General features: G+C 36.1%; 8 protein-coding genes across 9 annotated transcripts; 4 read left to right on the plus strand and 4 right to left on the minus strand.

Annotated features, from left to right (window-relative positions):
* The first annotated feature begins 18,781 nt into the window (after positions 1–18,781).
* On the plus strand, positions 18,782–180,828 carry LOC6054720. Of its 2 annotated transcripts, XM_038256493.1 has the most exons (13): positions 18,782–19,052; positions 20,076–20,423; positions 87,320–88,278; positions 98,031–98,180; positions 100,878–101,105; positions 111,477–112,566; positions 131,614–131,842; positions 132,006–132,102; positions 137,459–137,591; positions 145,714–145,934; positions 160,576–160,837; positions 173,181–173,256; positions 178,409–180,828. In XM_038256493.1, the coding sequence occupies exons 3-13, from the start codon at positions 87,484–87,486 to the stop codon at positions 178,641–178,643; spliced, it is 3,516 nt and encodes a 1,171-aa protein (XP_038112421.1). In that variant the 5' UTR covers positions 18,782–19,052; positions 20,076–20,423; positions 87,320–87,483; the 3' UTR covers positions 178,644–180,828. The 2 variants fall into 2 exon arrangements, with proteins under 2 accessions (XP_038112421.1, XP_038112420.1); XM_038256492.1 differs by lacking the exon at positions 20,076–20,423.
* A 43,125-nt stretch (positions 180,829–223,953) lies between these two features.
* Positions 223,954–224,545, minus strand: LOC6048231 (zinc finger HIT domain-containing protein 1). The gene has a single exon (XM_038257302.1). The coding sequence runs from the start codon at positions 224,508–224,510 to the stop codon at positions 224,004–224,006; it is 507 nt and encodes a 168-aa protein (XP_038113230.1). The 5' UTR covers positions 224,511–224,545; the 3' UTR covers positions 223,954–224,003.
* Positions 224,546–224,547: 2 nt separating this feature from the next.
* On the minus strand, positions 224,548–225,682 carry LOC6048230 (general transcription factor IIH subunit 5). Its single transcript, XM_038257303.1, has 2 exons — positions 225,543–225,682; positions 224,548–224,761 (listed from the first exon to the last, which is right to left on the minus strand). Exons 1-2 carry the CDS (start codon positions 225,575–225,577, stop codon positions 224,575–224,577), a joined length of 222 nt encoding a protein of 73 aa, XP_038113231.1. The 5' UTR covers positions 225,578–225,682; the 3' UTR covers positions 224,548–224,574.
* LOC6048237 (meiotic nuclear division protein 1 homolog) lies at positions 224,761–225,701 on the plus strand. The gene is made up of 3 exons (XM_038257301.1): positions 224,761–225,129; positions 225,188–225,334; positions 225,392–225,701. The coding sequence occupies exons 1-3, from the start codon at positions 224,800–224,802 to the stop codon at positions 225,527–225,529; spliced, it is 615 nt and encodes a 204-aa protein (XP_038113229.1). The 5' UTR covers positions 224,761–224,799; the 3' UTR covers positions 225,530–225,701.
* Positions 225,702–230,144: 4,443 nt separating this feature from the next.
* Positions 230,145–237,741, plus strand: LOC119766976 (probable aconitate hydratase, mitochondrial). The gene is made up of 7 exons (XM_038253797.1): positions 230,145–230,216; positions 230,363–230,408; positions 234,403–235,862; positions 235,922–236,093; positions 236,355–236,566; positions 236,639–236,930; positions 236,992–237,741. The coding sequence occupies exons 2-7, from the start codon at positions 230,376–230,378 to the stop codon at positions 237,184–237,186; spliced, it is 2,364 nt and encodes a 787-aa protein (XP_038109725.1). The 5' UTR covers positions 230,145–230,216; positions 230,363–230,375; the 3' UTR covers positions 237,187–237,741.
* Positions 237,742–238,755: 1,014 nt separating this feature from the next.
* On the minus strand, positions 238,756–239,142 carry LOC119766408 (uncharacterized histidine-rich protein DDB_G0274557-like). Its single transcript, XM_038250939.1, has one exon. It carries the CDS (start codon positions 239,140–239,142, stop codon positions 238,756–238,758), a length of 387 nt encoding a protein of 128 aa, XP_038106867.1.
* A 31,221-nt stretch (positions 239,143–270,363) lies between these two features.
* Positions 270,364–271,888, plus strand: LOC119767167 (RNA-binding protein squid-like). Its single transcript, XM_038255060.1, has 2 exons — positions 270,364–270,500; positions 271,243–271,888. The coding sequence occupies exon 2, from the start codon at positions 271,250–271,252 to the stop codon at positions 271,799–271,801; it is 552 nt and encodes a 183-aa protein (XP_038110988.1). The 5' UTR covers positions 270,364–270,500; positions 271,243–271,249; the 3' UTR covers positions 271,802–271,888.
* Positions 271,889–277,867: 5,979 nt separating this feature from the next.
* On the minus strand, positions 277,868–288,037 carry LOC6042131 (phenoloxidase-activating factor 1). The gene is made up of 5 exons (XM_038257989.1): positions 287,833–288,037; positions 284,625–284,993; positions 283,471–283,579; positions 282,965–283,149; positions 277,868–278,414 (listed from the first exon to the last, which is right to left on the minus strand). The coding sequence occupies exons 1-5, from the start codon at positions 287,936–287,938 to the stop codon at positions 277,987–277,989; spliced, it is 1,197 nt and encodes a 398-aa protein (XP_038113917.1). The 5' UTR covers positions 287,939–288,037; the 3' UTR covers positions 277,868–277,986.
* Between the last annotated feature and the right edge of the window lie 321 nt (positions 288,038–288,358).

Consider the following 288,358-nt stretch of genomic DNA (forward strand, 5'->3'; position numbering starts at 1 on the left):
CGAAGAGCTGAAAAAATTTTCAACAGTTTGATTTTGAACATTGTTGATCCGACTGTTGAAATGAATAATATCAAAAAATAGTTTTTAAAGTTGACCCAATCGAAAAATTTGTTTTTCAAAGATGATAAGCTTTTGTAAGTTTACTCATCTGCTTAACAAAAAAAATAGATTTTAAAAATCACGACATACATTTCAAAAGAACTTTAATCATACTATTTTCTAAGCTCTTAGAAATTTTATTTTTCAAAGGTTGACAATAAATAACACTATTTTTAAAAATTCCAAAGTAAAATTTTGTTTAATAATTTAACCTAAACTGACTATAACTCGAAAACGGTAAACTTTTTCTGTTTTTTTTTTTTTTTTTTTTTTGATTTAGAGGTAGGTTAACCTAACCTCTAAAATTGTTTTTTTACAGCTCAAAAAAATAACACTTTTGTCGAAGTTTTTCCTAAATCAAGTTTTTGATAAACCTTTGGAAATATTTCTTGAAGTTCATGTCCCTGGACTCGACGTCAAAACGAAGGGATAGGCGGCAAAAAATAAAAAATATTTAAATTGAATTTACAAATGATTATTTCTACATGTGGATGAAAAAAGTAAACAAAAATATATTTCTTACCAGTCCAGTTGTTTTGCAATTATCAAAAAAATCAAAATATTTTCAAAATTGTATTATGTTGTTTAGACTTCTACTTCCATTGTAATTTTAAGTGTTTTGTATCTTAATTTTATGCTCCCTGCTTTTTCGGTCCATTTTTCAAGGGGAGAAAGGACATAAATTTTGAAAAAAAAATCAAGTCTGTTAACTATAGATAGATGAACGTTCCCTTGAAGTTTGGTAAAAATCGGTAAAGGTCGAGTCCAACTTACATTTCCATTGAAAAATTGATCTGCCCTGAACATTTTTTTTTTTTGCCCCAGCGATGGCCGATGACATAAACATTAAATAAAATTTGAACCAGCCTAATCATAACCTACAATTTTGCCAAAGACACTTATTGAAATTGCAAGCCATTGCATCAACAATTCAATAAAAATAGTTTGTATGCATTACACATCATAACAAATGTTTTTCAATTATCATAATAAAAAAACAATTTAAAAAATGTGTAATAACATTGATAATTCATAAAAAAAAAATCTAAATATTTTCGAACGAGCTATATCTTTATAAATATAATTATCAATACGGGAAAAGGCATTTTATATATATTAGGGTGGGTCATTTTTTACGAAAGTGCTCGGATCCGGCTGAAATAAGGTCCATCTTGTAGAGGGTACCCATAGGGACTCTCATACCAAATTTGAGCTCATTTGGTTGAAAACTGGCTTGTCGCTCGGGGGTTAAAGTTTACATGGAAATTACTATGGGAAATGTGTGACTTTACTTCAAACGCTTCTACAGGCTAAGCGACAAACTTTAGTCCACACTTACACTAGGTAGCCGTGTCGGGGGTGGTCCAAGGAACATTTTTCTCTAAGGGTTCATGGTCATCCGTTCAACCCTGAGCTTGCGCAAAGCCGAAACATCCGGCGACGCCGGAATCCTTTAAAATCTCAGTTTTGATAGTCAGCGCATACTACGAAACTAAGATTGCATCGTGTGACAGAATGAGAAACACGACGCCAAACGTCAACTCACTAAAATGGAAGCAATAAATGAGGGTGTTCGCTCTCCCAACAAAGTGTTTAATAAGCAAATTGAAAATAAAGTTCACCGGATCGGATCAAAAGTTGAGCCCTGAAGAGAACATGGCCTCCGAACCCGAGTTCGTCGTTGAGCAGTTCTGGAGAAATTTGCGCGCGAGGAATGCGAGAAGCGGGCCAGCCGCGGCAAGCGATCTTCGGCGGACTCTAACTCAAACATGGATCGGGCCGGAGAAGAAGTTGATGAAGTGCCGCCAAAACGGCAGAGTCTGCCGAGAGTGACGAAAAGTTTAGCGCCATCGGGATGGACAGAACAGGGATGGATTGGCCTTAATGAAGCGGTTATCACCGGCTTACCTAAATAATATTCCATGTAGTAAAAAACTAAAAAAGTATAGCTGTTTTTTTATTATTTATTTTTTGGACCAATAAAAGTTATTTTCTTTAAGTTTCACGAACGTATTTAACATTGTATCACTTGTACTTCTACTGCACGCACTTCTTGACCGCGTTGTTGCAGATGATACGGCTCTCGTAGAAATCAATCACCAGCTTTGAAACGTGCTGGCGGACACTCCTGGACAGTTCAGTTCCACCTCGTCGAGTCCCCTCCAGCGATCCTGGAACAGCCTTTCGCCGTCCTCTTCGGTCACTGCTTCCAACTTCTCCGCCACGTGTCCTTTTTCGAATCCGTTCTTGGCCTTCGTGCGTTTGGCCGGAACCACTGGAGGCGGGGCTGTGACCTCCGGCGATAAACTTTTCGTCGCTCTCGGCAGACTCTGCCGTTTTGGCGGCACTTCATCAACTTCTTCTCCGGCCCGATCCATGTTTGAGTTAGAGTCCGCCGAAGATCGCTTGCCGCGGCTGGCCCGCTTCTCGCATTCCTCGCGCGCAAATTTCTCCAGAACTGCTCAACGACGAACTCGGGTTCGGAGGCCATGTTCTCTTCAGGGCTCAACTTTTTGATCCGATCCGGTGAACTTTATTTTCAATTTGCTTATTAAACACTTTGTTGGGAGAGCGAACACCCTCATTTATTGCTTCCATTTTAGTGAGTTGACGTTTGGCGTCGTGTTTCTCATTCTGTCACACGATGCAATCTTAGTTTCGTAGTATGCGCTGACCATCAAAACTGAGATTTTAAAGGATTCCGGCGTCGCCGGATGTTTCGGCTTTGCGCAAGCTCAGGGTTGAACGGATGACCATGAACCCTTAGAGAAAAATGTTCCTTGGACCACCCCCGACACGGCTACCTAGTGTAAGTATGGACTAAAGTTTGTCGCTTAGCTTGTAGGAGCATTTGAAGTAAAATCACACATTTCCCATAGGAATTTCCATGTAAACTTTAACCCCCGAGCGACAAGCCAGTTTTCAACCAAATGAGCTCAAATTTGGTTTGAGAGTCCCTATGGGTACCCTCTACAAGATGGACCTTATTTCAGCCGGATCCGAGCACTTTCGAAAAAAATGACCCACTCTAATATATATATTTGTTTTTTTGCCCTCGGATTTTTCGTAGCTATTTTAAAAGGGAGGTGAAGAGAGGGGTTGACATAAACACCAAAAAATATTAGCAATGTTATGAATTAATATAAATTAAGATGTTCTTAAAAAAATCCAAATTAATTATTTTACATTTTGCTTACTTTTACATTTAAATGGTACAATTGGAAATGTTTTTTTTTTTTTTGTTTAGCAAAAAAGTTTTAATATAAACCCAATTTTAAGACCAAACACAACAAATTGGATTTGAAATCTATAAAAAAAATATCTATTATGAAAAACATGTTTGAACAACTCAAAACCAACGAGCATATTTTCCAAACAGTTGAACAGTTATGTCCAACAAGTCCAACTAAATCAAATTATTTTCCCATACTCAGCACATCGACTAGACTGCGCTCCAAAGTTAACCCACCCGGAAATGGCTGCCACTCCGCTGCCGGATAAATTAATCCCCAGCACACGATTTCACTCCCCCCAATCGATTCCGATCTGAGCTGTGTGCAAATATAATTCCTACTCGAACCCAAACCCGCCAACGCAGCAGTTCGTACAGATCTTCAGCCAATGACTATCGGCCGACACATGGTTACGGAGTTGGCGGTTAGGGTACATTGACTCTGCGTTCTAGATTTCGAGAATGGCTTTGATTAGGGTGATTCTATATCTAGGACACGTTTAAAAGTAAAATCAGTGGTAATACTGGAATATTAAAGTTGTGTAACAATTTGACGTTTATTTATTTATTTTTTTGCAACATTAATAAATCAACCACCCTATATTCCCGCAAAAAAAGTTCGCAATTGAATTTCGATTATCCGCTTCGGCAGTAGCGTGACACGCTGCTGAGTCTACGGCCAGACAAAAGGCACTTTCATTACATTATCCGCAATTTGGAATACGGAACGAAGGCTTTTCGGAAGTTGTCAAACAGGCACACAAATCCATGTCGGGACGGATGGCGAGAAGGAAGTGCTGGGGATCAATAACCTAGAAGTGACACCATCGTCGAGTTTTAGGGCTGGATTTGTTTTTAAAGAAAGCAAATGGAATTCCGTACATTGTTTTTGGGAATCTTCTAATGGAAGAAAATTTCTCGGGAAAAAAGGATACTGTTTTTCTATGAAAGTGGAGAAAACATTCACCTTAACCTGAGCTCAGCTGACCTCCCGCAAAATTTCTGGAAAAACCAACAGTTTTCGGTAAAAAGCGAAATTTTAGTTAAACAATAAAAAATTCCACAAAAACACAATTTTTCGTCCCGAGTTGGTCCCGAGTCACTGAATTGGTGACAAACATCGCCGACATAATGTGCTAAATTATTCATCATTTTTTTCCCGGATCCAAACGAGACAAGACAGTGACAATCAGACGCCTACTCAAACACCACTAGTGTCAAAGTCCCCGAATTCTGACTGACAAATTACGAAATAAACGCGACGTAGTCCCTCGCGACACAATTTATGACTGGTGCTTGGGCCATACTTTTGTATTACACCCTCCTCCTCTCAAAAGACAAAATATCCATGTTGCAGAGCGAAATTGAGAATGGAAAATCAATAGCTTGAAAACAAAGCGTTGACATGACCCAACGATGATTTGTCAGCAAAATCCAATTATTCGAACTTATATTAAGTGGTATTTGTTGTGTCGACTCGGCACGAACGTCACCGGAATTATTGATTTGGTTATTCATTTGCTTCGCAGTTCTTCACAGACTTCACTTCATCATTGCAAATCTATCGTTGATTCCGGAAACTTCATGGAAATGATGACTGTAAAAGCTTACATGGAACAGTCGTTCATAGAAATCCAAATGCCATCAGTGCAACTAGTCGATGCAGTGCATTTACAAAATCCATCGATAGATTATCTTCTCTGTACTCACTGAACAAAGCTGTAGTTTACGGTCTTCAAAATACGTTTATTAATGGACGAATGTGCGTGCATGTGTGCTTCCAATCCACAACCCAATGACCGGAAGCATATTTTATACCAGAATTGGAATATGCTGATACAGCTTATCTCAGTCTCGATTCCAAAAGCATCAATTCACATCCAGAGCGTAAACTTCGTGATGGCCGACTGAGTAGCGTCCCAGACTACCAATCCAAAGGTGCGTTTCGTTTCCTTTCGCTATGTAAATGTTCAAAAATCTTTAATTCGAAAACAAAAATCGAGTCAATTAGGAATCTTCGACAAAGTTTTAGATATAGATAAGTATGGATTACTTTTCATAACAAAAAAACTGGTTTTTTTTCCCTGGTTTGAATTTTAAAACAAAAAGTTTTTTTTCTAAATATCTTAATCATGATCAAAACACATTTTGACCATTTACAAAAATTGAAATCGAGATTGAAATCGAAATCTTCAGATAAGTCATGATAAAGATTGACCCTTTTTTTGAAAATATTTTCATGAATACTTTGTCTAAAAATTGTTGAAGATTGGACAACCATTGGCTAAGGACATTGCTAAAAAAATAATCAAACGATTCTGAGCCAAAAGGTGTTCATGAATACGGGTTTGCGAGTTTTCTGTGAAAAGTTCATGTTTAGAGCAGCTTTTCTCAATGAGAAAGGCCATAATAAACTGGCACTTAAACTCCACCCCGCCCGTGTGGATCAATCGGACCGCGCACTGGCTCACAATCCAGAGGTTGCTGGTTCGAATCCCGCGGCGGGCGCTCTAAAATTCTTTGTGTAAATATGGGTCGCTCCGTGCCATACTCTAGTACACCTAGGAGCCCAGGGCGGCGAAGTCCTTGTAGTTAAAAAGGAAGACGCTAGTGGTTGGTACTAGCAATGGTGGCCGACAGCTATAAAGTCAACTTCGTTTTTCGTTTAAACTCCATGGCCACACTCAAAAGGGGGATTAATTTCGCATTTATTTTGCTAATATTATGCTTATAATGATTTTATGTTGCTTTTGTCTTTCATCATTTTTTTAATAAATATTTTGCTTGTAATTTAATTCATTTTGCAATGCAATTATTAAACATTCTCAAAAATTTTAGAACAATAATTTTCAAATTATTGGCAAACAAAGTTTCCTTTAAAAAAAACTTTTTGCGGTACTGTACATCGGAATTTCATCTAAAGTCTAAATAAGCATTCCTAATTGCTTTCATTTGATAAAACTTTTATTGAAAAAATAATACTTTTTTCTATTTTTAGAGGAGGATTACAATGTTTTTTCAAGATATCCCTATAAGGGAGCGTTCTTTTATTACGCATTGTAAAAAAATTGATTTTTAAACTCTTGTAACAAAATTGCCATAAGAATTTCAAAAAAATTGTATGGACCGTAACACGGTCTCGAAAACACCCCCCCCCCTCACCCCCCCCTCCCCAACTGAGTTACGTAATATAAGAACGCTCTCCAAGTTAATCGTGTGCTTTGGAAAACATTTTTTCGGAAAATTCCGAAAATTTTGCATAAGAATGATCCATTGGACGATTGTTGAGTGTCGATAATGCTTGAAATGGTTAGAATCATCAGCTATTCAAAAACTTTTCTTCAAATTATGATAACTCGAACGAAATGCTCTACAATTTTTAAGAACATTTTTACACTCTAAAAACAAGCCCTTTTCAAAAAACACATTATTTAAAAACTAATTAGTTTGTTTTAAATTAAATTAATGACTTATCTTTATTTTTGCTGATTCAAAAAGAAGCATAGACCGGGGTGACATTGATAGATTTCAATTTATTTTTGGAATATTTTCCAACTGTTAAGGTATTTCTCAAGATATTTATTTTTAAAACATGTACATACTGGGGGTAGGCCACACAAGTTCCATGCACATCTTTGAATAAAAGTTTTTCAATAGTGCTTTAAAAAATAGTAACGTTGAAAATTCTTAGTTTAAATTCAGAGGTGACTTTGATAGTCATAGTTTTTCTTGTTAAAATTAAATTTAAGGTGTTCAAATTTCATTTCTTCGTAAAATTTACCATCGCTAAGATTGGTCATATAATTTTTAGAAAAAAAATCAATCTTTATAATTAGTTAACTTAGTTTAGAAGCTTTTTAACAAAACAAATGAATTCGTTAAAACTAGTTTTCTTTATAATATTATCGATTCATATTGCATTTTAAACTGAATCCGAAGCACGAATCAAAAGTTTCACATTCTACATATTTTTTTTAACTGAAGATGGCTTAAAATTTAAAGATTTTTTTGAAAACAATTTTGAAAACACATAGTATTTATTATTTACAAACTTATTTTAATTTCTCTTAATGGAAAATTGTCCAAAAAATCTGAAAATGCATTCTGTTTTTCGATTCGAAATCATGTTCATTAAGAAAATCATGAAACTTTGAGAATATAAAAATAAATATAAGTTAACTGACTATTTAAACATTACAAAATTTTAAGAAAACTTCTTTTTGAAGTACATCCCTTATACAGAAAAAAAGTTGAATTTTGGAATGTTGAAAATTTGGTAGGTTGAATATTACCTCTTTTTTGAGTAATCTATATATATAAAAAACAAGCCTTACCCGACAAACTTCGTTCTGCCTTTTTTTCGTTTTTTGACGTTTTTTGCTCTTTTGCTCATTCAGCCTCCTGTGATCAAAATTTGATTTTGCGTAACTTTCTTCATACAATTTGCCGATGCTCCGGAATCGGTTCCAGAGTGGCCAAGTGTCAATTAGTTAGCGTATAAACCTTCCTTGGACTTATGCGAACCCAACGCAACAAAAAGCACCTCGATCCGACGTTCCGTGTTGAATTGATTCGCGTTCAAACAAAACCGTCGAAATTTTATATATATATATAGATTTCGACGGTTTTGTTCGAACGCGAATCAGTTCAATACGGAGCGTTGGATCGAGGTGCTCTTTGTTGCGTTGGGTTCGTATAAGCCCAAGGAAGTTTCTTACGCCAAAAAGTGGCAACTTTGGCCACTCTGGAACCGATTCCGGAAATTTGCAGATTGTATGGGAAAAGTGACGTAAAATCAAATTTTGATCATAGGAGGTTGAATAAGGAAAAAAGCTAAAAACGTCAACAAATGAAAAAAGGAAAAGACGAAGTTTTTCGGGTAAGGCTTGTATTACATAAAAAAATGTGTAAAAATGTGAACCTGATGACTATTCATCAAAAACTGATGAAAATTCATCATTTTCTGGGGTAAAATTTATCATTATTTTTGACACAAAATCGGTCACCATTTCCTTATGAATATTACCATCATTTTTTTTTTCTGTGTACGTATTCAATTTTGCTTCATTTTTGGTTTAAGTTTTAAACCTATCAAAGTCACTCCGTTTTACGGCTACGGGAAATGGCATCTTTTAAAACCATATTTAGAAAAATAGTGTTCATGAAATTTTGACAGTAAAATCATTGAAAACGTATCATAGTAATAAAACTCAATAAAAATGGAAGGAGTCATCCCGCTTCTCCATCACGACACTTCGAAAAATGGACCTCGGATTCGTGACCAAGGATTATTATTGCCCTTGGAACAAAGTATCATTGAAATCTAAGTGGAGTCGGGACTTTTTCTGATTTTATTTGTTATCCCGGGCAGACGGTACTAACAAAATTCATGCCATTTCAATAACAAATACTGTTAAAATAACAAAAAAAATGGAATCTTCTTGAAAAATCCATTTTTGCATAAGGGTTCAATAACAACAGTTTATGTTATCAGAACAAAAAAATTGTATTGGTCTGATATTGGTTGAAAGCCAAAATAACGTTGAAATACCATTTTTTACTACGGAAGAATACCTCCAACTGTTATTGAGATGGATGGTCGAATTAGTTGTTAAAATAACAAAAAAAAAATAACAAATATTTGTTCGAAGAAAAACTAAAAATGTTATTAGACTGTTATTACAACAAAAATCCAATAACAAAAAAATCCAAACGACGAATAACAATTCTTGTCATAAATAACACAACATGTTATTATCCTAGTATTTAAAAATATCAAAAAATGTTATTCCCAAGTTATTTCCGTCTGCTCGGGATGGCGTAGAGTGACAAGTTAGGTTTTTTTGTAAAATGCAAACACACATTTGCAAAAGTTGATGTAATGGCAATTTGTTAAATTTGAAAATGGAAATCAACATCTATTTTAATCTAGAATCCCCTAAACTTTAAATTACTTTTTCAAATGAGGGGGTTTTAATGTAATTTTGAAAAAAGCGAGAATTAATTTGTAAAAATTGAATTACCCAAAAAATATTAAATTTTACCAGTTCCTAATGTGAAATCACACATTGATACTGTCACAAAATCTACCTGAATATATGTAAAATGTGAGTAAATAACATCAGCGGGGTAAATTAAGATCTGCTGGAATCATAATTGACTCCATAACTAAAATTAATTTACCAGTGTCGCTGTGCTACCAACGGTGATGACAATGAGGTCCATAATACCGTGCACATATTGTGCACTAGCAAACAATCATCGTTATTCAAACCATAAACTTTGTACAACCCTTCAATGCACGAATTTTTCCAACTAACTGCCCCTCCCGCATCATCCATGCAAGACCTCAAAATGGTATAGTTTCCTACGAAATCCTAGAACAACAAGGAAGAAACCTCCCACAATCCTTTCACGGTAGCTGGGTGGGTATAATAATAGGTACGTGTATGTGTGCAAAACACCAATTAAATGCACGTGACGCACATACACACATACACTGGACCATACAAAAACACTGACCAACAAACTGAGATACGGTTGTTTCTAGCAAAATAATGTGCTCTTAGTGACTGACGATCCGGGCGGTTGCTGTCATGGTTGTCGTCAAGGATGGACATTTTGTCGAGGTGCGTTCGGTCAGCCATCTGAAAGGTCCTTCCGTAAGGTAGGTTTCTGGGATGTTGCGGTGTGAAAATTGAAGAAATTCTTTAAAAAAATACGATTATTTTAATTCTTGAATATTCAAACCAGATAATATTTTCAAAAAAAAAATTCTACTCTTCAAAAATGCAAGAAAAGAAAAATCATGATTTTTCAATTTTTATCGATAACTTATTGCACTCATCTCTCCGCAAAAACCTCGTCCACGTGCGCTCGAACGTTGCACGTGCTCCTCTGGTTTGACGTTGCAAGATTGCCTTTGGGGTGGCTGGTTGTTTTGTACTGAAAGAACATTATTGGAAGATACCGCATCGTGCACTACGCCAGCAAAAGCCAAGTCTGCCATGTAGAGCTTCATCGTGAGCAACAAGTTTGATTGTTTCGTGCGCTTTCTCTGTACATACGACGTTGTTCGTTGGACTCCTCTCTGTGATGTGGTGAAACAGTTTTCAAAAGCACCACACTATTGCTTCTAGGGAAAGGCTTCTAGGGAATGGCTTTGATAATCTTTGAATGATTGTGTTTGTTAAGTTTTTTTTTTGTTTTTATAATCAGTTCGTCATTTACTATTTTTAAACAAACGTCATAAATTTTAATTAAATCAACCAAAAGTGGTCCCTCAACCCTACAAGAACCATACTTTGAATTTGGTCTTCTCCAGTCATTGGGCATTGTTTCAATTTGTTGCTGTTTTATTCCACAACAGAGAAAGGAGAGAGGTCGTCGGTTTGTGAGGAGATAACTTTTGTTGCTGCGTTCAGGCTTTGAACCACCTCACCGCAACTCATAATAGAACTGGCCAATTAAATTTTGCTCACAGAAAGAAAAGGGGGGAAAACACCAGTAGTCTGCTGGTATGAATAATTGCTTGCTAGGATAGAGATAAGAGAGAAACAATAGCTGGCAGTTGTTGCGGCGGGACCATTTTATGATTTGAAATAATTGAAACAAAAGTGCACAAACAAAGTTGCCAACAATGATGACCATTTTGTGTGGAATCCCGAAATGTTAAGTAAACCATTCCTAGCTAGAGGGTGACGATTCTCGAGATTTTCATTTTCCCGGGAATCGAGAGTTGAATTTGGCCATTTCCTGGGAATTCCCGGGAAACGGGAGTTATTTTTTTGACTATGCCAATAGTGGCAATAATTTAAAAGAAAAGTAAAAAATAAGTTTCTTTAATGGAATTTAAAATTTCCACTTTCTGAATAAGATGATTAGAGAAGAATTGGTTTATTCGAACTTGAACATCGAGCATTGAACATCCAATGTTCAAAACAAACGTAACGCAGATGGGGGGAGGAGGGGGAGGTCAGAGGCCGTTTTACGCTCCATACATTTTTTTTTAAATTTGTATGGAAATTTTGCTACAAGGGGGGGGGGGGGAGAGGGTCTAACAATCATTTTTTTCGTTACGTAATATAATAATGCTCCCTTAGTTTATATAATTTTACTTCGATATTTATAAGTTTAAAATTTAACGGGCATCTCGACCAAATTTCCCGGGAATCGAGAGGTCCAAAAATGGTCGATTTCCCGGGACGGCGACGAGATGCCAAATGAAATTTCAGCAAAAGAAATGTCAGCTTTTTATTGCTGAAAATTCAGTAACCTTTTTTCAGTTTGACAGATCATTTGCTGAATATTTTAGCAATTAATGCTGGGCTTTCAGTTATCATGATTTGATTTTTGAGCCATTCTATGCCAAACTACTGTGATCCTAGACAACAAATTTAGGAAACCTGAAAAAGCAAAGCGACGTCCTGGGAAGCCCCGAAATTCAAGCGGATGTATACATTTTCTTACCTTTTTCCACATTTTTCTTTCAATTAAAAAAAATAAGTGATAGAACTCAATTTAATTTTATTTCATTCAATTTACTGTTCTTATTAAACTTATGAGGTTCATGTCAAGGTCATTTCAGATGATATTAATTTCTGAAGCATTAACAGCTGGTAACACAAATTACCATATTATGGAATGAAAATTAACTATTATAATTTTGAAGAGTTTTTTTAAACGAAAATTGTTTTATACCATTTAAAAATAAGATACCCCTCTCACACGGAAAAAAAAGTGTGCGAGAAATCGTGAATTTCGATTCATGGATTCGTGAACAATTTTGTGCATGATTTCGTGATACCTTTCATGATTTCATGAATTTTATTCATGAAATCGTGCATAAAAATGCACGAATTTATGAATTTTATGCATGGCTAAAATAATTTTACGAATATTCATGAATTTTCCTTCATGAAATCATGCATATCACTATTCATGATTTCATGACTGATTTTCATGAAGTCATGACTAAACTTCATGAATTCATGAGAAATATTCATGATTTTACGATTATTTATGCATGCGTAAATTTTACGTCGTAAAATTTTATTCGCGAATTTATGAATCATGTTTTTCATGATTTCATGAAAGTTTACATGATTTCATGAATAAAATGCATGAATTCGTGCATAACATTCATGGGTTTATGATTTTTTATCCATGTTTATGACGAGTGATCTTGATCAATCAAGAACAGTTTCGCTCGAACTGTCAAGCTTGTTTTTCGCTTGCCAGTTCAGCCGCGTGTTTATTTGAAACGAAGTCAATCGCGTTGTGACTTGTCGCGTCCTGTTGTGTTTGCCGGTGAAAGTGACCGTGATTTGTGGACCCGGGATTTGGTGGTGCTGTCCACGGAACCGGGAAAAGATCTGCGGCCGTTCCGTTGGAAATGGCAACGGAGCCAAGGGCTAGCAGGAAGAGGACCGAGTGGCAGGAGGAGGACCGAGCGCCGGAGGAGTAACAAGGTAAGAGTGAGAACAATCTGCAAAAGACAGAACAGTTCCCGGTTTGTTCACGTGTTTGTTTTGATTGCCGAATCAAGGGGAACATGGTCCATAAGACAGTTCCCGTGTTTTATCTCCGCGTGTGACAGTTTCTTGGTCGCGGACTCGTAGGGATTTCGTTTTTCTGTCAATTGCCGGGGCATTCTACGCGTGTGACAGACAGTGAGGTTTGTTTTGGGTTTGTAAACTAAAAAATCCCGTTTTTTATCGGTTCCCGTGGATGCGCTGAGTGACATTTCAGCGCTTTGTTTTGAGCTAAGTATTTCAAGTATTTTAAATATTCAAAGTGTTTAAAGTTTGTTGAGTGTTTAAATAATTTTAAGCATTTAATTTTTTCTAGGTATTTTAATATTGTAAGTATTAATAATATTATAAGAATTTGAAATATTTATTTTTTAAATATGTTAAATATGCTAATGATTTTTAGTATATTTATTTTTTTAAAGTATTTTAATATTATATGTTTTTAATGTTTTTTAGTATTTCAAGTATTTGTAATAATTTGAGTGTTTAAAGTTTGTTAAGTATTTAAATAATTTTAAGAATTGATTTTTTTCTAGGTATTTAAATATTTTAAGTACTTAAAATATTTTAAGTATTTGAAATATTTATTTTTCAAGTGTGAATCAAAGTAATTTCATTTTTTCAGGTACTTTAATATTCTACGTTTTTTCAATTATTTGAGATATTTAAATTGAATAAAACTTGATCAGTATTGAAATAATTTTAAGCATTTATTTTTTTCTAGGTATTTTATTATTTTAAGTATATCAAATATGTTAAGCTTATGAAAGATGTTTTTTTTAAAGTATGTTGAGTATGTTGATAATTTTAATATTGTAAGTATTTAAAGTTTTTTTTTAATATTTAACATATTTAAAGTATTTTAAGTATTTTAAGGATTTCATGGTATTTTAAGTATTTTAAGTATTTTTAGTATTTTATGTTATTTATGTATTTCAAGTATTTCAAGTATTTTAAGTATTTGGAGTTTTTAAGTATTTTAAGTATTTTAGGTATTTTAAGTAATGTAAGTTTTTTAAGTATTGTAAGTAATGTAATTATTTTAAATATTTTAAGTATTTTGAGTATTTTAAGTATTTAAAGTATTTAAAGTATTTAAAGTATTTAAAGTATTTAAAGTATTTAAAGTATTTAAAGTATTTAAAGTATTTAAAGTATTTAAAGTATTTAAAGTATTTAAAGTATTTAAAGTATTTAAAGTATTTAAAGTATTTAAAGTATTTAAAGTATTTAAAGTATTTAAAGTATTTAAAGTATTAAAAATATTTAAAGTATTTAAAGTATTTAAAGTATTTAAAGTATTTAAAGTATTTAAAGTATTTAAAGTATTTAAAGTATTTAAAGTATTTAAAGTATTTAAAGTATTTAAAGTATTTAAAGTATTTAAAGTATTTAAAGTATTTAAAGTATTTAAAGTATTTAAAGTATTCAAAGTATTTAAAGTATTTAAAGTATTTAAAGTATTTAAAATATTTAAAGTATTTAAAGTATTTAAAGTATTTAAAGTATTTAAAGTAATTAAAGTATTTAAAGTATTTAAAGTATTTTAATTATTTCAAGTGTTTTAAGTATTTTAAGTATTTAAAGTATTTAAAGTATTTTAAGTATTTTAAGTATTTTAAGTATTTTAAGTATTTTAAGTATTTTAAGTATTTTAAGTATTTTAAGTATTTTAAGTATTTTATTTTTTTTAAGTATTTTAAGTATTTTAAGTATTTTAAGTATTTTTAGTATTTTTAGTATTTTTAGTATTTTTAGTATTTTTAGTATTTTTAGTATTTTTAGTATTTTTAGTATTTTTAGTATTTTAAGTATTTTAAGTATTTTAAGTATTTTAAGTATTTTAAGTATTTTAAGTATTTTAAGTATTTTTAGGATTTTTAGTTTTTTTAGTATTTTAAGTATTTTAATTATTTTAAGTATTTAAAGTATTTAAAGTATTTAAAGTATTTAAAGTATCGGTAACCGGTGACCGGTTCCAAAGTGGCCAGGTTGGGCCAGAGTACGTTGGCATCACATAAAATGGCCACAGTTTTAAATTTCATGAATTTTGATATGTCACATGATAGGGTTCCTTGCACATTCCGAAGCGTCCCCAGTGACCACCGGTAACCGGTGACCTGTTCTGAAGTGACCAGGTTGGGCCAGAGTACATTGGCATCACATACAATGGCCACAGTTTTAAATTTCATGAATTTTGATATGTCACAAGACAGGGTTCCTTGCACATTCCGAAATGTCCCCAGTGACCATCGGTAGCCGGTGACCGGTTCCAAAGTTGCCAGGTGGGGCCAGAGTACATTGGCATCACATACAATGGCCACAGTTTTAAATTTCATGAATTTTGATATGTCACAAGACAGGGTTCCTTGCACATTCCGAAATGTCCCCAGGGACCATCGGTAACCGGTGACCGGTTCCAAAGTGGCCAGGTGGGGCCAGAGTACATTGGCATCACATACAATGGCCACAGTTTTAAATTTCATGAATTTTGATGTGTCACAAGACAGGGTTTTTTGCACATTCCGAAATGTCCCCAGGGACCATCGGTAACCGGTAATCGGTTCCAAGGTGGCCAGATGAAGCCAGAGTACATTGGCATCACATACAATGGCCATAGTTTTAAATTTCATGAATTTTGATATGTCACATGACTGGGTTCCTTGCACATTCCGAAATGTCCCCAGGGACCATCGGTAACCGGTGACCGGTTCCAAAGTGGCCAGGTGGGGCCAGAGTACATTGGCATCACATACAATGGCCACAGTTTTAAATTTCATGAATTTTGATGTGTCACAAGACAGGGTTTTTTGCACATTCCGAAATGTCCCCAGGGACCATCGGTAACCGGTAATCGGTTCCAAGGTGGCCAGATGAAGCCAGAGTACATTGGCATCACATACAATGGCCATAGTTTTAAATTTCATGAATTTTGATATGTCACATGACAGGGTTCCTTGCACATTCCGAAGTGTCCCCAGTGATCACCGGTAACCGGTGACCGGTTCCATAGTGGCCAGGTGGGGACAGAGTACATTGGTATCCCATAAAATGTCCTCCGTTTTTTCACAAAACAGGGTTCCTTGTCAATTCCGATATGTCCCCCAGTGGCACGATATGGTAAATGTACAGAAAAAGCAATCCGGAAATTGTGAAAATCGTACCATGAAATCGTGAATATTACGAGTTTTACTTTACGAATTTTTGAACTATGCATATTGGGCACGAATAAACCAGGAGCCGTGAATAAATATGCATGATTAAACATGCCCGAATACACTCGTAAACGTGAATTAAATTCATGATTTCATAAAAAAAAATCACGAATTCATGAAATTTATGCATGATTTCATGAAGTTTATACATGATTTCACGAATTTTTTTTACGCCTTCAAAAATAAACCATAAAAAATATTCCAGAACTCATGAATTTTGTGCACGAATTCATGCATAAAAATTCATGATTTCATGAATTTTATGCATGAAATCATGATTTTTTATTCACGAGGTATATTTTTTTGACCGTAATCATGAATTTTTATTCATAAAATCGTGAATATTTTTCACGACTTCATGCATCCATTTCATGAAATCATGAACATTATTCACGTTTACGAGTGAAATCGGTCATGGAAAGTCATGCATATTTATTCACGATTCCTGGATAATTCGTGCCCAATATGCATAGTTCAAAAATTCGTAAAGCAAAAATCGCGATATTCACGATTTCGTGGTACGATTTGCATGATTTCCGGAACACTTTTTTTTCCGTGCACCAAGATCAAAATTGAGTTTTTTTTTCGTAATAGTTTACTCTTGATTTACCATCATTCAAAAAATTGGTTAATTAGGTTGATTAGTTTAAAATGGTCCAATTTTCAATGTTCAAAAATGAAACATTTGTGAAGTTTTATAATATTTTGAATTTATCGAAAATTGTTCTGATCTTGGTTCTGATTAATATTCCTCAACAAAATTGTATAAAATAGCAACATAAATGATCAAAATAAGTACGAGGGTCAATTATTTCCTTATACGCTTGCAGAAAAAAACAAATTCAAGAAAATATATAAATATTCTAAATTCATAGGCTGTCTTGCGATTTAAACACACTAAAAAAATCATTAGTATTTTTTGGGCAGGGTTATTTTTCTATTCACAGTGTTTGGACAGCGAGTAAAATGAACCCATGCTTCAAAACTATCAAATTGCTATTGCATACGGCTCTGTGAACAGTTTGAGAGAATATGATAAAGAATAATATTGAGACGACGTTGAATCCAGAACTAATATTACTTGTTTTAGCTCATGAATAAAAAAGCCTTAAAAATCTGATTTTACGCTTGAAATATCATTGTTATGAAATCACAACTAAAAGTTTTTAGATATTTGGAGCGAGATTTCAAAATATGTTTTTTTTTTTGACACCTTGTATATAATACGAAGTAGTTTTTTAATGATTCAGCTTAGTGAATGACTTTGGCTAAAATAATGTTCATAGCAATTAAAGTAGTTTAAACGCTATTAAAACCTCAAACGCCCGTGTTAGCTCAAGTGTAAATTCTTTACATTAAACTGCTAACTGTTAACACTTTCAAACAAATTAACCAAATTCTTCTTGCAGAACCCTCTTTGAGACATCGAAAGATTATTTTTTTTTTCAATTTTCATCCAATTTTTTAATTGTAAACAAAATCGTAAAAAAAACTTAATTTTGATCTTGGAAGAAAGGGATACCTTATTTTCAAATGATATAACAACAATTTTCGTTTAAAAAACTAATCAGAATTATAATAGTTAATTTTCATTCCAAAATATCGTAATTTTCGTTGCTTAACAAATTAACATGTTTTGAAAGTTTCAGAAACAAGTATTATCTGAAATTTACCTGGAGTAAATGAATTCAATAAAATAAAATTGATTTTTTCATAACTATTTTTGTAAATTAAAAAAAAATGGCTCAAGTTAGGAAAATGCAAACTTCCGCCTGAATTTCGGGAATTCCCGGGAAATTTACAAATTTCCCGGGAAACGGGAAATATTTTTTTCCGGGAATTCCCGGGAATTTTTTTCCCGGGACGGGAAGTTGGACGCTCTACTAACACTTTTAAAAAAGGCCAAATGTTCAATATTGCAGCCATAAGCACAAATTACATGTAACACAAATCTTGGAGCAAAAGCTTAGGTTCATGTGCTCCATTAACACACAAAATCTGCACAAAACAGTATGACGAAATTTTGTGTACAACCTAACTTGGAATTTTCAATTAAGCTACTGTAGTTGCAGTCCTCCTCCAAATTTTTTGACGACTGATTGCGACTAGAAAATTGCTGTTCTGCATTTAGACGCATCCATGTCTAATCCCTGATCCTTCAAATAGCCTCTTTTGAAATTAGTGAGTAATAATTATAATTATATGATCGAAAAATTTATTTATTTTTATTTTATTTTTTTTTCAATCGATTAAAAAAAATACATAGAACTTAATCAAAAGTTTAGCGCTAACATTTTTAAAAATAGTCTGATTCAAGTGTCATTTTCCTATAATTTCGCAACCGACCTGTGATAATTGCTTCCAATATTCACGCATTCACTCTCATAAAAACATACCAAAGCAAATGAACACAGGGCGGGCTTTTTCGTATTCATTCTACAGTGAACACCAAACTCTCCACCACGAACTTTCCAACTCACCAAAAATCCTCTCCCACAGCATCCTTCAAACGCTCTCTCCACCAATGACTGCCCCGATCTCTTCAATGACTGCACGCGACGGATGCTGCTGCCCCCAAACGGCGCTGTTTACTCCCATCAGACTCTTCGCAATGCTGTCAGTCGTTCTCCACCAGCCCAGGTTATCCTGGTCGGCTGCCCCAACGCGTCGACGTTGGCCTAGGCTCAGTCTGGCTCCAGACATCACCGCGGATGGTGGGGCTTTTTTTCGGTGGGGCGCGCGCACTCGACTCGTACCGGAACTTGTTCGGCAGGACTACTATTACAGCGGTGGCGGGTTCTTGGTGCGTGACGGCGGACCTGCAGTGAGACTGTAAACAAAGCTGGATTCGTCGTCGTCAGCTGGGCACGTCTTCGTGGACGGGATGTTTTCTTTTAAAGTGTGAAGAACTAGAGAGTGCAAAGGAAAACCATTAGACGTGAAGTTTTTGGGACGGAGACCAACGGAAAAGAAGTGAGTGACGAAGCTTGTTTGAGAGGGGGGGTTTAAAGGGGAGGTCGTAGAATGAAGTGGGTGCGGGATGGTCGCCTCTGCTCTTCTTTTTCAAGGATCACAATAATAATTCAGTTTATATTGTTAGCGGAGGGATAGTTAAGGGAGGGTCGATGATGATAAGGAGGGTGTTCCAAGGGATGATGCTGTAGAGAGGTTCGTTAGTGGCGCGCCAACTGAAGCATCCGGGGTGGGGAAAAAAGGGCAAAAGTTCAAGAAGTGTGTACATGTGTAGGTGTGTATGGAGACCGGGATGATCCGAGTTTCCTTCTTTACTCTTCGGCGGGTGGCTGTGGGAGCTTTCAGGAAGGTTCAAGTGTCACGGTTATCTGAATGGATGTGTAAAGCGAAACTCTGCTCTTGCTGCATGGTAATATAATTATAGCGTAAAGTTTGCCCCCGTGTTAAGAGTATCCGGATCATCCCGGAGATGTAGTTGTTTGGAGGTTGTAATAAAATATGCACACACTCGGTTTCGGAATCGCGAGAATTACGATACCATGATAGAGAGTACCCAACCTCAGCACAATATGTCGCTTTATGCTGGCGGCAACTTATAATGAAGTGATGTAAATGTGGCACGATGTTTAGCATACTAAAATTTGAAACGGTGTACAATCCCTTCAGCATTGAATCTTCCTAGTACACGAAGGAAAATCCAAGTGGGGCACGACAGGCATTTAATGAAAATCATAATTTAACAGTTTCCACAACCCCTCTGAGGACGCGCGCTCCAAACGAAATTAAAAGCTCAAGTGTTCCCAGGAATTGCGAAATTAAAATGTGTGTCACAGGCGGAGAAGAATTTGTCGTCGTCGTCCTAGCGTTCTGGAATGCCAGCCCCAGTCCCCAAAGCAGCTCCCAGCAATAGTGCACGACCATAAAGCTCCCGGGCAAAAAGGGCAATAATCATAAAACGGTAGAATTCCTTCCCCCTCCCCCCCCTCAATCAGAGATTACCATTGTTGACCTTCTCTCTTCAAGATCTTTGAAGAGGACTCCTCTTTCCCGAAACAGAAAAAAAACAAGAATCCTCGTAATCCTAATCTGCAAGTGTCTGGTGTGTCGTGTCGGGACAAAAGCTGCTGCCAAGAGGACACACAGAAATCGACACCGGCAGCAACGGACATCAACAAGGATTACGCGCGTGCGATAATGCAGTGGACCGTAACTTGTACGGTTTTACGAGGACGAGGACGGGCACTTTTCCGGATTTTCTGCTGCTCGTAGTAGGAGTCAGACATCGCATCGTTGTGCAGGCGGAGGAAGCTGATCAGCCGAAATCAGCAGGACAGTGGCTGGCATCACTAGCAGAGGCAGCAGAACAAATATGTAAGTGAATTTTGACAGGGGAAACTAGAGTGGATTGGATTTGACGGGGTGACGATGCGACGCGTTCGTTGGTTGATTTCGGCGAATTGTAGGGAAAATCGGAACGGAAAGAATCAATTCTGGATTTTTTAAAGACCAATTCGAATAATGAAATTACTCAGTGAATCATACTCATTTCAAAAGAGTAGGCAAAAGGCACAATGCATGTAAAATGTCAGTTTTTTTATAATTAAGACTTAATTTTTATGTGAGTTCTGTGTATTCCAGTGTTATAAAAAATGTCATAAAGATGAAATTTACATATTTAAAAACTGAGGAAAAAATCTAAATCGATAAGTATCATAGACTCAGTGAGTCTGCAATCGGTTCTAAACCTTCTTTTATGCCGGTACCTAAAGTCATATAGTTCAAGTAGGCTGGTACCACTGTTGAGAATCGCTGCTCTACTCCTCACGTAAACATCCACTGACGTAAGCAAAATCAAGCAAAACAATGTAAATGGGCCCAAGTTGAAGTGTAAACAAACAGTTTTCCTGCTCAAGTTTTCAAATCTCTTTGGGTGATCTCTCGATAGTATTTCCACAGAGTAAAAAAAAAAATATATCAAGTTTAATGAAATGAATTAAGATAAAACTAGAATCAATCATTTATGGTCATTTATGGTTATTTGTAATGTTATCAATACCACTTCTAATGATAACACCACATTTGTTAAACTGTTTTGAATTTATATTGCTTTGGAGTTCTTTTAAACTACCGTAAACCGGGGCTGTCTCACGGCTACTTAATGTTTTTACTAAAAGTTTTTTTTTCAATAGTGCTTTAAAAATAGTCTCTTTGAAAGTGTTATTTTAAAATCCGGGGTGACTTTCATAGTCACTGTGCTTCTTACCAATTTCAGTCTATAAGTGTGAATATTAAATTCATTACGCCAAATTAACCATTGATAAGGTCACTTTGAATCTTTAATTTGAAAAATTCACTATTGAATTTATTCAACTTAAACTAGGTATTAAATTCAATATTTTTTTGTAAAATGTATAAGAATGGCAGATTCTTGGGCAGATTAAATAAATAAAAATTTCTTAATTTGATCAACATAAATAGGAAAATGTATTTTTCATAAAAATAGGAAATTTTGTTGTAACCAAAACCAATTTTGTACCATGCCTTTTTATGCTTTAAAATTGAGAAACTCTCTACGAAATCGGCCGATTTTGACCATTTTTATTTTTTGTAATTTTTTATTTGGCTCAAACTTTGTGGGGGCCTTTCCTATGACCAAATAAGCTGTTTTGTGTCATTGGTTCACCCATACAAGTCTCCATACAATTTTGGTTGCTGCCCATACAAAAATGGTATGTATATATTCAAAAAGCTGTAACTTTTGAGTGAATTTTCTGATCAATTTGGTGTCTTGGGCAAAGTTGTAGGTATTGTTGAGGACAATTGAGAAAAAATAGGTACACGGATTTTTTTTGCAGATTTTTTAATCAACTTTTTTTCACTAAAACTCAATTTCCCAAAATACACATTTTTGATTTTCGAGATTTTTTGATATGTTTTAGGGGACAAAAATCCGCAACTTTTGAGCCATAGAAAAACATGGTCAAAAAATCTGCCGCAAAGTTTTGAATTTTTGAAAAAATAGTGATTTTTGGAAAAAATCGAAATTTTATGCAAAAACTAATTTGACGATATTTTTAAATGCAAAATTTAATTTGCAATCGAAAAGTACATCACAGATTTTTTTGATAAGGGCTCCGTTTTCAAGATATAGCCACCGAAAGTTTGATTTTAGCGAAATATTTGCAGTTTTTCGATTTTTAAAAATAGTGACCATGAGCGACCATTTCTAAAAATATTTTTTTTTTAAGTTTTAAGAAACATTGAAGATTGGACCTCGGGTTGCTGAGATACAGCCGCTTTAAGAGCGAGTTTTTCACCGATGTGAAACAGGTCGTATCGAGGTGCTCCGATTTGGATGAAACTTTCAGGGTTTGTTTGTCTATACATGAGATGAACTCATGCCAAATATGAGCCCTCTACGACAAAGGGAAGTGGGGCAAAACGGGCATTGAAGTTTGAGGTCCAAAACACATGAAAAATCGTAAAATTACTCGCATTTCCGTAAAACTTTATCAATTCCAACTCTCTAAGATGCATTCGAATGGACTTTTGAAGCCCTTTAAAATGTGCTATAGACATCCAGGATTGTTTTGACTTTTTCTCATAGCTTTTGCAAATTACTGTTAAAAATGGATTTTTTTAAAACCTCAATATCTTTTGGCACCAACCTCCAACAACCATACTCCCGTAGGTCAAAAGTTAGGGAATTTCATGGACTATAAGCCTACGGTATTAACTTTTTGGCCAATCGCAGTTTTTCTCATAGTTTTAAGATTTTTCAAGAACAAACATTTTACAATGTTAGTTTTTGCCCTGTAGGCCAAGAAGACGACACTTTTTGGTCTCAATTTTGACATATTCGGAATCCTCGGACAATTTTACATTAGATTGAGGTGTTGGAATTTTGAATTTGATTGAAAAAAATGCCATTTAGAATGAATTACTTGAATTACTACTTGATACACCATTTCCGGAGCAACATTTGAAAAGGGCGCATAAGCATTTTGACAGCTAGAACTATTTTGCAAATTCCGAAACAACAGGTAACTATTTAACAAAACTCGCTACGTTAGATGGTAGCTGAGAAGGCCAGCTATTGTTTAACACATCGAGGTTTGTGAAAAAGTTACCTGTTGGCTTGGAATTTGCAAAATTGTTCAAGATGTCAAAATGCTTATCCGCCCTTTTCTCGTGTTACTCCAGATTTGACGTTTTGATCACAGGGTAAATAAGATCTATTTCTTTTTTCAAAAATGGTTTATTTAATTATTTTTTAAATCAAAATTAAAACTCCAATACTTCTAACTTACGTGAAATTGTCCGAGGATTCCGAATACGTCAAAATTGAGACCAAAAAGTGCCGTCTTCTTGGCCTACAGGGCAAAAACTAACGTTGTAAAATGTTTGTTCTAGAAAAATCGTAAAACTATGAGAAAAACTGCGATTGGCCAAAAAGTTAATATCGTAGGCTTATAGTCCATGTAATTACCTATCTTTTGACCTACGGGAGTATGGGTGTTGGAGGCTGTTGCAAAAAGTTATTAAGGTTTTAAAAAAATCAATTTTTAACAGTAATTTGCAAAAGCTATGAGAAAATGTCAAACCAATCCTGGATGTCTATAGCACATTTTGAAGGGCTTCAAAATACCTTTTGAATGCATCTTAGAGAGTTGGAATTGATGGAGTTTTACGGAAATGCGAGCAATTCTAAGATTTTTCATATGTTTTGGACCTCAAACTTCAATGCCCGTTTTACCCCACTTCCCTTTATCGTAGAGGGCTCATATTTGACATGAGTTCATCTCATGTATAGACAAACAAAACCTGAAAGTTTCATCCAAATCGGAGCACCTCGATACGACCTCTAGAACAAACCGAGCAGAATCTACAAATACTGCCTCTTAAGAAAAAGAAACACGAAAATTGAAGTTTTCTAAGGCTCACCAAAACAACCCACTATTTTCTAATGTTGATATCTCAGCAAATAATGGTCCGATTTTCAATGTTAAAACATGAAACATTCGTGAAATTTTCCGATCTTTCAAAAAAAAATATTTTGACAAAAATTAAATCAAAACTAGCTTTTTAAATGGGCGTAATATTCAATGTTTGGCCCTTTTCAATTGTTAGTCTAGATTTAAAAATTTTAAAGATATATATATTTTTTTAAATCTTTTCTGCAAAGTGAACATTTTAAAGGTTTAATATTATATTCTTTTCGTTGTAAATTTATGTCAATTTATGTTGAATACATAAAATCACACATGAAACGATGAATTGATTTCAAAACCTAACCAACAATTTGTCAATTGATGGACCCAGACAATGTTTTCAACCAAGCTTTAACAAGAAAGTCTGAGAAGATTTAGGAAAAGATCTTTTTAAGAGCATCGTTACAGCTCTTCTCGCTGAGGAAGCAAAAAAAAACAGAGTAAATTTTCACATACGATGAGACCAACTGAAATTATTATTTAACCTTATAACACCAGGTGTTCTCATGTAAGTGACATTCCACAAAACGAATGATGGAGACGCATGGTGATCGATTCAACTAAACATTTTCTAGTTGAATGTTCGGTTGATGCTTTTGAATTATCACCGATCTTTGTGAATTTAGCAAATCAATAAAAAGATGTTTGCATTTTCAAAATTCAATCTGGTTTTCCTATTTTCTTCTTTCACGCTTTCCGTGCCCAAACCCTATCGACCTCACAGCGAGTGAGAAACTGTGAAAAAACTTTGTGCACTCTGACGCATCGTTTAACTGAATCGTCATCACTGCCTGACTTTCCAACTTCGACCCGCGCTTTTGGCAGTCGGGGAGAAAAAAAAAATGCCCCCAAAAAATGATCATGCCCCCAGAGGGACTGAACAAGCTTTCCACCACCCCAAAACGAATTCCCCTCACAAACAGGAAAATTGTTTCTCATTTTATTACTCCGGAAAATCGTTCGCCCCTTGCCACTCTTTCTTTTTTTTAACAGTTTGTGAAATCCCAACCAACAGTTTTGCGCGCGCGAATAAAAAGACGAACACTTGGAACAAATTTTGGGTCATGTTGCCAATTTCTTCGAAATGCGCGCGCGTTCGGATTTGCTGACAGGGGTATTTTCCTCCAGGGTTGTTAAATCGAATCACCGTGTTTAATGCGGTGGATGGGATTGTTGGGAGCAATTGGGTACGTTTGCGTGTTGTTTAGAATTTTAGTTAGGTTTGTGCAGTTGAAAGGTAGTTTTGAGAGTTAACAAAGAGTGCGATTTAAGAAAGATTCGTAAGATAAGTTGAATCATAGTGAAATTTATTTTTAAACATAAGTATAAACATAACTCTCATCATTCCATCAAAAACTTGTTCAACTGCACTGCATGTTATGAAGCCGAACATTAAATTTACGCTAACACCGCAAAGAGGATTCTGCAGTTTCAGACAGCAAAAAAAAAACAGCAAAATCCGCGGAACGACGTGCAAAGTAGGGAACATTTTTTGTCACCAAATAAACATCGAGCGTTCACGAAACCCCTCGAAGGCCTTTGGCCCCATGCTGTGGCTCTAAACACGTGTTTTAAAAATCCTCTACTGCTTCCACGAGCCAACAAACCAACCACCCCTAATACCCAGGGCTGGGTGATGGAGGCCACTACTGGCTTTTCATTGGAATGTCGTTTCAAGTGGGATGATTGTAGATGAGCTGTTTAGATGTAATAACTTTATTGAATTTGCAGTATAAACAAATTAAATTTAACAGACCTAATATTTGTTTTAAGAAGTATTAGAAATTCATTCAGTATTTTGATAAAACAAATAAATATTTTCTTAAGCCACTACAACAAAAAGTATTGAATTAAAAAAAACTGTCAAGAACTGTCAACATAACATGTTTAAATTTAATTTTTTATGGTGACCGCTTTCATCATTGTCATAATTTCTTGTTAGAATATTAAATATGTTAGCTTCTACAGTATGTAAAAAAAGTATTTACACCCCTTGGGCACTATGCACATTTTGTGATGAAACATGTAAAAAATTTAAAGTTTGACAGGAACCAAAACTCATGCCAAACATTTTGCTACAAAGCTCATGAAAAGATGATTTCTATAAAAAGTTATATAACAAATACTATTACGAAAATAAAAAAAGGTGCAAAAAAAGTTTGTACACCTTTCGAAAAATTAACATAAATAATGTTATTTGTTGACAAATCACCATTAATCCAGTCTCCCAACTCCAAATAGGCATCCTTGACTGATTAAAAAAAGAATTTGGATTGAATATAATGTTTACTAACTACTTAGTATAAAAGTTTATATAACTCTGGAAATTCTATATAAAACTTATCTAAACTTAATTTTGCAAACTTTTAATTCAACTAAATGTCAATATATTACCATATAATTGTTAAATAAACATTTTGAGTGGGTATAACACCGTTTTGGGGTATTTGTATCGATAGAATAGATTTTTGTTGAATTTCGTACCAACGTCGTCGTAGGAAAATCCGCCGGCATCCGAACCGGTCCACGATTTACAAGTCTACCTATGTGGAATCGGAAAGGGCATAAAATTTCCGATCTTTTGATACCCAAACATCTAGGTTTTCTTTAAAACCTACGTTTTTAAATACCTGAGCAAAAACGTTGTTATGGTTTCGTTTGAGCAACCTGCCAAAAATGTATGGAATTTCGTAATTTTTGTTCTCGTGGATCAAACTTACTTTTTGCCCAGGTATTTAAAAACGTAGGTTTTAAAGAAAACCTAGATGTTTGGGTATCAAAAGATCGGAAATTTATGCCCTTTCCGATTCCACATAGGTTGACTTGTGAATCGTGGACCGGTTCGGATGCCGGCGGATTTTCCTACGACGTAATTCCGGGTTGGTACGAAATTCCAACAAAAAATCTATTCTATCGATACAAATACCCCCAAAACGGTGTTATACCCACTCCAAAATGTTTATTTAGCAATTATATGGTAATATATTGACGTTTAGTTGAATTAAAAGTTTGCAAAATTAAGTTTAGATAAGTTTTATATAGAATTTCCAGAGTTATATAAACTTTTATACTAAGTAGTTAGTAAACATTATATTCAATTCAAATTCTTTTTTTAATCAGTCAAGGATGCCTATTTGGAGTTGGGAGACTGGATTTATGGTGATTTGTCAACAAATAACATTATTTATGTTAATTTTTCGAAAGGTGTACATACTTTTTTTGCACCTTTTTTATTTTTGTAATAGTATTTGTTATATAACTTTTATAGAAATCATCTTTTCATGAGCTTTTGTAGCAAAATGTTTGGCATGAGTTTTTGAACAAAACGTAGTACTAGGTTCCTGTCAAACTTTAAATTTTACATGTTTCATCACAAAATGCATAGTGCCCAAGGGGTGTAAATACTTTTTACATACTGTATTAGATGTAAAAAATGACTTTTGGCGGGCATTCAGGGTGGGCATTGAGCCTAAATCCAAATATGAGCTTGATTGACGTTTGCTCGCCCTTTTAAATGGGATTTAACCCGTAAAAAGATTTTTCAAAATGTCTTTTGAGGCATTTGCCACGAATGTTTAAAAACATCAGTGTAGCACTTGCGCATCTTTGGTATATATAACATTGAAGTTTGGAGCACCCTGAGCTCGGTACAGACCTTCAAAGTTTGGCATTTTTTCGAAAAATCGGCCCCGGCAAAAAAGATATGCGTCGCACCTCGCGACGCCCGAGACGCCATTTGATTTTGCTGGGACCGATTTTTCGAAAAAATGCCAATCTTTGAAGGTCTGTACCGAGCTCCAGGGTGCTCCAAACTTCAATGTTATATATACCAAAAGATGCGCAAGGATCTGGCCTACACGCCAGTGATGTTTTTGGTAAACGCATTGGTAGCCAAAATGCCTCAAAAAGTGACATTTTTGAAAAAATCTTTTTTTACGGGTTAAATCCCATTTAAAATTGAAGGGCGGAGCGCCAGCTCCTGTTACGTCCAATCAAGCTCATATTTGGGATTTAGGCTCAGTATGCCCACCGGAACAAACCCCTGAATGCCCGCCAAAAAGTCATTTTTGTTACACTCTAATACTGTATAACAATATTTCAATAAAATTTCTTTCATATGTCGTTAAGAATAGTACCTTGTACGTGTTTATAGTTTCAGATAAGAATTTTCCTAATAGTCATTTATCAGTAATTGTATATCAACATGTTGTTGATTTAATCATAAAAGTTTTGTAAATATTGTAAATTTTCAAGCCCATTTGATTTTAAGTCAAAATCAAGTAGTGCCTTCATGCCTAATTCTTTGTTAAATTAAGTGACGAATGACCTCTCTAGGTTAAAGTCACGTTAATAAAATAAAAAAACAACATTGTTAAATTGCTAAATTCCATTGTCATTTAATCAATTCTTATCAAAATGATGGACGGCTTCACCTTAAATTAATAATGCTACATGAAAATTAAGAATAAACTTGAAATTATTAAAAAACATTTTTGATTAAAATTTTGGAAAATTGGACTGGGGATTCCTGGACCGAAATAATGAGACCAGTATTTTTTGCCATGTAACGGTGGTTAAAAAATGGCAACTTTCGTCGATTTTTGCAAAAACCACATTTTTCAGAACCTAATAAGGCTTCATCCATAAAGTACGTCACGCTAAAATCATCCAAAATGTACCCTCCTAGGGGGGCCCTTTGTCTCGCTCTTCCTATACGCAATGTCACACTTGCTCAGACCCCTCCCCACTCCCCCCCTAGAGCGTGACATACTTTATGGATGACGCCTAACTGCAGATCATTTAGACAGATTTTGGATATTTTGGACGAATACTAGAAAGGCTTTTAAAGAAAAATTGTTTAAATTTTCTAAAATATAGCCGACTGAAAAATCAAGTCTGCCATATAGAAATGGCCGAAAATTATCAAAAATTGCCAATTGCCATTCAACATTTTTTTATTTTTAAAGCCGCTGAGTATCTTCATAAGTATTGGACTTAGGACAATTTGTCTGGAGAATCAATTCTTGTTTAGACCACTTAAAAAAAACACAGTTTTAACAATTGATTTTTGTATTCTGTTTAGGAGAGATATACCATCCTACATCTTTCGTGACATCACCATTTAAACTGAAAAATCTCATGGAAGTAGCGAGTTTTTTTCTTTCAGTGTATTTTTTTCAGAAAGCTCGTACCATTTCCTTTTAGATTGTCTTTGACCACTTTATGATACGATTCAACGGCTTTGAGATACAGTTATTTTTAAATTAAAAAATACAAAAAATACGACCATATACACAAAAATGGCTTATAAGCCTAGGATAATATGTCTACAAAGTTGCATTGAAATCGAAGAGGGCGGGTACAAAATTGCCACCTGAAACAATCCAGTTTTGGGCTGGGATTGCTGATTGTTAAGGGTATTATTGGATTTGTTTGAATAAATATAATAATTCATTAATAATAAGGTTTTATGAATATAGTTTCCGAATAAACTTCAATAACCCAATTTTCAAATTGTTTATCGAGTTGCTACCTTCTACAAAGTTGTTTCTTTTTTTTTTTGTTCATTTTGACGCATATAACCCATCATTTGATTAGTGTTGTGATCTGTTGTTATAAAGTTTCCAATAAATAATGATAGAATTTAAAACAAAAAACGTTACTTAATCCACCTTTAGGTGGTTGGTGCCTTCCTCGAATTCATAAAGTGAATACACTACACAGCCTCACAAAAGAATATAAATAACACTAATTTTTTTATTAAAATATCTGAGATCCGGCCTCAAAAAAGTGTATTAAACACTTAAGTACTTATAACTTTTGATAGGGTTGTCACACGGAGAAAAAAGCGTTCCGAAAATCATGAACAATGTGCCACGAAATCTGGAACAAGGTGATATTTCACGGTACGAAAACGTACCATGAACAATTTCCATGAACAAAAAGCAAATCATGAACAGGTGTTCACGAAAATCGTAACGCCTGCAGCATAACGCTTAGCTTGTTATCGAAATCATGAACACTGTTCACGATTTCAGGGAACAACGTGGGAATGTGTTCACGATTTAAAGAACACTTTTAAATGTGAAAAAGAGTTTGGAGCTAATAAAAATGTTAAGTTTTCTGGATTGTATGTTAAAAGTTTTAAGCATATCGAACAGCCGTAGTGGGCAAAATGCAGTTTTTATCTAATAATTTTGGTAAGAAGCCGTTACTCACTGTGACGGCGGCTTAGGGATTTGCCTTTATTTTTATTTTACAGAACCCCATATTTAAATGGCTGTACAACCTGCACAATAATAAGATTATTATGTTTAAAAACGTAACGTAACGCTTCTTTAAAATCGTGAACTTTAGTTCATGATTTTTATCACTTCTGTTCATGAAAACGTAGTTTTTTGTTCATACAATCGTGCACGAGTTCACGATTACATGAACAAATATTTTACGCAAAAACATGCACATTTGTTCACGATTTTCGGAACGCTTTTTTCTCCGTGCAGATCTTCAATCTTTTGGGCTTGTTGGATAGGTCTTTTGATTACCTATCCAACGATGTGTCGCGTTATAGATCCGGACAACTTTTCAATCAAAATATTTGAGATCCGGCCCCAAAAAAGTGTATCAATAACACTTAAGTGCTCATAACATTTGATGAGGTTGTCAGATCTTCAATCTTTTGAATGCGTTGGAAAGGTCTTTCAAATACCTTTCTAACATTATATAGCATGAAAAACCACCCTTTTTACAAACTTCCGAAGCTTAGCAAAAATCGTTTTTTAGCATAACTTTTGAAGTACTTTTCTAAACTTCATAATTTCAACTAGGGTCTTGTGGGACCCCAAGACGGATCGAATGAGACTAAAACGGGCCAAATCGGTTAAGCCAGTCCGGAGAAAATCGTGTGCATATTTTTCGGTGCACGGACTTACAGACATACACACGCACATACATTTGTTCAGAATTTGATACTGAGTCGATAGGTTTACGTGAAGGTGGGTCTACGAAGTCGAATAAAGAAGTTCATTTTTCGAGTGATTTTATAGCCTTTCTTTATTGAGGTGAGGAAGGCAAAACAAATATGTCTCACAGATTTTTCGCTGGGATATTTCACTCTTTGAAGCATAGGAAAGCTGCAAAAATTTCTATAAGATGGTTTTGAAACTTGCGATGACTATTTTGTCTTCTAAAGTTTGCCCAGAAAACACGCCATGATGGGATTTTCCTTCAAACATGAAAGTCGCTTTGAGTCCAAATTTCTATCTTATATCAGTTTCGAGCTATAAACCATTGGGGTAATTCTCTACCAACTCACACGAAATCGGGAAAAGTTGCCCCGACCCCTCTTCGATTTGCGTGAAACTTTGTCCTAAGGGGTAACTTTTGTCCCTGATCACGAATCCGAGGTCCGTTTTTTGATATCTCGTGACGGAGGGGCGGTACGACCCCTTCCATTTTTGAACATGCGAAAAAAGAGGTGTTTTCAAAAATTTGTAGCCTGAAACGGTGATGAGATAGAAATTTGGGGTAAAAGGGACTTTTATGTAAAATTAGACGCCCGATTTGAGGGCGTACTCAGCATTCCGAGAAAACGTATTTTTCATCGAAAAAAACACTAAAAAAGTTTTAAAAATTCTCCCATTTTCCGTTACTCGACTGTAAAAAATTTTGGAACATGTCATTTTATGGGAAATTTAATGTACTTTTTGAATCTACATTGACCCAGAAGGGTAATTTTTTCATTTAGAACAAAAATTTTCATTTTAAAATTTCGTGTTTTTTCTAACTTTGCAGGGTTATTTTTAAGAGTGTAACAATGTTCTACAAAATTGTAGAGCAGACAATTACAAAAATTTTGATATATAGACATAAGGGGTTTGCTTATAAACATCAAGAGTTATCGCGATTTTACGAAAATAAGTTTTGAAAAAGATACTTTTTGCGTTTCTCTTTGTTTCGTCGTCCGTGTCTGTCGCGGGTGACCATGAACGGCCATGATCGATGACGACCAACTTTTTCAAAACTTTTTTTCGTAAAATCGCGATAACTCGTGATGTTTATAAGCAAACCCCTTATATCTATATATCAAAATTTTTGTAATTGTCTGCTCTACAACTTTGTAGAACATTGTTACACTCTAAAAAATAACCCTGCAAAGTTAGAAAAAACACGAAATTTTAAAATGAAAATTTTGTTCTAAATGAAAAATGACCCTTCTGGGACAATGTAGATTCGAAAAGTACATTAAATTTCCCATAAAATGACATGTTCCAAAATTTTTTACAGTCGAGTAACGGAAAATGGGAGAATTTTTAAAACTTTTTTAGTGTTTTTTTCGATGAAAAATACGTTTTTTCGGAATTCTGAGTACGCCATCAAATCGGGCGTCTAATTTTACATAAAGGTCCTATCTCATCACCGTTTCAGGCTGCAAATTATTGAAAAACACCTCTTTTTTCGCATGTTCAAAAATGGAAGGGGTCGTACCGCCCCTCCGTCACGAGATATCAAAAAACGGACCTCGGATTCGTAATCAGGGACAAAAGTTACCCCTTAGGACAAAGTTTCACGCAAATCGAAGAGGGGTCGGGGCAACTGCTGTGTGAGTTGGCGGAGAATTACCCATTGATAAATAAGTATTTTTTCCTAATTTTTATAAAAGTGATGCTTTTACCTTCCCTCACCACGAGCTGTCGAAAAAATGAATATGAACTTGTGATCGGTACTGAAATCACCACTTACAACAATGGTTCATGGAATTAGAGATGGGTTGCGATTTCAAAAAATACAGTGACCAGCGCGAAAAGAGCAATAAAGATTTCTTTTTACATTCATAGTTCATGTTCCAATCAATCAAAATTTGTATTTAAAGTGAAAATTATTTATAAAATCTCTGATCCGTTCACGTACACAAATCTTACAATACCTGAAAAAAAGTAAATTTGCTTTTCAAATTCAACCAAGCTCATCTCAAGCTCGCACACCCCCAACACACACCGAACGTTCTATTTCCAAAACATGTGACAGCAGTAAACACGTGTCCCCAGGTTGTTGTTACCGTGGTTGATTCTGTTCACTTACAGCAGCAACAGCATCGTGTGCCAACACCAGAACGGAGAACCTCCTACCGCACTCTGGATTTGGATTTGCACACTCCAAACAATTTGTTCCGTTGCTGGAGTTGGGACCTCTGCAAGAGCCAATGTTGCCGGTGGGTGTTGTGCAATTTTGATGTACAAGGGAAGCGCTTGCCAGCGTCAGCTTTGGAGGGGTTTTTTTTTAGGTTGATGTTTTCGAGTGGAAAAACTAGCTAGAACTAGGCTACATTCGAAGTTTGCCAAAGTACTCCTTTGCGTGCATGCCGTTTTGCCAAGTCAGATAAAATATTCATGATGTATGAGCCTTACTATCGATACATTTGGAAGACGTTGGGAGGGGAATCCTCTTCCAAATGCGAAAGAATCGGCCTGCTTTTTTGCTGTGAGCTGTTTACGGAAAAATACGAAGGCATCCTGACATTTCAAAAAGGCATGGCTTCTGAAAAAGTGCAAGCATCTGCAAGGTTTTCCCTGAAGAAGGAAAACTTATTTGCTAAATCGTCAGGTGCAGATTTGCTGCATGTTTTCTATCCATGTCAAGGAGAAGCGAGGAAGCTTTTTTTCCATTCCTGACAAACGCTTTCCCTTCTGATTTGTGGCAAGTGGATGAAATTTCTCGATTTTTTTGGGTATGCAAAAAATTGCATCCTTTTTTCATTTAATCTGAGTTACAACACGACGATTTTATTTCAACCAATAAAAGTAACATTAAATCATACTTCATCACTACTAAGTGAACTGATCCACACTCGGTATTGATTTCGAGAATGTGATGCACGATTCCCAGCTCACAGGAAGGAATTGGAGCGTACGAATCTTGGGATGATTATGTGGAATAAAGCTGCTCAGTTTCACTTGTGGAAAACTGCAAGTCAAGTGTGGGAAATGTTTGAATTCCGATGAAAAATACCAATTCAATACCGTCGAGAGCAACCATGTCAAATGCACATTCGTAGGATAGGTTTCTCCAGAATTGTTTGGTATTGCTTCCGTAAAGTTCCTTAATCCAAATGTGTACGCAAAACTAAGTATGACAACTTCCAACGAAATGTTTTATTTCCTAAAATATACTTATTTTTCTTGAACTTCACAGAGTTCATCAAAAATATATCATAATCAAGCGTATTATTTTGATCACTCAATATAGCCAGACTTCAAAAGGCACTTTCTCCCTGTCAAGGCTGAAGCGATTGTTGTCAACAACGCATTTTTTTCCCGGGAAACTCAATTGAATTTTTCCTAAACACGTGCTTCCCCAAAAGGGAGAGACGAAACCTTACTCGAAGCAATAATCGAATTTCCCATTATTGCTCCTTTCCGCGCCGCCATCATTGATTCCCTCCGGCTCCATCATCACCATCATCGTCATCATTCGCAGTGTTCGCAGGCAGAACTAATCGACGCTCAGAAAAAAAAGATATGCTCTTTTTTTAGATACGCACAATGGGATGATTTATGATTGGATTGATATATTTTTTTAAACGTTATTTCAAATAGCTTTTCAAATGTTAACAATTTTCTTAAAAGCTTTTTTTTTTTCAAAATGTGTTCTGACTTCATCAAAACAAAATCTACATAAATTTATCTGATTGTGAAAGTATTTTCATAAAATGAGCCTAATTTTGTATGCTTATGTCCTTAGTCCTTATGAGCAAATGTGGTCCATGCATTATAACAATAATTTCAAGCTTCTTTATTTCTTGTAGGTTTATTAAAAAAACACTTTACAGGTGGGTAATTCTCTTCCGACAGTCTTAGCAGTTGCCCCGACCCCTCTTCGATTTGCGTGAAACTTTGTCCTAAGAGATAATTTTTGTCACTGATCACGAATCCGAGGTCCATTTTTTGACATCTCGTTACGGAGGGGCGATACGACCCCTTTCATTTGGTGTCATAGAGACTTTTATGCTAACCCTCTACAACCCAACCCCACCTTTAGACGAGCTTCGATTTAAAAAAATCGGCAAAAATCCATTTGTCAACCAATTTATGATCTTTAAAAAGCATTTCAAAGAAGAACTCTTAACATTTTAGAATATTTATGGGTTGGAAGTTTGACTTGTTTTATGTGACTATGCCAATGTTTTTAAAAATGTATTTTTTTAAGTGGCCAGCTTCGGCTGTGTTTTTTATTAACATTTCCTATATTTTATGTAAAAAGAAGTATGCAGTAATTTTTCTAGTATCCCAGACTATGCCTCTATGCATTTTTTTATAATTTAAATGATAATGGTGTCATTTCATAGCACAAAAAGGTGAAAAACATGCAAAAAATTGAAAAAGTGACTGTAAAAACAAGAAAAAAATAGATATGCAAAATATAATGATAGGAGGTTGTAGAATAGGCCAAATACTACCAAAAACAAACAAATGCACAAATAAATGCAAATTAAAATACTAAAAATGAAACAAGAAAAACATAAAACAAGAAAAGTAAAGTTTTTCGTAGAACAAAAGTTACTCAAAATGACCTCCTGAACACGGAAAAAATTAAAATTTTCGAAAAAAAATTTGGGCAGTAGAGGGTTAAATGGGATGCTCGATTTGAAGGAGTACTCAAAATCCCGAAAAAACGTATTTTTCATTAAAAAAAAACCATAAAAAAAGTGTTAAAAACTCTGCCATTTTCCGTTACTCTACTGTAAATTTTTTTGGAACATGTCATTTTAAGGGAAATTAAATGTTCTTTTCGAATCTACATTAACCCAGATGGGTCTTTTTTATTTAGAACTATTTTTTTCATTTTATAATTTCGTGTTTTTTAAACCTTTTTTTAGAGATCAACACCGTCTTATCAGACTGAATTTACTAACTAAACGGGACAAACACAGAACACCCAGAGGAGATGGGCGGGAATCGAACCCGGCCCCCTTAGCACATATGAGGGATCGGCAGCCGAAACCGCTAATCACCGCGCCGGGTTATTTTTAAGAGTGTGACAAGATGTGACGAAGGGGGGAGGGGGGGTTTGCGAGATTGTGACGTCACGCTAAGTTTTTTTATGATTGCATAATATTAATTTGAAATGTACACAATTAAATTAAATCCTCATTTCTAAAATTGTTAGCTTACTTTTATTTAGAAGTACCGTCATCAGGGGTGAAATTGGGTCATACAAATTTCTGCATTTTTGTATGACCCAAACTCACCCCCCAGACCCAATGTCACCCCTGATGACGGAATCACATTATGATTTATTATATAGTCACATTTTTTTCCAGCTGGTACTTCAATATTCTGCAAATTCTTGCTTGATAAAAATAAATGCTTTGAAAGCAGGGTGTCCATAAGAAAACTGCTAAAAAAGATTTGAACTTATTAGATACAAAGCTGTAAAAAACAGTTTTCAAGATTTTTTTATACTTGAATATATCAGGTCTTCTAATTTTTAAAAGATACAATTTTTTTTGTTATATAGCAATGTTTATTCTAAAAAAAAAAATAGAATAGTAAACTTATTTTTTTCATATTAAAATTGCCAAAAATACCTAATTATGAGAGTTTAAAGATATAAAAACTATAAAAAATCCCATCGAAAACAAGGGGGGGGTCTGGCAAAATGTGACGTACTTTTTGTGGGGGGAGGGGGTTCATCCTTGTGTGACAAAGTGTGACATAGGGGGGAGGGGGATCAATTTTGGCTGTTTTTTGCGTGACATACTTTATGGATGACGCCTAACGGAAAATGGCAGAGTTTTTAAAACAGTTTCATTATTTTTTCTTTCGATGAAAAATACGTTTTTTTCGGAATTCTGAGTACGCCATCAAATCGAGTGTCCAATTTCACATAAAAGTCCCATTGACATCAAATTTCTATCTCATCACCGTTTCAGACTGCAAATTATTGAAAAACACCTCTAAATATATCAAAAAACGGACCTCGGATTCGTGATCAGGAACAAAAATTACCCCTTAGGACAAAGTTTCTCGCAAATCGGAAAGGGATCTGGGCTACTTTTTCCCGATTTCGTGTGAGCTGGTAGATAAAAAAATATTTCATGTTACTTAATTCCTTAGGCCGTTGCAAATATTTTTTGAAGTTTATGTCCCTCGACTCTGACCAAAGTCGTGCTGGGGGAAATCAAAATTTAACATTGAATTTACGAGCCATGGTTTAAACATTTGAATGAAACAAGTGTTTAAAGATGCATTATACACATGTCCAGTTGTTTTGCAAAATAAAAAAATACCTAAGTATTGTCGAAAATTTATTTTTTCAATGCAATCAATACAGAAAAATGCAAATCTAAAAGGTTTATGTGGTTTGACTTTTATTTTCATTAAAATTTTTAAGTTTTTTGAAAAAAAACTGTGCCCCTAATTTTTCGGATGGGGGGGGGGATAATTTTGAAAATATTCGCAACGGCCTTATACGACGGAATGCTATGGGAAAAAAATAGGCCTATGTGCTATCTTTTTCTAACTACACAGGAATCCCAACAAGCTTAAGACAAGAGAGCACAGAGCATGGCACAGAGGCATCGATATATGGATGATTGATGAGAGTCATGATTAAGGCAAATTTGATTATTTGAATACAATTGGTTTTGGTCAGAAATATAGGAGCGGCCGTGGCTGACTGGTTACGGTGTTCGCTTTGTAAGCGAATGGTTCTGGGTTCGATTCCCATCTGCTCCCAACGAGAAAGTTAAGAACACATAAATTTGAAATGATGAATATGAACGAAAAATCAAAGTCGCTCGAGGCGGGGTTCGATCCTCCGTCCTTTGGATTGGTAAGCAAAAATGCTAACCACTAGGCCATGACGACTTGGTGAGCGTGGACTGTAATTAGGAATACTGTTACAGAGAGCGAGTTGTGGCGCTATAACCACGGCAAATAGAGTCCAGGGCATTCGTGGAAATACAATGTCCCATCCCAGAGGGTCCCGGAGTACCAAACCTTCTTAGCATGGTGCTCCCAACGAATACAACCAAAATCTCGGAGCGTATGGTGTGTCCCCACGCTTCTTCCTCCCTGTCGATTCAGAATTGTGTTGTTGTTCGAACACTCAGTGCTCAAACTCAACCCAATTACGAGTCATCTCTGCGATACGGCTTTACGCAGTAGGCCTGGCCGCTTTAACGCTTGTGATGTTTCAATGCATTCTAATACAATGGCGCACTACAAATGTTAATAAATGACAAGAAGAGTGCTAGGCGTCATCTAACCTAAGGCACTCTCCAGGATCCCTTCGAAAGATTGGCTGCGCTAGGGTCTGATTAGATTAGATTAGACAATTGGTTTTGGTCAGAAATATGCATCCCAAGCAGCATCGCGCAACATGCTAAAAACGTCTAAGTCCAGTTAAGTTACAACAAGGGAGCAACAATGTTGCAATTCTCGAAAATGTGACATCGAAACAAAGTTCTTCATGAAATAGTTACCATTATTTGCTATGGCAACAATTTGATTTCATGTATTGATGCAACGTTTCGGTGACATTATTGTACCAATGTTGAAACAAAACAAAAACTTACTTCATATTGAGCGGCAAATGTTGCGAATTAGTTGCAGCAAAGTTTCCTTGCTAATGCTAATTGTAAACATCGTTTGCCATGACATAAACACATCTTACTCACAAGGACAACCGGCAGTTTAGCATCGAGCTGTATTTTACCCTTTTGACCAAATGCGCATTTTTTAATCCCATATTGTGAGTGTTGTTTCTATTGTTGTTTTTCTTCAAATTGCTTATTTTGCACTAAAAGTGCTTGAAATCCCTGTCAACAATACCTGGCACATTTCTTAAAGAGTGACTGAGTGACAATGTTGATGGCACTCAGTAAACTTCATTTTTTGAGTAGAAACCTAGCATAAGAGATAGCCACGATACGTGGGTTGCACTTTATTGCACAACAATCTATTCTAATTATTTATTTGGGTACTTAAAAAAGTATGTTTTCCTAAATTTTCTTATCGTTGATTTTATTAAAGATTCCTGAATACACCCCTGTGCGTACAAAGCGCCATGATGGTAGATAGGAAAAAAATACTTTAATAATCAATTTTCAACTATTTAAACCCATTTTTTATAACGTTTTGCTACAGAACTGAGATTCTATGTAACTTGCATTGAAACGCAGATAATTTTCAGATATATTAGCCAACTTTTTTTTTATATCGATACTAAAATAGCTCCAGAAAGCATAGCAAATTTTTAAAAGATTAAGGGCGCATGAAAAAATCACGAGTAGAATGAAATTTTACTCGGTAAACATGAAATCGCCAAAAAAAAACCTTCTATACATTTAAGAAAATCAATTTAGTTTGCTGTTGACGAAAAATACGATAGCGTTATTTTTCAGACTTATCCATTTTTGTTTTGCTGGAATATCGAACAGAAACATTTTTATTTAGAAATTAATTAGAAGTTTGTTGCGCTTGCAACTTGGCTTGAAATCATTAAGGCTGCGCGTTTGATTTCGAGCAACCAAAAGTTTTACCAATATGGTGACATATTTGCATCATATTTGTTATATTGTTGCAACACCATCAATGTTTCCTACCAAAATGACCATCGCATAGGAAACATTGCCGCAACACGTTCACAACTATCTGGCAACCTTGACGATGGAAAACAGGAATAATCCGTATTTTGTTCGCCGGTGAGAACCGTGTTGATGTGGAACAACAACAGAAAATATGTGACAAGAATTTTTTTTCCATCGCAACCCCGGTTTACTAGGATTTGTTTGGCGGGTTTTAAAAATCATCCATGTCAAACGGCGGGGTTTAAAAGTCATTGTTTATGTTTTTGACATTAGTTTACATAAAGAATTGTTTCCAATAGCGTTGATGTCGTGCGCTTTTTTTGTCGCCAGAAGTGTTGCAAATATGTTGCCTCAGCGATTTTGGATTGTTTTGAATTAGTTGCAAATAAGGCTTGGCAACAATAATTGCTGCTTGGGATGTATAACAAATTAAGATAAAAATAAATTACCAGTGAATTCGTTATGCAATTCATGTTGTATCATTGCTGATCTGCCCACGTTACGTGAGGTATTTTCCTCCCAACCTACTCAACCAATCAGCCACCCAGAAACAATCCCCCCACTTCATGACAAGGATCGATGGGAACGCCTAAGGACGCATGTAAGTGGCACCCTTATTACATTGCTCCACAAAAATTCCTATTTCTCTTGGTCTCGGTCGTTTGTGTGCGTCGTCTGTTTTTCCGCCTCCACCGGAAGTGCTTATTTGTTGCGACTGCTTCTGCTGCTGCTACAACAACGCCCATTGCGGCATGATCGTGAAACCAAGCCATCATTTGCCGGTTGTCTGCCATCCCCGACTCTTGCCACTCTTGCTCCCATCAGGGGGCTGTTGCATGCCTCTCTTCTGCTGCTGCTGCAAGAGCTTTCATGAATAATTCAAGCAGGCTCAAACTCTTTTCGTTTGCGGAAAATCTCTGGGACAAAAAAAAATGCATTTTTAAAACACATTTCAAATTTAATGAAAAACTTTTCAAAGTCTCCATCAAAAGTATTGGTAACGAATTTTTACAAATTGTAAGTTAAAAACAAAAAAAAAGTTAAATTTCCGCAAAGAATTTCTATTATTTCCCCCCCTTATTTCTGTCTCACTTATTTTCAGCACCCCAGCTGTCATATTCCACTGTCAATAACGAAGGCGTTGTCGTGTGCATATTGAATCAGTTTTTCAACCAGCAACCCTTAAACGAAAAATATGGTGTGGCGGTGGGAGACCTCATTCAAGTGTGTGTAGGTGGTTGCGAAATCTTGTTGCTTTTTATTGCTTGACGACGGCGCGAAGACGGCGGTATCGAGTCGTACGTCGTCGTTGTCTGGTCCTGGTTATGATTATTTGAAGCCAAAGGAGGAGGAAGCGGAAATGGTGCGACGATTTTTGCCGATGGGTGCCGTTTCTCATTCATCTCACTCTACCCCGAAAAATGTCGTTTGCAGTTTCGTGAAAAGGAGAAAATAGAATGATTGTGCCACGTGATGTACAGGACATGGTTGGAATGATTTTTGGAAACCTTTTTTTAGAGCCTTAAGAGTTGATTTTACGAATAAATGTATAAAATTAAACTTAGGCCGCTGCATATATTTTTCAAAGTTTATGTCACCCCTCCTCCAACCCCCCTTCAGAATTGGTCCAGAAAAATCATGGAGCAATGAAAAATCAAAAACCTTCTAAATTTTAATGGATATGAAGTCTAACTGAGCAGCAGTTTGGTGCTTTCTGTAGGTCCAAAGAAGCAATTTTGCATAATTAGTTTGTCCATATAATTTTCCATACAAATTTGGCAAATGATATATAAAAATCCAAAAATCTTTATCTTTAGAAGGATTTTTTTATCGATTTGGTGTCTTCTGCAAAGTTGTTGGTATGGATAAGGACTACACTGAAAAAAAATTATACAAGGTAAAAAATTGTGATTTTTAATTTCACTTTTTGTCACTAAAACATGATTTGCAAAAAAAAACACTATTTTGATTTCTTTTCATATATGTTTTAGGGGACATTAAATGCCAACTTTTCAGAAATTTCCAGAATGTGCAAAACATCTTTGACCGAGTTTTAAATTTTTGAATCAATACTGATTTTTTTCTTGTTAAAATATAAAACATTCGTGAAATTTCCTGATCTTTCCAAAAACAATATTTTCAATTTTTTGAAATCAAGATTAACATTTATATGAACGTAATACTGAATGGTTGGCACTTTTGAAATGTTAGTCTTGATTCAATTTTCCTGTTTTTTAATCTTTGCATGGCAACTAAGGGTCGTATCCACAAAGAACTAAAAAGCAAAATATAGAGAATCTTCTCAGCTTATCAAAAAAAATTTTTTTTCAAGAGTGGGCAAACATGAGAACTAATTTTAAAAAATAAATAACTGCGACTATTTTCAAAACAGTTACTAAAAATGGCGATATCTTGAAAAAGGGGCACTTTATCTAAATTTCACTAGAGTACTTTTTGATTGCAAATTCGATTTTACATCGAAAAATTAAGTTTAAATTTTTTTGCACAAATATTTCGATTTTTTTAAATCAGTATTAATTCAAAAAATCATAACTTGGTCAAAGATTTTTCGCACAGCCTGAAAATTTCTGAAATGTTGTCATTTGATGTCCCCTATCAAAAAATCCCACATATCAAAAAATAAAATAAAAATACTAGAAAATTGGGTTTTTGTTGCAAATCAAGTTTTAGTGACAAAAAGTGAAATTAAAAGTTACTATTTTTTTCTACCGTGTTACATTTTTTTTCAGTGTGGTCCTTTTCCATACCTACAACTTTGCCGAAGACACCAGATCGATCAAAAAATTCCTTCAAAAGATACAGATTTTTGAATTTTTATATATCATTTTTGTATGGACAGATGCCAAATTTGTATGGAAAATTATATGGACAAACTTAAGATGCAAAACTGCTTCTTTGGCATACCGAAGGCACCAAACAAGTTTCAACCGGATTAAAAAATACAAAAATTAAAATTACAAAAAAAAAGACCTTTTTCGTAGAGAATTGCTCAACTCTAAAAAAAAATAACATTGTTTTCTGCATTGATATTCATATTTAGCAAAAAAATTAATTTTTATGCAAAACATTTGTTTTTAGTTTTTAGAAAGCCCCCATCATTATTTCGACCACAAAATTATTTAAAAACATTTGTTTTCCCAATGAAAAAAAAAACTCTGGAAGAGGGAAAATTTATTTTTTGACAAAATCCAGAAGATTGTAAAAAGAGTGTCTTTTTATATATTTTTAGAAAGTTTATTTTAAAGACCTTTCCAATGACCAAAAGATTGTATATCTGACAACCCTATCAAAAGTTATAAACACTAAAGTGTTATTTATACACATTTTTTAATCCGGATCTCAGAAATTTTCTTGTTTCTTTTTTGTTTCATTCGCTGCATTTCAGTACCCATCAGCACAATATAGCATAGCATAGCATTGGTGTCTACCCGTAGCTGCTACTTCGTTATTGATCAGGACCCCCAAACATTGCTCCGTGGACCACAGATGAAAAGTAGGAACCAATCATCACCCCTTTGCAATATTCAAAGGTCCCTATCGTGCTGATCAATACCGACGCCGGCCACGACCAGTGGTAAGACACGGGGAAGTGGATGGGAATGTTAGTCCGATACTTGAGTGATGGGACCGCCAAATCGACTGCGTCTCCGACAAAGTATCACATGAGTTTTGAGGGGTTAGTAAGATGGGTAGGTGATGCGACCATAAACAATTTGTTTATCGGTTGAAATTTTAAAAATCTTAGGCAGCCGGCTGCGGAAAGATAGCTATCTAGGAATTTAAATATAGTATTAATTCGACCGCGATTTTCCAGAAATTCTCCGTCGGCGTGCCTTCCGATCAACGGTGATGTAGGAAGGGCTTCATTTAGTAAAATGATTTTATATCATAAGCCTTAAAACATATTCGACGGCGTGCCTTCCGATCATCGATGATATGGAAAGGACTTAATCCAGCAAAACGACTTGCTAGTCTTAAAAAAATAGGTTCGTTTTTATAGAAAACTATAAAAAGAGAACAACACAAAAAAAACTCATCGGCCAACGAACGCGAGTAAAAAAAACAATGAAAAAAGAAGAAGGTAAAAAACAGAACTGCGCGTCCCGAAAAGCACCACACTAATGATGCTATTATTTAATTATAATGACCAATCACCCCATGCACTCGAACAGCGACACAAAAGAGACGGAAAATAACAAGAAAAAACAGGACTGCAAGTCCCCACAAGCACCGCACTACTGATCAATCAAAACTCAGCACAATATCATCAAAAACCGAAACTAAAACCCTTTGGCCGATGGGTTTCCTTGCTAAAATTTTGGCCATCGGGTCTATTTTTGCAAGCAGAATCAACCACCAAATATTCAAAACGATCCGTGGAACTTTTTGCAAAACGCATCACCCTAATGTCCCACCATGCCTGAACATATTTTTACCCCAAAAAATATCAGAAAATCATAATCAAAATCATAAGCCGGTTTAAGATTTGCCCGAAAGTGAATCACTTTTGAGATGAAACCCCATCTTTATGAAATCTCAACCAAAAATTTCACAAATCTCCTTTCAAGTATTGCTGATACCCCCAAACCGTTACACACAGCACATCCTGTACGTCAAGCGAAAAAAAAGCAAATTTAGATATGCCCACCGAAGCATGTCACGTCACACATCCTGTCATCCATCCCTCATGTCTCCGATCCGAAAGTGTAGCCGAACCTCTTCACTCCCGCTCCTCATCGCAAGAATGAGATACGCAAGACAAGGGCATAAATGGGGGTGGTACTTAAGGGTCCGTAACCGAAAGTGAAAGGCATAATAACGAGGGAACAAACACAATGGTGGCGAATTTCCTCCTTCGTGCTCATTCTCTTGAACTTGAAGCAAGAAGAGGCCTCTCTGTCAGGGAGAGCCGGGAATCGGTCGTCGCTTTCCCGCCACTCATTTGTCACTTCCGGTGCGGTATAACGGGCCTGCTCATCATTGAGATGCGGTACTTCTCCCGGTTGTGAATGGATACTTTGTTGCCTAAGAGCACGGACTTGTCGTGTGTTCAACGAGCGTCTTAACCTTGCCCGCTCGTTCTCCTTTGAGGTCTGATGACTTCCTGAAGGACCTTTTCAATGCACGCATCCGTTTGAGAACTGTGCGACGGGGTGAATTTGTAACATGATTCAAACTTTTTCAAAATACCAAAATATTTAGAGCGGAGAAAACAACATTTCAATAAAATCCTATTCTTGAAACCATTCAAAAACTTTGTAATAGAAGGTTATCCAGCCAAGTGAAGTTCTTTTAGAGAAAAGTATGTTAAAAAAAAAACAGATCTCTGGCAAATATAAACTCCATGAACAGACCAGCAATTAATCTCCAGAATCAAATCGGCCATTTCCCCCCAACGACCTACGCAAAACGTTCAGATTTATCGCAGCTTGACAGCCGGTGGAGTGTAAAACGCGACTTTGAGAACCCATTCAAAAACGATATAAACGTCGAAATGTTTGTGCCTCAACACTTTCCAGCCGCCAGTGCTGCGCTTAAGACAACACTAGCTTATCATTCGCCCTGGATAGCAGATAAACTGGCTAATAAACATTTTTATTGTGCCTTTTTCATTGTTTTATCAAGAGTCGTGAAAGCCGAGCCCCTGAACCTCGGCTACTGTGCCAGGATGAGAGGAGGCCTGGTTTTAAAAATTCCAACGATAATAAAGGCAGATTTAAGCTTTGAGCTGACATAATTCTTTATTTAATATCCCATCCCTCTCGTCGCCGTCGTCGACGACGACGTCCATAAGTTTCAAAAAAACTTTCACTAGCAGCTTAAGCTGTACTCGCACAATGGTGTCCCTTCAGTGTACGGTACCACAGCAAACGAAACCTTCCGTCTAGCAGAACGGAAATGGCATCTTTCTTTCGCCGTTGGTGGTCACAACATCGACAAGCTTTTAGGAGAAGCGCATTTTTTATAAGAATAAAGCAAAAAAAAACTCTCTGTTTACCAACGAAAATGGCTAGATTTTCTCGCGAGGGAAAGCACCATTTCCGACCGTCGTCGTCGGTTTTCCTCCCTATTGTTACAGTTCGCTGACATGACTGCAGCAGTGCCTCTACCTTTGGGGAGATTTTTATTTTTATAGTAAAATGGCAGCTCGTGCATGCATTTCTCTGATGGGAAATTATTTCCGCTTGTTTTCGCATCGCTGGGCAGCAAATTGGGGTCAGAAGTTAGTGCTTTTCTTTGAAGAATATCTTTTAAATCTTTGACTCAATGAAGGTAGAATAAGTTGTTATCTTTTTGGGATCATTCCTATTCAAACAAACAACTTTTTTGAATTTGAAAAATCCAAGACTGTGCAATTTTTAAATTTGCAAAGATGGTAATGGGACAGATTTTTTTTTATAATTTTTTTTAGTAATTTTACTGTGCGCTAAAAAATAACTTAAGAACAATTCTCTACGAAATCGACCGTTTTCAACCATTCTTATTTTTTATGTTTGAAACATTGTGGGGGGCATTTTTTGTCATTGGTTCAAATAGTGCGTAAATATTTGAAAATCTATAGCGTTTGAAGAAGTTTTCAGATCGATTGAGTGTTTTCGGTAAATTTGTATATTGATGTATTGGTGTATTGGACTATTAAAAAGGCACAAGGCAAAAATGTAGATTTTAAATTAACTTTTTTTTCCCAAAAAAATCCTTTTTTTTAAATAATTTATGATATTTTTTAATATGGGACCATACATAAACCACGTGGACACTTTAGGGGGTTATGGCGATTGTCCACGATCCATACAAAAAAGTTTTTATTTGTATGGACAATTGTCCACTAGGGGGGGGGAGGGGGGGTAACAGATTACCAAAAAAGTGTCCACGTGGTTTATGGATGGTCCCTATGTTTAAGAGGACAAAAAACGTTACTATTGAGCCCTAGAGAACTATGGACAAACATTTTGCCACCGAGTTATAGTGTTATACAGTCATGCCTCGGTTTAGCACCGCATATGGGGGATGCAAAACCGAGGCGTGCATAACCGAGGCACAGAGCTTATGGGATTTTGGCTATATGGGAGACATTGGCTTTAATCGTACGAAAAATCATGCAAACATCAAAAAATTATAGTGTTTTGAAATCGGGATGATGTTAGCTATTCATTAAAATTATTATTTCATGAAAATTTTCACAAAAATACGTATTTTTCCTGTATTTTGAAAATGCTTTTTTTTCTCTAAATAAACCAAAAATATATTGTTGTTGCAAATGATCAGGTTTTTTCGTACATTTTGGATGTAATCACAATTTTTTTAGAAAATACTCAAAATTTCAATTTTTACAATATGGGTATCAAACGATTTGGATTTTTCATACATTTCGAATGTAATAACAACATTTTAGAAAATACTCAAAATTTTCATAAAACTACGTATTTCCGAAAAAAAACTCAAAATTTCCGTTTTTACAATGTTGGTATCAAACGATCGGGATTTTTTCATACATTTCGAATGTAATAACAATATTTTTTTCAAAATACTCAAAATTTTAACAAAGCTACGTATTTTCTTTAAAAAAATACTTAATTTTTTTTGTGAAAATTTGGAGTATTTTCTTAAAATGTTGTTATTATATCCGAAATGTATGAAAAAAACCTAATCATTTGATACCCATATTGCAAAAACAATATATTTTTGGATTCTTTAGAGAAAAAAAAATGCATTTTAAAAATACAGGAAAAATACGATTTTTGTGAAAATTTTAATGAAATAATGATTTTAATGGATAACTGACATCATCCCGATTCCAAAACACTATAATTTTTAATGTTTGCATGATTTTTCATACGATTAAAGCCAATGTCTCCCATATAGCCAAAAACCCATAATCTCTGTGCTTCAGTTAAGCACTGGACCGTGCTTAACCGAGGCAGCTGAACGGTGCAAAACCGGGGCAGTGCAAAACCGAGGCGTGCAAAACCGAGGCATGACTGTATTTGTATGACTTCAGATTTTTTCAAATGTAAAATCATATTTGCAATCGAAAATTACTTAACAGATCATTTTGAGTTTGATTTTAACTGAAAACAAAGTTTAGTAAGGGGATGCATTTTAAACTAATTCAGCTGATTGCACCCAAATTTTTTTTTTTAATTTTGAGATTTTTGGAAACATTTTTTTTTGGCAACTGATTTTTCGGGTAAATTTTGAAGGGGGGAGACGAAAAACGAAACTATTGGCACTACGCCCCCCGGGGCATGGCCTTCCTCTAACGTGGGATTTCTGCTCCAGCGCCTCTGACGAGACAGGAGAAACCGGGACCGACGTTTTACTTCACCATCCGATAGAAGCTCAGTGGATAAGGCGGGAATCGAACCCGCGTCTCATAGCATCATCGGGATCGGCAGCCGAAGCCGCTACCCCTGCGCCACGAGACCCATAGGGGGAGACAAAAACATTGAAAAATATTTGCACCCGAATACATTTAGTGAAAAGTTTCACGCATCAATCTGAACATTTAGTGGTCAATTCTACACCCAAAAACATACCAATAGCTGACAATTGAACCAAATCCATGCTGAGGAACCTGAAAGCCCAGGGGTTTTCAAGTTTTTAGAATGATTCGAAAATCGATCAATTTTTATGAGTTATCATTCAAAATACCTATGTGTAATTCTCTACCAACTCACACGAAAAGTTGCCCCGACCCCTCTTCGATTTGCGTGAAACTTTGTCCTAAGGGATAACTTTTGTCCCTGATCACGAATCCGAGGTTCATTTTTTGATATCTCGTGACGGAGGGGCGAACATGCGAAAAAAGAGGTGTTTTTCAATAAGTTGCAGCCTGAGACGGTGATGAGATAGAAATCTGGTGTCAAAGGGACTTTTATGTAAAATTAGACGCCCGATTTGATGGCGTACTCAGAATTCCGGAAAAACGTATTTTTGATTGAAAAAAAAAACACTTAAAAAGTTTAAAAAAACTCTGCCATTTTCCGTTACTTGACTGTAAATTTTTTTGGAACATGTCATTTTAAGGGAAATTTAATGTACTTTTCGAATCTACATTGACCCAGAAGGGTAATTTTTAATTTAGAACAACATTTTTCATTTTAAAATTTCGTGGTTTTTCTAACTTTGCAGGGTTATTTTTTAGAGTGTAACAATGTTGAACAAAGTTGTAGAGCAGATAATTACAAAAAAATTGATACATAAACATAAGGGGTTTGCCTATAAACATCACGAGTAATCGTGATTTTACGAAAAAAAGTTTTGTGAAAAAATGACCCTTCTGGTGCAATGTAGATTCGAAAAGTACATTAAATTTCCCTTAACAGTCGAGTAACGGAAAATGGCAGAGTTTTTAAAACCTTTTTAGTGTTTTTTTTCGATGAAAATTACGTTTTTTTGGAATTCTGAGTACGCCATCAAATCGAGCGTCTTATTTTACATAAAAGTCCCTTTGACACCAAATTTCTATCTCATCTCCGTTTCAGTCTACATATTATTGAAAAACACCTCTTTTTCGTATGTTCAAAAATTGAAGGGGTTGTACCGCCCCTCCGTCACGAGGTATCAAAAAACGGACCTCGGATTCGTGATCAGGGACAAAAGTTATCCATTAGGACAAAATTTCACGCAAATCGAAGAGGGGTCGGGGCAACTGCTGTGTGAGTTGGTGGAGAAATACCCCTATTTTTGGTACGAAAAAATTATCGAACTGAAATTTTTAGCGAAATCGTTGCAGATTTGCCGATTTTGTAGACATTTAAAGTAAAATCCTTGGGAAGTTTGATTTGTAAGAAACATTTCTATTTAAGATTTAATATATATATAAATTGAAAAGATTGGCAAAGAATTACAAAAAAAATGATTAAGATGATTCCATTTCCGAGAATCAGAAAATCTTGTTTGAAGAAGGGCACTATGGGCACATTTACGAAACATTTGATTTGGTCACTCTACAAAATTGTATGGATGATGCTAAATGGGTTATCACGGTGTTTTCGTGGAACAAAATTAAAATTTAAAAAAATCGGCAAGTCAAACATTTCGCACCATGAAAGCAGGGCTCTTTTCCGACATTTTGTGAGATGTATCACAATTTTTTTAAAAACTTCTTTTTTAATTTTTTTTTCGAATTTATGCATCAAATATCTTATGAATATACCTTGGAAGACTCTACTTGAATTTTGACCAATATTTGACCTCCAATAAAAAGAACCAGATCCAAATTTGCTAGATTTCTAGCTGCTTCGAAATTATCCCAAAATCGAAGCTGGAAAAACCACGACGACCAAAAAGATTTTGGGAACCTATTGGGAAATGAATGGGTAATTCTCCGCCAACTCACACAGCAGTTGCCCCGACCCCTCTTCGATTTGCGTGAAACTTTGTCCTAAGGGGTAACTTTTGTCCCTGATCACGAATCCGAGGTCCGTTTTTTGATATCTCGTGACGGAGGGGCGGTCAGAATTCCGAAAAAACGTATTTTTCATCGAAAAAAATACTAAAAAAGATTTTAAAATTCTCCCATTTTCCGTTACTCGACTGTAAAAAAATTTGGAACATGTCATTTTATGGGAAATTTAATGTACTTTTCGAATCTACATTGACCCAGAAGGGTCATTTTTTCATTTAGAACAAAATTTTTCATTTTAAAATTTCGTGTTTTTTCTAACTTTGCAGGAATATTTTTTAGAGTGTAACAATGTTCTACAAAGTTGTAGAGCAGACAATTACAAAAAATTTGATATACAGACATAAGGGGTTTGCTCATAAACATCACGAGTTATCGCGATTTTACGAAAAAAAAGTTTTGAAAAAGTTGGTCGTCATCGATCATGGCCGTTCATGGTCACCCGCGACAGACACGGACGACGAAACAAAGAGAAACGCAAAAAGTAACTTTTTCAAAACTTTTTATCGTAAAATCGCGATAACTCGTGATGTTTATAAGCAAACTCCTTATGTCTATATATTAAAATTTTTGTAATTGTCTGCTCTACAACTTTGTAGAACATTGTTACACTCTAAAAAATAACCCTGCAAAGTTAGAAAAAACACGAAATTTTAAAATGAAAAATTTTGTTCTAAATGAAAAAATGACCCTTCTGGGTCAATGTAGATTGGAAAAGTACATTAAATTTCCCTTAAAATGACACGTTCCAAAAAATTTCACAGTCGAGTAACGGAAAATGGGAGAATTTTTTAAACTTTTTTAGTGTTTTTTTCGATGAAAAATACGTTTTTTCGGAATTCTGAGTACGCCATCAAATCGGGCGTCCAATTTTACATAAAAGTCCCTTTGACACCAAATTTCTATCTCATCACCGTTTCAGGCTGCAAATTATTGAAAAACACCTCTTTTTTCGCATGTTCAAAAATTGAAGGGGTCCCGAGCATGGGTAAATAACAAGGGAAATGCGTAATAATACCTTTCTCTGGTATCAATACCAAATTTTGGTATTCCTGGACCCTTTAAAATTTGTCTTGAGGATTATGCAAGAGCAAAATGTGGTATCATACCAATTTAAGGTATTGTTTTGATATTGCAAAATTGCAGAATTTGTCAATGGTCGAACACCACATATTGGTATTCTTTTGGTATTACAGTGTTTTATCAAATTCCTCTGAAACTATGGGAAAATTTTGACCAATTTTGACAAAATAATTAATTTTGCACTAAAATGATGTCTCAAAGCGAATGCTTTCATTGAAAACCGGAAATTTCAAACTTGATTTTAAACATTTTTGATATACCCCCTACAGAAATGACTTGAAATTGTGGACAATTTTCTAAGTCAGGATGGCACATTTTGGTATTATTTTGGTATTAAAGTGTTTTATCAAATTCCTCTGAAACTATAGGAAAATTTTGACCAATTTTGACAAAATAATTAATTTTGCACTAAAATGATGTCTCAAAGCGAATGCTTTCATTGAAAACCGGAAATTTCAAACTTGATTTTAAACATTTTTGATATACCCCCTACAGATATGACTTGAAATTGTGGAAATTTTTCTAAGTCAGGATGGCACATTTTGGTATTATTTTGGTATTGAAAGGTTTCATCAATTTTCTCTGAAACTATGGATTTTTTTTACCAATTTAGACAAGATAATAAATTTTGCGCTAAAGTGACTTGAAAAAAAAACCAAATACTTTGAAAAACGAGTCAATCGAAAGATTATTGAATTTTGGTGAATTTCAATTCAGTTTTATTTTAATAACACTTATTTTTCAATCTTGTTATTTTTCAGAATCTTCAAGAACCTCATGCACAGGCCGTTCATCAATGACAAATGCATTCGGTGTGGTGAAGAATATCACTAAGAACAACATGGAATCATCAGGTGAGTAGATTTGGCTGTTGCATATGGATCATTTCCGTTTTTTCACTAACTGCAACTGCTGCACTAAAAATAGTATGAAAATACCAAATTTTGGTATTACTTGTGCAAATATCAGCGACCAAAATGTGATCTTGGTTGCCCAGTAATAGATGGTAAAATACCATCAAATCATACCAAAATCATGTATGTGGAAGACCACAGGAATACCAAAATATGATTTTCCAAGGGCGCGGAATACCTAAAATTAAAACCATGGCAATACCAAGTTTTGGTATTCAAGCAATGTTCAAAATCCAGAAGACCTCAACTTGGTATTGAAATGGTTCTATTTTGAGGTATTATTTTACCCTTGGAATAACATGGTTTGGTATTGTTGTGCCCTTCCACATACAAGACTTTGGTATGATTTCATGGTATTTTACCATCTATTACTGGGCAACCAAGGGCACATTTTGGTCGCTGTTATTTGCTCAAGGAATACCAAAATTTAGTATTCCCGTGTTATTTACCCCTGCTCGGGGTCGTACCGCCCCTCCGTCACGAGATATCAAAAAACGGACCTCGGATTCGTGATCAGGGACAAAAGTTACCCCTTAGGACAAAGTGTCACGCAAATCGAAGAGGGGTCGGGGCAACTTTTCTCGATTTCGTGTGAGTTGGTAGAGAATTACCCGAATACCTTTCTAATGAAATACTCTAAGATTAGCATTGTTTTAACAATTTGTATCCGAGCAGTGTAGTGCTGTATTTTCAAGACAAATTTTATTTACAAAGACATTATTTTCGGTCTTCTTGGTTCTTCCAGTCTGCTTTTTCAGTAATTTCAATGGATTTTAATGGAACCAACCGAATTTGCCACGCGCTTGATAGTTTGAATGTTGATGTTCTTGAAAAATGCACCGTGAGCAAATGACTTATATTCATAATTCCTATAGAGCGGCAAATTTCCCAGGTTCATAAAAACCCTGGGAAACGGAAATTGTTGTTTACCGGGAAATCAAGCGAATTTACGGGAAATTTGAAATTTACTGGTAATTATTCTTTTCCTGATTCTGATTAACATTTTGATCAATAATAATCATTTGTTCTTTAAAATTTGTTCCTTAATAATAACATTTAAAAGTTTTAAACCCGGGACTTTTTTCCCAGAACGCGGAATCAGACGTTCTGAATTTCTTCCTTAAATTTAGAATCATGTTTCATTCGTCAATAGGTTGCAAGTGCTCTTACAAGTTGTTTGCCTCCACTTTAAATCCCCCCACCAAACACATTAGACACACACACACACACACACACACACACACACACACACACACGATCAAATACCAAACCAAAACCACCTATAGAAAACACCAAATTTATGATCGGGCAATTGACGCGGTAGTGAATCAGCACAAAGCGCCCATAACCCCTTCATCATCGAAGCTTTCGAGAGGCTGGCTTTTCCGGCAAACACACACCCTTCGGTCACCTCTCTCCCCGCCTGGGAGCAGCTCTGAAATTGACAGGATCCCAAAATATAAACACTTCTCACACTCGAACGTACACCCAAAACTGGCAGCGCTAGTCTGAGAGAATGATGGTCTCGAGTCGAGAGAATAGTGGTACCATTCACGGACGCAGAGAACACAGCTCGAGATGGGCGATAGAACTATTCTCTCGAGGTTCATTTGCAAAAAAAGTTCATCCGTCAAACAAAAAACCAAAAGAGTCGACAACGGGAATCAAACCAGAGACCTTTGACAAACCAATCCAATGACTTAGCTGCCTCGGCCACCACAGCTTGGTGACCAAGGAGAAGTCAGAAGTCGATGTATGACACTTGTTGGAGATTTATTGATTCAACTAACGAATGAACTCATTTGTTATGATGGTGTGAGTTGGTACCATTATTCTATCGATTTTGGCACTGAGCCCTCAATAAATTTTGAGAGAACGATTATCTCGACTCTGAATTTTGGGTGTACAAACACAAACATTCACTTACACACACACACACACACTCGAAACGCTCACCCACATCCTGCTGGGTGGGATACCCATGATAACAATTTGATTAATTAACCTACTTTCAATTTATAGTTTCGTTCCAATCCCAAACAAACACCCTCCCTCGGGGGGGGGGGGTCGGAAGTGGGGCTTGCAGCAGGTGGAGGTGGGACGCTTTAACAAATTTGCATTTACGGTATACCACTTGACACGTTTTCGCATTAAATGGGAGGGGTACACCCAAAATTCAGAGTCGAGATAATCGTTCTCTCAAAATTTATTGAGGGCTCAGTGCCAAAATCGATAGAATAATGGTACCAACTCACACCATCATAACAAATGAGTTCATTCGTTAGTTGAATCAATACATCTCCAACAAGTGTCATACATCGACTTCTGACTTCTCCTTGGTCACCAAGCTGTGGTGGCCGAGGCAGCTAAGTCATTGGATTGGTTTGTCAAAGGTCTCTGGTTCGATTCCCGTTGTCGACACTTTTGGTTTTTTGTTTGACGGATGAACTTTTTTTGCAAATGAACCTCGAGAGAATAGTTCTATCGCCCATCTCGAGCTGTGTTCTCTGCGTCCGTGAATGGTACCACTATTCTCTCGACTCGAGACCATCATTCTCTCAGACTAGCGCTGCCAGTTTTGGGTGTAGATTTTCAAATATCGGCGAAGCAATCAAGGGTGATTAAAACGGCACATATCCGAGAGAGCAAAAAAAAAACAAATTTGATAAATGGATCGTTTGATGTCTAGCCTGGTGTGGAAACTTGTGCAGCAAAAAAATCAATTAAATAATGGTCAGACACGTCACAGTTGGGCTATCCTTTCGAATATTTTTTTGTGCTGCGAACTTCAACGAGGCTTCAAAAGTTTAGCAAACATCGAAGGTGAGAGTACACACACACACACACACACACACACACACACACATAAAGCAACGAAACATTCGAGCCAACGTGTCGATATTTTCGTCGAGATGCCTCCACTCCACTGGGGGGAAATGTGGACCACAAACAGAGGCAAAGGGGTGGCAGGAAATGAAAATGAATCCATAATGAAGCTGGATGGCCCAATGCAAACAAGGAAAAGTTACTCGACAAATATACGGATTGTGCTTTTGGTTGGGGGCAGGGGTTCTCTGGAAGAACTAAACAATATTTGAGCACTGAGTTAAGTATATGACAACAAGACAACAAGACAACAAGACAACAAGACAACAAGACAACAAGACAACAAGACAACAAGACAACAAGACAACAAGACAACAAGACAACAAGACAACAAGACAACAAGACAACAAGACAACAAGACAACAAGACAACAAGACAACAAGACAACAAGACAACAAGACAACAAGACAACAAGACAACAAGACAACAAGACAACAAGACAACAAGACAACAAGACAACAAGACAACAAGACAACAAGACAACAAGACAACAAGACAACAAGACAACAAGACAACAAGACAACAAGACAACAAGACAACAAGACAACAAGACAACAAGACAACAAGACAACAAGACAACAAGACAACAAGACAACAAGACAACAAGACAACAAGACAACAAGACAACAAGACAACAAGACAACAAGACAACAAGACAACAAGACAACAAGACAACAAGACAACAAGACAACAAGACAACAAGACAACAAGACAACAAGACAACAAGACAACAAGACAACAAGACAACAAGACAACAAGACAACAAGACAACAAGACAACAAGACAACAAGACAACAAGACAACAAGACAACAAGACAACAAGACAACAAGACAACAAGACAACAAGACAACAAGACAACAAGACAACAAGACAACAAGACAACAAGACAACAAGACAACAAGACAACAAGACAACAAGACAACAAGACAACAAGACAACAAGACAACAAGACAGCAAGACAACAAGACAACAAGACAAAAAGACAACAAGACAACAAGACAACAAGACAACAAGACAACAAGACAACAAGACAACAAGACAACAAGACAACAAGACAACAAGACAACAAGACAACAAGACAACAAGACAACAAGACAACAAGACAACAAGACAACAAGACAACAAGACAACAAGACAACAAGACAACAAGACAACAAGACAACAAGACAACAAGACAACAAGACAACAAGACAACAAGACAACAAGACAACAAGACAACAAGACAACAAGACAACAAGACAGCAAGACAACAAGACAACAAGACATCAAGACAACAAGACAACAAGACAACAAGACAACATGAGAATTTAAAATCCACTTGCAAACCCCTGTCACCAACCTCCAGATCGGTCAAAGGAAGAGAAGACCAGAGAACTGTATCTATTTGTTCCCGTTTCGGCGGGCAGAATACGGACGAGCTTTATTGTACACATAAATTTACATTTCTTGGCATAACATTCCACAGGCAGACCATTTCTCAACGTTGAACTGATCGTAAATTTTCGATTCACTCTCTCACTTCATGGAAGGGTGACTTTTCACATTTTCACAGAGTAAATTGTTTGCAGTTTTAGTGGAAACTACACTTCTAATCAACCCACCAACCTACTTCCATTCAATTTCAGCGTCATAACCCACTTCTCGCCAAACAGCTTTTAAAACTGAGAAGCTGTAATAACTTCCAATAATGCCCCAACCCCTCGTAATTTCGCACGCGGTGAATGTGATGTAAACATGAAATTATGACAGCTTTTCATCGGAATTGCTCCTTTCGAAGCCATACGGCCGTTACCTTGCAGTTTCGCACCACGGCGAGCTACACACCTGAAAGTATGCAATAAATAAACGAGCTTTTTATCTTGGCGCGACGAGACGAGGTCGGACGCCTGGAAATGAGGCTGAAATGGGCACATCATAAGGGCGTAAAATTCACATTTTTAAGGCTGCGGGGGGGGGGGGGGATCGAGCAGGTGAGAAAAATGACAGCTTGAACGAGCGGTTTGGACGATGTGCCGACTTTCGCTGTCAGTGGCACTCGTCGTGAGCTGGGTAGGTGGGATAAAGTTCAAGATTATACGAGATATTGCGGGGAAAATATTTTTTAGCTGGGGCATCGCTGTTGATAACTTCTCTTCATAATAATTTTACTTATTGTATAACTCTTGAATATAAACTAAATCAAACTTGCCAATGATTTATTTACCCTTTCAGCACTTTCAAATGTAAAGTGCCTTTAAATTTAAATAATTTGCTACAATTTTGTTTCGTTTTCAAAAAAATGATTTTGTATTTTTTTATATGATTAGGATGAAACTTTATGCATTCCCATGAAATGCATTGGATGAAACTATATGCATTCCCAATGTCAGAAGAATATATTATGCACTATTAATTTTTCTCATACTAGGCTCCATACAATTTTGCTGGCTGGTCATACACAGTAAAAAAATCATAGTAATATTACAGACAGATTTAGTGTAAAAAAGTGTAATCTTACATGACATTTTCATCTTTTAAAATTCACGTCATTTCAGGCAAAATTACTCAAAATGGAGGTTTTAATCCAGAGTTCGGAAACTCACTCACGAGGTACTCAACCATGAGGAAAAACTAGGTTATCTGCGAGTAAATTACTCAACACTCTCGGTGAGTGTGAGGGCCTTCCTCTTCACTCATAAAGAGGGCTTTGAGGGCTCACGAGGGCTATTTTAGAAAACAAATTTTGAGATGCCAAACTCTACATTGGTGAATTTATAGCTCACTCAACAGCGAAAAAGTAGTCCTGGTGGTAGAGGCGCAGTGCTATCAAAAAAAGGTTTTTTTTTTTTGTAACAGTAGTTCAAATCCTGATTTTTAATTTTTTTTGTTTGTTTTTTTTGTTTGTTGATTAAAATTTAATCAGCCAATTTTCAACATTACAAAATTAAATTTTTTAAAGTGTGTGACAAATGGGCATATGAATATTTGAAAATATGTATCTTGATAAGAAATTTTGTGATCGATTTCATGTCTTCGGCAAAGTTGTAAGTTATGATTAGGACTTTTCCGAATAAAATATTTAAATCAACTTTTTTTTATTTAGGACGTTGCAATGTTTCTTTCGTTTTCAAAAAATCTAAGTATTTGTTTTCAAAATAGCAAAAAAAAATTAAACAATTATCGAAAAAAAACCTTTAATGTGCAATTGCAATCTCCAATTTGCCAAATACCTTGAATCTGCAAGATAATTTACTACAAGATAAATTTATCTCGATTTTTGCAAGATGAATAAATTAAACAAAATAAATTACGCTTTTGAGCAATTCTTTGAGATTTCGGTCATTCGATTTTGTTTTGTATTTTTTAATCTGCCTGAAACTTTATTGGTGCCTTCGGTATGTCCAAAGAAGCCATTTTGCATCATTAGTTTGTCCATATAATTTTCCATACAAATTTAACAGCTGTCCATACAAAAATGATATGTGAAAATACAAAAATCTATATTTTTTGAAGGAGTTACACTGAAAAAAATGATACACGGTAAAAAAAAATTGGTGATTTTTAATTTCACTTTTTGTAACTAAAACTTGATTTGAAAAAACACAATTTTCAAAGTTTTTTTTTATTTTCTGATATGTCAAATGCCAACTTTTCAGAAATTTCCAGAATTTGCAAAAAATCTTTGACCGAGTTATGATTTTTTTGAATCAATACAATTTTTTTCCAAAAATCTAAAAATTGGTCGCAAAAATTTGTCAACTTAATTTTTCAATGCAAACTCGAATTTGCAATCAAAAAGCACTTCAGTGAAATTTTGATAAAGTGCACCGTTTTCAAGTTATAGCCATTTTTTGGTAACTTTTTTTAAAATAGTTGCAGTTATTAATTTTTTTAAAATTGATGTTTGCCAACTTTTGAAAAATATTTTTTTTGAAAAGCTAAGAAAATGCTCTATATTTTTCATTTTTAAACTTTGGTGATACGACCCTTAGTTGCTAAGATATTGCCATACAAAGGCTTAAAAACAGGAAAATTGATGTTTTCTGAGTCTCACCCAAACAACCCACAATTTTCTAATGTCGATGTCTCAGCAACTAATCGGTCCGATTAACAATGTTAAAATATGAAACATTCGTGAAATTTTCCAATCTTTTCGAAAACATTATTTTCAAAAAAAAATCAAGACTGACATTTCAAAAGGACCAAACATTTATTATTGCGCCCTTTTGAAATGTTAGTCTTGATTTAACATTTTGCGAAAAATTGTAAATTGTAAGTTATGAAAAAACGCTTTTTTTATTTAGGTCGTTGCAATTTTTCTTTTGTTTCCGAAATACTTAGGTATTGACGAAATTTTTATTTGCCGGAAAAAAAGTTAATGGAATTTCGGTCTTCTAAGGATTTCCGTCAAAGTCTTATCGGCTAGTTCAAGAGGAACTTGTGAGTGGTAGTGAAAAGGGTGGAGGTATCCGGGTTTCGATTCCTTTTGTGGATTTGCCAGAACCAGAAGATGGTGCTGCTTCGCTGCATGTTCGGGAAGACGTCGCTGAGCTTTGATAGAGCCTCAATCGCGCAGATGTCGAGGAGATCTTGGCTGATTTGATGCGTCCGTTGATAAGGATAAGAACTTAGGAGCTGCCGATTGGGACACAATCTGGCTGTGTCTTTTGAAGATTTGAAGATTTGCTGATTCTTGGTGAGAGCTTTCCATCATTATTTGCTAAATGATTATATTCCCCTATATTATTATATCATAAAATAAATAGCCCTCCTACCCCTTCCTCACTTTCCCATTCCTTAATTCCTACACTAAAACACCACACCTAACTGATTCGGAGCGTTTGGTACGGTATGTCCACGCATCCTTCCTCCCCTGTAGATTCTGTGAAATGTGATCCATTCACAGAATCCTCTCTGCGGTAAACACAACGCAGTAGGGCTGGCCGCTTTAATTTTTGTATTACATTTTCAGGTGTTCTCGGATGTATTACAATTATTAATATTGACAAGAAAAGTGCTTGGGGCGTAATCTAATCACAAGACATTCCAGCATGCTTTCATCGGACTGGCTGCGTTTGTGTTAGATTAGATTAGATTAGATTAGGAAAAAAAGTTAATGGAATTTCATTGACAAAAATCAAAACATTTTGAACGTTCCCAAAAATACTAAATATGATAACCAATGCAGAAAAAAGCATTTCTAATAGTTTTCGGTTGTTTAGACTTTCATTTTCATTGAAATTTTTAACATTTTCGAAAAAAAAAGTTTTCCATCTGATCTTTTAGACCCACTTTGAAGGGAGACAAACTAAACTTTTAAAAATATTTGCAACGGCCTTATTTGAAAAATGATAGACATCTCATTTTTTTCAAAATAGCAAACAATTTAACAATTTTCAAAAAAATCCTTTAATCTGAAATCAGCAAAATAACTTGAATCTGCAACATAAATTTAGCTCGACTTTTTCCAGATAACTTCAGCTCAATTTTGTGTAAGGTAACTTTATGCAAGATAACTTCAGCCTCTTAATTTCGGTTCTTGGCAAAATAATGGACTGAATATTTTGATGAAAAGATTAAACTAAATAAATTTCGCCTTTTTAGATTTTTCCAAAAAACAATTTTGTTTTTTCTTTTTTCATAGTCCCCTAAACATATTCAAAAGTATTGAAAGATAAAAAATATCGTTTGATCGCTTAATTTCAACTCCAAACTGGCAAAAACTAAAACGCACCGATTTCACGAGTTAAATCCCATTCAAAATTCAAAGTCAAAGCGTCAGGTCCTGCCGCAACCAATCAAGCTCATACTTGGGATACGGGCTCAGTACACCTAGGGGATCACTTAAATGCCCACAAAAATGACCCATTTTGTTGCATCCTATTACATGTATTAGTTCCCTAAAGCGTAAATATTTCCTAATGTGTGAAATAGTGATAGTAAAATCTCTTTTGAATATTATAAAAAATATACTATGATTCAGCATAAAACAGGATTTGATCAAAATCAAAAAAAAAATCAAACCATCCACATTAACGACCCCCGGGTCTTTTGTGGTCTCTATTGCAAGTTTCTGCTCGAACCTAGGAGTCCGAAGGCTTGGATGGGGAGAGCACCCAAACCTCTTTCTACTCCAAGGAACCTTCCACCCCAGTGTTTGAACTGACGACCTTTGGATTGCGAGTCCAACCGCCGCCAGCGATTCCACCGGAGTAGGCTTGGTTTGGTGTGTTGTTTGTACTTATGACATGAAGACGACTTCTACACCTGGAATGACTTAACGGAATAACAACCAAGGCCGGGACCGACATTTTACTTCCTCATCCGATGGAAGGTTGCAGCAGATGGGAATCGAACCCAGAATCATCCGCTTACAAAGCGGACAGCGTAACCATTCGGCCACGCACTGCCACAGGATTTGATGCAAAATGTCAAAAAAAAAACTCAGCAACTTTTTTTAAATAAATGTTTGAGCACCTTTGTTCACCAAAAACAATTTGTGAATCTTTACAACATCTTCAAACATTCCAAAACACAAAACTTGCTAAGACCCATAAATTATCGAAGATTAAAGCCAAAACTTTCCTTCCAAACCCCCCTCATAATGACCCGGCACAATCAGTGAATTGTTGAGGCATTATGTCGGATTAGTGCCCTTCCACCGAAAGTTACATTCCGTCTGCAGCGGAAAGGGGGGGTCATAAATAAAAATCTTCCAACACCGAAACCCTTTTGCTTGGGCGCCCCGCAGGCCAGTTCCGGAACAAGTCAGGAAAGTGTTGCGCGATGCTTGCCACATTTTCCCTCCGTTCCGGGGGTTTCTTCCGGGTACAGAAGACTGAAAAAAAACCCCCCCGAAGATCCTTCCGGCTGCTGTCATTTCCTCCGGCAGCTCGTCAGCAACAGCGGCGGTGGGTCTTCCCTCTATTTATCACACCACATTACGGTCCTTGGGAGAGTGCTTTTTGCTGCTGAGCTGAGGACTTTCGAGGGCACCTGGAAAAGATGGCACGGCCTACTACAGCAGCATAATGGTGCCCTTTGCAGATATCGTAAACTTGTCCCACATCCCCTCACATACACACTCACCTGGCCTGGGAATGTCATTTCTCAGGCTTGATTATTGCGCCCTTGTCCTCGTTTTTTTTTGCCACCCACTTCACGAGGGTAAGTGGGTGGAGGGAGGTTCTGTAAATGAAAACTGACAAATAATATTCACGTCCCTTTCTCGGGGGTGTCATGAATATGAGTTCACGGTTATGGTGATGAGGGCAAATGCTGATGGTGGTGCTGATGGCGCCGCGTCAGAACGGAATTTATGCTGAAAAAGTTTTGGCCTCAGCTTTGACACACAAAAGGGGGAATGGAAGCTGTGAAGAGGATGTTGATGGGATTTTAATGTGAGTTACCTGCACTTTTATGAACAATAAACAAATAATGCTATTCCAATCATTGTATATCATAAGCAGCAGATGTTCTGCAAACTTTTGACAACTCCTCACGACCCAAAAAATGTCCAACCAAAATCAAACTCAATCTTCTCGTGTCACAATGACCAACTCAAAGTCCCAAATCATTTTCACTTCCTGTCGGAACAAAACCTGTCACTCAGCGCAAAAATCGGTGATGACTATTTTCAGCCTCCGCACTCTCTCTCTCGAGTTCCCGAAACTGTTTCTATCAAATTTCAGCCACAAACCCGACCGGAAGCCAACCGAATGAATGAACCAGAGGAGTACCTTGTTAAAAAGATGACGGCCTCAATGTCATTTTTTTAGGGAGGAGCATAGAAAAAAAAAGAATGAGGTAAAGGCCTCGGTCACCGGAATGAGCTGCTGCTGCTGGATGATGGACAAACCGGTCAAAACATATTCCACTCACATGACGTGGCGTTTACTGTTTTTAAACGAGAAATCTAAAGTTTTTTAGAAAGCTATTGTCTTTTGTATATTTAAAGGACCTTTAAAAAAATCCTAAATCAATGTTATATTAATATTAATGTCTTTTTTATATCATGAGAGTTCAAATTGATGATTTATTATGTTCCGAGTACTTTGGGCAAACATGAGATTTAGAACCATCTATTTAAAAAAAAATAAATACACGTGTTTCTCATAAATTTAACTCACTCTAAATTAACTATTTTCAAAACGATGATTGGGCCAACACATATTTTATTTGAAGTTTTGATCAGACAAAGCCATGGAGTGTTTCCCTTTGACGGACAGGAAAAGTTTATTTGTGCTTTTTTATGCTCTGAATGAATGAATTCGGATCGGGAGTTAAAATGAATAGGGACCATCTATAATCCACGTGGTTACTTTTTTTTTGCAATCTGTATCCCCTCGCCCCTCTTGGACAATTTTATCCATAAAAAATAACTTTTTTTGTGTATTTTTCACATTTATTGGCTTTTAAGTCACAACAAAGTGTTACACAACATAATCTAGGACATGGTTAACAAAGTTACATGAAACATACAAATTTCCAAACTTTTTCGAATATTTTTACGTCAGGCCCGCGATGGCTTTTTAAAATAGTTGAATGACTGGCCCTTAAGGCAGCCTGAATATTTTATTAAAAAATTGAGTGTCTAAATAAATATAAAAACTAGTTTGAGATTTGCACTTATTTTAGCAAAAAATTAATTGAGAACATTTCGTTGTTTTTTTTTCTGCTTCAGCAATGTTTTTGTTTCAAATTCAAAAGTTCTTTATGTTTGAATGTCATTTTTATCATTTTTATATTGATTTTTTCAGACTCAAATGGTTCAATTTCGTAAACATGTGAAATATATGAAAAGAAAACATGGATTGTTGTACAGAAAGACTCAAATATTAAATTTGTTACAGTATTGAATGTGATTACTTCAAATCTAAGTATTTTTTTTAGGAATTTAAGTAAAATTGATTTTTTGATAAATGAGTTAGGAAAAAAGCAAATTAATTATACTGATAACAAAGTTCGCCGCAAATATTTTTAAAATAATAAAAAAAATGTCCAAAATTAGTAAAGAAATCAGATTTTTTTTAAATAAACATCAATAGTTTGAAGAAACTCGAAGAATAACTTTTTAATCAATTATATGATATCTCATTGATTGGTTGTTGCGCAAATTAAATTTTGAAAAATTTGCTGCATTTTTAAAAGTTACCGTTGTTTTTATTTCTCAAAGTCCAGTTAAATGAATAATATTTGCAACACCAGTTAATTTATTTGTTAATTTTATGAAAAAATGTTCACATTTCTAGAGTTTTTTTTTAGAAAAGGTCCAAGATGCTATTGTGTTTCATATGTTTATAGGACCTTTAAAAAAAACTGTTGGGCATCCCGGTTTTATGTATTTCTTGTTTATTATTTTGCTTTTATCTGATTGAGTTTATGTTTGTTTCAGATAATATTGAGTCTATTCTATTTTTTCTTTTGTCTTTCTAGTTTTTCTAAGTTTCCCGTTTTTTTTTTTAATGTGCTTGTTTTAACATTTTTCGCACGGAGGCGTTACGCTCGTCGATTTCTCTTAAATCTATTTTTTTTTTTTTGCAAGCTTCAAAATGCAATTTGTAGATCTGCCCTGTAGATTACAAAGCGGATTCAGTGACAGTTTATTATTAATCAACTTAATGTTAACATGTTAAGGTTAATGCTAACATTCCATAGGTTGTCTTCCTAAGGTGTCTTGATAAGGTCCAGTTTGTGACGATACACTATCTTCCCTTTACTACACAGCTAAAAAGTAATCCAGCTGCGTGTAAATGGCGTGGGTGTAATATAAATTTTGCATTATTTTATGTAATTTTATGTGATTTTACACCCTGAAATATGTAGCCCATCAGTATGGGAAACCAACTTGACCGAAATGTCAAGCTCATATATGCGTTTATTCTTATAGCTTTCCATCGGTCTGATGGCCGAATGGGCTAATGCGCCAGGTTTACTGTTGGTGCTGGGTTTGAATCCCGTCGGTTGCAACTTTTTTTTTGTGTTTGCAAAAATTGCACATGCAGCGTGTAATATTAAGTGTTTATTTTGACGAAGGTGATGTGCATGCTTTTGCATGCGATTTTACCATCGGATTTTTTGCTGTGTAAGCAATCGAATCCAGAAGGGAAAAGATCACCAGTTGTGTTGTAATATAATAATATTATAATATAATATAATATATAATATTAAATATCATTGAAAAGAGTGAAATTTGCAACACATTTTTTACACACAAATAAAAATTGATCTTTCAAAAAATATAATCATAAAAAAACATCAAAACAATTATAATTATGAGAGAAGAAAAGTCATTTTCCATCTAGTGAATTACTTTCGCCTTTTTCATCTTCGTTGGCCACACCGCACAATAGAGAAACACAAACCGGAAGAGAAAAAGGATATCTGCTCCCCCGCTCTCACTCTCTCATACACACGTGGCCCGTGCGAGCGCGATTTTCTATTGTTACACCGAGCGACTATGGTGGTGGCGACGGCCACGTGTTTGTGGGTGGTGGGTGGACTTCCATAGTATAACGATGAGGAAAAAAAAACATTCCATTCTGATAGGACCTGGAGATTGGTGGTTGACGTGATGTGGATTTGGAAGCTTTTTCCTGGTCTTTGTGCAGCACGTTCGTCCGCACAGTTACTGTGTCTATGTGTGTGTGTGTGGGAGTGACTTCCTGTGTGTGGTCTCGTCATTGTTGCCGCCAGAATGGATGGATGGTCTGTTAGGCTTTCAACTGCTTTCCATCCGGAGCCTCAGCTCTTTCCACCATTTTCCTGTCCGTTGATAAGATTTATGAGAGCCATGGAAATTCATTATGGAGGGGATTTCGTTTCGTCAGATCTTTTCGGTCGCATCTTTCGCACCATTTTCGCCGAGGGACTGACTCTTTCAAATTTTCCCCTCCTCGTTCTGACCAAGATCAAACATCCATCTCGTAAATTTATACACACACAAACAAAAATCCATAGACACAGACAGATCAAGTATAGGGAAAAATATCGGAAAAGTCAATAGAAATCAGCCGAGGAAAATGTTTTGACAGAAAAAAAAATCAGAAGACCTTAATCAGGACGAAGTGCTGAAGGGACAGGAAAAAGTATTGTGTTCCCATCCTGAGAGGGGAAGGGGGAAGGGGAAAGTCCCCCCGGAAAAAGTTTCACTTTTCTTCCGTACAACTTTTGCGCTCGTTCATTATTGACTGCTGGGCTGGCGCAAAAGTGAATGTTTGTCGAGCAACTTTTGGTTGGTTTTGTCAAGGGGGCAGGCAGGCAGGCAGGGTTGGTTCAGTGGTGAAGATAAACATCACCGTGAAAGCGCTACCAAAGTTTGCTGTTTGCTGGGAAATTAGTAAATGGGAACATTAAAGCAATGAAAGATAGATCATCGACTATAGTTGACAGTTGGTTCTACTGGGAGATTTTGGATGGAGATAAAAGTGGAATTAGGTGATGAATGGTTGTGTCTCTGGATTTGTTATGTTAATATTTTTCTCTGTTAACGTATAAAGCAAACAATGGCATTTTGGAAACTGATATCTAAACCTGGATTGCTGATGAATGTGACAAAATGCATACAAAATGGGGTTGGAAGTGCTATGGAAGTTACAAAAAATTGTCTGTATCTTGAGATTGGATTTTATGATCAAAAATATTTGGCAAAGTTATTGGTTTTGATTTTGTTTGGTTTGCCTAGAAAACAACTAAATTTTTCATTAAAAAAAATAATTATATTATATTCTTAATTAACCCACGTGCGAACATTAGGGTTGCTGCAGTGCATGACGGACGCATTGTTATTGGCTACGCTATAGCCACAGACCTTTTTTTCAAATTTATTTAAATGAAAAAATGAATTGACAATCTCAAAATTTTTTTTAATGATAATTTACTATTTGTTCCTTTTTCAAAATTTTAGATTTTTCATATTATGTTTTGTTCCAAATTTGTAAATAGTGCCAACTGTCACCTCTTAAAAAATGTTAAAAGGTTGATAAAAGTTACTTATGTTTCGTACTTGGAAAATTGTTTATCCAACCTTTCGTTGCTTAATATTAAATGTAGCAAAACAAATTCGAGGCATACTCATTTAGTTCCATTTTTTTATTGTTGATATCCTGGAATTGTAGATCCTATTTTAATTGTTACGTTACGTTACGTAAACAAAAATGAAGTGATTTTTTTGCATGTTTATGTATAAAACATTTTCAAAAATTTGAAACCTGAAAATTCAAAGAATACAATTCATGCTCTTTTGGTACAGAGCAACCTCTTTTTACGCGGTGGCGTTACGCTTTTTATTTCGTTGATTTCTCTAAAACCGTACAACATTTTTGCAAGCTTCAAAAAGCGTTTTGTAGATCTGAACAAAACCTACAAATTGCTTTTAAAATATTGCAAAAATGTTGCGTCATTCCAGAGAAATCGACACATTAGAAAAACGTAACGCACCGCGTAAAAAGAGGTTTCTCTGTATAAGTCGTGGCATGTATCTCAGCAATAAACAAAATCATCAAAAATGTTCAGAAGAAAATGTAAAAGAAGTTTCTATTTTTTACAGGGTAAAAAAAGTTTCTTTATTTTAAATATAAATAAAAATAGTTATTTGTAACTTGAAAACGGTGCACTTCATCAAAATTCAGCAAGTTCTTTTTGATGGCAATTTTAAATCTGAAATAAAAAAGGTTTTGTGATTTTTTAATATGTAATTATGACAGTTTCAAAAAGTATCTATTTCCAAAATGTCTGGCATTGCAAGAAAAATCTGTCAAACACTATTCATCATAAGTTTGATTTGAAGTACATTGAAAGAAAATTAAAAAAATAAGTGGGTAAAATTTGTAAAAATCAAAATGTGTATTAAATTAAAATTCAAATATAAAATGAGTAGAAAACCTTCAAATGTTTTGACACTTTCTGTAGATTTAATTTCAGTTACAGATTCCAACGCAAATTTTATAATGTCCCATAAAACTGATTCGAAACATAAATTTTTCAAACCTCTCGAGAAACAAGCATCACCGGTTTAACAACATTCTAATTTTAATTCTGTCAATGTCAACCCGGCTTACGGTAACAGGATGTTGAAACATATTTTAACTAGTTTTTTTTTTCAAATTTCTAACTTATTGTTAGAACTGTATAGTAATATTTTGAAAATCAGAATGTAAAAATAACTTATTAGACTAAAAATTTCATTTATGACTATTAAGGGGTACCAGCGACGCATGACTAAAACGAAAAGGGGTTGTTTTTCTTGTTCCATTTTTAGTATTTTTATTTGCGTTTATCTTGCTCAGATTATGTTTGTTTTTGATAACATTTGGCTTATTCTACCACCTCCTATCATTTTCTTTTACCTATTTTGTTTTTTTTTTTAATATTTTTAAAGTCATTTTTACAATTTTGGGCTTATTTTTCAAATTTTCTACTGTTTAGTGGTACCGTAAACCGGGGTGACTTTCATAGAAATTCAATTTGTTTTTGAAATATTATCCAACAGGTAAGGTTTTTCTCAAGGTTATTATTTTTAAAATTGTACTGGGGTAGGCCACACAAAGTCCATGCACTATTTTGGAAAACAAAGTTTTTTCAATAGTGTTCAGATAAATAGTTACGTTAAAAAATTTCAGCTTAAATTCCGGAGTGACTTTGATAGTCATAGTTTTTCTTGTTAAAATCATATTTAAGATGTTCAAACTTTATTTGTACGTTAAATGTACCATCACTTAAGTAGCTGATAAAGTTTTTAAGAAAATAAATCAATGTTTATATTAAGTTAAATAAGTTTATAAGCTTTTTAACAAAATACATATAAAGTTAAGGTAACATTGTTAAAAAGTCGAAATTTTGCCTGATTTTGTTTCAAACTAGTTTTGTTTATAAAATTATTGATTTATATTGCATTTAATACTGAATTCGAAGCCCGAATCACAAGTTTTCACATTTTACATGAAATTTGTTCAACTGAAATTGCCTATAAATTTTGCAGATTTTTTTTTGTTCATTTTGTTTCAAAAATATGTACATGTTATTTACTATTTACAAACTTATTTAACCTTCTCGTAGTGGAAAATTGTCCAAGGAATCCGAAAATGCATTCCGTTTACCGATTCAAAATCATGTTCATTGAGAAAATCATGACACTTTGAGAAGTTTGAAATAATGACATTCATCAACATTTTCTTAACTATAGTTAATTAACATTTTAAACTTTTCAAAATTTAATGGAAAGTTCTTCTTGAGGTACTTTGAACACTTCTCTACCACGGTCAGTATGATTCTAAACCATTCCGTACTCCTACTCTTCATTTTGCGGAAAAATCGCGAACCTATCAAAGTCACCCCGACTATCAAATTCACCCCGTTTCACGGTACCAAGCATTTTAAATTGTAGAACAAATGCGTAGAGATACAGTCTGGCAATCTACAAAAATTACTGCATACTTATTTTCACAAAAAAAAAGAAAATGTTAGTGAAAAAAAAGTTAAAACAAATCAAACTACCAACCATGAAATTTTCTGAGTTCTTCTTTCCAAAACTTTTTAAAGATCAAAAAATTGTTGATAAATTGATTTTTGGCGAATTTTTAAATCGAAGCCCGCCTAAAGGCGGGGTTGGGTTGTACATGGTTGATAAAAGCGATATATGTTGCAAATAAATTTAGCATGGTTGCATCACCTCAATTTTTATGCACTTTAAATAATTTCTGCAAAGACTTTAATTGAATTTTGACTAACTTTTACAGATTTCAAATGGCTGCTACTAGATTATCTGTAGACTCAAAAGATATCAATAGGCTAATCACAGTTTGAGTCCATTATTCTATATCTCATGACGATCCCACATTTTCATTTTCACCTTTTCTACAATTTCTAGCAAAACATGTATTTTTCAGAATAGTTCAAATCCGAGACTTTTAAGCTGAATTGGGCAACCAGTTCATGGCGTGCTAGTAACTAAAAAAAACTTCATTTAAAATAAATTAAGCAAAGTTCTGTAGCAACATTCCAAAAAGGCTTTGGACAGCTTGAAATGTTTGGCAAATCCTGAGACAACAGATAACTATTCCACAAACCTGCTTTTTGAAGGGAATTGGCCAGTTAATGTTTTAAGCTTTATAAAAAAAGTTATCTAAAGTTTTGTTTAAAAAAATGCCTATCCGCTCTTTTTTTTGTCATGGCTCAGAATTTAAAATTTGATTGGTTTTTTCAACTGTTAGAAATTAATTGTACTTTTCAAATCATATATTTAGAAGAAAAAAAGTTCTACAATTTCTGCATCGAGTGAATTTAAATAGAATTTGTATTTTTGATTGTTTTTTTTTAAATGTTTTATTTAAAATTTAGTAACAAAAGCAGAATTGTTCCTACATGGCTGCATTTTATAACCACAATTAACCAACCAATTCTACGGAGTAATCAACACAGCAGAAAACCAACTGTACTCAAATAATCTGATTATGTTTACCATTCAGGTTCCATCAAATATGCAAATTCAACGCAACCTACGCACTTTTCCGCCTCGCCGAACTTCATCCAATCCCACGTAATCGTTTGTATCAACTATTTAAATCAACTCCAATGGCTTCGTTTTGTGGTTTTAATCCTTCTACGAAATGCCAGCAAAAAAAATAGCGAACACCCACCGGAAATGCACCAGACAGCCCTCGACCAGTTCAGCCCATTCCCGGGAATCACCACAAAATCAATTTATTGCAATTGCCACGCCGAATAATTGGCAGCCCGGCAAACTGTAGCGTTGTGTGTGTGTGCACTCCAAAAAGCTTCTCCTTGCCCTTAACCCTTAACTGTGTGGAAGCTCAGTCGGAAAATTCCCCACCAGCGGGAAAGTGCTCGAATTGGAAAATTTATTTTCAATATGCAAAATCTCTCCCATAATTCAATAAATCATAATAAAATAATCCCACAAGTGCAGAGCACACAAACACACAAACAGGACAAACACGGAGGGGAAAACATCGACCGCACACTTGTCTGTGGTGAGTTTTCCCAAAGGGTCTCCGGGCCGGCCGGGTTGCCAGCCTTATCCGGTCGCGCGGTGTACGGTAATGTGACGCGCCACGGTACGGTGCTGCCCGCTGCTTCCGGGAGGACGATTGCCTGGGCCTCAGGAAATGTGTGGGTTTGCGTGGGTGGCTCGACGGCTTCATGCTGTATTCATGCTGTTGTGTCTGCCTCGGAAGCCCTGCCTTGCAAGCACGGAATGCAACCAGATTGGCTCGGCTTCCTCGGGACAGTGCGGCACGGTGGGTCTGAAGACCTTGTAGTTCTTTTTTTTAATATTTGAAAAAATCATGAAATTCGTTTATAAATTAAATTTTTTGTGCTACAAAAAAAAATATGTCAAAAAATGAAAAAAATCTCCCAAAAGTACACCGTGCAAAGCTAACAGACGGACGAATCGTAGGAAAAAGGTTCCAGGACAACCTCCTCGTAGAATACGGGTGCAACAAGGTTGGGAGGGGGCTGGGGGATGCTGCGAGACATGGTTATAAATGCATTTTAAATCGTTTTTCATTCAATTTAATCTGGTTGCGCTCACCCGGTTTGCTCCCGTCTCGCATTTCATTTCCCGGTGCAGTTTACATGTGCGATACAGCAAGAAGCTAAAATATGCTGGTATGCATGCAGTTATGAAGTGCTTGGAAAATCTAGCTTTAAACTTTTCAGGGCTGATAGTTCATTTGTAACACACAAATCAATATTATCAAACCTAGTCCTTAATTTAGAAAATAAAATCAGACCTGATTTTTTTTAAAGTATAAGTACATCAAATTTTAAAAGTCATTTTAATTATAGTTTCATTTTGAAACAATTTTTCAAGGGTTCTGATATTCTGTTCGAAGAACAGAAATCACATACCCGGTGCCGATTTGCAAGAAGTTCGTTTATTTGTTTATTTTTTTTAAATAAAAAACAATTTTCATCAAAATCTTGAAAAAAAAGGATATTGTTTTACTAAAGATGGTTCATTTAAAATACATTTCTTCGTCATGGCATTTTTCAAGTTTTTAGAACCAAATATGATATTTTTTATGAAAACAGACCATTTCTCAGTAAATCGCAAATCGCGAGTTCTAAACGATTTTTTGTTGTATGAAAACATTGTTCATGGGCCAAAAACTTACCAAAATCCGGGTGAGCCCGAAGGTTTCCGTCACATCGTCATCCTTTTACAGTCCAGACTGTTTTTTTTTTGTTATCTTATTTTTTATGCAGAGTTTAAGTGCAGCCCCTAAACTGCCCCTGATCGCATAAATGTCCCATATGCATTTTCATCGATTTCGAGTTATTGATGCGGTTTGGTTCAAAATTCTGTGCTCTTTCAAAAGAGCCTATAACATCCAGTACTTTGTTTTAGAAATCAGGAGGAAATCCAGTTTTTTTCGTAAAAACTTAACACGTAGCCTTATGTATGGGACAAACTTCAAATGCGTTTTTCTTAGCTTGCTGTTTTTGCATATGGGACATTTATGCGAACATGGGCAGTAAACTACTCTAAAGTGATTTACAATTTATAAATCCAAGATGGCGGTGATAAAATATTGCAAAAATGCATTTTGTAATTTAATAGGCACTCAAATTTTCAAATTTGACTAAAATCGGGTCGCAGAATACGAATTGGATGCAGAAAGTTTTTGTTGTTCGTGATTCGATAATCCGAACGAAGTTGACTTTATAGCTGTCGGCCACCATTGCTAGTACCAACAACTAGTGTCTTCCTTTTTATCTACAAGGACTTCGCCGCCCTGGGCTCCTAAGTGTATGAAAGTATGGCACGGAGCGACGGCGCCGAATACCCATATTTACACAAAGAATTTTAGAGCGCCCGCCGCGGGATTCGAACCGGCGACCTCTGGATTGTGAGTCCAGTGCGCGGTCCGATTGATCCGCACGGGCGGGACAATAATCCGAAGTCCCATACAAACCTTCGGATAATCGAACTTTGGATAATCGAAACTTCGGATAATCGAGTCTGGACTGTATAAAAAAAAATTTGAGCAAAGTTTTTATATTATAATTCCTCAAATTTTGAAAATATATTTTATAATTTCACTCTACAGTACATAAAGACTTAAATTCGGAAACTGATGTTAAAGTCAACTTAAAATAGCATTTTTTTCCGCATTTTTTGTTACTTTTCACTCAATAACCTGAGAACTATGTTATATTTATTTCACCGCATTGATATTCAGATTGAACATATAATTAGTCAACAAATATTTTGAATTTTTGGTAAAGTTCGTTGTACAGTACCACAAAAATGTTACCATGCGGAAAAAAAATGTCGTCGAAACTAAGTTTTTTACAAAACTAATGACTGCAAATCAACTGTTTTGGTTTATAATGCATTAAACAACACTTCGCCCAAAACAGAAACATCTCTTTCACCCATCTATTGCAACCAACACTTTTTGCAATTAGACGATCAGTTAAAGTTAAAGTGCTTAAAATGTTCATTCAGTTTGTCATCTTTGTTAGCAAGGATAATAATGTAATTGACATTAATGAATTAGAATTTCACTCAGATACTGAAGTTTAAGCTATCTGGTCAAGTAGTTTTTATGCAATCAAAACCAATAAAACAATATTTTATAAAAAAAAAATGAAATGTCAATACCATGCAAGTAATTCAAAGATTTTTTCCCCTTGATGTTAAAATTTTGAGAAATATTTAATTTTGTACTAATTTTTTGAATCACGATATCTCGGAAACTATTGGTTTGATTTTCAGTGTAAAAACATGAAACTTTTTTAAAATTGTCTGTTCTTTTAATAAAAAATAACCGTCAGAATTCACATAATCTATATTTAAAAAAAACCAGCACAATTCATAACTATGCACAAAAATAAATACTGCCAGTCCTTCTTTTGTTTTCTAGTGATTTTTTTTGTAATTTGTTTTCTAAATGAGTTATTAAGTGAGCAATTTTTAAATAACTTCAGTTTAATACTTCGATTACTGTCATTAAAGAAATACTCAATTTGTTTTATATTATTCTTTTTTAATTAAGTTAAAATTAATTAAGTAATTAATCTTTTTGACCCAGTAATTTGAGTAATTAATTGGCAGACTGGCAAGTCATAAATGCTTCTGGAAACCCATGATTGGATCATTGAAAATACTATTTTTCAACTGAAAAAGTAATATCTTACAACTCAACAGCAATACACGTGATATTTAACATAAATTTCGATTCGTAAATTTTTAAATTTCATGAATTTTACGATATCATGGACAGTGTGAAACTCATGCATTTCGTGAAAAACATCCCGTTTTACGGTATTGTAAGTTGCATTTAACTTATTTAGTTTAGGTTATTATGTTTATGTATGTGGCATTTTTTACTCATCTTCTTTTGTCTTTTTAGTTTTTTGTTATTTTTCGTAGATTTTTTTCTCAACTTTTGGTTATTCTTGTCATGTTTTTGATTCATGCTACTGTTGTCAAATCGATTTTTTGAAAAATGTTTATATGTATTAGGATGTAACAAAATTAACTTTTTGACTGGCATTCAGGGGTTTGTTCCAGTGGGCATACTGAGCCCAAATCCCAAATATGAGCTTGATTGGACGTAACAGGAGCTGGCGCTCCGCCCTTCAATTTTAAATGGGATTTAACCCGTAAACATACTTTTTTTTCAAAAATGTCTATTTTCGAGGCACTTTGGCCACCAATGCGTTTACCAAAAACATCACTTGCGTGTAGGATATGCGTCGCACCTCGCGTCACCCAAGACGCCATTTGATTTTGCCGGGGACGATTTTTCGAAAAAAATTGCCAAACTTTGAAGGTCTGTACCGAGCTCCAGGGTGCTCCAAACTTCAATGTTATATATACCAAAAGATGCGCAAGGATCTGGCCTACACGCCAGTGATGTTTTTGGTAAACGCATTGGTGGCCAAAGTGCCTCAAAAATAGACATTTAAAAAAAACTATTTTTACGGGTTAAATCCCATTTAAAATTGAAGGGCGGAGAGCCAGCTCCTGTTACGTCCAATTAAGCTCATATTTGGAATTTGGGCTCAGTATGCCCACCGGAACAAACCTCTGAATGCCCGCCAAAAAGTAAATTTGGTTACACTCTAAAATGTATAGCCTTGAATATTTAAAAAAAACTGCATACTTATTTTAGCTTGAGAAGGCGATTTTAGTATAAACACAGCTTAAGGCGAATGCTGGGTTTGTAGTGGGTTAATTCGTGAAAACTACCAGTAATAACAAAAATAAATCGTTCAAATATAATTATATCATCAAATCTATACAACACAGTGAATATTGCATTACATGAGGAAGCCATACAAGAGCTGTATCAAAAATCAATTGAAATTGGATATTGAACAGGTTTCTCTACAACAACAAAACTATGAACAAAGACATAAATTGATGTTAACAGTAACTTTGATAAAACAGTGTGCCATTATGAGGCACCAAAAGAACTCCACAACAATAATCAATTTCGCAATCGCAAAAACATGCTCCATCTTTCATGGAAATTTCCAATCATCCGTATCGGAATACCTTGTTGATCCCGGTGGCCATTTTCCGATTCCTTCTTATTTGCAAACAATGCTCGAGCTTTTTTCATCAAGCATAACAAGATTTCCATCTCGATTTTTTCCCCATTTGTTGCTATTTACTTTGGACCCGGGCTCCCCTCCTGCCCATCGGCGATTGGGCCAATTTGATAAAAACATCCTCTCATTTTTTTTTCTGCGAAAAAGGAACCTTTCATTTGGGTCGCTGTAATTATTCAGCCCAGGCTTGATTGAACATTTGTCGGGCGTGTGTTCCTATTAAAGAGGGTGTAATTTTTTTGTTCTGTTAGAACCTCTCTCGAAAGCTCAAGTCGAGCTGGGTGGAAGGTTTTCCCAGAATTTTTTGGTGAAACGAGCTGGTTGTTGGTTATTTTGAACGTGCTTTTCCTTTTTTTTCCTGGAAGGGAGAACAGTCCTCACTTTTGCTTTGGTCTACTGATAGAGCTGTCATAATCTTCTGCTAATTAAGATACTTTTTTGCTGGTGTGTGCCGTTTGGTCCATGGTCCGGCGTGGGAGTGAAAAAGGTTTTTACATGGAGGACAAAAAATGCTGTCAAAGAAGGGTGTTGGAGGGGGGTTGGAACCTGTATGGCCCTCTGCCTCTGAATACACGTGTTCCGCAAAGCCTCTTAGCAAGCCTCTTATGTAATAATGGGCCGTGGGAATCGTGTTACATTGAGTTACATATGTTGCGGTTTGCTCTTTGATTTTTACGATCAGCCACAGTGGAAGTAAAGCTCTTTTTTAGGTATAATAGGGTATTGTATTATACCACCGGGAACCGTGGTGTAGGGGTAAGCGTGATTGCCTCTCACCCAGTCGGCCTGGGTTCGATCCCAGACGGTCCCGGTGGCATTTTTCGAGACGAGATTTGTCTGATCACGCCTTCCGTCGAACGGGAAGTAAATGTTGGCCCCGGACTAACCTAAAAAAAAAGGTTAGGTCGTTAGCTCATTCCAGGTGTAGGAGTCGTCTCCCTGGGTCCTGCCTCGGTGGAGTCGCTGGTAGGCAGTTGGACTAACAATCCAAAGGTCGTCAGTTCGAATCTCGGGGTGGATGGAAGCTAAGGTGTAAAAAGAGGTTTGCAATTGCCTCAACAATCAAGCCTTCGAACACCTAGTTTCGAGTAGGAATCTCGTAATCGAGAACGCCAAGGCAATGCTGTAGAGCGAATAATTTGATTTTTTTTTTTTTTTTGAGGGTATTGTATTGAATAACATTTGATTACTTAAAAACTTATAACAAAAGTTTATAATAAATTGCTCATTCATTAAACTCTAAAAATCAAACAAAATTCCAAATGGTCAACCAACACGTTCCAGCAATGAATGCCCGTCATTAATGTTGAATTTGCCCAACCATATTACTGCCCAACCACCAGATTGCAACCCAATCACAAACCATATAACCTTCAAAAATTCCGATTTAACGACCTCGATGAAAAACCATACCCACCGATTACATAACCGTGGTCGTTCAGCTAAAGGCATTAGACCACCCAAAATGAAAATCGATTTTTTGTTCTCACCCTACCCTCACCACCCACACACACACACACACTGGAAAATAGGCTCCACCAAAACAAAATCCCCACAACCGACCTACTATACGCCATCGAAGCTACTTACGTGTATACCCGATATTGCACATTAGATTCGCAGGGCACGTCCCCACGTGTACGCACTTCCTCTCTTCTTTTTTTTGCGGTGCCTCTAGTCTGGGATTAAATTAATGTTTTTTTTCCACGTGGAATTTTGGCGGAGGTTGGAAATTTACGGACCGCAAAGGATAGGAATTTTGGACGACCCGTTAAAGCGATCAAATTCGGTGAACCTGGTGGTGAAGAGGAGTTTGATTGAAAAATTCAAATTGGTCGATGATTACACGGTTTTGTGCAACACATGAATTGAATTTCGTCTGATGAATAAAAGATAACAGATTGTGGTGCATTCAAGCGTTTGATTGAATGTGTAATCTTCATCATGTGTCTGATGATTTATTTTTTTTGCTGAATAAATTGTCGATAGAAAAATCACAAAATCAAATCAAACTTCGTGGTTTTGTAAAAAAAAAAGTTGAACGTTTTATAGTTATTACTGATGGTGATACCATATAGCAGTGCTTTTAAATCTACATTTATTTTTGCATGACTCATGTTGTGGATATTTTAAACTTAAAATTAAATAATCAGTAGCTCTCGAGATTTTCGTATTATGGGACTCAAAAAGATATCTTTGCATATTGGTGCATAATATGGTTTAAGAGACATAAATTTTTGAAAAAAAAAATTCATTTTTGATGAAAATGAAAGGTTATTGATATTTGCAATCGAAAATAACTTTTCGGAATTAAAGCTAACGTGCACCGGTAAAATTGTTTAAAAGTCAGAATTTCGCCTGAAAATCGTAGAAACTAGTTATTTTTATAAAATTATCGATTCATATTGAATTTTAAAATGAACTCGAAGCACAAATCAAATGTTTTTAAATTTTATATCAAATTTGTTGTACTGAAAATGCCTTTAAATGTGTAGATATTTTTAAAATAGTTTTTTTCTCGATTATAAATACTCGTATTCGCCAAAGTTTGTATGAAAATCTGATTTGGAGCTACCAAACGTCTTACACATTTACATATTTCTTTCCCCAGAATAGATTATTTTACAGAATGCCATTCAACACAAATCCTTTCACCAGGATGAACAATCCTCTACAAATGTTTGTTGCAATAATTTTTGCAAAAGAAGTGTAAATTTTTTGAAAATAGATAATGAAACTCAGACATTTTCGTTTCTTTCTGATCTTTTCAAATTTGCAAATCCTTAAATTTTATGGTATTCAAAACTTCAAGTTTACAAAGAAGCGTAATTCTTTATAAATTTCATGTTTCTAGTAAAACTTAAAAACTTTTATAAAATCAACAGATCTTATAAAAAGAAGGATAATTTTAATGAAATTCATAGTTGGCGTAAAAAATAACACTTTGGAATTTCTTCAAATCGTATAGAAAAAGGATGAATCCCTATGAACTTTTTGGAACTTGTAAAAATGTACCCTTCTTTTTAGAGATTTTTCATTCAATTTTATGAAAAAGAAAAATGAGGCTCTATGAGTTCATAAGCTCTTGCTAAAATTACCCTTCACATCAAATTCTTCAAGTCTCGCAGAAAAGAAGGGTGAATCTCTGTAAATTTTATAGGTCTGAAAAATTTGAATCTTAAATTTTAAAATTGTCTTAAAAATTGACACACATTAAGTCATTAAGACAAAAACAAAAACAAAAACAAAAACAAAAACAAAAACAAAAACAAAAACAAAAACAAAAACAAAAACAAAAACAAAAACAAAAACAAAAACAAAAACAAAAACAAAAACAAAAACAAAAACAAAAACAAAAACAAAAACAAAAACAAAAACAAAAACAAAAACAAAAACAAAAACAAAAACAAAAACAAAAACAAAAACAAAAACAAAAACAAAAACAAAAACAAAAACAAAAACAAAACAAAAACAAAACAAAAACAAAAACAAAAACAAAAACAAAAACAAAAACAAAAACAAAAACAAAAACAAAAACAAAAACAAAAACAAAAACAAAAACAAAAACAAAAACAAAAACAAAAACAAAAACAAAAACAAAAACAAAAACAAAAACAAAAACAAAAACAAAAACAAAAACAAAAACAAAAACAAAAACAAAAACAAAAACAAAAACAAAAACAAAAACAAAAACAAAAACAAAAACAAAAACAAAAACAAAAACAAAAACAAAAACAAAAACAAAAACAAAAACAAAAACAAAAACAAAAACAAAAACAAAAACAAAAACAAAAACAAAAACAAAAACAAAAACAAAACAAAAACAAAAACAAAAAACAAAAACAAAAACAAAAACAAAAACAAAAACAAAAACAAAAACAAAAACAAAAACAAAAACAAAAACAAAAACAAAAACAAAAACAAAAACAAAAACAAAAACAAAAACAAAAACAAAAACAAAAACAAAAACAAAAACAAAAACAAAAACAAAAACAAAAACAAAAACAAAAACAAAAACAAAAACAAAAACAAAAACAAAAACAAAAACAAAACAAAAACAAAAACAAAAACAAAAACAAAAACAAAAACAAAAACAAAAACAAAAACAAAAACAAAAACAAAAACAAAAACAAAAACAAAAACAAAAACAAAAACAAAAACAAAAACAAAAACAAAAACAAAAACAAAAACAAAAACAAAAACAAAAACAAAAACAAAAACAAAAACAAAACAAAAACAAAAACAAAAACAAAAACAAAAACAAAAACAAAAACAAAAACAAAAACAAAAACAAAAACAAAAACAAAAACAAAAACAAAAACAAAAACAAAAACAAAAACAAAAACAAAAACAAAAACAAAAACAAAAACAAAAACAAAAACAAAAACAAAAACAAAAACAAAAACAAAAACAAAAACAAAAACAAAAACAAAAACAAAAACAAAAACAAAAACAAAAACAAAACAAAAACAAAAACAAAAACAAAAACAAAAACAAAAACAAAAACAAAAACAAAAACAAAAACAAAAACAAAACAAAAAAAACAAAAACAAAAACAAAAACAAAAACAAAAACAAAAACAAAAACAAAAACAAAAACAAAAACAAAAACAAAAACAAAAACAAAAACAAAAACAAAAACAAAAACAAAAACAAAAACAAAAACAAAAACAAAAACAAAAACAAAAACAAAAACAAAAACAAAAACAAAAACAAAAACAAAAACAAAAACAAAAACAAAACAAAAACAAAAACAAAAACAAAAACAAAAACAAAACAAAAACAAAAACAAAAACAAAAACAAAAACAAAAACAAAAACAAAAACAAAAACAAAAACAAAAACAAAAACAAAAACAAAAACAAAAACAAAAACAAAAACAAAAACAAAAACAAAAACAAAAACAAAAACAAAAACAAAAACAAAAACAAAAACAAAAACAAAAACAAAAACAAAAACAAAAACAAAAACAAAAACAAAAACAAAAACAAAAACAAAAACAAAAACAAAAACAAAAACAAAAACAAAAACAAAAACAAAAACAAAAACAAAAACAAAAAGTTTTATCCAAATGTGAAAAAACACATCTTATTGAGTAAATGCTGTTAAAATCATGTTTATAAGAAAAAAATATCAGCTATAAACGAACAAATGCATTCTTTGGAAATATAAAATGAATGGATATAATTTAATTCTAATTAAATGTTTATCACTCATGATTTTTGTTTTTCAAAAGGTAAATAACATTCAATTTTAAAACACTTCTTTTACGTGAGATTGGATAGACCTCCATCAGAAAAGAGCTAATGGAAAATGCCATCAAACTCTCCTGCAATATTTCAACTCGATCACTCAAATTAATACTATTAAATTGCTCTTATTGTCCCAATCAACCACGGAAAGTGCCATTCGTAATGGTGGGAAAAAAAATTCGCTCCACTCTCGTTACATTCAATGCTTATCAATAAAACAAACAAACACACACACCCACACTGCAGCCATCGGTCACATCGGGGGGACCAGAGCCCAAATTCAATCAGAACAGACTGCTGTTAAATGGCAATAATTTGCCGTGTTCCCCAACCCCTCGAATGCGCCGGAATGTCGAAGCATTTGTCTTCTCCAACCTCCAAAAACTGGCTATTAATAGTTCCCGCGAGATGCTTCAATTTTCCAACTGCTTTTCGCTTGCCCATCATGCCCGGAAAAACAACTTGCCTCGGTTTCACTTCCACGGGAAAATGCCCCACACAAACCAAACCAAGCGAATCTGCTAGAAAGCACAATAAATCAAGATATTTTCCCAACGATTTTTCCTCTTTTCTTCTCTCCACTTTCACTTCCAGATGAGAAATCGTGAACACACTCTGGCAACACACTGGTCGATGCTGGTCGATGATGCTCAACGTCCTTACAGAGAGAAAGGCTGCCTGCCTGGACTACTTCCTGGTTGGTTTCTGTAACAAAACAAGTGAACCGGAAACCAAAGCAGCAAAGCTCTTCTATCATCAGCTGCTGGGGGAATTCCGTTCGATTCGAGTATAGCTCAGTGGCCAAAACGTCGACCAAAGGACGGAGAGGACTAATTTCGTGGAGTGCAGTGGCAGCGCACTTGGCAGTGCAGACTTGGTGCAGAACGGGAGTTCCCCGTTGAGACACTTTCGGATTCGTCGTCGTCGGAGTGGGGAGGCAAAAAACATCGCGCCATTGACGACGACATCGACGGTTCTGTCCACCAACGACGACGACGACGCTGCATGTGGGACACTGGAAAAATCAGAACCAACTACCAGGTGGGGGTTGGAGGAAAAGGACGATGAAATGCCAACAGAACCCTGAAGTGTTCGGTTAGAAGAGCACCATTAGGAAAGGATCTTTTCCCCCCGGGGAGGAAAAAAGAACACCAATTTTCGAATTGAAGCAAAGTCGGATCGGTCGGTGTAGCGTTTAGAACGATTGTGTGACACGCGGTGGGTTTGAAGGACCGTTTTTAAGAATATTGCAAAGTATCTTCAAACACTTATTATTTGTTTGTGGGATTTAATTAAAATTTGTATCTTCTATTTTATGATGTTTTATTTGTTTCAATGGAGTCGCGCAATTCTTGTAAATAATTTTTCAAAGGAAGAATCGTGCGCCTCCATTAAACACACACAAAAATAATTTAACAGTAATTCGATTTGATAAAAGCCTGAACCCAAAAAAAATTTCTCCGATCGGGCTCAACATTTTTCTGGGGGTTCCTTGCCCGAAATAATTAGACCCGTATTTTTTGGTTTGGCCATTAGGGTGACCTACATCGTGCTAGGGTGGTTCGAAAAATTGCAATTTTCGTATTTTTTCGCAAAAGCCATTTTTCTCAAAAAATCATATCTCCGCGTCATGTCATCCGCTTTTAGCTGTCTTAAACGCAAAAGAAAGGTGATTAGTTTGGTTATTTGGGAAAAATAGTAACAAGTTTCAAAAATCTAGCTTTACATTTGAAAAAGTCGTATGAAAACTTGACATTGCGTTTTGACCGTGTCTGGACCAAAGAGCCTATGTTTGAAAATATTTTTATCTGATTCCTCGGAAAATTTCACATAACATATCAAAAACTTGGCGATGTCGAACCGTACGTTTCCGAGATATAAAGAAAATAAAAACTGAGTTTTGGTATCAAATGTTGCGCCTTTCAATTACGAACATTTTGATACCCAAAAATGTATAAGATCCCCCAGAAAAAAAATGAGCCCGATCGGAGAACTTTTTTTTCGGTTTAGGCTCTTTTCAAATGGAATTGTTGTACATATATTTGTCGGCACTTTTTATTTTTTATTTTTGTCTGTTTAAAATCATTATCATAATTGCAAAATGTGCACAACAATGCAATTTTTCTAAGAAGATTGAAATACAAATTTCGTTTCAATAAATTTTATCATGCCTTATTGATTTTATCGTGTTTATTGTTGACCAATGAATTTCGAATATTAATGATATTATGTATTTAATTGCAATCGACAAAAACAATTACAATTTGATTACAATACAATTTGAAGCAAAATAAAAATTTATCAAATAAACACATTTTTGAAGGTGATCTTTGTTTTTCTCTCTTTTAATCAAGATATATGTTTATTATTTGCAATATTTCTTCATATATTTGTTTATTTTTAAAAAGAACCTGGCAAAAATAATTTTATGAAAAAAATGCTAAACTTTACAACTTTTATCAAACATTTAGAGCCGTTCCTTAGGTCCACGGCGCCCTTGGTGAAGCATCAATTTGGCGCCCCTCCCAAATTTACAAGCATTTTGATAAATTGATGTTAATTTTCAATGATTGCTTCAATGAGTTTGGATTTTATAATTGCAATTGGAGACATTAATATGGTTAAATTTTGAGACACACTTGTTTTATGTTTTATGTTTTATTTTTTAATTTGTATGAGATATGTTGGATTGAAATTTATTGTAGGAATTAAGTTGATAGCAAAGTTTTGCTTTTTTTAGATTTATTTTTAAGATAAATGTCTAGAATTGAATGCTCAATCATGATAAATTTAGCTATAACTTGTTAGCAAATTTAATATTTTCTAAGCCTGCCTAATTTGATCTGATCAAGTATTAATTTGTTTGTATAAGCAAAGAACTTTCCCGGATTCGTAAAATAATTAGCTAGCTGATTTGGCATTGGTTTTCATTTCGGTGTAATTAGATAAAAGCAAAAAAACCTTATTCAAAATAAAAAAAAAATAATAAATCGATGCCCGTGTGCCCTCTTGTTCTATCTAGATAAGAATTCGAGCAAGCTTAGTACAAAAGAGCACACCAGCATCGAAGTATAATTTTTCAACATGCAGTGGCAGTACCGAGTTTCGTCAAAATCAATTAAAGATCATTCAAAATTCAGTGCAATTCATTTTAAGTGATTCGCGCATACGATGCTTGAAAATATATTTAATTATTTTTTTTAATAATGTTTTGCATTGATTTTTAATTATTTTGGCCAGGGAATTTCCATGCCAAATTTTAGCCAAATCGGAGCCCTTTTGATTTGGATCATGTTGGTTTGACGTGGAATCGCTGTAAATTGAAGAAAACGAAACTTACCTTTATTTTAGTTCATATTTTATTTTTATTTTATAAAAAGTCATAAAAAAGCAAGCCTACCTCATGTAGAAAATATTTACCAAAATTAGGCTAAATAACTAATTATTTATGTGTAAATAACATCTTTTGCTTGATTCCTCATTTTTCAAAAAGTTAATTGTTATTGTTATATACATGTTTTAAACATAAAAAAAGCAGATTTAGGAAATAAAAAATCAAAGTTAACTTGTTAAATGAATTTATTCTGCAATGTTTTAATAATAAAACTCAACTCAAACTGTTGTTTTTATTAAATTCAAATTTTATTGCTTAAAAACGAACCTTCAAACCCACCGCGTTTTGTCTCATCACAGCATCCCCTCAAACGACAAACATAGAGAGGAGATCGTGCTCGCAAAATAATAGTCAAAAAGTGTGTTGCACCGACAAATAACTACCTCAGGGGGATTTTGGCGCTCGCGGAATCATTCCGGACGAAAACACGGTCAAAATCGTATGCAAATAGGTTCGAGGAAAAACGAGGGCGTTAGTTTGGGATTTGCAAATTGGAAACGAGACGGTATAGCTCAGCTCAGAAGGCAAGAAAAACTTTTTCCCAGGAAAAGAAGTGGAAAAAAAGCGGCGGCAAAGAGCATCATATTTCGTTGCGCCCGAATTCAATTGAGAATCTATTTTCCCTACTTTTAAGCAATGGCGGAAAAGTGAATGGGGATGCGAAGATGAAAGAACAAGTGAAATGTGTGTTTGTGTGAGGAAAATAATGGCCGGGAAACGGTGACAAGAGAAAAAAAACTCTCGTCCCAACACAGTGGACACGAGCGGTGAACGGAAGAAAGCGTCGGGATTTCACGGTTGATGAAATTCAATAAAATACGATCAAGACAGAGGAGCAAACGATTGGGGAGGGGGCTTCCCAACTGAGTTGAGACCTGGAGATCAGGGGTACAATCAGAGGTTGTTGCCCTAGGATTTCGTTTTGCTTCATGTAGGTCCATTTGTTTGGAAATCGAATCTCTAATTGAAGTGAAAAACAGTTGCGCTGTTGAATGTGGGGTTTCTTTGCATTATTTATTGTGTAATTCTACTTTTTGGAAAAAGTTTCATATGAAATAGCATTTAAAAAACATTAAATTTCTAAATTTTCACATTAATACTTTGAAGCAATAGTAGTCGATGCAGTAAATATCAAAATATTTTTTTTTTCACCTCGTGTATTTTTTTTTCTATTTAAACAATGATATTTTTAACTGCGAATCGCATATGCATATTCAAACTCATACAGCAAGCAAACAAAAAATAATTCAATAATAAGGGAGAGCAGATGTTTTTCAAAGTTTGAAGGGTGGAGGGGGGTGGGAGGGGAATTTAAAAAACATATAACAATTGAAATAACAAGCCATTGTCTCAACATTTGAATAAAAAAGTGTTTTAAAATGCAATTTACACTAGTTCAGTTGTTTTGCAATAATTAGTTTTCAAAATTCAAAATATTATTGAGAAACCCAGTGCAATGCACTTGAATGTCCATTGAAATTTTGAAGTTTTTTGATAAATTGTGTTTTGCCCTTGGATTTTTGGGCCGATTTTAAAGGGGGGGGGGAGGGTGTGGCAAAAACTTTGTACCTGCCTGTCCGGCTTATTCTTGGAAATCCGGCTATTATTTCAAAATACGTATTCCAAGAAAAATATTTATCACAATAATTGTCCATTATTAATATTAAAATTAATACACAACATCACCGTATGATTTCATTCACAATTGAATAGAATTAATAAAAAGTCTATTGTTTTACAAAAATTAAAATTTTAATTAACAGAACAAAAAACAACAAGTAAATATCATTTGAAAAATAACAGTATTCGATATCTTAAAAATTACTTGAAGATATTCAGAAAAAATATTTCTAAATAATACGAAAATATATTATCAACAACCAGGCAAGGTTCATACATTTTTAAATTTTTAAGTTTGAGAGAAAATCAAAACTAAATAAATCAATTTCATTAATTTTTTAAAGTTTTTTTTTTATTATAAGGCTGGTAAAAAATTTATTAAAAGTTTTTTTTCTCTTCCCTACCCCCCTTCAAAGTTGTCCCGAAAAATCAAGGGGCATCAACAATATTTTTTCAAAAAACTTCAAAATTTAAAAAGTCAGTTGAAATCAATTTGAAATGCATTTCCCTGCGTTTAGAATCATTTTTAGCATGTTTGGGTTAATTTAAAAATATTTAATTTTTTTGAAAATTTTCAATTTTTATTATCTCAAAAAGTTTTTTTTCAGTAAAGTTTTTGTTTTCAACAAATCTTAAATTTTTCGAAAAGTAATGATTGTAAAACAACTGAACTAGTGCAAAATGCATTTTAAAACACTTTTTTCCATGCAAATGTTGAAACTATGGCTTGTTATTTCAATATTTATATTTTTTTATGCCCCCTCCCCTTAACTCCGGCCAGAGCCGAGGGACAAAAACTTTGAAAAATATTTGCATCGGCCTAATCATGAAATATTATTAGGCCTATGCAAATTTTTATCAATGTTTATGTTTATTGCGTGTCTGTATTAATATTTCGAAAATTGATTCAGGCAATGCATTTTATCAAATTCATTTAAAAATAAGGAATAAAAGAATTATTACATCTAAACAATCTTATGTAAACTTGAAGAATTGTCTGTGTCGGACTTATAACGGAAATTGATCAACTCTATTATCATTGATTCCGTGGCATGAGATTTAATGTTCCAAAGTAATTAGAGTTGTTTTTTTTTTGGTTTGGCAATTTAAGTTGTCCTACTGTAATAGGGTGGTACCAAAATAATTCGTTTTTTTGGAAAAATAACAATTTAAAAAAATATCTCCGGAAAGGCAGAACCAAGGAAATCCCATGCCAAATTTGAGCCTAATCGGAACACCTTTGTTCTGGATCCTGCTGTTTTGACGTGGAATCGCTGTACGTAGTAAATTCTCGGAAAGTTTATCAAATATAGTGAAATTAGAAGATTCTAAATGCCAGAACAACACAACTCTTATAACACTCTGAACTTCATCCCTGATTGAAAGCAGGCGCAAATAGCCGGTACACCCCCCAGGAAGGCTTTTCTTTATGGCTGCGAGAGAGAAGGGAGGAGAGATAAATTTTCAAATCGTTTCCTGCATAAATTGAAGCCATTCCCGTTTTTTCTAATCATACCTTATTTTCTGCTTTCCTTTCAGAAAAAAAAAACAGAAATCCTTCAACATTCATTAGCAGCGTGAAATAGAAGATCGGGAAAAAAAGTGAAGTTAATGAAACTCTAGGTATGAAGCCCGGGACCGAGCACAATTCCCAATCGAACTTTTAGCAGCGACGACCCAAAACGGAGACCGTACGCGCAATCATGACCGACCACCACCGGACCAACGGGAGCACCGGGACCGGTCCTGGCGGCCACCTCAAACACAACGGCAAAATTGCTTCTGCCGAACCGCAGCAACCTTCGAGTGCCGTGTCGTCCCTAAAACGCAACAATAGCTATCATCAGCGATTGAAAAAGTCGTACAGCGAGCAGTGCGCCGAGTACAACAATGGCCAGCAATCAACGGACAAGCTGGAGTGTGCGCCGGTGCGCAGCGGGTCGGCCAAGTGGAAGACGAAGCCGGTCAAGCCGGACCAGCCGGCAGGTGTCACCTCGACGGCTGATGAGTTTAAACGCTTTCACACGCTACGCAACAGCTACGGTGGGAAATCCAATTTAAATGTAAATAGCAGCACCAACGGTGAGCCCTCCTCGATGGCGATAAAAACGCAAGTTCTGCTTCATCAGCAGAAGCTGAAGGAGTACAGCAAACACTCGACCGTATCAACGGTGGATCCCAACAACGATAGCTACTCGACCTGTTCCTCGTCCCAGTCGGACTATCAGCAACCCCACAAGCACCACCACCACCACCGGTACCACCACAGCCATCACACTCAGCCCCACGCTCAAACCCAGTACCATCAGCAGTCGGTTCAGTACCCGGTGTCGGCGACGGTGGCCGCTACGGCTACCCTGACGCGACCAAGTGGGTCCTCGATTCTGAAGAACAAGGACTCGGCCGCGGCGCCGGCGACGACCGGGAAGAACTCGCTGAGGCGCGGTGCCGGCGGATTAAGCACCCTGTCACTGTGCAGCTGCGAGGCGGACACGGAGGTGAGTGGCGCGCGGGGTGGTTCTATGGGAAATTGAAAGGTTTTTTTTCCCCTATTTATTTTTTTATCTCCAATGGAAACTAACTGACCACCTACAGTTTAACTTCTAAAATTACATGTCAGTTGAAAACCTGATTTTTTTTTCAGAGTGAACCAGAAATAATTCGATTATTTTTCAAGAAAAAGATTTATTATGATTTATTTTGCAATTTTGAATAAAAATCAAAATGAAACAATCTTTGGAAAAAATACTTCATTTAATGAAACAAAATTAAAATTTTAATCAAAACGTTTGAGGCTATGGGACAGGCCCGAAAACAAAAAAAAACAATTGTCAATAGTCTTTTGTTATACAATTTTCCAATAATTCAGTTTTTTGTTTGATTCAAATTATTTATGATAAAAAAAAAAACAATAAATTGGAGTGACAAGCATTTTTAAAACGTCGTGTGCCAAAAATGCTCTCTATACCATAAATAAGATTTTATTCAAACCAAGGAATAGTTCGAAATTTTGGGAAAATATAAAAAAAAATCTTGTTAAATATCAAATGGAGATAGTACTGATTACAGGTGGGCAAAAACGAGCGAGCTGCTCAAAGTGCGGTTCACTTAAAAGAGCGAACGAGCTATGGCTCACAAAATAAGTCGATTCTTTTTTAATCTCTGATCTTTTTAAAGAACTGTTCCAAGATGGATGGTTCTTAAACTCGTGTCTATTTGTAAGTTTATAAATAGAGTTAATTGAATTTCCAACAAATTGTAGTATACAATTAGTTTTTTGAAAATTGACAGTTCAATTTCAAATATTTCAATGCTCATTAAAAATTATATTGAAAAGGTTGCAGGTTAAAGAGGGGTTATTTCCATTTATTCGTCGCAATTTCTACAAAATCCTAAATTTAAGTTTGGGTGCCATTCAATTATTTGTACGTTCAGGTTCGAGTAGAAATCTTGATCTAGAGATCGCTTATGGTTTTTTAAAGCGCATTTTCTCGTTTTTTTTTTTCAAATAATTCATTAAAGGCCAATAATAAAAAAAAACTCAAAAATCACACCATTCTGAAAAATAGCCTTTCAATACAAATTTTGAATAAGAAAAGAACGAACAAGCCGTTCAAAAGAGCCACTCATTTCTGTGAGCGAGCGAAAATGATCGGCTCTTAAAAAAGAGCCGTTTTGCCCACCTCTAGTTATTTTGTAATTTTATTTAAAATTTTTGTTCTTCGGCTCTGGTCAAGTTCAAGGGTAGGGGCAAAAAAACTAAATTTCAAATAACAAGCCAACCTTTAAAATAAATATCACAAAATGCTTTATACATTATAACAGTTAAGCTACTACCGACAATTTGAAAAATTTCAAAGAATTAACGAACATAATTTTTCTCTTGAACTTTTATGATTTTTTCCCATGTCTTTTCGGCGTCATCCATAAAGTATGTCACGCTCTAGGGGGGGAGGGGGGGTCTGAGCAAGTGTGACATTGTATGTTATAAGTATAGGAAAAGCGTGACAAAGGGGGGGAGGGGGGGTAAATTTTGGCTGATTTTTGCGTGACGTACTTTATGGATGAAGCCTTCTGTCTTTTCCAAAATTCGAAATTTGCAAAAAGTCTAAAAGTTCCCAATTTGATACACAATACACTAACAAAAAATATACATAGGGCCTTTTTAAAAGAAGGAGGAGACAAAAAATGGAAATAAAATTTGCAATAGCGTCAAATAAAAAAAAAAACATTATTCTTGAACAAATATTCTTGAACTGCACGGCCGTCACTATAGCTTGTGAGATCTCTTCACGTGATCACGTGATTCCCAGCGATAGCATTCTCTCTCTATCACTCCTCCCCTTTTCCTCGACTATGCGCTCTGACCGCTGAGTCTCTCAATCTCTCCGAAAACGGCAAAAAGAGAACGCGAGATGGCGATTAGGAGCCGACCACGCATGACGTCCCGATAAATTGCGTTTGCGAAATTGGTTTTGTGGCGGCTTTTGTGGTTAAATGCTGTTGCGGTAGCATGATCGTGGAAGCGGGAATGAGAGAGAAAATGAAAATGTCAATCGCGAGTGTGCAAACACGAAAACGTGTTCGGCTATGTTCGGCGCTGAGAGCTTCAATGAGGAGAGAAGAGCAGTTGTATTTGAGGCATGAATATTCAGGCGGGATAATTGTAGTTGCTGAGAGCTGATATTTTGATATTTTAACAACCCTGTTTGTACCTAAATAAAATGCCTGATTGTTTTATAACTTTTCTATAGAGGCTTAAAAGATGTAATAGCGTTGAAAAATTGTGTTTTTTTTTATTTGAAAAATGGGAATACAAAATTTAAATTGAATTTATGGAATAATTATTAATAGCAGTTTATGGAACAATTTGAAAAACGATGATTATTTACAAATTCAAAAAACAATCAAAACTAGTTATTTTTAAGTAAAAACAAACTTTAGAACAGTTTTACAAAGTACAAGTGAGTGCTTGATAGAACTTTTCATTACTGTTATTTTTGGTGATTATAGGAAAGACATTTCGTCACGAACACTTCTAAAAATTGAAAAATATTTTTGAATTAACCCAAACATGCTAAATATGAAAAAACGTAGGGGAATGCATTGTAAAATTGATTTCACCTTCAATTGATGCACTTAAATTTCCATTGAAAATTTGAAATTGAACAAATGAACTTAGAAAAATTAATTTGTTGCCCCCTGAAACTCTAATAACAAAAATATTCTGATTTCACAGACAACATCAAATTAAGAGGCAAAATACCATCACTTGAATTTAGAGGCGGGGAAGGGAGAAAATAATCCTTGCCACAGGCCATCCCCACGACTAATAGTTCCACTCAAGGGGGAGTGGCATCAAATTGAATCACGTGGCGTGGATGAGTGGGGGGTAGGGGAACACGGATCCTGTTTGTGCCTTAATTATCAGATTAATGCTAGCAATTAACCTTTGCCATGGAGCCCACCATTGGATTGCCGGTACGAAATCGATTTTGTTCTGCAATGCTCCGGTTTAGTGTTCCGAGGTGAGCGGGGAAAATTAGATGGAAAAACTCTAAATTAGTTGTTGCGGAGAAAAGTAGTTTGGGTGTGGGAGGGGGGAACATTTTTCAAGTACTAAATTGACTTTAATTGGTGTTGGTGGAGGGTCGAACATGGCACGTGCAAGTTGAAGTGGCCTTTGTGGCTAAGGGATTTAAAATTAAAGCTGATGGATTCAATTATGACGTGCAAATAAATTTAAAAAAAAACTGATGATTTGTCTTTAATTATAAACCGTTGAAGCAACATGATTCCAGTCATACCGTCAACAGGGGTGACATTGGGTCTGGGGAATGAGAATGGGTCATACAAAAATGCTTAAATTTGTAAGACCCAATCTCACCCCCAGACCCAATGTCACCCCTGATGACGGTAATTAAAATGACGTCAAACTTTAATTTTTAAATGTTAAAAGGCTATTTCAGGCATACATCATCTGTGTTAACCTCATCCAAATTTCATCGGAATCAATCGAAAAATAATCGCTCCTATGTTTCTTTTCCAATTATGTATTGATCCAAAATTGATTGATTGATATTGCATTTCTTGGGTGATAACCAATTTCAATGGCTTCAAATGCATCAAAAGAAGTTTTGACATAAAAGACTGATAATAAAGCTGTCCAGGGTAAACGATGAAAAATTCAAACTGCTCAGAACGTAGTACCTCAATAATCGTAAAATCGATATTTCATGTCCATCCTGTCAAATAGCTCCTTCATATGCAAACTATTCGCCTGACATCACTGCTCTCATCGAACAGCGCACTCTGCTGCTTCTGCTGCCAAGAAATGCTAATCTTCTGAAAACCACTCAATCTTCTGCATCACCGTCTGACAGGCCAGCTCGATATTCGGGTCAAGCGTCCAAAGAACCGGCTCCAGGGCACGCTCGAACGCCCAGATGCTACCCCTCAACCGGTGACATCTCCTTGTTGTGGCCAAAATTGTGGTTTACGGCACATCATAGGACGATGCAACTTTCGTCGTATGAAAATTTTGAAGTTTTCCCCCTTTTTGATGAAACTTTAATCGATTTAGTTTAGATGGGAAACTTCACGCCTTGCAAATTATTCCCAAAGCAGTGTTTGCCTTAGGTTGGGCTCCAACCAAAACCGCCCCGACCAACGGAACCCTAATCACGCACCCTGCCATCGGTAATGGGCGTGAAGACGACATTGATTTAGGGTAATCCATCCAAACCGGAGCAAACCCAGAAGGAGGAAGAGACAGAGACAGAGAAAAACAAGCTTTATGGACCAAACCACCTTCGAGACCCCATTTATTTTCCCAGGCCAATTCCCGACCCGGCAAACAAAGTCACCCCCGGCTCTTGAACATCGTGTCAACAGACAGAGCGGATAACACACAAAAACCGGAGGAAAAATCCATGCCAGAACCCTGACCACGACAACATCTCGGCTGATGCTGTGTATGTGGTTGACTTTTTTCCCCCGAAATGGGTGGCTGACCTGGGTTGGCTGGGACTGTGTGCACGGAAAATTGTGGAGAATTGGAGTTCATGAAGCATGGCCAATTTCTGTTACAACTAAAATATACTCGTTCGCTCAAACTCTACCCAAACGTTAGTCTAGACATCACAACACAACTTATTTAGAAATTTCAGCAAGCTAAGATAAAAGAATCTTTAAAAAAAACCTGTGAAGAACAGGAATTCCGGTCGAATTCAGAAATTGATTTAAGTAAAACAGAAATTTTGCAAGAACTATTGTCCTGTTTCACCTTAATTACAGTCCAGAACCGATTGTCCGAAGGCCTCGGAAAAATTTCACTTCAACAATTGAATCACTAAAAAAAGATATTTTTATTTTAGTGTCTTATTTTTGATTGATATCCCAAAACTATTCTAAAGTGGTTTATAATGTATAAACCCAAGATGGCGGCCAAAATGACGGTGATGAAATATATAAAAAAAATCACCTGATAATTTTTAAGATCAGTATTCAAATTTGACAAAATTGCGTCGCAGAATACGAATTTAATCATAAAAGTAAGAAAGTAAACAAAAACAAAAAACAATCTATTTGTCCGTGATTTGATTATCCAAACAAACAATATTTTTTTTCATTTTCGCATATTTTTTTCAATATTTCATCACCACCATCTTGAATTTTATAATTCTAAATTTCTCAAGCACAGTTTAGGGGTCATAAATGAGCTCGACATTAAAAAATAAAACAACGAAAACAAAAATGTTTGCCTGATTCGATTATCCTAAGTGAAATTTTTCTAAGGCCTTCGAATAATCGAGTTTGAACTGTATTTAAAACATGTTTTCTATGAACAAGAACATAATTGAAAATTTTATGAAATTCATGAATTAATAAAGCTTTTGATAACATAAAAACTAACTTAATCCACCTACGTGGTTGATGCCTTCCTCACTTTTTACCAACAATGAGTAATAATGAGTGGTTTGGACACATATTTCAGCTATTTTTTATAGATCCAGAAAAATACGTACACACATATAACTTAAGTAATCATCACTCGAGACACCTTGTCTCCAGACCAGATCAACAATTTTGTGAGCTCGTTTTTCGATTACCTAACCAACGATGGGTTGGATGGTGGATCCGGACATACACACAAAAAAATAATTCCTAATGTTACATCATTTATGATGTAACACTTTTGCACGTCATTAAACATTTAATTTTAAATGCAATTTGGTGTAAATTTGCAACAAATTATACGTAAAAACATGATTTTACGTGTGATTCAACCGTTTACGACGAATCTCAAGTTTACATCAACTGAGTTTACATGTGATTCATTTTTTCCGTGTCGAGTAAATTCACATTTTTTTTTCTGTGTAGTTTACATACTTTTAAGTAAGATCCGGCTTCCAAAAAGTACATAAATATTACTAAAGTGGCTATATCTCGAGACAGGGTTGCCAGATCTTCAATGTTGTGGACTCATTGGAAAGGTCTCTCGAATACCTAACCAACGATGGGTCGGATGATGGATCCGGACATCGTTTACATGCATTTAAGTGAGATCCGGCTTCAAAAAAGTACATAAATATCACTTAAGTGGTCATAACTCGAGACAGGGTTGCCAGATCTTCAATGCTGTGGACTCGTTGAAAAGGTCTGTTGATTACCTAACCAACGATGGGTCGTATGATGGATCCGGACATCGTTTACATGCATTTAGGTGAGATCCGGCTTCAAAAAAGTACATAAATATCAATTAAGTGGTCATAACTCGAGACAGGGTTGCCAGATCTTCAATGTTGTGGACTCGTTGGAAAGGTCTCTTGATTACCTAACCAACAATGGGTCGGATGATGGATCCGGACATCTTTTACATACATTTAAGTGAGATCCGGCTTCAAAAAAGTACATAAATATCACTTAAGTGGTAATAACTCAAGACAGGGTTGCCAGATCTTCAATGTTGTGGACTCGTTGATTACCTAACCAATGATGGGTTGGATGATGGATCCGGACATCGTTTACATGCATATAAATGAGATCCGGATATATGTGAAAACACATTTTTATACATAACTTTTGAACTATTTATCGAAACTTCAAACAATTCAATAGCGATATATGGGACCATAAACCAAGTCGAATGCAACCGGTTTGATCAAAATCGGTTCAGCCAGTGCTGAGAAAACTCAGTGAGAATTTTGGTCACATACATACATACACACACACAGAAATTTGTTCAGTTTTCGATTCTGAGTCGATATGTATTAGGGTGGGTACGGATTTTGAAAAATTCTCAGATCAAGTTCTGGTGTGGTTCCCCTTGTAGGGCATACCCATATAGACTCTTATGCCAAATTTCAGCTCATTTGGTTGAAAACTGGCTTGTCTCAAGCGAGTTCAAGTTTACATGGGATTTACTATGGGAAATTTTGAATTTTCGTTCATTCGCTCCTACAGGCCTGGGGAAAACATGTAGAAACTTCTAGGATGGCCAGAAATGAGCGGAATCGTGTGGAGAACAACTTTCCCTAAGAGACCAGGTCGATTCGTTCAACCTCCATCGAGCTCAACGGCAATACATCCGGGGTTTTCGGAACCAACGGTTTTCCCCAGAAAAGCATCAAATTTTCCTTAGCATGCTATGAGTGCTTGATGAACACCTCGACGCCACATGTCAAACAGCTACCACGTGGACTAGCATCGCCTTTAAAAAATTAGTTTTTATTCCTTTTTGAACTATAGAATTTTCATTTATGGTGATTCAGATACTATTTAGCTGTATTCTAAACCTCTAAATAAGAAAAAAACTGTTATGGTGCTAATTTTACAATCACGTGGTAGCTGTTTGACATGTGGCGTCGCGGTGTTCATCAAGCATTCATAGTATGCTAAGGAAAATTTGATGCTTTTCTTTTTTTAAACCGTTGGTTCCGAAAACCCCGGATGTATTGCCGTTGAGCTCGATGGGGGTTAAACGAATCGACCTGGTCTCTTAGGGAAAGTTGTTCTCCACACGATTCCGCTCATTTTTGGCCATCCTAGAAGTTTCTACATGTTTTCCCCAGGCCTGTAGGAGCGAATGAACGAAAATTCAAAATTTCCCATAGTAAATCCCATGTAAACTTGAACTCGCTTGAGACAAGCCAGTTTTCAACCAAATGAGCTGAAATTTGGCATAAGAGTCTATATGGGTATGCCCTACAAGGGGAAGCACACCAGAACTTGATCTGAGAACTTTTCAAAATCCGTACCCACCCTAATATGTATACATGAAGGAGGGTCTTTGAGCTTTTAATAAAAAGTTCATTTTTAGAGCAGGATTATAGCCTTACCTCAGTGAGGAAGGCAAAACCTCAGGTGTTTAAAATATTTTTAAAATTTGTATTTAACATTTAAATTTGAGTATTTTTGAAATAGTACGGTATTTTGAGAAAATTTGGGAATCACTTTTATAAACCTTTATTATAAATTATGCAATTTCAAGTATTTTCGAAAAATACCGCTTTTGTAAAAAAATGAATATTTTGTAAAAGAAAACTCGAGTAAAATAAAAATGCAAATACAAAATTTCACCTCGTGTGACACCATGATTCAAAATATAAAAAAATTAAATATAAAAGAAATATTTTGTGAAAATTCAAGTATTTAATAAAACTCTAAAGTTGAGAAATTACCAATATAATCTTGCTTCGTTTGATAGCACATTATTACCATAATCGGTATCGTTAGATGCTAATACTATTGCAAATCACAAAAAAAAATTCGAAAAAATACAGTATTTTATGAAAATGTGTATGGCTTACCAAAAAAAAGTCTTGAAAATGTTAAATAGCTTTGTTTGAAACCAATATTTCACTTTATAAATATTTGAGTGTTTTTGAAAATATCCGGTATTTTGTGAAAATTATAGTATCTGACCAAAAAAGTCTTACAAAGTGAAATTGCATACAAAATTTCGCTTCGATTGAAAGCCATATTGCACGCTTTGGATTGTTTTGGATTTTTTTTTAGTATTTATACTTTGAAACTCTTTACAATATCATAATAAAAAAAATATGAGATCATTGAAAATTGAACATGATTTGGTTGGATTAAGTTAATTTTAAAAAGATTTCAAAAATGAGTTATCGTCCATTATTGTCGATAAGATTATCCCCGAAAGAATAATTTATAGTTATCGTTATTGAACCTTCATAAATGCTTCGTTAACAAACATGACGCAAAAAATATAATCATTGAAAAAACAAGTTATAGTCTCAACATTTGAATGAAAAAAGGGTTTTAAATTGCAATTTACACTGGTTCAGTTGTTTTACAATTATTAGTTTTCAAAAATTGTAAGATTTGACGAAAACAAAACCTTTTGCGAAAATAAAATCTTTTTGCGGTGCTGTACACCGAACCATCAAAATATATTTTTTTTAATACGCCCAAACATGCTAATAATGATTCTAAACGCAAGGGAATACATTTCAAATTGATTTCTCGATTAAATTTTCAAAAGGCCCTATCTGGTTGTTTTGAAAATTTAATCTAGATTTCAGCTGATTGCACTTGCATTCCCGTTACAAATTTTTAAGTATGTTGGTACAATATTTGATTTGCCTTTGAAAAATATTTGCACCAACCTAACCTAATAATGATGAAATTTTTGATACTTCTACTTAATTATTTTAAATATCTGATTGGAAATTCGACAAATAATTCAAATGTGTTGCTCTCTACCTCATGAAAATAGTTAATGTTGAAATCATTTGATTATTATTTTTAGTTTGTCAATGTCACCCAATTATTTGGTTGATTAAATCTCAAAGTAATAGAACTGAAAAATTAGCCAAATATTTTATTTGATTTGTTAAACCTATGGTTCCAAAAGGTGACTTTCTAAATTATGTAAATCGAATTAATAAATTTAAATCGTTAAATTGATGAATTACAATTAAATAATAAAATTACTATAAACCTTTAGATTTATCCCAATTTAACCATGCACCAACACCATTCCATACAGAAAACCAAGTCTGGGGTGCGTGCCAGCATGAACCAAAAAGTGTACCACGAATTTCCATTAAATATTTACGCAATCACTTTCGGATCTGCCACCCCACTCCTCCTCCCCCAACAACACCGTCTTCAACCTTCACCTCCTTCTCCCCCAACTATTTTCACCCCATTCAAGCTGACGCCCCAGCTTCTTAGCGCACCGGAATTTGTGTTGATGCCGATGTTCAAATATTTGCAGATAATACCAAATCCATTAAGGCCATTATACCAGTACAGTTTGGACAGGAAGAACCCCCGGCAGCACACCTACACGTGCGAGCAGAACGCCCAGATACTGATGCGGCTCGAGAAGGACCGGCTGCGCAAGTTTGGCTCCTCGGGAAAGCTGGTAAGTTGCGATGCGTTCTCCTTCCGTGAATCGAAGCTTAATGGAATCTATGGACTCCACGTTGGAGTGGAATTAGACCGGAGTTGCCCGCCCCGGGGGACCACAACCACTCCTTCCGGGCATCAATTCTATGAATAAACAATCGTACGGGTCAGTGGTCAAGTGGAAATTTTCCGTTCCTGGCATGCAAATTGAGTGGAGTGCAGGGTTGAAGCTTGGAGTTGGAATCAAATAACAGCAAAATAGGAAGTTGGAGAGCCATCTGTTGAATTTTTTGAGGACCTTGAGTCAAGATACTCAAGATATTTGACTCAACAGCCCTAAACAAAAGTTTAAGGTTTTGAAATCTGAGCAACTCTCTACGAAATCGGCCGATTTCGACCATTTTTATTTTTTGTATTTTTTGATTTGACTCAAACTTTGTGGGGGCCTTCCCTATGACCAAATAAGCTATTTTGCGTCATTGGTTCACCCATACAAGTCTCCATACAATTTTGGCTGCTGTCCATACAAAAATGGTATGTAAATATTCAAACAGCTGTAACTTTTGAGTGAATTTTCTGATCAATTTGGTGTCTTCGGCAAAGTTGTAGGTATTTTTGAGGACAATTGAGAAAAAAATAGGTACACGGAAAAAAAAATTTGCAGATTTTTTTATCAACTTTTTTTTCACTAAAACTCAATTTCCCAAAAAACGTATTTTTTGATTTTCGAGATTTTTTGATATGTTTTAGGGGACAAAAATCCGCAACTTTTGAGCCATAGAGAAACATGGTCAAAAAATCTGCCGCCGAGTTATGAATTTTTGAAAAAATAGTGATTTTTGGAAAAAATCGAAGTTTCATGCAAAAACAAGTTTGACATTATTTTTTAATGCAAAATTGAATTTGCAATCGAAAAGTACTTTACAGATTTTTTGATTAAGGGCTCCGTTTTCAAGATATAGCCACCGAAAGTTTGATTTTAGCGAAATATTTGCAGTTTTTCAATTTTTAAAAATAGTGACCATGAGTGATCACTTCTAAAAATATTTTTTTTGAAAAGTTCATAAAATTTTCTATAAAATTGTCTAAGAGACATTGAAGATTGGACCTCTGGTTGCTGAGATACAGCGGCTTAAAGAAAAAGAAACACGAAAATTGAAGTTTTCTAAGTCTCACCCAAACAGCCCACCATTTTCTAATGACGATATCTCAGCAATTAATGGTCCGATTTTCAATGTTAATACATGAAACATTCGTAAAATTTTCCGATCCTTTCGAAAAAAATATTTTGAATTTTTTTAAATCAAGACTAACATTTTAAAAGGGCCAAATATTGAATATTTTGCCCATTTAAAATGCTAGTCTAGATTTAAAAATTTTCAAAATATTTTTTACGAAAAGATCGGCAAATTTCACGAATGTTTCATGTATTAACATTGAAAATCGGACCATTAATGCTGAGATATCGTCATTAAAAATGGTGGGCTATTTAGTGAGACAGAAAACTTCAATTTCGTGTTTCCTTTTTTAAGCTGTATCTCAGCAACCAGAGGTCCAATCTTCAATGTCTCTTAGACAATTTTATAGCAAATTTATGAACTTTCAAAAAATATTTTAAGTGGTCACTCATGGTCACTATTTTAAAAATTGAAAACTGCAAATATTCGCTAAAATCAAACTTTCGGTGGTTATATCTTGAAACGGAGCCCTGTCAAAATCTGTAAGTACTCGATGCAATTCAATTTTGCATTAAATAATGTCAAACTTTTTGCATGAAACTTCGATTTTCAAAAATCACTATTTTTCAAAATTCATAACTCGGCGGCAGATTTTGACCATGTTTCTCTATGGCTCAAAGTTGCGGATTTTGTCCTAAAACATATCAAAAATCTCGAAAATCAAAAATACGTATTTTGAAATTGAGTTTTAGTGAAAAAGTTGATAAAATCTGCAAATTTTTCCGTGTACCTATTTTCTCAAAAGTCTCAACAATACCTACAAGAACCAGTGATCAAAATTCACTCAAAAGTTACAGCTGTTTGAATATTTACATACCATTTTTGTATGGACAGCTGCCAAAATTGTATGGAGACTTGTATGGGTGAACCAATGACACAAAATAGCATATTTGGTCATAGGGAAGGCCCCCACAAAGTTTGAGCCAAATCAAAAAATACAAATAAAATCCATTTCCGGTTTTGGTAGAGAATTGCTCATCTCATAATTTATAAATATCACCCCAATTTACGGTACATGGTGGCAGAGTTACTGCTAGGAAACATGGCTCGCTGTAGATTAAAAAAGCCAGACGCCCAAATAACTAACTGGAACTGAAAAAGTTTCCTCTTTCGAATCATAACCCAAACGATGATTCGCATCGCACCCTGCTGGCTTCAACTCTGCAATTCATCCGGAATTGCTCGCATTTCCCGGGCTAAACGGCTTTTAACGCCCTGGAGCGTTTGGCATTACCACATCGCTTCGTTTCACCGAAGCCAAATAGACCAAGACCAAGTGCCCAATTCAAATGCAGACGATCTGCTCGCATCCTGCTGGTTTCAACTCATTGCCTAATGAAAGTCCTGCTGCTTCTTCCCTCTTTTCAAGCCAGACCTCTCACACACACACACGCACACTCTCCCATTCCACCAATTACCGTAATTGATTTTGCACTTGTTCCATCTAACTCGTTCTCGTACTCTCGTCCCCACAGACGTTCACCTCTTCGACCAACGACCTGACAGTGCTGCCACCATCCCACGGCGGCGGTGGACTTCAAAAATCGGCCACGACAACGACCATTCCGATGACGACACCCGGAACAAACGGAATCGGGATGACATCGTCAGCGTCCCAAGCAGCACCGGAACTCCTGGCCGGAAGTTGCAATAACGAGAGTGGCACCTCGTACGACTACCACGGCGGGAGTAACTACATCGAGGTAAGTAGAGACGGATTCTTTGGAGTTGGGATTAGGGCAGGGGTGACCAAAGTATGGCCCGCGGGCCAAACGTGGCCCGAGAGGTGATTTTTTGTGGCCCGCGGACCCATTTTGAACGATCATGAAAAATAGCCCGTTGACCACTTGTAAAGTGATTTTATACTTTTCAAAATTATGGTTGATTTTAATCTGTTTTATGCTTACTTTTTTCTATTTTTTGTTAAAAAAAAATTATGATTTATTAATATTTTGATCCCAATTTTCCGACACAAATATTTTTCTCAAAAATCTTAATAATTAAAACAACTTCACACGTTTCAATGTGAGTGAAGCTAGTAAATATCGTTCAAACTTTCTTCAAACATGTTTGGAAATGTTTATAATACGTTCAAAATTGACTTCGGTAGAAATCTGTAATAATTGCAAAAATATAAGTTTTCCATATTAATTTTAAATTATTAATGATCCTTTTTATGAACTAACCCTCAAATTAACTTTGCACTTAGAAACCTTCCCTCGGGATTCGAACTCAACGATAACGAATCTGATTGATTGCCATCTGATTCAGGCAGACAACATGTTAAATTGAGTAAATAAGGTTGTTGCAAATATTATACGGAACTTTTGTCGACCAACCCTCCCTTCCTCCTATCATGAAAAATTGGCTTAAACAATCAGGGCAAAAACCTTTTTTTAAATATTTTAAAATATCAATGACTTTTAAGTGAAATTAGCTGAAATCAATTGAAATGCATTCCTCTGATTTTAGAATCATTTTGAGCATGTTCGGATTCATTCAAAAATAGATTGAATTTTAGTTAATTTTCGATGAACAGTAAGGCAATAAGTGTTTTTCGATAAAATGTTTTGTTTTTCGTCAAATCTTACAATTTTTGAAAATAATGATTGCAAATCAACCTGAAGGGTTTTTAAAACATATTCTAACATTTTTCTCAGTGAAATGTTGAAATTCTGGCTCTCAACAATTTTTCTTGAGTTACACCTAATTTGAAGATAAAATTATGCCGTTACATAAATTGTTCAAATTACATGTTACCATTTTTGTAATATAAAAAAACTTTTTAATTTTTTATTAAAATACAAGTAAATTCAACCAAATTTTTATTTTCCAATTCCTAAAACAATAAAATCAACAATAGTGATAGATAACTGTCATGTTGTGTTTTCTATTATTTTAATCAACGAAATTGTCAAAAAAATGAAAGAAATTTCAAAAAACTTCAGCTGATTATTTTTTTATGTTTTAACGGTACACATCAACCATCGCTTTTGCACCCAGATTTCTGTTACAGACATTTTAGTATTTTCAAAAACACGGGAACTATCGATATGATTTTTTATTCATCCCCTAAATTACAGTCTTCAAAGTTATTTACAATAAAGTTTGACCATTTTGACAATCAGATTCTTTCAGGATTGGGTCCGTAAGTTTGAAAAATTTGGAATAAGAAGACAACAACTTCTTCGGTTGCTGTGCACCCTTAAATAAAAATAAATCAATTTTAATGTTAAATAATATTTAAAGGATTTGGCCCGCAAACTAATTTGAGCTTAAAATTTGGCCCGGCTTCCAAAAACTTTGAGCACCCCTGGATTAGGGTGTCGTTTTTTGGGGACTTATGGAGAAGAACTACAGAATCAAATAACTTAAATTTTACAGCACTTCAAAATTTTGAGTTGGAAGTTAGTTTTTGCATTTTTGAAAAAGAAAACTGAGAAAAAATGTCACCTTAATTTATTTTGAAACCCTAGAATCAATGCCCTTGGGCACCTCCCACCCAATGGAAGGCACATTTCCCAAGAACAACGGACTAATTGTGCACTCTCGATTGTTTGTTTGCCTTTGCGCTGTCGAAGTAAACTTTTTCCGGGTTGGATCGCCCCCCTCCACCCACAATGGATTCGAGCAATCCTCCTCCTTTCACATCGACCTGAACTTCATGTGAGCTGGAATGAACTTTCCGAATGTGCACTCGTCGGTACCATTGTTAATTAACATAGAGAGGCACACAATTTGCGCCATGTTTTCCCAGGCTTGTGTGTTGGTCAATTATGAGCGCAAATATGGCAAAGTTTCCGAAATCAAGTGAATTATTGCGCTTCTGTGAGCATTCGTTTATGGCACGGTTGTTTGTTTTTTTTTTGAGTTGCTACACGAGCAATGCTGAAAATGAATGGAAAGTTTTCAAGAGAACGTATTTTTTGGAAAACACTCTTTGTTACATTCATTTTAATTTTCGAACAATTTCAACCAAGGTTGTTTAAAGTTTTCATTGTACGAATATACAAAATCACATTTTTCTTATGCTTTTAGAACTATGGCAAACATTTTGAAAGCAGAATCACTGGTTCTGACCAAATGAGTTGAGAATCAATCAGCATTAAACAAGCAATATGGTATTTATGTAACAATTTGAATTGAATTAATTAAAAGTGCAAATATTTACAATGTTTCCAAATGAAACGAACGATTAAATCTTGCTTGGAAGCATATGTTGCGGACAATACTCTCCGTGTATAAATTTGTATAACTTGATTGGCTTTTTGGCTTTGTCACTCAAAAAAGCCTTTAATAAAATTGAAAATTGAACTTCGTTAATATTACTCCTACACTAGCGTTAGTGATTTTTCACGGCAAAAAAAGTTGAAATTTGGTGGCAATTTTTAAACAAAAATGCGACAGGCAGGGGTGTAGTTTTTATGTTAAAGATTCTCATAGACCACGAATTTGACTAATTTGCACGCCAAATGCACAAATATCTCTAAACCAAATGGGAGGAGTTCATTAACAGGATTCCGAGATATGATTTTTTGAAAGTAAAATCCGTGTTTTCTGACGAGCCGCGCGCAAAAACCGGAGAATGACGAAATTGGCAAAAAATCAACTTTTTTCACTAAAACTGCATACATGTCTGGGTACCAAAAGTTGCGTCTTTTAATTACAAAAATTTTGTTACCCAAACATCTATAGGTCATCGCTGAAATTTTAAAGTTATCGCAGTTTTAGTGAAAAAAGTTGATTTTTTGCCAATTTCGTCAATCTCCGGTTTTTGCGCTGCGAAAAACACGGTTTTATTTTCAAAAAATCATATCTCGGAATCCTGTTAATGAACTCCTCCCATTTTTTAGTATGTTATGTAAAAATGTCCGGGGAATCCGATAAAAATATTTCCAGACATAGACTCTTTGGTCCAGACACCGGCAAAACGGCATTTTAAAGTTTCATACGCCCTTTTCATATGTTAGGTTAGATTTTTGAAACTTCTTACTATTTTTCTTTGAAAGACCAACTTATCACCTTTCATTTGCGTATAAGACAATTGAAATCGGTTAAAATGGCGAGGAGTTATGATTTTTCGAAAAAAGTGGTTTTTGCGAAAATCGACGAAAATGGCCATTTTTCAGACCACCCTAACACGTCGTAGGTCACCCTAATGGCCAAACAAAAAAATACGGGTCTAATTATTTCGGCCAGGGAACCCCCAGAAAAATTTTGAGCCCGATCCGAGCACTTTTGTTTTTTTTCCATGCTAAGCAGTTCTCTAGGATTTCGGTCATTCGTTTTTTTTTTTGTATTTTTTAATCCGACTGAAACTTTTTTGGTGCCTTCGGTATGCCCAAAGAAGCCATTTTGCATCATTAGTTTGTTCAAAGTGATCCAGATTATAAAGTTATAACCAATAACAGAATGAATCGAAATGGCGGTGGAGTTGCAATAGTTATCCACCGTAGTATGACTTATAGTACGTTACGTGACTTTAAGTTAAAAGTTATTGAAAGTTTGGGCATTGAACTTGAAACTTCTTTTGGGAAAATTATGATTGCAGCTGCATATTTGCCTTTCAATGCACTGGGAAAATAAAAATTATTTCAAAGGGATTTGAATAAACTTACTCGGCATAGATCTCGATTTTTGATCATCGGTGATTTTAATGCCAAACACCAATCTTGGAATAATTCAAAAGTAAATTCCAATGGTAAAATTCTATTCAGAGATTGCACTTCTGGTCTTTATTCGGTTTTATACCCGAATGGGCCAACTTGCTTTTCTTCTGTTAGAAATCCATCAACAATTGATTTGGTTTTGACAAATCAAAGTCAGTATTGTGGTCCTTTAGTGACTCATGCTGATTTTGATTCTGATCATCTTCAGTAACTTTTCACTTTCTCATGAAGCAGTTACCAGACCCAATAGTTCTGTGTTTAATTACCACAAAGCTAATTGGGACAGGTATCAGCATCATATTGAGAATAATTTAAATCATGATTTTGTTTTAGAAACCAAAGCTGATATTGATTCAGCCTTGGAATCTTTAACTAATGCAATTTTGGATGCTAGGAATATTGCTATTCCTAAAGTCCAAGTCAAATTTGATTCTCCCATTATTGATGACGATCTTCAGCTTCTGATTCGTCTGAAAATGTTCGCCGAAGACAGTATCAACGTTCTCGTGATCCTGCACTGAAGCGAATTCAAAAAGATTTGCAAAAGGTTATTGACCACAGATTCACTCTCCTGCGAAATGAAAAGTTCGCAAGAGATGTCGAACAAATTAAACCTTATTCCAAACCTTTTTGGAAACTTTCAAAGGTTCTTAAGAAACCTCAAAAACCAATCCCTTCTTTAAAAGATGGTGATAATATTCTATTAACTAATGGGAGAAAGCTCAAAAACTTGCTCAGCAGTTTGAGAGTGCTCATAATTTCAACTTAAATGTTTTGAGTCCTATTGAAAATCAAATTTCAATAGAATTTCAGAATATTGTTGAACAAGAATTTTCATCAGATGAAGTTTTTAATACGGATCTGAATGAAATAAAATCTATTATCAAAAAATTTAAAAATATGAAAGCCCCTGGTGAGGATGGCATTTTTACATTTTAATTAAAAATTACCAGAAGCAACTTTAAGTAGCTTGGTCAAAATTTTCAACAAATGTTTTGATTTGGCATATTTTCCCAGTAGTTGGAAAAATGCCAAAGTAGTTCCGATTTTGAAACCGGATAAAATCCTGCTGAAGCTTCAAGCTATCGGCCCATTAGTTTGCTTTCATCTATTAGTAAATTATTCGAAAGAATAATTCTTAATAGAATGATGACGCACATTAATGAAAATTCAATTTTCGCTGATGAGCAGTTTGGATTTCGCCTTGGGCATTCAACTACTCATCAGTTGTTGAGAGTTTCAAATTTAATTCGAAGCAACAAATCTGAGGGCTATTCTACTGGCGCTGCTCTTCTAGACATAGAAAAAGCATTTGACAGTGTTTGGCATAAAGGTTTGATTGCGAAATTGAAAAGGTTTAATTTTCCGATTTATATCGTGAAAATTATTCAAAATTATTTGACGGATCGTACTCTGCAGGTATGTTATCAGAATAGCAAATCTGATCAACTACCTGTACGTGCTGGCGTCCCTCAAGGAAGCATTTTGGGTCCAATTTTATACAATATTTTTACTTCTGACTTGCCTGATTTGCCCCAGGATGTCAGAAATCACTTTGCTGATGATACAAGCATCTCCGCCAAAGGTAGAAGCCTTCGTGTCATCACAAGAAGATTACAAAAAGCTTGGATATTTTCAATTCTTATTTGAAAGAATGGAAAATTACTCCAAATGCTGCAAAACTCAACTTATTATTTTCCCTCACAAACCAAGGGCTGATTTTCTTAAACCAAAAGTCATCACATTATAAAGATGAATGAGGTAAATTTAAAGTGGGAGGATCAAGTGAAATATCTTGGACTTGCTTTTGACAAAAACCTTACTTACAAGGATCACATTGAAAGTATCCAGGTTAAATGTAACAAATATATTAAATGTTTGTATCCACTTATAAACAGGAATTCTAGACTTTGTCTCAAGAATAAACTGTTAATTTATAAACAAATTTTCAGACCTGCCATGCTTTATGCTGTGCCGATCTGGACAAGCTGTTGCTTAACCAGGAAGAAAAAACTTCAGAGGATTCAGAACAAAATTCTGAAAATGATTCTGAAACTTCCTCCTGGTTCAGCACCAGTGAACTTCATCAATTAGCCGAAGTTGACACTTTGGATGTTATGTCCAATAAGATAATTGATGCATTTCGACAAAAATCATTGCAGTCTTCAGCTGCATTGATCCGCTCTTTATATAGTTTATAAGTTAGTTTTAAGGTATCCCTTTTCCCTTTTGTACATGTAGGACCTCCTACATTTGAAATCACTGAATAGCGAAAGCTACAATATTTCATGAATAAATGAAAGTTGCTAGTATTTAAAATTGAGGTGAAAAGTCATCAATTGTGATTGGACACTCAATAATATTTTAACTGAATGAATGTACATGGAAAAGAAAAACTGAATAAATATAAATTAAAAAAAAAAAAAAAAATCATTAGATTGTCCATATAATTTTCCATACAAATTTGGCAGCTGTCCATACAAAAATGATGTATGAAAATTCAAAAATCTGTATCTTTTGAAGGAATTTTTTGATCGATTTGGTGTCTTCGGCAAAGTTGTAGGTATGGATACGGACTACACTGGAAAAAAATAATACACGGTCAAAAAAATTGGTGATTTTTTTATTTAACTTTTTGTCACTAAAACTTGATTTACAAAAAAACACTATTTTTATTTTTTTTTTTTATATGTTTTAGAAGACATAAAATGCCAACTTTTCAGAAATTTCCAGGTTGTGCAAAAAATCATTGACCGAGTTATGAATTTTTTAATCAATACTGATTTTTTCAAAAAATCGAAATTTTGGTCGTAAAAATTTTTCAACTTCATTTTTCGATGTAAAATTAAATTTGCAATCAAAAAGTACTTTAGTGAAATTTTGACAAAGTGCACCGTTTTCAAGTTATAGCCATATTTAAGTGACTTTTTTGAAAATAGTCGCAGTTTTTCATTTTTTAAAATTAGTGCACATGTTTGCACAGTTTTGAAAAAAATATTTTTGAAAAGCTGAGAAAATTCTCTATATTTTGCTTATTCGGACTTTGTTGATACGACCTTTAGTTGCTGAGATATTGCAATGCAAAGGTTTAAAAACAGGAAAATTGATGTTTTCTAAGTTTCACCCAAACAACCCACCATTTTCTATCGTCAATATCTTAGCAACTAATGGTCCGATTTTCAATGTTAATATATGAAACATTTGTGAAATTTTCCGATCTTTTCGAAAAAATATTTTCGGAATTTTCAAATCAAGACTAACATTTCAAAAAGGCCAAACATTCAATATTACGCCCTTTTAAAATGCTAGTCTTGATTTGAAAATTTTGAAAATATTGACCATTAGTTGCTAAGATATTGACGATAGAAAATGGTGGGTTGTTTGGGTGAAACTTAGAAAACATCAATTTTCCTGTTTTTAAACCTTTGCATTGCAATATCTCAGCAACTAAAGGTCGTATCAACAAAGTCCGAATAAGCAAAATATAGAGAATTTTCTCAGCTTTTCAAAAATATTTTTTTCAAAACTGGGCAAACATGTGCACTAATTTAAAAAAATTGAAAACTGCGACTATTTACAAAAAAGTCACTTAAATATGGCTATAACTTGAAAACGGTGCACTTTATCAAAATTTCAATAAAGTACTTTTTGATTGCAAATTTGATTTTACATCGAAAAATGAAGTTGAAAAATTTTTACGACCAAAATTTCGATTTTTTGAAAAAATCAGTATTGATTAAAAAATTCATAACTCGGTCAATGATTTTTTGCACAACCTGAATTTCTGAAAAGTTGGCATTTTGTCCTCTAAAACATATCAAAAAATAAAAAAATAAAAATAGTGTTTTTGTAAATCAAGTTTTAGTGATAAAAGTTAAATAAAAAAATCACCAAATTTTTTACCGTGTATTTTTTCCAGTGTAGTCCGTATCCATACCTACAACTTTGCCGAAGACACCAAATCGATCAAAATTCCTTCAAAGATACAGATTTTTGAATTTTCATACATCATTTTTGTATGGACAGCTGCCAAATTTGTATGGAAAACTATATGGACAAACTAATGATGCAAAATGGCTTCTTTGGGCATACCGAAGGCACCAAAAAAGTTTCAGTCGGATTAAAAAATACAAAAATTAAAATTGAAGAAAAAAGACCGATTTCGTAGAGAATTGCTCTGCTGTTTTCGTGGGGAATTGCTGATAAACAACAGCAACAAAGGAAAAAATGAAAAAACCCTTCATTGCTTTTTTATAGGATTCATAAAAAAATTATGCCTTATTGAAAACATGAGTAGATTATTTAAAAGTTTAAGTTGTGTAATATAATATAATCGACTTACCATAAAAATATAACTATGAGATATTGCATTCATTCAAGCAGATGCAAGAGAATGTCTGGAGGTTTTTTAAAGGTCCCATAAACAATTTTTTTTTTTGCTTTTCGGTGTTTTTGAATACCCCTGACTCAAGGCGGTTTTTTTGTTTATAGGACCTTTTTAAAACAATCTCTTGATGTTTTTTTCGATAAATAAAACCTTGCTGATTTTTCTCTTTTTATATCTTAGATTTTTTTGTTCACAAACATTATTTCTTTGAATTTTTGTATTGTTTAAAAAATATTACAGTTTGTGAAAATGCTAGAAAAAATGCGGCACAGTTAAATAACTGCCATTGAAGAGATGTACCAGGGCAGATTTACAAAAAAAAAATTTATTCGTAATTTTGGATATTTGCGCTATTTACTAACGCATTCAAAAAAATTAAAAAAATCAGCATTTTTTTTGAAATAGTTTATTAATTAATTTAACTTAAATCAAAAAATCTGAGTAATAATTTTGAACAAGTTTGAGCTTGCTTAAAAATATTTTAATTTTTGTAGAAATTCCGATGTACAGTAAAGCAATCATTTTTTGTTTGCCAATTTGTTTTGTCAGTTCTTAGATATTTTGAAAACTAATAATTGCAAATCGACTTGACAGGTGTAAAATGCATTTAAAGTCACTTTTTTCAACCAAACAATTGCTTGTTATTCAAAATTTTATATTTTTTAAGAGAACACTCGACGAAAGAGGGAAATTATACAAAACGTATCTTAAAATAGATCATGCATTATAGCAATTATGCTACTTTCAAAAACATGCAAAAATTTAAATTAAAGACAATCTTCCAAAAGTGGCACTTCTTTATCCGTTTCTGTGATCTCAAAAATGAAATTTACACAAAAAATATGTTTTACTCCTTGGGGTTTTCAGGTAAATGTTGAAGGGTGGGAGACAAAAACCTCGAATAAAATGAACAGATTTTCTAGATTGCTATTTTTAATTGTCTCAGTTTTCGTTTGTCTTAGTAAATTCATGAGCTCAATGCTATTTTTGAAGCAATTGTGTTTTTCGGTAAAAATTGATATCGAACGGATTTAAAAAAAAAGTTTAATAACGCATTTTTTGGAACAAATTCAATGCAATTAAAATTTCATTTCTAAAATTGACCAAAACAGGGTTTTGATAAAATTTATCAAGATTTTTGTAAATGTAAACCAGACAAAAAAATACCATTTTGAAAAAATACCAACCAAACACATTTCTGCTGTAAATTGATAGGTGCTTTCGAAAAAGTACAATCTTGTGAGCATATCCGTAAAATCTATGTTGACGACATTTTCCCTCAAAATCATTTACAATGAAATCATTTCCATCGAAATCCAGAAAGTTGTAAATAATTTTGTACAAAATAAATAAATATAATCGATTTTGAAAACAATATTATAAAATTACGGATTAACATGCAAGAATTGTATATATGCTAAAGAATGCTTCAATAAGGCAACTCTGTCTCAAGTAATCTAATTTATATAAAAACTATGTCTGTATTGATCATCTGATTTTTCGTTGGATAGATAATTGAACTATCTCCCGGTTGAAGATTTGGCTACTCTATTCCAAGTTAGGACCACTCAATTTTCATTTCTTAAACTATACTTAATAACTCAAATATGTATAGGCCTTGTTATGAAACAATTGATCAAGACCATGGCATGCAACCTCTCGCAAAATTCTACCGAGTCGCAACCGTTGAACTGTACACAAAATCGTCATCATTACGGCTGCAGTACCTCCCAGAAACAACAGCCTGAATTTAATATCCGATCCCCGCTCAAAACCACACCCACCAAGCTTCCCCATATCGCTCAGGCTTACGCAAATCCCGTTCAAAGCAACGTCCGATCCCTTAACCCTTATACCGAATGCCCGGGGGTAAAGTTCAAACAATGTTGCAATCACCATTTCAAACAGGACCGCGTTGCCTGTGTCCGGGACTTGCTGACATTGCAGCCTAGTTTGCGCCCAGCGAACCTTGACTCAAATTACTAATTAGCATCCACTGCCGTGTGTTTTCATTGCAGGACGACTCGTACGTAGAGGACATGATGATTCCCCCGCCACCTCCCCCGCTGCTGAACCGGCGACCTTCGTACGGCTACAGCTGCATCATCCCGGCTAATGAGACGGTAGTCGGTGGTGGCCCGTCGGCCGCCGCCGCCCTGGCTAATGACCTGACCTCGACGATGAGCGCCAACAATGGCATCATTAATAATTATCCCTCGAATCAGCCGGACTTGTTCAATTTCGCATCGGCATCGGTCGTGGGGACGCTCAAATCGACGTTGAAGAATAAATCAACGTCCCGGGTTGACGGCGGACTCGGTTCCGGCACGCCCCCGGCCGCCATCGATGTCAACAAGCAGCAAGCTAAGCTGAAGAAGAGCGGTTCCAACTTTGACATAATGAATAATGGCAACGCGAGCTCGTTCGGTGTCGACGGCAATGGGAACGCCGGCGAGGGCACACTTCCGGCGAAGCAGTTTCCACCGTACTATTTCGACGATAACTATCTTAATCACAGCTTACATCAGCACTTTTACTACCAGAACCCGGCAGACGGCGGAGGGCTGGGGGTCGTCGGTGGTGGTGTCCCTGGCGGGGGTTTTCCTGTCAGTGGCGTAAAAAATGATACCGAAACTGGCCAGATGTACCTGTACCACCACGAGCCAGCATCCTACATGCCGAACTATGACACGCTGAACCTGTCGTCCGGCAAGTACAACACAATCGGACCGGGTGGTGGCGGTGGAGGTGGTGGGGGTGGCCACCCCGGGGACTGCATCGGCAAGTACGGACACCACGCGAGCTCGTGCAACCTGAACCAGTTCAGCGGGGCACCGAAGAGTAATCTGATTAGCAGCCACCAGCACCACTTTTCCAACTCGATCAGCAATTTCAACTTTAATCCGTCGCAATATTTCGGGACGGGGTTGGAACCGCCGGGTGCGACCATCATCGGTGGGCCGGGTGGCGTGATGGGTGATGGATTCACGTCCAGCATCAGCCTGAACGGGACGCCCAACAAGCAGCAGCAGCAGCAATCGGGGCATCCGTGGAAGCACCGGCAGTGTCCCAGCAGGGGCTCCAGCAGCACCGGGTCGGGATCGTCAAGTAAGTGGATTATAGAGCAGCATGTTGAAGAGTAGCACTGGGGCGCCGGTTGATTATAACGGTGGGGTTTTCCCGGAGCGTTCTGATTCGGGGAAGAGAGTTTCAATTTTAAGTAGTTTCTTGCTTTGGAGAGAAAATTGCACATTGTTGTTAAACGGTAATTTTTCACTAAACATGGTTCTACTAGGTACTGCGTTTGACGTGGGAAAGAAGATTTAGCGAGAAATGCAGTATATTTTCTGCAGTATAATCTTGAGAAATGTTTTCTTACATGAAAAAAAAAACTTCTGGAACCATCACATGGTTTTGTTGCATTCTACCTCTTAAATCGTGTTATTTTACCAGATAATCATTTGTAATCTAGACTTGATTACCAAGGTTGTTAACGATAAAATTATCGAGGCTCGATAACGATAGCGATAGTTCTATCGTTTTCGTTATTTCGATAATTCCATCGGCGATAATCTTATCGCCGATAATGGACAATAACTCATTTTTTAAATCTTTCTAAAATCGATGAATTCAACCATATTATGTCAAATTTGCAATGCTTTCACCCAGATTTTTTTATTGAAAATATCGTTAATATCAAAGTTTTATACGTACACAAAATTGTTCACAAAATACTGTTTTTTTCGAAAATACTCAAATTTTCATAATTTTCCATATGGGTATCAAACGAAGCGAAATTTTGAATGCCTTTTCACTTTATTAAAGTTTTTTTAAATACTTAAATTTTCACAAATTACCGTATTATTCGAGAAAAATCGAATTTTCAAAATATGCAATATGGGTATCAAACTTTCAAAATTTGAGTATTTTCGAAAAACACGGTTTTGTGAACAATTTTGAGTACGTTTTTAAACTTTGAATTTTCAAAAAATATATTCTTACTGAAAGCATTGAAAATTTAACATGATATTGTTGAATTAATCGATTTTAGAAAGATTTCAAAAATAAGTTATCGTTAAGAATAATTGAAATAACGTAACAATAACGATGGATTATCGTTATCGTCCCTATGATAACGATAACCATTATCGTTATCGTCAGACGATAATATTATCGACGATAATTTCATCGATTAACAACCTTGTTGATTACCTGAAGTTCTCTCAAAAACTTCATTTATCAACTTTATTAATTACATTTGTTGGGTACGGGAAACATTTGCTTCCTCGTTTACATGTTAATGGTCTTAGAAACATAATTTTGATTTTTTTGCTTTATGGGTGTTTTTGAATATCCCTGACACAAAGTGGTTTTAAAAACACACAAATGGAACTTAAAAAAACAAAACTACAGCATGGGGCTGAATCTTCGTGAAACCCAAACACTAATAATTCTAACAAGAATATATTTACTGCTACTTATCGAAATTTCATTCAATTTGGTTAAGTCAGTAGTACGTAAACAAAAATGTTAAAAAATCTGGGTAACAAATCATTATTTTCAAAGAGCTCACAAAAAAATAAAATTTTATTTTCATCCCACAAAATTGTAATTTCGGTTGCCCTACACATAAGCAAGAACCCAGTTTTGAATGCTTCAGACTTTAAGATTGTAGTTCTTGTTAATTCATTCATTTCTGGCAGCTTTAACCCTCTTTGTCATTCGCTGCCCGTAGTATTAAATATAAAAATAATTTGTTATTCTATCTTGAAATCCTAGTCTTCATTCAAGTTAGAATAACCAATTAATTTTATATTTAATACTTTGAGAAATTTTCAGAAGAGCTTATTAGTTCAAAAATCAATCAAATCAAAATAAGTTCACATTTTTTTTTTTCATTTCTTTTCTAATACTCTTTCAAAACATTAGTGACAAAATGTTGAGAAAATAATTACTTCCCTTAGAATTTCGAGAATTCCGGATTATATTGTTTTACGGGTAATCCCGGTAATTTCTCTGATATTTTTTCTCGGAACAAGACATTTGACGCTTTATATCCGATACAAGAAAACTTAAGTTTTTCAGCAAATGGATTCTGAAAATTACGTTTTATTACCATTATAGTTTTTGGCGATGAAAAGTAAGCAATGTTAGGATTTTTTTATAAAACACCGACCAAAACAATTTTTGCGCAGGCTCAACTCGAGGGGACATACAAACTAAGCTATACAAACAATGCAAACTTTGGAAAAAAACTATCTTAATCCACCTATGTGGTTGATGCCTTCCTCACTTTTTACCAATAATGGGTAATATGAGTGGTTTGGAGACATATTTCAGCAATTTTTTTTAGATCCAGAAAAATAAGTACACATAAATAACTGAAGTGGTCATAACTCGAGACAGGGTTGCCAGATCTTTAATGTTTCGGACTCGTTGGAAAGGTCTCTCGATTACCTAACCAACGATGGGTTGGATGATGGATCCGGACATTGTTTACATACATTTAAGTGAGATCCGGCTTCAAAAAAGTACAAAAATATCACTTAAGTGGTCATAACTCGAGACAGGGTTGCCAGATCATCAATTTTGTGGACTCGTTGAAAAGGGTTTTCGATTACCTAACCAATGATGGGTCGGATGATGGATCCGGACATCGTTTACATACATTTAAGTGAGATCCGGCTTAAAAAAGTACATAAATGTCACTTAAGAGGTCTTAACTCAAGACAGGGTTGCCAGATCTTTAATGTTTCGGACTCGTTGGAAAGGTCTCTTGATTACCTAACTAACGATGGGTTGAATGATGGATCTGGACATCGTTTACATGCATATAATTGAGATCCGGATATTTGTGACAACACATTTTTATACATAACTTTTGAACTACTTATCGAAACTTCAAACAATTCAATAGCACCGTATGGGACCCTAAACCAAGTCGAATGCAACTGGTTTGATCAAAATCGGTTCAGCCAGTGCTGAGAAAACTCAGTGAGAATTTTGGTCACATACATACATACACACACACACATACACACACACATACACACACAGACATTTGTTCAGTTTTCGATTCTGAGTCGATATGTATACATGAAGGTGGGTCTAGGAGCTTTTAATAAAAAGTTCATTCTTAGAGCAGGATTATAGCCTTACCTCAGTGAGGAAGGCAAAACCATTCGACCCTGTCAAAATATTTTTGGAAAATTCAAAGTGCGCGTATTTCTGGGGACTCCAAAGTTCATGCTTCCCCTCGAGTTCAGCCTGGCCGAAATAGGGTGGTATAGATATCCAGCCACAGTTCAAAAGAAACCATTCTCAGCCTGATTTCTTCTATGTTTTCAAAAAAGCTGAGTTTGTATGTTACATTAGCCTGTCCCATTTTGAGGTCATGTCGAGGAATTTCAGGTGCTCACTTCTTAAATGATAGATTATGATGTTAGGAACAATGTTTTCTTAGACAAGAAAAAATAATAAAATACTTTCTCGCACCCCCTAGTCGATTTACTGAAAAAAGTCACTTTTTTGAACAAATTTTCTAAAATCGCTTGGAATCAATACAAAAACTGTTTCGATCAGGTGTGTATTATCTTCAAAAGATAGGTTTTTGTCCATAGATTAAGATGCACTATCAATATTGGACCAAAATTTAAGTTTTTGGACTCTCCCAGGCGGATTTGTGTCGAAAAAATCGCATTTTTTCGAAACTTTTTTCAGAAATGTTCATTTAATTTAGGGTAGCCTATTTTTCCCAGTAAAACCAATACATGCAGCTTGTAGGAAATTTCATGGCGAACATTTTTCCTTCTGAGAAAATGCAATTTCGAAACTCCAGAGCCGAGATATTTGAGTTTTAGTGAGGAAAAAAGTGCCAATTTTCAAAATTTCTCAGAATTCAGAAGCAAGGCCTAATAATTACACGATGTAGCAAGCATATGTCTCAAAGGTCAGGGTATGCTTTTTTATAGTAATTTTGGCCGCTGAATCCGAATCTGAAATCAAATTTCGTGTAAACAGTGATGTTTTGGAGCTACACCCTTTTGGAATGTTATTTGCGTGTTTAAGAGGCAGTTTTTGTAAATATTGCTCGGTTTGTTCTAGAGGTCGTATTGAGGTGCTCCGATTTGGATGAAACTTTCAGCGTTTGTTTGTCTATACATGAGATGAACTCATGCCAAATATGAGCCCTCTACGACAAAGGGAAGTGGGGTAAAACGGGCATTGAAGTTTGAATTTTCCGAGGATTTCGAATTTGACAAAAGTGCCGCTATGCTACAAAGCCTACAGGACAATAACTAACGTTGTAAAATGTTTGTTATAGAAAAATCAAAAAACTATGAGAAAAACTGCGATTGGCCAAAAAGTTATTACCGTAGGCTTATAGTCCATGAAATTCCCTTACTTGGTGTTGCTGGCTGTTGCAAAAAGATATTGAGGGTTAAAAAAAAAACATTTTTAACAGTAATTTGCAAAAGCTATGAGAAAAAGTTAAACCAATCCTGGATGTCTATGGCACATTTTGAAGTGCTTCAAAAGATCTTTCGAATGCATCTAAGAGAGTTGGAATTGATGAAGTTTTACTAAAATGCGAGCAATTTTAAGATTCTTTATATTTTTTTGGACCTCAAACTTCAATGCCCGTTCTACCCCACTTCCCTTTGTCGTAAAGGGCTCATATTTGGCATGAGTTCATCTCATGTATAGACAAACAAACGCTGAAAGTTTCATCCAAATCGGAGCACCTTGATACGACCTCTAGAACAAACCGAGCAATATTTACAAAAACTGCCTCTTAAACACGCAAATAACATTCCAAAAGGGTGTAGCTCCAAAACATCACTGTTTGCACGAAATTTGATTTCAGATTCGGATTCAGCGGCCAAAATTACTATAAAAAAGCATACCCTGACCTTTGAGACATATGCTTGCTACATCGTGTAATTAGTAGGCCTTGCTTCTGAATTCTGAGAAATTTTGAAAATTGGCACTTTTTTCCTCACTAAAACTCAAATATCTCGGCTCTGGAGTTTCGAAATTGCATTTTCTCAGAAGGAAAAATGTTCGCCATGAAATTTCCTACAAGCTGCATGTATTGGTTTTACTGGGAAAATAGGCTACCCTAAATTAAATGAACATTTCTGAAAAAGTTTCGAAAAATGCGATTTTTCGACACAAATCCGCCTGGGAGAGTCCAAAACTTAAATTTTGGTCCAATATTGATAGTGCATCTTAATCTATGGACAAAACCTATCTTTTGAAGATAATACACACCTGATCGAAACAGTTTTGTATTGATTCCAAGCGATTTTAGAAAATTTGTTCAAAAAAATGACTTTTTTCAGTAAATCGACTAGGGGGTGCGAGAAAGTATTTTATTATTTTTTCTTGTCTAAGAAAACATTGTTTCTAACATCATAATCTATCATTTAAGAAGTGAGCACCTGAAATTCCTCGACATGACCTCAAAATGGGACAGGCTAATGTTACATTCACCTTGTAAATGTGTTGTATAATTTTATATGTCAGCTGATAAAAAAACGTAGTTTCTAATTAAATTGATAAATTACATGCCGAAGTTCAAAGCTAATCAGAAAATAAGCAAAAAACTCGTTTCAGTAAATTTTCTGCTGAGGATGCACTTTTCCAATTGTGATAATGAATTCAAGCACCCGTCCACTTCAGAGTTCATTTGTTGCAAACTAAAACAGTACACAAACAACATCCCGACCGTAAGCCAATGTGCATCGTCAACACTAACGAACATTGCTTCATTCGACTCATCAGCTAACGAGCTCGAACCGTCAGTTAAGGGAAAGCTGTGGGGGTGAGGTCTCCCAAACAGCAGTGCAACGATGTATAAACTTTCCATTCTATTCGTTTCTTCTTTTGTCTAAATAAACCCCATGAATGAAATTACCGAAGCTGATGCAACGATTGCACTACCACAACCACCGAAGCCGCAGCAGCAGCAGCAGCGTCATCATTGTTGCAAAAGCTCTCCCTGTGAGCTTTTTTTTATCTAATACACCTACCCAAAACGACCACAAAGCTGTGTTGACTGTGGACGAAATTAACAAGGGGGGGGGGGGGTCCTATAGAGTAAACGATGAAAATAAGAGCTTTTCCATTGGTTTCGAGAGCCACTACACAAACAAGCTCACTGCATTGTGTTCAAACAAGTTCGAGTGCGGGGGAAAAGGGGAACAACGAAATTGAAAAACTAAAAATTGTTGCACGTTTATCCAGGCAGAAAATTAGAAAATTGTATTTTTCTTCACATAGCAACACTGCTGACTGTCGAAAAGAACGGAAAAACCTCGTCTCATTCTCAACAAAAAAAAAACTCATGTACGATACACATTCCACCCCCGCAATTCTCCTCCCGGTTTGCTCCCCTAAGTAATGGATGACAAAGTTTTATTTGTTTTTCACTCGTCAAAGAGAGGGACCACTTTTGGAAAATCAAATTGTTTTCGGTCAGCACTGGAGCAAACGTGGTGAGCCGTTTGTTGTGTTGTACCTGAACGAGAATAAATTTGGAGGCTAACCAATGGGAATAAATCCTGGCTTGAGGTTCAGCTGAATCAGAACATGTATGGAGTGTTTCAGTAGAGGACGTTTGGATAAAATATGTACATAAAAAGCAAGGTCATATTCTTATATTTGAATTCTTTTTTATAATAGATTAAATCGTGTTAAAAAAAACCTTTAACGAAATTCAATTCTTAATTCTTATTAATAAAATTAAAAAAATCAAAACAAACCAATTTTCAAAGAAATAAAATAAAAACGAAAACAAATGGGTAATTCTCTACCAACTCACACGAAATCGGGAAAAGTTGCCCCGACCCCTCTTCGATTTGCGTGAAACTTTGTCCTAAGGGTTAACTTTTGTCCCTGATCACGCATCCGAGGACCGTTTTTTGATATCTCGTGATGGAGGGGCAGTACGACCCCTTCGATTTTTGAACATGCGAAAAAATACTTGTTTTTCAATAATTTGCAGCCTGAAACGGTGATGAGATAGAAATTTGGTGTCAAAGGGACTTTTATGTAATTTTTTTTTTTTTTAATTTATATTTATTCAGTTTTTCTTTTCCATGTACATTCATTCAGTTAAAATATTATTGAGTGTCCAATCACAATCGATGACTTTTCACCTCAATTTTAAATACTAGCAACTTTCATTTATTCATGAAATATTGTAGCTTTCGCTATTCAGTGATTTCAAATGTAGGAGGTCCTACATGTACAAAAGGGAAAGGGATACCTTAAAACTAACTTATAAACTATATAAAGAGCGGATCAATGCAGCTGAAGACTGCAATGATTTTTGTCGAAATGCATCAATTATCTTATTGGACATAACATCCAAAGTGTCAACTTCGGCTAATTGATGAAGTTCACTGGTGCTGAACCAGGAGGAAGTTTCAGAATCATTTTCAGAATTTTGTTCTGAATCCTCTGAAGTTTTTTCTTCCTGGTTAAGCAACAGCTTGTCCAGATCGGCACAGCATAAAGCATGGCAGGTCTGAAAATTTGTTTATAAATTAACAGTTTATTCTTGAGACAAAGTCTAGAATTCCTGTTTATAAGTGGATACAAACATTTAATATATTTGTTACATTTAACCTGGATACTTTCAATGTGATCCTTGTAAGTAAGGTTTTTGTCGAAAGCAAGTCCAAGATATTTCACTTGATCCTCCCACTTTAAATTTACCTCATTCATCTTTATAATGTGATGACTTTTTGGTTTCAGAAAATCAGCCCTTGGTTTGTGAGGGAAAATAATAAGTTGAGTTTTTGCAGCATTTGGAGTAATTTTCCATTCTTTCAAATAAGAATTGAAAATATCCAAGCTTTTTTGTAATCTTCTTGTGATGACACGAAGGCTTCTACCTTTGGCGGAGATGCTTGTATCATCAGCAAAAAGTGATTTCTGACATCCTGGGGGCAAATCAGGCAAGTCGGAAGTAAAAATATTGTATAAAATTGGACCCAAAATGCTTCCTTGAGGGACGCCAGCACGTACAGGTAGTTGATCAGATTTGCTGTTCTGATAACATACCTGTAGAGTACGATCCGTCAAATAATTTTGAATAATTTTCACGATATAAATCGGAAAATTAAACCTTTTCAATTTCGCAATCAAACCTTTATGCCAAACACTGTCAAATGCTTTTTCTATGTCTAGAAGAGCAGCGCCAGTAGAATAGCCCTCAGATTTGTTGCTTCGAATTAAATTTGAAACTCTCAACAGCTGATGAGTAATTGAATGCCCAAGGCGAAATCCAAACTGCTCATCAGCGAAAATTGAATTTTCATTAATGTGCGTCATCATTCTATTAAGAATTATTCTTTCGAATAATTTACTAATAGATGAAAGCAAACTAATGGGCCGATAGCTTGAGGCTTCAGCAGGATTTTTATCCGGTTTTAAAATCGGAACTACTTTGGCATTTTTCCAACTACTGGGAAAATATGCCAAATCAAAACATTTGTTGCAAATTTTGACCAAGCTACTTAAAGTTGCTTCAGGTAATTTTTTAATTAAAATGTAAAAAATGCCATCCTCACCAGGGGCTTTCATATTTTTAAATTTTTTAATAATAGATTTTATTTCATTCAGATCCGTATTAAAAGCTTCATCTGATGAAAATTCTTGTTCAACAATATTCTGAAATTCTATTGAAATTTGATCTTCAATAGGACTCAAAACATTTAAGTTGAAATTATGGGCACTCTCAAACTGCTGAGCAAGTTTTTGAGCTTTCTCCCCATTAGTTAATAGAATATTATCACCATATTTTAAACTTTTATGTAAAATAAGACGCCCGATTCGATGACGTACTCAGAATTCCGAAAAAACGTATGTTTCATCAAAAAAACACTAAAAAAGTTTTAAAAATTCTCCCATTTTCCGTTACTCGACTGTAAAATTTTTTGGAACATGTCATTTTATGGGAAATTTAATGTACTTTTCGAATCCACATTGACCCAGAAGGGTCATTATTTAATTTAGAACAAAATTTTTCTTTTTAAAATTTCGTGTTTTTTCTAACTTTGCAGGGTTATTTTTTAGAGTGTAACAATGTTGTACAAAGTTGTAGAGCAGACAATAACAGAAATGTTGATATGTAGACATAAGGAGTTTGCTTATAAACATCACGAGTTATTGCGATTTCACGAAAAAAAGTTTTGAAAAAGTTACTTTTTGCGTTTCTCTTTGTTTCGTTGTCCGTGTCTGTCGCGAGTAGAGGTGGGCGAAACCGCTCTTTTTTAGGAGCCGCTCATTTGCGTTCGCTCATCAAAAAGAGCCGCTCTTTTGAACGTCTCTGTCGCTCTTTTTCAAAATTTGGAAGAAAAGTTTTTTTAAGAATCGTGTGATTTTAAAAGTTATTTCACATTGGACGTTTATAAATTATTTGATAAAAATATAAAACTGAAAACGAGAAGATGCCCTTGAAAAACATAGGTCTTGGTGGTATCTATGTAAAAATTTCTACTCGAACCTAAACATTTGAGTTATTGAGTGGCATCCAAACTGAAAACTGGAAAAATTGATATAAATTTTAAAATTGCGTTTATTTCTGCAAGAATTGAACTAATGCTGATATTTAATTTGGATAAAATATTCTGTGAACTCTTTTCTACATTCTGATTTAATCGATAAAGTCTATTTGTAAACGCTAAAGTTTAATCTGATAAAAGGTAATATTTTACAGATTATGCAAATTGAATTGCTTAAATTTGTATTCCGGTTATACTTTAACGAACAATCAGTTGTACAATGAAAAGTTTTTTTTTCATTTTATTTTTTTAGAAAACCATTTACTTATGTGATTCATTTTTATAAGCAATGAAATATTTGAAATTTCATTTTCAATTCTCAAAAACAAATTTAATACAATATTTGTTTGGAAATTCAATAAATTATATTTATAACAAAAATACCATCTTAAAACGGTTCTTTCAATAGATCTAAGTTTAACAAAGAACCGCGGTTCTTTTTTTGTGAGCCACGGTTCGTTCGCGCTTTTCAGTGAACCGGCTCTTTGAGCGGCTCGCTCTTTTTTTGCCCACCTCTAGTCGCGGGTGACCATAAACGGCCATGATCAACGACAACCAACATTTTCAAAACGTTTTTTCGTAAAATCGCAATAACTCGTGATGTTTATGAGCAAACCCCTTATGTCTATATATTATTTTTTTTGTAATTTTCTGCTCTACAACTTTGTACAACATTGTTACACTCTAAAAATTAACCCTGCAAAGTTAGAAAAAAACACGAAATTTTAAAATGAAAAATTTTGTTCAAAATGAAAAAATTACCCTTCTTGGTCAATGTGGATTCGAAAAGTACATTAAATTTTCCATAAAATGACATCCATTGTTTTTTTTGAAAAGGACCAATAAACCATTGTCTTTCATAAGTTTAAAGGACCTTATCAAAAAAAAACTCTAGACATGTTCCAAATTTTTTACAGTCGAGTAACGGAAAATGGGAGAATTTTTAAGTGTTTTTTTTCGATGAAAAATACGTTTTTTCGGAATTCTGAGTACGCCATCAAATCGGGCGTCTAAAATTACATAAAAGTCCCTTTGACACCAAATTTCTATCTCATCACCGTTTCAGACTGCAAATTATTGAAAAACACGTATTTTTTCGCATGTTCAAAAATCGAAGGGGTCGTACTGCCCCTCCGTCACGAGATATCAAAAAACGGCTCTCGGATGCGTGATCAGGGACAAAAGTTACTCCTTAGGACAAAGTTTCACGCAAATCGAAGAGGGGTCGGGGCAACTGCTGTGTGAGTTGGCGGAGAATTACCCATAAAACAATCAGTTTTTTTTTTCAATTTAAACATTCTACTTATGAAAAAACAATATTTTCGCTCCAAATTTTTAAGGAAATATGAAGAGAAAGATTGAATAAATTGAAAAAAAGTCCTTATAAAATTTTAATAAATTTTACTATCGGGGTATGGTTTGTGCAGTAGTTTAATGATTAAAATGTAATTAAATTCTGAAATGCTTTTAAAATCAAATAATCAAACATCAAACAATCTCAGCTTGATTTCAAAAAAACATTGTACTAAATACTGAAACGTCACTAAGGATTATAAATTTGCAACAATATATCTTCCAGATAGAATAGATTCCTGTTGTCATGAAACCGGCATGTGTGGTTTCCCGAAGAAACCACCGTATCAACTTCAAAGAGCACTCAATATTTTCCCAGAGCTCTTCCAGCAAATAAAAGTGACCAACCAACAAAGGGAGGGCTCTAAAGAAAATGTATCAAATTACCACCGGTTGGTCAAATGCCGACTCATCTCTAGATGTGTTCCTCACCGAAGTCCCATTTGTGCCAGGATTGCTACATTCCTGGCAATGGCGTATAAGAAAGAAATTCCGGTTGATGCAAGACAAAACAACAACTTTTGTCTTTTTCATAGAAACGTGAACCACGCTACTGTGCATGCAATAAAGTGCACAAATTAGGACCTTCCTCCCAGATTGCATTTTATTATACACCAGCTGCAGGTCAGCAGGCTTCTGCATTCTGTGTGGCCCAATGTGGTTCCACACCTTCTTCGGTCCCAGTAAACACCTACAATTGGCCCCCTCTCTTGGTTGGCCTTGCATGGGGTGTTCGACACGCTCAATAATGCAACTTGAAATGAAAAAGACCCCCCCCCCCCCCCACCCGCCTTCAATTGCCATTTCCCCACAAAGGTTGCACGTATCCAGCCCACGGTCGCTCTGCCTTCCATGAATGGCCTGAGGTTTTATTAGCTATAAAATATGCTTATTATACTCTGCATTCCATTACGAACACAGAAACGAGTACGACGATGTCGGGAAATTTGCTTCAACGCTTTCGCAATTGGCACCCGAAATTGAGTTTCTGCAACAGATTCGTGCAAGTCAATCGGGCCCACCCCACCCTCCTTCGACTTTTCCAGCCCAATCATTCCTCTTCGCAAACTATGTCTGCGCTGCCATGATTGTGTTTTGGGTTGAGAAAAAGTTTTTTTCCTCCCGATTTCTTTATTTCGCCTTTCCAACTTCTTTCCAAGTGAGGAAAAAACAGAGGCGAGAAAAAAGAATGTTTCGCTCCAAACACTTTTTCCAATCCGGGCCAACACTTTCGGTGCGAAAGTTGTGTCTGCAGTCTGATAAATAATTTATTTCGGATTACCATTTTCATCGGATGGTGCAGTTTGTGGAGCAGCAACACTACTATTGGACGGGCAAAAAGTGCAGATTCAAGGGATTTCCCATTACGAGGTATTCTGGGGCATCCCAGGGACCGGACTGTTGTTGTTTGTTACTCGATCTGATTTTGGGGTTATGTTGTACTATTTTTGGGGGAAACCATTACCCTTGAGATGTTGTTGTAACATGGGATAACCGCAAGGTTGATGCGTCTGAGTTAGCTGCAAATACATATATATATTAGAACTGAAATCCCAAAACATATATTAACATTCTTAAGATTTCTACCAATTATTTTTGAAATATATATTAGTATGAAAATGCAATGCAAAACAACAGAAACTTTCGAAAAAATGTGAACATGATAACGTTTTTGAGGATTTTTTATTGTCAACAAATTTTTGAGGCCATAGCAAATATTTTTTGAAGATTATGTCTTTCGACTGCAATCAATATCAAAATCAATCTCAAAATATTAAAGAATCGACGAAAAAATATTTTTCGCGAAAAATACATCCGAATTTCTCTAAAATTATGCATACAACGACTCCAAACATTCTAGATATGACTGTCAACACAGAAAAAAGCGTTTCTAATTGGTTTAATTGATATTTTTTTTAATTGGGGGAAATATACAATTTCTCAGCCTTTTTACTATTATCGGCCTATCAGCACTTTGATCATGAATTACAGCTTTCATAAAGTGTTTTTGACTGTTCTAAACTAATAAATAGTTCAAATAAAAGTGTGCAAGCAACTCTCCATTGTTGATGTATCTGATAATGTTGATTTAATAGCGGAAACTGCAAAAAAAGATGAGAATTGGTCGAATGGCTTCGAGTGATAAAAATGGGTATATTTCCCCTACATTAAATATGTAAATCCTTTCTGTAAGTTTTTTGAAAACTTTTTCTTACTCTTGTCTATTCCATAGTTATTAGTAATAATTTTTCGATTGAATTACGATGTAAAACACAGCTGAAAGGAACACCAAAACTCTGTTGCGTACCTAAATGAACTCATTGTAACTTGATTATTCACAAATAAAACCGAATTGAATTGAATAAATATGTAAATGCTCCCTGATTTTTTTAGCAGATTTTGAAGGGGAGGAGACATACACTTTAAACAGTATTTGTAATGGCGTAAATAAAAAAAAATAAAAGATATAGTTTGAACCAAATTATTGTTTTATATTTCTTTGAATCTTCCGATTCCTCGTGGCCAGATAGAAGTGCGTCAGGTGCGTCACAAAAATTCAAAATATACTTAAACGAGTACAAACTAGAGCGTCCAATTTCCCGTTCCAGGAAAAAAAATCCCGGGAATTCCCGGGATTTCCCGGAAAAAAATATTTCCCGAATTCCCGAAATACATACGGAAGTATAAATTTTCCTACCTTTTTAGCACCAATGTTTTGAAATTATACAAAAAATAATAATTAGATAACCTGATTTGATTTTATTTATTTCAATCTACTGTTCATATACTGATCAGCTTGTCTGTAAATTTCATGTCAAGGTTTAATTCAGATTATTTTTATTTCTGAAGTATTCACAACTAGGAATATTGTTTGCTTAAATGTTGGGCAACACAAATTACGCTACTATGTAATGAATATCAACTAATTTATTTTTGACAACCAATTTTAACGAAATTTTTTGCTATATCATTTGAAAATAAGATATTCACTTCTTCCGGCCAAGATCAAAATTGAGATTTGTTTAACATTTTTGTTTACCTTGACCAAATTGGATGAAATTTGAATTTATATAATTAAATTTTTCAAAAAGGGTGTTCGAGAAAATTTTGTTTACTGTTTGTTATAAATTTATGAAGCACGTGAGCTACCAAGGGCGTAACAGGGATAAAAATGAATACAATATCTTTCAATTTCAACCCCTTTTACACCATGAAAATGATTTTAATCTAATTAATTTATTAGGCCATGTAATCATATAACTAAATCATACCATAAATGGAACCATGAAAATAATTTACAAAAAAAACTTCGTATCATATGAAATTAACCCAAAGAATGCAACCATATTTGAAAAACTCGCTACAAATATTTTAAAACATAGAGTTGTGATTTCATAAAGTATTGAGTTGAATAGCGCATTTTTTTAGATTTTTAAGACAAATTCAATGATCTATTTATTCACGAATTGAAAATACTTGTTCTGGAATAAGTTATTTACCAGGAAAAAATACTAAAAAAACTAATATTTTTTTTTTGATTTGGTATAATTTGATAGACATCATAAAAAAATAGAAAATTTACATATTTTCTCAAAGTTGCATGATTTTTTACAAGCAATCAAGCCATGAATTGATCCTCACACTCATTTTGACCATTAAAGTTGCGGTTCTATACAATTCTGTTGCGAAATATTAATCAGAAACAGGATCAGAATAATATTCGTTAAATTTCAAATTTCTCGGGAATTCCCGGGATTTCCCGGGAAATTAGTTGAAAATTTCCCGTTTCCCGGGAATTTTGAAACCCCGGGAAATTGGACGTTCTAGTACAAACATACTTATCAATTCGAGATAATGCAATTCAAACACAATTTATTTTTTAGATTTTGGGTACATTTATGCTTTAGAGGATCAAAAATTTATCTTTAGAGCCACTAGTTATGAAGCTTTGATTTTTTTAAATTGGAATTCTCACCATATATAAAATAATTGAAAAATTAAATTTGAAATTGAAAAGAACTTCAAAAAGATCATTCTTGAAAGAGCCATCATTTAATGTTTGCCTTCCGCGTTTTTGAAAGAATGTCAAATTTATTGAAAAATATCTTCATAAACACGCTTCCTAGGCTAACCTCTACGTATTAGATATAATATATTATATTATATTATAGCTGAATTCCTAGCAAATGTCTATGTGTGTAGAGATGGGAGCAGAAATGAAATTTTTTAATCTGGTTTGTCGGCACTGGCTAATCCAGTGTTTCTCAACCTTTTGCGATCCATTCCCCCCTTGACTGGTTTGCAAGAACTTCATTCCCCTCCCCCTCCCCTTATTTTTAATTTACTGTTATCAATACACTAATATAATTTAAAAAAAAATTAGGTTTGCAAAAAGATTACAATTTGCATAACAAATTAAAGTGTAAATTACGCAATAAACTTTAGTAGCTATTTGAAAACGTTTTATTTTAATTTTAAAATAACTTACAGACAACGCAGGTTTGATTTTGATTGATTGCTTGTTTATTTGATCAATTTTTCTTGAACAGGAAAAGCCACTATTCTAGGCTTCTTTTCGTTTAAATTACAATAAATAAATACAATGGTAAAATTTGTACAAATATTAAATAAAATTAATAATTATCTGCGGCAGAAGACAGATTACTCTAAAAAATGTGAAGAATTCAAACAATCTTAAATAATATTTGAAATTTTTTTTCAATTTCCAATTATTTTTCAAAAATTGTACTTCAAAATCTGCTTGTGTCAAAAAAAAAATACAAATGCCTGAGAAATATAAACAAAATTTCATTGTTTCTAGAAATGTAAAAATTCACAAAAATTGAAACATTAATAATCATGTTTTGGGAAAAAACAAATTGTGTTATTACTAATCAAAGAAATGATTTAAGACATTGAATTTCTATTGAACCCTCATTCCCCCCCTAGAATGGTAAAATTCCCCCCCGGGGGGGAATTCCTCACCGGTTGAGAAACACTGGGCTAATCCGAGGTTTTCTTACCAGAAAAAAAATTTTAACGAAAAAAAATCTGTTTTTTTATTGACATTATATCATCAAAAGTTAAATTGCCAAAATACAATTTTTAAGTGTTTTAAAGGACTAAAAAAGTTAATTAAAAATAATAGGTATTGTCAAACAATATTTAAAATATCATGTTTAGAAGTAAAGTCGAATTGGTTGCTGCGAAACAGCCTCATAAAGTTTAAATTTTGTGAAAATATTTTTTTGTCAGAGTCATTTCACCAGCCCTAAGAGCAGAAAATATCACGAACTTAGAAAATCTCGAAAAATAATGGTCCGATTTTCAGTGTTAAAAATTTATAACATTTCGTGATATTTTCTGCTCTTTTCAATAAAAAATATTTAGCATTTTTTTTATTTCAAAATTATTTTGAAAAGAGCAAAAAATTCACAAATCATCAATTATTTACATAAAAATCGAACCATTAGGTTCCGCGATAAAGCAAGTTGAAAAAAATAGAGCTAATTAGATGACTAATGGAAAACCAGGAGTTTGTGAGATCTATCCATTTTATCTATCATTATTTGATAGAAGTTTTTTTTCCCTTATTTTATATAATATTCTATTGATCAAATGATATATCCATATCATCCCTTTCCCACCTTCCCTTTCTCCTATCCTCATTTCCTCCCCCTCCCAAACCCCCCCCCCCCCCGCCTCTAAATATTATTATCTGCCAAATTTACACTAACACACCACACCACAACTAATTCGGAGCGTTTGGTACGGTATGTCCACGCATCCTTCCTCCCCTGATGATTCTGTGAAATGTGATCCGTTCACAAAATCAGTCTCTGCGGTTAAAGCAACGCAGTAGGCCTGGCCGCTTTAATTTTTGCTATACATTTTCGAGGTAACTCGAATGTACTGCAATTATTAATATTGACAAGAAAGAACTTGGGGCGTAATCTAACCACAAGTTCTTCCAGGATGCTTTCTTCGGACTGGCTGCGCTTGTGTTCGATTAGATTAGATTAGATTAGATTAATGGAAAACCATTTTTTCACGAAATTTACATTTCAACAGGCTGTATCTCAGCAACCAGCAGACCAAACAACAAAGTAAAATTAGGAAAATTGTAGGAAGCTTTTCGAATATAGTTTTTGCAGTGATGGTTTTCTTTTGAAACTATTTTTAAATTGTAAAAAATGGTTTAGCATGAAAACGGCGCACTTTATTAAAAATTTCAACATCTGAAGATAATTTTTAAAATTTTGCAAAATCTTTGTGTTTTTCTTTTCAAAAATCGCATTTAGAAAAAAAATACTACTTCGGTCGTCAATTTTGAACCATCTTAAACTCTACCGCAAAAAATGTCTTTTTATTCCCCTTGAACATATCAAACTATGTTTGAAATGAAAAACACATATTTTAGTAATTCAACTTAACTTCATGAAAGTCAAATAAAAAATAAGGTTTTTTCCGTTGATCTATTTTTTCTGAAAAGTTTCAATTATAAACTATAACTTTGACGAAGACACCAGATCGATCAGTAAATCCCTTATCAAGATACAGATTTTCGAATATTCACATGAGGTGGCTTGGGGAACTAGACTTTATTATTTAAGCAAGGGTCTTTAGATTTGTTCGTTCTTCGTCTTTTAGGTTATGTTTGTGACATTACCACTGCACCTTTTAGCACTAAGAAACATTTCATCTTGAGGTTCGAACTCATGACAAATTAAGGCTGATCAAAGTTTATTGAAACGTTATCGAAACTGGAGGAATTATCGGTGAAAAATTCCTTTGCAATGGTTAATAATTATAGTGTAATTAAGAAATAAAATTACTCAATTTTTGCAATAATAATAAAAAAAAAATTTGATATATAGACAAAAGGGGTTTGCTTACAAACATCACGAGTTATCGTGATTTTACGAAAAAAAGTTTTGAAAAAGTTGGTCGTCATCGATCATGGCCGTTCATGGTCACCCGCGACAGACACGGACGACGAAACAAAGAGAAACGCAAAAAGTGACTTTTTCAAAACTTTTTTTCGTAAAATCACGATAACTCGTGATGTTTGTAAGCAAACCCCTTTTGTCTATATATCAAAATTTTTGTAATTGTCTACAACTACAACATTGTTACACTCTAAAAAAAACCCTGCAAAGTTAGAAAAAACACGAAATTTTATAACGAAAAATTTTGTTCTAAATTAAAAAATGACCCTTCTGGTTCAGTGTAGATTCGAAAAGTACATTAAATTTCCCATAAAATGACATGTTCCAAAATTGTTTACAGTCGAGTAACGGAAAATGGGAGAATTTTTAAAGCTTTTTTAGTGTTTTTTTCGATGAAAAATACGATTTTTCGTAATTCTGAGTACGCCATCAAATCGGGCGTCTAATTTTACATAAAAGTCCTTTTGACACCAAATTTCTATCTCATCACCGTTTAAGGCTGCAAATTATTGAAAACACCTCTTTTTTTGCATGTTCAAAAATGGAAGGGGTCGTACCGCCTCTCCGTCACGAGATATCAAAAAACGGACCTCGGATTCGTGATCAGGGACAAAAGTTACCCCTAAGGACAAAGTTTCACGCAAATCGAAGAGGGGTTGGGGCAACTTTTCCCGATTTCGTGTGAGTTGGTAGAGAATTACCTATTTATTTTCAAGAGGTCCACAAACTGTTAGATTTTAACAAAATCGACATTGTTTAAAACCACTCCTATTTTTCACGATTTTTTTTTACTAAGCCACCTTTTAATATAGGGGAACTTAAAGTTAAACCCCCATCCAATTACGCATCAGTTCCAGCCAAAACACGGTCCCATAAAGCCCCCTCGAATGAACTTCGTTCTAATCCTTGAAGCTGCATTTTCTTGTGCGCTCAAAGCTAAGCTGCACTTGAGACCGGAAGCGGGGGCAGCTGTGTGCGAGCTCCGTGAATGCATTTTTGTTTGTTTTATTTCGCTCGTCCTCTTTCTACAGAGGAAAGACTTCGCACGAATCAGAACTCTCCTGGGAAAAGGGGGGAAAACACTCTTCTCGGAATTTTTCGCTGCTCCCATTTTGCACCGTGATGGGTTGGGAAATCCGAGAAAATTGTTTTCCCCAAGTGTGCCGCCGACTTTCCGTTGTGCCAGCTGAACACGTTCCTCAGGAACGGTCGGACCGTAATCCAATAATCCTTTTCTCTTGTTTATTTCATTATTTCCAACACTCCAACCGGCACAGAGTGGGATCTACCTTCGCGCCAGTGGCTCGCGGTCACCTCGATCCTGTTGATTGCCGGAGCGGCCGGAGTGGCCGTCCCGCTCGCCTTAAAGGTTTCGGCCGGGGCACCGCTCGAGGAACGGCTCCAGGTCGCTGCCCAGCTGCTCGACACAGTGCCTTTAATCGACGGCCACAACGATCTGCCGTGGAACATTAGAAAGTTTTTACATAATCAGCTCAACGAGTTCCGGTACGTGACGTTCCGGGGGCGGCCATAAAGTAACCCCCTCCCCCTTCCCGCAAAGAAGGAAGATTTTATGGCCGACCACGCCGAACCCATAAATAGCCGGAAAATTTACTAGATTTTTATCGCTTTTCAATTTGCTTCTCTTCTCTTCTCTCTCCGGTTCCAGCTTTGACGACGATTTGCGGCAGATTCTGCCGTGGTCGAAAAGTGTCTGGAGTCACACCGACCTGCAGCGGCTGAAGCGAGGCCGGGTGGCGGCACAGGTAAGGCCAACTATATGGACTTCAAGAGGCAAAGACATTGGCCTGCACCGGCCAACTTGCAGCCCCGGGAAGGCACTTGGGCAAAATCCAATAAATGTTAAACTTTATCGAACACGAAGAGAGCGTGGTGCTTGAACGGAAGAGGGTATTACGATCGTAATGCTTCCTAAGCAGACAAGTTGCACGTGGCTTCGGCCAATGGGAATGCTGTTGGATGTTTGGAACTGCTTGGCACTTAACAACTACTCGAATCTAGCCTCGAATTCAGTTCAAGTTGAAACTATCGTTATAAAAATTATTTAGATTTAATGCTACAGTTTTTCAAGAATCGTTTACAAAATATCCTTTTTTTTAACTGTGCAATAATGAGCAATAATGGTGCTGGTATTTAATAAATCAATCTAAAAATTTGTCACTTGAAGCTTGTACATACATATTAAAAAAAACCCAACTCTACAACGAAGCTCATGTCCAACAGAACCAAACCAACCAAGCCGAAATGTTCACCCTTGTTACCACATCGGATCAAATTTCAAAGTTTATTGGACTCACCTCACCGTTGGTGTGGGTGCGAGGTCGGCCCAAGTTGATGGCAGTAAAGATGAAAGTTTTCCCCTCCCCGAGCAGGAGAGGAGGTCATATCTTCAACAACCCCCTTGAAAAATAAAGCGCCCACCATATATCTTAAAGCGACGAAGATTGAATTTGTATTTTTTACTACTCTGCTGGTAGTAAACTAAAATTATTACAAGGCCAACGCGGGGCTCCTGCCGATGAACACGCTCGTAAACGGAAGATATATATGTTTTGATGAAATTTATGAAGAACCTCGTACGGAAAATTCACCACTTTTGGTGGCGCGGCGGTGAAAACCCTACCCGAAGAAAAAGAGTTATTTAGTTGTTGTTTACGGCTGTGCCTTCGGAGGGGGGGTGTCGTGAGGTCAAAGGAACAACCCGTGAGAGAGGACGACGACACTCGATTTATGTGTCTGACTGGATGAGATGTTGGCTTCCCGAAGACAAGGTAGTTACCAAACGGACTACAAACACAATGTAAAAGTCCGACCAACGATAACGTAGGTCGCGACCACAACAAAAAATCGTAAATTTCGGTGGACCCGTGTGGAGGGGCTTATGAATGTTGGATGCTGTATATTCTTTGTATTATGTTGGAGATTTACATTTACGGAGATATTGAACACGGCAATGTACACTTTGAAAATAAGTATGATATTTTTGATAGCAGATTTTTGTTATTCTTGTTTGTAACCAAGAGGATCTAAATCAAAACAGCTCCATTTTGGTTTGAAATTTCATAGACAGGGATAAAAAATTAAATTTCCAAGAATACCAGTTACAAAACATCAAAAATTGACGGCAATTTCACGAAAGTATGATAATTGTTTGAAATAAATGCAAAAATGTGTTTTTCTTTAATAGTTTTGTACACAAAATTAATTTTAAAAAATTGCACTAGCGCAAGAAATACAAAAAATCATTGCATACATTTTTTTGTTCAATTTACATCACCTAAATTTATGATTCAAAGCAGCTAATTTCATTATTTGAAAATAAACAATCTCCGGCGGCTTTACTTTTTCTTCCATTGAAGTGTTAAATGACATTATTTCACATTATTTTTGGAGTTATCTGTAAAGAAAAGAAGAAAGAAATGAGTGATACAAAGTTAAACTACTCAATTTTTTATCCATGACACGTCACCAACTTCAGATTTTTGTTAAGCATTGGAGGTCCGGAAATAATGTTTGATAAAAATTGACAAAAAGACGATCTTAAAAGAAATTTTCCAAACAAGATTAATATATATTGATTTCAAGCAAGAAAAACAAAGAAACTTTGTTTTTTTTTTTTAATTTATTTCAATTTTGAATTCAACAAGAAAAAATAAAGTTGTTTTTGCCGATTTCAATTTCATACCATGATATCGTTATAACTTTAAGGGTGCACAGCAACCAAGGAAGTTGTTGTCTTCTTATTCCAAAATTGACAAAGTTACGGACCCAATCCTGCAACAATCTGATGGTAAAAATAGGCAAATTTTGTAGTACTTTACTTTATGGGATGAATAAAAAATGATATCGATAGTTCCCGTAATTTCAAAAATACTAAAATATCTGCAACAAAAATCTAAGTGTAAAAGCTCTGGTTGATGTGCACCGTTAAACAAAGTATTTCAACTTTTTTGTTCGTTGCAAATATTGTTAAGGTTTTATTTTCTTACACATAACAATTAAAAAAATCGAATTTCAATAAGACAATAACTTTGGATTATTTCTAACGAAAAATACTCTTTGTAGTGCTATTGATTTCCATAAGTCAATTTTTTTACAAAATTTTGCAGTTTAAAACCAATATTTTACATTTCAAATGATTTCAACTATACACAATTACATTTTAACAATGTAACAATGTATTATTATTAGTACTATTATTTTTAATTTGGTCGTAAAAATGAAATAATTCTATTTTTATAATTTTTCAAAAATTCAGCTTGGTATAAATAAAATAAAATTATATACATAAAAAATATTAAAAAATTTCAAAAAAGTTTAAATCTTCAACATTGAAAATTGGACCAAGAGTTTGCAAGATATCGTCAGTTGAAAACTAGAGAAATGCATTTTTATCAGTTCGAATTCTTCCTGAGGCTGTATCTTAGAAAAAAACGAAACTATTGGCACTACGCCCCCCGGGGCATGGCCTTCCTCTAACGTGGGATTTCTGCTCCAGCGCCTCTGACGAGACAGGAGAAACCGGGACCGACGTTTTACTTCACCATCCGATAGAAGCTCAGTGGATAAGGCGGGAATCGAACCCGCGTCTCATAGCATCATCGGGATCGGCAGCCGAAGCCGCTACCCCTGCGCCACGAGACCCACACCTGTATCTTAGAAACAAAATGTTAAATTTTCATAGTTCCCGAGAGAAAATTTCTTTTCTTTTCTTTTCTTTTCGATTGCAAATTTGATGTTGTTTTAAAAATTATTTTTCTTGTACGTATTTTTTTTTTCTAAAAAGTCCTTATCATAACCTACAACTTTGCCGAAGACACCAAATCGATCAGAAAATCCTTTCTCAAGATACAGAATTTCATACATTTGCATACCCATTTAGTATAACCAGCCACCGAAATTGTATGGAGACAAAGGTTTCATCCAAATTAAAAAAAAAACTCGCGAAGAAAATGCATAACAATCATGCATTTTTTTTACTTCAATGACTTTATCATGACATTAAACTTCAGTGACTGGAGTAATAAAAACATATTATTCGATAAGCAAATTTGTTCAGCGGATGTTACTCACAAAATGTGTTAATAGTTGATACTTTTCTTGTTCATGTTTTACTTCGTGCATTTTTAATATTTTTATTTGAATTTATCATTTCTAGATTTTTTTCTACAACCACTAATCCCTATCTTTTGCCTATTTACTATTTTTCATATTATCTAGACTCATTTTCGATTCGATTCGAACTGTTTCACAAGTTTTTCGATATACAATTTTACCATTACAAAAATTACTACTTTAAATATAGGTTTAGTCAAAATAACAGTTGACCACTGGAAAAAAATCAAAACATTTCAGGCAAATTCACAAAGAGAAAGTAAAATCAATTAACAGCAATTCCCCACGAAAACAGTATGGAAAAAAACAAAAGTGTTCGGATCGGGCTCAAAATTTTTCTAGGGGTTCCCTGGCCGAAATAATTAGACCCGTATTTTTTTGTTTGACCATTAGGGAGACCCACGCCATGTTAGGGTGGTCTGAAAAATGGCAATTTTCGTCGATTTTCGCAAAAACCACTTATTTCGAAAAATCATAACTCCTCGCCATTTTAACCGATTTCAATTATCTTATACGCAAATGAATGGTTAGTTTCAAAAAAAAATAGTAAGAAGTTTCAAAATCTAGCCTAACATATGAAAGGGCGTATGAAACTTTAAAATGTCGTTTGACCCAAAGAGCCTATGTCTGGAAATATTTTTATCGGATTCTCCGACATTTTTACATAACATACTAAAAATGGGAGGAGTTCATTCAGGATTGAGATATGATTTTTGAAAATAAAATCCGTGTGACGCGCCGCGAGAATGACGAAATTGGCAAAAATCAACTTTTTCACTAAAACTGCGATAACTTTAAAATTTTAGCGATGACCTATAGATGTTTGGGTACCAAAAGTTGCGTCTTTTAATTACAAAAATTTTGGTACCCAAACATCTATAGGTCATCGCTGAAATTTTAAAGTTATCGCAGTTTTAGTGAAAAAAGTTGATTTTTTGCCAATTTCGTCATTCTCCGGTTTTTGCGCGCGGCGCGTCAAAAAACACGGATTTTATTTTCAAAAAATCATATCTCGGAATCCTGTTAATGAACTCCTCCCATTTTTTAAAATGTTATGTAAAAATGTCCGGGGAATCCAATAAAAATATTTCCAGACATAGGCTCTTTGGTCCAGACACCGTCAAAACGGCATTTTAAAGTTTCATACGCCCTTTTCATATGTTAGGCTAGATTTTTGAAACTTCTTACTATTTTTCTTTGAAAGGCCGACTTATCACCTTTCATTTGCGTATAAGACAATTGAAATCGGTTAAAATGGCGAGGAGTTATGATTTTTCGAAAAAAGTGGTTTTTGCGAAAATCGACGAAAATGGCCATATTTCAGACCACCCTAACACGGCGTAGGTCATCCTAATGGCCAAACAAAAAAATACGGGTCTAATTATTTCGGCCAGGGAACCCCCAGAAAAATTTTGAGCCCGATCCGAGCACTTTTGTTTTTTTCCATGCTGTTTTCGTGGGGAATTGCTGTTAAATTATAATTTTCTAAAAAAAAAATAAAGTTTTTCTTTCTAATATTCCTAGAGACGGGGTTAAGTGTCAGTACAACGCAGTCCCACGGGATAATAACCGTCCTCCATTTGGGCTGCGTTTAATGTCAATTAATTCTTGTTTGAATTGAATTTTCTCAAAACTAGAGTAACCCCCAAGAAATCCGTTGGCTTGGTTTATTTATACCCATCAAGTTGTAAAACCAAACAAATCTGCTCCCAAAAAGTACCGGATTTACTCATACTCTGCCCTCCCACTGCAAAAACTTTTCCCTCAGGCATCACGTCCGCCGTAAATTAAGCTTGAGCACCAACCATTACCCAGTAATGAGCCCAACAACTGCCACCCGTGCCAACATGCCTAAACTTAATCTGCTTCTGGGCCAGGCCCCTGCTCCTGTCCTGTCTCTCATTAATACTGTTTTATTTCCTTGTACCGTTCGCTAACCAAACCGGTATCTTCTTCCCCGCTCTGTTTGTCTGTCTACTTTTGCAGTTTTGGGCCGCGTTCGTGCCTTGCGAGGCCCAGCACAAGGACGCGGTGCAGATTACGCTGGAGCAGATTGACGTAATTAAAAGACTGACGGAACGCTACTCACCACATCTGACAGCGTGCACATCGGTTCACGGTAAGTACATTCCCCGTCCCGTGTGCGCGCCGCTGTAATATTACATGCGTGTAATTGTTTGTTGGAATCCGGAAGCCGTGACGGGTTGTTGGGGGGGGGGGGAGGTAGATCAGATTTAGTGCGTTGCACGGAGAAAAATCCATTTCCAAATTGTATTGTAAATGACTTTTAGTAGATTAGAATGAAATGAATAAAATCTAAATTTAATAAATTTATGAACTACGAACTCAAAGTGTCCTGGATAAGTTAGTGCAGAATGGATATTTCTCCGTGTTTGGATAAAGCTTGGTTGGCATAAATCACGTTGAGCACTTGACTGCAGGCTGTTGCTTTTCCTGATGTCGGATCCGGGTAGCATTGCTTGACATCACGTCGACTTATGACGTTTAGTATCATGAATAGAGTTTACTAATTTCCGTCCTACGCAGATTATAATTAGCTTTCCGAACGTAGGTAAATTTGACTGCAGAGAACAGCATCAGCTCAGTCATGTAGCACACACACATCATGTCGTCGCTTCTGTGCTATCTTGTGACAAACGCCATTTTGGTCGAAAATGAGTTAATGATGGCGTTTCATTAAACTTAACAAACGCTACAAGATGCCATCACCCGATTTTTGAAATTCGTTTCCGTTTCCGGAATATCGTTGGGCACACTTGTGACATAGACCAGTTTCTCAACAAATTTTCTGTGCTATCTTGTGACACGTGCAGAGGCAAAAGCAAGCTATAAAACTGTAGGGTACCAACAGATGTCACTACACATTTATGTCTAATTTTATAACACCACGTATCACAAGAGAGCACAACATTATTGAATTGAAAATGTACTACGTGTCACAAGTGTGTTCCTAAAGGGCTATTTGAATGTTGATGGAGTTTTGTATGGCGGTTGTCACAAGTGTGCCACCAATATTTTGATGGAGTTTTGTATGGCGGTTGTCACAAGTGTGCCACCAATATTTTGATGGCGATTTGTATGGCGGTTGTCACAAGTGTGCCACCAATATTTTGATGGAGTTTTATATGGCGGTTGTCACAAGTGTGCCACCAATATTTTGATGGCGATTTGTATGGCGGTTGTCACAAGTGTGCCACCAATATTTTGATGGAGATTTGGGTGGCAGTTGTCACAAGTGTGCCACCAATATTTTGATGGAGTTTTGTATGGTCGTTGTCACAAGTGTGCCACCAATATAACATTCATTACACCGTAACATTTGTTACACCGTAACATTCGTTACACCGTATTACACCGTAACATTGTTACACCGTAACATTGTTACACCGTAACATTGTTACACCGTAACATTAATACACCGTAACATTGTTACACGAACATTGTTACACCGTAACATTGTTACACCGTAACATTGTAACAACGTAACATTGTTACACCGCAACATTCGTTACACCGTAACATTTCTTCACACCGTAGTTTGATTACACCATAAAATTGTTACATCACAACATTGGTTACACCGTTAAACCGGTACATTCGTTACACCGTTACATTCGTTACACAGTTACATTCGTTACACCGTTACACCGCATCATTCCTTACACCGTAACATTCGTTACACCGTAGTATGGTCACACCGTAACATTGTTACACCGCAATATTCATTACACCGTAACAAAGTTACACCGTAATATGATTACACCGTAACAGTGTGACACCGTAATAGTCTTACACCGTAACATTATTACGGTGTAACGAATGCCACGGTGTAATGAATGCTACAAAGCAACGGATGTTGCGGTGTAACCAAACTAAGGTGTAACGAATGTTACGGTGTAACGATTGTTAAGGTGTAACGAATGTTGCGATGTAACAATGTTACGGAGTAATCATATTACGGTGTAACAATGTTACGGTGTAACAATGTTTCGGTGTAATCAAACTACGGTGTGAAGAAATGTTACGGTGTAACGAATGTTGCGGTGTAACAATGTTACGGTGTAATCATATCACGGTGTAACTATGTTACGGTGTAATCATATTACGGTGTAACTATGTTACGGTGTAATCATATTACGGTGTAACTATGTTACGGTGTAACCATACTGCGGTGTAACGAATATTGCGGTGTAACAATATTACGGTGTGACCATACTACGGTGTAACTATGTTACGGTGTAACCATACTGCGGTGTAACCATACTGCGGTGTAACCATACTGCGGTGTAACGAATATTGCGGTGTAACAATATTACGGTGTGACCAAACTACGGTGTAACGAATGTTGCGGTGTAATGAATGTTTTATTGGTGGCACACTTGTGACCACCGCCATACAAATCGCCATCAAAATTTTGGTGGCACACTTGTGACAACCGCCGTACAAATCGCCATCAAAATATTGGTGGCACACTTGTGACAACCGCCATACAAAACTCCATCAAAATTTTGGTGGCACACTTGTGACAACCGCCATACAAATCGCCATCAAAATATTGGTGGCACACTTGTGACAACCGCCATACAAATCGCCATCAAAATATTGGTGGCACACTTGTGACAACCGCCATACAAATCGCCATCAAAATATTGGTGGCACACTTGTGACAACCGCCATACAAATCGCCATCAAAATATTGGTGGCACACTTGTGACAACCGCCATACAAAACTCCATCAAAATATTGGTGGCACACTTGTGACAACCGCCATACAAATCGCCATCAAAATATTGGTGGCACACTTGTGACAACCGCCATACAAATCGCCATCAAAATATTGGTGGCACACTTGTGACAACCGCCATACAAAACTCCATCAAAATATTGGTGGCACACTTGTGACAACCGCCATACAAATCGCCATCAAAATATTGGTGGCACACTTGTGACAACCGCCATACAAATCGCCATCAAAATATTGGTGGCACACTTGTGACAACCGCCATACAAATCGCCATCAAAATATTGGTGGCACACTTGTGACAACCGCCATACAAAACTCCATCAAAATATTGGTGGCACACTTGTGACAACCGCCATACAAATCGCCATCAAAATATTGGTGGCACACTTGTGACAACCGCCATACAAATCGCCATCAAAATATTGGTGGCACACTTGTGACAACCGCCATACAAATCGCCATCAAAATATTGGTGGCACACTTGTGACAACCGCCATACAAAACTCCATCAAAATATTGGTGGCACACTTGTGACAACCGCCATACAAATCGCCATCAAAATATTGGTGGCACACTTGTGACAACCGCCATACAAATCGCCATCAAAATATTGGTGGCACACTTGTGACAACCGCCATACAAATCGCCATCAAAATATTGGTGGCACACTTGTGACAACCGCCATACAAATCGCCATCAAAATATTGGTGACACGCTTGTGACAACCGCCATACAAAACTCCATCAAAATATTGGTGGCACACTTGTGACAACCGCCATACAAATCGCCATCAAAATATTGGTGGCACACTTGTGACAACCGCCATACAAATCGCCATCAAAATATTGGTGGCACACTTGTGACAACCGCCATACAAATCGCCACCAAAATATTGGTGGCACACTTGTGACAACCGCCATACAAATCGCCATCAAAATATTGGTGGCACACTTGTGACAACCGCCATACAAATCGCCATCAAAATATTGGTGGCACACTTGTGACAACCGCCATACAAAACTCCATCAAAATATTGGTGGCACACTTGTGACAACCGCCATACAAATCGCCATCAAAATATTGGTGGCACACTTGTGACAACCGCCATACAAATCGCCATCAAAATATTGGTGGCACACTTGTGACAACCGCCATACAAATCGCCATCAAAATATTGGTGGCACACTTGTGACAACCGCCATACAAATCGCCATCAAAATATTGGTGGCACACTTGTGACAACCGCCATACAAATCGCCATCAAAATATTGGTGGCACACTTGTGACAACCGCCATACAAATCGCCATCAAAATATTGGTGGCACACTTGTGACAACCGCCATACAAATCGCCATCAAAATATTGGTGGCACACTTGTGACAACCGCCATACAAATCGCCATCAAAATATTGGTGGCACACTTGTGACAACCGCCATACAAATCGCCATCAAAATATTGGTGGCACACTTGTGACAACCGCCATACAAATCGCCACCAAAATATTGGTGGCACACTTGTGACAACCGCCATACAAATCGCCATCAAAATATTGGTGGCACACTTGTGACAACCGCCATACAAATCGCCATCAAAATATTGGTGGCACACTTGTGACAACCGCCATACAAAACTCCATCAAAATATTGGTGGCACACTTGTGACAACCGCCATACAAATCGCCATCAAAATATTGGTGGCACACTTGTGACAACCGCCATACAAATCGCCATCAAAATATTGGTGGCACACTTGTGACAACCGCCATACAAATCGCCATCAAAATATTGGTGGCACACTTGTGACAACCGCCATACAAAACTCCATCAAAATATTGGTGGCACACTTGTGACAACCGCCATACAAATCGCCATCAAAATATTGGTGGCACACTTGTGACAACCGCCATACAAATCGCCATCAAAATATTGGTGGCACACTTGTGACAACCGCCATACAAATCGCCATCAAAATATTGGTGGCACACTTGTGACAACCGCCATACAAATCGCCATCAAAATATTGGTGGCACACTTGTGACAACCGCCATACAAATCGCCATCAAAATATTGGTGGCACACTTGTGACAACCGCCATACAAATCGCCATCAAAATATTGGTGGCACGCTTGTGACAACCGCCATACAAAACTCCATCAAAATATTGGTGGCACACTTGTGACAACCGCCATACAAATCGCCATCAAAATATTGGTGGCACACTTGTGACAACCGCCATACAAATCGCCATCAAAATATTGGTGGCACACTTGTGACAACCGCCATACAAATCGCCATCAAAATATTGGTGGCACACTTGTGACAACCGCCATACAAATCGCCATCAAAATATTGGTGGCACACTTGTGACAACCGCCATACAAAACTCCATCAAAATATTGGTGGCACACTTGTGACAACCGCCATACAAATCGCCATCAAAATATTGGTGGCACACTTGTGACAACCGCCATACAAATCGCCATCAAAATATTGGTGGCACACTTGTGACAACCGCCATACAAAACTCCATCAAAATATTGGTGGCACACTTGTGACAACCGCCATACAAATCGCCATCAAAATATTGGTGGCACACTTGTGACAACCGCCATACAAATCGCCATCAAAATATTGGTGGCACACTTGTGACAACCGCCATACAAATCGCCATCAAAATATTGGTGGCACACTTGTGACAACCGCCATACAAATCGCCATCAAAATATTGGTGGCACACTTGTGACAACCGCCATACAAATCGCCATCAAAATATTGGTGGCACACTTGTGACAACCGCCATACAAATCGCCATCAAAATATTGGTGGCACACTTGTGACAACCGCCATACAAAACTCCATCAAAATATTGGTGGCACACTTGTGACAACCGCCATACAAATCGCCATCAAAATATTGGTGGCACACTTGTGACAACCGCCATACAAATCGCCATCAAAATATTGGTGGCACACTTGTGACAACCGCCATACAAAACTCCATCAAAATATTGGTGGCACACTTGTGACAACCGCCATCAAAATATTGGTGGCACACTTGTGACAACCGCCATACAAATCGCCACCAAAATATTGGTGGCACACTTGTGACAACCGCCATACAAAACTCCATCAAAATATTGGTGGCACACTTGTGACAACCGCCATACAAATCGCCATCAAAATATTGGTGGCACACTTGTGACAACCGCCATACAAATCGCCATCAAAATATTGGTGGCACACTTGTGACAACCGCCATACAAATCGCCATCAAAATATTGGTGGCACACTTGTGACAACCGCCATACAAATCGCCATCAAAATATTGGTGGCACACTTGTGACAACCGCCATACAAATCGCCATCAAAATATTGGTGGCACACTTGTGACAACCGCCATACAAATCGCCATCAAAATATTGGTGGCACACTTGTGACAACCGCCATACAAATCGCCATCAAAATATTGGTGGCACACTTGTGACAACCGCCATACAAAACTCCATCAAAATATTGGTGGCACACTTGTGACAACCGCCATACAAATCGCCATCAAAATATTGGTGGCACACTTGTGACAACCGCCATACAAAACTCCATCAAAATATTGGTGGCACACTTGTGACAACCGCCATACAAATCGCCATCAAAATATTGGTGGCACACTTGTGACAACCGCCATACAAATCGCCATCAAAATATTGGTGGCACACTTGTGACAACCGCCATACAAATCGCCACCAAAATATTGGTGGCACACTTGTGACAACCGCCATACAAATCGCCACCAAAATATTGGTGGCACACTTGTGACAACCGCCATACAAATCGCCACCAAAATATTGGTGGCACACTTGTGACAACCGCCATACAAAACTCCATCAAAATATTGGTGGCACACTTGTGACAACCGCCATACAAATCGCCATCAAAATATTGGTGGCACACTTGTGACAACCGCCATACAAATCGCCATCAAAATATTGGTGGCACACTTGTGACAACCGCCATACAAATCGCCATCAAAATATTGGTGGCACACTTGTGACAACCGCCATACAAATCGCCATCAAAATATTGGTGGCACACTTGTGACAACCGCCATACAAAACTCCATCAAAATATTGGTGGCACACTTGTGACAACCGCCATACAAATCGCCATCAAAATATTGGTGGCACACTTGTGACAACCGCCATACAAATCGCCATCAAAATATTGGTGGCACACTTGTGACAACCGCCATACAAAACTCCATCAAAATATTGGTGGCACACTTGTGACAACCGCCATACAAATCGCCATCAAAATATTGGTGGCACACTTGTGACAACCGCCTTACAAATCGCCATCAAAATATTGGTGGCACACTTGTGACAACCGCCATACAAAACTCCATCAAAATATTGGTGGCACACTTGTGACAACCGCCATACAAATCGCCATCAAAATATTGGTGGCACACTTGTGACAACCGCCATACAAATCGCCATCAAAATATTGGTGGCACACTTGTGACAACCGCCATACAAAACTCCATCAAAATGTTGGTGGCACACTTGTGACAACCGCCATACAAATCGCCATCAACATTCAACGAGCCCTTTAATTAATTCTTAGGAACACACTTGTGACACGTAGTACATTTTCAATTCAAAAATTTTGTGCTATCTTGTTACACGTTGATCTGCCATAAATCATAAAAGGTTCGTGTCTAGAATGAAATAATTTTCCATCCGGGGTTATTGTCTGTGCTTTTCAGATATGGGGGAAAACCTTTGATTTTCAGGGGTTTTCTTGATTTTTCCAACTTTCTTTTGATTGTATTGGTTTAAAGCGTGTTAATGGTTTGATTTTTTGTATTTTTCAATAATTTTTGTATTAATTTAGTTAATTAAAATTGCTTATAGAGCCATTTTACCAGCAATCACGAAAATAGCTGGAAAATCCAAGAAAATCGGGAAAATTTTAACCTTTTATTCCAAATAATAAAAATTTAAATAGTTTCTGATGAATGACAACATTGGATTTGAAAATAATATTGTTTAAGTTCATAAACACATCAATTTAATGTTAACTTAGTTTGTATGGGAATTTTGGGCACACTTGTGACACGTAGTACATTTTTTACTTTCAGGGCACACTTGTGACACGTGCTTTTCTGATTTTTGTATACTTTCTGTACTATATCTTTTAGTAGGTGTTACTAAATGAGTTCATACTTGGAGCGTTTGTTGAGTGATAGTGTACGGACCGATCGCTTCATTCAGAATGATTCTATCAGTAACTGATGTGAACATATTCAACTTTAAACTTTAAAAATCGATTTACTCGAAAAGTACTAAATGGCGTTTGTCACAAGATAGCACAGAAGTGACGATGTATCAAAAAGGGGAAATGGTCCAATAGCTGACCTAAGCTTCTCAACATTTATAATCCTCCCCTCCCCAACCCCTTTCTTTTGCGCTCTTTTGCAGATATCGTGGAGGCGCACAAAAACCATCAAATGTGTTCACTAATTGGCGTCGAGGGGGGCCACTCGTTGGGCGGCTCGCTGGGCGTCCTGCGGATCTATTACACCCTTGGCGTGCGCTACATGACGCTGACCACGACCTGCCACACGCCCTGGGCCGACTCGAACAACGCGGACGCGCCCAAGCACGACGTCAAGCACGGCGGGCTGACCGCGTACGGGAAGGTGAGTTGACGGGGAACCAGAGATAAAGCTGGCTTTTGAACTGGGACATGTGATATGTTTTGCAAAGACATGCTCGTTTTGGTTGGAGTATCCTGTTTAATTGGGGTATTACTGAATAATTCATATTTTTAAACATTTAGAATGCTCCATGGAAAGTGAAATTTTAGATGGAAAATAAACGACATACTGAATTATTTCAAATATAGAATTATCACACACACTATTATTCTATTCATATGGTAAGGGAAAGTACGTACTTAAATAGATGCTTAAATGCTTTTTTAGAAAAAAAAATATTTTTTTACTATCTTTTGAGAGGTAAAATCAAATTTGCATTCGGATAGAACTTAACATAAATTTCGATATTGTGCACCGTTTCCGAGTTATATCTACCTAGAATTAATATTTTGTTGATAACGTGGTTTTTCCCCCTTTTAAGTTTTATACCATCTCTGAAACGATGTTTTGACAAAGAACTTTGTCCTAAGGGCTCTATTCTGGTGAGGTGTCAATCCAGAAAACCGAAAAATGTCGCGCGTTACGAAAATGTTGCATGCTTGGTACTGGGGAAGAGGTCTGCGACGCAACAAGGCACTGTTGCGTGGAATTTTCCACACAGTTGAAACAAAAAGCGAATGATGAGGTTTGGGATAACCGGCACAAAAAGGCGGGGCATCCGTCACCATTTCGAGCCATTATAAACCCCGCTCGATCAGCCCAAGAAAATCATTCTATCGCTGGACGCCGAGAAGTGAACAACAACCTGGACCTGGAAGCAGATGGCCTGGAGGCCCAGAAGCAGTTGGCCGAAAAGCAGCTGGCCTGGAGCAAGGAGCAGCCCAAGCGGAGGCAGGCCAGCCGGAATATTCTGGCCACAAGACACGGAGTGGCCAGAACCCTCAGGGGTGTTCCGATGGAAGGCCATACGAGACGGGACAATTTGGGTATCAAACTTCTTGGATTTTGATACTGGTGATGAAAATTACCATTTTGTCAGTGTTGGCCACAACCTGGAGTGGCCGGTGCCCTCAGGGAGGTTCTCCCGGGAGGACATTTACCGAACCATACGATTTTGGGCAATATGGGTATCAAACTTCTTGGTTTTCAATACTGGTAATGAAAATGGCCATTTTGACAGTATTGGCCACAACCTGGAGTGGCCGGTGCCCTCAGGGAAGTTCTCCCGGGAGGACATTTACCGAACCATACGATTTTGGGCAATATTGGTATCAAAATTCATGTTTTTCAATACTGGTAATGAAAATGGCCATTTTTACAGTATTGGCCACAACCTGGAGTGGCCGGTGCCCTCAGGGAGGTTCTCTCGGGAGGACATTTACCGAACCATACGATTGTTGGCAATATGGGTATCAAAATTCATGTTTTTAAATACTGGTAATGAAAAATTCCATTTTGACAGTATTGGCCACAACCTGGAGTGGCCGGTGCCCTCAGGGAAGTTCTCCCGGGAGGACATTTACCGAACCATACGGTTTTGGGCAATATTGGTATCAAAATTCATGTTTTTCAATACTGGTAATGAAAATGACCATTTTGACAGTATTGGCCACAATCTGGAGTGGCCGGTGCCCTCAGGGAAGTTCTCCCGGGAGGACATTTACCGAACCATACGATTGTTGGCAAAATGGGTATCAAAATTCATGTTTTTAAATACTGGTAATGAAAAATACCATTTTGACAGTATTGGCCACAACCTGGAGTGGCCGGTTTCTCAGGGAGGTTCTCCCGGGAGGACATTGACCGAACCATATGATTTTGAGCAATTGTTCAAGGCTCAACTGCGATCGTTGACGATGACGATGGAATGAAAATCGTTGGCAAAAATGCTGCCTTCACGACTCCACGGTATAACAAAACAGCCAATCAGAGAGCGGAAAGATTTTTTTGCGTGGGTCAAAGCACGCGCTTGCTTGTTCAAGGCCAACAGCGATCGTTTGACGTTTGACACTTGCAAGCGAAAATTGTTAATATTCGTTAAATTTTTTTAATGAAAATTTTGGGGCAAATATTTAAATTAATTTAAACGCCAAGCGTCAAAAGCTTTAAAAATGCACAAAAAGCAGTACATGAATCATTTGAAACCATAACTCTTTCGTGAACTTTTCGTTGGCGCTGAAAAGCGCCATTTTGTTAAATTGCAGCAGAAGTTGATTTTTGTGGCCATCTTCTCGAGCGTCCATCCAAGTAGGCCTTGTTTTTCTCCTTCGACGTCGTTTTGGCAGCAATTTCACGCACACGCTGGCGTGTTTCTTCTTCTCGGAGCTCGCTCTTGATTTTCCCAGTCGTTGATTTTATTTTCCGCTGCTGCTGCTGCTGCTGCTGCTGCTGCTGCTGCTGCTGCTGCTGCTGCTGCTGCTACGATGTTGCCGGTTCGAACGATGACGATGGAATGAAAATCGTTGGCAAAAATGCTGCCTTCACGACTCCACGGCAAAACAAAACAGCCAATCAGAGAGCGGAAAGATTTTTTGCGTGGGTCAAAGCACGCGCTTGCTTGTTCAAGGCCAACTGCGATCGATTGACCATTGACACTTGCAAGCGAAAATTGTTAATATTCGTTAATTTTTTTTAAAATGAAAATTTTGGGGGAAATATTTAAATTAATTTAAACGCCAAGCGTCAAAAGCTTTAAAAATGCACAAAAAGCAGTGCATAAATCATTTGAAACCATAACTCTTTCGTGAACTTTTCGTTGGCGCTGAAAAGCGCCATTTTGTTAAATTGCAGCAGAAGTTGATTTTTGTGGCCATCTTCTCGAGCGTCCATCCAAGTAGGCCTTGTTTTTCTCCTTCGACGTCGTTTTGGCAGCAATTTCACGCACACGCTGGCGTGTTTCTTCTTCTCGGAGCTCGCTCTTGATTTCCTCCAGTCGTTGTTTTTTTTCCGCTGCTGCTGCTGCTACGATGTTGTCGGTTCGAACGATGACGATGGAATGAAAATCGTTGGCAAAAATGCTGCCTTCACGACTCCAAGGCAAAACAAAACAGCCAATCAGAGAGCGGAAAGATTTTTTGCGTGGGTCAAAGCACGCGCTTGCTTGTTCAAGGCCAACTGCGATCGATTGACCGTTGACACTTGCAAGCGAAAATTGGTAATATTCGTTAATTTTTTTTTAAATAAAAATTTTTGGGGAAATATTTAAATTAATTTAAACGCCAAGCGTCAAAAGCTTTAAAAATGCACAAAAAGCAGTGCATGAATCATTTGAAACCATAACTCTTTCGTGATTTTTTCGTTGGCGCTGAAAAGCGCCATTTTGTTAAATTGCAGCAGAAGTTGATTTTTGTGGCCATCTTCTCGAGCGTCCATCCAAGTAGGCCTTGTTTTTCTCCTTCGACGTCGTTTTGGCAGCAATTTCACGCACACGCTGGCGTGTTTCTTCTTCTCGGAGCTCGCTCTTGATTTCCTCCAGTCGTTGTTTTTTTTCCGCTGCTGCTGCTGCTACGATGTTGTCGGTTCGAACGATGACGATGGAATGAAAATCGTTGGCAAAAATGCTGCCTTCACGACTCCAAGGCAAAACAAAACAGCCAATCAGAGAGCGGAAAGATTTTTTGCGTGGGTCAAAGCACGCGCTTGCTTGTTCAAGGCCAACTGCGATCGATTGACCGTTGACACTTGCAAGCGAAAATTGTTAATATTCGTTAATTTTTTTTAAAATGAAAATTTTGGGGCAAATATTTAAATTAATTTAAACGCCAAGCGTCAAAAGCTTTAAAAATGCACAAAAAGCAGTGCATGAATCATTTGAAACCATAACTCTTTCGTGATTTTTTCGTTGGCGCTGAAAAGCGCCATTTTGTTAAATTGCAGCAGAAGTTGATTTTTGTGGTCATCTTCTCGAGCGTCCATCCAAGTAGGCCTTGTTTTTCTCCTTCAACGTCGTTTTGGCAGCAATTTCACGCACACGCTGGCGTGTTTCTTCTTCTCGGAGCTCGCTCTTGATTTCCTCCAGTCGTTGTTTTTTTTCCGCTGCTGCTGCTGCTACGATGTTGTCGGTTCGAACGATGACGATGGAATGAAAATCGTTGGCAAAAATGCTGCCTTTACGACTTCCCATTCCTACCAGTGCATCAAAAAGCGAATGACGTAGGAATGGGATAACCGGCGCAAAGGGGCGGGACATCTGTCTCCATTCTAAGCCAATATAAGCCCGCTTGGTCAACCCTGGGAAATCATTCTATCGTTGGACGCCGAGGAGTAAACAACAACCTGGACCTGGAAGCAGATGGCCTGGAGGCCCAGAAGCAGTTGGCCGAAAAGCAGCTAGCCCAGAGCTAGGAGCAGACCAAGCGGAGGCAGGCCAGCCAGAATAATTGAGAGCCACCGGAATATTCTGCCCACAAGACCCGGAGTGGCCAGATTCCTCAGGGGTGTTCCGATGGAAGGCCATTCGAGACTGGACAACATGGGTATCAAACTTCTTGGATTTTGATACTGGGGATGAAAATGGCCATTTTGACAGTATTGGCCACAACCTGGAGTGGCCGGTGCCCTCAGGGAGGTTCTCCCGGTAGGACATTTACCGAACCATACCATTTTGGGCAATATTGGTATCAAATTTTATGGTTTTTGATATTGGTAATGAAAATGGCAATTTAGAAAAAGTTGGCCAAAAGCTGCAGTGGCCAGTGCCCTAAAGGAAAGTTTTCCCGGGAAGACATCTTTTGAACCAACGAGTTTTGGCAATATGGGTATTACAACTCATGGTTTACAATACTGGCCATTTCGTAAAAGGTGGCAACAATCTGGAGAGCCCGCTACCTCACGATTGTTCCGATTGGGGGACAAACATCGAATTATAGAGATATCATGGTTTTTTAATACGGAGCTTAAAGAGAAATTAAACGAAAATATGAATCCAATAATATTTTGATTTTATCTGACGCATAATTCAACAAAATTGCTTAATTTTAAAAGCTTTTCTGCTAAGTTCTTTGTCATACTGGTCATGTGTAACATAACCACCTGCACCTTTTTTCAAAACAAAATTTGCATTGAAATTTTAAGACGAAATTAAAAAATTAGGTATGTTTAATTTTACGAGCTTTTGGAAGAAAATATCTTTAAATTTTTCAAACGAATCCTTAATACTGTTAAATAAATGTTTTTGGAACATTTCGAATATTAGAGTTGACTTTTACGGGTAGTTAAGTCACGCTATCAACAAAAATCTTTTTTTATTAGTGAATATAACTCAAAAACGTACTTTTCGCCTGCAAATATTTTTTTTACATTAAAAATAAATAGAATAAACTTTTTTTCAAAATTTTCAAAAAAAAATGTTTTTTGGAAATATTGGCAGCAATTCCAATTTTTTAAAACTCATGGTATAGCTCAAAAACATAAAAAATTAGACTTTTAAAAAAACCTGAAAAAAATTAATGGCTGAGGAATGCTTTGCTTCACAAAATGTATTTCAATTGCAAAAAATAAAAACAACCTTTGCCTTCAAATAGAAAGTGGTGTAAAACCATACTCGATTGCAAATTTGAGGCTGAAAATGATTTTGTAAATTTTTTATGATCATATGATCGATGTTTACTAAAGTGATCTCTTTCCAAAAAGCATAGCTCAGGTACCAGATTATTTTCACCATTCCAAACTCTAACACAAAATATGCCTATATTACTCCATAAAATATATAAAAAATAAAATCGAAAAAATAAATGCTTCATGACTTTAACTTGCTAAAAGAAATATAAAGAAATCTAGATTTTTTCGTGAAGGTACTTATTTTTATCTTTAAAGCCCTAAAACTTTTGGCAATAAACCAAATCAATCCAGGGTGGCCACTCAAGTCGGGAAATCGGGAAAGTCGGGAAAAAGTCGGGAATTCGCCAAAATCCGCAAAAAATCGGGAAAAAGTCGGAAATTTGTGATTTTTTGTCAAAAAGTCGGGAAAAGTCGGGAATTTTGAGCATACTCAAATGATTTTGAATAATTTTGTAATATTTTGTACAATTTTCAAATTGAAGTCACTCATTTCTGCTTTAGTAACTTTCTTTAAATTTAAGGTTCTTTTTAGTATTTCAATATATTTGAGTATGGAAAAGCTGTTTAAGACATTCAAAATCTTAAAGAATATTGAGGTCTTTGACACAGATTTTCATAATATTTTTTATGAATCAAATGATCGCTATTGATTTCTGTTCATTAAACAAGAGGTAAAGTTAATGAAAAACTAATATAAAAATAAAGCCTAATAGATTCTATTTCATTTTGTCACATAATTGAATATTTGAAAACAGATTCCAACTTGAATGTGGCAATGGTTTTTTTTGGTAAATATTATTAATTGTTTAACTAAATTCATTAAGTAATTTAAAATATGTTTTTTTTCCAAATGTTGCCCTTGAAGTTTTTGTGAGTATGGGTAAATTACCTACCATAGATAAAGCTTGATTTTCAGTTTTCGGAAAACTTAATCATCGAATAAAATCCAAAATTGAAAAAAATTAAGGTTTTTAAAACATGAAGAAAATATTGAAATTGCAAAAAAAAATTATCTAAGCAATTTTGAGTCATTGCAAAATTGTTTAAAAAAATAGTCTCATCAAAAGTTTTGCTAAAAATAAGTGAGAAAACATACAATCATATCAAACTGAGTTTTCATTGAAAAAACAAACAGTTAAATACTGACCACGAGATAAATTAACATTGATTAGAAAATTCAATATCAAAAATTACAAAATTAAAAAGGGAAGTTGGCAATAACATTTTTTTTACATTTTTCTAAATCCTTTGAATGAATAATAACAGCAATTATGTTTTAATCATTCTTTGATTTAAAATGATGATGAAGTTTAAAAAAAATAGGATCGATATTTTAAGTTTAGTTATCTTTAACTTTTTGTCATTTCCAGTTGAAACGTTTGCCAACTTAAAAAATAACATGGAAGTTAGAAGTATTGTTGAACTTTCGATTATTTTTTCAAAGACTAATTGTTTGTGTTTCTACTCTGATCCATAATAATGAAATTCAATTTTTGAAGTTTTTTTGATTTGTTGTTTAATTTCTGTATTTACAAAAAATGCCTATATTGGGTTTTTTTTAATTCATTGAACATTTTTTTAGGTGGTGGTGGTTCTTATATAAAGTTTTTTGTTTGAAATCATTCTTTAGATAACAAATGCCTATTATTTGAGCATTCTGGAAAAGTCTGGAAAAAAGTCGGGAAAAAGTCGGGAATTTGAAAATGGAATTTGAGTGGTCACCCTGCCAAATCAATCAGAAAATCCCATTTAAAAATACGAGGAGACTTGTATGAAAAATCAAATGTACTCATAACGAAATATGGGTAATTTAATCTCAACTGTGCACGAAAATGTGCAAATTTGAAAAATACCCTCTCCGATCCTGTTCAACTTTGGCAGGGCAAGGCTCCCCTCCATTTTTGTACCTACCCAAAAAATCGACTTTTTAGCGATTTCGGAGCGAACCTTCTAGTTTCAAACGGCGATAGCTCAGGAATCACAAATCTCAGAAGGTCAGTCTTATACTCAATTTTGAAGGAAATCGGACGTAGAATCTAAATTAACTTTTATCAATCTATTTTTTACCTGTATTCTGCAATTGAAAACTTTAAATGGCCGTATCTAAAAGCACCCCAACTTATTTTTTTACTTGACCTCACCATCGTATTCCCCGGCCAATTTTACAAAAGAATCACTTATCGACAGAAATGAATATGTTTCGTTCCAGAGATATCAAATTTTATAGTTTTGAGTTTTTGAGATTACCTACAATAACTTCATTCGCCGCATTTGCTAGAAGCAATCAGACTCGCTAATAAAAAAAAATTGCGCAATACAGGTAGAAAAAAATAAATAAATCAAAATGTTGATCTCGGAAATAGATTCTACGTCCACTTTCCTTCAAAATTGAGTCTAAGACTGACTTTCTAAGATTTAAGGTTCCTGAGCTATCGCTGTTTGAAAATAGGAGGTTCGCTCCAAAATCTACAAAAAAGTCGATTTTTGGGGAGGTACAAAAATGGAGGGCGTGGTCCGATTTGGATGAAATTCGGGATTCTTGCATGTTTTGATAGTATCAATAGCCCTGCCAAATTTGAAAAGTATCGGAGAAGTTAATTTTCAAATGCTTAAAATACAGTTCGTAGTTTACTCGTTCTAATGATTTTGAATATTTTAATTAATTTACATTTTTTAGTTTTAAGTTAGGATTAGTTGTTAAAGTGATTTTTTCTTTTTTACAAAAATGTATTCGATTCAATGCAAAAATGTCTAAAACAATTTGAAGCAAATAAATGAATGTGAACAGTTAATAATAAAACGAAAAATACAATAAAGATGAAGAGCATTTAGCCATACCACTTAGAATGTAAATGAAATGTAATTATTATAAGAAAGTTCAATAAAGACATATTTAATTTCAAATTTCAAATGCTGTTCCACTTCAAATGGAATGACCAATATACAATCGATTTTGCCCTTGCAAATGCAAAACACAACATTTTCGGCAAACTGAGTTTCCTGCAGATATTTAAAATTTATCTTGTTCATGATATTACATATTCATACGAAACATGATGACATAACATTTCGCGTAGATTGGAGTTGTAGCTGTCGTGTTATATTTTTTTTCTTTCGGACTCTATAACCGTCGATGTTCTCCTGCTGACGGTGGAAAACAACCATCTGCCAGCTCGTACCAGTTAGTTTGCAATGAAGACCTTTGCTAGGGTGGTCCTGCTTTGTATTCACGAACATGGTAGCCAAATTGAATCGATCTTGATTATATTGTTATACAAAGATTGATTTAAATATTAATATTTTTTAATATTTTTCAACGTAACCCTAATTTCCCCTCGCAGAATCAGAACATATGGTAGCATCTCTGTCTTTTCGAGTGATACCACCAGCATACACGATGTACTGCACACTGGAGAAACCGCACCGCACAATACCATCCTCGTGATAGAATCGCTTTTTATGATCCTGTTGCAGCATCCACTTTTTTCCATGGAGACACTCGCAGCAAAGCCCTGCCCGAGACCAGGTCGGTGTTTTACATGACCGACTGACTGGATGTTGTACACGAGGGTGTTCCCGGCCGCGTCCCCCGGCGGCCTAGCGCACAGTGTCAATTTATATTGAATTTATTCCATTACGTGGATCAACTTTTTTCTGGTCGAATGTCACGTTGCACGTGGAGGTGGCGCAAAAAATCTGATCAAAAATCGCATTTCGCTGGATGATGTGTCCAAGTTTGAGCAGCAAAAAACAGCGGCACATTTCATTGGTTGAATGAATCCTGTTTCAAAAGGCTTAGCCACTATATTTTATCCATATCAGTTAATGGCTATTCTGCACGTGTCCCATAAAGGGGAGGCGGGCCCACCACACGTGGAACGCCACACTACCTGGACCATAACTCGCAATCGCACACATTTATTCTGGATTTGATATATTGCCATCCGGGGGTCAGTGGCTCTGGAAAAGGTCTGGGAAAAATGGGCTGTACTTTCAGCGATATTTTTTTCCAGAGTTAACCCTATCAGAGCGTAGGCTCACTCCATCAAATGTCGTTTGTAGAAAAAACGGATTTAAGAGCTTGGTTTATTTAAGCGAAACGAAACATAGCTTACTTTAAAATAACAATAACTTTAAAATTACAGCCAAAACTTTTCGTTCAGGAAAAAAACATATAAAAAATCATTAAATAAAGAACAAGTATCATAAAAACGAAAACACTTTCATCATAGATTCTGCAAAAACATCATCAAACAAGAAACGACCAGCATCCAAAAGCAAACGATTACTATCAGCAATGTACGAGGATGGTTGAGGTGTGCAAAAAGTGGTCTACGGGAGTTTTTACTTCCAACTTGCTCCTCACAAATATTCACCATTTTATGGAAAAGCATCGTTCCCAGGTTCAGGCTTTCCACCCACAACATGCGAGAGGGAAAAAAGCGTTGACCCACGAGCTTTTGCTGGGTGATGGAAGCTCTTTCCCGTTTCATTTATAAGCAAAATATTTCATCCCAGGAAGAGGAGTACTGCCTGTTTTTTTTTTTTGTTTTCTTTGGGTAGGGACTGTAGTGAATATTAAACAAAAAAATCTCATCATTGGAGCATTTTTTGTTACGGGACCATCCATAAACCACGTGTACACCTTAGAGGGGGGGGTCTGGCGATTGGATTTTATTTGTATGGAAATTGTCCACAATGGTGGGAGGGGGGTTTGAGATCTCCAAAAAAGTGTCCACGTGGTTTATGGATGGTCCCGTAACAAAAAATGCTCCAATGATGAGATTTTTTTGTTTAATATTCACTACAGACCATGTTTTGCTCTTGAACTCGTTCCTAGATGTGGTGATAGTTTTTAGAAACACGTTCTTTTTTTCTGTTTGAAGATCGTGACATATTTACAGCCTAGGATATTACAATAATGTTACAATCAATTGGCCTTACCCTTCCTATTGTCAAATCATTCAGAAAAATACTCTACTGATTACTCAAAAATGTAATCAATGTCTTGAGAATGAATCGAAAATTTTATTTTTCACTTGTTCAGGTGGTCAAACAAACTTTACTTCTCTTGTTTTATGATGTTCATCATTTTCATTTTTATTGTGATTAGTATACTTATCTTAGGCTTAGTGATTTTTCAAAAAAATAAAATTTCACGGGGACCTTAATTTCAAAACACCAAATTTCACGGAAATTTCGCGGAACGTGAAAAATCTTATGTTAAATTTACAGAAACTACTTTTTATGCTTTATTTTATATTATTTGTCGATAAAAAAAAAATCTTATTTTTAAAAAGTTTTTTTTTTTGTGTCGCGTTCAAGCGACACAAAAAAAACTTTTCTAATTTCAAAATAAAATTCCACTTGGTTTATGGATGGGCTCTATATAGATTTTCAAACCAAAATGTAGGGCAAGCGTATTGTCATTTATTAAGCTCCTTTTTTTAAATTTATGACTAATAAAGTTAAACGGTTTTCACTGATTTGCTACTATTTTATCTTTCTACATTTTATTGTGTTTTATATCTAGCCAAATTTTGCCCAGTAAAAATATTTTTAAGCTTTTCATATCACTTTTCAAAAACTAAATTAAAAATCAAAGGCAAAAATAATTTAATCTGTCACGAAATCTTAAAAATTTTATTCAAAATCAGAACAGAAAACCACAAAAATAACTTCCACGGGAACCATCCACCCAAATAATCTAATATCGTGAAAATCAAACAGGACTCAGAAAAAAATCTGAAATGTCCTAAAAAGGTGACTTAGAGATTAAAATATTATTTATTTAATCTTGAATCACCAAGCTTGAATCTTTTAATTTCTTTGGAGTTATACCTTTCAAATTTTGAATTAAATGATAGTAAAATTGTTATTACGGCGAATGAAAATATTGCTAAATTCAGTTAGTTTCCTAAGAATAATTGATAAACTATTATTTAGAATATCAAGAAAAAAATCTGTGCAATCTTTAAGAAAAAATATCTCAATATACTTGTTCAGTCAATTATTGATTGAAAAAAGACAAAATTATAATAAATTAATCCCGAGAATATATTTTTTCTATGACTGATTTTTGTTAACATCTTTTAAGTATTCGCAGCATTCACTTCTCAGTAAATGTTGTATCAATTTCATGTTAATGTATGTTTTGCTAACAATTCTCGAAATGATTCATATCACGCTTTTCAATTGAAAACTAATTAAATTTACTTAGAAGTCTTTATGAATGAAATATGTATTATGTTGTTATTTTAATAAACTGATTTGAGAAAATTGATAACTTTCATGGGATTTCACGGAAATCTTCAAATTTCACGAATTTCACGCTGTCCGCGAAATCGTGAAAATTCACTAACCCTACTTATCTTGTTTAGCTTTAATATTTTGTTATCAGTATAAAGCCTGTTGTACAACCTCGAATCATTCATTATCTTCAGACAATTTAATGTCTTCTTGTCTTGTTTAAATATTCTCCCAGTCCCTTTAATATTTGTTTGCTTGATTTCACTTTGTTTTGCATAATATCGATTCATAAGTTTTAATGTTATTAGAAATTGCGCTAAAATAAAGTTTGAGACTAAAAATAATGCGTTCTTTTTTTTTCGAAAATTACTAGTCATGGACACGGCAAGATTTTCTAAAAAAAAAATTAGAATTGTGTTTTCCAAAGACTGAAATTTGATTTGAAAATGGATTCAGGACCGAGTTCTTAATCTGCCAAACTTACGAGAATATTCACTGAATCATTTCCATACAGTTTTGTTTTCATAATAATATGATGTAACCACTCTTTAAAATAAACAGAAAACACAATTATTATTTGATTATAATCAATAATTATTGAAAAGTTCTTGTTTTGCTTCTTCTGCTTGGAGTCGATGGAAACGAAATATTTTTATAAAATTATACGTCATAAACTTGAAAAAGATAGTCTTCTATTCTGTATTCTTCAGTATAAAATGTATAAAAATAACAGTTTTTACAAGTTCCAAAATATCTCAAATTTGGTTTGATTTGATTTGTTTGATTTATGATTTATTTTGCAACCTTATTATAAACTATTAACACTACAACTATCAAGCACACTGAAAACTACACAGAAAAAAATGATGGTAATATTCATCAGGAAATGGTGAAAGATTTTTTGTCAAAAAAATGTGTACTATTAAATAAGAAAATGATGAATTTTCATAAGTTTCTGGTGAATATTCGTCAAGTTTACGTTTTTACATATTTTTTAAGTAATATTATAAAAAAGAGGTAATATTCAACCTATAAAATTTTCAACATTCCAAAATTCAACTTTTTTTTTGCTGTGTAGGTTGTTTCCATTTTTTATTATAGACATCAAATTGTGTTGTACAAACTGGTTTCCTTCAGAAAATTTATCATCGAGATCTCCTTTCAGGTTTCATAAAAAAAATTATTGGAATGAAAATTGACCATGCGTTTTTAAATAAAATGCGTTCAATTAAAAAGTTTTTAATTCCAAATCAAAATAATCTCAAGATGAAGAAATTCTGGAAATCCAGCAATCAACAAAAAATATAAAACAATCATGAGCATGAGCATGAGCATGAGAGATCACCCATGGTTGCCCCTCCGTTGCTGAACAGAACCGTAATATCCTTTCAGCACTACTGATTATAGGCTTCGACGATCTAGTGGTGTTTCCCTTATCAACAGCATGTATGAATGCGCTGAAAAGATAAAACACCATGATTGCTAAAGCTAGATCAGTTGCGAATAGGTAACAGTCATTGGCCACCAACGGCGCCCGCCATGTCAGTTTGTAGACCTCGATTTTAAGGGACGGGAATGTTAGTTAGCGCAGGTTGCTACTAGGGCAGCTGATTTACTCTGTGCTTACACCCCACGAGCGCCAGGAACCTGAAAACCTGTTAGTAGGATAGGGTGTTTGGTCAGGATTCATCATAGAAGATGTTGATGCGACCCAAAATCATAGTGTTTGTTGAAAGATGTTATATATTATTCTCAAGGCAAACAATCGGATGCTGCGGATGAGACATTTCCCGTTTATCGGTTGTTAAATTTTAAATGAAATGGTCTAGTCTTAGACAGCCGGCTGTGGAAAGATAGAACCAAAATCATTTGTAATTAAAGAATGAAGGATTAAACAATTTAACTTTTAACTTGAGATGATTTTACGAGTTTTAAATGATTGATGTTTAGTGAGGTACTGATTAACGGTGCGAACGACGAGTTTCGATGTGTATCGAGCTGAAATGGTATGATAGGGTGTTGATAGGGTCAAATCAAACTGGCTAGCTGTCATCGGGACAGCCAAAGCCAGCCGCACCTTCACACGCACACACGCACGCCAAAAAAACGAAAAACGAAAAACACCCCGACGGCGGACGCGAAAATTCTACGACCCTACGGAAAGGAATCGCAAATCTGACTCAAAAATTATAAAACAATCATCAAACATTTTTTTTAAATTTTGTAAACAAACAAGTCTCTGTATGCTCAACATTTTACAATTTGAATATTTTTAGCGCCCTTGTTTTAGATAGAACATAGAACATTTGAGAAGTTCTAAACATGTTTTACCCTTTCAAATGCTAAATTCATTTTAATAAAATGAGAGAAACTTTTATTAAACCCATTATGGCAGCAGCTCTTAGCAAAACAAATAAAAAAGTACCTTCTTTCAACAAGCTGTTATGTTCACATGTTCCTTTTGTATATGTGAAACTTTCTCAAATAATGCAGCAACAGTTTCCAAACAACTGCAAAAACAACGATGAAATACTCTGATACATGTCTATTTGGTAATCCAGCAGTGTTGGGAAATGCGCTAATTAAATAAACTCAACAGTTCATTATAAAAAAAATCAATTAGAACCATTGAAAATAAAAAAAAACATATTCAAACAAAACTCTATTAAATTTTGTAAGAAAATGTTTTTTGTAGCATTGTAGATTATTGAGATAAAATATTATTCTGACTTTTAATTAAATAAGCAATAACAATATATAATAATAAATACACACCACTGCCCAACACCCAACTGCTGTTCGTGATCTCATATATGTGATGTTTACTCTTGTATGTTTTCTTCTCTTCCTCGCTCCAATCCACCTTCCGCACCAGACCATCGTCCGCGAGATGAACCGGTTGGGCATGATAGTGGACCTGTCGCGATCATCCGTCGCCACGATGAAGGACGTCCTGGCGACCTCGCAAGCGCCGGTCATATTTTCCCACTCGTCGGCGTACGCCCTGTGCAACTCGAGCCGGAACGTGCAGGACGAGGTGCTGGCGCTGCTCGCCAAGAACCGGGGCCTGGTGATGGTCAACTTTTACAATAAATTTCTCAGCTGCGGCGAGAACGCCTCGGTCCAGGACGCAGCCGGTGAGTACAATTGGGTTGGGGGTAGAGGGAAAAACGGGAACTGTGACCACTAATTTGACGCGTTTGCTGAGAACAGTAAGCACGACTGTCGACAAACTTTGCAAGCTGTCCAGAAGGGTGGCTTTGGAAAAGAAGTACAAAAATTAAGAACTATAGTCACAAAAAAAACACGTTTAGCTTTGTATCAACCATAACAATACTTTTGCTTTTTCCAAAGTATTCCCAATCAACAGTACCTCACAATCAAGTTTAGCTACACTCCAATCAACACAACCATGTGATGATGGTACCGCCCAGATTGCGTGCACTAGGGAAAGCTTCCAGTAGAGCAGCTTTTACTACCTAGTTGTTAGTCGCACACACTGCATTGCATTGCGCATCCAAAAGTAACAAACACGGTCAGCACTGCCATCACAGTACTCTTTTTCTGGCTATGGGTTCTAAAAACCGCAATCGGGGCCCATATATCACGTTTTAGGCGAGCCTTTTGCAGTCCATTCGGCGAGTGTGTGCCAACGACGAGGTCATCACTGAAACTGGGAAAACGTGCGTATCGGCGAATGTTTTGGGAAAGCAGCTTCCACTGGAACCAGTTTGGTTAATACTTGTAGGACCCTGGATTTTTTTTTTTTCAGAGCAAAATTAATATTATTGTTAACATAATTTCAAGTTTTCTCAAAAAATTAAAAGTAATTCATAGTTTTTGAATATTACGCTGTTTAGATTCATAAAAAAAGCAAAAGAATAAATTAACAATTGAATTGTTTACACAAAAATATAAATTTACTAAATATCACCTGAAAAAGCACTTTACACTTTCAGGATGCTTCGAATTAAAAAAAAATCTAGCCGAATTCCTGTGCATTTTGTCTCTCTGGACTCTAGTCGAAATTGTAGATTTAAAGAAGGAAACAATGTACAAAAAATAACATTTTTATAGTACCGTCATTTCAGCATTTTTGTAAGACCCAATCTTACCCCCCAGACCCAATGTCACCCCTGATGACGGTACTGCACTCTATTAGTTTAATTTTTTATTTCAAATTGAGCTCAAATAAACAAAACATATAGTCAACATATTCTCAAACAGCTTTTAACGATCTAATTATTTATGAAAGTCCTCGCCGAAATACCGTGGTCAAAAATTTACAATTTTCGTAATAAAAACCATTTCAAAAAAAAATTCCTCAGAAAGGCGAAAGCAATTATAGCTCCCCATGTTATATTTATTTAAATTTAAATAATTAAATATTTTATTCATTTATTTTATTATTGTACTTTTCAATAAAAATACTAAGAAGTTTTTAAAACAATTCTTGAATCCACTTACACAATCAAAGACTCACAGCTGCAAAAAAAAATGTCTTTAGGATGTTTTACGTAGCATTTAAAAAAATTGTGATTGCGAGTTACAAAGCACCATGCGGCTCCAGCAGAATGTCTGGGAACTCATTTCGATGGAGATAATCTGTATCTCAAGGAGGGATTTTCTGATCGATTTGGTGTCTTCAGCAAAGTTGTTGAGGGATTTTCTGATCGATTTGGTGTCTTCAGCAAAGTTATAGGTTATGATTAGACTATTCAGAAAAATAAGTTAAACTCTGCATAAAAATAAACATTTCTTATGAACCTTTTTATCAATCATCGATTTTTTACATTTTTTATATGACGTTTTGTTTTGGGCCAAGTTAGGCGTCATCCATAAAGTATGTGTGTGTGTGTGTGTGTGTGTGTGTGGTCCAATCCAATACCCGCTAACCGGTAGCGATATTATGGGAAAGTATAGTTTGTATCAGACTTTGTATATGCCGAATGCTGATACAGCTTATCTCAGTCCCGGGTATTAGGTGGTGATAGCCCTCACGCTGCTTCCAACGACCCGTTTCAGAATGACAGAGCTCCTTGCGGTCCAATTCCGAGGTCGCTGGGCATTGTTCGGCCCCGCCTAAACATAGAAGCAAGCATCTGAAGGAAACTCGATCTATATTTAGACTTCCAATCCCGTCAGGCAAATCAGGGATCAGCGCGTATTTAATATGAGAAGATAACATGTTTCAACACTACGGATCATTTCACTGCTAGAGTGTAAACCTTCTGATGGCCGACTGCTTAGCGTTCCAGACCACCAATCCTAAGGCGTGAGTTCGAATCCCGCCTGATTATTTTCGTTTTTGTTCATATTCAAAGTTCAAATTCATGATTCCAAATTTCAAATTTCAAAGGAACCGACCGGGATTTGATCCCTGAACCTTCTGCTTGTGAGGCAGAAGCCGTAACCATTAAGCCACGGAGCCGGTTAGGCGTCATCCATAAAGTATGTCACGCAAAAATCGGCCAAAATTTTGAATGCTTTTCAATTTATTAGAGTTTTTTTTTAAATACAAAAAAATCACATTTTACCGTATTTTTTCGAAAATAGCCATTTTTATTTTGATTATATGCTTTGGAAAATACTGAAATTTTCACAAATTACCGTATTTTTCAGAAAATATTCAAATTATCAAAATATGCAATAAGGGTACTAAACGAAGCGACATTTTGTATGCTTTTTCACTTTATTGGAGTTTATTTTTTGAAAATATTGAAATTTTCACAAATAACCGTATTTTTTTCGAAAATACTCAAATTTTCAAAATTTGCAAGATGGGGTTCAAACAAATTGAAATTTCGTAAGCTTTTTCAATATATTAGAGTTTATTTTTGGAAAATACTAATTTTTTTACAAAGTACCTTATTTGTTCGAAAATACTCAAATTTTCAAAATTTGCAAGATGGGTTTCAAACAAATTAAAATTTCGTAAGCTTTTTTAATTTATTAGGGTTTTTTTTGGAAAATAATAAAATGTTTACAAAGTACCTTATTTGTTTTTTAAAATACTCAAATTTTCAAAATATGCAATATGGGTATCAAACGAAGCGATATTTTACATAAAAGGGTGGTCCTAATCTGGGCTTTCTCGGGAACTTCAATAAATTTAGAACAACTTTCCCGAAATTTAAATTGTATTGTCGTTTGATACACATTGCAAATTAAAAAAAAAGCAATATTTTACAAAAAAGACTCTAATAAAGTGAAAAAAGCATACAAAATTTCGCTTCGTTTGATATCCATACTGCATATTTATAATTTTTAGTATTTTCGAAAAAAAGGCTATATGTATTTTTTTTTGTATTTTCCTCTAATAAAGTTAAAAAAAAGCACAAAAAATTCACTTCGTTTGATACCCATATTGCATATATTGAAAATTTGAGCATCTTCGAAAAGATACGGTAATTTGGGATTTTTTATTGTATTTAAAAAAAACTCTATTAATGTGAAAAAGCAAACCAAATTTAGCTTCGTTTGATACCAATATTGTATTTTTTTTATTTGAGTATTTTAGAAAAAAAATACGGTAATTTGTGAAAATTTGAGTATTTTCAAAAAGACTCTAATAACGTGAAAAAAAACATACAAAACTCGCTTCGTTTCATACCGATATTGCAATTTTTTTTTAAATACGGTATTTTGAGAACAATTTTGAGTACATATTTCACTTGGAAAGTTATTAGATTTTCAAAAAATATTTTTTGGTGAAAGCATTGGAAATTTATCATGATATGGTTGAATGAATCGATTTTAGAAATATTTAAAAAATGAATTATCGTCCATTATCGGCGATAAGAAAAATCGAAATATCGATAACGATAGAACTATTGTTATCGTTATCGAGCCTCGATAATTTTATCGTTAACAACCTTGATGTTTACGCAGTTTTCATTGATGATATCTTCTTCTAAAACCTTTCATTCAGCTAGTTTTATTTTGCAATAAATTCATTTCCAGACATCAAAATTGATTATGTGCAATTCATAGGTAGCTAGAAACTGAAAACTAACCTCAAAATCTAATTACACCAACCGAACCGTAAGCAAACAGAACCTCAACCTTCAGATTCATTATTTACTGCTCCTTCTAAACTAATTCAATTGACTCTACGTAGGGTAGCAACCAGCACCAGCAGCTCGTTCGCCCCATTTCGTCCAATTTGCCTCCTCACCGCAAAGCCGCAAACATTTGGCATATATTGCTGCTGCTGCTCCCAGCAAAACTGCAAATTTACCAGCTGGCATTTTAATATCGTCCCTTTGGCAGGAAAGTCATAAATTTCCGTTTTCCATTTCACTCCGGGGCGTTGAAAAGAAAAGACTTTGCCGTAAACCGGCCGGGCCGTGCTGCCATCAGCAATAAAACCAGCCCGATTGTGTACTCTGACTGGGGTGTTGTACAACAACACTGTGTGCCCTGATGTGCCCCACTCCGAAAACGACCGCAACTACAAATTTATTGCCGTTGAAAGGACTCATTTAACCGTCACGCTTTGTATAGTTTTTGGGGCCGCCGCCGCCATGATGGGCTCGAGTTGCCATGTGTCTCGCATCCTTGCGAAGGCCACTTAAAATATATTTATTTCTTGGCTTGCGTCTATATTTGGAGAGGTTCTTGGGTTTGTGTAGACCAAGAAGCGTGGAAGATCTACTCCATCCTGGGTCAACCGGTTGACCTTTCCTCTCTACCAAACAAACATTGACCTGCACAGAACCTCTGCTCCGGGTGGACCAGAAACGGATGATGTTATTGGAGTTGAGTGCAATGTTTCGCCAGATGTGGTTCCGAAGGTTGTTATTGTTTTTTTGTCATATCCTGATCACACACAACCCGTGGCCGATGTAATAACTGCGAGTGCCCCGGAGGAAGAATCCCGCACCACTAAACCACGTAGCTGCCGCTGTTTAGATGAAAGGTTAACCTGCGATGTCCCAGCATCTGCACGGGGAAAGAACAACAGCCTGTACGACGGCGCGATGACGTCTGCTCCCATGACCTGGTGCAGCAGCAGGCCCACATCCGGATCCCACGCCTGGTTAGCGAGAAGGCACAATGCCAAATGGGGTTTTGCCTTCTTATGTTTTTTTTTTGCTTTTGAAGAACAATGTGTGAAAGAATACAATATCATTTTTATTAGAAAGTCACTTTTTTCTGACTGACGACCTTTGGATTGCGAGTCCACTTTTATACGACCTCTAGAACAAACCAAGCAAATTCTTCATGAAATTCTATTAAAAAACTTCTTCTTAAAGTGACGTGACGAAAGCGATGACGACATTTCTGATAAAATCTGACAGGATACAAAACTTTGGATATTTTGAAGAAGTTTGAAGCATCAGCAGGCCTGTATCTCGAGAGTGACTTCCTGTTTGCTACTCGAAGCCTTACAGCTTGGCTTACTGATTCGTTGAATTATTCCAAAATATTTATTATATAGCTCGAGCCCACAGCTAATTAACTTTTCGACATTGACGCAGACCAATTTCAAAGCTGCCTAGTAAAGTAGAGATTATTACCTTAAAATCTGAGAAGTCCCCTTTGAATAAATTAGCCTCACTTAAAATTCGCCGAAATTTGAAACGCGATGAAACTTTCCAGCATAAATTACTCATTTCAAGGAAACGCCCTGGCAAGAAAGCCACCACTGCTGGCAGCAGTTTCGTTTGAAATTAATATTACCAAAAAAAAAGTACGTAACCTCATTGGAGCACCTGCCGTTCCAGGCCACAATTTGTCATGCTGACAACCTGTAAAAAGGATCCGGGAATGCTTTTCTGCTCCATCCAGGTGAGTCCCATTTTTATGCTCCCGCCAGGAAGGCCAGCTGCGAACCAATCATGCTGCGTTTTCTACGACGAAAAAATCCCTATCAAATCACCCTTGTTGAAGCAGTCGGGCTGCTGCTGCGGTACGACACTTTATGTCGTCGCACCGAGAGAGAAAGCATAGAGACGACCATGGAGCATAAAACTGAAAACATTCTGGGTGAACAAAAAACCTGGGGAAAATCACATGCTGGGTGCACTAGAAGAGGCCCCCCTGCTGGCAGGGCGGGACTCGATGGAAAAGCTTGTGAAAACTGTCCACTTTTTGTGCTAGAAGTACGGAGAAAAACTGCAACTGGCGCTGATGTTGAAAGCAGTAGAATATTCTGATGTTATTACATTCTGTTGGGTGAAATTCAGAAAATGTAACATCCCGCGCATTTAATCTATTTCTATTGTGGTTCTGCATTGTTAAAATAAATTTAAAGGAAAAATGTCTTACTGGAATAAGAATCTGAAAAAAATCAACATTGGCCCGACTACATAAAGCGCAACCAATCAAATGATTGGCATTTAAAATAGTAATCATCAAATTCCACCATATTTTAGGAAAATGTTTGTAAATTATCGTTTATTGACCCATAGTCACCCCCACTGACGGTACATTTTAAATGATTAATACGCATTTCGTCGTTGTCGTGCTATCTTGTCATACGTGCATTTTGGGTCCAATTGAGCGACCATTTGGTGCCTTTTGACCATCATAGATTCTCAAAATTGGTTTTCAGTTCTGAGATATTCAATAAAAACCGAAAAAAAACTTCGTGCATCGTTGTCACTCTTCATATGAAAGAAGCAACCGTCCCCTAACATGACAGTTTTCGTGAGTTGCGCGTATACACCGACAGATGGCAAGTGGGCCTCGTCGGAGTACGCCCATCAAATACACTACTCAAAATTTGCATAGGAAACTTTTTTTCGTGACGGCTTTTGTGGCACGCTCACTTCAACAGTTCTAGACTAATATTTGAACGTGGTGTATCTCTAAACAAGATTTTAAAGAAAATGATTCCATAATGCTTATTTTGTCGTTTTAAACCAAAACAAGGCAAAAACTATATTTAATTAAACTATTCGCCATTTTCAAAAATTTGGCTAGATAACGTGCTACACAGTAAAAAATAATGTAAATTTGGAAGCTGTAATTTTGGAAGGTTGGATATTACCTCTTTTATGATGTAATTTTACCTCAATTTTGACTGAAAAAGTGACATTACACCAGAAAAGTGGTAAAATTACACCTTTTTTCTGACATAAAATATGTACCTCTTCCCAGATGTAATATTACCATGATTTTTTCTGTGTATCTTGACACACTGTACACATGTACACTGTGCTGAATCTCGAAGCCGTTGCATCGTATCAAAAAGTGATACAATACAAACTTGTAGGGAATTAGACAGGCTTTCTAAAAAAATACACTGAAAGAAAAAAACACGCCACTTCTATGAGATTTTATGATTTTTAAGTTTAAAAGTCAAATTTAAAGGTGAGCCCACGATTTTTTTTCGTTAAATTTTTTTGTGAAAATAGCCTAAGATGTTACAAAAAGACTCACGAAAAATGTAGAATGGAACAACTTTCCTAAAAAAATACTTAAAATCATTTTTTTGAACAGTGCTATAAAAGTCAAAATTTTCAAAAACCAAATGCGGGAATTGATTCTCTAGACAATTTTACATAAAAGTCTCCATATTGATAATTATCCTAAGTCCAATACTTGTAAAGTTACAGCGGTTTTAAAAATAAAAATGTTGAAAAAATAGGTTTTTTCGGTGGTTTTTGGCAATTTCTAAATGACAGACTTGATTTTTCAGTCTCGAAAATATTATTACCGGAAAGCTCGTCCAATTCCCCATAAGTTTGCCTTTTTTGCTTTCAGCTCGTCCAATTTCTCATAAGTTTGTCCTTTTTTGCTTTTATTTCAGTGCTGAAAAGTAGAACTTTTCAGAACTAAAACAGTATCGAAAAGTAACATTTTTCATTTTTTTTAATTGTTTTTAACGATAAATCTACTTAACACATGGATGTTTGACATAAAATTCAATTCAAAAAGCGTTTTTCAGAAAAGGGTCCTAAAGATATATTTAAATTTTTATGTACAACGTACAGGCGTATGGTGTCGACCATCAAGAGAGTCAGTCCACCTAGCCCGTCGAATGTTTAACCAGTCTTCAATCAGATGGGCCCTCGGCACATTTGAACCACTGAAGGCTGCAGGACCCGACGGCATCCTTCCAATCTTTCTCCAAAAAGCAGCCGACACCATAATGGCTGAGTTGATCAACTTACTTCGAGCCAGCTTCACCCTGGGCTACATCCCTCGAAGCTGGCGCAAAGTTAAGGTGATCTTCATACCTAAGGCCGGCAGAAGTGACCCCACGATGCCAAAGCCTTCAGACCCATAAGTCTGACAGTGACGCTGCTCAAGCTTATGGAGAAAATCACGGATAACCACATCCGGGCGGAGTTCTTGAAGGACTTCCTTTGCATAAACACCAATATGCATACCAAGCGGGCAAATCGACCGAAACTGCCCTACACGCGTTAGTGTCACGTATCGAGAACGCACTGAAATATAAAGAATCTGCACTTTGTGCTTTTCTTGATATTCAGGGTGCCTTCGATAACACTTCGTACACAGCCATCAACGAAGCGCTCCGGTCGAGGAACGTCGATGGAACAACTGCGAGCTGGATTCATGCTATGCTTACGAGCAGAGATTTCAGCATCGCTAGGAGACACATCTATCACAATAACAGCAGCCAAAGGCTGTCCGCAAGGGAGTACTCTCTCCTTTGCTTTGGCTGCTGGTGGTAGATAGTCTTCTAAGAAAACTTACACTACTCGGCTACGAAGTCATTGGATATGCTGACGACGTAGTCTTAATCATCCGGGGGAAGTATGACGGAACGTTATCGGACCGTCTACAGTCAGCTCTAAACTGCACCATGTCGTGGTGTGAGCAGGAAGGGCTGACAATAAACCCCAACAAAACCGTGATAATCCCGTTTACTAACAGGAGGAAACACGACCTTAGGCCGCCTACCTTGAAAGGAACCCAACTGACCTTCAGTTCTGAGGTCAAATATTTAGGAGTAATCCTTGACAAAAAGCTGAACTGGAATGCACATCTGGACTATGCGGTAAAGAAGGCAACTACTGCTATCTGGGCGTGCAACAAAATGCTCGGCAAAACCTGGGGCCTTAAACCGAAACTTGCATTCTGGTCTTACACCACCATCGCCCGACCTAGGGTAACCTATGCGTCGACCGTTTGGTGGCCGAAGACTGAACAGAAGACATGTCAGTCGAAGCTGACCAAGCTCCAACGACTGGCATGTCTCTCTGTAACGAGTGCAATGAAAACAACCCCACCGCGGCCATGGAAGCCATGCTATGCATTCTGCCTTTACATTTACATGTGAAGCAGGAGGCAGCGCTTGGCGCTCTACGACTACAACGGTGTAACAACTGGGTGGAAGGAGATGGAACGGGTCACTCGCGGATCGTGAAGGCTTTTGACATTTCCCCTTGCAACTTCAGTCTCGGACTGCATGGAGGTGAGGCTCAACATGGACATTCCATATGAGGTGATTGAAACAAATCGCCAAATGTGGAGTAATGGAGGACCTACACTTCCAGAAGGAACTATTCGTTTCTTTACGGATGGTTCAAAAATGGGCACTTCTACTGGAGCTGGAGTCTTCGGTCCTCGAACCAGGGAAACCATATCTATGGGAAAGTGGCCTACCGTTTTTCAAGCAGAAGTGTATGCCATACACATCTGTGCGAGGACGTGTATTATGAGAAATTATAGACACGCAAAAATCGGTATTTTCTCGGATAGCCAAGCTGCACTATTGGCATTAAAATCCTCTAAATGCGAATCCAAACTTGTTTGGGAGTGCGTCGCTTCCCTCAGGGAACTTGCTTCTCGGCATAACAGAGTCATGTTGTTTTGGGTCCCAGGGCACTGCGGCATTGAAGGCAACGAAATGGCTGATGAACTTGCTAGACAAGGCTCATCAAACATCTTCGTGGGTCCCGAGCCGTTCCTTGGAATCTCAAAAAGTGCCGTGAAGCAAGAAATAACTAATTGGGGACAATTGCAAATCGCTTCAATCTGGGGCGAGATGCGAGGATTGAGACAAGCTAAAACTTTTATCACTCCAAGTCCTTCAATTGCCAGGAAACTTCTTGGCTTAAACCGTAGGGAACTACGAATACTCGCAGGGCTTCTAACAGGACATTGTCCTGCCAGATATCACCTGCACAAAATCGGCAGGTGGCCTAACAACCTCTGTCGTTTTTGTTTAACTGAGCTGGAAAGCTCGGCACATTTACTCTGCTTCTGCGGAGCACTTGTGTCTCGAAGGCTGCGGTTCTTTGGATCGCACCTTCTTACGCCGTACGATGTATGGCACCACACCCATCCCAAGAAGGTCATACAGTTTATCGACTGTATTGCGCCGAATTGGGATAAACCATGTCTGCAAAATAACCCCTCGTCTTCCGATCCAATGGATACGAGTAATTTGTAGTATGGACAGTAACCAGGGTACATCACAAAAGATAGCCTTCTCAGGTGGTCGCAGTGAACTTAACCCAATGCCCATTGGGCAACAAAAAAAAAATGTACAACGTTAAAAACACGATTAAAACCTTTTTTGAAGACTATTATTTATTTTAATGCAAAAAATTTAAAAAAAAACTTCAATAAAGACCATTGTGAGTTGAATAATTGAATAGTTGAACCTAAAAATGGCTGTAACTCACTTAAACAATTGTTTTAAAAAATATATTTCGGTTTAAAATTCAATTTATAATATTTTTGATATGCATTTTCAATACTATCAACAAAAAAAAAACACTCAGCAAAAAAAGTCCGTCATACCCTACAGCTCAAAAGTTGGAACTTTTGTCGACTAAAACATATAAAAAATAAAAGAAAAGTTGGAGGGAATAAAGTTTGTCAAAATTGAGTTTTAGTGATAAAATAGTAGTTTATGCAACAAGTTGCAAAAAGAGGATTTTTTCAGCACGAGTCGTACATTTATCCGAAGAAGTGAAATTTTGACCATTTTCCGCGCAAATTTAACCGGTTTTACCTTATCTAATCTACATACCTTGCACCATGATCAATTTTTGACAGTTCGACGTCAATGAATTATTTCAAGAAAATCACCGCGATAGATCAAAACCCGAGGGCTTTTGTTAATTTGATTCGGTTAACCGCGGTGGATTTTCTTGAAATAATTCGAACTGTCAAAAATCCACCAAAGGATCTACCGGTGGATACTTTTCTACCACAGTTTTTTGTGTGATCAATGTGGTAGATGTTTTGGTGGATTTTTGACAGTTCGAATTATTTCAAGAAAATCCACCGCGGTTAACCGAATCAAATTAACAAAAGCCCTCCGATAAACATTACAACGTTTAAGACGAGAAAACACAAGAAAACTTTGGTAGAAAAGTATCCACCGCGATCTAGCACGATCAATTTTTGACAGTTCGATGCTAACGAATTATTTCAAGAAAATCTACCGCGGTGGATCTAGTTAAGAGCAAATAGGCCGCTCATAATATAAAAGCTACGTAAAACATTTCACACACTCAAATAAGTATTTTTAATCAAGACATTCAGGATCAAATGTCATGTAAATAAACCTGGCCAAACAAAATCCCCATTCAAAATACCTGAAATCTCACGCAAACAATGCAACCATAAAACCCCCGTAAATTTCCTCGAAAACGAGTAAACAATGAACAAAATGGCACACCTATTGTAATACACTGGATTCGACGACTTCCTCTGCAGCAACATTCCACCGTAATGCTCCCAGCTTCCCGTGTGGTTGCATACCCTCGCAAACGGTCCTCCATGTATGCGATAACAAGGTTCCTCTCGTGGTTATTTCAACCCGGTGCTATATGAAAATGTCTACAGCATTCGAAATTGCTCCGGACTGCTCCTTTTCATTTCCTCTGAGACTGCTTTCGCAAAGGGAAATCCTTTTTCCGTTTTTTTATTCTTTGAAATATTTTCCCGTGTGAGACCGAAAGACTTGGCGACCCCATGGAAGAGGTATTCCCGGGGTTTTTCTTTTTCGATTCGTACCGGTCCACCGACCGCAGGTCTTGGTGCAGGCAGGTGGGCGATTCATGTGGGTTCCGGGTTAGGGTTGGCACAATCGGAATTACGAAATGTTAACGGGGGTTGGTTGGGTGGGCAATACCGGTCTTGCGAGCGGATTTATCTGGGATTTTCCGGTTTTCATGCCATTGTTTCACGATCAACCCTTTTTGACCTGATGGCGATTACTGCTGCATATCTAAATATGAGGAGGGGAATCTAAAATATTTCAATCGTTGTTTTTGCATTGTTGTTTTTTACGTTTAACAATATTTCGATATTTATCAGCACAGTGAGTTGATAACTTTATAGGTACTTTTAGCTTGCCCATTTTGTAAATAAAAGGTTAAGCCGTTGCAGAAAACCACAACCAACATCACAGAGAAGCTCCGCTCAACGACAATGTCAATTTACTGTTCTCATATCGCAAATAATTCCTGTCTATTTGTGTCAGCTTTGATTTCAGTATACTGATACCATATCCCTTCTCTCCTTCTCTTTTTTTCTCCACAGCACACATTAATCATATTAGACAGATCGCCGGAATCGATCACGTGGGACTCGGGGCCGGATACGATGGCATTAATTTGTAAGTAATTCAATTCATTTTTAATTCGATGTTTACTGGATATTTTCCCTTTTGCCCCTTCCTCTTCTACTCTACTGCACCTGAACTCATCTGTGGGCGCCCCCTGGGCTCCAAAGGGATTTTCCCTGATCGGTGGATTTTCCATGATGGTCATCGTTTACAGTGATGGACAAAGTTGTGTTGACTTTATTTTTTTGTTTGCAACATTATCAAATATTTTCATCATCAGATATTTATTTTATCTTTTATTAACGCTTAAACTTATTTGAAATCAATTTAATAAATTTTAAATTCCTTAAATGGAGCTTCTTTTCCACAACTATTACTGTAAGACACAGGAAATAGAGCACTCTGGTGGTCCGTGCGGGGTGGAAAGTGCCCTGATGGGACGCTTTTCATCCCACCGCTGTCCCTCGGAATGTATTCCGACACATAAATATTTATTTGATTCACATTATAGCCAACGCAGCTGCTCGCAAACCTCATAGACGAGACCAGAGCAGCAGCAGGCTGACAGGCGGAATGTCAGAATTGAAATTGAAATGCTCTGCTGAGAAACGTTCGAGTGTTTTCCTTTTTTTTGTTGTCGTACTCTTGGTGAAGCTTGACGCCTTGACGCAAAAAGTCCCTCGCCAAATTGAATACTTATCTCAATTTGAATTTGAAAGCGCCCGTCAACGTCGTTAAAAAGCGCAAAGCGTGATAAATAAATACTTGATGAAACCATTAAAGATGGGGTGGGCATCGTTTTTTCTATTCGAAAGTCGATTCAGGGGACTAACCTTTATGTGAGTGTGAAGTGGTGAATGAGTATCACTTAGCCACAAGTAAATATTTAATTGGTTGAACTGAAGCGCGACGGGAACAAATCCTTTTTGTGAGTGGGAAAAACGATACCGAATTGGAGAATTTGGGAAACGGAAAGGAACTCTTTTCTTGCGGTGATGGTATCAAGTGATAACAAGGATCTCTCTGCTCCAGTAATGAGTTGGTTTAGGCCATTGCTAATTTTATTTCAAGTTTTTGTCCCGTCCTTGAAAAATGCCCCAAACAAAAAAAAACTTGTACAATTGATTGTAAACTATTTAAAATACATTGTATAACGTTTATTTTTTATCAAATTGGGCACTTAAAGACTTTTTGTAAGTTTTGAATATAGGGAAAACATATCGGAAAAAGACATAAAATTTCAGGAAAAAAATATTTTCACAAATTTATTAATTTTTTTGTCAATGTTTAGTACCGTAGACTTGGGTGACTTTGATAGCACGGGGTGACATTGATAGAAATTTGATTTGGCCACTAATTTTGATACATCCTATGTAACAGTCACATTTTAGCATACATGTTCGATAATAAGCTATCCCTTAATGCTTACAAACTCAAAATTCTCAAAAAAGTTTAGATATTAATTTGACGAGCATTTGAAAAACCTATCAAAGTCACCCCAGTTTACGGTAGTCCATAACTGTATTAATGTATAAAGCATTTTGTGATACTTTTTGCTTGAAAATTTTGAAAATTGGTCCTGAAATTTTAAATTAGGTTTGTTTTTCTTTTTCAAACTTGTTTAAAAAATCTAGCAATTATTATATTGATTAAACCTTTAAAAACAGTGAAGGATACTTTCAACTAATGTATGTTTTGCTCTTTTTTTAATAAAGATAGACAAAAACTAAAAACTATGTTATAACGTTATTTAAAAAAAAAAAAAAAAAAAAAACACTGAAAAATCTTTTCTTGCATTTTAGGTTGTCAAAACTTTTTTTCGTAAAATGGCAATAACTCATAATGTTTATTAGCAAACCCCTTATGTCTTTATATCAATTTGTTTTGTAATTGTCTGCTCTACAACTTTGTAGAACATTGTCACACTCTAAAAAATAACCCTGCAAAGTTATAAAAAACACGAAATTTTAAAATGAAAAATTTTGTTCTAAATGAAAAAATTACCCTTCTGGGTCAACGTAGATTCGAAAAGAACATTAAATTTCCCATAAAATGACATGTTCCAAAAAAATTTACAGTCGAGTAAATGATAATGGGAGAATTTTAAATACTTTTGTAGTGCTTTTTTCGATGAAATATACGTTTTTACGGAATTCTGAGTACCCCATCAAATCGAGCGTCTAATTTTACATAAAAGTCCGTTTGACACCAAATTTCTATCTCATCACCGTTTCAGGCGGCAAATTGTTGAAAAACACCTCTTTTTTTGCATGTTCAAAAATCGAAGGGGTCGTACCGCCCCTCCGTCACGAGATATCAAAAACGGGTCTCAGATTTGTGATCAGGGACAAAAGTTACCCCTTAGGACAAAGTTTCACGCGTACCGTCACGAGATATCAAAAAACGGACCTCGGATTCGTGATCAGGAACAAAAGTTATCCCTTAGGACAAAGTTTCACGCAAATCGAAGAGGGGTCGGGGCAACTGCTGTGTGAGTAGGCGGAGAATTACCCAATAATAACGCGTGACCTGCATTAATTTCAGTTTTTATTTTTGATTAGAAATTTGAACACTTCTTCAACAAAATGCTACACTTGCAATTCTGAGTTACGGAGAACCTTTTCACATTCATTTTGAATCAATACTTATAATTTATTTTGTTTATAGCATCCTGGATCTTAGATTTACAAAGTAATTTTTATCAAAATGATTCAACTAGTTAAATTGCAGATTTTTTTTAAATTTATGTTTGCTGTCTATTTTTCTGTTAGTTAATTTCATAAATGTTCAAAATTTACAAGAGAATACGTATTTTTTATGTTATAAAATCGATGGGAGAATTGAAGATATAGATCAACATAAATTATTTCATAAACTTTTGTTAATTCCTAAAGTAACTTTTCTTACCACAATTATTTTAAATAATATATTTTTGTATTTATTTCAAGCAAGTTTTAAAGTACCGTGAAATTGCTGCGAAATTTCAAGGTTTGTTATTGGAATGCCGCGAAATTTCAATTTATTTGCCGTGAAAAAAACACTATTCCTAGTTATCACAATCTTAAGTAATTGATATTTTTTTATGTTTCTGATCAATTTGAACATGAGATTTTAGCCCAATTTCGAAATCCTTTTCTGTAAATAGTTTTTGGCAATTATTTAGTTTAAATTTACTTTTTTAAAGACACACGAAATCATTAAAAATAGGATTAAATTAAATAAAATTGATTTTAAAATCTGAAAAAAAATTTCATGTTTCTATTCTCTTAATCTTCATGCCAAAAGGATGCAATAAATCAACAAATCTCAACTGCAGGTTTTTATTTCCAAAAAATGGAGTAACAATCTATAACATTTTGGCCAAATTCCAAATAAATTTTTTAACTTACCCTAGCATTAAAAAACAGGGTTTCAAGATGAAGTCACGTTAAGGAAAATGTATTGCAAATATTGCAGCCTTGGAAATTCAAGCTAAACATTTTAAATATCATATGTTGCATTAAAAAAATAAACTTAATTTTACAGTCTAGTCTAAAATTTAAATCGAACTTATAGTTGCTTAAATATAATTGAGCATTATTATTTCAGCAGGTTCACGATCTTTACAAAATATATATATTTTAAGGAATTGTGTAAAAAGTCGCTAAAAAACACTTGCAAATAAATTCCCAGCTAGTGCCAAAAATGGTACTTTCACGTTTTCAGAATATTCGATTTTGACAAAAATAAAAAAGATTTTTTATAGAGCACCCATTTTTGTATTACACTTTAACCAGGGTAAAATACTCAAGCTGTACTGCCCATGTTCACATAATTGTCCCATATGCAAAAACAGCAAGCTGAGAAAAACGCAAGGGAAGTTTGTCCCACACATAAGGTTACGTGTTAAGTTTTCACGAAAAAACAGGATTTCCTCTTGATTTCTAGAACAAAGTACTGGATGTTATAGGCTCTTTTGAAAGAGCACACGATTTTGAACAAAACTGCATCAATAACTCAAAAGTGATGAAAATGCATATGGGACATTTATGCGATCATGGGCAGTGTACGACTTATCTAAAAAAACGTTTTTTCAGTCTTAATTTTTTTTAATAATAAAAAAAATCTGTTAGGCGTGGCCGAATGGTTCCACTGTTCGCTTCGTAAGCGGATAATCATGGGTTCGATTCCAATCCTGCTCCAGCCTTCCATCGGATAGGGAAGTAAAAAAATGGGCCCGACCTTAGTTGTTGCGAGGCCGTTAAGTCATTCCAGGTTTAGGAGTCGTCTGCCTGGTATAAGTACAAACAACACACCAAACCAAGCCGGCGGTTGGTCTCGCAATCCAAAGGTCGTCAGTTCGAATCCTGGGGTGGAAGGTTCCTTGTATTAAAAAGAGGTTTTTGGGTGCCCTTCCCATTCAAATCCTTGGACCTCTAGGTTCGAGCAGAAACTTGCAATAGAGACCACAAATGATCTGTGGGTTGTTAAAGCGGATGATTTGTTTGTAGTTTTTGTATAGGTGAAGAACAATCTATTCATAAAGTTCAACTGAAGTTTGGTGGTAAAGTTCGTTATAGTTTATCTTACAACAAATTGTCGGTAAAATATTGTTCATTTTACCGATTTTACGACTACCGTGTCTGTTTAAAAAAATCCAAGCAGGGATTTAGATTTGTCAAAACATTTTTTCATTTGATTTTCATTATATTTTCTACTAAGAATCAGTGTGGTGATTTTGGGGACATTCTTAGATATGCTTCCCCAGGAATTGCTATCGTACAATTTATTCCAGTTTGGCGGTTTGTGTTGTTTGATGGAATAAGCTACAAAGTACATTCAAGATTAAAATACAGCTGAATCAATAAAATTTCCTGTCTCAACAGAAGATATCAATGTCAGATTTTAGTTATTCATGTTTCAAACAACAACAATAAAGTACTGCTTTTCCGAGAAACTCTTCCCACAAAACATGAAAAATACTCAAAAACAAAAGCGCTCTGCTCAAACATGCCAAGTTAAAGAACTTGTACTGCTTAAAGGCACCATCAGCCAAAAACAGATCCAATTTGGCTCGCTTCGCCACCAAGAACCACTTCTCTCCCCCTGCTCCTCCCAAGAATTGCTGTCGAAATTGTTCACGTGAAAACGCTAATCACCGTTTGTTTATTTCGCTTGTCTTCTCCACCCAAAACGCAAAAACAACAACGCCCACCACCATCAGCACGCCACGTGGCCTCGAGGACGTGAGCAGTTATCCGCGGCTTTTCGCCGAACTGCTCGGCCAGGGCTGGACCGCCGAGGAGCTGGAGCAGCTGGCCGGCCGGAACCTGCTGCGGGTGCTGGGGGCCGTCGAGAAGGTGCGCGAAAATCAACGCCTGTCGGGGGTGCGCCCGTACGAGGACATCCCGCCGGCGATACGACCCGAGGAGCACGCCAACTGCACCACCAACAGTTAATGAAGCCCAGGTAGCACCCCATGATGGTCAAATCCCAGCGGCGGTGATTCTCCTTCGAGGGGGCGCAAATCAACCAACCGAGTGTGATGATGACTAATCGCGACTAGAACACGACTTCATCGGCGACCACGTGACTGCGACTAATTATTAGGTATGTTCAGTAGATATTTTTAGGGGGAAAAGTTTATATATTTTTAGGATCACAGTGAATATCTCCATGAGAAATGCCTTTTTACGTGAAAATATTTAATGGAAGGTAGATAAAAGCGTTACGTTATGTTCATTCTGTTGAAAAGTTACCTCTTTGTGGAAAAAATGGAGACAAAGTCAGCGAAAAGAAGAAAAAATTTAAAGTACTGAGAGAGGAAAAAAAATGTAAGTCTATATTAAATGGAAGGACACTGATGAAAGATCTCTAGCGTTAAGCGAAATCTGAAAAAATGAGCAAACGTTTCCACGGGATGCTGGAAGGAAAGCTCTGCACGGTGTGCTGTGTAGTTCGAATAGTGTTTAAATAAAATTTAAATTGAAAAAAAGAAAAATTGTTGTAATTTTATTTATTTGAACAAAATGAAATCAACCCATTACTTAGTTTATCACTATTTGTTTCTGAAATATTTTTTGATTTCAAGTGTTATCAATCATAAAACTAAAAACAAAAATAATCTTAATATATACTTTCACCTCCAGATCTTAAATCACAAACGTTCACATCCCAACACACCGTGCAAACGCGTTTCCTTGCTGGCCATCGCAATTTTTTCGCATTACTAATCTTTTCGGTAATATTGCTGGCGGGAAGTAGTCCGGGCTGTTGTTGTCATTAAATAGCCCCGACTAGAGCCATAGTCAACGGATGTGAGAAGGAAAAAAACAGCAAAAAAAAACACAATTAAAATACCCGCATTAGTGATTAATGATGAGATTCGCGAACACCATCCCAGTCTGGAGGTGTGGAGGGATGCTTGGTCAGGATTCATTATATTTTTTTATGTTGGCACCAGACGATCCACTCTCGATGGTGGCTTTACTCTGACCGCAGAGAATTCCGCCACGTGGCGTCTTTTGGGCGTAGGAGGAGGGTAGCTGAATGGCGAAATGACAAACGGTTTAATTAAATTCACTTAGTTTAGGAGAAGTCTATTTGAAATAATTGCAAATGTTTTTTGAATCCCATAAAAATCAGCTTATTCAATGAAATTTGTCAAAATTATTTTTTCATCCTATAATTTAAAAAAAATATAATTATATCTTATCCGTTTTAAATATCCTAAACAATCCATAATTCAACAAAAAGGAAAGTATTTCGCCACAACCTGAGCACAACCACCAAGTCAGCCCCGAGGGTGGTATTTGGCTAATTGTTGTGAAATTTCGCTTATTTATTAGAATCTGTTGCGACCACCGGTAGCGGCTTTCCGCCACAAGCATCAGGTATTCTACTTTTAATGAACTGTGCGTTCGCTGAGACAAAAAAAACAGGAGATGGGTAAATTATTTTGGAGGGTTCCTTTGGAAAGATTGAATACTTTTAATTATGTACTTGGGTCTGAACACTTGAATGAAAAAGTTGTTGGAAAATGTATTAAGACTAGTGCAGTTAGTTTAAAATCATTAGTTTTTAAAAAATGTTAGCTTGATTCTGGCATGTAATTTAAATTTTTATATTTTTAAAATATTTATGCCTCTTTTTCGACATTTGCCAGAGCCAAAGGACAAAATCTTTGAAAAATATTTGTATCGGTATAATGGTAATAATAATTAATTGATAATTCAAACCTATCACAAAGTTTTCAAAAAAATAAATCAAAAAAGTTTCCTAAAGAATGTTTTGAAAGTCCGGTCCGGCTTAAAAACATCAATAAGGACTCAATCACGACATCTCTTGAAAGTGTTGCCAGATATTCAAACTTTGACCTTTTAGAAATGTTAAAAATAATCAGAACACGTGTTCAGTACATAAAGACTTGAAGAGTATTAAAAAGTTTATTAAAAATTTTATAGCTTCACAGTAACAAAAAATTAGTAATATCAGTTTCTGTTGAAATGTGAGTCTTTTGAAGTCAAGAGGTTTTTGATCACGAATCCGCGGTCTATTTTTCAATATCTTGTACCAAAGGGGCGTTACGAATCTTTCTAAATTTTTGGGTTCTCACTAAAACATGTTTATCATGATTGTAAAGCTACACAAAAAAAGTTGGCTTTCGGAAGACTCTGATGTAAAATTACACATTCTTTGACTCAAAGTCTGTCTCCATTCCCAGATGTAACATTACTATATATTTTAATGTGTAGGTAAGATTGGCGTCAAAAAAAAATTTAAAAATAAAAATTTTAAGCAATTTTTATTCTCGGATACATAACTGAAAAAAAACAAGAAAAATTTCATTTATGGAGCAATTCCATGTCAAATAGGGAATCGGTTGTACCCGACCCTCTCCGATTTCAATGAAACTTTGTAGACATGTTATCCTACGCTTATATGAGCCATTTTTTTATATATGGAGCCAGTTACACTCGATAGTGACATTTGAGAAGGGCGTAAGTGTTTTAAATATTTTTGTATTTCGTAATTTAAATATTGCTGTAGCTCGAAGCCGTTGCATCGTATCAAAAAGTGGTCAAAGACAAACTTGTAGGAAATTTGACGGGCTTTCCGAAAAATACACTGAAAGAAAAACACTCCACTTTTATGAGATTTTTGATTTTAAGTTTAAAAGTCAAATTTGAGGGTGAGCCCACGATTTTTCGTTCAAAATTTTTGTGAAGATAGCCTAAGATATTACAAAAAGACTCACGAAAAATGCAGGATGGAGCAACTCACCTAAAAAAATACAAAAATCATTTACTGAAACTGGTTTTTTTTTAAAGTGCACTAAACGTCAAAATTTTCAAAATCCGAGTACGAGAATCGATTCTCCAGACAATTTTACATAAAAGTCTCCATATTGACCATTGTCCTAAGTCCAATCCTTGTGAAGTTACAGCGGTTTTAAAAATAAAAATGTTGAAAAAATAGGTTTTTTGATGGGTTTTGGCAATTTCTATATGACCGACTTGATTTTTCAGTCTCGAAAATATTTTTACCGGAAAGCTCGTCCAATTTCCCATAAGTTTGTCTTTGACCACATTTCAATTGGATGTATGGGCTTACAGATATAAGCTAATTTACTATCCAGGTTACTATACTACACTGAAAAAATATTATGTTTTCAGTTATGAGCAATGTAATAAAGCTTATATCTGTAAGCCCATACATCCAATTGAAATGTGGTCAAAGACAAACTTATGGGAAATTGGACGAGCTTTCCGGTAAAAATATTTTCGAGACTGAAAAATCAAGTCGGTCATATAGAAATTGCCAAAACCCATCAAAAAACCTATTTTTTCAACATTTTTATTTTTAAAACCGCTGTAACTTCACAAGGATTGGACTTAGGACAATGGTCAATATGGAGACTTTTATGTAAAATTGTCTGGAGAATCGATTCTCGTACTCGGATTTTGAAAATTTTGACGTTTAGTGCACTTTTAAAAAAAAACCAGTTTCAGTAAATGATTTTTGTATTTTTTTAGGTGAGTTGCTCCATCCTGCATTTTTCGTGAGTCTTTTTGTAATATCTTAGGCTATCTTCACAAAAATTTTGAACGAAAAAAAATCGTGGGCTCACCCTCAAATTGGACTTTTAAACTTAAAAATCAAAAAATCTCATAAAAGTGGAGTGTTTTTTTCTTTCAGTGTATTTTTTTCGGAAAGCCCGTCAAATTTCCTACAAGTTTGTCTTTGACCACTTTTGATACGATGCAACGGCTTACAGCAATATTTAAATTACGAAATACAAAAATATTTAAAACACTTACGCCCTTCTCAAATCTCACTATCGAGTGTAACTGGCTCCATATACACAAAAATGGCTTATATAAGCGTAGGATAACATGTCTACAAAGTTTCATTGAAATCGGAGAGGGTCGAGAAAAAAGTACCTAAAAAATTCCTGTTTTGGGCTGGAATTGCTCTATGACAAAATAAATTTATTTTTAACGGTGCATATCAACCAGAGCTTTTGCACCCAGATTTTTTTGACAAACATTTTAGTATCTTCAAAACTACGGGTACTATCGAAATATTTTTTATTCATTCCCTAAAGTACTGTCCACAAAGTAATTTACAACAAAGTTTGATTAATTTTACAATCCCGTTATTGCAGGATTGGATCCGTAAGTTTGACAATTTTGAAATAAGAAGACAACAACTTCCTTCGTTGCTGTGCACCCTTAATCTGAAATGAACCATGCACGCATTTTTCTAATTTGAAGAAAAAAAAAGAATTTTTAAGAGAGAAACAGTTTTACTACAAAAATATAAAACAAGCAAAAATATAAATTTTGAAACATTCAATGTACCTAGAAACCTCTTTTTACGCGATGCGTTACGTTTTTCTAAATTGTCGATTTCTCTGTAACGAATATTTTTATGTTTTTCATATAAAAAAACGACAGTTGTTAATTTTGTCATTTTTCAAAAAGCTAAATTAAAAAATCGGGCTTCGTCATGCACACGGGAAAGGTCTTGATAGTCTTCATGCCAAATTTCAGCCGATTTGATCCATCTCATCTCGAGATATCGTGGCCCCCGTAAATCAACTCGGTGTTAAAAGAAAAACGCTCAGAAAGTTTGAAAATCCGCCTTGCGCATGCCAAAATTTTGAGCTTAAATCGTCTCTTGCTCAATATCATCATGAAATAACTTTATGAAACTTTCAGGTGTGATTGAAAATCATCTATTGAGCGGATTCTGTAATATTGAATTTTGTCATTTTTGACATGTATGTAACCCCTTAAAGCTTTCGTATTGAAAGTTTATAAAATTCTATAAAATTCTTATAAAGCGAAACACATTGGCAGCAATCTTAAAATCTATCAGTACGATGAGTTTAAAACAAAATGCAATACTGTAATAGCATGTTCCCTTTTATGATTGAAAAAAAAACTTTATTCAAAGGTGTTGTACCGAGCACAAAGAGTCCTTTTCACAGCAAGTTTCACCATTAAAATGCTGCAACATATTCGAGCGCCCTCACAGCAATTCACAAAATTAATCATAACTTTTCCTATGAGTTAAATATTACACATTCCGCAAACTGCCCGGACCATCCAACAACAACTATCGCCAGGGGCCATGGCCTAGACATCATCCTTCGTTACACCATCAGGCCAATGATGTTACTCGGGCTGGTTGGTGGCGGCTCAAAAGGGCAAACTTTTCGAGAGGGGGGAGGGCGTTTTTCCATATTCATAAATGGGCTAAAAACAAAGTGAAAGCACTCACTAGAAAACTTTTTTTGCTTTGCTTCAACTCTCCTCGGGAAGCTGTTGCTTAACCAGTTCAGTTATTCATACAGGCTTTAGTTTGAGTGGGAGAGTGTGTGTGTACGTGTGGGGAAAATGAATTAAAAAAAATAGTTTATGTGAGTGGTGGTCGAGAATCCATTGCGCAGGAAAAACTGGCACTTTTCCCGGTGAATTTCCAGCTCAACAAGCGCTTGTTGGACGAAAGCTCTTGTTTGCGAAATTCTGTGGAATTAAAATTGAATGCATCGAAGCGCATCGTTTTTCGTTGAATTAGAGGACAAAGCTTTCACGCGAAGCTGCAGTTAATCACCGTTGTGTATTGAGTTTGGATGGAATAACATTTTTAAATGAGTTGATAAAAAGTTGGAACAATTTTGATTTTATGCTGATTTTTGCTTTATTGCTTAACACATTATTTGCTGTATAAATTATTTCTAAATTTCAAATAATCAAAGTGCTTCCTAACTTGGTATCAGTCATACTAGTAACACAATATGGCTAATCCTTAGCCACAGGTGCCTAGACCGGACGCAGCCCGAAGCCTATTCCCCCGTAAAATTGGAATATTTTAATTAAATTTTAACACCATCAATTATTAAAATACTACCTCCTTAACCTCCTTAACCTGATAAAAAGTTGTAAACTAACAGGCTCTCGTCACAAATAAACAATCAATTACTAATCATAATTCCGGTTCGCAACTCTGCAGCTGTAAATCCTCGGACACGTGTAGGAAGCCGCATCCCTTCCCCCTGCAAATACCAACTACCCTCGCAAAGGGAAAATCGCGCGCGCACGGTCCAGCATTTTAATGTGGCGCCCAGGCCCTTTTCCCTGCGTTGTGTGCTTGATGTTTTTAATTTTCCTGATTCATGAGCTTTCGCGTGGGTGAGCTTTTTCCCACTGCGCCGCCCTCCTCGCCGATCCTTCCCGTTGGTGGTTTATGGAATGCTGATGTGCTGCTGACCGGCCGAGGGGGAGAAATATGCAAGTCATTTTTATTTTAATTAAAAGTAATTTGGAAAGTAGCATAAACACACGATAGAGGAGGGAGAGCAAGCCGCGTGGAAAGGAAAATAAAAAAAATGGCTGGACTTAGGATTAAATATTTTTCATTTTGTGGTTTTCCGCCTCCCCTCCCTTATTCCTGGAACATCCCCAAGAGGGGTGGTCACAATTTTTGTGGTCGGTTTATTTTTTTATGCTGCCAGGGAGATTGCTATTAGTCTAAGCGCGTGATGAACTGTCATGTTTCATCACAAGGTTTATTCTAGCCCCAAGGATTAGGGTGCAGCTCGGAGGTGATCATGAAGTTTAATGAGCTGATTATGCGGTTCATTTAATGCTCCACAGATCATTGTGGGATTCAGGTGCGAGAGTTATTTAGGCAAATGAACAATTTAAAAAAAAAGAATAATATTGGGTCATTCCACCTTAAACGTACACAGCACTCGAAATCAACATTTTCTGATCAAGCTCAAATTTGGTGGGGCTCCTTATTGACACCAAGATGGCTATTTCGTCACTATAATGACAAAAAAGGGAGTATCATTAAAACCAAAATTGTCTTTTTTTTAAATTTAACAAAATGAAAAAATTAGAAAAATATTCATCACAAAAACTCACATAATACCTACATAATAAATCTATTTACTACTTTTATTGAAATTAGATACTTTTGTCTTTAAAAAAAACTCATTAAATTCATTTAATTTCGTAATTTTGTACTATATTTTCAAGCGATTCAAGCGACAACCACAAAGAAAAAAAGTATTACATTTTACTTCACAATCAGCTAGAAAATTAAATTTGAAAACGTTGCTACACGATTCTTCACTGGAATAACCAACGAAAAAAAAAATCTGATGAAAAAACTGCGAACTCGACAACAAGCGTTTAATGTTTTGTTATTTCAAATGCATTGGATTGGAATCAGGAACGCCTTTTTTTAGAACATTTGGATTTTGGTAGTTTGACTTTTGGAAGTGGCTTTGAATTTTTGAAACATCTCTTTTTTAAAAAGATTAACTTAGCAATTATCACAAATATTATGTGTTTTTGAAATATAATTCAGAAAAATCATCAAATTTATAGGCATTTTCAGTTGAACAAATTTCATATAAAATGTGAAAACTTGTTTAAAATGCAATATGAATCGAAAATTTTATAAACAAAACTAGTTTTAAAAAAATTCAAGAAAATTGCGACTTTTTAAAATTTTTGTCTAAATTAAAATGTTTTTTGTTAAAAAGCTTTCAAATTTAGTTATCTAAATATACATTTGTTTTTTTTTTCTTAGTTTATAGTTTATATTAACAACGTTAGCGATGGTAAATATGACGTAAAAATAAAATTTAAGCACCTTAAATCTGATTTTAACAAGAAAAACAAATTCTCAAAATCCGTTTTTTTTATTTTTAGGATTTTTTTGTGTGTTTTAGGGGACAAAAACCCGCAATTTTTGAGCCATAGAGACGTATAAACAACATTTGCCGCCAAGTTATCATTTTTTGAAAAAAGTGCGTTTTTTATAGTCAACAAAAATTTGTTGACTTTAGTTTTTAGTTTGAAATCAAATTTGCATTCGAAAAGTACTTTGCAATTTTTTTATAAAGTGCACCATTTTCAAGATATATCCACTTAAAGTTTCATTTCAACTAAAAAATTCCCGTTTTTCAATTTTTTTAAATAGATGATTGTCCTTTCTCGATTTTTTTTCTAAGAGTTCAGAAAATTTTCAATAAAATAGCCATTTAAAATTGACATTGAAGATTGAACTAATAAAGTGATAATAATTTAAAATTTCGCATTGTTGGATACCCATCCCGAGCAGGGGTAAATAACACGGGAATACCAAATTTTGGTATTACTTGGGCAAATAACAGCGACCAAAATGTGCCTTGGTTGCCCAGTAATAGATGGTAAAATACCATGAAATCATACCAAAAGCTTGTATGTGGAAGGGCACAACAATACCATACCATGTTATTCCAAAGGTAAAATAATACCACAAAATAAAATCATTTCAATACCAAGTTGAGGTCTTCTGGATTTTTGAACATGGCTTCAATACCAAAACTTGGTATTGTCATGGTTTTAATTTTAGGTATTCCCGCGCTCTTGGAAAATCATATTTTGGTATTCCTGTGGTCTTCCACAAACATGATATTGGTTTGATTTCATGGTATTTTACCATCTATTACTGGGCAACCAAGAGCACATTTTGGTCGCTGGTATTTGCACAAGTAATACCAAAATTTGCTATTTTCATACCATTTTTAGTGCAGCAGTTGCAGTTAGTGAAAAAACGTAAATGATCCTTATGCAACAACCAAATCTACTCACCTGATGATTCCATGTTGTTTTTAGTGATATTCTTCACCACACCGAATGCATTTGTCATTGATGAACGGCTGTACTTGAAGTTCTTGAAGCTTCTGAAAAATAACAAGATTGAAAAATAAGTATTATTAAAATGAAACTGGATTGAAATTCACCAAAATTCAATAATCTGTTGATTGACTCGTTTTTCAAAGTATTTGGTTATCCCAACTTAGAAAAATTTCAACGTTTTTGAAAAAAAATATTAGTGGGTATATCACAAAAAAAATTTAAATCAGCTTTAACATTTTTGGGTTTCAAGTCATTTTAGCGCAAAATTAATTATCTCGTCAAAAATTTAAAAAAAAATCCATAGTTTCAGAGAAAATTGATGAAACTTTTCAATACCAAAATAATACCAAAATGTGCCATCCTGACTTAGAAATTTTTCCACAATGTCAAGTCATTTCTGTAGGGGGTATTTCAAAAATGTTTAAAATCAAGTTTGAAATTTCCGGTTTTCAATGAAAGCATTCGCTTTGAGACATCATTTTAGCGCAAAATTAATTATTTTGTCAAAATTGGTCAAAATTTTCCCATAGTTTCAGAGGAAATTGATAAAACACCTTAATACCAAAATAATACCAAAATGTGCCATCCTGACTTAGAAAATTTTCCACAATTTCAAGTCATTTCTGTAGGGGGTATATCAAAAATGTTTAAAATCAAGTTTGAAATTTTCGGTTTTCAATGAAAGCATTCGCTTTGAGACCTCGTTTTAGCGCAAAATTAATTATTTTGTCAAAATTGGTCAAAATTTTCCCATAGTTTCAGAGGAATTTGATAAAACACTTTAATATCAAAATAATACCAAAATGTGCCATCCTGACTTAGAAAATTTTCCACAATTTCAAGTCATTTCTGTAGGGGGTATATCAAAAATGTTTAAAATCAAGTTTGAAATTTTCGGTTTTCAATGAAAGCATTCGCTTTGAGACATCATTTTAGCGCAAAATTAATTATTTTGTCAAAATTGGTCAAAATTTTCCCATAGTTTCAGAGGAATTTGGTAAAACACTTTAATACCAAAATAATACCAAAATGTGGTGTTCGACCATTGACAAATTCTGCAATTTTGCAATATCAAAACAATACCTTAAATTGGTATGATACCACATTTTGCTCTTGCATAATCCTTAAGACAAATTTTTAAGGGTCCAGGAATACCAAAATTTGGTATTGATACCAGAGAAAGGTATTATTACGCATTTTCCTTGTTATTTACCCATGCTCGGGATATTGCAAATTGTGTAAATTTGAGTATTTAAAAAAATGTATTCTGCTTGGAGCGTCCAATTTCCCGTCCCAAGAAAAAATTTCCCGGGATTTCCCGAAAAAATATATGTCCCGTTTCCCGAAATTCAAGCGGAAGTATACATTTTCCTAACTTTTTGGCACCAATATTTTTAAAATATACAAGGAAACATAATAAGATAACCTTACTTGATTTAATTCATTTCCATCGACTGTTTATATTGAACTAATCAGCTTGTCTGTAAATTGCATGTCAAGGTTTGATTCAGATAATATTTATTTCTGAAGCATTCACAACTGGGAATAAATCTCGCTTATTTGTTGGGCATCAAAAATAACGCTATTATGGAATGAAAATAAAATATTTTATTTTTGGTAAGGCAGTTGCAAATATTTTTTGAAGTTTATGTCCCTCGGCTCTGCCCATAGTCGAGGGGGGGGGGGCAAAAAAATAAAAATTAAAATTACATAAACTTTGAAAAATATTTGCAACGCTCTAACCTTTTTTAACAAAAAAATTTGCTATATCATTCAATTTTCAATTCGGTTTTATTAGTGAATAATCATGTTACAATTAGTTCATTCGCAGTACATAACAGAGTTTTGGAGTTCCTTGCAGCTGTGTGTTAAATCTCAATCCATTTTGGAACGATTATTGCTTATGACTAAGAGATTACCAAAAGTAAGAAAAAAATAGAAAAAAACTTACTGAAATTGCAAAGGAAAGGGGATAGAAATAGAAAAAGCTTAAACTAGATCACAGTATTTTTTATCTATTGTAGATGTGCTTAATCATTAGCTCCCCGAGGGCCAGAAATTGCTCCGCCTTGTTACGGCAGGTCCGGAACCGCGTCATCATCTCACCCACTAGAGCAAAAAAACTCCGGCAAGGTGAAGAGATCTTCTCCGGTAACCTCTTGCTGGGCCGCATCGCCGCTACCGGCAGCGACCACGCTGGCGAACGATCGCCCCCATCCAGGAGGGAACGCTGAGTTGTCCGCTGGAACCGTACGCTGTCCAGCTGCAGGAACGGTTGCGCTCGTATTCCGCTGAGAAGGGTGGGATGCAGCTGCTTTCTTCTTCCTCTTTTCCTGCTCCTCGAGGTACGCCTTGCGCGCGACGCATCCGCGGTAATTACCGGTATGGTTGCCGTCACAGTTGGCGCACTTGATGCGCGCCTTGGTGTGCTCTGCCTTGTCCCCCAAGTCCGCCTTGAATTTTCAGACTATATTGGAGGCCTTCCAGCAACTCGTCAACATCGTCCGCCAACGTATCCAAAACAAAAATTGGAGGTGGTCGCCGTTCCTTCGGAGAATTATCTTTTTTTGTCGTACTACCTTTTTTGCGTGCACGTCTATCATCGTCGTCGTCGTCGGTAGTGCTGCTACCGTCGGTGTTGTTGTTGTTGGTTTCCTCGTCACTCAGCCTCGCGAACTTGTTACTGGTGGGAATGTTGGCGGATGTTGATGCGCCACCGGTCGACAGATTGCCGGAAGTACCTGAGCGGAGTCTGCTTCTTATAGGGCTGCGATCCTGGACACGGTAATTAGCGTGCAATAACTCCGGATTGAAACCATCAGCGCACACGCTCCCCTGCGCGATGGCGGATGACGCGGCGGCGTTGTTTTGTTTACCTTTTGCACTCGGCCGGTAGACGAACTTCGCGGGTTTTTCGAGGCCGCACTCGAACTGCCACGGCCACGGCCGGCCTTCGGCATGCTGGTGGAGCAAACTCGCGGGTAATCACGGTCGATTGCGGCGGAAAATTCGAAAAAACTTCTAGAGCACTGAGCACTTAACTGCTGCTTGCTCTGGAGGATACACGCAGAATGCTATATCATTCTAAAATAAGATTTTAACCCTTTCTGGCCAAGATCAAAATTAAGATATTTTTAAACGTTTTTGTTCAACCGTGACCAAATTGGATGAAAATGGAATTGATATTTTTTCAAAGAGTGTTGTGCAAGAAGAATTTGTTTTGAATAGTATTCGAAAAATAAAAGTCTGTAAGGGCGGGTACGTAAGAGAATTAATTATGAAAAACTTGTATTATTTAATTTAAACCACTTTTTGCACTATGAAAATTCTTTTTTGCAATTCCGTCGTGAAACTACTTACTTTTCCTGTCATTCTTGAACGACGAAATAGCCTACTTTTTTTTCAGAAACGGCTGGAATATTCATTTGCAAACCTTCTTTTAACTAGAAAATGATCATTTCGAGCGATCCTGATATTATTTAGTCGAATTCAGAATCTTTGATAGCAAATTTGTAATTTTTTGCAAATATTTTAACTACGTGGTAGCTGCCTGACGTATGGCGTCGCGGTGTGCATCAAGCTTTCATAGCATGCTAAGGAAAATGTGATGCTTTTTCAGGGAAAACCGTTGATTCCGGAGACATCGGATTGTTTGCCGATGCGCCAGGTCTAGGGACAACGAATCCACATGCTCTCTTCGGGAAAAATGTTCTCCAGACCATTCCCCATAGACCTGACCATACCAGAAGTTGGCGCGTTATTTTCCCAGACCTGTAGGAGCGTTTGAACAAAAAGTTCCAATTTCCCATAGTAATTCCCATGTAAACTTTAACCCTGATGCGCGCAGCCAGTTTACAACCAAATGAGCTGATATTTGGAATGAAAGTCCCTATGGGCATGCCCTACAAGGGGAACCATACTAAAACTAGATCCGAGAACTTTTTGAAAAACGTACCCACCCTAGTGGGCATGGATCTTACTCAATTTCCAAACACCTTGATTTAAAAAATAATGCTTTACAACAAAAATACGAGCGATATTTTTTTCACTTGGCACGATTTCAAGACAGCATATAAAATTAGAATTTATATATTTTCTCAATGTTGTATGATTTTTTACAAGCAGTTAAGCCATCGTTAATCGTCGCACTCATTTGGACCGTTTAAGTTGCTGTTCTATACAATTTTGTTGCAAAATATTAATCAGAAGTGGGTTTAGAATAATTATCAATAATTTTCAAGTTTCCCGGGAATTCCCGGGAAATTGGTTAAAAATTTCCCGTTTCCGGGGAATTTTGTATCTCCGGGAAATTGGACGCTCTAATTCTGCTTTTCTTTTCTTTTTGTGAATATTAATACTTTGAAACTTATCATATTATAAAAAAATAGTCATAGTGAAAGCTTTGAAAATTTAACGTATTTTGGTTGGGTCAATTTTATAAATATTTTAATAATAAGCTATCGTACGTTATCGTCGATAAGATTATCGCCGATAAATTTATCGAAATTACCATTACAATAGAACTATCGTAATTTTTATCAAACTTCTATTATTTTATCGTCAACAATCTTGATACATATGCTTTCTGATTTTTATACTTTATTTCGTTTTTTTTTTTCTCAGGTACACTTCGCTTGAACAAATTTGTTTAAATAACGTAGTTGGTGGAGAAATTTATATATATTCCATTCAAGCTTACATTCCAATCACTGTCAGAGGCATAGATTATCTTCAAAATTGCATGTAAATTTGCACAACAATTTTCCGTGCAAACCTAATAAAACGTTTATCCGAGCGTTTATCGTTACCGTGACACTGCCAGTGACGACTATGCTGTGCAAAATTACAGCAAAAACACGAACAAAAAAACCCCTTTCATCCCAAGCACATTGTTCACAAATTTTGCCCAGAGTTTGCCCAGCTCCGATGCAATTTCCTGATATTTCACAGCTGAACGCATCAATTTCCAATCAGTTCATCTAACCACCCAAGAGCTCTAAGCCAAGCCCAATGTTGGGGCACGGGGGTTGATCCTGCTGTTCGCCCTGGCTGTTCAAACGTATCAAACGGTAGAGAGTTGCACAGACCATGAAGGATGAAGGATCTCTTTTGCTGATGTGCTCTCTGTAGTAGATGTAATGCTACCAAACAGCCAAAGTGTGTGTACTCTTTAATAATGTGAGCTGTTGTCTTTCCCCCCCCCCCCCTCGTTCGTGTGTGTGTGTTTGCTTTTTCAATGTCACACTAAGATCGTGGGAGAGTGCGGGTAGGTGGAAATTCTTCCCCAACGTGTCAACTCGAGCTGTTGCGGCGCTCAGACGATGAACATGTTTCAAGCGAAAATGTCAAATATTATTCCTTCTTCGGTTGCGTCTACAGTATCGATACAAAATAAACCAAAGGTTTGTGTGTACCAGAAGTGTTAACATTTGTACGTCGTTGGCGTCGCTGTCGTCGTTTTCAGGAAGTTTAAGGGTTGTTCAAGGGGGTGTAATTTGAAGCACCGCTGCTAAGTGGGAACGCTGTCAAGCACGTGTCGCATCTGATTTCGGTGGAGACGCTCGGTTTTTCTCACTCAAAACCCAACCAATCAAGCGTGAAGATAACGAGGAAGCGTAAACATTTCCACCACGTCGTACCTGAAATGGTTCAACTTTCGGCAAAATACGTCCCCGGTAAGGGAAAAACAACGGCCCACTAGCCTAGTCCGGGTTGCTGGAAAAACACACAGTTTGGTGAATGGGGAGCTCGGCTTGAAACTTTTTTAATTACAGTTTTGGGGGGAAAACTTTTTGCAAAAACAGGCGTCAGGAAGGGGGGGGGGCTTCTGAAGGGAGCGTAGATTTTAGATAAAATTGTCAGCTTTCGGTACCTTGTCATTTACAGGTTGCGTTGGTTGATTCCGGCAGGACGGGAAGCTTTGCATTTCCTTGAAACAGGCTATATTTAGTTACCACTTGCTTTTAGAATGCGAAATTGTTGTTGATTACTGGATGTTTTTCTTGGAATTCAACACTTTAAAATTAAATTTGTAATGATTTGAATTTAAATTGCAGCAGAGTAGCAAAATGCTGAAAACAAAATTGCCTCGAATAAGATTAAATTAAGTTGGCGATTTTGCTGGCGATCTTCGACCAATCTAATCAAGTTTATCCCGCCACGTCGAAAAGTATCTAAAAAAGGCCGAGCTACCGTGGTCGTAAGGTTACGGGTATCGCCTTGTAAGCGGAAGGTGATGGGTCCGATTCCTGTCTGGCTCGGCAAAGTCAGATCCCTTAAAAGAGTAATTCTACTCACTGGGAATACTGACCGGTAGGGGATGGGTTTCGACTAGCGGCGTGCTGGATCTCTAATCCAGAAGTCGTGAGTTCGATTCTCGATGATGAAGTTAAAATGTAAATAATTGAAAATCAGGCACAATTCTCTCCTTAAAAAAAGAAAGATATATGGCCAAATAAAACTGAATCGATGCCATCATACAAAAATAAGGCCAAAATCGTTAATCAAAAAAGAAAACTTATTAGAGGGAAGCTCAAAGCATAGTTAGGAGTAATATTATTGAGACATTTAGCACTTCGAAACGTCATTTTTGAGCAAAGGCGGACCTCAACTTAAAATTAAATGTTTTAGCTATTTCAAAATCAACTCTTTCCACAGAATTAAGTTGCACTTACAATGTCACCCCTTTGAGTCGATATTTTATCCGTGTTTTCGATAAAATTAAATCAAATTTCTATCATAAAAACTAATTAATTATTTTATTTTATTTTATGTAAATATAATATGGATGTAAGACAAAAGTTTAAAGACATCAAATCGAATCAAAAAGTTGTATTCTAAAGGTGAAAAATATTAGGTCAAGTGGCCAAAGGTCGAACGTGAGAAGCTGAAAAAGTCTGAATCCTAAATTAATAAGGCAATAATAAGCATATTTTTAAGAATTTTAAAATCTATTCTAATCTTGTGTCATTATCATTTTTACTAGTTTTTCTTGTTTCTGCAATGTTTTTGTATTTAATTTTTTTTGGTTAATTTCTAATTAATTTATCCTCTCTTCAGTAAAAATTTGGTCCGGTTATCCAGGTATTGTAAATGATAATTGAAAATAGACAGAATTCAAGCCTATTTCAAAGAATTGTCTTTTCTTGAAAAATAATTTATTCATATTTCTGAAAAAAATCCGATGAACTCTACCAATATTACAATATAAGTTATTTTTGTTTTTGTAAACTTTTGATAGCTCTCCCATTTTTCAAACATGAACAAAACGCCCTTTTGAAATGTTGGACTTGCTCAAAAATTTGCAAAATATTATTTTTTCAAAAAAAATTACGGAGGTTCACGACTTCAATGATTCTTAGACGAAAAAAACTTATAAAATTTTCTGAATTTTACGAATATTTCTAAAATGTTTTTGGAAATGGTCTCACATGGGCACTTTTTTGAAAACGAAAAAGCTGTAATTTTTTCCAAAGATTAAAAGAAATCAAAGATTCTGTAAAGTATTTCGCTTGCAAAATCGATTTTACTGCAGCCAATTTTGTTGTCAAAAAATCATAAATCGGCAGCAACATTGGCCGTACTTTTCTATGGCTCAAAAGTTGCGGCTTTTTGTCTCCTAATCATATCAATAAAATAAAAAAAATAAAAATGTGGATTGTGAGCAATCGTTTTTTTTTGTGAAAAAGGTAAATTAAGGAAAAACGGCATTTTCTTCTGCTTGCCTATTTTTCTCGGAATAGCCATCATATAAATCTACAACTTTGCAGAAGACACCAAATCGATCGAAAATTCATGTGTTCTTCCTAATCGGAAAGGATCCTTTGCATCCATTTTACATCACTTTTGAAGGCCAGGTTGTTATAAATATCACTTTGGTTTCGCTATCTCATTACAGTGTTGTCAGATCATCCGACTTTATTATTTATCGGAAAGGTCTTTCGAATGCCTATTCAATGAGGATGAGGACAAATAGATGATTCCAGCAGTTGTTTTTACTACATTAAAATATAAACCTTGAAAGTAATTTTGACATTTTCACTAAGGGACTATCCATAAACCACGTGGACACTTTTTTGAAATATCAGACCCCCCCCCCTCCCTCCCCTTCTCGTGGTTAATTTCTATACAAAACAAATTTCTTTTGTATGGAGCGTGGACAGTCGATGAGTCGTCCAAGTAAGAGACGTTTTAAAATGTATAAAATTATTTGCTTCCTTGCTAAACCAAGCTTTTATTAATATTGAGGACTTAATTTAAAATTGTTTTCAGAACCAGTTGTGTAGGGCCATTGTTGAGAATCTTTTTCATTTTTTATTTCACTCTTCCTCACACACACACTTACACAGACATGTGATTTTGAATGGATTTGTATACGATTTCTTATGTTAGAAGCAATTTTCTTAAACAAAATAAAATTAAAAAATAAACTTTTGAACGAATCAGGACATAGCTATAAGATGCCTATAATTTTGTGTGTGTGTGTGTGTGCAACCAACCAAACGGGACCACGCGGCCGCTTCTTACAAATTGAGTTGTTTTCATGTATTTTTAGATCTACATTCTATACATGCAAATAACTCGCATAGGCATTTGGAAAGTGTTAGCTCTGCCGAGCTTCGGTGACCCATTTCTACGCTGGCTAGCCGAGCGCGAGGTACTTCAGCTTTATCGACAAGCCCCGCCCTGAAGAACGTTTGCACCAATCGGGTTCAAACGTTATTTAGAACTTCCGAACCCTTGTCAAATGGACAAGGACCCAGCGCGTATATAGTTGGTAGTAACAGTATTCCTAATTCCAATTATAGCTCACCAAGTCGCGATGGCCTAGTGGTTAGCATTTTTTGCTTACCAATCCAAAGGACGGGGGATCGAACCCCGACTCAAGCAACTTTGATTTTTCGTTCATGTTCAGAGTTTCAAGATTTATATTTCCTATACTTTCTCGTTGGGAGCAGATGGGAAATCGAACCCAGGACCATTCGCTTACAAAGCGAACACCGTAACCAGTCAGCCACGGCTGCTATAAGATGCCTATAATTTTCCTTCAAAAATGACAAATTACGTAAAAAACATTGCAAATTGCTTCCATGTTTCCTCAGCTTTGAAGAACTCACGTCATGTTGTTATGATTCCCCATTCGTCACGCGTGTATGATATTCTACGTCATGAACTTTGCGGTTTTTAATATCTCCCAAAACATACTCAACCCCAGAGATTAATTTGTTTGCCTCCTTAACCTTGGAGGTGCATTGCTCCTCGAGGCTCAACCATGTAACATTTTTCAATTACAAAACCCTCCCCGCATTTCTAAGGCCCGGAGGCTCACCCCTTTCATTAATTACTTTCCGTTTTTATGGTGTTTATAACTTTTCCCATAAACTCCTCAAAGAATCCAACCGTTACGGATTTTCCCGGCCCAACTCCCACTTTGTGCTCTGCTGACACTCTTGACAGAAAAGGATCCCACACTTATGCACACATATGCTTGCCGTTGTCTTCGCCGACCTCCTTTGGCCCCGCCAGCACCACCGGTATTGGCGGATATGGCAAGGCGTCGTTTCAGGCGCTTGACAGCGAACACAAGACTAGATTATTGGATTACAAAGTACTCTTCGTTCGGAGAGGGCGGTACACATTTACACACATACTCGCAATTTCATCCGGCGTTTTGTTGGGGGCACGTACGTACGTTGGCGTTCGCGTTCACTGTACGTGTGCGTATACGAGCGTCGTCCTCATCAAATCATGCTAATGCTGAAAATTAATATCCAATTTTCTCAATACTTTATGTGTGTGTTTGTGCACTCCACGGTCGACTGTCGGGTTCAAGGGTTTATCAAAGGGGGAAAAGTTTGGCAGTTGGGGATGAGTTAAGGGCTGCGCAGATAATGGTGAAGAGCTTTGAGGTTATTGCTGGGAGGCCTCGACAGGGAGCTTTAAAGCAGGCGGCGTTGAGTGCTGCATCATCGATTAGTGCCAGATGGTGACACATTGAGAAGCGTGTTTTGTAAAGTCCCTAATGATTCACTGGCAAGCAAATTAAAAAAAATATGCCAGGCCATTGAAACTATATATTTAAATCAGAAACATTTTCTTTAGTTAGCTTTACTATTATATTAGTTTTTAAATAGTTTTAAAGACAAGTAACAGAATTAACTTCAATAAAAAATCAATATCGCAATTGTATAAAAGTAAAATCCACTGTAAAGCTTGAAGTGTCCAATTTCTCGGGGTAAAACTGGAATTTGAGAACCAATTTTCAGGGAAATTCCGCGTATTCCTGAGAAATAAAAAAATATATGGTAAATTGTTCTGATTCTTGATTTTAATAATACTATTCAATCAAATTGTTTCGGACTGAAATTTTATTTGGTTTAAATATGTGTGAGGAAAAATTAATGAAAAAAATATATATATAATTTTTCAAATCGTGTGAGCAGTATTTCGAATTGTAAAGAAAATAAAAATAATATTTTAGGCATTTGCCTTGTGGAGAGTACTACTTATGCATCTAAGCTTTTGGACTGTGGGTAAAATTAAAATTTATGCTCCAAAATTTAACCTTGCTCTTAAACCTGTCTATGTGACCAGTTTGAGTGAAGATGATTACACTACTCGACTAAACAAAACTTGTGTCATGGGAAACACGATATCTCATCGGTTCCTCAGAGAAAATGCTTTCCCGAATCCGATGCAATCGACAGAATTTGATTTTATGTCCACGCGGACTGATGCGAATCTGGTAAATTTTTTAACATAAAAAATCGAACAATTTAAAAAAAAAAACATGCGTCTCCTCCCAAATATATGAGCCGTCTACAAGAATATGGAAGCGCCTGGTGCATAGCCATTTCTTTTAAGCACAACGGAAACAACCAATACAAATTTATAAAAAAAGTTGTCAAGTTCGGGGGGTCCACAGCTAGCATTTTTTGTACGATTATAAAAATAAATATTATAAGTTTGAAATTAAAATATTTGAAAAAACATTTTTTTTTAATTTATTTGTTTCTTAAAATTGTATGATTTTGACCCCGGATCATGTGCGTATAGCATCAGTGCATATCGACGTCGTCGTGCTATCTTGTCGCACCCGCCATTTTGACGTTCCGAGAAAAACGCGTTTTAATGTTTGACCTTGAATAAACAAAAACGAGAGCACGCAATGTAAACAATGAAAAACACGTTTTGTTTGGTTGACCATTCTGTGCATTGTCCCGAAGTTTGGTTGTATTTGGTTGCTGGAGTCCCGAGTTATAATAACAAATGTTTACGGTAGTCTCACTTGTACGTGCGTCAAACGCATCCTGACCTGAAATCCCTTTGGCCAATTGTCACACTTACATCAATTTTCAGGGAGTGACAAGATAGCACGACAATATTGAAACTTCTTTCATATGAAAAGTGACAAAAATCCGCGGAGCTTTTTTGGTTTTTATTGAATATCTCAGGATTGAAATCGAATTTTGGGGATCTGTGAAGGTCAAAAGGTGAGGCATTGTGAGCTGCACAAAATGGCGTTCTTAACTCAATTTGGTCCAAAATGCACGTACGACAAGTTAGCACGACGGCGACGATATGGTAAACTACTATATGAATGTTTTGGAATGTCCATAGTCATCCGAGGACTCCCTGGAGTCAAGATGGTAGACTCGTAGATCTTAACTCCAGGGAGTCCTCGGATGATCATGGACATTCCAACACATTCATACAGTAGTCTACTATATGCACTGATGCTACACGCACATGATCCGGGGTCAAAATCCGTCGACCTCTTGCTTGTTACGGCGGTAGACTCGTAGATCTTAACTTCATTCTCGAACGATGAAACGGCCTACTTTTTAATACCAGTAGTACCAATGGAAACCTACTTATCGATACAAGGGCTGAAAAGTTCTACAACTTTTTAGCACTAAAATGGATGTTGAAAAGTTGAATTTTTCAGCACTTGTATCGAAAAGTAAAAGTTTGCAAAATAGTTTTGGTTTGAACGGGGCAGTTTTAAATTTCACAGTGCATTTAAGCACACTTTTATATGATTTTAATAGTAGTTTATATAACAAGTTGCAAAAAAGAAGAATTTTTTCAACACGATTCACGAGGTTTACAAAAAAAAAATCATCCTTTGGACTGGATTTTTTCAGTGAAATGTTTATTTACTCACATGAATTTTATTGGCCTTCAATGTTAAGAACCAAAACAGTATCAAAAAGTATTACTTTTCGATACAAGTGCTGAAAAGTTGAACTTTTGAGCACTCAAATGAATGAATATGAATACTACTTTTCAATAGGGTTTGTTCAAATATTACGTCCAGAGATTTTCGGGATTTCAGACCCCCTCCCCCCTGTCACGCACTTTTCCTATACCTTTAACATTGGCTGTCACAAACCCCAGACCCCCTCCCTATTCTTGGACGTAATTTTGAACGAACCCATACTGCCATTTTTATATTCTGTTTGGCTAAACAAAAATGTTCGAAATAGACACATATTTTTTGATCACCCGGGATTTTTTTTCTTTTAATTGTGTTTTATATTATTTTGAATCATATTTTTTTACTTATACAGCAGTTTCATACAAAAGTTCATTCGATTTAGCTAAAACAGCCGAAAAGCTGGTTGAAAAAAAATGGTTTTAGTGCAAATCGACGAAATTGATGATTTTTTAGACCACCCTTATGGTCAAACAAAAAAAAATAAAGGTCTAATTACCTGGGCCTTCAATTTTGTTCTAAATCTAAACATTTAAATTTGTTTCCTCAATTTTTATTGTAAAACAAGAGTATCATTTGTTGAATATTTGAATGAAACAAATTTTGTTGTTGGTAAGTAAATTAAAATTGAATTTTGTATTGAGCATGAAGTAATGTAATTTTCCGCTATAAAATTTTCCGGATAGGAAAAAGCAAAAAAGCAAAAAGAAAAGTATTTAAAAATAACATTCAACATTATTTGTAAAGTCGATTCTATCCGGTAAAAATTGCGTATTTTAAATACTATTTGGTTAAAATACAAAAAAAAAACCCTGATTCATTTTTTTTTTTTTTTTTAAATTGAATTGAAGCCTAAAGTTCCTATAATTGCTGCCATAATTATCTAAACATTATTTGCAGAACAAAAATCTCTTTAAAACCTCCTTTTCCTGTTTACTTTAATCACTTCCTAGCAATTCTGCTGCCTTCGGCATCCTTGCCAACGTAATTCACCGGGATTATCCCAATAACAACACCAGCTGGCGACATTTTGCGCCAGATCAGCTTTCTTCCAAAGTTGATGATTAATTCAGGGATATCCCTGGCAACGGTGACAGCTGCGGGGATCTTCTTCCTCGATCCTATACATCCTGTGTTTATATGTGTATGTGTGTCACAAGAAAGAAAGAAAAAATATACAAACTTCCTCCGGAGGTCTCCCGTGGCAAATGAAGAATCTGCTTCCAATCACACCACCGGATGCTGGCTGTCACCCGACCATTAGCGTCTTCTTGACAACGACCCCGCCACCGCCTTTGGAATTAATTAGTCTGAAACTTTTTCCTTCCTTGTGTGAGCAGCAAAAAAGGTGACACACCTGTGCGCTAACAGGTTCCGCGGTCGTGATTTTGTATACAAGTTGAACCGAGGAAAGTTTCTTTTACTTGCAAGCAAAATTTTCCACGGTGGTGAACATCTGACTGAAAGATGTCTGCTTGCGGGTTGATCGATTGATTTATTAAATCTTGGTTCATCAGTATCGGATGACAATGAGAGGAAGAGAGAGGAGCTCAGTATTAGAAATTTAACAGAAAATGTAATTCAAAATCAATATATCTAACAATATCATATAACTTGATCCTTTTCTGCTAGAAAAGCCTAGAGTTCAACCTATGCCACTTATTAAAGTCCAATCGACGTCCACTTTCTGCTTCAACATGTACTCAATAATGTACCCGGTCAGAATTGGGGTTAAGCCGATACGAGTCCCAATCGAACCCCTGCGTTTTTTCTTTGACCCAAATTGGCTTTATTGTATTTACGTAAACAACATGAAATAAACACACACGTGTGTTTGTGTGTTTGTGCTCCATTCCTTTGAAGTGGAGCTCTTTTTTCGGTTCGTGCCCCTCTCTGGGGACTCACGTGTCGCAAGATTTGGTCACGTTGGTCATCTGGTTCGCTCTCTACCGGGCACAACGACCCCCGGAAGTATTAGATAAAGTCGTGTGTTCTCGAGGCAACCCTGCTAGGACCAGGTTATTAAATTTTCATGATCTGTTTACCATGGTCAAACTTTTCCTGTTAAGTATTCCAAAAAGTTCCATTTAATTCAATACCTTCAACATTTTGTCCAACTTTCATGACATTATCAACAAATTGGAAGCTAAAGGGTCAATCACCTTTTCACTCCGGGAAAAAGCTGGTCACTGACAACAGTGACAACCTCATCGTCGGCCCAAAGAAGAGTGTTGGGGGGGGGAAACGATTTCTCAACCGTTCGGTGAGTAGGTGGAACCGAGAACACGTGTTATCGCTAGATTGAATTCCTGTGGGCGATATTGGATGCTTTTGCTGCTGCTGCTGCCACTGTGACAGGTTCTGAACCATGTGATGATGGTGAGCTTTTGGAGGAGGAACTATATTCCGACAGTTATTTGTCTATTAGGAAGGTCGAAGAGTGACAATCTGGATGGATTTATTTAATATGATACGGGAAAGTTAAGCGAACATTTTGTGTTTGAACATTTTCATAATAAAAGTTGTGATTAAACTGTGAATTTAAAAACCGCAAACACAGTCAATAAAAGTTTTGGTTTTGAAAGGTTAAATTTTTTTATGATTTCATATTTCCCCCTTTTCGGTGAAATTTACCACAATAATGTGGAATGTGTGAAATTTCATATAATATACATTTTTTTAACCAAAGATATCAACATTATCAATGTAATATGTATTAGTTCATTACCGTATTTTTTCCGCTGTGTAAAAAAATTACCGGCGATAATATTATCACCTCAAAAAAGATTCAATTAGCACTGAGTGAGAAATTGAAAAGAAATCGAAGTCTCCTGTTGACTTTCACGAAATATTGGTTAGTATACACAGTAAAAAACCTAGTAATATTTCTTCGGAGAATGTTGACAGATTTTATGTCTATAGAATTGTCAAATATTATTTAAAAAAAATAATAAATTTACATACTTTTATGTGTAATTTCACTTGTGAGCCGATTTCTTGAGATTTAGTTTTCAATATTTTTTGGTGTGGCTTAAAACTTTTAAAGAGGCTTTCACATGACCTAAAAAACCGTTTTGCATCCTTGGATGATCCTTATAAGTCTCCATACAATTTTGACAGCTATCCATACGAAAATGATTTGTTATATAATTCGGAAAGGATTTTATTTATCGATTCGGTGTATTGGTGAGAACTACTCAGAAAAATACGCTTTACAAATATTACTTCATTTTTTAAATTAACATTTAATCACTAAAAGTTGAATTCCAGAAATTCATATTTTTAGATCTTTGAAAATTTTTGGTTTGTTTTACCGGACCAAAAAAGGCATCAATTGAGCTTTGGGCAAAAAATTGCTGCCGGATTAATAAGTTATGATATAAAAAATGCGAGCAGGAGCAAAAAAACGGATTTTTTTTAAATAAATAAAACACTGATATTGTGAACTCTACCTTTTCTTAAGTTTTTTTTTTATTTTAAGTGTCATGAAAATAATACTCAGTAACTGATCTCCCAAAAATTAAAGTTTCAATTTTCAATTTAAAAAATCTTCCGCTCGTGAAATTTTCTGATTTCCTCAAAACAACTATTTTGAAAATTTTAAAAAGAAGACTACATATGAAACGAGAGCATATTGAACTTTTGGACACCGTCTTCTACAAAGTGCAAAGTGAAATTAAATTATGTGAACCGTTTTAAAGTAACAGCTGGTGGATGCTTTAAGCTTGAATCATATTTTTAATTTTCAAAGTAATTCATGAAAATCCTGAAGAAATAACTTAAATTTTTGTTAATAAATGTTAAAGCAAAAATAATCATTGAATAGTAAAATATTGATTTGCTAAGTACCATAAACCGGGGTGACATTGATTTTTCTGCAAAATGAATAGTACAAATTAAATACGTATGGAATGGTATGGAATCATATTGTCCGTGGTAAAATGTTGATTTAAGTATTCTTAAAGTGTCATGATTTTCTCAATGAGTTCGAATAGAAAACCGAAATGCATTTTTGGAATCTTTAGACTAATTTCCACTAGGAGAAGATAAAATTAAATTCTAAATAATAAATTCAGAAGATAAAATAGATTCTAAATACTGAACCACAGTTCGGAAAAATCTTCATTATTATAGACATTTTTAGAAAATTCAAATATATTGGGAAAACTTTTGATTCGTACATCAATTCAGTTTAAAATGCAATATAAATCGATATTGTTATTATTTTTTTGTTAAGATAGCAAAACCTCAACTTTTTATTGATTTTACTCTTATTTCTCTGTATTTTGTTAAAAAAAAAACTTCTGAACATAGTTATAATGTATTATAGCAATGATTTTTCCTAAAAACTCAAACACACTTCAAATCTGATTTAAACAAGATAAACATTGACTCGATGCCTCTGTGCTCTCTTGTTCTAAGCTTGCTGGTTTTCCTATCCAGTTAGCATAAGAGAGCACTGAGGCATCGGACTGTCAAAGTCACCCTAGAATTCAAAATAATAATTTATAACGCAACTCTTTTTTAAACAGTATTGAAAAAAAAATCCTAAAAAAGTCTATGGACCTTATGTGGCCTACCCCAGTAGGGGAGAGTGGGGAGACTTGATCCCCTTTTTTTGTATCGCACATAACTCTGTTAATTTGTCACAAAACTATAAACTTTTTGCATGAATTGAAAGCTTAAACATTCATCTATGTTTGGCTAATAAGGGTATTTCATCAGATGAACTATTCGAATCATGCCAAGCATTTAAAAAAAATATTTTAAACCTGCATTTTAAAAATGTTAGGGGTAACTTGATCCCCCTTTCAACATTTTGAAGAAATCTTAAGCAAAATGTTTCTTATTCATCCAAACTTTTTATTTTCTATAAGTTACAGCAATTTAACAAAAAACCTGTACGTTTGTGTTCAAAATATAAAAGTTTAGAATGTAAAATATTTAAAAACTTAAAATATTATTTTTTCGACCAAAATTAAGCATGTTTACAGAAGCTGGAAATTTTTGTTTACAAAACTTTTGAAAAAAAGTTCAAACTGCAGTAAGTTATGTACAACTATACTAAAGGAAACTATGTACGAAAACCCAGCCCAATTAATTAATCTTGAGGCTGATTCCAGTGACTGTAAAAATGCAGGGATCAAGTCTCCCAAAATGCACTTTTTTAAACAATTGATTGTAAAAATAGTATGACGATAAATTTAACATCAAATGCGTAAGGGTTTTGGAGTTGATAAGTTTATCAAACAATTCATGTATAAAAAATATTTTTTTGAATAATTTTTGAGTGTTTTCTATACATATCAAAACAAAGAAAAAAAGATCTCTTGGAAGTTTTTTGCAGCTCGTTTTAGAAAATTGTGTGTAACTCAATCTAAACATTTTATAATTTTTTGCTTTGTTTTCTACAATGAGTTTTAGTTAATTTCGCACAACTTTCTAGAACAAAGCTAATAGTTTTACCCACATGCTGACGAGATACAGGCTTGGGATCAAGTGTCCCCGGGGATCAAGTCTCCCCACTCTCCCCTACATGTTTTAAAAATAATAAGCTTGAGACAACCAGTTGGAAAATATTCCAAAAATAAATTAAAATTCTACACCCAGAACTGGGCATCGGCATACGACAGGATACAGAGCACGATTCGGTAGTAAAATGGTACTGTGTGTGGACTGAGAGGATAAATCCCGAAATTACCGAGAGTACTTTACTCATGGGTTTATCTTCAAAAAAAGTTCATCTATCAAAAAAAAGTACCTGTACCGAGACTCGAACCCAAGACCTTCGGCTTATTGAACCGTGCCTTTGCCGTATGGGCCACCATGGTTCGGTGACTAAGTGGCGGTCATGTGTCCATATAAGCCACTCAATAGGATGAACTGTTCCAATGAACGAATGAACACGCGAGAGGACTATACTCTCGCAAAATAGCACTTTCCTCACGTTTCTTTTCGTGAGGACTATCTCCTCGTTCTTTAACTTTGGGTGTATCAATGTCACCCCGGTTTATGGTGTTTGGACCATAACAAAAAAAAAGATTGTTAGTGGAGTGTATTTATGATCTTTAACAAACTTTTTCTGTTCCATGACTTCATCCAAAGTAAAACGAAACAAAATTGAATTTTCCATCTAAAGTATAAACAAAACAACCCAAAATTACCAATTCAATCTCAACCACGTCCATCAACCTTCCCTGCGAATAAAACGCTGCTCCTTGAGCGCTCAAAGCTGCTTGCAATAACGCAAACTCCACGCGCATAACTCACACTGGCTGTGGCAACATCACTCTCCCACACAGCAATCGCGATAAGGCAAAAATATGTTTCTGCCAACCACCCACCCTGCCGGATGACCTCCAGAAAAGGATGTGTACGGTATAAGTCCGCCGTTGTCATTACAGGTCATCCCCGCCGGGGACGGAAAAATATCTACAGCGAAAGCTGCAGTGCAAAAGTGAACACTTGAGCACAGATATGTGGACGTGAAATGTGAAATTTGGTTGAAATAAAAAAAAAAAGTTGAAATTTCATCCTCACAAAAATTAACGAATAAGTGTTTTGTTTTGTTGAAAACCTTAATTTATCAGTCCTGATTTTCGACTCACTTCTGACTCATTGTTCACTCACTGGTGATTTAATCATTTGAATTTGAATCAAATCGATCGTTTTTTTGTGATTTAGTGATTTAGTGATTTAACTCACCTAAGTGACAACGATAGTGGGTGGTGTTTGGGTCAAATCCTAACAGATTTGCATCTAAACCGATGAGTGCTGAGGCTTACTAATTAATGCATTAATTTTGAATGCTAAATTTAAAAAAATAATTGACAATTTAAAAAAAAGAAAATTAAACACAACATCCATTTATCCCTTCCCCCTTTTTACTGTAGCAACACGATAAATTCGATCAATCCGCATCGCATCGGACAAAAAGCGAGGGACGAAATCCTTTCGGAGGAGGAAAAACATTGATAAATTGGCCATGAGAATCATAAATTAATAAAATTTCGCGATGCGTGGTCCGTATCAGCGAAAATGCCCCTAGAGGGAGGGGGGCAATGGGGGTTGGGTGGACCCTCGTCGACACGCTCCAGTTACTAATTTGATCGATGAAAACAATAAATTGTACTTGCTCAGCAAGAAAGTCCGAGACCCCGACCACGTTTTTTCAGTGTGCGTGTGTGTGGGAGGGGGAGCTTTTTCTGTGCGTGGCAATCTCCTGTGCCAGCATAAATTTTCCAACCACTTTTGTTTTATTGTTTTGGTGGGGTGGAAAGGGTGATCCCCTGAAGTATGTGAGTGAAATCAATTTGATATCGACCGTGGAAAAAGGGACTAATTTAAAACAAACAGATAAATTTGCGGCTATCAATATGAAAGCTCGAAATTTCGCTTGATTCAATTAAAACAAAAATCATTGGGATTTATTTGAAGGCAAAACGCCCATTTTGAAGTAGAGACTGTTCCGTTACTTTTTTAATATTTAAATTTAAAAAGTTTTCATAAAATGCAGGGATTGGAACATAATTAACTTTTTTTCAATCTCGTGACGCAAAAAACCACTTTGAATCGAAAACATCATGTGTGCTTGTGTGCAACTATGAGCAGAAAATAATAAAAACAAAATTCCGTGCACATTTTGTCCTGTTAATTCGAGCATATTTTCCGTCGAATAAGAGCTCATTACGGTTATTATTGTCAGTGTGCGCACAAAAATGCTTGCAAACAAGAAACACATTCAATAAATTTTCCCAGTGATGTTGCAAGTGTCATACGTGGAAAAATACGCTCATACACACGAGAGCTCACGCTGACATTCACCGCTGAGTTTCAACGCAAACGAGACGCCACCAATGAGTAAACAGAAAAGCACGAACCATTAATTGAATCATTAATTACACTCATTGTTGGTTGTTACTGAGTCGTTAATTTCGGTTATGAGCGGAAAGGAAGGGGGGAAAACCCGGAAAAAAAATGTCAGTACTGAAAATGATGTGTCTTATTTGTTATGACAAAACATGAAATTAAACGTCAATAATACTTGGGATACGTATACAAAATAAAGCATTTTTCAAAATGTAATTTGAATAAGTAACACCGAATACGTCACTTAGACGAACATTTTTCCAAATCTTTGAACCAATTTCTATTTTATTATTTTCCTGTATAATTTCTTAATTTTATGACTTTATTGTTGAAACCACGTAACTCTGCCATTTTTCGCATTATCAGCATGTGAGTTGCAACTAGAGTGGCTAATTCCTCGTCCCGAGAAATAAATTAATGTAAAATTCCAAATTTCTCAGATCAGGAATTATGGATTTTTGCGGGTTATATAAAAAATTTACTTACAAGTTTTTTTTTGCAAATCCGTTTTGAAAATATTTACTATAATTTACATTCTTTAGTTATGAAAAGGTCCGCTTATCATCAACGAAAATAACAATGCTGAAAAGTTCATTATAACCCCCTTTCAGTGATGACTTATTAGTGTGCTGAAGCGTTTTCAGCACCTGTTAGTAACGAAAGAAAAAAAATAACACTGAATGCCAAACTATGTTTTTTGCGGAATTTTAAGCACGCCATCAAATTACCATTTCGAGCCAATGATTGAAAAACATTGAGAAATCTAATTGCTAAAAAACTATTAAAAAAATATCTAAAAAAAATCAAATATCATGCATATTGTGTTGTAATTTTAGAGTAGAGCTCCCAATTTCCAGTCCGGGAAAAAAATTCCGGGATTTCCCGAAAAAAAAAAAAAATTTCGTTTCCCGGAAAATTTGAAAATTTCCGGGGAAATCCCGAAATTCGGGCGAAAGTTTTTTAAACCAATTTTGTGAAATTGCTCTGAAAAAAATAATAAATGAAGAATCTCAACAAAAAATTGTTCAATTCCGTTTATTGTTCAGTTCTTTAAAAAAAAATAATCAAATGATCAGAAAATTTAAAAATAAAACATATTTGATTTCATATTAATTTTCGTCTGGAAATAGATCAGGCTTAATGAAAATAAACTTAAAAAAAATTTTTTTTTTACATTTTTGATTCAAATGAGATGAAAATTTAATTATGTGGTATCATTAAAAATTTGAAATAGGTTTCTGCAAGAAGAATTACTTCAATTCGTTTATTGCCTACTATTCAAGAAATTACATTTTTAAGTAAAATAATTATAGAGCACTGGTGCAACAATAGGTGATAGAGGGAATTTATCGTACATTTAATTAAAATCATGTGGTTTTTGAGCTGAGCAGTTCTCTCAGACTGCACTCAACACAGTTCAAAAAAGCAAAATACGTGAGAATTTTCTCAGCTTTACAAAAATATTTTTTCAATAGTGGGCAAACATGTGCACTAATTCAAAAAAATATAAAAACTACGGCTATTTTCAAAAAAGTTACCTAAAAATGGCTTTAACTTGAAAACGGTGCCCTTTATCAAAATTTCACTGAAGTATTTTTTGATTGCAAATTTGATTTTACATCGAAAAATTAAGTTGAAAATTGTTGCGACCAATATTTCGATTTTTTGAAAAAAAATCAGTATTGTTTATAAAAATCATAATTCGGTCAAGGATTTTTTGCACAACCTGGAAATTTCTGTAAAGTTGGCATTTGATGTCCCCTAAAACATATAAAAAAATGTGTTTTTTTTGCAAATCAAGTTTTAGTGACAAACAAATAAATAAATAAAAAATTACCAAAAAAATTTAACCGTGTATCATTTTTTCAGTGTAGTCCATATCCATACCTATAACTTTGTCGAAGACACCAAATCGATCAAAAAAATCCTTCAAATATACAGATTTTTGTATTTTCATCTATCATTTTTGTATGAACAGCTGCCAAATTTGTAAGGAAAATTATATGGACAAACTAATTATGCAAAATGGCTTCTTTGGGCATACCGAAGGCACCAAAAAAGTTTCAGCCGGATTAAAAAATACAAAAATTAAAATTCTTAAAAAAAATATTTCGTAATGAATTGTTCAATACATCATTGTTATTAAACTAGAAAATGCAATTCAAATTGTTTTCAAATAATTATGCTTCTATTTTTTTCATATTATTGCTCTTTGATTTTGTCAGCTAGAGGGGTGACATAAACTTTGAAGAAAAAAAGCACGAAAAAATCATAATTCGCCCGCTTCTTTGATGTAATGATGCTCAGCTTGAAAAAAATCTTTCAAGGAAATATTTTCTTTTGACTGAATAGAGTCCTGACGCATCATGTAAATTTTTATGTACAAGGTTCGAAAAAAATAGCTGAATATTTGAAAAAAGGTCCTATGAAAATTACGTATGCTGATTTAAAGGCCTAGGACCAAAGAGTTAATATCTGAAAATGCTTTTCCCTGATTCATAAAATATCCAAAAATTGCAAATATCATTTAACAGGATACGGAGATATGATTTTTAAAACATAAAAACGACGCGTCGCGCGCGGAAACGGGAAAATTACGAAAACGAGAAAAAATTAACTTTTTTCACTAAAACTGCGATAACTTGAAGAAAATTTAAGCGATGACCAATAAATTTTTAAAGTATCAACATTTTGAATTGAACTATGGGAAAAAAAATGTATAACTTCATCTAGTGGCTTCAAATTTAACCTCAGGTTCCGTATTAAACATTTTCCAGTTGACACTTCCAACCGACACATTACGGTGGCAGTATGGAATAATTTTCATTAATATTACTTTTTATGATTGTTTGACTTTTGCGCTATGAGCAGCACCACCACCATACCACAGCAAAGGCTCATTTTATTCCAAAGGGGCGTGGGTTAGGAGGAAAAAGTTCCGTTTGAATTGTGCCCTCCAACCATGTTGCTATGTTTGCGTTCAATTTCCCGCTACCAACCCACTTGTCCTGTTTGATCCCGATTTCCCACAAACCATACAAACAGACCCGGTTAAGACCCGGTTGTTTCAATATATGCGACCTCCAGGCCCTGGCAAACAGCACTTAGCCGATCGGCGCAAATCGCGAGTGTGCTCCATCAAAATATAATAGTTAATAACTGTAGAGAGAGAGAGGGGGGTGGGCCAAATAGCCCTGTTGCAGCATTATAACGGCTCGCGCTTGATGGCTTATAGCGTGTGGCTGATAAACGGTTGTTTAAGTTACATAATCAGCGTGAATATTGGGCGTGCGTGCGTGAGTGAAATTTATTGTTCCCGGGCCCGCAGCGACGTGGCGTCAGGTGGGAAATTTGGTTCAATTGGCGAGTTTTGTTTGACGCCGGAACTAGATTAGCTGTCTAATTGGCTTTCGCTCATAATGTGTGTGTGTGGGTGGATGGAACAGGGCTCCGGATAACTGACAGTTATGCGAACTCAAACTAGTGAAGCTATTAGGCGCAATAATTGATGGCTGCAAACGATGGGGCATGAGACAGGCCGACCGAAATTGATTTTGAAATTTTGTGCGGTGCAATTACCGGTTGTTCCAGGAAATAAAATAATTTCCATGGTAATTTGTGGCGTGAAAAAATGTTTGGTTTGGGACCTGGTTGCATATTTTGTGCATAATTAATTGGTTGTTTGAGCTTAGCAAATGTGGTTCTGCTTCGTACAAACCATTGTGGTCCCATTCCAAATAAAATGTATCATTCTTTACCGAGTCAAATGTGTGAACAGAGTCAAAAAATAAACCAGAAAGTAAAATTATCAAGCAAGGTTATCATTATTATGTAAATTTTAATGTTTAAACAATCAAAATTAAATTCAATTCAAACATTATTTTTATTTTATTTTTTCAATCATCAATACCGATGCCCTTTCATTGTGATCATTTCGCTTTTTTAGGTTTCGAGAACAAAACATTGAAAATCTGATGCATGGTAGCTAAACTATTTTTTCAGAGATTGTCAAGCTTTGGCATGACTTCTACAAGTATAAATGTCCCTATTTTTGACAAAAAAAAAACAATTTGTGGGGGCTATAAGTTGAAAAAGGTGAACGATATCAAAATGATTTTAAAAATATATATTGCAATTTTGTTGATAACACAACATCAAAGACAGCATTTTCCACCATGCCAAACAAAAATTTTAGGCAAATTCTGTTAGTGTAGGCCAAAAGAGCGCCGCGCTTGTATTTTGTAAAATTCTCTCCTCTCTGAGCACATTCGTTTGTGACTTGTGACTCGGATTAACGGACGGAGCAGACAAAGAAATTCACGAAGTACATATTTGAATCGCTGTGTGAAACGACTGACCAAGACGCTGGCAACTAGCAAGTCGTGTTCGCTCACGAATGGTTGCGCGCTCCAGGCGGCAAAGATTCGTTCGGCGATGAGTGAGTGTCTCTTAAAAATAGTTTGTTTCTGCATGTTTTAGTCAAATAGGGCACTTTGAGGCTTTATAAATAGGAATACGAAAGGAAGAATACGTGTCTTCGATTTGCGTGAAACTTTGTCTTTAGGGGTAACTTTTGTCCCTGATCACGAATCCGAGGTCCGTTTTTTGATATCTCGTGACGGAGGGGCGGTACGACCCCTTCCATTTTTGAACATGCGAAAAAAGAGGTGTTTTTCAAAAATTTGCAGCCTGAAACGGTGATGAGATAGAAATTTGGTGTCAAAGGGACTTTTATGTAAAATTAGACACCCGATTTGATGGCGCACTCAGAATTCCGAAAAAACGTATTTTTCATCAAAAAAAACACTAAAAAAGTTTTAAAAATTCTCCCATTGTCCGTTACTCGACTGTAAAAAATTTTGGAACATGTAATTTTTTGGGAAATTTAATGTACTTTTCGAATCTACATTGACCCAGAAGGGTCATTTTTTTTCATTTAGAACAAAAATTTTCATTTTAAAATTTCGTGTTTTTCTAACTTTGCAGGATTATTTTTTAGAGTGTAACAATGTTTTACAAAGTTGTAGAGCAGACAATTACAAAAATTTTGATATATAAACATAAGGGGTTTGCTTATAAACATCACGAGTTATCGCGATTTTACGAAAAAAAGTTTTGAAAAAGTTGGTCGTCGTTGATCATGGCCGTTCATGGTCACCCGCGACAGACACGGACGACGAAACAAAGAGAAACGCAAAAAGTAACTTTTTCAAAACTTTTTTTCGTTAAATCGCGATAACTCGTTATGTTTAAAAGCAAAAATTTTGATATACAGACAAGATGGTCTGTATATCAATTTTTTTGTAATTGTCTGCTCTACAACTTTGTAGAACATTGTTACACTTTAAAAATTAACCCTGCAAAGTTAGAAAAAACACTTAAAATGAAAAATTTTGTTCTAAATGAAAAAATGACCCTTCTGGGTCAATGTAGATTCGAAAAGTACATTAAATTTCCCAAAAAATGACATGTTCCAAAAATTTTTACAGTCGAGTTACGGAAAATGGGAGAATTTTAAAAACTTTTTGCAAATTCAATGCAAACTAAACAGATCGATATCGCGAAAATTAGTGGTACCCCCTTCTCCATTGAAAAACCACGGAAAATTGCCCAACCGTTGCGGTCAAAGGGCGTTGGTGGATAATTTGATGTCGGTTAGCTGCTCGGACCATGGTTCGTATTTCACCACGCAATAAATTGCAACCGTCAGGCGTGACACAGACACAATGAAATTAATGGTTACAACTTTTCATTTTTTAAATTTTAATTCGTTCCACTCTACGCCCCCTCAATTGGCAGTAATTAATGAATCCGATGAAGCACTACTCATTTAGTGCCTCATGTAGTGTGTGGACAGCATTAGTGCAAATTGGTGGTTTATTTGTTTGCAACACATTATGATTTGAGGGAAGTTATTTTATACCAACAGTTTCTTTTTTAAATTTTGAATAAAATTACTTGAAAATTGAATTTTGTATCCTGACCAGGTATCCTAAGCTCTCTTTAAAAAAAATCCCAAATTTGACTTGAAATAAATTTAAATCGATATTTACAAGAATTACAAAAAAATCGCTCATAGGTCATTTATTAACGATTGAATTTGTTAATTATATAGAATGATGTTTTTGTTAACCGTTAGTCAAAATCAAATAGGGCTGTAATGTTTAATAAATAAATATTTTATTAAAAAAAATAAACGCTGCTCCACTCAACCAGTACACTCTCAGTTGAAGCCACACAGATTACCAAAGGCATACACACACAAATTCAACGGCAACCGAAACTGTCTGAAATATAAAGGACCAATTATTCAATTAATACATTAATTAAAGATTCATATTTACCGCAGGCAGTACGAACCCAGCATTAGTACCAGATCCCAGGGCAGATTGATTACAGCATTGTAATTCAACCGAACCGAAATCGAACATGACAGCAAAGTATAATAATTTCAGAAGAGAAAAAAAAGAAAACTCGAATTGTTTAAAACCGCAACGCGCCAAAAATGGCCACCCCAAAAATGGCGCTCGTTTGTCAACCCGCAAGCTGCGCGAAGAGTCAAGTGGAAAACAAACATTTACGGCGGTTGGGAAAAAAGCCAGACTGCAAGCGAAAGAAAAACACAAATATTGGAAAGCCACAAATATTTAAAATGCGGACAGTAACACACTCGAACACACACACATACACATTGTTGAACATAATGACACACATACACTCTCACACATATCAGGCGCTTGTGGTGAATGACCACATTCGGTTGAATGGAAATGGACGAAAAATAAAATGTAAATTGTGATTCTTCGCACAAATAAGAGAAATAAAAAGTATATCGAAATTCGCTGCTGCCGAAAAGCCAAAACGCTAAACATAGTGAAAAGAAGAATGCAAGTATTATAAAAAACTCAATTTACTAAGTGTATAAATTAGCTCAAAATTAGCAAAATCATCATAATCGAAACAACTAAATAAATTCATACTGTATAAAGAAACTTAATGAAACTTAATGAAAATGCGAGTTTAGGAGAGAGGAAAAGTGATACAAAAATAGTGGAAATAACCTAAAACAAGCGAAGTTGTCGAGTATAAATGATGTATGTAATGTTGTGTACTTTTACAAAACTCTCGAAAAAGTGTCAAACTGGGTGTCGACTTTTACTTGTGTGTACCAAGATAGCAGGCACGGTGTATTTTTTAGAACAAACTAATGATAAAAAAATCGGTATGTCTGATATTTGGCACCGTGAAAGAAGGGCTCTTTCCCGACATTTTGCGGTATATACCGAAATATTTCGTCGGGGGGTCTAGTGCAACTTTTTTTTTTGAAGATTATTTTTCGATTTTATGGGATATTTGTTCAAAAAAGTCACAGAAAATCGGTGAATTCATGTTGATATCATTCAAACTTCTTATGAATATGCCTTGGGGATTCTAACCAACTATATTTGACCGATATTTGACCTCCAATGAAAAATATTCGAACCAAATTTACCACATTTCTAGCTTTCTTTGGAATAACCCCAAAATCCAAGCTGGAAACCCCGATACGACCGAAAGTAAATCTTTTCTTTGTACAATTTGTCATGAAATAACAACAACACATTGCCCGGATAGAAATTTGAGCATTAAACAATGCAAAACATAGATTACTTATTTAATAAGCTGTTTATTACCCAATAGGTTCCGAAAATTATTTTTTCAATCCTCTGCCACATAACACCATTACATTTTAAAACATTTTAGAATCAATCACATTGTAGAAAACAGTCTTCTGAACAAGTTCCATAAAAAAGTATCACTTTTGGTTCACTATAAGCAGAGATATGCCCAATTTCCTGAAATAAATAGTGCCTTTCTCCAAAATTTCTTAATTTAATTACCTTTCACACGATGGGCACTGCCTACTGAGTTTTGTAATGAATGCTATAGAATAATTTCATTAATTTCGTCAAAACTTGTTATAATTTTTACGTTTTAATAACATATTATCATCATAAAAAATATCTTAGTAGGCAGTGCCCATCATGTTAAATTAAATAAAGAAAATTTTAGAGAAAGGCACTATTTATTTCAGGAAATTGGGCATATCTGTGCTTATATTGAACCAAAAGTGATACTTTTTTATGGAACTTGTTCAGAAAACTGTTTTCTACAATGTGATTGATTCTAAAATGTTTTAAAATAATGGTAATAAACAGCTTATTAAACAAGTAATGTTTTTTGTTTAATGCTCAAATTTCTATCCGAGCAATGTTATTTCATGACAAAAAAAAGATTTACTCGTCATATCGGGTTTCCAGCTTGATTTTGGGTTATTCAAAAAGCTAGAAATGTGGTAAATTTGGTTCGAATTTTATTGGAGGTCAAATATCGGTCAAATATAGTTGGTTAATCCCAAGGCATATTCATAAGAAGTTTGAATGATATCAACATGAATTCACCGATTTTCTGTGACTTTTTTGAACAAATATCCCATAAAATCGAAAAATAATCTTCAAAAAAAAAAGTTGCACTAGACCCCCCGACGAAATATTTCGGTATATACCGCAAAATGTCGGGAAAGAGCCCTTCTTTCACGGTGCCAAATATCAGACATACCGATTTTTTTATCATTGAGGTCTCGAAAAAATACACCGTGCAGGGGGATGCGTTTGATGAAAATATAAAACGATACTAAACTACACTAACTAAGAATAGAAAATCATATAAATAGTGTTAATTTGGTTCCACGCGGTAGTGTTTACGAAAAAGGGGACGAGAGTAAGGAGGTTGAATTATTTTACCCTAGAGTTAGATGAATTAGACAAAATAAAACCAATAGATAATTAGAACCGACAAAGTTGGCGAAAACTGAAGCATTTAGAATGTCTAAGAGTATGTTTACCGAATCGGTAAGGGTCGATAAACGGGATACGGTTTTAAAAAGAGAGCGATCATCTTTTTGACATAAAGAGGAAAAAATATATTAAGGAAACATTCTTTATATATGATAAGAACGGCCTGGGTAATATTTGTACGGTCTCCGAAAGTTATGTTGGTTGGATTTTATACCTAAAACAGTTATTCATTTGTAACCAAAGTAATGCTATGAGTTCGATAGACGAAATAAAACTTTTAAGATACTTGAAATAATGGACTCATCTTTTATCCGAAACTTCCTGACTTCCTTATCAACTTCTATGTTTGTTATTTTTATTTAACTTTTTTCAATTTATTTTTCACCTTTCAATGATTAAATAAATTTTCACATGCATGTTGTTATAAATTACGTATTATAGTCCAGATTCGATTATCTGAAGTTTCGATTATCCAAAGTTCGATTATCCAAAGGTTTTGATGGGACTTCAGATAATCGAATCACGATCATCATTGATTTTTTCAATATTTCGTCACCGCCATATTTGACTTGCCGCCATCTTGGATTATTTTTTTTAAATCACTTTAGAGTAGTTTAGGGGTCATACTTAAGCTTGACAATCAAAATTAGACAACGAAAAAAAAATTCGTGATTCGATTATCCGAAGCGAAATTTTTTCGAGGCCTTCGGATAATCGAGATTGGACTGTATGAGCAATTCTCCACCAAACCCGGAAACATGTACACATTTAACACAAGATCCTCTGTAATTACTCTTAGCTTTAAGTAAAATGTAATTACAAAAGCCGACCCGGTCCTAACCAGGTCCCAGCACCGAAAAGGACCCATAAAAATAATTTTATGAAAAAAAACCCGGAAATGGATTTTACTCATATTTTTTTTTATTTGGCTCAAACTTTTTGGGGGCCTTCCATATGGCCAAAAAAGTAATTTTGTGTCATTGATTCACCCATAAAAGTCTCCATACAATTTTGGCAGCTGTTCATACCAAACGTTCATACAACGAAAAAAAATTGGTTATTTTTAGTTAACATGTTTTTACTAAAAAATCAATTTCTCAAAACCCGTATTTTTTTCATTTTTGATTTTTTCATATAATTAAGGGGACAAATCCCCGCAACTTTTAGGCCATTCAGAAGTATGGACCAAAATTTTGCCGACGGGTTATGATTTTTTTAATACCTGTTTGCAAAAAAAATAAATCTTGCACTTAAAATGTTTTGACATCATTTTTTATGTAAAATCGTATTTGCAATCAAAAAGTAATTAACATTTTTTTTAATTAAGTGCACCGTTTTCAAAATATAGCCAGTCAAAGTTAAATCTTGTCCGAAAAATTCCGGTGTTTTGTTTTTTTTTTAAATTATAGTCCAGGTGACTCTCAAATTTTATGTCATTATCTTCATATAAATATTAAACAATGAAAATTTTATTTTAAATTCTTTAAAAACATTTTGTCCAAAATAAAAATCTCATGATTTATTTTAAAATCAAAAAGGTGAAAAATAAGGCTTTCTAGTCAGAAATATACCAACACATTCATAGTATGTTTACATGACAGCTGGACCTTTGTTTGCATCAGGTTTCCAATCTCTTTCTAGCAAAAGTTTTTAGTCAGGCGACTTCTAGCTGGTTTTTTTAACTGACCGCCCGATATGTCAGCCAACATTATTCACAGGGCTGTGACAGCTCTAGCTCGATCATTGTTTGCATCAGGACACTGTGACGAGAAGTTCGTCATTTTTGGGTTAAATTATATTTTTTTCACTGGGCCTAGAAAGCCTTATAAGAAGTAAAATTTAAAAAGTTTCTGAAAAACAGGTAATTTAAAATAAATAACGATAAAGCACTCTGAATCGAACAGAAAAAGATAAAAATGTAGTTAAATGATTTCTGTTACTATGTTAAGAGCAATTTGTGATACTTTTTTATCATTGCAATGTTTTAAAATGCAGGATTAAATATAATATGTTCAATTTTGTTGTTGATTTTTTTTAATATCATGTTTTTTATATCGATGTTAAACTTAATAAAAAATCTAATAGGTCGTTGCAAATATTTTTCAAAATTTATGTCGCCCCCCCTCAATATTGGTCTGAAAAATCAGGAGGCATATTTTTCCAAAAAACTTCAAAATTTCCATGAAAATATTAGTCTAATCAACTGAAAACAATCTAAAATGCATTTTTCTGCATTGATAATCATATTTAGCATGTTTGGGCTTGTTTAAAAATGTTTTGAATTTTTTATGAAATTCCAATGCACAGCACCGCAAAAAAATATTTTTTCGCAAAAATTTTATTTTTCGCAAAAAATAAAATTTTCGTCAATACTTAGATATTTTGGAAACTAATCATGCCAGAACAACTGGACAGGTGTATAATGCATTTTAAAACACTTTTTTCATTCAAATGTTGAAACCATGGCTCGTAATTTCAATTTTTATCCTTTTTAGCAAACTTGTAGTTGAGAAAAATCAACTGAAATTTCAGCAAAAGATACGTCAAATTATTATGCTGAAAAATCAGGGCAATTCTTGTGGCAGTTTGACAGATCATTTGCTTAAGATTCAGCAATCGTTGCTGGTACTTCCAGTTATTCAAATTTAATTTTTCTTGTAATTAAAAATGTTTCCAGTACTGTTATTTATAAATTTATTTCATCAATCGTCCAAACCTAAAATACAGGTGGTTAGCATCGAGTTATTTTTTTTTAAATTCTTTCTTGCTTTCTTGGTTTCTAAAGATAACAATACAAAATTAAAAAAAAAAACAACGCATTTGAAAGAGGATTTTCTCTCGGCATCCAAAAAAAAGTCATAAGTGACATTTCAGTTTGATAGATGTTGTGTAAAGCAATGTTTTTGTTCATTACCGAATTTCAGCAAAAGAGTTGATTACTGAATCGCATAGGGACGTGGCGTTACATCGTGCTGCCACCTGGTTTTTTTAAGCGCAAGAGTGGAAAAGTGCTGAGTCATCGTCTAAAAATAGACGGTGTCCTATCTCGCCCAGCAAAATGAAGTCGATAAAGTAGTCGGTTTCGATGAGCAAAAGTGGAAAATGTGGTCTAAAAATAGCGACGCCATCCCCCTATTCAGTTATTTATTTAACTGAAATGGCAATCCAATTGGATTTTAAAATTAGCTGTGCAACGATTTCACATAATGTGAATGCAGGCGAATTTCAAAAACTCTACCGGTAGCTGGATTCTGCAACGAATCAAGCAGAGATGTGCGCAGTTTTCGTGTCTGACCGCGCGCCACAACTCAAATTTGTGTGATTGTCGTTGAGTGTTTGTTTACATTTTCGGTTGAACAAAATCGTGCTTTGATTTTTGAATTGAATTGAATTTAATTTTCTGAAAAAAATTGTGTGCTAAATAATTAAATTTACCAAGTATTCGAAAAACATCAATCGGTTATTTTTATGGGTGTCGATTACAAAATTTATGAGACAACCCAGTCAACTAAATCGGAATTCTGAAATAAAATTCTATTCGAATTGTTTACGTATTCCGTTTCAAACGCAACAACCGATTCCGTGCACGTACCGCACGCAGAAAAATAGGGCAAATTTGAATCAACAAAACCGTTTTGTTGATTTGAAAATCATGTTTTGCCTTCCTCACTGAGGAAAGGCTATAAAATCACTCGAAAACTGAACTTCTCAATAAGACCTCTTAGACCCACCTTCATGTATACCTATCGACTCAGAATCGAATTCTGAGCAAATGTCTGTGTGTGTGGTGGGATGTTGATCAACAAATTGTCACTCGATTATCTCGATATTGCGTGAACCGATTTTGTCCGTTTTGGCGTCATTCGATCCATTTTGGGGTCCCATAAGTCGCTATTAAAAATTATGCAGTTTAGTTAAGCACTTCAAAAGTTATGCTAAAAAAACGATTTTGACAAAAGTCCGGAAGATTGTAAAAAGGGTGGTTTTTGTAAGAAACCCCGGCATGTTATACATTTTTAGAAAGGTATTTAAAAAACCTTTCCAACGCGACCAATACATTGAAGATCTGACAACCCTTTCAAAAGTTATTAGCACTTAAGTGTTATTTATGCACTTTTTGGAAGCCGGATCTCAGATATCACGATGAAAACGTTGTCCGGATCTATCATGCAACCCGTCGTTGAACAGGTAATCAAAAGACCTTTCCAACGCGTCCAAAACATTGAAGATCTGACAACCCTATCAAAAGTTATAAGCACTTAAGTGTTATTTATACACTTTTTGGGGGCCAGTTAACTGTCAGTTAATTCTCTGACAACCATAGCATAGCATAGCATTGGTGTCTACCCGTAGCTGCTACTTCGTTATTGACCAGGACCCCCAAAAATTGCTCCGTGGACCACAGATGAAAAGTAGGAACCAATCATCACCCTTTCGCAATTTTCAAAGATCCCTATCATGCTGATCAATACCGACGCCGGCCACGACCAGTGGTAAGACACGGGGAAGTGGATGGGAATGTTAGTCCGATACTTGAGTGATGGGACCGCCAAATCGACTGCGTCTCCGACAAAGTATCACATGAGTTTTGAGGGGTTAGTAAGATGGGTATGAGGTCAGGATTCACCGTGGTAGGTGATGCGACCATAAGCAATTTGTTTATCAGTTGCAATTTTATAGGTCTTAGGCAGCCGGCTGCTGTAAAACACACCATCAATGATTTAGAAATAGTTTTAATTCGAACGCGGCGCCAAATAATCATTAATTCCCCCGTCGGCGTGCCTTCCGAGCAACGACGCTGTGAGAAGGGCTTTTTCCTCCTTTTACTATTTAAGCAAAATATTAAATTGTATTTTCTGTGGTTTCCGATTAAATTATATCAAAATTTTATAGTGAGGTTTGCAATGATTTCATCGTGTTGCAGGATTTTATGACGAAATGTTCCGAAAACATTGATCTACGAGACCGACAAAATTGCGAACAACTAGTAACTGAAAATTTTGTTTCGAGCAGTTATTAATAAAGTGACACAATCACGAATGGTACGTTTTACGAATGGTACATTTTAAAGCCGAAGTCGTTATAAGTGGTTTTATCTTTTACGTTATATTTATAATTATCGGAAAATAAGATCAGAGTAAGAGGAGAACAAATCCGTAAAAACGACGCATGAACTCGAGTTAGACATTCTCGTTTAACGACCGGTATATTATTATTTACGCGACTTTAAGGAAGGAATGAAGAAAAAGAAGAAGGAAAGTGGTGAAAAATATGTAAAATATAAGATACATACAAAGATAAAATAAGCATAAGCATAATCATAGGTGCCTTTTCTAGAAAGGCAACAAAAATCAAGCGCGACGCCTGCGACGTAAACCGGCAGAGAGCGCAAAACTAAATATTTCCCTCCACCACACTACCGCATGCAAACAAACACTGCCACCGAACTGATGATGGAATATTTTAAATTATTATCCCTCCACCACACCACCTCATGCACACAAACACGTCTAACTAATAAAAAAATAAAGAATATATTTCTGGAAATACTATTTGCACACCAAGGGTTACTTTGAAACATAAATCCCATACATCCTCACACATTCTCACAGCAAGCCGTATGCGCCGCAGCGCAATTACGGCTCGCATCTCTTTCCTCATGCACTCTCTCGAACATGCACTCACTTAAACTCATTCGTAGAATATTCAAGTACGACACACACACAACACACAAAGAACGCTCTCACCCGGGTCACAGCATGCCGTGAGTCGCGTTTCTTTTGCTCGATCGATCTCGCCTTCTCCTCTCCGGGCAACGGACGAGCGTTGAACCGTCGTCCAGCACCCCGTTACAGACGCTGAATTCACAGGTCTGAAATAGCAGTCTCGCCTCCGCAAAACAAATGCAGCTGCCAACACAAGCACAGAAAGGGGAGCTGCCTCTCTTCATGCCCCCTGCTTCCATCCATCAAATATAAACCAAAACGAATTTTCGAAAACAGAACTTCTGCTTATCTGTGACTAAAACTGCCACACACCACCCACACACACACACGATCACCCGATGCTGTGCCATTTCTCAGCAGCACACCGCGATCATCTTATACGCCATTTGAGACGCGCTCTCATCTCATCCCTTGGGTTCGGTGACTCTCTCTCACCATTCTCCCGTCTCACATTTTCACTCTTTCACTACCGTTAACTCAAATAAATCGCTGTTCGGATCTCTCGCTCTCATTTCCTAAGCTCTCCCGTTTTCACTTCTAAAGCACACTTCTTCCGTTCAAATCTCCCCTCTCTAATTCTCTTTAGAGCCACTCTCCAACAATTTTCGCTCTTCCATTGCTCTCACGCTCGCCGTTCTTTTTTCGCTGGTCGCCATTTTGAACCATCGGGCTATTTTCACAAAACTACAAAATTTTATTTTCAATTTTGCACAATCATCACTGTGTTTTTCAAAACAACAATCAACACACTTCTCAGATCTTCTCTCACACAAAACCTAGGAAAGGCCAACATCCGGGTCATGATCGAAAGAACCGCCGCGGACCGTGCTGGATGTCGCCTTTATGATCCGTCAAGAAAACGGGTAAATTCACGAAAAAACAACATTTTCACAGCAAAAATCATCTCCTTTCACGATTACACGTCTTAACACCAAAAACTTTTTACAACAAAATCTAAAAATACACAAAAATTTAAAAAATCACGACGACCCGAGACCGAAGACGTCTGCTCTCGCCCGCAGCTCAACTCGCTCTCCTGTCAGTTAATTCTCTGACAACCCTATCAAAAGTTATAAGCACTTAAGTGTTATTTATACACTTTTTGGAGGCCAGTTAACTGCCAGTTAATTCTCAGATATTTAGATGAAAACCTATTCCAAATATATCATGCGACCTATTTTTGGATAGGTAATTAAAAGACCTTACCACGAGCGATAGCATTACCCTTTGAATGGCCTTGTGGCCTTTGAGGGCCTCGTGGCGCGGTGGTTAGCGGCTTCAGCTGCCGATCCCTAAGTTGCTATGGGGCGCGGGTTCGATTCCCGCCTTATCCTCCTGGCCATCTATCGGATGGGAAAGTAAAACGTCGGTCCATTTGCGTAAAAGAGGTTTTGGGTGACTCACCACACATAACCTTCGGACGCCTAGAAATGAGCAGAAACTTGCAACAGAGCCCACAAAAGACCCGGGGGTCGTTAAAGTGGATTGCTTTGCTTTTTACCCTTTGAATGAGAGGAAGGCACCAACCACCTAAGGGTGGATTAAGTAACGTTTTTTGTTGAATCAACGCTAAACGTCAAAGCAGATTTTTCAAAACATCAAAGACTTTTGTGGAATTGAGAAAATCAAGGTTTAATTCAACGCAATTTTTTGTTGATTATATTCAACAAAAATTTTGTTGATTCAAAACTTGTACAGGCTGATTCTACAAAACATTTTTCTGCGTGGTTGTTGCGTTTGAAACGGAATACGTAAACGATTCGAAATGAATTCCATTTCAGAATTCTGATTGAGTTGACTGGGAAGCTGTTTTGACAGTTTGAATTTTTGTACCAAACTTTGTTCGCTAAAACATTTGTACAGTTCAAAGGATTCTTCCACAACAGCTGATCAACAAAAACACAAGCAGAGGCAAGTTTGTTTACAAAATAGGCATCCTTTTATTCCCAAAACAATAAACACAAACTCAGGCGGTCCACTTGAGGCAGCGCGTGTCCTGGTGAGTCTTCAAGCAGCGCACACAACAATACCGCGTCCCGCACGCCGTGCACGTGTAACTGGACGGAAATCCACACACGGCGCAAAAGTGCCGCTCGGGAAACCGCGAAGGTGCCGCACTCGCCGTGAAGTAGTTCGGCCCGTCCGGGTGCTGCACCTTGTCCTCCTCCAGCAGCTGGGGGAAGTTTTTCCTGTACTTGGCCCGGTAGTAGTCGGCGCCCTTGCTGCGCTTTGCTTTCTTCTTCTGGTTGAAAGTGCCGGCGCCGCCGGATCCACCCGCACCGCCGGTCGTGTCCAGGTTGTCTTGGAACTTGGGGATCTTCTTCGACATGACCAGATCGGCGTGCGGATCCTCGTGGTAGTTGTCCTGCTCGAGCGCTTCCAGGGCTTTGCGAGCACGCCGCTTGCGGGATGCCTCGTCCAGGACGCGCTTCTTGTCCGCCTCGCGGATCCGACCGGACTCGCGCGATGCCATCTTGCGTAACTTGCTTAGAACACTAACTTAAATTATATTTTTTTTTGTTTCCGATTGAACTCGCTTAGGCTTCCTTCTCGTGCAGCGAAACGCTGATCCGGTCCATCAAGTCGTCCACCCGGGCCTGCAGCGTCTCGATAATGTCCGTCGAGATGAACAGGTGCCGTTCGTCCAGATCCTGAATGATAAACTTGCGGCCGAGCGATTGTGTTTCGTCCAGGTGCAGCAGGAATTGTTTCATAGCCGGGTCACTGTTGGGGACAGAGATTGGTGAAGAATTTGGGTGAAAATGTCCAAGCGCAAGAAGGGAATGTCGGCGGACGAGAAGAGGTCGGTTCTGTTGGAGATTTTTCACGACAATGGAGAGTTCTACCAGCTTAAGGATTTGGAACGGATTGCCGCCAAGGAGAAGGGTCTCAAGGAGCAGCTGGTGAAGGGACTTTTGCAATCGTTGGAGGATGAAGAGCTGGTCGAGGCGGGGAAAATTGGCCAATCCACGTACTATTGGTCATTTCCTGGAAAAAGACAGAAAATTAAGCAGCTCGAGAGCGAGGAGTTGCAACGAAAAGTGAAAAATTGTGACTCCAAAATTGAGGATCTCCGAAGAAAGGTTAAAGAGGTAAAGGTTTGTTTAACAAATGTTTATTTAAACATAAATTAATCAAACTTGTTTGCAGACCAATCAAGCGCAATCGTCCAAAGCTGCTGCAACCTTCGAAGAGTTAAAAGTTCTTCAAGAAAAAGAAGCTAAACTGCAAGCAGAGATCCAAATCTTGAAGAAAGAAGATAAAGGTTCCCTAAAGCAAATGAAACAGTCACTTCCGGTAAAATAAAACATTCTCCTTTTGAAAATCCCACAAATTAACTAAATTATCTTCCAGAAACTGCACGAAGCGGCCAACCGGTGGACGGACAACATATTCGCCATCAAATCGTGGTGCCGGAATAAGTTCAACATCGAGGAGAAGGCGATCGACAAGCAGTTTCAGATTCCGCCGGATATGGATTATTTGGAATAAATTTTTGTCTTACCATTCAACGAGGACTCCTTTCATAACATTGACCATTGCTGAAGGTGGTGGCGGCGGCGGCGGCTGAAAATGCCGGAAAAGGGAAAACGTGCAAAAAACCCTCTCGCGGTGCTGAGTTTGATGCGTAGATTATGAGGAATAAACTTGAAAAACCGAAAAATGCAACTGTTTCAACTTTTCCAGCAAGGATTGCAAATTTGCACTGCACTGTTTGTTGATGTTCTCGAACCAGATGTCAAACAATCGTTTCGATTAGAGATGTTAGCAGCACTAATTTGACAGTGTGCTTGCAGAATCCAGCTCGGGGTGACAAATTGAAATTCAGTGTTGCCAGATCATCTTTGATTAATCTGTATCTGTATCAACAATACAGATTTTCCCATAGTTTGCAAAATTTGATCAACATTTAATTTTTAAATTTTTTATTCAACAAAATCATTATTTTGTTTGACAACCCGACAATAATTTGTTTGTGTTTACAGGATGTGCGCCACTAACCTTAAGTATTATTTCATATGTCACTTAAATTAATTTAAAATTTTAGGAGTTTTCTTAAATCTGAAGACAATATTATTCATTATCAAGATATTGATATTGAGCTCGGAAGAAACGACAAATACCATATAAATAACGGTTCAAAAGTCAATTTGCAATATTTTGCTTGAATTTTGTAGTCGATGTTATATTATTGAAACTCCAATTTCCCCATAAGGCCGAATCACGCAAAATCTTGAAATGTCAACAATCAAAAGGAAGGATCTAGGGAGTTTGTTGTACAGAATGAAATAATATGGAGGGAAACGCAGACAAAAGAAAAATCAGGAATTGAAAAATGCAGGTATTTAAATATTGACTAGTATTTAAATAAATAATTATTTCGAGAATGTGAAAATTTAGAAATTAAAAAACACATAAATTAAAAACTAAAAAATCAAAATTTTCAAGTGCAAAAAGATATTTCAAAATTTGAAAGTTCGAAAATAACGAATACAAAACTTTTTAATTCAAAACTTCATAAACTACCGGATTCAAAAACTTAAATGAGTCATTCCACCTTTATAATGTACAAAACAAAAGTGTTAAATAAAAAATAAAAAAAATCCGATCAAGTTAAAATCTGGTGAGTCTAGAGGGATCTGGTACCATAAAAACAAGCGAGAATCTCGATCTTATTAGAAATTCTAAAATTTAAGAAAATATAAATACATCTAAGAATTTAAAAATTTAAGAATTTAAGAATTTAAGAATTTAAGAATTTAAGAATTTAAGAATTTAAGAATTTAAGAATTTAAGAATTTAAGAATTTAAGAATTTAAGAATTTAAGAATTTAAGAATTTAAGAATTTAAGAATTTAAGAATTTAAGAATTTAAGAATTTAAGAATTTAAGAATTTAAGAATTTAAGAATTAAGAATTTAAGAATTTAAGAATTTAAGAATTTAAGAATTTAAGAATTTAAGAATTTAAGAATTTAAGAATTTAAGAATTTAAGAATTTAAGAATTTAAGAATTTAAGAATTTAAGAATTTAAGAATTTAAGAATTTAAGAATTTAAGAATTTAAGAATTTAAGAATTTAAAATTTAAGAATTTAAGAATTTAAGAATTTAAGAATTTAAGAATTTAAGAATTTAAGAATTTAAGAATTTAAGAATTTAAGAATTTAGAATTTAAGAATTAAGAATTTAAGAATTTAAGAATTTAAGAATTTAAGAATTTAAGAATTTAAGAATTTAAGAATTTAAGAAATTTAAGAATTTAAGAATTTAAGAATTTAAGAATTTAAGAATTTAAGAATTTAAGAATTTAAGAATTTAAGAATTTAAGAATTTAAGAATTTAAGAATTTAAGAATTTAAGAATTTAAGAATTTAAGAATTTAAGAATTTAAGAATTTAAGAATTTAAGAATTTAAGAATTTAAGAATTTAAGAATTTAAGAATTTAAGAATTTAAGAATTTAAGAATTTAAGAATTTAAGAATTTAAGAATTTAAGAATTTAAGAATTTAAGAATTTAAGAATTTAAGAATTTAAGAATTTAAGAATTTAAGAATTTAAGAATTTAAGAATTAAGAATTTAAGAATTTAAGAATTTAAGAATTTAAGAATTTAATTTAAGAATTTAAGAATTTAAGAATTTAAGAATTTAAGAATTTAAGAATTTAAGAATTTAAGAATTTAAGAATTTAAGAATTTAAGAATTTAAGAATTTAAGAATTTAAGAATTTAAGAATTTAAGAATTTAAGAATTTAAGAATTTAGAATTTAAGAATTTAAGAATTTAAGAATTTAAGAATTAAGAATTTAAGAATTTAAGAATTTAAGAATTTAAGAATTTAAGAATTTAAGAATTTAAGAATTTAAATTTAAATTTAAGAATTTAAGAATTTAAGAATTAAGAATTTAAGAATTTAAGAATTTAAGAATTTAAGAATTTAAGAATTTAAGAATTTAAGAATTAAGAATTTAAGAATTTAAGAATTTAAGAATTTAAGAATTTAAGAATTTAAGAATTTAAATTTAAGAATTTAAGAATTTAAGAATTTAAGAATTTAAGAATTTAAGAATTAAGAATTTAAGAATTTAAGAATTTAAGAATTTAAGAATTTAAGAATTTAAGAATTTAAGAATTTAAGAATTTAAGAATTTAAGAATTTAAGAATTTAAGAATTTAAGAATTTAAGAATTTAAGAATTTAAGAATTTAAGAATTTAAGAATTTAAGAATTTAAGAATTTAAGAATTTAAGAATTTAAGAATTAAGAATTTAAGAATTTAAGAATTTAAGAATTTAAGAATTTAAGAATTTAAGAATTTAAGAATTTAAGAATTTAAGAATTTAAGAATTTAAGAATTTAAGAATTTAAGAATTTAAGAATTTAAGAATTTAAGAATTAAGAATTTAAGAATTTAAGAATTTAAGAATTTAAGAATTTAAGAATTTAAGAATTTAAGAATTTAAGAATTTAAGAATTTAAGAATTTAAGAATTTAAGAATTTAAGAATTTAAGAATTTAAGAATTTAAGAATTTAAGAATTTAAGAATTTAAGAATTTAAGAATTTAAGAATTTAAGAATTTAAGAATTTAAGAATTTAAGAATTTAAGAATTAAGAATTTAAGAATTTAAGAATTTAAGAATTTAAGAATTTAAGAATTTAAGAATTTAAGAATTTAAGAATTTAAGAATTTAAGAATTTAAGAATTTAAGAATTTAGAATTTAAGAATTTAAGAATTTAAGAATTTAAGAATTTAAGAATTTAAATTTAAGAATTTAAGAATTTAAGAATTTAAGAATTTAAGAATTTAAGAATTTAAGAATTTAAGAATTTAAGAATTTAAGAATTTAAGAATTTAAGAATTTAAGAATTTAAGAATTTAAGAATTTAAGAATTTAAGAATTTAAGAATTTAAGAATTTAAGAATTTAAGAATTTAAGAATTTAAGAATTTAAGAATTTAAGAATTTAAGAATTTAAGAATTTAAGAATTTAAGAATTTAAGAATTTAAGAATTTAAGAATTTAAGAATTTAAGAATTAAGAATTTAAGAATTTAAGAATTTAAGAATTTAAGAATTTAAGAATTTAAGAATTTAAGAATTTAAGAATTTAAGAATTTAAGAATTTAAGAATTTAAGAATTTAAGAATTTAAGAATTTAATAATTTAAGAATTTAAGAATTTAAGAATTTAAGAATTTAAGAATTTAAGAATTTAATAATTTAAGAATTTAAGAATTTAAGAATTTAAGAATTTAAGAATTTAAGAATTTAAGAATTTAAGAATTTAAGAATTTAAGAATTTAAGAATTTAATAATTTAAGAATTTAAGAATTTAAGAATTTAAGAATTTAAGAATTTAAGAATTTGAGAATTTAAAATTGTTGATTTCACAGCGATTTGCTCTTCTACACACTGAAAATATGCCACACTTTTTATTCAAGTGCCCAAACACTTGAATGATTGAATAAAGTCACATCGTAGATCTAATTGGTTTGTGTTTCAACATCAATCCAAACCACTATCAAATACAAGTGTTTGGGCGGTTGACTTTTTGGTATTTTTTAACATGTTATTTTCATTCGGGTGGCTCAAGCTTTTCAATTGTTTTGTCCCACCTTCTTGAACTATTCAAAGTGGTGAGCAAAACACTTGAAAATGATCTTAAGATCTACCCAAAACAGGCACTATTCAAAGTCAACGTGATTATCCACATGAATTTAATGTGTTTCACTGATTGATTTTTGCGCGACTTTCATCGAAGGCTAGAAGCGAGGCAAGAACCAATAGCACAAAAAACACTCCCATCTTCAACTGGCCGGCCGGCGCAGTGGTAGCGTGCACGACTAGCAAGCGAGAACCTGTAAATCGCTTGACGTACTTTTTTTTTCAACACCATTCAAAATTCAAGTGTTTGGCTATTGACATTATTTCATGGCCAATCACCGAAATTTCAAGTGTGATTGATATTTGAGTGCTCTGTACAGCAGGGCCAGATCATGTGTAGAACACTTCGTTGAGCTGTGTAAGTTTTGCTCAGTGCAGACTTTTGCTCCCAAAAGAAAAGAAAAAATCCTGGCAGCACTGCCCTCTGCCCTCCGCGAAACGTCAACGACCGTGCGCAAAAGTTCGGCCGCCGTCGTCGCATTCATTCCTCGACCGGATCGCGGAGTGGTTAGGTAATTTTTTCTTCCTCCTCTCGCGGGTGCTCCATTTCCGTGCAAAATCTTCCAGTCCAGAAGGCTGAAGATCACCGTCGTCTTCGTTCTCGTTTGTGTTGTGTGTGGCTTCTAAAAAAGGATTAAAGGTGTGATTTTGTTTGCAGAAAATCGGCCACCATGGTGCACTACGCAAGATTGCTGAACGTTCAGGTGAGGAAAAGAAAAAGATTGTGCGCGGCGTAAAATCAGCAGATTTTCCTTTTGATAAGGCCAGATTGGGTGATAAGAAGTGGGTGATGTAACGGGGCAGTTAAAATTCCGCAGCAGGAATATTGCCGGTTGCACCGGCTGCAACGCAATTCCCGGAAATAACCTGCAAAAGTTCTAGAGACCAGTCGGCGATTCGCCGCCTGCCTGGTTAGATAACATTTTCATCCTCGTTTGAATGTGTATCGTGAAGTAGGCTTCTTTAAATCTTATTTGCACTGGTGTTGTTTTATTCTCAAGCCAAATTTGCGCTGGTGTGCGTGCGAGGATTTTCCACCCAACCCAACAACATTTCGGCAAACAAAAAAGTGCACGGAAAAGTTGGCGGTGGAAAAGCCGGCGAATACGGTGGTGTTGGTTGGTTGAAAGTTCTAGGGATCGATGAACTTTGAATGCTGTTTGATACAAATTTGTTTCGTTGCAAATACTTTTTATTTTGGCGAATGCAGGTGACTAACCGAAGCTTGACAACTGATTCTGATTTCTCTACAGATCTGGTGTACAATTTGTGTATATATTTGGAAATTACATAAATATTCTAGTTCAGGAAATCGAATCTGCACTCTGGATCCAACAAAATTTAATCTTCTTCAAATTCCCAATTTATCAAGCTTATTTCTATCAGCTTAGCTTGAATTGTGAAAGTAATACCAAACAAAGAACTGATTAGCACTTGCAGCGAGTTTTGAAATATTGAAGTACCTAATTGAAGACAAGTGGTAAACATAGACATTTTTCTGAACTATAGGAAATGCACGTATGATTGGCACGTTAGTCGAAGCTTTCACATATTTGATCACAAAAAGAGCATTATACCGTGTTGCAGAAGGCGAACTCTTTTAAAATAATTCAGCATTTCCATTTTTAAAAGTAAGCTTGGTTCAAATAGTTTAAAAAGTCACTCAAAAAAATGTTGCCTCTGATTGGGTCTTAAAATTGATTTTAAATTTGTGATATTATTTATTGTTCACAACGATAAAGCTTATTTTTATGAAAACAATGACCCTTTGTACAGAAAAAGTCCTACTTGACAGCTCGTTCCATAATCTTCATCCATTGTGATCCATAAAAAAATGTTATCTTGTAATTTTATTTATTTTTATTCTTTGCATTAAAATGAAAAAAAAGTGATCAGAAATGGCTTTTAATCGTGTTTTACCGTTGTACTTAAGAATTGACATTAGGGTTTAGGACCCTTTTCAGGGTGCCCTCTTTGGGAAAAACTCGGGAATAAAATTCCATCTGAAAAAAAAAAACCGTGAAAAGAAACTCTGGACTGACAAACCGGAAAAATATTGTATGTAATTAAAATTGAACAAACTCCTTTACAAATTAATTCAAACACCTTCTAGTAGTCTAAATGAACAATTCGGGAAAACTAAGTTTGAATTTGTGTATTAGAGGCAAACTTCTTGGCTTTGGATTTTTTCTAATGAGTATCCCATGATATTTTTTATGTCTAGCGAACTTGTTTTTTTTTTATTTCAAAATACGATACGATGATACGATGCAACATTTTTTATCAAATTTGAGTATTTAAGATATTTTCAAATCACGATTCCGCTTTTTTTGTTCTTGCTGGAGAGATGCTTATGCGCTTTCGTGCCTGCCTGCAAAACAATTCCAAGCATTCAGTGAGCTGATATTGAAGTACATCTACAACTGATAATAAGCTTTGTGCAGCGTAGAGTTTTTCGATGTCAAAAGACAACAAACTGTGATTTAGTTTTAAGCTTTTTCTATTTCTATCCTTTTCCTTAGAAAATTACGAAGGTTTTTTGGGCGTTTTCACTTCTCGTGCCAATTTTTTTTCATATATCCAATTACAATAACATTTATTTTTGTGTAGTTAAAAATAACTCCAAAATTCCATAAGGTTATAAGCAATACGAAATTGTGATTATCCACAAATAAAATTTGTTAAATAAGAGGATATTTCTTAATAGTTCTTTTATGATACTTTTTAATTCCCTTTTCAATTTTTTAAAGAAATAAAACAGTAGTAAAAATATAAAGTTTCTTTTTTGAGTATTTTAAAAATTGAAATTTAAACAGAGTTCAGAAATCCCGAAAATCTCTGAACGTAATATTTGAGCAACCCTTTACCCAAAAATAAAAATTATGCTTTTTTTCAAGAAAGCGCAGAGGCCGACTCGGTCTTAACCAGGTCATAGCCCCGAAAGGACATAAATAAAAATTATTTTATGAAAAAACGTTACTGTTGATGCATTCCTCACAATAACATAGTTTTGTTTTCGACCTACAAATTATAGGGTTAGCAGATGTTCAATCTTATAGTATCTTTTGAAAGGCCTTTTAATTATCCAATCGATCCGGATATTGCTTTCATCGAAATATCTGTAATCACTTAACACTTAAGTGCTCATAACATTTGATAGGGTTATTCGATGTTTTAGGGTCATTTGAAATGTCTTTTAATTACCTTTCTAAAAATGTATTTTACAAAAACCACCCTTTTTACAATCTTCCGAACTTAAGCCAAAACTCAAAGTACTCTTGAAGTACAGTAGTTGTTCGGTAACCGGGCGTTGTTGAACTGGGCTGCTTTTTAACTGGGCGCTCGATAACTGGGTCGTAGCAGACAAACGTCAAAAAATAAAAACAAACCCGAAATGACCGAGGAGCTAATGGATGCAAAAATCATGTTCAATGAATAAGAAAACTATTTTCAAACTTTTATTAAATTTCTAGTCACATTTAAAGATATATGAAAAGTAAGCATTGTAAACAAATTTGATTTGATTAAATTTGATTTTTATATTTCTTCAGGAAATAATTATGCCTCGGTGGTCCCCTCGTTATTTTTCGTTCAGCCCAGTTAGCGAGCAGCATTCGGTGACTGGGCTACGTTCTCTGCCCAGTTACCGAACAAGTACTGTACTTTACTAAACTTCATGATTTTCAATAGGGACTTATGGGACCTCAAGACGAAACGAATGAAACGGTTCAGCCAGTGCTGAGTTAATTGAGTGAGAATATTCCGGTATACACATCCACATCCAAACGCACACACAGACATTTGTTCAGTTTTTGATTCTGAGTCGATATGTATACGTGAAGGTGGGTCTAGGAACTCGTATTAAGAAGTTTATTTTTCGAGTGATTTTATAGCCTTTTCTTAGTAAGGTGAGGGTGGCAAAAAAGGAAGCGCAGAGAAAATTTGAAAACTGCGTTGTCATAGCTTGACGATGGTATTGGAAATAGGTTTTCATAAACGGAAGCGTTTTCCGACGCGTAGCACGAGGACAGCTGATGAACTACGTCAGCGAATATCTTGAGGAAAGACAATGCGTGTAAGCTTAACGCATATGACGTGAGAAGTGATATGAGGTGATTTTCACTCTGGTCACGAAAAACTCTAATAGAAACCAGAAATTTGAACAAATACAAATGGGCAAGGTAAAGCTTTAATCAGTTTAAGCTCTTTGATGCTACTAATTTAAAAGTAAATCATTCGTTTCGTTGTTTTGATTAGCACCAATCAAAATGTGCCAAAAACAACTACCTTGAACACGGTGCACGTTGTTGCTCAAAAATTGTGTTATCAGTAATTTGTCTATTTTTGACATGACCGTAGACAAATTGTCGATTCTTGTTTCTTTAATGCTTTCGAGTAAAGCGACCGTTAACTGACTTGATTAAAATAAAGTATCTGACCGTTAAGAACTTCCTGCTCCACCTTAAACAGGTTCTTCCACTCGATCTAGAAAACAATGCAACCCCCTCATTACCGTAACCGGTTAACGCTCACAGTCAACCTGCAATTTCTCCTTGCAGCCGCTCATGAAGGTCACCGCGCGCCGGGCTTATTTTTATTTGCCTCACCGGTCGCCCCCACACTCTCTTTCGTTCGTTATCGTCACGTGCTCTCCCACTTCAATGATACTGATTTGCATTTTCTCTCTGTTGTTTGCAGGCCAAGCGCGTCGCGCTGTACGCGGTTGATGCGCAGCAGCGCAACTTCCACGCGGCGTGCGCCCTCTCGGCGAAGGTGGCCCTGTCCAAGTTCGACACGGACGTGTACCTGCCGTACGAGAAGCTCCAGAAGAACGTGGAGACGGTGAAGAAGCGGCTGGGACGCCCGCTGACGCTGAGCGAGAAGATCCTGTACGGCCATCTGGATGACCCGAAGAACCAGGAGATTGAGCGGGGCGTTTCGTACCTGCGACTGCGCCCGGATCGTGTGGCCATGCAGGACGCGACCGCGCAGATGGCGATGCTGCAGTTTATCTCGTCGGGACTGCCGCGGGTGGCCGTTCCGTCGACGATCCACTGCGATCACTTGATTGAGGCGCAGGTCGGCGGTGAGCAGGATTTGGCCCGGGCGAAGGATTTGAACGCCGAGGTGTACAAGTTTCTGTCGACGGCTGGTGCCAAGTACGGGGTTGGCTTCTGGAAGCCAGGTTCGGGTATCATTCATCAGATCATTCTGGAGAACTACGCTTTTCCGGGTCTGCTGATGATCGGAACCGATTCGCACACCCCGAACGGTGGAGGTTTGGGCGGTCTGTGCATTGGCGTTGGTGGTGCCGACGCCGTCGATGTGATGGCCAACATCCCGTGGGAGCTCAAGTGCCCCAAGGTGATTGGCGTGCACCTGTCTGGCAAGATTAGCGGCTGGACGTCGCCCAAGGATATCATCCTGAAGGTTGCGGACATCCTGACCGTCAAGGGCGGTACCGGAGCGATCGTGGAGTATTACGGTACGGGTGTTGAGTCGATCTCGTGTACCGGAATGGCCACCATCTGTAACATGGGTGCTGAAATTGGTGCCACCACGTCGACCTTCCCCTTCAACAAACGTATGGCCGACTACCTGGGTGCTACTGGCCGCGCTGGAATCGCCTCCGAGGCCAAGAAGTACGAGAAGAGCGTCCTGTCGGCCGACCCCGGTGCCAAGTACGACGAAGTTATCGAAATCAACCTGGACACGCTGGAACCGCACGTCAATGGACCGTTCACGCCCGATCTGGCCCATCCGATCAGCAAGCTGGGCGCCAACTCCAAGAAGAACGGCTACCCGCTGGACATCCGCGTAGGCCTCATCGGCTCCTGCACCAACTCCTCGTACGAGGACATGGGCCGGTGCGCGTCGATCGCCAAGAACGCCATGAAGCACGGCATCAAGTCGAAGGTGCCGTTCAACGTGACGCCCGGATCGGAGCAGATTCGCGCCACGATCGAGCGTGACGGCATCGCCAAGACGTTCAAGGAGTTTGGCGGCACCGTACTGGCGAACGCCTGCGGACCCTGCATCGGCCAGTGGGACCGTCGCGACGTTAAGAAGGGCGACAAGAACACCATCGTGACCTCGTACAACCGTAACTTTACCGGCCGTAATGACGCCAACCCCGCGACGCATTGCTTCGTGACCAGGTGAATACCTAAAAACTCTTCTCATATTTCGCTCCACTCAACGAACAATCTTATTTCAGCCCCGAACTGGTGACGGCCCTCTCAATCGCCGGCCGCCTCGACTTCAACCCGCTCACGGACGAGCTGACCGGTGCCGACGGCAAGAAGTTCAAGCTGGACGCTCCGTTCGGCGATGAGCTGCCCCAGAAGGGATTCGACCCCGGCATGGACACGTACGAGGCTCCCCCATCGGTAAGTAGTGCCACTTCTCTCCACGTGACGCCTCAGTTATCTTATCAGCGCTGCCTGCTACTCTTAATGGTGGAAAATTTGAGTGAGCAGTGTGATTAGACGTGGACTCTGGCCTCTACGCGGAGGAAAGAAATCCAGGTCAATGTTGAACACGCCTCGCTAGACGGGCAGATTAGCTGGAGAAATTTGTTTTGCTCGCGCTAGACGAGTAAACAACGAGTCGGAAATGATCACCGCAAAATTCGCTTCTCTTGATTTCAGGACGGCTCCAAGGTGCGCGTCGATGTTGACCCCAAGAGCCAGCGGCTGCAGCTGCTGAATCCGTTCGACACCTGGAACGGCAAGGATCTCACCGACATGACCGTGCTGATCAAGGTCAAGGGCAAGTGCACCACCGACCACATCTCGGCGGCCGGACCGTGGCTGAAGTACCGTGGCCATCTGGACAACATCTCCAACAACATGTTCATCGGGTGAGGCTTGCTTCCATATTTGAACCACTATGTTGAAGTTACGGTCTTAAACACAATTTCCAAATGTTTCAGTGCCACCAACATCGAGAACAACGAAATGAACAAGATCAAGAACCAGGTGACGGGCGAGTGGGCCGGCGTTCCGGACGTGGCCCGCTTCTACAAGGCCAAGGGCATCTCGTGGGTCGCCGTCGGCGATGAGAACTACGGCGAGGGCTCGTCCCGCGAGCACGCCGCCCTGGAACCCCGCCATCTGGGTGGCCGCGCCATCATCACCAAGTCGTTTGCCCGTATCCACGAGACGAACCTGAAGAAGCAGGGCATGCTGCCGCTGACCTTCGCCAACGCGGCCGATTACGATTTGGTAAGCTCGAACCCCTTATCAACGATTCCTCAAAAACATAACTAATTGCATCCATTCCCAGGTCCAACCCCACTCCAAGATCTCGCTGCTCGGCCTGGAGAAGCTGGCCCCCGGCAAGCAGGTCGACTGTGAAATCAAGACCGACGGCAAGGTGTCCAAGATCAAGCTGAACCACTCGTTCAACGAGCAGCAGATCGACTGGTTCAAGGCGGGCAGTGCGCTGAACCGCATGAAGCAGATCGCCGCCAAGAACTAAATCTTCCCGGTTCAAAGTGTGTGCGAGAGCGAGAGAGAACGAACGAACGCTTTTTCGAACTGCGCGCGCAAGCTATGGAAGCGGCCCGTACAAATAGTGTGTAGAGGAGTTTGAAGCGAACAACACAGTTAATCTACTTAAGTGAAAATAACTCTCCCATCAGGATATGCTAGATGTCAGTTTTAGAGACGATAGTGTGGAAATGTTTTTTTTAATTGTAAATAGGCTCTGCATGAGAACCGCAAACTTAACCAGCACGCAGCAACAGTTTACAAACATTTAGATGGACTAATATATGATACATTTATCCCCCTTCTGCGGTAGATTTGATTGTACTGAGTTAGCAAAAGTTTTCATCATTACACGTAGGGCAGAAACTAACCGATTATGATTTTCGAGTGCCACACGAGGTCAATTGTACGACCTACACACAAATACCAAATTGATATCCTAACTTCCAGATTATCTAGAAGAACAGTTTAGAACTCTGTTTTTGTGTAGTCTTCTTTTTCGCCTGCGACAATAAATTATGGTAAACAACAATTATGATACATATACTGGTGTTTTATTTTGGAACTCCGTACCGAAAAAGAGAAAAATCGGACAAAGAAGATGAAATCTTCTTGCAAAAACAACTCGTAGTCAACCGGAATAATTCCGGTATCCTGAATCTACAAATCGCTGGAGAAAAAAATATTGAGCTACTGAATACCCATGTGGAAACCGAACTACTCAATGAAAAATTAACCTGTTTGATAACTTCGCTACATGTAGTACCATTTTTGAATAACCAGTGGCTACGTGAACGTTTATGTGATAAATATGTTAAGAAGTGGATACAAATCAGCGTGAACTCCAATCGAGCACCTAGCAACAATGCGCGATCGTGATTGGATGGACCAGAACTGCCGTTCCACCCCCGTTACATAATCCAATCCAATCTTCCTAACGAAAGCTAAGCGCTTTCCCTCACAGGTTGCTGTGCATCCTCGATTTGTCAAACTTAATCCATCTGCTAACAAATGATCGTCTCAGAAGACGCAGAAAATCACCAGCGTGATCAGCCCATCTAACAACATTTTCGACGAAGAAAAATAGTTCTCCGACTCGGTATCCTAAACCCTTCCGACTAGCAGCTGAAGTATTGCCAGAGGAAAGACCAGAGCATCTATTCAATCCAGAATAAAGTCGCCTGGCACAGAAGTGGTCGCTCTGAAGCCCCGGAGTATCCGTCATCCCACATCACAACATCCGCCAGGCGCTCACAACCAAACCGGTTCCAACATTTGGAACCGCCGTGGAGTGATCAAGATAAAATGATAATTTGGACGGATTGTCTTTAGCTCGGTCCCAAACAAGCCTATTTTCGAAATCAATGCTTGCGATCAGAAGATTTCAAAGGTGATGAAAAGTTACGCCCGTAATAGAAGGATTTTTTTTACATGAATTGCGAAAAATCGAAAAAAAAAAGAATTGCCAAAAATTTCGTGCTCGTTGGACAGTAAAGAATACTCGTACAGAGTCAACAATAAATAATTTATTCAACAACTCTACGAACCCATCCCACTCTTATCCCCCATGGTGTCCATGTCCGTGTTCGTAGTGCTCATCATGGTGGTGATGATCCTCGTATCCGTGACCGTATCCTCCATGACCGTACCCTCCGTGACCGTGCTCATAGTGGCCATAGCTCGGTGGCGCATGGTGGTGATGATGGTCGTATCCTCCGTGTCCGTGCTCGTAATGCTCATGATGGTGATGGTGGTGATCGTCGTGTCCGTGCCCTCCGTAACCACCTCCTCCGTAGTATCCGTGCCCTCCAACGGGCGTTCCGAATCCCAGCAAACCCCCGCCCAGCAGTCCCAACTGTCGCTTTTCCCGGACCGGTTCCAACGACGCACTGTGCACTGCCGTAGCCACGAGGACCACCCCGACGACGACGATTAACCCCTTCATGTTTGAATCTCGGCGCAAAACTGACCTCTGTGCGAAGAGGGGTGAGCTTCTTTATATACACCAGCGACAGGTTTTTGCCATGCTCATCACACGCACTCAAGAAGTTAAGGACCGGACCGATGATGACGGAGAGCACGAATGCGGGTGATCAGTTCAGAAGCTGGCAAAACCGGATGTGTTGGCGTGTGCGAGGAAGTGAGGTGATCACCATCAATTTTCACAAAATTTCATTAAACTCAATCATACTGGGAATTGTTACTTTTACCATACTGGCTACGATACTGTTGAATAATTCTAACAATATGACGAATAGTCATCATTCCAAGAATTGTCGAAGAATTGTTTGAACCATAAGACTTTGCCGAAATAAGTGTAACCATTCAACAAATGATATCGTTATAATTTTGTTTTATGGTTATGACAAGATAACAACGATATCACAAAATTTGGTAACCATAATAGGTGAAGTTTGTTTATAATTTCGACCATTCTTCGTTCGGTTTTTGATTATGCGGGGACATCAAAAACAATGCAATAACACGTTGATCAACTCCGCCCCATCCACCTTTCACAGTATTGTTATTATTTAAATTTGTACAGTCTCCCCTATCCTTAGGAGAGATTCTAAAAAAACCAGCTTCTACTAAGGGGGTTTCCCTAAGTAGGATAATATCACAAACAGTTACGAGTGATTAAAAGTTCCTTCTTGATCAATCACAGACGTTTTCTTCTAGTGATGTATAGCTTCACTGTATCGTTATTATTTCGGGCGCACCACGCAGATGTTCATCTCTATGAGCTCCGTACAGTGTGTGTGTGTGTGTGTGTGTGTGTGTGTGTGTGTGTGTGTGTGTGTGTGTATAATTGCCAGTGTGTCTGATTAATTGACCAACAATCAAGCTTATTTTTTTTTTTTTTTTTTTCATAACTTATTTTTATTAGGTCCTTTTAGGTGCTGTGACCAGGTTAGGACCGAGGATCAAAAATACAAAAAATAATAAAAGAAAAATAAAAAATAAAAAACCGGAACTGATCTAGATTATCATTTTCTCGTGCCATGTGTCAGCAAGTGTGCGATCACGTCAATCTGTTCCTCGGGTGTCTTGCACTGCCTCAAGCGACCTCTGTAATCTTTGTAAATGGACCACAGCTCCGACTCGCTGTACAGCTTCGGTTCGCCTTGATCCGCCTTCGGGTTTGCACCGGCGCCGGCGCCAGTATCTTCTCGACTTCTTCCTGCGGGACGAGGATGTTTATTTCCCGGTTCAACGGACGGCACCGCCCCAGGTAGCGGAGGAAAATCCGCCGCGGTGAACGTGGCTCCTGCCGGAGTCCGTTTGTCCTTCTTCCATGCTGGCGGCTTCGGCGTGGACGCCTGCTGCCTCGACTGGATGAACTGCGCACGTTTGGGACAGCTGCGATCCAGACCCTCGTGAGATCCAGAGCAGTTGGCACACTTCTTGGCTTCCGTTTCTTCAGCTTTGCACTTTTCCGTGCTGTGGGCACCTCCACAGCTGCTGCATCTAGGCTTAAGATGGCAGTTACTGGTTCCGTGACCGAACTGCAAGCAGTTCTTGCACTGGGTCACGTGCGGTTCTTTGTTCCGGTAGGCCACCCACCGGACGACGACTGGTCCCACTTTCTTTACCTTGCTACTCAACTCCTTCAGACTGGTGTGCCCCTTGGGGGAAGAGCACGATGAAAGGCGTCTCATCGATGGCGGGGAAGCTGCTGCTTCCGCCTGATGGCGTGTACTGCCAAAACATCCAGCTGATGTTCCGTCTTGAGCAGCTCCTTGACGTAATCCGGTTCCGCGTTCGGGAGACCTCGCAACACTACCCGGTGCGGTCTCGCACTGCGCTTTCCGTGCGTGTAGAACTGCACCTTGTTCTTCATCAGGTGGGCTTGCACCGTGTCGAAGTCGTCGCTCGAGAAGCACGTAATTTTGGTGCCGTACCGCGTCAGTTTGTGTTCCGGCTGGACATCACATGACGACATCACCTTCGCAAGGCTGGCGAAGCTCGTGTCTTTCACCACCAGCGGCGGCTGCTTCTTCTCCCCGGCCGACTTGCCGGGTGCTGGAACCACGGGGGTGGTTTTTTCTGCTGCTGGGTTCGCATTGTTGTTGTTGTTGTTGCTCTTCTCCGCTAGCGGGCTGAACTTGTTGTTGCTGAGCAGTTTCTCCACTTCCTGGCCATTGCTGTCGTTGATCTCCTCCTTAGCCTTCCTGCGCCGAACCTTGATCACGGGACGAAATTCGCCCCCGTCCTCTCCTCCTCCTTCGGAGTCTTCCACCTCCATGCCCGTCGCCGCCTGCGTTTTGGGTTGGAAACCGTCCGGTTTCTCCCACACACTTTTCTTCATGGCCGCGTTCCAGTAGAACGGCCTTCCATCCTCAGTCCTGTGCTCCGTCCACTCACTCTCCGCCGTCGCGGCCGCCGCCATGGCCGTCGGCGAAAGTTAGAAAAAACACCGTCAAAAACGCGCTAAGCTCCAATCAAAGGACACACGTCTGCTCTGGGCGAGCTGTCAAACTGTGAACAATCAAGCTTAATTAGGATTACGATTTCATTTATCGGTTGTGCTTTGAATGATTTCAATTCCTGATTCAATAGTTTGGAAATTGTGATCGAAGAGAGGACTACAGCAGTCCCCCTGCAAAATTTTTGTTTAGATCATAAACGAATGTCTAAAACATATCCGAAAACACAGACAGGGTAAAACATCACCAACGTCGTCCTTGATACGCATAGCTAGTTAGCAATGTATTTGATAAGAGCTGTGCAGTTGAGGGTAGTTCATAAATTGCGTCGAATTGTAAAATAAAAAAAAACTGGAGTTTTTGTTGATAAGGTTCAATACAAATCTGGAGTTTTTTTTTGAAAAGGTCCTATAAACAAAATTTTAAAATTTTACTTTTTGGTTGTTTTTAAAACCGCCTTGAGTCAGGGGTATTCAAAAACACCTAAAAAGCAAAAATTTAAAATTTTGTTAATAGGACCTTTTCAAAAAAAAAAAAAAAAACTCCTGAAATATTTAAACAGTTTCAGTATCCCTCACACATTTTAATCAAAGTAAGCGTAACAGGGTACACTAAATGTTTACATTTCTGGAGTTTTTTTTTTAGATGGTCTAATAAACCAAATTTCCAGTTTTTGCTTTTTGGGTGTTTTTGAAACCGCCTTGTGTCAGAGGTATTAAAAAACACCCAAAAACAAAAACTGAAAATTTGGTTTATTGGACCATTTAAAAAAAACTTCAGATTTGCTTATTGGATCTTGTTTCAAAAAAGTCCAGAAATGTTTGATAGCAAACTAGACAAAAAAATTTGGGAGACATAAAAAACTTTGAAAAATATTTGCAACGGCCAAACCAAAAACTAAAAACTGGAAACTAAAAACTAAAAATTAAAAACTAGAAACTAAAAACTAAAAACTCAAAATTCAAAACTAAAATTTTAACCAAAACACGAGCGAACAAAGACTAGTTTTCCTAGATTTTCCTGTCACTTTTTGATAATTTTTGTTGCTGTTGCACATGTGTAAATTTGGTTGAAAATTAGATTTTTGCGAGTTGCATTTTTTGCATATGCTAAAGCACGTCGATGTTATCACGATTAAACAATTTAATTTAAAGAAAAAACATAATTAACACTTATCAATAGGGAAATGGAATGTGGTTCTTTCGTAATTATATAATTCGGGTTTAACAATAAATATCAAGCGTCTTTTTATTAACATTAGTTTTAATCGAATTATCCGTGATGATGTCCATGACCGTGACCATGGCCATATCCACCGTGACCGTGACCGTATCCTCCGTGACCATACCCTCCGTGTCCGTGTCCATGGCCTCCATAATATCCTCCGTGACCGTGTCCCCGGTGGCCTCCGTATCCTCCGTAACCTCCATATCCACCTCCGAATCCAAACTGTCTCTTGACTCGATCAACGGATTCCTGCTGCTGTTGAGCCGATGCGACATCTTCCAGCTGAACTACTTCAACGATTTGGTCTCCCTCGACGGGCCAGGCACTGCACGCTGCCACCAGGACTCCGAGGACGATAAGGCCACAAGCGAACTTCATTTTGTATTTCTATGAACTACTTTGTCTAAGGTGCTTCCTTCGAAGGACGAATCTTGTTTTGAACTGTGATGATCGGTGAGGTGCTACCACCATTTATATACGAGTAGGTCTGTCCTGAAGAGTTCGTAAACTTACACCGCTTCTGAATCATACCTAAACGCAAAAAAAAGTCAGAGTCATAGAGAAAAGGAATGACGTTGTTGGCCGATTATGGAAGATTAGTAGTGTTGATTTGATCTGAAAAATAAATTTAATATTCAAATTTTATGTGAAGGTCGAAGCTGGGGGAATCCCCAGCAAGTAGTGCTGAAAATGTTAATAAAGAAAACAAAATAGGTTTAGATAATCTTAGTGCATGAATAATATCTTGTTTAGTTATTTGAACAAATCTGGAGTTTTTTTTTTCAAAAGGTCCAATAAACCAAATTTTCAGTTTTTGCTTTTTGGGTATTTTTTAATACCCCTGACTCAAGGCGGTTTCAAAAACACCCAAAAGCAAAAACTGAAAATTTGGTTTATTGGACCTTTTCAAAAAAAAAAAACTCCAGAAATTTAATTTATACCGTTGAAAAAATAATTTCAAGTTATTAAAACAATGTTCATGATATATTTTTTAAATCCTAAATTATAGTTAAGAGATCTTCTCATATTAATTTTATTTTTCTCTAATCAACTAAATCTAAAAATAAACAAAAAAATGGACAAAATTTAATATTTAAAAAATTTATAAAGAATTAAAGTATTTAGAACTGTCAAATAGTAATTTCTGATTACCATTTTATCAATTTAGTGCTGAAATTTGCGATATTTCCTAATGTATTTGGAGCCTTTAATTTTGCAGCAAATTAATAATTATATTTTCAACAAAAATCAGTTCCCAGAATCGTTTATAAGCGTTTTAAAAAAAGTACCATGAAATTGAACAAGAATCAACTGTATAAGTTGTTGGTTAAACATTTTACTTCATTGAATAATAAAAATAATTTATTTTTATTACAATTCTTATACCCTTTCAGGCCTGATGGGTCATATATGACCCAAAAACCTCCAAAAACCTTGCCAACCTCCTGTGGCCGAATGGTTACGGGTTTCGCCTCATAAGCGGAAAGTCATGGGTTCTTCTCAGGGTGGCAGCCTTAGGTTTAAGTTCAGAGGTAGCAGCAACCGTATGAGTATGAAACGGTTGCTTCACGTGCTCTTCAAGCATGTGATCGATCTTGGGATATTCCTTTGCGCCTCATTCCCAAAATACTTTCCTCGTGTCTTCGCATGTAAATAATGCCCAGCCGATCGGTATTGCACTGCAGTCCAGTCGCATTGTCCAGATCAGAGCAAAGGGAACACCGCAAATATAGCACCACAAAAGACAATTGTCTTTACAAGACCCCGCGCGGCAAATAATAGCTGCTGGGAAGAGCTTGAAAAATGACACGAAAAAATTGTCACCGCGGTTCTAGCGATGCATAGCGCACAAGGCACAAGGAAAGGAGTTTACAGCATCTGGATGGAACAACACTTTTCCTCTCAATAGGGACTGTGTTATAGATCTGGAAATGCTTAATAACAGTAAAAATGGGTAACACGATACAATAGTCCTCGTAATCAGGATTCCGTGTCTTAATACTCAAACAGAAAAAAAAAAAAATGACCCAAAAATGAAAATTTTCAAAAGTAGCCTACATATTGGTATGGTCATAAGAATCATTTTCCCATAATTAACTAAAAAAATATTTTTTCAAAATTCAGGCTTGAATGGGTATAGAAATTATACAAAAAAAAACTTTTCAGAAAAGTGTTCAATAAAATATTTGATCGATAATATGGCGAAGATTTTTTTAAACATTAAAACTCTTTTAATAAATAAGTGTGAACATTTTGTAATGCTTTTTGCATTTTTGTATAAAAACGTGCTAATTTTGTTTGTGGGTTTAGTTTTAGTATTCTTTCTTTCCCTTAAAAAATTCTCATAAAATTAATTTAATCGAAATTTCATTAAATAGTATATATCTTTAAATAACGCCACTGGTGGCCGAAAAAGCATAATACGCCGGGGAACACCCAATGATGCTGCTGATTACGTGAGAAGGGGAGGCTGTTGTTTTTGAATCGCAGCCAAATGGTTGAGAACTCTGACTTAATGAACCAAATCAACACGTGGTGATGTTCGATGGAGGATACTACGAAGTTGATGGAGGTACGGCGGTTGAGCTGTTGGTAAACAAACAGGTGTGACTCACCGGTTTCAGATTCTGGTTTTGTTTAGAAGCCGGTAAACAAAGTTGGTTCATCCATGACGTAGACCAGACTGGAAATACGAGATTTGTGTTTACTGGAAAGCTGATATTTTTTTTAAATTGATTCAAATTTAATTGGTGCTGAAACGTTTGATCTTAATTTAATACTCATTTAGAAACTACTAATAAGAAAAAGGTGTGATATCCAAGGATGTCGGCAAGCTCTTGGCACTAACTCTTCCCCTAGGATAGGAAAACAGAGTCGGCTCACCCAGGTGACGGAGGACAACGCGGATCAAATAAAATAAAGCCAATTTGTGGGAAATATCAAGGGATGGGTTTTATTAAAGACAACTAAAGAAAAAATATGGAATTAAGACTAAATTTATTAAAAACTACGGAAACTACTATGTGTGTGATGTGGGGGAAATTTGGGCTATTGTGGGGGGTTGCTGGGGTTCTGGAACTGCTGCGGTACGTACCGTTGATAACCTGCTTCTTCTCCTACTTCTGCTTCGGCTTCGGTTGGCTCGGGTTCTTGGTGGGCTAGCACCACTCGGATGGCCACGCTCGCTTCAGCGCCGCGCACGGAACATCGACCAGTGCTCTTGGGTGGCAATGGCGGCCGTGGAAAACCGCGGGCTGGCTTGAGCGATGGCGGACGGATGGCGCGTACTGACCAGCAATGGCGTAGGCTGGTGTCGAGGTTTACGGTGTCTTCCTTCGTTGGCTCGATCGGGCGGACCACGGGATCACCGTAACGGTCGTTCCGAGAAGGGTCTCCTTTGTAATTAGGGCTTCAGCCCGAGAAAAACGCTCCTTTACGGGTTATGGATCCGCAGATCCAGAGCTAGGGTCCTATTACGATTAGGTGCATGTACTGGCCCTCCCGCACTTACTGTACATGGACTGACCCGTGCGAGTGTGAGGCGCGTACGCTTGGTGGACGAAATCAAAAGGTCCCGAGGGGACAAATCGTGAGCATGAATGCCAAGGTCGGGCGATTCAGGGACGCAGGGTTTACCTGAACGAACAGCAGGGTGATGCGGGAATCCTTCTTCCGTCTTCTGCTGGCTCACTTTTAAAAAACTTTCACTAAAGCACTCAACTTTCTCGCACGAACACCGGGATTGAAATGGCCGATTCACGGCGGTCAAACCTGCCTCGAAGGATCCGTCATCGGTCTCCTCAACCGTCATCCCCCAATACCGCCAACATCGTAGAAGCTTGCCCTTAAGTTGCACCCACTGGATACCCCCCTTGCACCCACTGAGCCCTTTCTTAAGAGACAATATTTTGTTGTGTTTGTTGACGGGGAACTACGCTATACAATATTGGTGTTTCCCTATAGCTCGTAACCCAAAACATTGAACATTTACCACAAAGAACATTAAATAATAAATAAATAAATTAACATATTAAAAATACTAGGGATCTTGTAACTGATCGGTTACAAATTTTAAAGATTTTTGCCTCCTTTTTAATTCTTGTTTAAGAGGGAATTTTTCATAAGATTTTGATTTAAAAAGTTTAGCATCAAATTGTGCCCATATCATATCAATTCAACAATTGTTTCATTCAATTAAATTCAATGAATTGATTCATTTTAAAATGTTAACTTTTGCACATCCATTTGCCTGTGTCACGTAATATGCAAACTTTTAACACACTCAATTAGGCAGGTAATGAAAAGTGTAATGACACCCACGAAAATGGCCAGTATAAAACAAACATCCCGAAAAAAGATGTTCCCAACAGTAGTTCATCTCAAACTCACATCCGCAAAACATAAGCCCACCCTCTAGCTCTCTAGGGTCACCATGGCAATAAATCACCACTTCTCAACGGTCCAAGTGCTTATCTTGTGTCTCATCACCATGTCCCCACCGGGAAGGTGCTTTCCCCCGTCGTCCGGACTGGATCCGCAGCTGCGGGAGAAAGTTTTGCGAATCGTGGACCAAGCCCTGGCCAGCTCGGAACTACGAGACGATCCCCAGGTGCGAGCCCTCCGGCAACGGGTGGCCCAGTTTAGTAGAGCTGGTGGCAAAAGTGGACGGTTTGTAGATTTCGGAAACATTTTGCAGCTGCTGGGCGTTGGCTTCGAGATGGGGGGTTCCAATGGGCCGGCCATCAGCATGAACTCCCCGTTGGGCCGGGTAGGGTGTGGATTTGTGGACGCGACCCGGAGACCTTCGCCGTCGCTGGACGAGGTGGATGATTTGAGGGGAGAAGTGTGAGAGGTGAATTGTGAAATTGAGCATTTGTATTTATTTATTGAGCAAATTAATTATAATAAAACAGTGTCCACGTGCGACTTAAGTAAAACGTAGTAATTTTCTGTCATTGGAGCAATTAGTGGGAGCAGTGCCAGTGCCTTTGAGTGTCAAGAACAGAAAAAATAATTACTTTTTGTTCAAGAATCAACTAGCATATTAATCACAGATAAGCTATCCTCTGAGATTTCGGTCATTCGATTTTTTTTTGTATTTTTTAATCCGGCTGAAACTTTTTTAGTGCCTTCGGTATGTCCAAAGATGCCATTTTGCATCATTAGTGTGTCCATTTAATCTTCCATGCAAATTTGGCAGCTGCCCATACAATAAAAAAAAATACCATACAATCATGATTTATGAAAATTCAAAAATCTGTATCTTTGAAGGACAATTTTGATCGATTTGGTGCCTTCGGCAAAGTTTTAGGTATGAATAAGGACTACACTTAAAAAAATGATACACGGTAAATTTTTTTGGTGATTTTTAATTTCGGGACCATCCATAAACCACGTGCACACTATTTTAGAAAACCTCGAAAATGTATCAAAATCAATAATTTTTTAAGTAAAATATGACATTTTTGCCGGGGCCGTGGTGTATAAGGGTAAGCGTGGTTGCGTATCACCCAGTCGGCCTGGGTTCGATCCCAGACGGACGGTATTTTTCGAGACGAGATTTGTCTGATAACGCGATTTTCTAATGGCATTTTTAACGATGTTTAGGAAAGCCTACAGTTCATGTTCAGTTCAGTTTTCCTTTAACTGTAAATATTCCTTTACTGCTCAATAACAGTTGAATCGAAAACACTACTTTGAAATGTTGCTTAAAATTCTTATTGTCTAATAGCAATAATCCTGATCTTGTAAATTGATGTTAAAATTTTTGTTTAAGTTTAAAAAAAATCAATTGAAAAGTTAATGTCTAGAGTTTTTTGAAAAGGTCCAATAAACTATTGTGTTTCATATGTTTATAGGACCTATTAAAAAAACTCTGGATGTCTACCCAGACAAATTCTTTAAACTCAGAAAAACTTATTCAGGGGAAGGTGGGGCAAGACGACCATATGGGGCAAGAGGAACAATCGCTCGTACGGCCGTAATTTATACAATTTTGATTATTTACAGTATGATGAATTGTTGCTAGCAATGCAATTAGCTGATTCTACTAACACATAACCGCCAAAATGACGTGAACGCCTCGGGGCATCAGATTTAATGAAGTTTTTTTCAAACCCTTTGTTTTCTTATAATATTTTGAAAGTACAAAATAAGGATTAGGGTTCGTTTTGAGGCTCATTTTATCAACATGCTATTTTTCCTAGATCAGTAGTGTCCCTACCAATGACTGGCACTTACTATAAGGTATGATTTAACTTTTGGTTATTTTTGTTGAGAGCTTTTAAAAAATCTTGTTCAGATGGGGCAAGTGTACCATATGGATTTGTAGTATGGAACAAAAAAATTGCTGCAACAACATATTTTATTGAGAAATAAATACATAAAAGTACTTCAAATCTGATAAACAACTGTAAAAAAAATTTCTATGCAAAATATAGTGATATTATGAAAATTTCCTATTTTTCATCTAAGTAATTAGTTTTATTTCATAAAAACGATCAAATTTAACATGTTGTTTCATGCATTGTTCCTCTTGCCCCAACGGGTTGTTCGTCTTGCCCCACTAGATGAGTTGAACGAACAGAAAATTAAAAAAAAATCTTTTTTTTATATTAAATTTTTTTTTTAACTTGTTTTATCTAAGTCTTAGTCAAGACCTGGAATAAGATGATTATAAAAAAAATCCGACAAATTTTTTAATGTTTTAATGGGTTATAACGAGCATTTCCTTAGCTTGTTACACTTGCCCCACTTTCCCCTAGTTAGAATTTAGAATTAAAAAAAACTAAATTCGATAGAGTTTTGAGTCCCAACAAGCCATTGACTTGAACTTATACCAGCAGATTTGGGAAGATTTTTCAACACGTAGACAGTTTTCCACAAAGTAATTCAAATGTCGATGTTATACTTTCATTGTGTTAAATAACTATTACTTAATTATATTAAATGTATACAAATGTTATTCATTTGTTTTAGTACTTTTGAATGTGTGTCGGCAAATCAATTATTTTGCCAAACAAAATTAACTCCCGGGAAATTCAAAATCTCGAGAATCGTCACCCTCTAATCATGAGGAACAAATTTGGATGAAAATTTGATATAAAGCGAGTTTTTTTTATACAGAAGAATCGTTGTTATTATGATTTAACAATTAAACTTTGAAATTTTCATATCTTAATCTTATCAATAGGGGAAAGGATGTGGTTCTTTCGCAATTATATAATTCGTGTTTAACAATAAATATCAAGCGTCTTTTTATTAACATTAGTTTTTATCGAGTTATCCGCGATGATGTCCATGACCGTGCCCATGGCCATATCCACCGTGACCGTGACCGTATCCTCCGTGACCATACCCTCCGTGACCGTGTCCATGTCCTCCGTAATATCCTCCGTGACCGTGTCCTCGGTGACCTCCGTATCCTCCGTAACCTCCATATCCACCTCCGAATCCGCCAAATCCAAACTGTCTCTTGACTCGATCAACGGATTCCTGCTGCTGTTGAGCCGATGCGACATCTTCCAGCTGAACTACTTCAACGACTTGGTCTCCCTCGACGGGCCAGGCGCTGCAAACTGCCACCAGGACTCCGAAGACGATAACTCCACAAGCGAACTTCATTTTGTATTTCTTTGAACTACTTTGTCTAAGGTGCTTCCTTCAAAGGACGAATCTTGTTTTGAACTGTGATGATCGGTGAGGTGCGTCCACCTCTTATATACGAGTAGGTCTGTCCTGAGGAGTTCGTAAACTTACAACGTTTCTGAATCATACCTAAACGCAAAAAAAAGTCAGAGTCATAGAGAAAAGGAATGACGTTGTTGGTCGATGATAGAAGATTAGTAGTGTCGATTTCGTGCAATAAAATTTGAAGATTAATTTAATATTCAAATTTTATGTGAAGGACGAAGCTGGGGGAATCCCCACAAAGTTAAGTTTTAAAGGAAAAAAAGGTTTGGAAAGCTTTGTGAATGATCATTGAACTTATTTAGGGTTCAAAAATTTATATTGTTGAAAAATAATTTCAATTTGTTGAAACATTTGTTTTGTATTTTTTTGCAAAAATCGTTTGATGAAAAAATGACAACCAAGGCTAACATTTCAAAAGGGCGTAATATTGAGTTTAAGTTGCTTCTGATTCTCATGGGCACTGTTATTGAACTGTGCATTTTTTCAAAACTTTTGTACCGCCAACTAGGGCGAATTGGGACACATGGGGCGAATTGGGACAGCAGTTTTAACCATGTTAGAGCACAATATTTAGATTTTTTGGTAGGTTTTAGATGGAACAGACTAAGATCAACAAAATGTGCGCATCCATTTCCAAATTTAAAACCTTCCCAGTCACGAAATATTCTAGCAGAGCTGGTTCTGCCAGAATCCTGCTAGAACGGTTGAACATTTTTGCTAGAATGCTGTAAGAATATCCAGCTCTGTGAAAACTCTGCTAGAATCCTGCTAGAACGTTGTGACTGGGTTTAAGTGCTCTATACACTGCTGTCCCTATTCAGACTGTAGTCCCGATTCATCCCAGATGACGGTACTGTACTTTTTGATTTATAATTTGATCTTACATTAAAAACTGTAGTAACATTTTTTTCTTGAGTAGGTTTGTATTTTTTGTTATTTAAAACACATTTTTTTCTTCAAAAAAAATCATAAATCGGTGCTTAAACTTGGGTACCGTCAACTAGGGCGAATTGGGACACATGGGGCGAATTGGGACAGCAGTTATAATCATGTCAGAGCACAAAAATTTAATTATCTCGTTGGTTTCAGATAGAACAGACTCAGACCAACCAAATGTGTACACCCATTTCCAAATTTAAAACCTGTAAGCGCCGAGGTAAGTGCTTTAAACACTGCTGTCCCTATTCAGACTGTAGTCCCGATTCGCCCCAGATGACGGTTAAATTTTTGGCATTGCTTCTCAATCGAGAAATTAAAAGTGAGAGAGTGTGCAACATGGAGTTAAACTTTCTGTGCAGTTGCTGTGAAGGTTCCCATGGCACTTCGAAAAGTTTAACTCCATGTTGCACGCACACACTCTCACTTTTAATTTCTCGATTGCCCAAAAGTTGCTGGTTTTTATCCCCTAAAACATTTAAAATCTTTATAAATTGATTATATGCAAACAAATTCTTTTTTAACACTGGAACGCCCAACGCATGTCCAACTTACACGGACGCCCAAGCCTCCCAAAAAAGGTGGAACGGTAACTTCAACTCGCTGGTTCTCGGGCATTACTCAACCAATCGGGACTATTATTGTTTCCAGTGATTTGAAAGAATGTCTAGATGATCCTAAAATTTTGCATAACTTGATTTGAACAAATCTGTAATTTTTTTGTAAATATTGCTTATCAATACTGACCGAGTCCATCACAAGCTGGACCTTATCAAGACACCTTAGGGAGACGACCTTTGGAATGTTAACATTAACCTTAACATGTTGAGATTGAGTTATGAAATGATTTGCCACTGAATCATCAACAAATATAAATAAAATTCATTTCCGGAATCCGGGGAGAATTGCTCATGTTACATTTTTTTACTACATGTGTAGCAGCAGTGTATGCGTTTTAAGAAATGTATTGTTTTCGTTATCCAGAGAGAACAATTCGCAACTTTTATTCAAGTCAATGTTTTTTTATTACCACAATACATAATCTAAAACGGAATAATACATTATAAACCTTAGTTCTCACCGTGAGCTCTCATTACGACAATTCTTCCATCACCCATCATGGTGTCTATTATGATGATGATGGTGACCATCATCCTCCCTCACCACCAAGCACGGTTCGTTCCGTCGATCATTTGGACGACGACGCCGGTCATCATAGCCATAATCCCTGCCACCACCTCCCTCACGTCTCCTCTGATCCCAACCCTCGCCGCCGCTGCGAGCCCCGCCGTTTCCTGCGCCAAAGACACCCTTCAGAACGCCCCGGACTTCAATGTTCTTCTCCGATTTGGTCAGCGACCCTTCGGATCTATCCTCGCTGAACACCTCGACGCTACCGGACTCATCGCCGACGTCACCATCTTGCGGGGATTTCTCGTGGGACAACGTGCGTTCCTGGTTGACACTTTTGCACTTGACTCGGTGTGCTAATTGAAGGATTATACAAACTAGTAGCAGGAAAAATACCGCAACTTTGGTACTGACGATCGTCATAGCTGGGGATGACTCTCGGACCTTTTGGGAAAAGAGGGGATTTTGGAATTGTACCATGAAATTTTACCTTTATATAGTGCCAAAGTTTTAATTGCACCTCTGGGAAGCCAAAGCGTTAAATTACAATTTTATCAGCGGTATCTAGACTCTGATTATATTATCATTATTCGTTCTAAGCCAATTCCTAGCAAAGTAATGTATTTTAACTCCAAACCATCACTGGAATTCTTTAGCAAAGTCAATTCCACAACCAAAACACTGCTAGGTGTATTATTCAGTTCCGAAACGCAATTTTAAGCAGTCATAAGCGTTGTTTACGCTTCGTGAGCAGCAGCTTGAACTCGCGAAACACGGGAATTCCCACGCTTTGTCTGCGTTGAATTTGGCGGCTATGTAATTTTTTTGGGAATCATCGTCGGAAGCTGACTGAAGTTGATTTATGGCGCGTGTTTGGGACAAGATAAGATGCGATTCTGAATTGTTAGATTGCAGATTCTTTTTAGTTATAGCTCAGAAACATTTATTTTTATTTTTTGATGTTCTTTGTTTTATTTAGCTTTTAAAACCTGATGTTGAAATTTTTATTAAATTGATTTTTTGTGTCAATTCCTGCTAGCAATCTACGGTTAACTTAATTACTATCGAATATAAGTAATTATAGTAGATACTTAAAAAGGCGGGCTGTAGGTTTCGTTTCCGTTCGTTTTGGTTTCATTGTTCTCAAGCAGGAAGGAATGGATTCGAGATTTTGAACTACGTGACCTATCTCAATACTGGGCTCATGATGATTAACTTAGGACTGACTAAATGAGATTTAAAAATCATAAAATAATAAGTTAGTATTTGTCTTTCGGATCAAAGGAACAAAAATGCCTGAAACACAAATTCACTAAAATTCCGTTATCCAAAATAAAATAAAAAACACGAAAATAGTTCTTTTTTCTTTTTCCAATCAGTGATTTTCAAAATTTAAACTTATTTTGCAAAACTTTTGAGAGATACTTACATATTCATTTCCTATCAAGCTATTTACTTGATGTCAGTTGAATATGTTTTATTTGAGCGTAAAAGTGCTGATAAGTCAACATTAGGTGCCCAATGGGCTTTTATCTAGCAAACTTGATAAAACCTTGGGCATTTCTTTTTTTTTTTAAGGTGTATCACTGTAACTTTTAGTCGAATTTTCAAACCCCAATCAGATAACTATAGATAATAATTTTAGCTTTTGGAAAATAAGATCTGAACTGGTCAACTGGTAAAAAACAAAAACATTTAAAAAATTTCAACCAAATTTCTTAATTACTTACTTTCAAAATGTGAAGAAATATTTTTGATTGAAAATAGCAAGTAACGCTTCAAGTGATTGGAATTTGTAAATTTTAATGAGAGCGTCCAATTTCCCGGGGTTACAAATTTCCCGGGAAACGGGATTTTTTTAGCAAATCCTGGGAATTCCCGGGAAATTTTAAATTCTGGAGCAACATTTGAAAAGGGCGCATAAGCATTTTGACAGCTGCTACAATTTTGCAATTTCTTAGACAATAGGCTACTATTTTACAAAACCAAATATGTTAAACGGCAGCCGGGGAGGCCAGCTATTGTTTCCCTCTTTGAATTTTGAGAAAAAGTTACCTGAAGCTTGAGAAATAGCAAAATAGTTCAAACTGTCAAAATGCTTATCCGCCCTTTTCTCGTGTTGCTCCAGAATTTATCAAAAATATGTGTGATCCTGCTTTTGATTAATATAGTTCAACAAAACTGTATAGAATTGTTACTTTAATGGTCAAAATGAGTGTGAGGATCAATTTATGGCTTGACTGCTTGTAAAAAATAATGCAATATTAAGAAAAAATATAAATTTTCTTATTTTGTATGCTGTCTTTCAAATTGTACCGTAAACTGGGGTCAATCGGGACACATGGGGCGAATTGGGACAGCAGTTTTAACCATATTGGAGAACAATATTTTGATTTTTTCTGGTTGGTTTCGGTTAGAACAGACTCAGACCAACAAAATGTGTACATCCATTTCCAAATTTAAAAGCTTTAAGTGCTCTAAAAACGGCTGTCCCTATTCAGACTGAAGTCCCAATTCGCCTCAGATTACGGTACTACAAAAATTATCACATAAAGTTGAATTGAAAAAAATCAAGCAGAAATTATGGTTTTCATGTCAATTAACTTTTTCCGGAACATGTCTTATGGTAGCTTATAAATAAATAGATAATCATTGAATTTACCTTAAAAATCGAACTACTCGTGTTTTGTTACTTGAAACACTATTTCATTAAATCACAACTCAAAGTTTTCAAATATTTTAAGCGAGTTTTAAAAATATGTGCATATGAAATATGGTGCCCTTTGATATGATACGAAGTTGTTTTTAATGATTTTCTATGATTTCATGTATGGTATGGTTTTTATTACAAGGTATTCAGCCTAATAAATGACTTAGGTTCAAAGAATTTTCATAGTGCAAAAAGTGGTTTAAACTAAACCCTCTTACGATGCTGTAACTCTTCTGCCATTTAAATGTTTAACTTCAAACTGTAATTTCTCGAATTTTATTTTTAAACATTTTTTTCTTGCACAACCCTCTTAGAAAACTTGAATGATATCAATTAAATTTTCATCCAATTTGGTCACGGAAAACAAAAATGTTAAAAAATCATCATCTCAATCTTCATCTTGGCCTGAAGGGATCACAACAATTTTCGTAAAAAAAAAGTTACCAATAAAAAGTTTATTTTCATTCCATAACCAGCGTAATTTTTGTTGCCCTACAAATAAGCAAGATTTCTTTCTAATGCTATAAATATAAATATTATCTAAAATAAACCTTGGCATGAAATTTACAGACAAGCCGATTAGTTCAATATAACCAGTAGATTGTGATAAATAAAATCAAATTAGGTTCTCTCATTAATTTTTTTTTGTTAAATTTCAAAACATTGGTGCCAAAAAGTTAGGAAAAAGTATACTTCCGCATGGGTTGCGGGTATCCCGGGAAATTTACAAATTTCCCGAGAAACGGGAAATATTTTTTTTTTCGGAAAATCCCGACAGTTCCCGGGATTTTTTACCGGGACGGGAAATTGGACGCTCTATTGCCAATAGAAACTCATTTTTAATCCTCTCTTTTCTTTTATGCAATAGATGCCTTGTAAGGCGTCATCCATATAGTACGTAACGCTAAAATCAGCCAATATTCTTAAAACCTGTACTTTGAGAATGGGTTTTTTAATCGATCAACATTTGCATAGTTTTAGGTTTTGCATAAAACATTAAAGAAAAAAAATATACACAAAAACAACACAATTTTTAATTGACTTTTTACTAACAGTTGAGTTTCCTAAAATAAGTTTTTTCATGTTCGTTTATATTTATATTTGATATTAATATTTATATAGATTTATTAAAAAAAAAAATGTTGTTAAAGAAAATTCCAAAATTGACTTTTAGATGCAAAATTAAATTTGCATTTTTGATTTGTTGCTCCATTTACAGGTTATAGGTATTTTAAGGAAAAATTGTTTGAAAAGTATAGAGTTATTTTGCAATTTAAAAATACTATCTGTTGGAAAATACACCCCTGTAGTTAACATCTTCGAAATGTTGAGGAAATTTCCTAAATTTGTTTGAATTTCCCCCTAATAAAAGAATACAAATTAAAAATTTCGAAGCAACTTGCGAAATTTAAGAGATTTGCTATGTGATGCAAAATAATTCTTCACAAATCAAATTCAATCAAATAAAAACACAAGTAAGCCGAATCTAAATTTCAGAGAGAATTGCTGTATTCCACAACATCAAGAAATCAATTTCATATATGTACATTTTAAAGTTTTTCAAAAAGTTTTCGTGTGATAAATGTTAACAATTCACATTGCTTAAACTGCTGTCCAAATTCACCCCATGTGTCCCGATTCGCCCCAGATCACGGTACCAGTTGTTTTTAATTATTACAATCGGCTTTTCACTCGTCGATATCGAAGGCACAAATGAAAACGAGAAGAATCAGTAAATTTACTATTGGTGAGAAACATGACCACGTCTAGCAAACAAGAACAAACAATTTTACTTTATAAATATCATTCAAAGATTCACTTTCCAAAATAAAGTGGCTTGGTAAGTTATAAGGAGCAGGAAATATTGTCAAAGGTAAATTTTTTGGAGCCAATAAAAAAACCCTGAAACATTGAGGTATGAAAGGGTCAATCTAGAGAGGATTTCTAGATAAAGAGTGCACCGAATGCAATTAAGGGACTGAAGAAACCATCGACATAAGTAAGTAATAAGTGATAAATATTGAATAAAAATAATCAAATAAATTAGCACCGATTTTCCACTTCCTCATCGGAAGATCCAATTCCATTCAAGTTGATACAAATCAGTCTCGTAAAATTTGCATAGTCTGGCCTCGAAATCGCCGAAACGCGAAACCTGCCAAATTTCATCTATATGATCCACTATTTCATCTTATTCCGGTCCACCGGCTCTTCGGTAGAGTAAATCTGACGACAAAAGCAACGTCGGCCACCACCACCACACCCCTCATCTGAACAGAAAAAAAAAACTTTAGCAAGAGAGTTTATTCACTCCCGCCGTGAGCAACGGATCTTTTTTTGTTCGCTTGATGTTTACACCTTGATGACATTGAGATTTTGAGCTTGACAGAACCGGTACTCCTCCTCGGGGGGTGATAGTGGTGGTGGTGCCTCCATTTTCAATTTTGTATCAAAAGTTCCAAGAAGTGCTCCCACTTTGAGGAAGTCTTCTCTTTGTGCTATCAAATTGGACCTTATCGTGGGGGGGATCACGTATGAGCAGGTAATTCACGTGAAATCCCCCCAAAATCTAGCGACTATGACTAAGCGGCGGAGACCCTATGCCGAAAAGACTTCAACGGATGGGGGTAAACAACGAACCTGCCTTGCGGCTGCTGCCTGTCTGGGGAAGTTAAACTGGCGCGTTAAATCGTTGATGAACTGCCAACAATCAACGAGACGAACGTCTGCCATTTGCGAGTTGTGAATGATATGGCTGGGGTCAGTGGGGTAAAACGAATATTTCAGTTGTTTGTTAGTTAGTTGGTTGGTTTAGTTGGTAATGAATAGAGAAGAGCGATTTTAAAACATTTTGTTAGTTTAGGAAGGTTTCTTCCATCTCACCCCATTACTGTTGATCTTTTTCACAGTAGGAGGTGTGTCATTTAATAGGTAGTGTTAGACAAATTGCTGTTTTTTGTGCCAATTTGGCTCGAGTTGGGAGATAACTTGCTAAAATACCCCAGGTTCAATTCCTTTTTTCCTTATTTGGAACGGAAATCTTTTTTCGAACACAAAAAGATCTCAAAAACAACTTAAGAGTAAACCTGTCGCCATTCGAATTAATTTTCTCTATTTTGGGAAGATCATCCAAAAGTCATCTTTTGTGCCGTTGCCAAACCTGTTGGCAGCTGTTTACTCTGAGATGATGTTGGGGAAAAACGCCCATTTAACGAATCGTCATAAAACTAGTTTCTACTGGAAAGCACTAAACCAGCCAAATCTTCCGCAAACTTTAATGACTGCGTTAGAAAAACAACACCGGGCTGTTTTTGTCCAGCAATTTCGATGCTTTCAGCAAACCTTTGATAGGAGGGCTAATTATGTGGCACGTCAAAGAGGAAGCAATCAACTGAAGGTAAAAAGGGTTACTCCTGTAAAGGGCACTTTAAGCCAACGTTAAATTGATTGAACGAGAATCTGCAAGGTTAGCTCGTAAGAAATGGAGCAAAAGAGACTCCTTTATCAACGTTCTACAACCTCGAGAACCGGGAACTAGAACTGGCCAGTTGTGGATACCATAGTCACGGCGTCTTTTTCAGGGGGGTAGTATTTTTTGAGAAATAGCAAGAAAACTGTCATATACATATGAAAGTGTGCAACATCCCCGTTCATTTGCTGGGCGAACGAAAATCTTTGGTCGGGAAAAATCAAAGTTATCCTCATTTGAAGTTTTTGAACTTTTTTCCTATGGGGCGAAATTTCGTCTATTTCAATTTAGTATTGTTATAAGTCTACATGGGCATGATTTATGGTTCAGATCATATAATTTCTTATGGGAAATGATGCAAGGAACATTTTCCTGAAGCACGCAAAGTGATTGAAAATAAGGGAAAAGTTATAAAGGTTTTATTGAAAATTTGGGAGATTTTCTAATAAAATTTCACACCCTTTCCCAAAAACCACAATGTTTTTGATATTCAGATCAATATTTCGATGAATTCTTTTTTGAGAAATGTTTCTGGGCCCATTGAGTATATAAAGCACTACAGAAAAGTGTAATTGGTTGGGTTTAAGCTCAATTGTATGTCACATTTATGAATTTTGGATTTCACCGAATCAACATATTTTTGTGTGTTTTGGTTATAAAATGTACCGTTTACATTAAAATTTCATTTTTTTTGTGAGTACATGGTCCACATGATATGTTTTGTATCTAATTGAGGCATGCAGTGTAAATACAATCACAAGGTTTCTATTTATATGCCTTTTGTTAATTTGTATTTCCATTTGAGCTATATTATTTGTATTGAAACTACAGAGTTGAACTTGCAATTATTGGTAATAACATACATATTGCGTAAAAATCATTTAAAAGTTTAAATGTATGTAAATCTATTAATTTAATCTCAAATAATTGAGCTTAACATACTAAACAAGTCTGGCATCCAAATTTGAAACAACGAACAATACAACAATTAAATTGTTTTGACTGTGGTGGAAACCACACGGCGAATTTCCGTGGCTGTGCCGCGCGGAAAAAGTACCTCGAGGAGCAGGACAAGAAGAAGAAAGCGCCAGCGTCCCGCCAACCTCCGAAGACTTCGAGCTCGAACGCTGCAGCAGCTGGCGGCGGAGCGGTTCCATCGACCAACCCAGCGTTCCCTCCCGGTTGGGGAGGTTCGTACGCTAGAGTAGCCGCTTCTGGGGCGGTTCTCCCCGGGACAAGCTGATGTTACCGGTGATGACCTCTTCACGCTTCCTGAGTTTTTCGCCCTTGCTGGAGAGATGCTCACGCGCTTTCGTGCCTGCCGAAACAAGGCAGAACAATTCAAGCTCTCAGTGAGCTGATGTTGAAGTACATCTACAACGGATAAGCTGCCTTGTGCAGTGAAGCTTTCGACGTCAATAGACAAAACATACTGTGATTTAGTTTTAAGCTTTTCTATTTCTATCCTTTTCCTTAGTAAATCTAGAAGGTTTTTTTTTTTAATTTTTCCTTCTCTTGCCAAATCCATTGTTAAAATATCCAATTACATCAAAATGAATTACAGTTCAAATCATAGTTGAAAGGAACTCCAAAACTCTATTAGGTTATAAGAAATACGGAATTGTTAATTGATTATTTACTAATAAAAAATTGAATTGAATTGAATAAATTGTTTTGCTAAAAAACACACAAATAATTGATCTTTTTATTCACAGTGGCAGTGCGTGGCCGAATGGTTACGCTGTCCGCTTTGTAAGCGGATGATTCTGGGTTCGATTCCCATCTGCTCCAACCTTCCATCGGATGAGGAAGTAAATGTCGGTCCCGGCCTTGGTTGTTAGGCCGTTAAGTCATTCCAGGTGTAGGAGTCGTCTCCATGCCATAAGTACAAACAACACACCAAACCAAGCCTACTCCGGTGGAATCGCTGGCGGCGGTTGGACTCGCAATCCAAAGGTCGTCAGTTCAAACACTGGGGTGGAAGGTTACTTGGAGTAGATAGAGGTTTGGGTGCTCTCCCCATTCAAGCCTTCGGACTCCTAGGTTCGAGCAGAAACTTGCAATAGAGACAACAAAAGACCTGGGGGTCGTTAATGTGGATGGTTTGATTTGATTTTGATTTACAATATTATCACCTGACCTCAAAATAAGTACGAGATCTCTTGTGAGGTTTAATAAGACTAATACAAATGTGAAAATCTAATGGAAACGGTACATTTTATAACAAAAACAAACAAAAATATGTTGATTCGGTTGAAATCCAAAATCCATAAAGAAGCTTACAGTTGAGCTTAAACCCAACCAATTACACTTTTCTGTAGTGCTTTATATACTCAATGGGCCCAGAAACATTTCTCAAAAAGAATTCATCGAAATATTGATCTGAATATCAAAAACATTGTGGTTTTTGGGAAAGGGGTGGGAAATTTTATTAGAAAATCTCCCAAATTTTCAATAAAACCTTTATAACTTTTCCTTATTTTCAATCACTTTGCGTGCTTCAGGAAAAATGTTCCTTGCATCATTTCCCATAAGAAATTATATGATCTGAACCATAAATCATGCCCATGTAGACTTATAACAATACTAAATTGAAATAGACGAAATTTCGCCCCATAGGAAAAAAGTTCAAAAACTTCAAATGAGGATACCTTTGATTTTTCCCGACCAAAGATTTTCGTTCGCCCAGCAAATGAACGGGGATGTTGCACACTTTCATATGTATATGACAGTTTTCTTGCTATTTCTCAAAAAATACTACCCCCCTGAAAAAGACGCCGTGTAGTACGGAGTACTCACGTGAGTTCAAAACAAGTTTTTCTTGAAGTGCCGGGTTCGGTACTGAAGAACCACAAAAACAAATTAATAAAATTATATAATAAATACGTCGGCTGGGCTTAGTCATAGTTCAGTGCTCCGGTTGGATCTCGTTCAAGGATTCGAACTATGTGGAAGAGTGGTAACGTGAGAGATTGATCACCGAAAGGTGGTGTTTTGTTTTACGCTGGTTGATTATTTTTTTGGGTAAAAAACTACGAACCGGTCGGTGCAACGAACATTGTCAGGGCTATCTGCAGGAAATGTATCGAATACCGCTCTGGAGGCCTACCGCGGGTCGGTTGCGTGAGCAAGTTCTTTTGGGGTATTACCAAATGTCACAAACACGCAAGACCATGATCGTGATGACTTAAAGACTAATTTGCGCGAGCACACAGAAAATAACAATAAATTTAGCATTCAAGCATGGACAGATTTGGTATTGAGAAATGTAAATATAACTAGTTTTCTAATATTTCAAAGTACAATTACAGAAAAATATTTGCTAAGAGCTTGATAGACAATATCTAGTAAATTTCAAAATGGATTGGTTTGAGAAGTGCCCTACGTGAAAAACATAGAGTTATTAGTTGATGTTCAATTAGGGCAGAAATAATTGAGAAATTAAGTTAAAAATAAGGGTAACTATTCAAGGAATTGAATTATAGCTAGAAAATTATACATTCTCTGTACAAATAGCTTATTTTTAAACATTTTTAAAGGTAAAATGTTTTTTTTTGTGTTTTGGATTCAGATTTGCGAGTGACTACCAATAAAGAACGTTACTTAATCCACCTTTAGGTGGTTGGTGCCTTCATGACATTCTTATAATAAATACATTAAAAAAAACAGATCTTCAATTTTTTGCGCTACTTGCAAAGTTCTTTTGATTACGATTTCAACGATGAGTGGCATAACAGATCCGGACAACGTTTTCATCGACATATCTGGTATCCGGCCTCAAAAAGGTGTTCAAATAACACTTCAGTGCTTTTAAATTTTGATTGGGTTGCCAGTTCTTCAATTTTCTGGGCTCGTTAGAAAATTTTTGATTACCCATCCAACGATGGGTTACATGATAGATTCGGACATAACATTCATCTATATATTTTAGATCCGGCCTCAAAAAGGGTATAAATAACACTTAAGTGCTTATAACTTTTGATAGGGTTGCCAGTTCTTCCATATTTTGGGCTCGTTGGAATGGATTTTTAAATACCTATTTAAAAATGTATAACATGAAGGGTTTCCTTACAAAAACCACCCTTTTTACAATCTTCCGGACTTTAGTTTACATCGTCTTTTAGTATAACTTTTGAAGTACTTAACTAAACTTTTTTTTTGAAAGGCTTCTGTAACATGTCATTTTAAAAAGATGAGAAAGTCAAACTTCGAGATTCGAACTTAAGGGTGCACAGCAACCAAGGAACCCTATACTACAAAAATGTGACAGTAAAAATAGTAAAACTTTGTTGTAAATAATTGATCGGACTAACATTTCTCCCTTTTGTTGAACTGCAGGCTCTTTGGGAGGGCGCCGGTATTGACTACAGTGGACTCTCTCGTTGTCGATTTTGAAGGGACCGTCGAGAGCGGGAAGTATCAAATTATAGAACGAAAAATCAAATCAATCTATTTTAAGGGACTGAAAATTTTATTGACAGCTGGAGCAATATTGTTATCGGGAAGATTGATAGTCAAAGAGTCTGTTATAAAGTAGGGATCTTCAGAGGTTGAACAGTGAACGATGGTTGACTTCAGCTGATCTGTCAATTACGAGGTAGCAGCTAATTGGCAGTCAATCATGCTTATGCTCGAACTTTTTTGTAAATAACTGATTATGCCGGGTCCGGTGGCGCAGTGGTTAGCGTGGTAGCTTCTGAACCCCAGTATGGCCTGGGTTCAATCCCAGACGGACCCGGTGGCATTTTTCGAGACGAGATTTGCCTGATCACGCCTTCTATCGGATGGGGAAGTGAAACGTCGGTCCATTAGCGTAAAAGAGGTTTTGAGTGACTCACCACACATAACCTTCGGACGCCTAGAAATGAGTAGAAACTTACAACAGAGCCCACAAAAGACCCGGGGGTCGTTAAAGTGGATTGCTTTGCTTTTTGATTATGCAGTACTTTAGGCGATGAATTCAAAATAACTTTGAAAGTTCCCGTAGTTTCAGAAATACTAAATATAATAACATAAATCTCGGTGCAAAAGCCCTAGTTGATGTGCACCGTTAAGGACATTATCCATATCCTATAAAAGAGCCTTCAAAATACTTTTATCGAACAAAAATTAATAAGCAAGCGTTGTCAAATCAAATTGATAAACAATTTAGATTATGAGCTACCCCACGGCGTCTTTTTCAGGGGGGTAGTATTTTTTGAGAAATAGCAAGAAAACTGTCATATACATATGAAAGTGTGCAACATCCCCGTTCATTTGCTGGGCGAACGAAAATCTTTGGTCGGGAAAAATCAAAGGTATCCTCATTTGAAGTTTTTGAACTTTTTTCCTATGGGGCGAAATTTCGTCTATTTCAATTTAGTATTGTTATAAGTCTACATGGGCATGATTTATGGTTCAGATCATATAATTTCTTATGGGAAATGATGCAAGGAACATTTTTCCTGAAGCACGCAAAGTGATTGAAAATAAGGGAAAAAGTTATAAAGGTTTTATTGAAAATTTGGGAGATTTTCTAATAAAATTTCCCACCCCTTTCCCAAAAACCACAATGTTTTTGATATTCAGATCAATATTTCGATGAATTCTTTTTTGAGAAATGTTTCTGGGCCCATTGAGTATATAAAGCACTACAGAAAAGTGTAATTGGTTGGGTTTAAGCTCAACTGTAAGCTTCTTTTATGGATTTTGGATTTCAACCGAATCAACATATTTTTGTTTGTTTTTGTTATAAAATGTACCGTTTCCATTAGATTTTCACATTTGTATTAGTCTTATTAAACCTCACAAGAGATCTCGTACTTATTTTGAGGTCAGGTGATAATATTGTAAATCAAAATCAAATCAAACCATCCACATTAACGACCCCCAGGTCTTTTGTTGTCTCTATTGCAAGTTTCTGCTCGAACCTAGGAGTCCGAAGGCTTGAATGGGGAGAGCACCCAAACCTCTATCTACTCCAAGTAACCTTCCACCCCAGTGTTTGAACTGACGACCTTTGGATTGCGAGTCCAACCGCCGCCAGCGATTCCACCGGAGTAGGCTTGGTTTGGTGTGTTGTTTGTACTTATGGCATGGAGACGACTCCTACACCTGGAATGACTTAACGGCCTAACAACCAAGGCCGGGACCGACATTTTACTTCCTCATCCGATGGAAGGTTGGAGCAGATGGGAATCGAACCCAGAATCATCCGCTTACAAAGCGGACAGCGTAACCATTCGGCCACGCACTGCCACTGTGAATAAAAAGATCAATTATTTGTGTGTTTTTTAGCAAAACAATTTATTCAATTCAATTCAATTTTTTATTAGTAAATAATCAATTAACAATTCCGTATTTCTTATAACCTAATAGAGTTTTGGAGTTCCTTTCAACTATGATTTGAACTGTAATTCATTTTGATGTAATTGGATATTTTAACAATGGATTTGGCAAGAGAAGGAAAAATTAAAAAAAAAAACCTTCTAGATTTACTAAGGAAAAGGATAGAAATAGAAAAGCTTAAAACTAAATCACAGTATGTTTTGTCTATTGACGTCGAAAAGCTTCACTGCACAAGGCAGCTTATCCGTTGTAGATGTACTTCAACATCAGCTCACTGAGAGCTTGGAATTGTTCTGCCTTGTTTCGGCAGGCACGAAAGCGCGTGAGCATCTCTCCAGCAAGGGCGAAAAACTCAGGAAGCGTGAAGAGGTCATCACCGGTAACATCAGCTTGTCCCGGGGGAGAACCGCCCCCAGAAGCGGCTACTCTAGCGTACGAACCTCCCCAACCGGGAGGGAACGCTGGGTTGGTCGATGGAACCGCTCCGCCGCCAGCTGCTGCAGCGTTCGAGCTCGAAGTCTTCGGAGGTTGGCGGGACGCTGGCGCTTTCTTCTTCTTGTCCTGCTCCTCGAGGTACTTTTTCCGCGCGGCACAGCCACGGAAATTCGCCGTGTGGTTTCCACCACAGTCAAAACAATTTAATTGTTGTATTGTTCGTTGTTTCAAATTTGGATGCCAGACTTGTTTAGTATGTTAAGCTCAATTATTTGAGATTAAATTAATAGATTTACATACATTTAAACTTTTAAATGATTTTTACGCAATATGTATGTTATTACCAATAATTGCAAGTTCAACTCTGTAGTTTCAATACAAATAATATAGCTCAAATGGAAATACAAATTAACAAAAGGCATAGAAATAGAAACCTTGTGATTGTATTTACACTGCATGCCTCAATTAGATACAAAACATATCATGTGGACCATGTACTCACAAAAAAAATGAAATTTTAATGTAAACGGTACATTTTATAACCAAAACACACAAAAATATGTTGATTCGGTGAAATCCAAAATTCATAAATGTGACATACAATTGAGCTTAAACCCAACCAATTACACTTTTCTGTAGTGCTTTATATACTCAATGGGCCCAGAAACATTTCTCAAAAAAGAATTCATCGAAATATTGATCTGAATATCAAAAACATTGTGGTTTTTGGGAAAGGGGTGTGAAATTTTATTAGAAAATCTCCCAAATTTTCAATAAAACCTTTATAACTTTTTCCCTTATTTTCAATCACTTTGCGTGCTTCAGGAAAAATGTTCCTTGCATCATTTCCCATAAGAAATTATATGATCTGAACCATAAATCATGCCCATGTAGACTTATAACAATACTAAATTGAAATAGACGAAATTTCGCCCCATAGGAAAAAAGTTCAAAAACTTCAAATGAGGATAACTTTGATTTTTCCCGACCAAAGATTTTCGTTCGCCCAGCAAATGAACGGGGATGTTGCACACTTTCATATGTATATGACAGTTTTCTTGCTATTTCTCAAAAAATACTACCCCCCTGAAAAAGACGCCGTGACCCAGAAATGCAAAGTTGGTTTAATCAGTTTGGCAATATTCCAGCAAACTACTCAATCCACCTTCAACTTTCAAAATAAAGAAAGTAACAATTTGTCAAAAAGTGCTCAAAAATATAGATATTCGCGCAAACTAAGCAGAACACAAGATTTCGCATCTTAGTCATCAAACTTTAAACAAATGCATTACATAGCCCAGAGGTCATTAACTCCATTGTATAACTTTATTACCTTCGGTGTCACATACGACTCGTCCTCAGCAGATGAATGGTCCATTCATTTTTGGTCAGTTTGCAGTCCGTCCGGGGCCCTTGACTTCAATTCGCCGGACTGGCCAATTCGGACCACTTCTAACACTTGGTTGTCAATTGTCTCCCGTGTGTCATGTGTACTTTGTAAGTGGTAATATGCAAAACGAAGTGCGATGGTCCAGGGCGTAGAAACTCTTTTTTTCGGGAGGGGACAACAATTACATTGTTTCATTAAAATGCTCAAACTTGAACTTGGTTGGTAAGTTAGGACAGTGTCTTCGGACCTATATAAAGTCAACTGAAGTTGTTTGAAAAGTCAGTAGTTCAGTTGAACAGTTTGAGAACAAGTGTTTTGAGTGGCTAAAAACGACGAAATTTAAACCAAAAATGAAGTTTGCAACGCTGGTAACCCTGCTGGTTCTAGGAACTACCTGCTGCTTAGCCTCGGACGAAGAAGATGTGTCCGGACCGAAAAGGACGGAGGCGGCCGAGGAGCGATTCCTGGATTTGAGCCGAAAATCTAGACAGTTGCTTGGTTAGAATTATGAGTGTGACTTTTTAAAGACTTTTTAAATTTGATTTGTTCTTTTCCAGGATCCGGTATCGGAGGATACTATCCTTATAGCAACGGTTTTGGTCAAGGACTTGGAGGTTATCCGTATTCCTACAGTAACGGATTATCCGGATATTCTTCCGTCGGTGGATATCCCTATGCTACCGGAGGATATGGTAGCGGATTGTACGGCAACGCTGGAATTTACTCCAACGGGTTGTATGGCAATGCTGGGCTAGGTGGTTACTCAGGAGGATTCAACCCTTTGGCTGGAGGATACAACACTGGCTTATACAATGGATTCCAGCAACAGCAGCAGCAGCAGCTGTACAATGACCCTTATAACCCGATTGGAAGCCGGGGATTTTTTCCTGGATCACCTTTCTATAGAAGACCCTTTTGAGTTATCGAGAGTGATTGATGATGATGAAGATGGCAGCGAACCCTGAACTTGAAAAGGCTATAAAATAAATCAGATATTATGTAATAAGGTTTATTTGTTTGATATTCTTCACGAAACAATACCAAAGATTTAGTAACTTTCAGTGCAGTTATTAGCTTTTATTATGAAATCAAAGTGAATTGACAATCCAGAGGTCGCTGATACAACCGTTCCTATTTGCTCCAAATTCTTGATCCAAATTTTCATATATAAAAATCATTTACGAGAAATTAGGGTGTTTGACTTACCTTATTATAAAATTCTAGTATTTTTTTTAAATATTTCGATCTATCTATCTATTTTACCTGAATAAAAAAAATACAAAAACAATCTCATTGGTAATAACAAGTGATAAAAAATGTATTCATACATTCAACAATTTCTTTCTGAAATGATCCCTCTTGAAATAAATCTTGTCAAAATTAGTATAATTTATGGTCAAATTTACAATGATGGTGATTTCGGCTCTAATAACAATCAGTCGCCATCGTAAATTAATTAACGATTTCCTCAGGCTAAAACCGAAATTACCAGAAATAGATCCCAGAAAGAAAAGACGACCATCCCCTTTGTGAGCTTTGTGCGTGGACGCACGGTCACCGGAATGGTGACCTCGGGAAACCCCCTGAAAACTTGTTTGCCGGCTCGCTGACAGAGCCATGGCGCAATAATAGTTTGTCGTTCCCATTCTTGTTCTTTTCGGATGTCTGTGACTCGGCCCTCCCTTTTCCCAAGCCGCCAGCTCATCTTGAGTTTTGGACTTATTTTGCTGTATGCTCAGTAAATAAGCTTCTCACCGGTTTCGTTACTATAGATTGTAAACAATTCAACACACCGTGATACCTGTTTAGGGTGGTTCATTTTCTTGTTTCTTGTTTCTTGTTTCTTGTTTCTTGTTTCTTGTTTCTTGTTTCTTGTTTCTTGTTTCTTGTTTCTTGTTTCTTGTTTCTTGTTTCTTGTTTCTTGTTTCTTGTTTCTTGTTTCTTGTTTCTTGTTTCTTGTTTCTTGTTTCTTGTTTCTTGTTTCTTGTTTCTTGTTTCTTGTTTCTTGTTTCTTGTTTCTTGTTTCTTGTTTCTTGTTTCTTGTTTCTTGTTTCTTGTTTCTTGTTTCTTGTTTCTTGTTTCTTGTTTCTTGTTTCTTGTTTCTTGTTTCTTGTTTCTTGTTTCTTGTTTCTTGTTTCTTGTTTCTTGTTTCTTGTTTCTTGTTTCTTGTTTCTTGTTTCTTGTTTCTTGTTTCTTGTTTCTTGTTTCTTGTTTCTTGTTTCTTGTTTCTTGTTTCTTGTTTCTTGTTTCTTGTTTCTTGTTTCTTGTTTCTTGTTTCTTGTTTCTTGTTTCTTGTTTCTTGTTTCTTGTTTCTTGTTTCTTGTTTCTTGTTTCTTGTTTCTTGTTTCTTGTTTCTTGTTTCTTGTTTCTTGTTTCTTGTTTCTTGTTTCTTGTTTCTTGTTTCTTGTTTCTTGTTTCTTGTTTCTTGTTTCTTGTTTCTTGTTTCTTGTTTCTTGTTTCTTGTTTCTTGTTTCTTGTTTCTTGTTTCTTGTTTCTTGTTTCTTGTTTCTTGTTTCTTGTTTCTTGTTTCTTGTTTCTTGTTTCTTGTTTCTTGTTTCTTGTTTCTTGTTTCTTGTTTCTTGTTTCTTGTTTCTTGTTTCTTGTTTCTTGTTTCTTGTTTCTTGTTTCTTGTTTCTTGTTTCTTGTTTCTTGTTTCTTGTTTCTTGTTTCTTGTTTCTTGTTTCTTGTTTCTTGTTTCTTGTTTCTTGTTTCTTGTTTCTTGTTTCTTGTTTCTTGTTTCTTGTTTCTTGTTTCTTGTTTCTTGTTTCTTGTTTCTTGTTTCTTGTTTCTTGTTTCTTGTTTCTTGTTTCTTGTTTCTTGTTTCTTGTTTCTTGTTTCTTGTTTCTTGTTTCTTGTTTCTTGTTTCTTGTTTCTTGTTTCTTGTTTCTTGTTTCTTGTTTCTTGTTTCTTGTTCTTGTTTCTTGTTTCTTGTTTCTTGTTTCTTGTTTCTTGTTTCTTGTTTCTTGTTTCTTGTTTCTTGTTTCTTGTTTCTTGTTTCTTGTTTCTTGTTTCTTGTTTCTTGTTTCTTGATACTAGTCATCTCACAATTATAGTCATAATTTTTAAACTCATTTTTTCCAAAATATGAACCACCCTACCGCACCACACACCGCCACAAACCGGCGACAAAAGGCTACTCTTGGATGAATGAATGACACAAGTCATAAGCTTTCATTGTGTGCTTTTTCTGTTGTTGTTTTGAGCTTCCGTTTGACTTGGCGAGATAAGACGACTTCTATAGAGTCGGAAGATCAAGAAAAGCAAGAAGCAGGACCCGGGGAGGGTGACGAATGGGGTTGATCGTTGAGCGGTCGGCCGGTTTTTAAGGTTTCTATAGTAAAGTTTAGCTGGTTCTTTCGTGGTGTTGGTATTTCTGATTCAAGAAGCTTTTTCTTTTGGATCTGGAGGAGCGCGCGCGCGCCCGCTTGAGACTTGATTCTTGAACTTGAAATATATAAAGGCTCGCGAAACCGGGAGAAGCGTATAGTCACAGCTTGCAGCTTGAGATTGAAACAACTCTGTCGATTGGATATACTCTACATTTTAAGTTTACTCATAGGTGAGTGGTTGGAAAAGGACTTGAGTTGAGTGGTGAAAACAGTGATTAGTGATGGAAGAAAAATTGTGTAAAAGTGTTTTTGGACATGAACAAATCCTGAATATTTGAAATTTATTCATATAAAATTGTTCCAAAAAGTGATGAAATTTTCTTGAATAAACCACAAAGTGAAAAAAGAAAATCATCTGAAAGCTACGGAAAATTAATTTTGCTGTCTTGTTTTTAGTATTTGAATAGAATATTTGAAATCGTTTTTTTTATGATTTTGCAAAAAGTATAACAAAAGCATAAGCGTTCAATTCTAGTTTTGCTGAAATTTTTCAATTCCTTATTTTACATCATTGTCTACATTCATAGTTTAAAATTTAACAAATTAATTTAATATAGATGTTTTAAAACTCAAAAAAAATTGTTTTGCAACCATAACAATGTTTTTATTTTAATTCATGAATTTTATTTTTGTTTAATTTATTTATTGTTCTTTACTCCAAATATGTTTTAAAACTTATTTGATCTGACCTTTGATTGGACTTACAAAGAAGTAAAATTGTCAATAACGTATTTGAAGAAGTACAAATTTGGACCTTTTTTCAACCGACGATTACTTGTACACTTTTGAGACTATTTTCAGTTCTAAAATATGAAACTTTCTGAGCTTGTTAAGTTAAACTGGTCGAATTGCTCAAATCAATTATTAAAACAATTAAATTAAGAATTGAAATATTTCTTTTTTTCCTTCCAGATTAACGATGAACCCAAAGTACGTCGTGCTGTTGGTGGCCCTCGCCGGGTCGGCCATCGCGTTCCCCCAGGAATACCACCAAGTTCCGATGCCTCAGGATAGTGATATTTTGCTGCAGGTCCCAGCCGGAGATCCCCCAGCGGAAGTCGTGGCCAAGCAAGATGCTCAACCATTGGCCGATGAGTCCGTGGCCGCCGCTCCAGCTCCAGCTGAAGTTGAACAGCCCCAGCAGCTGGTTGCCGACGGTGCGCTTGAACCTGCCGCCGCCGACCTGGCCCAGGTCAACGACCAGGAAGCGACCGGTGAACAGGCCGCCCGTCAGAAGCGTCAGTTTGGATTTGGTGGAATCGGTGTGGGTGTTGGACTGATCGGAGGTGGATTCGGAGGGCCAGGTTTCTACGGAGGATATCCGGGTGGTTATGGAGGTTACGGAGGTTACGGAGGTTACGGACACCATCATGGTGGATATGGATATGGTGGATACGGTGGATATGGAGGTTACGGAGGCTATGGAGGATACGGATACGGCCATCGTCATCATCACCATCATCACGGATAAGCAGTTTGAAAGTTACCGATTGAATGAGAGCGAATGACTCAGAATGTGATAATTTATTTATAATAAAACGACAACGAATTCGATAAACATGTTTATTTATGTTTTGTTTTGATGACAATACGTCAGCTGTGTGCTATCTTGTGACATAGACCATTTTGGTCAAAAATGAGTTAATGATGACGTTTTGTTATACTTAACAAACACTACAAGATGCTTTAACCCGATTTTGGAAACTCGCTCCTGTTTCCCGGATATCGCAATACACACTTGTGACATAGATCAATTTATCATCAAAATGATCGTGCACACTTGTGACACGTCATACATGTTGTTGGAAAATGTGGAAATTTTTTCTTGTTTTTCACAAATTTATGTACATAATACTTTCTAAAAGCAATACAACCTTTTGTTTTTGAAAATATACTGATTAAGTCGGTTAAACTATTGATTTAAGCCTATTTTAGTTTGTATGGGAATTCTGTGCACACTTGTGACACGTAGTACAATTTTACTTTCGGAACACACTTGTGACACGTGCTTTTCAGATTTTTGATTACATAATTTACTGTCTAATCTAATCTAATCAGACCCTAGCGCAGCCAATCTTTCGAAAGGATCCTGGAGAGTGCCTTAGGTTAGATGACGCCTAGCACTCGTCTTATCATTTATTAACATTTGTAGTGCGCCATTGCATTAGAATGCATTGAAACATCACAAGCGTTAAAGCGGCCAGGCCTACTGCGTAAAGCCGTATCGCAGAGATGACTCGTAATTGGGTTGAGTTTGAGCACAGAGTGTTCGAACAACAACACAATTCTGAATCGACAGGGGAGGAAGAAGCGTGGGGACACACCACCATAAGCTCCGAGATTTTGGTTGTGTTCGTTGGGAGCACCATGCTAAGAAGGTTTGGTACTCCGGGACCCTCTGGGATGGGACATTGTATTTCCACGAATGCCCTGGACACTATTTGCCGTGGTTATAGCGCCACAACTCGCTCTCTGTAACAGTATTCCTAATTCCAGTCCACGCTCACCAAGTCGTCATGGCCTAGTGGTTAGCATTTTTGCTTACCAATCCAAAGGACGGAGGATCGAACCCCGCCTCGAGCGACTTTGATTTTTCGTTCATATTCATCATTTCAAATTTATGTGTTCTTAACTTTCTCGTTGGGAGCAGATGGGAATCGAACCCAGAACCATTCGCTTACAAAGCGAACACCGTAACCAGTCAGCCACGGCCGCTCCCTATTTTGATTACATAATTTACTGTATCTTTTAACTGGTGTAACCAAATTAGTTGAAACTTGGAGCGTTTGCTAAGCGATAGTATACGAACCGATTGCTTCAAAAAGTTTGGTTCTATCATTCATAGTTTTAAAAATATTTATCATCAAACTTTAAAAATCGATTTTCTCGAATAGTACTAAATGGTCGTTGTCACAAGATAGCACAGCTGACGAATAGTTACAGAGATATGAGTTCAACTAGTGAAGTGGTGGCGCACGGTCGGTTGCCGAAATTGTATGTGTGACAAAATCACACATACAAAATTTTTAATCCTAATAGTTTTATGTATTCGAATGTTGATCGGAAGGCACGGCGTCGTGTGAATTGTTACATTAACTCGTGAATTAATGTTTTAAATGGTCAAAGTGATTAAAATTTCAGCTGTAAAAAAGTCATTTCTGTATCATCGTTGATCGGAAGGCACGCTGACGGTTTGGGTCGTCGAGATAATCGTGGCTTCTTGGGAAGGCACCGGTATTGACTAAAAAATTAGGGAGCCTCAGAAATAAAACAGTGTAGGGAAGATTGGCTACCACTAATAATTTTTCAATCACTTGTTAACTTCAGCTGATCTGTCAATAACGGAGTGGCTTCACATTTCATGAGTCTTTGAGATATCAAGAAGTAAATTCAACTTAGATCTGGGAAGACAATGTGTTGTCCATGTTCAGTTCACCGACGGTACTCTTAATGGTACATAAGTCCTGTCCCAAGATGGTTTCGCGAAATCATCACCAATTAGCAGAGCTATATAACTATTAGTGATTAGCACCTTTGGCTGGTGACATTGACAAAAAAACTTAAGTTTGGATGTTTTATCCAAAATTCGTCAGTGTAACGATATCAGCTGTTGGAAGAATATCATATATTTCTCAAGAATGAACTTCTTAGTCAAGTTACTCCTAGTGCTGATTGTAGCTATGTTTGCTTCACCAAGCTCCAGTGCACCAACGCCTCATTTCGGATTTGGAGCTTGGGGTCCACGATACTACTACGAACCTGGACCGGTGGTGTATGCACCTGCACGCCAACCTCCTGTGGCCGAATGGTTACGGGTTTCGCCTCATAAGCGGAAAGTCATGGGTTCTTCTCAGGGTGGCAGCCTTAGGTTTAAGTTCAGAGGTAGCAGCAACCGTATGAGTATAAAACGGTTGCTTCACGTGCTCTTCAAGCATGTGATCAATCTTGGGATATTCCTTTGCGCCTCTTCCCAAAATACTTTCCTCGTGTCTTCGCATGTAAATAATGCCCAGCCGATCGGTATTGCACTGCAGTCCAGTCGCATTGTCCAGATCAGAGCAAAGGAACACCGCAAAATAGCACCGCAAAAGACAATTGTCTTTACAAGACCCCGCGCGGCAAATAATAGCTGCTGGGAAGAGCTTGAAAAATGACACGAAAAAATTGTCACCGCGGTTCTAGCGATGCATAGCGCACAAGGCACAAGGAATGGAGTTTACAGCATCTGGATGGAACAGCACTTTCCCTCTCAATAGGGACTGTGTTATAGATCTGGAAATGCTTAATAACAGTAAAAATGGGTAACACGATACAATAGTCCTCGTAATCAGGATTCCGTGTCTTAATACTCAAACAGAAAAAAAAAATGCACCTGCACCATATTACTACGGCGGATATTACGATCCGACGGTTATAGTGGAGTCCCCAGCAGTGTTTTCGCCGCCGACCTTCATCGTCGGTAGAAAGTGATTGAATTGTTTTCAAAAAGTGCAATAAATAGAAGATTCACCAAAAGAAACAAGTTTCAAAAACGAAAGAAAATCCCCATCAGCTTGGGAATTCCGACTCAGCAGTGATTCGATTTGACTTATTGATTATCACATTTATCCTGGTAATTGTGCGAACTGATTAGCGCGTTTATCATCCAGGAATGACACCTAGAACACGTACACAGAAGGCTCCTGGTTGAAATTAGCGCAAATATTGTTGCAACGAAATAACATTCTTTCGCCAGTGCTTGAAGGGGAAACATTCAATCTTTTATAGAAGCAGTTATGAAACCGTTCATATTATTAGTACTGGTGATCCTGGTGGTTTTGGCCACACAAGGAAACGCGGGACGCGGTGGCGGTGGCTTTGGAGGTGGTGGAGGGCGTGGTGGCTTCGGTGGGGGTGGACGTGGCTTCGGTGGCGGAGGGCGTGGTTTCGGTGGAGGACGAGGATTTGGTGGAATCGGTCGAGGATTTGGTGGCATTGGCAGAGGAATCGGACGAGGTGTTGGATATGGAAGAGGGTTTGGGTACGGAAGAGGATACGGATATGGACGAGGCTATGGTTATGGTAGAGGTTACGGATTCTATGGCGGAGGATTCTTCCCGAGCCCGTACTATTACGATGATTATTACTACGATCCGACGATCATTGTGGAAGCACCACCAGCGGTTGTTATTGGAAGAAGATAAGTGAATGATTGGATGTAACAAATAACTAATAAAGAAAATAAAAGGCTTGAAGTTTCAATACAATTCGAGTTCAACATTATTTCTGATTGTTGGTGTAATTAATAGTGTTTGATTTAAATGTTTATAATATAAACTGCAGGCAATTTCTTAAAAAAAAAGTTGTTCATTAAAATACAACAATTTACTGAGCTGGCCCACAGTTGTATTTGAAAATATACGCTCTTCAATAGGTCCAACACCATTCACCACTTTTACTAACGGAAGTATACTTCTAGGCGCATTCACTAGTTCCCTTACTTCATATAGCTTTCAGACTTTTTTTAATGTGTTGTGAGCACCACATAAGTTATTCATATGTCTATGGATCATTCCATCTAAATCGTACACAAAATAGTACAAAACTGAAATCAACATTTTCTTAATCGATTCATGCAGTCCACTTTCAAGCTAAGAATTTTTTTCAGTGTGTGTTGTGCAAATGAAACCTTGTTGTCAATTTTCACATACAGCCCATATTTAAACATAAGTTCAACATAAGTTTTAAACACAAAATTCAATATCTTCTGAACCATAAACAAAAAATTTAGATAAAAAGTGGTCCTTTTTTTCCTCAGAATCACGATGGTCTAGTCAAAACACATGTTTAAATATGTGCTCTAGGATAAATATTGAGCAAAATGTTTTATTGTTCAACACTCAATGTAAACAATTTTTAATCTAAAAGTGGACTGCGTAAATCGATTCTTTAAAATGCGTCTTTAATCAACTTGAGGTTTTTCACAATTTTCACGAAAATGGCGAAACTTTGGAGTATCAAAAAGATGTTGTTCAAATTTAGATGAAAATCGGAATTCTTGCTTGTTTTGATGGTATCAACAGCCCAACCAAATTTGAACTTGATCAGTAAAAGTGGATTTCGAGTCCTGATACGTTAGAGGTGACTCAAGTGTGAATATTTTTTTTCGTTTTTTTTAAGATTGTATCACTTGACTATAATGTAGTCTTTCTATCAATCCTAAAAGTTTTACTAAGATTTTCCATTATTTAAGCAAGATTTGCCACACAAATCATCTGGAAACGCAATGTGCATGTACGAGTGCCACGAGTGTCCACGATATCTCAAACTAGATGGACTAAATTGGCTGAAATTTGAATTAAACACTCTCAATATTTGTTCCTTGAGCCTGTGTATGTTGAACTCACATTGAAGAAAAATGCCTTTAAGTTGAAAAAAATCAAACTCTATTGTTATTTTTTATGTAAAACACTGTCACACTTTTTATAATTTTCAAAATGAAAGTTCTGAAAATTGGCTCTTGAAACAGTAGAATAAAAATTGACAATTCTCAGTCTGTTTTGACCAAATGAACGGTCAGAAATAATCATCTGAATGGAATCTCATCTTTGTACAGGTATTTCTATCTATCTTTGGGAAATTAGAGCGGATAGCGAATATGTATTAAATTATTTCTGTTTTTTCTATTACAAATAGAAATGTAATACATTAAATGGGTCATTCCGTCTCAACTGTGCACGAAAAAGTGCAAATTTGAAAATTACCCTCTCCGATCCTGCTCCAATTTGGCAGGGCTGTTGATACTTTCAAAACATGCAAGAATCCCGTATTTCATCCAAATCGGACCACCCCCTCCATTTTTGTACCTCCCCAAATAATCGAACCTCCTACGGCAATAGCTCGAGAATCACAAATCTTAGAAGGTCGGTCTTAGACTCAATTTTGAAAGAAATTGGACGTAGAATGCATTTCCGAGATCAAAATGTTGATTATTTTTATTTGACTACCTGTATTGCGCAATTGAAAACTTTAAATGGCCGTATCTCAAAACACCCCAACTTATTTTTTTATTTGACCTCACCATTGTATTCTCTGGCCAATTTTACTTAAGAATCACTTATTGACAAAAATTAATATGTTTCGTTCCAGAGATATCGAATTTTCAAGTTTTGAGTATATGAGATTACCTACATCAACTTCATTCGCCGCATCTGCTAGAAGCACAAAGGCGCGCTGTCCAATAATTAGTGGTCCGATTTGAATGAAATTCGGGATTCTTGCATATTTTGATTGCATGATGATTTAGCCCTGCCAAATTTTAGCAGGATTGGAGAGGATAATTTTCATGTGCTGTTCCACTTTGGATGGAATCACCCAAATGAAATTTAAATATCTTTTTTATTGCTTTATTTTTCTTATACATTTATTTATTTTTCTTATACATTTATTTACGTTTTTCAAATATTGACTTGACATTTAACTTTTTTGCAACCTTGCATAAAGTGTAAGATAAAACGTAATAAATAGAATAGCAAGTCAACAATGAAACAATGTCGAGTCCATAACTAGTAGAATTAGCACTTTATTATTACGTATTCATCATCATCATCCATATAAATATAGTAAAAACACGCACATAATAACTTATCACCGGCCCGCCCGACTGCTCCATCAAAATCACACAAAGGTCGTCGGCGTGTTAGACTCGATCCAGTGCGCGTAATGCGCAATCGAGGTGTACACGCTGGGCATGTTGAGTGCGCCACAAGTTTCCGCTCCAAAAGACATGATCCCGATCTGGGCGTACCTCTTGGTAGCTCCATCGCGGATGATGAGTGGTGCCCCTCCAAAGCCCAGGCACGCATCGCGACCTTCACCCCCGGCACACATCCATTCGCCCTCGATGGATTTGGTCGATTGGAGGGCTCCCGTGGAGGAGTACGCGCGCACACATTGGTCCCAGGACGTCAGCGGCACCTCCAGCGATTGCAGCTCAGGCGATTTGGTTCCGCTAGTGGAGAGTTTACCCCAGCCGATGATTTGTACCCGCCGGCCAACGGTCAGATCTTGGCGCCTTCGGTGGAGACAAAGCGGTTGGGCGGCCACTGAAACACAATAAACATTAGCTGTTGTAGGTGAAAAACGTTTGGCTATTCTAATTTTGTGGTGCTTAATTAGTGACACGCATGAGAACAGTGCGCGGTGGGATGGTCCCCCTACACGGTTGGACAAAATACGTTTTCACGGTCAATGGCCACAGAGAGGCCTCGAAATGTTTAGCTTCCGTGTACGGGTTATTTCCGAAATAGACAGGTAATCTCCAATGAACCTAGTGGTACTTTAAAATTTGAAATTTTTTAAACTAAACATTTAAAAGCTTTAAATAAATCTTATTTAAAGAAGAAATGACTTATCTGAGTATCTTCTAGAATTTTAAAGTTTTTAGAGCAGTTGAACAGTATTGGAAAGTTAAACCGTAAGCCAGGGTTACATTGATAGGATTTCAATTTATCTTTGGAATATTTTCCAAGTATTAAGGTTTTTCTCAAGATTATTATTTTTTAAACATGGAAATACTAGGTTAGGCCACACAAGGTCCATGCACTATTTTTGAAAAAAAGTTTTATCGAGAGTGCTTTAAAAAAAGGTGCGTTGAAAATTTGTGTTATACAATCCGGGGTGACTTTGATAATCATAGTTTTTCTTGTTAAAATGAGATTTAAGGCGTAAACATTTTATTTTTACGTGAAATTTACCATCGATAAGGTTGCTAATATCGTTTTCAAGAAAAAAAAAAATCAATGTTTATATTTAGTTAACTTAGTTTACAAGCTTTTTTTTTAAAAAAACACATATAAACTTTAGGTATAATTGTTAAGAAGTCACAATTTTGCTTGGTATTGGATAAAACTAGTTTTGTTTTTAAAATTATCGATTCATATTGCATTTTAAACTGAATTCGAAACACGAATCAAAATTTTTTACAATTTATTTGAAATTTGTTTTACTGAAAATGCCTATAAATTTGAAGCTTATTTTTAATATATTTCAAAAACACATAATATTTATTATTTACACAACTTATTTTACCTAATGGAAAATTGTCCAAAGAATCCGAAAATACATTCCGTTTTCCGATTCGAAATCACGTTCATTGTGAAAATCATGACACTTTGAGAATATCAATGCTGTTCATCAACATTTTCTTAGTTATAGTTTACTAACTATTTGAAACCTTTCAAAATGGTATGAAAACTTCTTCTTGAAATACATTGAACACTTCTCTATCATGGTCAGTATTAGAGGTGGGCAAAACCGCTCTTTTTAGGAGCCGCTCATTTTCGCTCGCTCATTAAAAAGAGCCGCTCTTTTGAACGGCTCTTTCGCTCTTTTCAAAAAATTTGATGAAAATATTTTTTTTTTAATATTGTTCGATTTTATAAGGTATTTCACATTGCACTTTTATAAATTACTTGATAAAAAAAAACTGAAAACGAGAAGATGCATTTGAAAACCATAAGTCTTGGCGGTCTCAATGTCAAGATTTATACTCGAACCTAAACATTCGAGTAAAAATCCAAACTCAAATCTAGGATGTTTGGAAAAATTGCTATTACAGTGGACTCTCTGGCTGTCGATCTTCTCGATATCAATATTGCTCCAGCTGTCAATAAATTTTTCAGTCCCTTCAAACAGATTGCTTTGATTTTTCGTTCTATAATTTGATAACTCCCGCTCTCGACGGTCCCTTCAATATCGACAACGAGAGAGTCCACTGTAGTTTCAAAATTGCGTTTATTTCTGTAAGAATTGAACTAACGCTGATATTTTATTTGGAGAAAATGTTCTGTTAACTCTTTTCTACATTCTGATTTAAAAGATAAAGTCTATAAACGCTACAGTTTAATCGGACAAAAAGATTATTTTTTTCCCAAAATCTCTAAACTATTCAGTAGATTGTTGGTATTATTTTACAAAATATGCAATTTGAAATGCTCAAATTTGTATTCCGGTAATACTTTCATTTACAATCAGTTGTACAGTGAAAAGTTATTTTCGCGTGGTTTAAAAAATCATTTAAAAAAAACGAAGTTGACTTTATAGCTGTCGGCCACCATTGCTAGTACCAACAACTAGTGTCTTCCTTTTTATCTACAAGGACTTCGCCGCCCTGGGCTCCTAAGTGTATGAAAGTATGGCACGGAGCGACGGCGCCGAATACCCATATTTACACAAAGAATTTTAGAGCGCCCGCCGCGGGATTCGAACCAGCGACCTCTGGATTGTTAGTCCAGTGCGCGGTCCGATTGATCCACACGGGCGGGAAAAATCATTTACCTTTGGGATTAATTCTTATAAGCAATGAAATATTTGAAATTGCATTTTCAATTCTCAAAAACAAATTTATTACTACTTTCTTTTGGAAATTCAATAAATTATATTTATAACAAAAATCATGCCATCTTGAAACGGTTCTTTCAAAAGACCGGAGTTTAAAAAAGAACCGCGGTTCTTTTTTGTGAGCCACGGTTCGCTCTTTTAAGTGAACTGGCTCTTTGAGCGGCTCGCTCTTTTTTGCCCACCTCTAGTCAGTGTGATTACATAGCATTCCGTACGTATTCAATTTGTACTCTTCATGTTGCGGAAAAATCTCAAACCTAATCAAAGTTTTACGTTATATGAACTTGTTACAAAAATATTTGCAGCGTTCTAATCTGATTTCAATGTTTGTTGAGACATGCAAATTGCAATAACAACCTAATGAATAATATTTATTGAAAAAAATTGAGTAGGCCCGCGAGCTCATGAGAGTTTCAAATTTGGTCCGCCACTCAAAAACTTTGAGCACCCCTGTTATATAAATATATAATGTTTATAAAAGTTGGTTTTACAAGCCGTAAACTATACAGAATCCAATCACAACATTTATTTCGCCAATAAATCTGGGTTTAAAGTTTTCCCACTAGTATGCTAGCCCGGAGAATGTGTCATTAGGGTGGAATCTAGTTATATGGGAAAATTAAAAATGATAAAAAATTCAATCAGCAACACATTTTTGGGGTCCTTTTTAGGGTCCCAAACAACCTCCTAAATTTTGGGAGCGATTGGTTAAGCCCATGATTGGCGCAAAAAGAGTGAAATTTGTATGTAAATTACTATGGGGAAACTCGCATTTTCACATTTTTAGATTTACAGAATTCATGTTTTATTATTTTATGAAACTAACACCGTATAAGTGTAGCCCTGGATGTCCTTAACAACTCTCCCGAAGAAAGTATGGTACCAAAGTGCGTCATAAAAAAATTACAGAGTTTTCTAAAGTAGTGTATTGTAATAATCAGTGAAACTCAAATTTTCTGCCAACATTGCCAAAGGAACCATGAAATACAAAACAGACATGATTGTTCTTATATTTTGATGAACCTTACTAAAAATCGATATGAAGAAAAGTTCAGAAGACATTATTTAGTTAAATTACACCCCAATTGCTCAAATATATTAAAGTTTTCGAAAGTTTTGGCAAGTGTTGGCAAAAATAATGATTTTCACCGAGTATTTCGAAAAGTCTCTCTTGAACGCTCTGTAACTTTTGTTGGAAGCAATTTAGCACCATACTTTCTTCGGGAGAGTTGTTAAATGCATCCAGAGCTATACTTCTACGGTGTTAGTTTCATAAAATAATAAAACATGAGTTTTGTTTAATCAAAAATGTGAAAACGCATGTTTCCCCATAGTAATTTCCATACAAATTTTATTCGCTTTGTGCCATTCGTGGGCTTAACAAATTGGGAGGTTGTTTGAGACCCTAAAAGAGACCCAAAAAATGTGTTGCTGAAAAAATCAATTTTCGATTCCACCCGAATGTGTCATTAATATTATTAAAGAATACGTAGAGTCATATTGTGGGACAATACAAAAATAAATGCATACTTATATAACAATTATTTTTGATATTTATGTCCTGGTTTTCGATAAATTCAAAGAAATACTATTAAATAAAAAATCTTATCTCTTAAACCAGATTTTTCACCATCCCACATCATAGAAGAAAATCGAAAATTAAAAAATACGTATTTAGGGAATTCAAATTTTATTAATGAAAAAAAAAATATAAATAAAAAAATAATCTGATTTTTGTCGGGTTCCATTTTTTCCGAAAAGTCCTTATCATAACATACAACTTTGCCCAAGACACCACATCGTTTAGAAAATCCCTACTCAAGATATAGAATTTTATACATTTACACTACACTATTTGACTATAAGAAATGCATGAACAAAGTTTCATCCAAATTAAAATTTAAAAATCGCGAATTAAAATTGCAAAATCGTAGAGAACTACTCTGCTTTGTATAAGTATAAGTAAGTAATCTTACAATAAATTGGTAAGTAAGGCATTGATAATGTATGGTTAAAACCTCGGTTAAAACCATAATTTCATGTCATTGTAAGTATGTTTGAAATTTAAAACATTTTTTTTTAATTTCAGATGGATTTTCGGCTTGCAGTCGTTGAAAGCAGCTCAAACACTTATTTGATAAAGTACACAAATAAGTGTTTGAGCTGCTCTCAACGACTGCAAGCCGAAAATCCATCTTAAGCTAATAAACACAGTCGAAAAAGCCACATTTACTTTTTTTTTAAGATTTGATACCTGTGTAGTTGATGGGTGATCGCAGAATCAGCAGTGCAATGTCATGGTGATACTGCCCGTCCACATAATCCGGGTGGACAATAATTTGGCTGACGGCGTGATTAATGGCTGCCGGTGCGCAGAACCCGGTATTTCCGCAGTCCGGATCGGTGCGTGTGTCATAGTCCCCAATTCTCACCGAAGACCTGAAAACAACAACAACATGGGCGGACATCAATGCAAAGCGTTTAGAATCGATTTCGTGACAGCGCGCTCTGATGGCGATCTCCCGGTTTGTCGGAGGCTGTACTTAAATCCCCATCAACCTTGAAAATTGGCTCCGGGGGGTTTTCCCTTTCCACCCGCACTCTTTGATGTAGATCATAACGAACGATCGCGCAAATTTTCCATGTGACTGGGTCGCCACCGTTACAATTATTTGCACGTTACGCAACGATCGCGACGGTTGGTCATGACATATTTTATTAGATAGTAGGACTAGGAGAAAAAAAACTGGCGATACTTACAGTCGATGGCTGTCCGCTTTGGCCAGGGCGCAGTGGGCGGACGTTAGAATTATCTGGCGGGCGATGATTGAACCGGAGCACGGATAGATAAACGATCCTGTTTTGGTATCTGGCGAAAATGATTTGGGATAAAGGGTAAAAGACTGTAGTTAACTAACTGTGAAAATGGTGGAAATAATTGCGGGCTTGGTATGTAGAGCGTGGCTAAAAACTTTGTTTTGATTTGGTTTCAAATTTTGATAATATTCATTGAAATTCAGAATCCTGGTTAAGAGTTTTATTTCTAAGATTGAAATTTCCGTAATATTATCTGAGAAGAATAAAATATATGAATATTGTGAGAATACAGTTTACAAGATGAAAAAAAACAAACTATAATCAAATAATACTAATTTAAATTGTTCTAGAGCAGAAATTGATTTTGTAAGAAACTTTGTTTGTAGAGTGCCAAAAGCATGAGTCTTCAAGGTTCAGTCTTGTTCTTGTCTAACTTGCAAACAAATTTATACATACCATCATAAGCTAAAAAAAACTAGGTTAAAATTATAAATATAAAAAATTGTTCTAGGAAATATTGTCTGAAAAACAAAACACATAAAACGCAAATTTAATTGCACCTAATTCCGTCAAAACGAAACTATTGGCACTACGCCCCCCGGGGCATGGCCTTCCTCTAACGTGGGATTTCTGCTCCAGCGCCTCTGACGAGACAGGAGAAACCGGGACCGACGTTTTACTTCACCATCCGATAGAAGCTCAGTGGATAAGGCGGGAATCGAACCCGCGTCTCATAGCATCATCGGGATCGGCAGCCGAAGCCGCTACCCCTGCGCCACGAGACCCACCTAATTCCGTCAATAGACCATAAATTCACTGTTGACATGAAACAGTTATGCAAATTTACCGGTCAACATTCCAGCAGACAACAAAGCCCATGCCGGGCATGCCAGCCATCACGGCAGTGAATTATGGTGGTCTGATGTTCAATGAAGTTCCTAGCTTCACACAATAGAGAAAACCGTTGTAAAATGACAATTATTCAGCGGCAATTTGAGCTCTGATTTACATAACCACGTGTAACCCATCTGATCTGCTACTTGGTCTGCCAACCTTCGGTCAAAACTGACCCCGAGATCTCGATCTTCCCAACTTACTCTTGAACCCGATCCGCGCCACAAACGGGAACGCGCCCAGCCCGTTGTAGTAGTCACCCTGGACAATGCTCTTGCCACAACCAACGCTATCGCCGTTCCGGTCGTCGTCGAACCGGTTCGGTGTCCGCGGGCAACACACGTGCGGTTCCAGCTCGTTCACCCCACACGAAAGGGAAAAGTCCCCCCGGTAGCACTGGCGGGCCGTTTCCAGCAACAGCTCGGGACAATCGGCCAGCGGGACGCACTCGCTCTGGCCCGGGCAGCTGATCCGGTAGAAGGACTTGGGTTCGTAGCCGGAAGCTGTCGTTCCTCCGCGGAACGCTGCCGAGTTGCTGGTTCCGGTTGATTCGCTTTCCACGATCGAGTGTGCTGGAAGAAAAGATTTCAGGGGATTTGAAAATAAAACTCTTGAAGCTTTTCAAAATGTGAGGCGAATTTTACAAAATTGTTGAGAACTCTTAGAAGCATAATATTTATCAAGTTTTATGACTGATATGTGGTTCAAAAAATATTATTTCGAAGCATATCGTTTGTAGATACAATTTGAACTGTTTATGGGTGCACTGCACAGCAACCAAGGAAGTTGCAATATTGTCAAACTTACGGACCCAATCCTGAAATAACCTGATTATAAAAATAGTCAAACTTTGTTGTTAATTAATGTATAGACTGTATATTAGGGTATGAATAAAAATCATATCGGTAGATTCCGTAGTTTCGCAGATACTAAAATGTCTGTACCAAAAATCTTGGTGTAAAAGCTTTGGTTGATGTGCACCGTTAATAATGATGCCAGATTTTTTTAAAGCAGATCTGTATGTTATCTGTTTCGTGTCAAATTCGGAGCCGCAGATTTTTTTTTAACTTTTAACAGCAGATTTATGCTTTTTAATCATATGAAAGCATAATTCAATCAATAAATTGTTAAAAAATTTAAATATATCATTTTCAAAAAATCTGTATATACAGATTTTTGTGATTTTTGGGATCGATAAATCTTTAAAATACAGATTTATCTGTATATCTGGCATGCCTGACCGTTATGCTTTATAAATAATTTTATTTTGTCTTGATTTTCAAAACAAAATTAATGGAGGTTAAGTTGAGATTGGACTTGAAAACTAATCTGAATGGCCTTGAAAACATATTAAAAATATACAATATAATAATATGATTTGGGACCAACGATGCCACATTATTTTATGAGATATCTGTATTTTCTTTAAAATAAATCTGTATTTTATCTGTATTATGTCAAATTCGAAGCCAAACAAAACATGTTTAAAAATTTAACAGAAGATTTAAGCTTTTTTATGATATTAAAGCATAATTCAATTACTAAATTTTTGAAATTATTAAATATAATCAATTTTAAAAAATCTGCATATACAGATTTTTGTGATTTTTGGGATCGAAAAATCTGTAAAATACAGATTTATCTGTATATCTGGCATGGCTGTTTGGGACCCCTTTTTAAATGTAAGTCAAGATTTGAAAAAATCTGGATTTTTTTCATTAGGTTGGAAAATTTATACCAAGGTTTCACTTGTATCATTGAAAATCTGATGAAAAGCAAATTGTACAGAATTTTCTCAGCTTATCGAATATATTTTTTTCAAGAAGGTTGGACACTTATTTTGAAAATTAAAAAAAAACAATTTGTTGATGCCTGCAAATAGCTAAAGTTCTTTTTTAATCTAAAATTCCACTTTGCATCTACAAACGTTTATTTTGTGTGCATTTTTTTTACTTTAAAAAACAAGTTCTTCTAAAAGAGGAGTTACATAAGAATCATGTCTGCTTCATATCTTAAAGCTCAAACGTTTATTTTTATGTCTGCTAAAACATATCAAAAAACTAAAAATCGAAGATTTTTTTTCTAAATTGAGTTTTTGTGATAAAAAGTTTAAAATAAAATAAAAACCTTTCTTGAGACATAGATTTTCACATGTTTTCATAGTATTTTTTGTGGACAGTCCCCAAAATTGTATAGAGACTTGTATGAAGAAACAAATGATGCAAAATGATATATTCAAACAAAAGGAATCAATGGAAAAAGTTTCAAAATTCTAGAGAAATGCTAATATTTAAAATGAAAATCGATGCAGAAAAATACCCCTAAAAACTAGAAGCAAAAGATCATTTATACAAAATGTTTAAATTCTCCTTGTTCTTCCTCAAATAAATCAAATATAAATGTTTTGCTCTTCGATTTTCCAACAACAAAAAAAAAGGATGGGGATATTTGGGTCATTCCACTTCAAACGTATCACCACTCGCGAAATCTGATCCCATCAAAACAAGCAAGAATTTCGATTTTCATCTAAATCATCCTTTAACGAGATGTCGCAGCTTGTAAATAGAGGTTTTTGAAATTTTATTTGAAGTGGTTCAAAAAATTAATGGGTTTTCCGATTTGGACGAAAACCGAGATTCATACTATTTTTGATGAAATCAACAAGGTAAAAAAGGTTGAGTTTTGAAAGGTTGAAAATTTGTTTGATTGAATACTACTTCGTTTTTGAGTAATTTTACCAAAAATATTGTGCAAAAATGTTAAATTCAACAGAAACGGTTCCTTATGTAAAATCAGACTTTTTTTTTCAACTAAAAATCTGTCACCATTCTCAAATGTAATTTTACCATGTATTATTTTCAACTGTGAACATATCTTCCTTGGATCTTCCCAATTTTAGCTTGAACAGAAAATGTAATATTAATTTTTCACATTTTTGTTTACATGCCCCATCAACACCTTGATTTTTTGAAAAAAAAAAATTATTCAAAAGCGCAAAAGAAAATTCATTATTTTTTCTAAGATTTTTTGGCAGAATATGAAATGTTTTTTTACTTGATTGCTTTAATCTCGGTTCTATAAACATGTGATATTTTTTTATATTCAAGACAAAATTCTATATCGGAGCAATATTCTTGCATTCATTCCGCAAATGTCAGGTTCATTCACTATTTTTTTTCTTCACTTTTAATAACAGTCCACACAATTCCTGACACAGTCCGTAAAAAACACATTTCACTATGTCCTCTTTTCACACACGGTTTCGGTTGGCCTCGTTTTGGAGCACCAATTCTAAATGCAGTCATTAACTACCTCGCCGAAAAAAAGTGTCCATTGTCAAAAACAACTTTTAGCCGGCAACGACTGGTTGTGCAGCCCAAAACTACCCCCTCAAATCACTTTCACTTTTACCGTAAACTTGTTGCAGTTCCTGTAGACTGATTGTTAGCATGCAAAACAGCAGTTGCAGCCGGATTCCACAGTTGGCATTGTTAAATCTGCCAATCATCTTCCACATTTTGAAAAATTTAAACTTTACAACCAGTCGAAAAAGCACACTCGCGGATCACGGACGACCAACTTCAATCGAATCTAGAACAAGACTAACCACAAGTCGAGCGAGAGTTGAATTTTCACTCTCGTTTTCCATATGGAAATGGACGTGATGATGATGACGATCAATGATGATGGGAGGAAGCTCACACAAGCAGGTAAGTCACCCACGCACGCGTGATGCTCGCCATTGACGGGGGCAACAAACAATAGATGTCTCCACCTGTCCAAGAGCGCGCGCGCCAACGATTTAAGTGCGACCACCCGATGGTAAATGGCTGGTTGTGGCGCAAAACGTTTTTGCGAGGGAGGGATGCTTGTTTCAATTGCTCATTTTTCTGCAAGATCACAACTATTGTCTCGCAGCTAGTTGATAATGAAACCT

This window comes from Culex quinquefasciatus, chromosome 2, assembly GCF_015732765.1.
Source record: "Culex quinquefasciatus strain JHB chromosome 2, VPISU_Cqui_1.0_pri_paternal, whole genome shotgun sequence".
NCBI classification, from domain to species: domain Eukaryota; kingdom Metazoa; phylum Arthropoda; class Insecta; order Diptera; family Culicidae; genus Culex; species Culex quinquefasciatus.

Excerpts from the sequence above, each read along its gene's own strand:
- LOC6054720 (XM_038256493.1), top strand. The coding sequence starts at position 87,484 with ATGACCGACCACCACCGGACCAACGGGAGCACCGGGACCGGTCCTGGC. Across the intron at positions 131,843-132,005 it reads AATCAGCTCAACGAGTTCCG|CTTTGACGACGATTTGCGGC; the intron begins GTACGTGACGTT and ends CTCCGGTTCCAG. Across the intron at positions 160,838-173,180 it reads CTCGGTCCAGGACGCAGCCG|CACACATTAATCATATTAGA; the intron begins GTGAGTACAATT and ends TTTTCTCCACAG.
- LOC6048231 (XM_038257302.1), bottom strand. The coding sequence starts at position 224,510 with ATGGCATCGCGCGAGTCCGGTCGGATCCGCGAGGCGGACAAGAAGCGC.
- LOC6048237 (XM_038257301.1), top strand. The coding sequence starts at position 224,800 with ATGTCCAAGCGCAAGAAGGGAATGTCGGCGGACGAGAAGAGGTCGGTT. Across the intron at positions 225,130-225,187 it reads TCCGAAGAAAGGTTAAAGAG|ACCAATCAAGCGCAATCGTC; the intron begins GTAAAGGTTTGT and ends ACTTGTTTGCAG. Across the intron at positions 225,335-225,391 it reads AAATGAAACAGTCACTTCCG|AAACTGCACGAAGCGGCCAA; the intron begins GTAAAATAAAAC and ends ATTATCTTCCAG.
- LOC6048230 (XM_038257303.1), bottom strand. The coding sequence starts at position 225,577 with ATGGTCAATGTTATGAAAGGAGTCCTCGTTGAATG. Across the intron at positions 224,762-225,542 it reads AAAGGAGTCCTCGTTGAATG|TGACCCGGCTATGAAACAAT; the intron begins GTAAGACAAAAA and ends TGTCCCCAACAG.
- LOC119766976 (XM_038253797.1), top strand. The coding sequence starts at position 230,376 with ATGGTGCACTACGCAAGATTGCTGAACGTTCAG. Across the intron at positions 230,409-234,402 it reads CAAGATTGCTGAACGTTCAG|GCCAAGCGCGTCGCGCTGTA; the intron begins GTGAGGAAAAGA and ends TGTTGTTTGCAG. Across the intron at positions 236,567-236,638 it reads TCCAACAACATGTTCATCGG|TGCCACCAACATCGAGAACA; the intron begins GTGAGGCTTGCT and ends CAAATGTTTCAG.
- LOC119766408 (XM_038250939.1), bottom strand. The coding sequence starts at position 239,142 with ATGAAGGGGTTAATCGTCGTCGTCGGGGTGGTCCTCGTGGCTACGGCA.
- LOC119767167 (XM_038255060.1), top strand. The coding sequence starts at position 271,250 with ATGAACCCAAAGTACGTCGTGCTGTTGGTGGCCCTCGCCGGGTCGGCC.
- LOC6042131 (XM_038257989.1), bottom strand. The coding sequence starts at position 287,938 with ATGTGGAAGATGATTGGCAGATTTAACAATGCCAACTGTGGAATCCGG. Across the intron at positions 283,580-284,624 it reads GGCGCGGATCGGGTTCAAGA|ATACCAAAACAGGATCGTTT; the intron begins GTAAGTTGGGAA and ends CATTTTCGCCAG. Across the intron at positions 278,415-282,964 it reads ATCACCCATCAACTACACAG|TGGCCGCCCAACCGCTTTGT; the intron begins GTATCAAATCTT and ends ATTGTGTTTCAG.